This window comes from Rhinolophus ferrumequinum, chromosome 23 (assembly GCF_004115265.2).
Source record: "Rhinolophus ferrumequinum isolate MPI-CBG mRhiFer1 chromosome 23, mRhiFer1_v1.p, whole genome shotgun sequence".
NCBI lineage: Eukaryota > Metazoa > Chordata > Mammalia > Chiroptera > Rhinolophidae > Rhinolophus > Rhinolophus ferrumequinum.
In genome coordinates, this window is record NC_046306.1 from 25,447,444 (window position 1) to 25,718,009 (window position 270,566).

Below are 270,566 nucleotides of genomic sequence, written 5' to 3' on the forward strand. Positions count from 1 at the left end.
TATTCAGGTTCCTCTTGATGGCCTTCAGCAGCCCCAGGTTCCCTCTCATCCTTAATGCTCTTAGTCCAGGGGGGAAAAAGAGTTTTTCTCTCTTTTAACAATTCCATATTTCAGTGGTTCCGACTCGGTCATGTGACCACCCCAAACAATTTCTTTGGCCATGGGAATATGGTTAGTCAGTGTGGGTTAAATGCCCACTTATGGATTTAAAGAGAAGTCACCTCCACCCAAAGTAGAGGAGCCAAGAATAAGAGAAAGGAGTGGTTCTTTCTCTCTTCCTCCAAAATCAGAAGTAGAGTGAAATATATATTACAATGTAAACATATATACTCCAATGTTCTTACACGTAGCCCATAACCTGAGAGAGAGACAGATCTGCTTTTGCCCAGAGTCCATATCAATGCCCCCAAAGGCTCTAGTTATGCCAGGGCCATGTATCTTCCCCTGGGCCAATCCATCATTGTGACCCAGTAAATGGGCCTTGGGTTGGGCATCCTAGAAGCAGATCCTGAGACAGGGATTCAGCTGCACCTGATTAATCAAGGAGTGCTCTCAGGAAAACCTATAAGGGAGTGAGGGAAGCAGGACAGGACCAGGGAAGAAACTAGGAAAAGGTGAGGGTCCAGTTGTAGCCTAACTTTAGCCTGAAGCGTAAACTGCATTACAGAATTGGCTCTCCCCTCTCCCCTGGAGGCAAGGGAGCTGTCTTTTTTATCTCCTTACCTTTAGATGTGGAATGCCCCGGGAGGGGAGGGGTGGGGTGGGATGCTGGCTAGTAAAGGGGATCTAACTGGGGCTCCAACAGTATCTACTACAGTGAATTAGCATGATTGGCCTCTTTGGGTCATTTGTTTGCCTTATGACAGGAGAGAGAGTCCTTTTGAGTGACAGAATCGCATAGAATGGGAGAAGGGTGATTCTGACAAGCAGAATCAGATGTTGTCTGCAATGCACTTCTTTGACTGGCCAGCACTTACACACATGTGACTACAACTTTAAAAATGCCCCCAAGTAAGATCATGCAGCTGGCTCACAACTGAACGGAAACTCTCTCACTTCTCATAGTGGAGGCTGTCACTGCCTTGCCCAAATCCCTTTGTCCTTACCGCTTTAGTCATACTGGCCTAACTTCTAGCTGCCAGCATGTGCACGTTGCATAAGGGCTTTCTCTGATTGTTCCTACTTTGTCACCCACGCAGCAGACCAGAAACGCAGAGGAATTAATGTTTCTCCTTTCCTGGGAGCTGCTCTCAACCAATGACTGATAGAAGCTGAAGTATGAACAGTTTAGCTTCCTCACTCCTTACAGTGGAATAACACTGTGGGGCATGGTCTGGATCTGAGTTTCCCATGGGATTAAGCTCCAGTTGTACACACTGGTAACTGGCATGATAACACACCCTGCATTGGTTGCCTTACTTTCCCTGTCTCACTTCCCCACTGCTCTACCAGCATTTTCCTTTACCTCCCAAATAAACTACTTGCAGTCAGTTCCTTGTCTCAGGATATGCTTGTGGGGGCACCCAAACTAAAACATCCCCTCCCCAAACAGAAATAGCTCAGGTCATGCAATGTCTGCTGCAGGAAGGTGTGTGTGTGTGTGTGTGTGTGTGTGTGTGGTGAGGGGTGGTTTCCTTGAGCTATAAACTAGCTGCATTCTTCTAGTTTAGCTCTAGATGTGGCTCCCCATGGTCAACAACATAAATACACTCTCAAGAAAAACAAAACATCCAACTATTTGAAGGGGGATGAAAAACTTCACTCAATAAAAACTCATATTTGGAGCAGGAGAGAGAGCACACATTACCTCCCTGTAAGATAGAAGCACCGAGTGTTCTTTACCTTGGCAGCAGTGTTTTTGATCAGTCCATCTTGCTGCCTCTGGCTGCACTCCGTGCTGATCCTCCTTGTTCATTGTCCTTCACAGCCACTGCTAAAGGGTTCCTGGGATGGATTCCCTTCTGAATTCTGTACAGCCATTCATTTCCTGTTGATGTGAGATCTGAGGCCTGAGGATGCTTTAAGGTAATGTCTGCCATACTTGCTTCATCATAAAACTCACTTGGAGAGCTTATTAAATACATAAATTCACAGTACTGCTCTTCACCCTTCTGATGGAGACGATCCTGGGAAAATGACGGTTGCCTGGATTGCCTGGAGATCAGAGCAGGAGGCAAAGTTTTCATGAGAGTGTCTTAATGGGTGGTACTATCCAGAGCAACAAAAGTTAGAGACAAGGGGAAGGAAGGAAAGCAAACGCAAGGTGGTATATTATTGGGCTCACTGCAGCTTCAAGAAAACATACCTGCTAATATATGGTGATAGAAAGAGAGCTGATTGAGTGGTGAACACACAATGTGAGATATAGATAATGTATTACAGAATTGTACACCTGAAATCTATGTAACTTTACTAACAATTGTCACCCCAATAAAGTTTAATTAAAAAAAAAAGAAAAAAACCCATACCTGGTTATTTAGTTACACAGGAGTCTTCTCAAAAAGTTATGCAAACTTAACCATCTCTTAAAATGGTCCACTGAGGAGTGAAACTGATAGAAGATTTTTTCCTGGTTCCTTCCTGTCTCTTATCTTGCACTGGCCAAAGTTCACCCATGGGGTGTTAACTCCCTAATTGCCTGGGATTCTTTTCCAGTCCTACAGAAGGTAAGGCCAGGTTCCTTCACTAACAGGGTCACTAAATCATGGGTGGTAGGAAAAGAGAAAATCTCTCAAATGAGGAAATGCAGGTAAGGAAAAATTAATTCATGGAGCTTGAAGGTCATAGGTCAAGGGGTGATATTCAAGATATTTAACAATCAGTACATTAATGGGCACAACTGAATGAAAAATTATTGTTGGTATTATAAGACAAAGAAAATGAGTACTTGTGTTAATAACATTAGGAACCAATACCCTTAGTCCAGGAGAAAAGAGATATAAACATAACAATCAAAGAAGTTATGCAACACTTTGTAGTCCTAAATTTGAATTTGGAATATCAATTTGACACTAGATGTGTTTTCTTTAAAAAAATCAAAAAGATTATTTTGTTGCTCTGTATATTAAACAACAACAACAACAAAAAACAGCCAAGTCACTAGGAATGAGTATCCTTAGCACTCAGATTATGGTCTCCAAATACCCGTTTTTTCCAAAAGGAACCAGAGCCATTTGAAGAAATGTCTGATTCTGTGTCTGGGGCAGAATGTACAAGGAAAGCTTGATACATCTTATATTAGAAATGAAAAAAAAACACTATAAAATATTACAGTGGGAAGTCAACTGTAATATGGGAAATTTTGAGCATCAAAATAACAGTAACTATAATGAACTGAAAGACATCAAATATGTTATTCATTAGTTTATAATAATATTTAAAACCATAAGAAAACCAAAAAGCTTTGATCCACTTTGGAGGATGCCAGGGAATCATCTCATTATTCTGAATACTTGTAAATAAAGGAAAATAAGCACTTATGCTTTTACTGTATGAACTATACCTTATGGTAACTAAATAGTTGATGAGGGAATATTATTCTTTATAGAACAATTACAGCTAATAAATGTATAAAGGATGATAGATTTACAATGCAATACCAGAGATTATAAATATTAAGATTAAAATGAAATAATCATTCTAGGCTAGCTCTGTCTCATATAACTTTCTGCAATGTTCAATACAGAAGCCACTGTAGCTATGAGCACTTACAATGTGGCTAGTGTGACTAAGGAATTTAATTTTTACTTTTATTCAATTTTCATTACATTGTAATAGCCACATGTGGCTAGTTGTTATTGGACTCCACAGTACAGTTCTAGGGCGTGATTATATTTGGCTGCTAAAATAATTAGGTGAAAGAATGGTGGCGAGTTTATAATAGGTGGATTAGAATGACTACCTTTGAATTTACGGCTCAATCTTAAAATCACAAAAAGAGACAAACAGACATTACGTTTCCTGATGTGATGCAATAGGAAATATATACTACCACCCTTGCCCCCCAAAAAAAATCAAAGCTCAATTTGATCAAGATTCTAGATCTAACCACCAATTTAGGGAGTATAGGGAACAAAGAACATGATAAACAGTACCATAGCAAGAGAGATCAGCAAAATCTAGAATGTGGTAAACCCCTCAGAACAAACAATATAAGTTATTATAACCAAATAATTGCAAGGGAAAAGAAATGGGAGGGCATAGAACCTATAGATCAGAAAGACCTAAAAGACGGATTAATCAAATGCAAAGTGTAGACCGTGTTTGCAACCAACTGTGTCTTAGCCTAGGTCCCCCAGAAAGGATAACTTGATTGAAAAGAAACAAAAAAGCTATGTGCAAATACTTTATTGAGGAGTGCAATCTCAAGACAAGAGGGACTCTATAAGTGAAACAGGGAAGCAGAGAAAGCCGACACAAGTAAGCGTGATCAAGTTGGCCACCACCAAGGGTGGCCACCAAGGATGATTCTTTAATGCTGTAGACCTTCTCAAAAGCTGCATGTACTGTGTCTTAGGACTGTTGATCTGGGTGTGAAAGGGAAAACCCTGTCCATTGGTTCTCATTGTCTATTGGTCAAAGTTTGCTTCAGAGAGTTAAGTCCCTGGTACTTCTGTGTTGTGTATGCCTGGGTGACAAGCAGGTTTCCACAGTAACGCACACTGCAGTATTAAAGAAGAGCTCCCAAGGAGGTGCCAGGGCACACTTGCATAAAGTTGGCTGGAGCCTGTGCAGAGCTGATCTAGGCAGCAGTAGCTGAATTTAGAGACAGGTGAGCATGAGAGGATCTGAAGTTATGCACAGAAGTATCAGAGAGAGAGAGAGAGAGAGAGAGAGATGAAATCAGGGAAGTTTGAATGCTGATGGGATATTAAGGAATTATTGTTATATTCTTAATTTTTTGTGTGCTAATGGTAGTTAGCACATTTTTTTTCTTGAGGGCATATCTTTTAGAAATTCATACTGAAGTACTTACCTAATACATGAAATGATATGATGCCTGGAATTTCCTTCAGAATAATCCAGTTGGTAAGGAAGAGTGGATGGAAGCATAGCTGAAACAAGATTGACCATGAGTTAGTTCTGTACAGATTTTAGAAATATTTCACTAACTTTGACATTTCTCTCTCCAAAAGGTCGTGCCTGATTTCCCTCCCCTTGAGTGTGGGTGGGACCTAGTGACTCATTTCTAACGAATACAATGTGGTGGAAGTGATCCTGTGTGTGTCTCAAGACTACATCATAAAAGTCATGACAACGTCCACCTTATTCTTTTTCAGATCATTCGTTCTGGAGGCAGCCAGCCACCATGTCGTAAGGACTCTCTAACAGCTTTATTGAAAGGTCCATGTGGCAAGAAAACAGATGCCTCCTGCCAACATCTTACCAGCCACAGGTGAGAGTCACCTTGAAACAGATCCTTTAACCCTAGTGAAGGCTTCAGACGACTGCAGCCCAGGTTGAAAACGTGACTGCAGTCTCATGACAGAGCTTAAACCAGTACCAAGTTAAGTCACTCCTGAAATACTGAACCAAAGACACTGGGTGAGATAACAAATGTTGATTACTGTTTTTATTTGCAAAGTTGTGGTAATTTGTGACACAGCAGTGGTCAATTGAAATCAGTTAATAATTACTGAAACTACGTGTTGAGGTCATCGTACTATTCTATTTTTGTGTATATTTGACATTTCCCATGATAAAAAATATTGAATTCCTATATTACATCATCATATAAATGATTTCTAAGTGGATTAAAGAATATCTGTAAAAAGTAAAAATGCCCAGTAAATTATCATCTTTGTTACCTCAAGATAGGAAAGACTTCCTTAAAGAAGACACAAAAGGCACAGACTATATAAAACAGCTTGTTAAATTCACCTACGTTAAAAATAAGAACTACGTATTGAATTATACCATAAAGGAAGTGAAAAGGTGAGCTACAATCTGGCAAATATTTGCCACACATATAATGAAGAAAAGATTAGTATCTGAATACATAAGTCCTATAAATCAATAAGAAAAAGATAAAACAACACAATAGAAAAATGGGCAAAGGATAAATGCACAATTCACAGAAGGGAACACCTAAATGACCAATAAACAAATAAAAGATTAATCAACTAGTATCTGCATCTCTGTGTTGGTCCCCACAGTAATTAACACCCCCTGCCCTAGTAGCCCTCAATAATGGTTGTCTGGAGTTGGTGTATAAATATCCCCAAATACTCCAGCCCCCTTGCCTCTCTGAGGCATGTGTCTTACACCATTTCCCAGAGTTTCCCCATGTAGAATTAAGCTCCAATTCCTCACACTAGCAGGCTTGACAATGGATCCTGTATTGACTACCCTTCCCTTCCGTGTCTCACTTCCCCACTCCCCTACCTGCTTCTTCAGGTTAAGACCCACATTAACCTTGAATCCTTGCCTCAGGGCTTTCTTCTGGGGGCACCTAAACGAATATAAAATTGTTCACGCTTCCTTGCCAGCACCAGATAGAATCTGAGCTCTGGCAACACTGTGGGAACTTTCCACATGAAAAAAAAGCTATAGCTTCCCTTGAAATGCATATGAGAAAAGGGACTTGTTGGCTTTAAGCCAGGCCTGAGGGTGGGGGCCAGAGCATTGGCCATAGGCACTGACTTCAAAGCTGCCTCAAGCCCTGGACTCTGGCTCATGAACTTCCTGTATATTTGCTTCCTTTCTATCTTCTTTGAAACTTGTCAATAATTAATGCCCTTGGCCCTGACTAGCTGGGGTTCATAGCTAAACTCCCCCTGTGCCTTGAGCCATTTTTGATATGCTTACCTGGCTTTAGCCTGTTCCACTGGGTAAACACTGCAATCTGGGCCACACCTCTAGTCACAGGCCAGACGTTTGGTCAGCTGGTTCTGCACACAGGGTTATCCACAGCCCTCCCCCACCTTGGGGTTTCTGCCACAGTCACAGTACAAGTGAATGCAAGAACCACTTTGCAGTAATGAAGGCTGCGTTGCTGCCAGTGACTTCTCAGGTGTTGGGAGTTAGTGCCAGTGGCTCAGCAGCAACGTGAGATGGGGACCTCTGTGTCCGCAGCAGAAGCCTTGATCCGACACTGACAGCAGTCTGTAATAGGGCCTTGGGCAAGAAATAGAGATGGGGCTTCTGGTGACACCAGGACAGTGGGCTTTGATGGAAGGCAGCTTGGAGAGGAGATGGTTCTCTACGAGCCAAAGCAGGAAAGGAGGAAAAGGACATCTTCCATGGGTTTGCTGTATTGTCTCAGTGTAATATCTTCTGTCACGGTCTTGGTATGTAGGGGGACTTCCAAACTCTTGTTGTCTTTATTAGTTAGTTATCTATTGCAGTGAGACAAATGTGGAGAGCCAGGAGTGCAGTTGCCAGGCTCTCGGCCTCACATAGAAAGGTGCTGGCTCAGGTAGTAAATGGCCATTGACTGATCAAATGGCCATCAGCTGTGGCTAGTTGGCCGTCAGCTGTAACCAGTGAGCCATTAGCCATGAATATAACTGCTGTGGCTAGGCTAGCAGAAAAAAAGGGGGGGAGCTAGCAAGAAGATGGTGGCTGAGTCTGCAAGCAGCGCAGTGAGGGTTGAGAATTGTGTTGCTCCTGGTTCCTGTGTCTCCAACCCAGTCGCCAGTGAGAGTATAGTGGCGTGACTTCCCTACCTATGGCTTCGTGGGTGTTCCTTTTTGGCCTAGCCATATCCTGTGTTTTTGTGTGGGGAGTGGGACCAGAGACCCCGCCTGACGCCCTGCACGACACAAATTACCCCCAAATTGAGTGGCTTATAACAACAACAACAACAACAACAAAAATTTATTATCTTCACAGTTACTGTGGGTCAGAAATTCAAGGGGAGCTTGACTAGGAATTTCTGGCTCAGGGTCTTTCATAAGGTCACAGTCAAGATGTTGGCCAGGGCTTCTATCATCTGAAGTCTTGGATGAGGCTAAAGTATCCACTTCCAAAACGGCTGACACACAGTCTGGCAAGTTACTGCTGGCTCTTAGTTGGAAGTCTCAGCTCCTCCCCACCTGGGCTTCTCCACAGGCTGCTGGAATGTTCTCATTAGTGATGGCTGGCTTCCTCCAACGCAAGTGAAAAGAAAGGGTAGGAGGGATGAGGGTGTGGAGAGAGAGAGAGAAAGAGAAAGAGAAAGAGACTATCTTTTGTATGACCTAGCCACAGAGGTCACATAGCATAATTCTGTCACATTCTATTTGTGAGAAATGAATCACTAAGTCTGGCCTTCTAAGAAAGGGAATTAAACTCCAACTTTTAAAGGGCATATCAAAGAATTTGTGGACATTTTTTAAAAGCACCATGTTGCTTTTAGTTCAATAGCTAACTATAGCTTGGATTATAAGGTCTTTTTCAGCTTCTATTTCAGACTTACTTTATTTTTCTTTTCTTTTTTTTTTTTCCTTTCTTCCTTTCTTTCTCTTTTTTTTTTTTATGTCCTCAGTTATGTACCAATCATCAGTTAGGAATACAGTATGGTCAACTCCTATTTCTTTCTTTCTTTCTTTCTTTCTTTTCTTTCTTTCTTTCTTTCTTTCTTTCTTTCTTTCTTTCTTTCTTTCTTTCCTTTTTTCTTCTTTCTTTCTTTCTTTCTTTCTTTCTTCTTTCTTTCTTTTCTTTCTTTCTTTCTTTCTTTCTTTTCTTTCTTTCTTTCTTTCTTTCTTTCTTTTATTGGGAAATTACTGAGGAACAGTGTGTTTTTCCAGGACCCATCCATCATTGTCCTTCAATCTAGTTGAGGAGGGTGCAGCTCAGCTCCAAGTCCAGTCACCGTTTTCAATCTTAGTTGCAGGGGCACAGCCCACCATCCCATGCGGGAATTGAACTGGCAACCTTGTTGTTGAGCGCTCTTGCTCTAACCAACTTAGCCATCCAGCCGCCCCATCAACTCCTATTTCTTTAATGAATAATTAGAACACTTCTCTGTCCTTATTAGAAGGAAATCCAATGTTTTCCTCTTGAATCCCTTTTGCTTTTTCAGTGAAATCCCAATGAACCTGGGGCTTATTCATTTTAAAGTGGCCAGTCCAGCTTCCAAACAAGTCAACCAAGCTAGGGCTGCGCATCTAACTTGTGAAAGGTAAGACCTCTAGAGAGGACACTGAAAGGCCATCACATTTATCACCAGGGAGGTGGTGTAAAGGAATATTGCCAGGTACAGCGGCCACGAAAATGCATTGCTCAGGGCTCCTGCTGTGGTGAGCATAATCAACTGGCAACCCAGCTGCTGCCCCTCTGGCTTCACTACCACACTTGTGCTAACGCAGACCCATTCCTGCGAGATGCTGGGCTACTCCAATTGACAACTTTGGTTTCAGAACTCCCCATTGGCCTGGATAAGCCTTCCTTGGAGCTATACTGTATGTAGTCTGAGACCATTTTTAACCAATCCTTCCTCCCACCTTTCCTTCACAGCTGTCAGATTTTTATTCCAGTCTGAATCCTCTCTCTGCCTTTTTCTGCTTCTTTCCCTTTTATCCTTCACAGACATTTCCCCTAATAAGGCTCTTGCATGTCTAGTTCCGTTTTGACATCTGTTTCTTGGTAGACCTCCCAGGCACACAGGCTGGAGCTGATCCCCATGGGCTTGTGACAGCAGATTCTGTGCATTTCTTCCCAATTTCGCATTCAGTGACATCATGTTGGTAGCTTGACATACATAGGCCATGGTGGTAATATTTACAGCACAGAAATAAAAAAATGCTACACACGAGGATGTTTTCCACCCCACAGAGAGCTGGTTGTTAAACATGTATCAGCTTACCTCTGGTATACACCCAACAGAAATGGGTATATATCTACCAAGAGACCTGTGCTCGATTCTTAGACTGTTCATGGTATCATTATTCAGAGTAGCCTCAAACTGGAAACTGCCCAAATGTCCATCAGCAGTAGGATAGATAAATAAATTGTCAGATTATAGCATATATATTTATAAATGGAATCTAGAAATCAAAATAAATGACCGACTATATACAACAGTATGGATGGATCTCACAAACATAAAGATGAGTGAAAGAAGCCAGACAGGTTGTTACCTATAGTTCTGAGAAATTTTTATCAAAAAGGATAGCTTCAGTTTGGGAATCTTTAATTTGAAGTCCTTCATGGCTGTCTTTAGCAAGGTCAGTTGTCTGGAGCTATTACTATTTTCATAATGTCATAACTATGTACGGGAAAAACCTTCTAGTTCTCTATTGTAGAAATGGTGGATGGTGGGTGATGAGGGAGACATGTGTCCAGCTCATTCAGTAGAAATTTCAAGTGCTCTTCCTTTAAATTGGTGGTCTCTTCCCAAGGCTGAGTCTTGTACCTTAAGCTGATATAAAAGCTACTTCCTGTTTTTGTGGGACTTGTCTCTGGAGGCCACCAGGAGCTCTGCCAACAGCTCAGGGGACTAACCCTGTGCTCCCAGGTCAAGGATCCCTAAACACGTTGCTGTAGAGCCTGCCAAGGACTATTGAAATCTCATGTTTGTATAATAAGTTGACCTACCCCTCACATAGGAACTGCTACGCAATGGAGCTTCATTCCTATCGAGAACCCTCCCAGTTGTGTTTGTTTCAAACTTTCAGGATCAGCCTTTTTCACAGGTAATATAGTACCTTACCTGTTATGTGAGATCTTGACATCTACAATCAAGGAATTGCTCCATTCCACGTAGACTAAAAGTATAGGAAGACTTTTGGCAAACTAAAATACATTGATGTTTTAAATAGTACAAATTGAGGTATATTGATGCTTAGGGAAGCTCAGACAGCTGATCAGATAGATTTTACCAGGGCAACATTCATCTTTGCTATCTATTGCTCAATAAGCATTCATAGAATATAGTAGACTACTGGTATCCCCTCAAATTTCCTTTACTGGATCCTTCTTACTGCTGTGAGTGTTGGCTGCTAAATGAGATACATGTACAAAATGCTGGCTCTCTTGCCTCAGAGTGAGATCAATTATATGGTATAATTCATGATCTAGGGCTCTCTATAGGATCAAGCGGAAGTTCGATTCCAGATAAGGCCATATCCTTGCTCAGCTTCCTTCCCTGCTCTATCCTGCTTCCTTCACTGCCTTTCTCCTGAGAGTACTCTCCCAATAAATTATTCACTCAAATCCTATTTCAGGCTGTGCTTCTAGGGAAATTGACCTAAGACACTGTGTGAGTAAAAGCCCATCCAATTCCATGATCTGGAGACAATGCAAGCAAAGATACAAAAAATGATGACATGAAATCAGGGAGAACAAAAGGGCCACACAAACAGAGAAAATGTTTTTCTTGAGTTAAAAAAAACACTGGAGGTACTTTCAAACCATCTCAGTGGATGCGACCCTCCTTGCCCATGCAGTTGGTGAGGACTCTTATCTAGAGTCTAGACTTACAGCAGTTCCAGATCAGAGGCTAGGAATTTTTTGCCATTGGCATTAAAGTTTCTGGAATCTGGAAGTGGTCATTTCGATAAGGGCTAGTGAGGAAAAGGTGACATGGGATTTCAGGTGGAACAGCCACAGAATCTTAGTAAAGTATGAGGAGTCAGAACAGAAATGCTTCTGGAGCTGCAGTGACCTCTTCCATGAGGAGCAACTGGACAATTATATCAGAAACCCTGGTGTATTATACATGTATTATACTTGTACATTATATATGTACGTATAATTATATACCATTCTTAATAAATTCTTTTTTTTTTAAACTTTTATTTATTTGTGTTTTTCCAGGACCCATCAGCTCCAAGTCAAGTAGTTGTTTCAATCTAGTTGTGGAGGGCACAGCTCACAGTGGCCCATGCGGGGATGGAACAGGCAATCTTGTTGTTAAGAGCACCACGCTCCGGGCCCCTCTTGAGCCTTTCCTTTGCTCTGGCCTGCTCCAGACCCTTTGGAGTGTACTTTTTCTAATAAACTGCTTTCTCACTATGGTAGAAAAAGAAAAAAGAGCACCGCGTTCTAACGAACTGAGCTAATTGGTCACCCCCTTAATCAATTCTTAATCAAGTCTGTTTTGCAAGACTTACTTGTAGTCTTCTCCTTGGAGGAAGCAAACTACAGATATTCAGATAATCTATTGCTGTCCCCAAACAAACTGTCCCAAAATTTAGTGGCTTAAACAAGTATACTTATTTATTTTGCTCATGTATCTGCAAACTGGAGTGGATGCAGCAGAGATGACACCCCTCTGCTTCGTGAGCATCTGTGGCCTCAACTGGGAAGACTCAAATGGTTGGGGCGCTAGGGTTTGGCTTCCTTATAGTATGGCAGTCTCAGAATAGCTACCGTGTTTCCCCGAAAGTAAGACCTAGCCAGACAATCAGCTCCAATGCGTCTTTTGGAGCAAAAATTAATATAAGACTCAGTATTATATTATATTATATTATATTATATTATATTATATTATATTATATTATATTATATTATGTTATAAGACCTGGTCTTATATTATAGTAAAATAAGACCGGGTCTTATATTAATTTTTGCTTCAAAAGACGCATTAGAGCTGATGGTCTGGCTAGATCTTATTTTCAGGGAAACACGGTAGACTTCTTCTCTGGCATCTGGATTTCCCCAGAGCAAGTGTTCCAAGATACTCAAGAGGATGCTGAAAAACTTTGTATGACCTAGACTCAGAAGTACCAGCACAGTACTTCTACTGTAATCTATTGGTTAAGCAAACACTAAAGCCAGCTCAGATTCAAGGAATGAGGGTGGGGGTTAGTCTGCACCTCTCCATGGAAGGAGGGTAGAAGAATTTGCAGCCATCTTTCATACACCACACAGAAGTAGAAAGTGTAGGGACTCTGACAATAACAGTAAAGGAGAAAGACGATAGCAATACTTCCCTTCACAGGCCAAGGTAAGATTTTGTTTGTTCTTTAAGGACAAGATAATATCAGCACGTTGGAAGGCTAAAAAAAAGAGAACCAGAGAAGGGAGCAGATTAAGGAACTAAGAAAGAGAATGTTTGCTACAGCAAGGTTGTAGGGTAGCTGTATTGCTGTTTTGTGGATGCAAACCATTTTCTGTTATCCCTGACTGTTGGTAAAATCATGTGAAACTTCACAGCCTGGGTTCAATTTTGCTGTGGGGAGTGAAGGCAAAGTCTGGTTCCACTTCTGGCCTAGAGAAGGAGTAGGGGCAGCAGTGCCTCCTGAAGCCAGGGCATGGCTCCATGTCAGCCTTCCCCATCTGACTGGGGCTTTGCCAGAGGGTAGAGCCATGTCTTTCATTTCCCTCCCTCATCCTGTACAGCCCCATGTAGGACAAGTCAGCAAAAACAACCTGCTAACCAGAATGCCAGTGGTTGGGCCTAGGCCTAACAACAGATTTCACGTAGGAATAGGAGGGACGTGCGGTTGGAAAGCTGGGGGTGAGGCTATCGGGCAGTTCAGCCTCACCAGGCTTGTAAAGGATGCAGAGTCAGGACTTGGTTATGACCGTAGGGGTATATCTTAGAATCTTAGAATTCTGTGCTTTAAGGTAAAGCCGAGAGTCTCTACTTGGCTTTATGAGGGGCTTTGTTTGTTTCCCAGGGACTTCAAGGTGCCCAAATTCTAAGGTAGCTGCCATAGGAATATTCCTCACAGCACAAGGCTTGTCAGACAATGCGCTGGTTATCTATTGCTGAATAACACACCTCTCCAAAACTTAGAGGCTTAAAACAGCAGCCATGTGTCATTTCTCAAGATTTTGGATAAGGCACAGTAGGAAGATTTGTCTCTGTTCTGGGTAGTGAGCAACAATCCAGTTTGCTGGAACAACCTAGTCCCTTAGTTGGGGTGGGTCCACTAGGTTCACATGTCTGGGGTCTTAGTTCTTGTTGATCACTGGGTCCTTACTTTTTCCTCTATGTTATCTTTGCATGTGGTCTCTCTACAGCAAGATGGATGATGGGGAACAGCTCAGAATAATCAAGAGTTCGAAATCAAGGCCAGGTGTTCATAGAGCTCAACTCTGGAACTGGCACATCGTCACTTCTGCTGCCTTCTTCTATTGGTTAAATTGAGTCATAGGTCCAGTCCAGATTCCAGGGTCGAGGACCTCAAAAGGTTATACTGCTTAGAGGCATGTTTCATTGGGGGCCACCCAAGTAACAAACTACCTGACAAGCAGGGCTCTAGGAACAGACAGACGTGTGTGGGCTGAGGGTGCTCCAATTCTTAATTTTATATTGCCCTCTCTTCAGAGATGATTGGAGGGCAAATAGTGGGCAACAAGAAAACCCCAAACTTCCTCCACAGAATTAAAAGGCGGGGGAAACCTGGTTTGCTACTGGATCAGCCTGCATCAAGGGAGGCTGGGCTGTGTGTGTCTTCATTCAGTCTATTAAGCATTTATTGAGCATAGTCTACAAGCTAGGTCTTAACACGTGTGAGTTCGTTGTCTCTATTTTACAAAGGAGAAAGCAGAGGCTCGAATGCAGCACTCGCCTGCACCTAGCACCAAACCACGACGCAGCCTCCTAGGCCCTTTTTACCCCACAGCTAGCGTGGTGGCAGGGCAATCACTGGCCCCGGGGTCTCCGGGAGGGCAGCGCTCAACGCGGCTGGCTTGGCCAGCAGAGCAGTAGGCTCCCAGGCAGCCAACGGGAAGAGAGCGCTTCAGGGCTGCTACGCCGTCTCCGCGGCGGCGGGCGAAGCACAAAAACTCGCCCGCTAGGCCTTGGTACCGAGAACCCGGGGGGAGGTGTGGGGGTGGTGTCTCAGCGAACCCCAGTCTCAGGCTCAGAAACAAGTCTCCGGGGCGGCTGGCCCCGAGAGCCGGCGGCTGGCGGGACCCGCCCACGCACGCACGCACGCACGCACCGGCCCCGCCTGCAGCGCCGCTTTGGCCCAGCCCTCAGGATTGAGCGACCGAGCCACCGTCCGCACAGCCCCGCCCCGCACGGCCAGGCGTAGAGGAGCCGGCCGTGCGGTGTGTGTGTATGTGTTCGCGGGGCCCGGTCTCAGCCCCGGGAAGATGGTGGCGGTGGCGGCGGCGACTGAGGCGAGGCTGAGGAGAAGGACGGCAGCGACGACAGCGCCCGCGGGCAGAAACGGCGCGCGGCTCCGCGACTTTGACGCGAGCAGGGCTGAGAGGCCGGGGCTGGGGGCCGGGCTGCGCCTCCCGCGGCTGCTGCTGCTGCTGCTCCCGCCTCTGCTGCTGCTGCCCTGGGCTGCTGAGGCCGCGGCGGCAGCGGCGGCGGTGTCGGGCTCAGCCGCAGCCGAGGCCAAGGAATGTGACCGGCCCTGTGTCAACGGCGGCCGCTGCAACCCTGGCACCGGCCAGTGCGTCTGTCCCTCCGGCTGGGTGGGCGAGCAATGCCAGCACTGCGGGGGCCGCTTCAGGTGAGCTGAGGGTGGTGTTGGAGGGTCAGGCCCAGCCAGAGGTTGAGGCTGAGGGGCGCTCCAGACAGCGTCAGGCCAGAGGCGGATGCCGGACAGAAATTGGGGAGGGGAGGTCCGCCCCACGGTGTTTGAGCATCATTTGCTTCCGGGGAGCTCATCGTCTCTGGCCTGGGGTCTTTCTGTACTGGAAGATGAAAAGGTTGGAGGTAAGGGTGGGGGTATCCCAAAGGGGTTTGGGTGCAGCGGGCTACGTGGGAAGAAAGCTTAGGGTCCCAAAGTGTATCAAACCCAGTCTCTGAAACTGGGCCTCTTTCGGATAAATGAGGTATAAAAGAAAAGGTGAAAGAGAGCCAGTCTTACTTAAACACTTCGTTTTAACATCCCCTTGTTCCCTAGAGTCTGATGAGTTCTCTGATTGACTGGAAATGTGGGTACTCTGAAGAAACAGGGCCCTGGAAGTGATTTGTTGGCTGGAGATAGAAAGGAAAGGGTAGGATTGTGAAATATTAGAGATGGAAGAATCAGCGGTTATCGGTTAAAGGATAGTGAGGAAACTAGCCCTTTGAAGCTGGGTGGCACATTGGAACAGGGTCTGTCCTGGAGAGGGCATAGAAGGAGGTTCTTGTTTGCCCTGGTTTCTGGGAAATACGGAGTTTTGGGTTGGCCTGGTTCAGGGCAGTACCTCTTGGAGAGATCACTCATTAATTGATTAGTAGTTATCTATTATTTGCTTCAGTTGTGCAAGGGTCTCCAGATAATGCACACAAATAAATTAGCCAGACTTTGGCCTAGTGCACAAGGAGTTTGGAATATAGCAAGAGAAAGATATGTACACAAATAACCCCAGTCATAAGGGCTACAGAATCATTCATGCCTTTGGCAGATTTTTACTGAACTCTTTTGATGTCAGATGTGAAGAAGTGGAGAAATACGGAGACCAAGGTAGACCTTTGCTCTCATGGATCTTACATTCTAGTGGGGAGACAGGCAGTTAACAGGTAAATAAGTGAAAGAAATGAACAGGATAATTTTCGATAATGGTAAATGCTTTCAAGAAAATAAAACAGGATGGTCTGATAGAGAATAACTAATTGGTGGGTAACTTTAGGAGAAGCCTCTCATTTAAAGTGACATTTGACCTGAGACCTGAATGAGGCAATGGGCAACCTGTGGGAATTCAGGGGCGGAGAGGTTGTGACTAGCTGAGGGGTGCAAGAAGACTTTGAGGAGCAGGGGACATTGGATTTGAGCGTTTGAAGCTAAGTAAGGACTTGGAATTGTGCTGCCGGGAAAAGAATTTCAGATGGCAGGAAGGATGCAAACAAAATTGGGGAGACCAGACGTACAGTGTTGCTGGTATACAGGATTGCCAGGGTATATAGAAGAGCGTTGTGAGAGAGAAGTTTGGAACTTCCTTCGGGTGTTCTGATTTATGAACTGATTTAATCTACACATATTTATTGAGAGCTCTTCTAGCTTAGGTTGTGAGATACAAGACAGACATCGCCCTGCTCTTGTAGAGCTTACATTCTAGCTTGGGAACAAGACATCCAGTAATCAATGTATTACGATTTTGCTTAAGGCCCTGGTAATGAGTAGGGGACTTGTTTTAGTTTGGAATAGTAAGGTTAGTGACTGAGTAAGTGACTATTGAGTTGATATCTAAGGGGTGCGATGGCACTGCCTACATGAGCGGTGGGGTAGTAAAGGGCCAGCATGTACAGAGGCTTGGGGATGAGAGGGATCGTGACAGGCCGGATCGAAGGCCAGGTGGCTGGAGCAGAGAGAGCAGAGGGGAGCATGGCAAGACTAGAGAGAGAGGCAGGGGAGGGACCAGGCCATGTGGATTTCTGTTGGTTGGATTGAGAGTTTTGACTTTTAGCCTATAAGCGGTGGAATGGCATAGTTCATCTCGTTTTCACGACATTACAGGTTTTTAGATGGGAGCCAGAGTGGGAATGGCCTTGAAAGTGAGGCCAGAGCATTTTGAATTGGAGGAGCTTCTAAGATCAAATGAATGGATGGTTGGGTCAGAGACGAGTTCTTTAGGTTCTGAAAGTCTGGGATGCCGTGGTAGGCAGTGAGGGTCCATAGAGTGGGGAAGGACGTGCATAGCAGCATCAGTCTGTCTGCAATGTTCAGCATAGGTGGACTCACTTTAAGCATGAAAGATGGTGGGTAACTAGTTGGAACTGTTGGCATGGGTCAGGAGTGCAGTCACGAGAACTTGAGATAGGATATGGAAATAGAGGCAGGGATAAGTGCTCGGTGGTATCATTGAGGTAAATGACAGATCTTTCTTTGAATCTGATTTGCTTGTGGGAAGGGGAATGGTGAGGGAAAGAAAACTAGATCTTACCTTGGACGATTGGGAGGATGGTAGTATCATTAATAGACACAGGGACACAGGAGGAGTGGATCTGAGATGTTTAATTTTACACACACTGAGAGTCACCTGCATAGGAGGGAGATTGGCAGGCGGGGAGAGCAGGTCTGAGTGTCTCCGAAGAGAGTCCAGAGGATTGGAGAAAAGCCACTTGTTATGGGGAACAGGCAGTCCTGACACTGGTTGTCTCAGATGGTGTCACATGTGAGTGAAGGGACTCCCCTGGTTATTGTGGACACTCGTTAGAGCTGGTCGAAGCTGGCGTCAGTGCCTTTTCCTGGACAGATAGTTATGACTTTGACTTTGGTCCTGGTCATTCCGATATATTTTGTAGATTTCTGGAATTTGCATTTTAAAAAATGAAAGTAAGAGGAACTTATGCCTCTGGCCTTTAAAAAAAACCTAAATCTTTAGTTGAAGGATTTCTTTAGGGGAAGAGTAAAATGTTGGTTTTGATTATCGTGGTATGTATCTTGGTTTAACTTACAAACTTCCTTGTTATTAAGCTAAGAGATATTAAAATGAATACCCTTCTGGTTTGGATTGGCATCATGTTGGTTTTTTTTTTTGTTTGTTTGTTTTTTTAGCTTTCTAGTTCCATAAATCCTGTGTTATAATTGCTGTTAGTAAGGTCTTTTTCATTAATTGAAAGTAACATAGGGTAATAAGAGGATTAGATTTCACGGAAGTTATCGCTGAAAGCATGCTATGTGCCAGGGATGTTGTCAAGCAGTTTCATATACATTGTGTCATTTAATCTTCAGGACAACTCTGAGGGTGTTGTATAAAATTTGGATTATTGTATGGTTGTAATTAGAAAATCACTTAACTATTTTCCAAATGAAAGATACTACAAAAATTACAGAAGATTGATAGTGCCATTATATAAAAATAACTATGGAATCGTTGGTGGATGATTTCTAAAGCAGTATCATTTTCATTCATTTTTCAGTGATCTTTTTTTTCTACTTGTGACATCACCACTGAAATTTTAAATATTGAGGGATAAATACATCCCATCAAGTTAGAGGATAAAGATATTAAGCCCATTTATGAAATTACTATGCACTTAATTCTTTTCAGTTCCTGTTATACAAGACTTTTGGGAAGATAGAATTGAATAGCCTAGTGAATTGGAGCCTTATAGTTACCCGTGATGTTAAGTTACCTTCTATGGAAAAAAAAGAAAAGAAGGAGGCATTTATTGAGCATCTGTTTTGTGCCCAGCACATGCAATACTAGTAATAGTAGTTGTAGCAACTGCTGCCACTATTTTTCAAGCATTTCTCCATTTTTTTTCCAGGTATTATGTTAAGTGCCTTTTAGAAATTACCCCCTTTTAATCCTTAGAGTGAAGGTATTCCCATTTCACAGATGGGTAAACTGAACCTTGAAGATCTTGAATTACTTGCCCAAAGTCACACAGCTTGTGAAAAATTGGGGTTCGAACTCAGGCTTTGTCTAATTCCCAAACCCATGTTTTCCACTGTACCAGCTGGCCTCATTTTTTTTCTGAATCCAAATAGAATTCTTTATGAGCATTCTTTGGGAGAGCTGCCTTAATTCCTTTGAGAAACACTTTGAGAAACAGGAAGAAAAATTGATTTGTTACAACAGGAAAGTTAGTTAAAAAAAAAAAAATCTTAATTCACCTGAACCTGTCTAACTGCTGGTCTGAGGACACAAAATTAGCTTTCTAACTAGTGAAATGAAAATTCTGGAAAATAAAATTTGGAAAAAGAAAAAGGTGAAAAAAGTTTTTTTCTTGTAGTAAGCATTAAGCAGGATTAACCTGAAACCCTAAAATTGTGTTCGTGAATCAAATTTAGGGATGTCTGTTTTCCCGATCAGAACCTAAGCTCCACGAGGGCAGGGATTTTTATCTGCTTTGCTCACTGTTGTAGTCCCAGAGCCTAGAATATAGAATAGTGCCTGGGACATAGTGCTCAATAAATATTTGTTGAATGAAGGCATGAAATTCTGCAACATACTTTTTTGTGACTTAAAAGAAGTACTTTTTGACTATATGACTGCCATATCTGTCTTTTGTCCTATTTCTCCTAGACTTGATTGTCGTTTTTCCTACTGTTTGCTGGGCATCTTTCCTGGGATGTTTTACTGTCACCTTGTAATTAGTCACGTCTAAGACAAACTTCTTATCCTCATTGCAAAAAGTCTTTTCCTTAATACTTCCTTATTTCCATAGTGAATCTGACTTTAGATAACCAAGGGTCAAAATTTAGGCGTAGTCCTTTTCTCTTTCTGTTTGTTCTCTTTTCTCTGAAATCTTAGAAATGTGTGCTGTTCCATTCCTCCTGCTGCCGTCCTGGTGCACCTGGCCCTTCACCTCATTGCTCCTCTGCCTCTGTTGCACCTTGACTGGTCTCTTGCACCTCCAGAGTCCATTCTACACTTTGTCGTATAATCCCCTGAAAACGTATGTCACTATCTTGCTCAGAAGCCTTTTTTTATTTTTCCTCCTCTCATTACCTGTAAAATGATTGTCAGCAGAAGGCTCCCACTGACTTACACACGTTCCTTTTTCCTCTCCAAATCCTTCCACCTTGTGGTTTTTCTGAATATTTGCTAAATTCAGCACCCGTCCTCCTCCCTGCCCCCACATGCTTTCTTCTCTACTTATCTAGATTCTACTCTACTTATCTAGATTTTACCCCAAGGCTCATCTTCAGTTCTGTACAATTGGTAATAGACAATTCTCGAATCCTACCTGTTACCTCCTTTTGAAGTGAGTTATCAACCCGTTCAATATATAGATAGCTTTTGATAATTGTTATGTATTAGGTACTGTGCACTGCCTTGAAGTGCTTACGAAGGTGGTTAGGAGTCAGGCCTTGCTTTCCCATTGGGGAACTCATAGTAGTGAAGGGAAGACAGCTATATGCACAATTAGAATTTAATAATAAAAATACAGGCAGTATGTGGTGCTGGATTAATATGTGGTGGAGAGACTAACTTTTTTTTTTTTTAAAGTTAACATTTGTTATCTTTTTTTTTTTAAATTTTTTTTATTTTATTGGGGAAGGGGTACAGGACCTTATTTGGGGAACAGCGTACTTCCAGGACTTTTTTCCAAGTCAAGTTGTCCCTTCAAACCCAGTGGTGGAAGGTGCCGTTCGGCTTCAAGTTGTTGTCCTTTCAGTCCAGCCATGGAGGGTGCAGCTCAGCTCCAGGTCCAGTCGCCGTTGCTAGTAGCAGGGGGTGCAGCCCACCATCCCCTGCGGAAGTCGAACGGGCAACATTGTGGTTGAGAAGATGCGCTCCAACCAACTGAACCGCCCGGGAGGCAGCTCAGCTCAAGGTGTCATGTTCAATCTTAGCTGCAGGGGACACAGCCCACCATCCCTTATGGGACTCGAGGAATTGAACCGGCAGCCTTGTGGTTGAGAGCCCACTGGCCCATGTGGGAATTGAACCGGCAGCCTTCGGAGTTAGAAGCACGGAGCTCCAACTGCCTGAGCCACTGGGCTGGCCCCAAGACTAACCTTTTGAGGGCTCTGGTGGCAGGCATCATAGAGAAGGGGACATTTGGGCAGATCTGAGAGGTTTAGTGTGAATAGTGAATCATGAATAGTGGAGGAGAGCATTCCAGAAGGAGCGAGGAGCTTGTGCAAAGACAAAGAATCATGGACTGTGTATGTTTGTTGTAACAAAGTGCCACAAACGAGGCGGTTTCAAACAACAGAAAGTGAATCTCACAGTTCCGGAGGCCAGAAGTCTGAAATCAAGGTGTTGATGGGGCCATACTCTCTCTGAAGACTCAAAGGGAGAATCTGTTCCATGCCTTTTTCTGACCTTCTGGAATTGCCAGCAGTCCTTGCCATTCCTTGGTTTGTAGATGCATCACTTCAGTCTTTGCCTCCATCATTTCAATCTCACATGACACTCTGTGTGTCTCTTCTTATAAGGACGCCAGTCATGTTGGATGTGTGAATATCACCTCCTCTTAACTTGAGTACATCTGCAAAACCGTTTGCAAGTAAGGTCACATTCACAGGTACTAGGGCTTAGGATTCAACATAGCTTTTTTGGGGACCCAGTTCAAATCTCAACATAGATGGATGTTGTCGGAGCATAAATTGTGAGAGATGCATTGGAAGGGTGTGAGACTAGAAGGTGGTAATGGCTTTCCCACTTCCCTTTCCAACAACCTCCAGCTTCAGGGTGCATCCTTGACGATTCTATGCTCCGACAGCAGTGATTATTTTGAGGTAGGCATGTGATCTAAGCTGACTCAGTCAGAGTGAATCTCAGGGCTTTTGCTGAAGGCTTCTCTCCTCTGTGGGCATTTATGAAGCAGATACTTTGGTCATCTGTTTGTCTGTGTGGTGAGGCTATAAGACCTAGAAATATTATACCTAGCGTTGCTGTTGTGACGCTATACCTAGCGTTGTTATACCTAGCGTTGCCCCCCCGACCCCCCCCCCCCCCCGAGGTCAGAGCAACTCCTAGAAGAGGGAGGATGGTAGAGAAATGGAGCCAGAGACCTGATGACTTTCTGAATCTCTGGATCAAACCTTGCCTGAAGCTGTACTTTTCAGTTTTGAGAGGTACTGCAGTCTATATTTTTCTTAAGCCAGTTAGTGTTGAATTTCCTGTCTTACAATACAGAAAAATTCCTAACATACAGGGGAACATAGGGTCAGATCATGGGTCTTTATATTCCACCCCAAGAAGTTTAGGCCTTATCTTCTTGGAATTGATAACATCGTCTAAAAGCCTGACATTTTTCTACCAAGCCTCTCAATGTTCCAGTCTTGACAGACATATTCTGAACCCAAAGTTACTATAGGCAGTAGTTTTAGCGTGTTTCTTTGATACTGCTTAACTGAGATCGCCAGCTTCCATCTGGGGATGAAACTGTTTTCACTTCCCCATACCTCAACTCTGTTTAGCCAGTTTCACATTTGAGGGGTCATTAACTGTCACTGTAAATTGTAATAGATATGATTTCTATCCAAGTTCTTTTAGTGACAGACACCCAACTCAGACACGCTTATGAGAAAGAGATCAGAGAGATTTATTGGCTCATGTGACAGAAAATCAAGGGGATGTTGCTGGCTTCCTGCGTGGCTGGATCCAGGGGACCAGTTGGTCTCTCTCCCTCCATATCTCTTAGCTTTGCTCTGCTGTTTACTGGCTTCACTCAGGCAGGCTCTCTTCAGGTGGTGCCTCCAGAAGCTAAATCAAACTGGCTTAGCATCTTCCACTTGGAAAAGAGTGACTCTTCCTTAGGAGCTGTAGCAGATAAAGAGGGCTGAGTCTCACAGGTCCCGTGTCCTTTCCTGAAGCAATCACTGTGGCTAGCGTCATGGGAATGTCTGCCTGATCAGACCTGAGGTGAGCGAGCACCTGCCTGCTCTGAGTGGGGGGTGTGAGGTCTGGCTCCATTAGATGACACGGACTGAAAAAGGGAGAGCGAGGAAAGGAGAAAGGAAAACACACGCAGTGTTACCAGAAAGTGGGGCCAGTGCTGGGCTGGTGAGGTCAGTGACATCCCCATGTACTCTTAGAACCTGGCGTTTGGTGATACTCAGTAAGTGTTCATGATGCAAATTGGGAACGGTCTGGAAAATACTGTGTCAAGTAATGAGATGATGGGCCCCCAGTTTATCAAGAATCTACTCTCTGAGGGTACGCTGGCTCTCTGAGCTTAGTCACTGACGTGAGGGCTGTGCTGTGTTGAGTGTTATTCTAGTGGAGCCAAGTCACTGAATGGCGGTTGACTCATCCCCTGATTTTGTAATGGGGGAAATAGAAACGATTATGGGAGGAAGCAGCCAAATATGTACTTCTATTGTGTGAAGTTATGCTGTATTGGGTGAAACTTTATATAAAATACTTACGTAATAAGACTTGTCAAGTTTCTGGCTGATTCCAGGAAGATAGTTTACTTATTTGAAAAGGTAAAAATATGTTATTGAGTAAAAAGAAAAATTGGACATGGATATCTTAATATAATTGCATAAGTTATGACATGTTTGAAAGCAGATGTCTGACATTTAAACTTTACCCCTGTGAAAGGTTCTCAAGATTGGCAATTGTTTTTTTTTTTTTTTAAATTTACTACAGTGTAGAGGACAGAGAAATACATAGGAGAAAAGCAGAATATGTTTATGATCAAAACAAGTTTTACTAAATAGTATTAACTGAGTTAATAAATTCGTAGGTTATCTTTATCTTGAGTATTAAATACAGAATTATTTACCAGGAACTGCGACTGAATGGAAATCTTAAGGTTATTCTCTTTCACACAATCTTGTCCATGAAACTGAAATAAAACTGTAGTTGTGCTTTTCAAAATAATTTTATCTAGAAATTTATCAGCCACCAACCTGTTATGGAACTGTTACGGAACTGTTTCCCACTTAAACTCTATCATTTTCTGTGATTTCCTCATATGTTATATACTAATTTAATCCTTCACTTTGTTACTTTCTTCCTTCCATTTTTCCTCTTCTCCCTATACTTTCAAACCTGCCCTTCATTGTTGCCTGACTTTTTCTAATTTTTTTTTCTCCTTAGGGTAGCTTTCTTATATTTGTCTTGCTTTTTTCTTTCTCCTCATTTTATTGATGTCAGATCCATTTACCTGCTTCTCTTTTAGCACTTGAGACCCTCGTTCGATTTTATCCTTTCAATTTTTAATTCGTTAAGTTTTGTTTTTTTCAAGTTACATTTTGGGTGAACTTCAACTCTAGCTGTTTATTTATGTGTTTACTCATCTAGAATTCTTTCACTTATAGAAGTTAATTTTAGTCAGGGCTGAATTTATTCTTTTAGAATTTGACATTAACATTGCACAGTTATTAAGTTGAATGAATTTTCCAATTAATTCCTCTTGGTTTTTGCATTCTAATTAAGAATTTTCTAATTTGTTTCTTAATAGCCTGTAAGCTTTAGGGGCTGAAATTTTGTCAGGTGCTGTTAAGAGACCTTTCAGCCAGTGTTTCCTGTATATTTTGATTCATAAATTCTTTCACAAAAATGTATACTCTTGTGGACTCTCTAAGGAATTAAAAAATAATCTTAAAATAGTATCCTCTTTTTGATAAGATACTTAAATAGAGTAAAAAGTAATTTCTTAGTAAAAATCACAACAAACATTTTAAATATAATTTGTAATGATACTCAATGCCATTATAAATAGAAAAATTTGACCTTTTCCTTGTTTAACAACATGTGGTACATCTTGTTTAATGTATTTTAAATTAATGTGTAAGGAAAAGCGTAATTTATACACAAATAAAAATGATTTAATTTTGGGATCAAATGTATATTAAAATAGAGATTGGATTCTGCTTTGTGCTATAGAAATAGAAGCTTTCCTGTCCTAATGTTTGGTATTCATGCACTTGTGCTTTAAAAATTATTTCTTAGACTTTTTTTGTGTTTTGTTTCTAAATGATAAAATGATAGCAGTTTTCAGCTATTTGTAAGCATTTCTCTGCAAATAGCTTATTTCCTGCATGGATGTTTTTTTCAAAATTGAATGAAAAGGCCAAACTGGCTATAATTGTCACTTAATTTTCCCCTTTTAACATTGGTTTTTGAAGTACTGGAGATGTCTTGCAAAACTACATATACAAGGATTTTGATCAGAAGGTTTGGCAAGATGATCTTGAGGCAAATTTGCAGAATTAGATTCAATTTGTATCTTTCCATAACTTACATTGAAGTATCATGTCTTATGCTTCTCTTTTAATGGATGGCCCTTTCTGTCTTTTAATTGGAATATTGTTTGGGCCACTGGTTGAAAAAAACTGACCGACCCTGACCAAGTAACTGGTTGCTTTAAGGCAATCATATATTTAGTGCTTGTTCAGTCTCTGGGTTAACTTTAACTTCTTTTTAATATGAAATATTTCAGGCCTATGGAATAAATACAAAGAATAATAAAATGAACATCTTTGTACCTACAACCTAGCCTTGCTGAATTTCCTTTATAGTAATATTGTTACTATTACATAATGTTAATATAAATTATGTAATATAAAACATTATGGATACCAACCAAAGTCCCTTCGTCACCCCTCGCAAATCCCAATCATTTTACTCTCCCCAGTGGTAACTAGTATGGTGATCCCTTGCATATATGTTTCTATTTTTACTACAGATACACACCCATACACATACATACAAACATACATACAAAGTCTTGTTTCCAAAAACAAGGTCATGTTTTCAAACTTATAAAAAATAAATATGCTTTTCTTTTTTACTCCACAGCACATTTTCTAAATGCTTTTGAGATTTATTTGTGTTGATAAATATAGCTGTAGTTGATTCATAGCTATATTCGTTACAGAATTCCAATTTATTTATTCATTCTCCTGTTGATGGGCATTTAGATTTTGACAGCTTGTGCTGTTACACGCAGTGCTACAATTAACATTCTTTGCATATCTCTCTGTGCACATGTGTATGATTTTTCTCTAGAATAGTGATTTTCAAACTTTTGAAGCACCTCCAAAATAATTTTAAAATCCTGTTTACTTCCTTGCATACTTTTAGATTGAATTTCGACAATTTTTAAAATAATGGATTTCATATTTGCAAAGGATGTCATTTCTGGCATATTATAAAGTTACTAAAAAAATCCATTATATTATTTTTTAAATTTATTGGGTGGAATCCAAATTCCATAGCAGTTTGATAACCTTTCTCATTCATTAAAAAAAAGATACTTCTGTATAATCTTCAGCAATCAATTTTTGTATTATTTATTTTTTTGCTTAAATTCTTAGTTTTATTCTAATTCCCCAAGATAATTGTTTCCCTGGGTTATGAATTCTGTCCAGTGATCTGGATGTCACATACCACAAAACTCACCATTTTACAGTACACAATTCAGTGATTTTTAGTGTATTTGTAAGTTGTGCAGCCATCATCACTATCTAATTCCAGAATATTTTCATTATGCCAAAGAGAAACCCTGTGCCTGTTAGCAGTCACTCCCATTCCGTCTTCCCCCCAGCCCCTGACAACTACTATCTCCTTTCTGTCTATGGATTTGTCTGTTCTAGACATTTCATATAAATGTTATATGTGGTCTTTTGTGACTGACTTCTTAGCACATTGTTCTCAAGATTCATCCATGTTATATCATGTATCAGTACTTTATTCCTTTTTATGGCTGAATTATATTCCATTGTATGTATATACTATGTCTTATCCATTCATCAGTTGATATTTTCGTTCTTTCTACCTTTTGGCTATTATAAATAATGATGCTATTAACATTGGTGTACAAAGTTTTGTGTGGACATATGGGTATGTCTCTTGGGTGTATACTTAATGAGTGAATTGCTGGGACATATGGTAACTCTGTTTCACTTTTTGAGGAAGTGCCAAATGTCATCACAGCAACTGCACCAGTTTACATTTTTACCAGCAATCTATGAGGGTTCCATTTTTTCTACATTCTCACCAATACGTATTTTCTGTGCATTTATGTATGTATGTATATATGCCATTCTAATGAGTGTAACTGGTATCTCATTGTGGCTTTGATTTGCATTTCCCTAAAGACTGTTGATTTTGAATATCTTTTCATGTGCTTGTTGGCCATTTGTATATCTTCTTTGGTGAAATTTCTACTCTAATCCTTTGCCCATTTTAAAAATTAGGTTATTTTTTATTGTTGAGCTGTAAGAGTTCTTCACATGTTTTGGATACTAGACCCTTACCAGATACATGATTTGCAAATAATTTCCTCTCATTTTGTTGGTTGTTTCACAGAAAAACAATCTTGATAGTGTTTTTTGACAAAAATTTTTACTTTTGATAAAGTCTAATTTATTTTTTCTTTGGTTGCTTATGCATCAAGTGTCTTATCTAAGGAACCATTTCCTAATCCAAGGTCATGAAGATTTACATCTATGTTTTCTTTTAAAAAGAGTTTTATAGGTTTAGCTCTTGCATTTTGGTTCTTGATCCATTTTGAATTAATTTTTGGATACGGTTTGAGGTAGTGATTTCACTTCATTCTTTTGTTTATGGATATCCAGTTGTTTCAGCACCATTTGTTGAAGAGATTATCTTTTCTCCATTGAATGATCCTGGTACCCTTGTCAAAAATCAATTGATTCTAGATAGGCTTATTTATCAATTATGTTTCATTGACCTATGTGTCTATTGTTATATCAGTACCAGACTATCTTGATTGCTTTGTAATAAAGTTTTGTAATAAGTTTCAAAATCCTCCTCTATAATTTAAAAAAATGTTTTGTTTTGAGGTAATTGTAGATTCACATACAGTTATAAGAAATAATACAGAGAGATCTCCTATAACTCTTAACCGATTTCTCTTAAAGGTAATATCTTGCATAATTACAGTACAACCAGAAAACTGGCATTGATACAGTCCATCAACCTTACTCAGATTCTACCAGTTTTACATTTTCTAATTTGTGTGTATGTGTATTTCCTCCAGATAATTTTATTCTAATATATTTCTGTTTGAAGGTAGATTTATTGAGTATCCTCTATAATGAGGATTTATATATAAATAAAATTTTTTAAGCTTCCTGTGACCATGAGACCTTATGTAAACATTTTCTTCTGAATTAACTAATCATGACTGTTATTTTTAGTACACAACTGAACAAACCGTGTAAATATAATACACATTTGTATAAATAATTCTTAAACATAATAGGTAGTTGTTTATTGGAAAAGCATCTCTTATTGAGATGGGTAGTACTTTATAAAATCTGTGGATGATACAACTTACTGCTAGAATGAAACAGTTCATTGTAAATCGTATAGTTTTAATTTTCTTTTGGTAAATGTAAAACTGGGAAACCTTGTTAACATAAATATTAAGTATATTTAGACAGAAGAAAGTTTGTTGCGGCAGCATCTCTCAAGTGTTTGGACTCCTTTTAAATTATATGCCAAAATTCTTCTTAAGAAGCATCTACCACGTGACAGCTGAGTAACATCTGCCTTTAATTTTGTTGTAAGCAAAACATTGGAAACCACCTGACGTTCAAAAGGATTTGTTACTCAGTCATTTGAATCGTTTACTTTCTCAACATAGGCACTGATATTTTGGATTATTCTTTGTCAGGGGCCCTAGACATTTTTGTATTCTGGAGGTAGGTTGACTAGAGGTATGCCTTCCGTTTTGCCAGGTGGGAAACTCTTCTGGAGGGGAGACAGACCAGCAAGACTGTGTACGTTTCCTCAGGTGGATTCATTTTAGAAAAGAGTGTGTGGAAGATATTGTTTAGAAATGTATTCCATTTAAACTATCCAGACCCTGTATCTCGTTTTCATGTACCAACCCAGGTCAGTTTGAAGGCTGTTCTCTGGAGTATATTCCTGGGAGTAAAATTGCTGGGTCAAAACACTTCAATTTCAGATATTGCTAAATTGTTATTTAAAGGGATTAGTCCAGATTTTACTCCCATTATTTATGTTTGAGTGTTCTACTTATTTTTTTATTCTATCTGATGGGTATGAAATGGTATATGGTAGTTTCATTTTGCATTCTCTTGATTACTAGTGAGAGTATCTTTTCATATGTTTATAAGCCATTGGGTTTATGTTTGTATGAATTGCTTTGTCTTGCCATTGATCATTTGTCTGTTGGATTGTTTATCCCTTTTTACTGATATATAGGAGTTCTTAATATATTCTGGATATTAATCCTGCGATTGTATACACAGCAGTGATCTAGTGAATGGTTGGTCTTACTGTATTTCACAATTTAAAATTTTTACCTATCAATGATTGGGTAAATAAATACTCGTAAATGACAAGAGGACAAACCTTACAGAAGAATTTCCAATAATGTAACTAGATACTTCCCCCTTCTCGGATGTGGAGCTTAATTTCTCTCCATTGCTTCCCCTTGAGTATAGGCTGGATTTAGTGACTCTTATCCAAAGAATAGAAAATGGAAAGGGGAAAAATAGTAACTTTACAGTGAAGAAACCTGGCAAATACTACCTTAACCAATTAATCAGGGTTAACATTGCAAGGACAAGGCATGTTGATATCATGTGTCCCCTGATACGATATAATTAGGAGGGAATGTCACTTCTGTGGTGTTTTCCCCAAAATCCACAACTCAGTCTAATCATGGGGAAAACATACAAATTGAGGGACAGTTTACAAAATGCTGGATAATACTTCTCAAAACTGTCAAGGTCATAAAAAACAAGGAAACACTGAGAAACTGTCAAACCAGAGGAGACAAATGAGACATGATGAGTAAATGTAATGTGGTGTCCTGGATTGAATCCTGGAACAGAAAATAGTACATTAGCATAAAAACTGGAGGACTTTGACTAAAGTCTGGAATTTAGGGAATAGAAATGTACCAATATTGGTTTCTTAGACTGGCAAAGGTACCATGGCCATCTAATCTGTAACCATTACGTGCGACTGGGTAAGAGGGGTTTGCGAAGTCACTGTATCATCTCTGCAACCTTTCTGTAAATCTAAAATTATATTCCAAAATAAAAAGGTTGTTAACATTTTTTTACTTAATTTTGTTGAATCTAAGATGCCATTGATTACAAGATACACCATTATTTTAGGTACTACTAAGAAAGAAAAATGCTCCAGTAAAATTAAGATACGGCATCAGTTCTAAGAAGCACCTTGATTCCAGAGATATTAAATGAGAAAAAAAGGCATAGCTTAGAAGAGATAAAATACGGCCTTTGGAAAAAAAAAAAGGTAACAGGTTTAAAAGCTACAAAAGGGTACATGATGGAAAATTTTCCTTCCCTCCCTAGGAGTAGTCAGTTGTTATCAGGTTCTTGTGTGGCCTTCCAGATATGTTAGCTGCATATATAAGTAATTATGTATGTTATGTCCTTTTCCTCCGCCCCCCCCATAAATGACATACTCTACTTACTACCTGTATTTTGCTTTTCCCCCTCCACCCTCACAGAACAGTGTCATATTGGAGATAGTTTCATACCAGTACATTCTTTTTGTTTGTTTGTTTGGTATTCTATTGTACAGATGTGCCTTAATTTATATAGAAGTGTTGAATGATCTTGTACACATGGCATTTCACCCATTTGTGGGTCTGCCTTTAGGATTAATTCTCAGAAGTAAAATTGCTTTATCACAGGGATGTGTGCATTTTTAAATTTTGTTAGGTATTGCCAAATAACTTTCCATAGAGATTTACCCAATTTATTATTACCAGCAGCAGTATGTTATGGCTTGTCTGTAACTTTATGATGTGTATTTAACAGAAATTTCAAATTTTAATATAGTCAATTTTATCATGCTTCCTTTATGGCTGTGCTTTTTGTGTTATATTTAAAATTTTTCTCCCTATACTGATGTTGTAAAAGTACTCTCCTATCTTTCTTCCTCAATGTTTAAAATTTTTGCTTTTTCACATTTTGATCTCTTATCTACCTGTAATTTTTTCTTATGTCTAGTTTGTTGCAATGATCTAATTTACTTATTTTTATTTGATAAGCAGTTGTCCGAGTCCCATTTGTAGACTGCTATGTTCCCCACCCCGCCATAGATTTGAAATACACCGTAGTTGTATATAGCTTCAAATTTGTCTTGTTTTCAGCCCTTTTCACCTCTAATTTCAATAAAAGTCTATGTTGAGATTTTGATTGGAATTTCGCCTGGTATTGAGATTAGCCTGGGGAAATCTGTCATCTTTACGATATAGTCTTCCCGTCCAGACATGGTTTATATTTATTTCCATTTATTTAGGTTTCTTTTATGTCCTTAAGTAAATTCTTACTTTTTTCAAAATGGTCTGATATACTTTTATTGGATTTACCCCAGATACATAATTTTGTTGCTATGACTACAACCTAATTGATTATTGTAGTACATAGGAATGGAATTTTTTATTGTTATCATTTTTATTAGTGTTATTATAACACTAGATAATATTTAGCTCATGAGTCTCTGTGGTTGTCTGGGCAACTTGGTTGATCTCTGCTGAACTTACTCACCTGTCTGGGTCTAAACTGGAGCTTGGCTGGGCTCACTTGGTGCGGATGGGGTGTCACAACTGTCTCCTCCTCCTTGGACCAGAGGCTAGCTGAGTCTTACAACCGTGGTGGTGGCAGAGGTGTAAAAGTAGAATTGATTTTCTTATATATTGAAATTGTCTAGCGAACCTTCCTAAATCTTTATAGTATTGATAGCTTGACTGTGGGTTCTCCCAAGTTTTCTATGTGAATAATCCTGCTGCTAATAAATTGTGACAGTTTCTTTACTTCTGATCTGTATACTCCATATTTCTTTTTCTTGTCTATTTTTTTCCTCTAATCCCCCCCCCCCCCCGCTCCCGCCGTAGTCGACTGTTGCTCATTTGTAAACTCTTTCTTCTGGCTCTAAAAATTATAGAGTGCTTCATGTTACTCTTCGTGTATCTGCACTCAATCCTCTTCTGTATCTACACCTCATATTCAGGTTCTCCTTAGTCACAGGACTTTAAACGCTATGCAATGGAACCCTTGGTTTTTACTCCAAGCCTGTTCAGTCCTCAGGTTTCTCAGCACATGTATAGAAGCACTCAGGCCAACAACCAGGGTGTTTTCCTTACTTGCTCTCTTTTCCTTACCTCCAAAGTACCATCAAATTTCAACTCTTAATATTTAACCACTAAAATTTATCTAATAATCTGCTGGTATTTTTTTTTTTTTCCATTTGCAGGTAGGAGCCAGATTGTGTATGTCTTTTTAGTCTTAAATAACCATAAAAAATTCTGGAAAGTGTAAGGTGGTATACAAATGAAAGGTGTTGTCAGATGACTGGCAGGAGTTGAATTTAAATGTCAGTATCCTTGAGCTCTTTTTGTTTCTTTATCCTTGCTCATTGCTTTTTCTTTCCTTTCATTCTTGTATATTTATATGGACTCTTTAAAAGGGGTATAGTTACAAAGAATTTATTGCCAGTAGGGTGGTCTTTGGTTGAATGTCATCCTATTTTGTGCTTATTTTTTAATATTCAAGGCCCTGTGAGAGATTGTGGTTACTGGATACACAAGAAAGATCAAGAGCATATACTAGATAAGGGGAAATGTGGGTGGTTGGATTTGCTTTCCAGGGAAAGAGGGGGAATATGGTATGAATGAAAGCACAGTAGAGATGAGAATAGGCATGGAGTGTTTAGGTTATAGTGATGGGAACTGGCTTTTCAGGGTGAGAGAAGGGATTGACGACTTAGTAGCCAGAATGTCAGGAGCAGGAGTTTGAACTCCATTCCACAGTCTGTGCAGAGTCATTGTAAACATTTGACAAGGGTAGTAACATAGTGACATCGGTGCTTTAAGAATGTTGTTCTGGCTGTGGGCAGTTCACGGAAGTTGTGACTGTAGCCAAAGGCTTGGCAGAAAGACTACTCTGAATTGCTTGGTCCTGAGTTAGTGTAGCGGAGGGGATGGAGATGAAGGGATGAATCGGAAGAAGACTTTGTTGACAGTTGTATCATAAATTGGTCATATATTTGATGAAGGTGATAAAATAAAGGAAGAAGCTAACAAAGGTCATTTTAGTCCTGGGAAACTGGGGCTGCTTTGTCATTTCAGGGAACTAGTTGAATAGGAAGAGATATTCTCCCCATATGATTAATATCTCAAATTCTTTGCTAAGAATGTATCTAGAGACCTAGAAGAAATGAGGGACCACATGGAGCAGAGCCAAATATAGCTTGTCTCAGAGCCATATTTTTTGGCTACTGGTTTCGTTGCTGGGTTGAGTTTTATTGGTTCTGGAACTCTTAGTTTTTGTGGTTGCACTGCCCTTTTATGCTCTGAGTTTTTATTGCTATTTAGAAAAACATATACAAACAATCTTTATATGGTGGTTTGTTTAAGGAAATGCTTTACATAAATTATTGGACTCTCCTGGTTGGTGAAACAAACTAAGAATTCACAAGGTACCTCTTCATCTGAGATGATAGAGTCAGTGTTCCCATACTTGGAACAAAGGTTCTGCCGCCAGTTCTTTAGCTTCTGAAATGCTCTTCTCTCCAGACTGTCATGGATGCATACAGGATTTTATCGTGGACTTTCATTGTAGTCAATTTTATTCATAGTAAGAGCTTACAAATATTTTGTTGCTGTGAAACTTTGCTGGATCTTCATTAGGCAGCAAATGTTATGTGAACATCTATGATGTTTCAGGCAGTGGATAAAAGAAGTAAAGGCGATACGTCCTTGAGAAAATCATCGTAGTCTAGTGAGCAGAGATCCTTCTCTATATCGGTAATAATCAGACCACATGGTCTGTCTGAACATGGAGAAGGCATCACTCAGCTCAGTACATAAAACACTGGGCACAGGTCCCAGAGTTCCAAAGGACATTGGAACTGAGATCTGAAAGGGTGGTTAGGAGTTTACTAGGTGAGGGAGCAAGAGGGAGGGAAGAATGGAAATTATTCCAGACAGAGCAGTCGTGTGCTAAGGCATGGGGACTTACAGGCAGGTGAGTTTTGAGGGAGGAGAGTGATGTTCGGTATTGCTGCAATATGGGCAGCTCTGTTTGGGGAGCAGTGGCTAGAGATGGATCAGGGGAGGGACGTTGCGGATGTTATTGCGACGGACCTTTAATGCAATTCTAAGGCAAGAAGAGTTTTCCAAGCGGGTTTTGATATGATCAGATTAGCCTTTAAGGAAGATGACAGGTGGCTCTATAGAGAACTGACCAGAGCTGAGCTGGGGTGAGCTGACTGGGCTGAGCTGTTGTAAGAGACCAGGCTTGGATGAAGAGAATTTGAACTAGGGGGTTGGCATTGGCAGTGGGGATAGAAAAGGCGCGGGGGGGGGGGGGCGGCGGAATGAAAGTGGTTTTGTAGCCTAACGAATGCGTGAGGCAAAGGAAGAGTTGATAAGTTTTGAAAAACAGGGCAGATGATGACAAAATGGTGAAAAAAGGCAAGAGGTAAGAGAAGGGGATTTAATGACTTAAATTTATGACTTCGGAAATATGGGCCTGAAACAGGGGTCTAGGTTTGTGCTGGAAATACAGCTTGGGCCGTTATCAGCATAAAGCTGGCACAGGAAGCATGAATGCAGATGTGATTACTTACAGGGAGATCGTGGAGAACTGGATCCAGGGCAGCTCCGAAGACAGAGCCCAGGGTTTGAACAAAAGTATTGTCGCTTCTATTGAGTCTGTCAAGATGGATGATTTATTATTAATTTTAAATGAAGGGGCATATTATTTTGTAGTTTTAGTTATCTTCATAGATGGGTTATAGTAGGATATCCTAAACATTAAAGCACACAGTACTCATTTGTAATGTTATGTCATTTGTAATAGTTACAGATTTATTATTTTTAAATAGGACAAATGCTAAATCTGTTCTATTTTAGGGCTATTAGTATGAATAAGTTTTCATAAACTTTTAAATTATATTTTGATTTTAAGGAATTAGATGAAAAATTTCTGACTAAAGATGAAACTTTGGAATGTGGAAATATTTTTAGTATTCATGCCAAAAATTCAGCCACTTACTTTAACACCTAGAAATTCCAAGATCGTTCATGGAAGATTTGATTAATTTGGAGTGTGTATTAGAATCATCTGTGGAGCTTTTAAAGACACCGACACAATGCTGGGTTCCATCTGAGAGTGTTTCGTATTTGTGTCCCATTATTTGTCATTTGTGTTTTCTAAAGCTCCGTGGGTGGTGTTGCTGTGTCCTCCAGGTGAGACCCCTGTATCAGCAGTTTGGGCAGGGGCTTTGTTAGTGTATTTTGTTTCGTGCTTATATAGTTAAGTTCTTTGCTTAAAGCTGTGACAGCAAAGGGCAGACAGAATATCAGCTAGTTATTTGTTCTGCTCATCATAGTGAGACCATTTGAATTTTTATGTGAATTTAAATTCTACAGAAAAATTTCAATAGCAGGTTTGTCTAGGCTCAGAGCATCAGAGGACGGTTAAATAAAATATGGTATGTCTACACAATGGATTATTGCAAATGGAGTAGCTATAAAAAGGAACAAGGACTATCTATATGTTATGTGGTCATCTTGAGAATATATTGTTAAATGAAAAAAGCAAAGAGCAGAACAGTGGTATTGTATGCTATTATTTTCAAAGAAAGCGCATCTACAAATATATACACGTGTTGTTGTGTATGTACATAGATACATCAAAGTGTGATAAACCAAAACTAACACAAATGGTTTCTTCTAAGGGAGATAGGGAATGGTCTGGAAGAAACAGGGATAGAACCCAGACTTCTTAATATACTTTGTTTTGTGGATTAGGCTTTAGAATCATGCCAATGCTTTACCATATTATAAAACAAAAATAAATTAAAATGAGAGAAAAAGGCAATCCCTAAAAATCAAGTGCAAATGAAATAAGTGAACCTAAATGATCAAGTTTGAGGCTGAAGCACGTAGAATTTCAAGTGACTCTGTAACACAGTAATTTGACTATCCATTTCTAGTGGGATATGCCCCTAAGGACAAAGAACTACAAAGACATCATAAACTCTTTTTAGTAATCATATAGTTCGTAGTAATGTTGGTATTATTATTATTATTATTCTGGAGGTGTATGTTGTAAGGTAAAACAAATGGGTACTTACATTGGATTAGGGCCTTTGATTTTGGTGTAGAAAAGATATGCAATCAGAGAAGCTGGGTAAGAATACTGGGACCCTAACTTTGATTTGGAAATGTAAGTATGAACTCATTATGCGTTTTTTTAAAGTGTATTTCCTAGTTCTCTCTACTGAAAACCAACGTAGGTAGCATTAAGCACTTCTAGTGCTAGACTCTGTTCCCTAAATGATTCCCACTAATAACTTGTATCACAGAACAAGTTACTGGGGAAATTTCTGTTTCTATCAATAATAGAATAGCTTTTTTTACACTCCAGCTGAAAACAGCTAGAAAAGCTGGGAGCTATATATATATATAAAACAGATTAAAAAAATATATATGTATATATATATATGTGTATATATATATATATATAATGCACACATACATATATATATTCTGTTTGTAGGCTTTGGAGCATGAGTCAAGATAGATAGCAAGGACTTGAGAGACCAAAATTTTGGAGAGAAGGAAAGCTCAGAGTGGTGAGGCCAACTTTTGGTACAGCTTTTCTAATGGAATGATTGGCTGATTTGAAATGTGCTGCTAGTAGGTTGAACAAAAAATGGCAGCAGAGAGGTTGAGATTCTAAGCAGAGGTTTTGGTAATCATGTAGAGTTGGGGGACAAAATTGGAGTTCAAAGCCTGCGAAGAAAGAGAGGCACTGGAAAACGCCCCATGCTTTTATTTTTTCTTTTATAAATTTTATTGGGGAATATTGGGGAACAGTGTGTTTCTCCAGAGCCCATCAGTTCTAAGTTGTTGTCCTTCAATCTAGTGGAGGGCGCAGCTCAGCTCCAAGTCCAGTCCCCGTTTTCAATCTTTAATTGCAGGGGGCGCAGCCCACCATCCCATGCAGGAATTGAACCGGCAACCTTGTTAAGAGCTCGAGCTCTAACCAACTGAGCCATCCAACTGCCCTTCCAGAAGCTCAGCGGCTGCTCGTTGTCTTCAATCTAGTTGTGGAGGGTGCAGCCCACTGGCTCATATGGGAATCAAACTGGCATCCCTGTTGTTCACAGCTCGTGCTCTAACCAACTGAGCCATCCGGCCACCCCAACACCCCATGCTTTTAGTTGGGAACCTTGAAGAATAGGCTACACTCTGTGTTTAAGGGTGAACTAAAAATAGATCAGCTCTTATAAATGCTGAAGCCTAGCTTCAAATCACCTTAATCCTTGATTGGATTAAGGAGATTTGCACTTTCATTGCATGCTAGAAGCAAATGTAAATCCACTTTGGAGGAAGATACCATCAACCACTGATTAAATTTATATGTTCAGTGATAATGTGTGATATATATTTGTATATAACTATATGTAATATATATGGTATTTATAACATGATAAATATTTATAAAACTTAGTCTGGTATTCAATAAAAAATAACCACACATTGTTGGTTATATATAAAAATAAAAGAATTGACTGAAAATAAAGAGAGAAAACAAGTAATTGAAATATTCATAGGGAGACTTCCGGTACAGATGAGATGGTACAGACTCACTTTCCCCTGCTAAGTTTAACTGTAAATCCTGGAATTGATGCAGAAGATAACCAAAAGAGAACTTTGAAAGGTTGTAAGAAGGTGAGCTGGTTTGGGACCATAGGACTGGGAGAACAGCATAACCATAGGGTATGTTGCATCCTCCCACCCAATAGAAGAAGGTCTCCGAAACCTGACCTAGCAGTTCAGGTAGGCTCATTCCTCTCCTGAATCAAATGAGAGTTTCTCTGAAAACGTCATGCACGCCTGAAACCACTGGCAAGGGTGATCAGTTGGGAGTCCCACTGAGAGTAAGTGCTGAGAAGGACTCTCCTTCCCAGCTGTCTTGAGACTTCTCTTTTCCATTGAGAGAGATCAAAGCAGGTAGACAGACTGGACGAGAGAGACTCGCTACAGCAAGCATTCTAGTCTGAGAAGTGTCTTTGCCCTTGAGGACTTGAACCTCTCCTCCCCCACCCCAAGGTGGGCACTAACTACAAAAAGGACACGGCTACAAGTGACCTAGTCCAGGAAAGTGTCTTTGGCCGTGTGGGCCTGAGCTGCTTCTCAGAGAAGCTACCCAAAGACACAAGCAGGTAGGTGGAATTGGCAAGAGGGACCCAGCTATAGAAAGCGACACATTCTGGGAAGACTCTTTGTCTCTGTGGGAAAAGACTGGGGAAGCTGGGGTAAGGGGCAGCTAGGCCTGTCACATCCCTTTCCCACCATGGGAGACACCTGGCAGCCTGGCTTAGGAAAACTCCATTCACCCCTTCATGAAGCACCAGCAGAGACCAATGGGAGCCCAGTGGCACTGGATAAACAAAGCAGACCAAGTAATACCACAAAGGCTCTGAAAATTAATCTGCTATTGGAATAATAGCCCAAAAAAGTAGGCGAAGATCCACATGCTAAAACTAAACAGAGTGACTATCCCCTAAAATAAAAAACTTAATAAGACCCTATGTTAGTGACTTCTAACGTAAGACAAAGTGTTCATATAGTAGAAAATCACTTGTCATGCCAATAACAGCTTGAATCAGAAAAGACAATCAACAGACGGCAATACAAGATGAATCAGATGTTGGAATTTTATGACAAGAATTTTAAAGCAGATGTCATAAAAATGCTTCAAAATCAATTAAAATTATCTTGAAAAAAAATTACAAAATCTCAGCAGAGAACCAAATAAAATTAATTAGAACCATATTAGAAATGAAATTAGAACTAAATGGAACTTTTAGAATTGAAAAGCACAATAACAAACAAACTTACTGGATGGATTCAAGAGTAGTGATAATGACAGAGGATAGAATAAGTAAACTTGAAAACAGAGTAATTGAATTTACCCATTGTAAATAACAGAGAGAAAACAGACTAGGAAAAAAAAGACCTATGGAACAAAAGATTTAACATTCATATAATTGGAGTCCCAGAAGCAAAGGAGAAATTGAGTGGGGCTGAAAGAGTATTGGAAAGAAAGCATGGCTGAAAACCTAAATTTGGCAAAAGGAACAAACCTACAGACCCAAATCTAAAGGCATGAGATACAGGATACAGAAGTCAGTCGCTTTCCTATGTACCAACAGTGAAGAAGTGGAATTTGAAATTAAAAACACAGTAGCCTTTACATCAGCACCCCCAAAAGAAATATTCGGTATAGGTCTGACAAAACACGTACAAGATCTATGTGAGGAAAACTACAAAACTGACGAACAAAAGCAAATAACTAAATAAATGGAGAGTGATTCTTTGTTCCTGGATAGGAAAACTCAGTTTTGTCAAGATGTTGGTTCTTACCAACTTGATTTGTAGGTTATACACAATCTCAGTCAAAATCCCAGCAAGTTATTTTGTGGATATTGACAAACTGATTCTAAAGATTTATATGGAGAGGCAAAAGACCCAGAATAACTAACACAATATTGAAGGTGAAGAACAATGTTGGAAGACTGACTTGACCCAACTTCAAGACTTACTATAAAGTTACAGTAATCAAAACTGTGGTATTGGCGAAAGAATAAACAAATAGATCAATGAACTAAAACAGAGAGCCCAGAAACCAAAGGCAAAGAAAAAGTCTTGATAGTGGCTGAAGAGAAATGATACATTACTTATAGAGAACTCCAGTTTAGATAACAGATGTTTCATCTGAAAGCCTGGGGGCCAGAGGAAGTGGCACAAGTGCTGAAATGACAGAATGATCAATTGTGAATTCTGTATCCAGCAAAACTGTCCCTCAAGAATTAAAGGGAAATTAAAACATTCTCAGATGATGGAAAACTAAAAGAATTTGTTGCTAGCAGACTTACTCTTAAAGAATGACTAAATGAAGTTCTTTAAACAGACGTCATGAAGGAATGCATCTTGGAACACCAGAAAAGAAGGAATAATAGAGCAGAAATATCACTACATACAATAATAGACTCTTTTCCTCCTGAGTTTTAACAATGAGATGTCATGAATCAATAATATAAAACTATCTGATATCAAATATGGTGGTATTTAAAATAGTGAAGATGAAGAACCGAAATGGAAGTGAGGTTTCCACACTCTACTCAAAGGGATAAAATGTCATTACAGTAGATTGTTATAAGTCACAGGTGTGTATTCTATTACCTAGAGTAACCATTAAGAACACTATACATAAGATAAAAACAATATAAATAAATCAGATTGGAATTACCTTACATGTAAAGGCAGATTAGATGAAAAAATGTGACCCAACTGTGTGCTGCTTATAGGAAAGTCACTTTAAATTCAACAATGTAGATAGGTAGAAAGTAAAAGAATGGAAAAAACTATACCATGCAAACATTAATTTAAAACGGGAGGAATGGCTGTCTTAATATTAGACTTTAAAGCAAAGAAACCAGTGGCAGTGAGGGACATTACTAAAGATAAAATAACATTAAACATTGCTAAGGGTTAAGTACGGGGAGTGTTTGGTGGAGATGTGGGAGTGAGGTCTGTGTGGTTATAGAGGGGGCAATATGAGGAATCCTTGTAGTGTCGGAACTGTTCAGCATCTTGACTGAACAGTGGATACATGAACCTTGCATAAGTGACAAAATTGTATAGAATTTACACACACACACACACACGAGAGCCAGAAATTAGAATTAGAAACAGACTTTGAAATAAATGATTAATATCTTTAAGAATTTAAATGACAAGATCAGCAATTTCAGCAGAGAATTAGAAAATATAAAAAAAGAATGAATGGAAGTTGACAATACAGTAACTGATTTTGAGAACCTTAGACACAGGTGAAGAGAAAATTAGTGAACTGTAAGATATGTTGGAAAAACTACCTGGACAGACGCAGAGAGTGGAAGAGATGAAAAATACTCCATCATTTGTGTGCTTTCTCCCCCCCACCATACACTCAATTTTTTCCTTGAACCAATTGAAAGTAAGCTATCTATATATATCATGACCCTCGACCCATTAAACTACAATACTTTAGTATGTATTTTCTAAGAATAGAGATAGTTTTAAGAGAGTTAAGTCTTAAGGTACAGTTTTCACCTTCAGTAAATTTAACATTGATACAGGTATCCCTTGCTTTTTGAAAGTTCCCATTCTGCCACTTCACTTTTACAAAAGACCTACATTTGTGCCTGTTTTTGCTAACAAAGAAATCTAAAGAGGATTTTCACTTTTATGGAGAAAGGTGAAAAGGGAAAATAGTGTTTAGTATTTGTGTTGCAGCAAGGATTAACAGAGGATTATAGAAGATTAACAAAGACAAGAGTTAGAAAACACTGATAAAATTGATAAGCTGATAGATTGATAAAGAGAAAAAACAAATTACTGATACCAATAATGACAAAGGCCATCACTATAGTTCCTGCTGACATTGGAAAAAAATCATAGCCTATTATTAAGTTTATTCCAATAAATTTGAAAAAGTTAGATGAAATCCAACAACTTGTCTTATGTTGATGCAGTAGAGAAAAAAATGTGGGGTAGGGGTTAAAATGAAGTTTGTTCTGGTGATGTCCTTGATTGAGTAGAGTTTAAGAATTCTAGATCCAGGCGGAGGATGTGATCCTAGATGGATTTACACAGCTTATCCATCGTAACTAGGGGGGAAGCAGAGTACCTGCATTTAGTAATGGGAAGAAAATACAGTTCTTTTCTGATTTATTTCTTCTTTCCACAGCTATTCATTTAGTGTTTCATGGAGTGTCATAGGTTTTCTTGCCTTCCACAGGAAGTGGTTTGGTTTGCCGAATGGATGGGCAGACTTCCCTGGGCTTGCGGCTGGGGGGTGGAGGGGTGAGTGTGGGGAGTTCTGGGAGACCTGAGAGCAGAGAAGATTCATACCTTGATGATGAAAGTGTAAGATGGTGCAACCACCTAGGAAACAACTTGGCAGTTTTTTAAAACTTAGGTGTGTATCTATACTTCGATCCAGCGATTCCACTTTTATGCATTTATCCATGAGAAATGTCTGTGTATATCCACACAAAGGCTTGTATAGAAGTGTGTTTAGCAGCTTTATTCGTAAGAGCCTGTAACTACATAATCCAAATGTCCATCAACAAGAGAATGGATAAACAAGTTACGGTATATTCATACAGTAGAATACTGTTTAGCAATAGGAAGGAGCAAACCATTGAAAATATCTCTGTGTGATTACATTAGATCAGGTTCCATAAAACTGGTCTATAGTGATAGAAATAAGATCTGTGGTGGGACAGGCTACCTGCAAAGGGGTATGAGGGAACATTTTGGGGGTGACAACTGTTTTATATCATGTTTGGGGGGTTACACAGGTGTACATTTATCAAAAGTTATCAAATTGTACACTTGAGGTGGTTGCATTTTATTGTATATAAATTACTCATTAAGATTTAGAAATTTGGTTGGAAGGAATCATATCAGTATAGCAGTCATTATATTAAATGTGAGTAGATTCTGTTGTGCCAGTAAAATTATCAAGACTAGATTAAGAAACAAAACCTAACCATGTCCCGTTTAGAAGAAGCAAATTTGTGAAAATTTGATAAACAAATATGAGTAATAAAGAGATAAATATCTAAGGCCAAGGAAAACAACAAAAATCTAATTTGAGCATCAAACTAATGGATTATTATATCAAACAAATGGATTATTATAATAAAAGGCATAATTTATGAAGATCTAATAATCATATGCTTATACAGCTAAAAAGCTAAATACATAAAGTAAAAATAATGGAAGAAATGGAGCAGTCATGGTATGGGATTTCAGTATACAGTTTTCATAAAGAAAATCTTAACAGATGAGAAAAGTTGCAGGTTTACAGGCCACATTGTCTGGTAATAATACAAGTAAATTAGAAATAGCTATAAGATGACTCCTTTTGAAACCTGCCTCCTCTGGAGGATTCCCCTATTTACCTTTATTCATTTCCACTGCAGAATAACCCTCAGCATATTCTCAAATTGGGAAATAATAGGTGGTAGCAAGGAGTTAATTCTTAATATTTCTGCTCTTATATTGTCTTCATGTTTCAGTTTGATGCCTTTGCCTCTGTGACTGCTGGTGAAGCGGTCACAGGCAGTACCCGTGTCCGTACCTAGGTCACTAATTACACTGTAAAACTTGATCTGAAGTTTTAGGTTGACATTCTTGTTCTTCCCCTTTCAAATCTCTCTGAGTTTTCAGTAACAACTTGTTGGCCAGTCACTAGAACACAGGGAATCTCAAATTAAAAACTGGTAAAATTAAAAAGAAATAAAAACACCCAGTACAGAGAGGACGTGGAGAATAGAATATTTTCATATATTGCAGGTGCAAATGTGAATTGTTACAGCCTTTTGGGAAATAATTGGGCAGCCTGCTTAATAATAAAAATTCATATTTATTTTAGCCCAGGAATCCTCCTCCTAAGATTCTATTCTTAGAAAATAATAGCATAAGTAAGGCCATATGTATAGGGATATTTATGGCAGCAATGTGCATAATGTTAACCAACTGAATATAAGATGAATGTTAGTAGGAGGCGGGCAGAAAAAATGATACCTCCATAAATTGGAATATTATGCTACATGAAAAAGAATGAATTAGATTAATACCCATTGGACAGAGTCCCACAAACTTTTGTTGAGAGAAGGAAGATGCAGACAATTTTGTGTAATAATTTATGCAACAAAAAATAATTTAAGAGAACCATGCATATATCCCGGGCTCATGAGTGTGAAGAAAAATAGTTAAGAATACTTGCTAGTGGTTAAATGTTTATCTTTGTGGAGGGTGGGTGTGAGTACTTGGGGAGATAAGTAAAAAAAAAAAGGAGAATTGTCCTTTAGTTGACAAAAAAGCCTGTCGGTGATTATATCTATTCATCATCTGTAAAATTATGTAAATGTGTATGTTTAAAGATACTTAGTAAATATTTAAAATAAATATGACTTATTTATTTTCTAAAAGTGATGCTGATTTGCAAATACTTCAGCATATCCATGGGAAGTCCATAGAAATTCTTAGGAGCAAAACAAGCATAGTAGAAAGCCATAAACTTTTTGAGCTAAGCCTAAAACAAAAAATCAAGGAAGTGTGCTCACGTATGTGTGTGCTTACACACTGAAACAGTAACCCATGGGAAATTTATCCATAAAACTGGATGGTCTCTGTGATTGGTTGGGATGGGTCTTCCGGGACCTTTGCCTTCCTTTGATTTGTCATCCTTGGTGTTGGCTTTGTGTTTAGGCTCCTACCGTGTTTCCCCGAAAATAAGACCTACCCGGACCAGCAGCTCTAATGCGTCTTCTGGAGCAAAAATTAATGTAAGATCCAGTCTTGTTTTACTGTAATATAAGATCAGGTCTTATCTAACATAGTATAACATGAGACCGGGTCTTATATTAATTCTGCTCCAAAAGACGCTTTAGAGCTGATTGTCTGGCTAGGTCTTATTTTGGGGGAAACATGGTAGCTTGATGGCTACAGTACTTCAGCTGTAAAATCTTAACTGTAGCAAATTCCAGAGGGAGAAGAAAGATGGTCTTTCTGGATGTCTGTTGTAGGTTGGGTTTCTTGGAAGCATTTGCTGAGATGGAGATTGGGGTACAAGTTGGTTATAACACCTGTGAGAGGAAGGGGCCAGAGGCAGAACTGGGCAAAGGAAGAAGTTGAGCTTCAATGCAGGCCTGATGAAGGGAAGCTCTGGAGCAAGGATTGCCTGTCAGAGTTGTCTGTGTTGAATTGAAATGCCCCGGCCTTTATACCCACGCTGGTGTGGGCTGCCCTGGGTAGGCAGCTCTTGAAGAAACTGTCAGCTAGAGGCTGTCTGATACCATGCTGCTGCTGCAGCTGGCAGCAAGTCCGTCCTTGAAGGGGAAGTCTAGATGGCGCATCTCTCTGCCGGCCACACGGACTTTAAGAATGAGAAAATAGTTCCTCTAAGCCCTCCATTAGACTTCCCCTCACATCTAAGTATTAGATTACATGCCGTGACAGAGACTTCTTCATAGCCTTCAATGACCCTTTGTCGCCTTTCTCCATGTCTCTAGTAAAAAAAAGTCCTGATTTTCACTGGGTCCGTGGTCATCTGGGATAATTTAGGCTACATTTCGTAGCCTCTGCATTTAGATGTGTCTCACTTTTGGCTAATGGCTGAGTTGAATTGTCATGTTTGATTGGAGGGGGCTGTGCACCTAGTTTACTTCTCCGCCTTCCTGCCGGGTAGAAAGTGAGAATAATAGCTGCAGTTTTAGCAGCTTTCTTGGATTATGATGTGGAAGCCACACGTTGAGGGTGACAGAGCAACAAGGTAGAAGGACATCAGGTCCTTGATAATCATGGAAATACGTCATGTGCTCTGAACTGCTTACCTTTGGACTTTATGTCTCAGTCAAGCCATTAAGGGTGAGGTTTTTCTTTCATTTGCATTAGAACCTAATCTTAACTGATACAAGTTTCTAATCAATTATTGAGAAAAGGCACAGGAAGCTATGATTGGCTCAGACTAACATTTTGGGAGTAGAACAGATGTCAGGGAGTAAGACACCGAGACATTTATATCAGTTAAGTATAGCGGAGGGATTGATGGGTAGAGAAGTCAGTGGATTTTCAGTCCGCGATAGTTGTGATGGACCTTGGAATCTTAACTATGTAAGTGGGAAAGTGAACTGTGTGGATGATGGGGTCTGGACATGAAAAAAGTGTTAGCTCGTTGGAGAGAGGTCCCCGTGGGGCTGATGACTCACTAGAAAGGGGGAACTAGGCTAAATGATTTGGAGGGATGGAGATGGTAGTCAGAGTATAGGACACCTAAAATGAAGGTTTTGGTGGTTGTGCTGTTACTGGTCATGACAAGGCCTACAGGAATGGGTGACTAAAGTGGGGGGGGGGGGCGGGTGGAAGGAAAGATTGTTAATGGTGCAATTAAAAAATGGAGAGGCTGGGTTTTGGATGGAACATCTTGGATGTTGATGTAGTTGAATGGAAGGTGGTAAACTAGATGCTAATGTCTTCAGTAGGTGAGGAGAAGTATCAGAGATCTCAGTAGATGTCCAAGTAAGGGAGGCCTATCTGGAAGAGAGCATCTGCTTCAGAGAGGCCGACACTGCTGATAGAAGAGGGAGGAAAAATGATCTGGAAAGAGCAGTGAAGAAGGAAATAGCATCCTTCTTAAATAATGAAAAATTCTACATAACAAAATATAGTACACAAAATACAAAGAAAAAATAAACAAAATATATTTACAGAACACTTAACATACAAATGGGAGTGCCTTCATATAAAAAGAGCTCCTCAACATTAATTTGAAAAAGACAACTTGGTTATAAAGTGGGCAAAGAATATGAAATCTTAATTCACAAAGGAAGAAATGCAAATGAACAAAATGTGTGAGAAGATATTCAACATTAGGGTTAGTATAGTCAAAACAATGAAATACTAGAAATGCTATCATATTGGCAAGACCTAAAATACTTGCTAAACTTCAGGCTTGGCATGAGTGTGGGAAGACAGATGCTGGTGTACCTGTTCCCTGCTCGTGGGGTGTGGTAGGCTGCCACTTCTGAAGCAGCAGCTCAATGGCTCTGATGTGTCTGTCCTGTATTGTGGCGTGATGTGCTTGCCCATCACTGTTACGCTCTCTATAGTGTTATTGTATGAAATATTTGTAACTGTTACTGTGTGATCTTATTTTTTAAAAAACAACTCATTTATAAATAAGTTCTTGTGGCCATTTTTATAGGACAAAGTGTGATTTTCCCCTCTCAGCTAGAAAGATTTAGGTGTTTTTTTTGTTCATTCCTGTTGGTTTTAGTATATTTGTATCTCCTTTTCTTAAGTGTATATATTTGTTTCATCTATATTCGTATAATCTTAATATAATTATATAGCTATTTTCTTCTCGTTATATGGTACGCATTAATTTATTCACTATGCTTAACTTGGATTGTATTGAGAATTAAGAAAGATATTATTAATATATGAAATTTTGATGGATTTAAGTTGCTTTTGTTCTTTTGGTTTTTTTTTTTTACAGACTAACTGGATCTTCTGGGTTTGTAACAGATGGACCTGGAAATTATAAATATAAAACGAAGTGCACATGGCTCATTGAAGGACAGTAAGTAGTAATGGCTAATTTAAATTTTTTTTTTCAAGATAAAGCTCAGTGTGGCATTACTTTTCCTACAAATAAAATTAATAATCTGTAGCATAAAGTACTTAAAATGTTTTTTATTTGATAACTTTTTTTACAAGTGAATTTGATTTCCTTATTTTGTAAATCTTTATTGTTATTTAAAAAAACTTTATTTAATGCTGCAAATGAATTGTACACATCAGAAATTTGTATATTTTTAATTGTAGTAGTTAAAAAACTGTTGAGTATTTTAAATTGTTTACTTAAAGCATTAGAAAATTATTGTGTCATTTTTTCTAATTTTTTTTGTGGGCAAGAAAGTCAGAATAACTATTGTTGCCCAAACAACTCTTCTGAGCCCCCTCTGTCCCTCCAGCTGTTGCCTTCTTTTTCTTCCCTTCATAACAAACCTTTCTCAAACTTTTTGTTTGAGTTTGTTTCTCAAACTTTGTTTCTCAAGCTTTTTGGTCTCAGAATCTCTTTACATTCTTAAATTTTTAGAATTCCAAATAATATTTGTTTATGTGGGTTTTATCTGTGTTTACCATATTAAAAATTAAAACTAAGAAATATTATTTAATTCAGTTTAAAAGCAAGAATAGTAAACCCACGATGTGTTAGCACAAATGACATATTTTTATGAAAAAAGAAACCTTGTATTTGAAAAAAATTTAGTGAAAAGAATGGCATTGCTTTACAGTTTTGTAAATCTCTTCTCTAACTTAATAGAAGACAGCTGGATTATCATATTTTCTTCTGCAATTCACACAATATGTTGCTGAAGTTTGTGAAGAAAATTACTTGAATATGAAGTAGGAAAAGGGAGGAGATTTTTAATAGCTCTTTTAAATAATTGTGGATGGTCTTTTTTGGTTACTACACCAAAACTTGACAAGTAGTAATTTCTTAAAAGTAAATTGCAGTGTGGAGTCTGAAACAATGTGAAAGAACTTCTGGAATTTGTTGGATTAAAATCCACTGGTTTCATTGTACTTTGAATGGATCTTTAACCTATGCGTGGTTTTATAACGCGATATATGGGATATTTGGGAAATATTGAGATCTCAACTATGCAGATTTCCCAAAATGTTGATATACTTTATTATGTAGTATTAAAAAATCACACTGGTTAATCACCATCAATCTCATCAGAAAGTTTTAAATATTGGGAAGTTGTATCTGGGTGGCAGATAAATTTTCCAAAACTCTTAATTATTGCTTGAAAGATTGTATTTTATCTTTGGCAACAAATACTGTCAGTTGTTTTCTTTGAAGCAACAGGCTTTCTTTGTTCATTTTCAAGATAATATCTGCCAGATATACAAGTTTGAAAAACCATAGTTTGTCTGTTGTTTTTCCAGGTAAAAATGGTAAATGGGGTTCCAAGAAAAAAGCAACTAGTTCAGCTCACAACTCAAACAATTACAAAAGTGATTTTCCTTGAGATCATTGTACCTCGTTAGGCAGCAGAAGTGCTTTATGCAGACTTCCTACCTTGTCATGCAGGATTTAATAAAATTAACAGTTTTTTCCACCACGTAATAAAGATAACTTTAAATGAAAGTGTCATTGACGAATAGCAGTGATTGCTAGTACAGTTTGGTGCTACGTTCTATCCACCAGCGTTTCATCCACCAGTGTTCTTGTACTGTTAGTAAATGCCACCATGGTGATAAAGGCACATGATAGCGCAGTATTATTGTGACTGTGGTGAACTCTCGGACCCCCTAAAAGGGCCTCGGCCTCTGGCGTTCAATGGACCACACTTTGAGAACCGCTGCTCTAGGAGTTGTCTGCCCTTGGCCTTTCTATCAATTCGCTCCAGTCTGATGTTCTCCTCTGCTGTTGCTTTGAATGTGGTTTCAGTGGTTGCTCCTCCTCGGCCTCGGCAAAAGGCTTGAATTCCTCCTTTCCTTTTTCCCCACATTCAACCTGTCAGTAAATTCTGTCAGTTTTCTCTCTAGAATATCTGCCAAATCCACCTGCGTTGTCCCTTTCATATTCGTCTCTACAATTATTGTAACAACCACCATTCCCACTGTTCCGGACCTCTGTATTAGCCTTGCTAATTAGCCTCCTGATTTTCGCTTTTGCCCCTTGCCCTACCTCTCTCTCAATTCATAACTCACATGGTTCCCTCTGTGTGCTGTGTTTCAGACATGCTGATTTTCTTCATATTGCTTTGACACATCAACTTCTCTCTCCTTAAGATTTTCAGACAGTGCTGTTCCCTTGGCCTGAAGCATTGTTCCCAGGCTTTTCACATGGCTTATCTCTGGTCATTCTAATCTACTCCAAAGCTTTCTGGGGTATTTCCCCACCACTGTGTACACCAAATCACATTCCTTTAGTTTCTTCACAGTGCTCTCATCACCATCGGAGTTAATTTGTTTGTATATTTATTTAGTTGTTTGCTTAGAGATGTTCGTTAGACAAATAAGTATGGGGTAGAGGAAAAGTCTAGGCTGGAGACATATAATTAGGCATCACCAGGAAATAAATGGTGTTGCTATTATTATCAAGAGCTTTTTGAGTGGAGTATTTGAGGTGAAGGCAGGTTAGAGGGTGAAGGGGTGAGTGGGATATGACGAAATGGAAAAAACAAAGTCTTCTGAGTTTCCCTCTATTAAGAGGAGAAAGGGATAAGGTAGGAAATAGCTGGAAGGAGAGAGAGTTGGGATTTGAAGCTTTTTATATTTTGTTGTTTTTTGTGAAATATGTGATACATAAGGAGATTTAAATATGGGTGTGGAAGTTCCAGATGAGAGGGAGATGTTAAATATGTGAGAGATGGAAGGAAGAGTAGGTAGGTATACCCGTTTTGGAAAATGGTACTTTGAGAGATTTTTCTCTGGTCGCTGAGCGTAAGCAAGGAGGTGGGACTGAATGGTTTGAAATAGCAATTGAGAGTTAGTAGTAATTGTGGAGAGGGAGAGAGAGTGTTAGTGGTAGGACTGTTGGCCGAATTGAAGTGCCATTTGAAGTTGGGGAGCAGTGACCAATCCTGGAAGCAGCTGCCCCGTGGAGTGACTTTCTCTGGCACAGCTTAGTTTTCTGTGGATTCAGTCTAAGCAGAGCAGGTAACTGGTTTCCTCTAGACAAGGGCTTTTGCCAGGCAGTTCCACGAAAAGGCAGAGAGACAGGCCAGTTTAGAGAATTGGCAGGTGTGTTTGTGAAATAATCTAGTGCGCAATCTTAAATTGAACAGGGCAGTGCAGGAATTGCAAGGGCTAGTGGGTTGGTTCAGAGGTTGTTAAAGAATGGCTGCTGTATGGACTGTAAGGTCCAAAGAGGCATAGACCATGTCTGTTTTGTTTACCATTGCTTGTTTAATGGTCTCTTGCACATAGTACGTACTAAGTAAATCTTTGACAAATGAAGGTATACGTTTACTAATTTCTTCTCGTTGTAAATTATTTAAAAATTTATATATTGTTTTCAAATGTTTAATAGTTATGATGATTATTATAAATTATTTTTTTTTTCAGGCCAAATAGGATAATGAGACTTCGTTTTAGTCATTTTGCTACAGAGTGTAGTTGGGACCATTTATATGTTTATGATGGGGACTCAATTTATGCACCACTCATTGCTGCCTTTAGGTAAGCTTGGTCATATAAGTACTTGTTAATCATTAAATGATTTCTGAATTCAAACGTATCTCCTAGATTGCATTCCTACTAGACTCAACTTTAGTGTCATTTAACACATTTATTTCATGAAAAGTGTATTACTTCTGGAGTCCTATTACTTGTGTGCTAGGCCTGACTCGGTTTCCTGTAGCTCCTGGGTAAGTTTCTGGGTAAAGTGCTTGACCTCTCTTTTTAGTTCCCTGCTGTATAAAACTGTAATGGTAGTATCAAGTTTACATGCTTCTCATGGTGGTGAAGTTTACATTTAAAAAATGTTTTATAAGTAATGTATTGAACAATAATATTTCTGTGAAAAATTTAAATCAAGAACCATGTTCATCTTGATCTTGTTATGTTCCTTATTGGATAGGCCCTCAGAAGTTATATGTCAAATTCAAATAGTGTGTGTGTGTGTGTGTGTGTGTGTGTGTGTGTGTGTGTGTGTGTTTATGTATATGCATTAATATGGGCAAGGAAAACTTTTTGGAAGAGTACACAAAATGAGCAGTGGTTACTCATAGAGAATGAGGAGGATGAGGAGTCATACCAGTTATGTATTATGATTTTTTTCCCAACACGTATTTTCTATTAGTAGTTAAACAAAAGAGCTTAACAGCAAATATGGGAGGGATTCTGAATTGTTTTGGCATTTTAGTTTTTATTAACAATACTAGCTGTGTTGTTTATTTTGCTTTTGACCACATGGGAATTCAAAACCATCCTGTTTTTCTTCCTTTACTTGATAGAGAATTTGTAAAATAATATTTTTCTAAAATACACATCTCCTTAGAGAGCCATGGTTGTCACTTTTTTCATCTGCAACTGACTTTTTGTATTTCTTTCCCGCTGACATTTTATTTCCCTGACTTTAAAAAGAAATCAAGTCAACAAATATTTTTAAACTTTTAAAAAATTTTTTGGTTTTATTTTTAAGTGTGTTTTTCCAGGACCCATCAGCTCCAAGTCAAGTCGTTGTTTCAATCTAGTTGTGGAGGGCGCAGCTCCCACTGGCCCAGGTGGGGGTCGAACCAGCAACCCTGGTGTTATGAGCATCGCGCTTTAACCAACTGAGCTAACCAGCTGCCCTCAACAAATATTTTTTTGTGTTCCTCACATGGGGTTAGTCTGGTTGATGTCTCATGGGGGTGAGGAGATAACAGAGTAAACGGTACACGAGTTGCCAGTGGACACAGGAGACCAGGGGACTAATGTGCCCTGGATTTCTCCCCTCCCTTTGGCTTAGAAATCTCTCCACATGTCTTTGAATTAAGAACCAGTTTCAAAGATTCATTTCTGGGGGCCCCAGAGCAGGGGGGATGGGCCATGCTGAGCATTAAACTGTCACTGGCGAAGTGTTGGGCGTGTATAGGTGTGTATACGAGTTTCTTCCTGCCAGGATTTGAAGCACACCTTGCTCGGATTATAGCTGAAGCACCCCAAACTTTAAAATAAACACAAAAACTGCCTGTAGTATGGTGTTATCATGATAGTCATTATTGGGGGTTCGCTTGATCCTGAGTTCGTTAATCCAGATTCATTGCATCCCTGTTATGTGCCGGGCACTTTGAATCAGCCAGGAGCCCCGTGGGGACGTCAGCCAAGCTGATGTGCGCAGCCCTGTGGTTCCCCTGGACCAGGTGTTTGATGAGCAGACATGGAATCAACAGCAACAACAAAACAAGCAGAAGGCTCTAATTGTTCTAGGTAGTGACTGACTTTTGAGAGAAGCCAAAGTACATGTATAGGCAACAGGAGAATTTTTAGGTTTCTATAAAAAGTTGGTTAACTGACAGTATAAATGAATCCGCTGACTGTGTTAAAACTTAGCCTATGATGTAGTATTTGAGTATGAATTTTCTAAAATTATAGTGAGAAAATACGTGTTTTGAAATTCAAATTTACCTGCAACATAAAACCTCTAAAGCACTGATGCGCAGAACAATTTGCAAACCACTGTTTGCACGCCCTGCTGTCACGAGGTGGGGGGCTGAGCGGTGTTGTTGGACCAGGAGGACTCTGGATGGAGGGACCGACCCAGTGTGATATGCTGGGGGCCCCGAGGGGAGACAGCCTGGCTGCAGACAGTTCAGCCAACAAAGAAAAGAGCCACAAAGAATTCAGAAGATGTGGACTTTTAATCTGAGTTCTGTCTAAGTCTCTGCGTTTGAACTTGAACAGGTCATTTATGTGCTCAAGCCGTCAGCTTCTAAAACCTAAAATGAGGGTATGGTATGTAGTGTGTTTTCTCTGGGTGTATTGCAAACTGTGAAGTTCAATTTCACTTTGAACTGGTTGATCACGTTTACGTTTTATATACTGAAGTTCTGAATAAAATTTGTTTAATAAACAAAGTTCCATTACTAGACACATTTGAGAATCCCTGGGACAAGTCTCTTCCAGCTCTGTAACATTATGATTTGTGGTGCATTCAGTTCCACAAATGCATACATGTAGCACCCTCGTGGAGTAGCTGTTCTGCTGTGACCTGTTGGGAGGGATACGCAGAGGTGGGAGTGGTGACGGAGCAGGGACAATAGTTTTCCTTTCTGAGGACATTCTTCAAGAGAATATTATTCCTTTTAGAATTTATTTTTATTTTTATGAAAGTCGTATGTTGACGAGGCAGTTCTTTGGGCTGTGATGAAGAGCTGTTAGAGGGAGCCTTGTGCAAACGGGACCAGTCAGTCTAGCACCCAGTTGAAACCATGGTCAGACCATGGCACACACAGTTAGAGAAGGTAGTCAAAGGCAGGCACATCTCTCAGGTTCTCGGACCCTCCTTTGCCAATCAGAAGTGTAGACGCTGCCTGCCCCGCCTCACCCGGCTCTTAACCGCAACTTTCCACATCTGTCTTGCCTTTCTTCCACATCTCCCTGCCCTTGAGGAGCGTATAGTCTTCTAAGGAGACGGGTGTGTCAAACTGAGGAGTACTAGTAACTTACATAGTGCAGTTGGTAAAGTCAGATTGTGCCCCAGGTATGTTCGGAGAGCCCGCGTCTGTCTGGGACAGTTATGGGGAATCAAGAAAATATTTGAGTTTAGCGATTTTCAAAAGTGATTCTAAACAGTTAAAAACTCTGTGTTTAAAATATAAAATTATGAAGAACCTGAGGGCAGGCAGTTGATTTGCTCAAGGTGAACAACTTAAGCTCTGCCTGCATTTATCTACTTAGGGTCAGGGGACAGGGAGGTGGGAGGTGGCGCAGGGTGACAGTGGAATGGCACACCTGCAGCATCATTATCTCACCCACACACGTTCCACTGCCTTGCATGCTGGGTTGAGGCCGTGTTTGTGTTCATTTGCTCCATGAAAGTTTATTTTTGTCATAAACCAGTTTTATTTTTATACTGGAAGAAAGCACATTCCAAAGCTGTCACAATTTTAAGTTTTTGAAGTGAAAAGAAGCAAACACCTGAGTTCCTCTGATAGTGGGAAGCTGAACCCCTTCTCCAGCATCGTGGTTATCTGTACAGAGGGCCCTCTCACTCCTTCTGTGACTCTCCATCTTTTCTCCTTCCACCCATCCTACCCTTAATCCTACACTGAAGTGTCCCCGCCACATAAGTAATAAATACCATTAGCCATCACTTATCGAGCCCTTCCTAGCATGGGACACTGTTGAAGCGCTTCACGTGCTTTGACAGTATGATTCTCATTGCGTCTCTGAGAGTGAGGGGGATAGGAGTTCTCTCGTTGTGTATTTGAGGAAGCTGAGGCTCAGAGATGTCAGTGACGTGCCCAGGCATGTGGAGCAAGGATCGGAGCTCATATCTCTGATCCTGAAGCTCATGCTAGCTTAACAGAGAGTACAGGGTCTCCCACGTGTGACTGAAGCTCCCGATCCTGTCCTGTGCCAGTATTTCCTATGGGAAAATTGCTTTTGGCATACCTGTTTCTAGGTGGCCCTGCTGTTGCAAGTACTTACTCCTTCAGCATTTCAAAGGGTTCTTCTGTCTAAAAACGATGAAATTGTGATGATGGTTGAAACCTTCATTTAAGTCTCTGATCAAATGTCACCTCTTGCAAGAGAGGCCTCTGTTAACTGCTCTTTCTAAAGTAGCACCTTTTGTTCTTTGTTCGATTTCCCTTCATAGCATTTATCTCTGCCTGGCGTTATATATACATACCTGGTGGGGGAGTGGGCTATCTCTGGGCTTATTTGTTGTTTTTCTGACATGAACTCCATGATGGCAGGAACTTCTTCACTATTGTATTCCTGGTACCTAGAATAGTGCCTCACATATAGTAAGTGCTTAGTAAATATTTGTTAGTGAATATATAGTATTATAGAAAATGTGTCACTGTTTTGTAACTCTCATTGAGTGAAAATCCTGTCCCCTCCTCCCCCTCATACCCAGCTTTGTACTCTTCCAGTCATTTTCATATGCACTTTTGTAAATGCTTGTAAATGTACACATACACTAGGCCCATTGTTTTGCAGCTTGTTTTTCCCCCCTGCCAATCAGAATGCCTTGATAAGCTCCTTGTTAAGTCCTGCCAGACCTACAGATATATAATCATTCATTCAACCAACTTGCTGTGGATGAGCATGTAGGATTCTGGTATATTTGTCTTTGTGTACATGAGCAAGTGTTTCTTCTACAAATAAATAGAATTGCTAGGTCATGGTGAATGAGCATTTAAGATTTTTATAGGCCCTAAGGTGGGAGTTTACCTGGTGTGTGCTCTCGGAAATCAGAGGCCAGTGTGGCTGTGGTCGATGAGTGAAGGGAAGAGAGTAATAGATGAGATGTTTATTCATTGGGTGGGGTTGTGTGTGGAGCAGACTGCATAGTGCCTGGTAAGGATTAAGGCTTTTACAGACTGAGGTGGTGTGGTGGTAATTGGGCAAAAGAGGTGAGCATGAAGAAATGCAGAAGGCAAGTAAATACAGAGAAAATGATTAACCTCAGGAGTATAAAAGAAACTCAGAATCACAATTTAAAAAATCGCTTTTCACTTCTTAAATTAGCTAAGCTAAAATAGGACTGGAAATCCTCCTTGTTGGCAGGGTGAGGTAGGATGGACCCTTTCATTCTTTACTGATGGGATTTCAAGTCGGCATATCTCTGCCGAAAAGCAAGTTGGTATTATGGATCAAGAGCCTTAAAGCTATCATTTAGACCCTTTAATTCAGTAATTCTTTCCCTCTCCAGGCACCCAACAAATGTTGTATGCTGGGCCCTGAGTGAGATCCTAAAAGCAATGAAGGAACTTTTAGTAACATAAGAAATGCTTATGGTATATTATTTGTAAAATAGAATATAAGATGTAATATGGTATCAATTAGGCAAAGAAAATACATCAGAATGCTAATAGTGTTGGGATTATGGGTGTTTGTTTATCAAGCTTATTTATTTATACTTTTGCTTTTCATGTCTTTTGATAGTGAATATTCGGCATTCATCATCTCATAAAGTTTGTTACTATCTATGATGGAGGTTTACTCAATTTTTCAAAGAAGCATTATAAAAAGTTTTATACAAAAAATAAAAATCTCAATAAAAATATAACCCGGAATAAAGGAGAGCTTAGCAAGAGATTTGGATCTGTTCCTCAGAGGATCCAGAACAATAGGATAATAGGGTAGCACCATGCATTTATCACACATTCATCACAGGAATTTTCCCCTTTCGTGGAAGTGGTTCTTTTAAATTGTAAGGATTAATTCCATCTCTGAATTTTGTCTGTCATCATGTGATGTGTCTGTAATTGTGCCTCCCTTTATAAGAAATGTGTTTTCATTTCAGCGGCCTCATCGTTCCCGAGAGAGATGGCAACGAGACTGTCCCCGAGGTTGTTGCCACATCAGGTTATGCCCTGCTGCATTTTTTTAGTGATGCTGCTTATAATTTGACTGGATTTAATATAACTTACAAGTAAGATATTTAAGTCTAATATCTGTGGTTGTATTCAAAAGACCATGCACTTTGTTTTAACAATAATAATGACTAACATATATTGAGGGCTTACAGCGTGCCAGACGTTGCATTGAGCAGTTTGCATGGATTTTCTCCTTTAAATTAAAAACAACAACAAAAACTCTGAGGTACGGCAGTGTTTTTCTACTCATTTTATAATTGAGGAAATGGGTAGGAAACAGTAAACTGTCAAATGGTGGGACCACAGTTTCAACCAGGTCTTGCTGCTGTTGAAACTTCTCCTGGAAGAGAGGGCATTTAGCTGCTAATGGATAAAAACATTGGGGATTTTGCTAAGTATAATTTAATAAATAGTACTTTTCATGTACTAGTGTTATAGTTGGCCCATTGATGACAACTTAGTTGAGGTTACAAATGAAATGTAGACAGGCAGACTTCGGCAGCTTTTGGAATTTGTTGTGATAGGAGAGAGACTAACTTGTGTCTTTTCTTTTTTTCCTCTTAAGAAGCGTTTCTTTTTGTAAGTAAATTCATAAAATGCTATATACAAGTGATTTGTGATAAAGACCTTCTGTGGCCCACAAAGCCTAAAATACTATTTGGCCTTTTACAGAGTAAGTTTGCCAGCTCCTGGCCTAGGCAGTAACCTCCACTGGTAACCTTTATGTTGAGTTCATTTTCTGCCCATTTTCTTCTCAGGATCTCAGTATTCATTCAGGCCAATTTAAAGCCATCTCTGTCATGATTGGTATGGTGATTCAGTCTTTCAGGCGCCTAGGGTTTGTGACTTGGCAGCCTAGGCAGCTTATCACAGGTCCAGCAAGGTGTTTTTTAGGGACACAGGCAGGCACAAAGGCTGAGGGGAGAGGCTGATGAGTTTGGTTGGGTCCATGTGAGATGTCTAAGCAGGGCATTGCTATTTGGATCTAGAACTCAGAATTGCTGTCAGGGCTGAGGATATCATCTGGGAGTCATTGGCACATGGACTGTGACTGACTGGCCTTTGGGGCATGTGCACAGCAAGGAGAAGGCAGCTAAGGGACAAAGGAATTCCAGTGGCTTTTTTGTCACAAGCCCAGAGAAGAAAGTCTCAAGGAGGAAGCTGACAGCTATGAGGTTGAGTAAGCAAAGGAAGCCCTAGGTGACCTTCGCTGGGGAGGGTGGAGTCGGGCCTGGTGGGGACACAGTTCAGGACTGAAGGTTAGACAGTCATGGCACTGAGAGTGGGACACTGCAGAAGTCCCTCTCTGAAGGGGAGACGTGGGTTTAGGCCAGGGCTTCTGAAACTTCACAGGCACAGGGATCTTCTGAAGGGCTTGTGAAGACACAGATTCCTGGGGCCTACCCAGAGACTGTAGTTCAGTAGAGCCGGGGCCTGAGAATCTGTATTTCTGACGAGCTCCTGGGTGATGCTGCTGCCGCCTGTCTGTGGGCCTCATTCTGAGCAGCACTGAGCTAGCCGTTCATCCAGGGCCCATTCTGGGTTCCCTGTAGGTTCCTAGGTCAGGGGCTAGAGGGCACAGGCTTCACTGTTATATGGCCCCTCGCGGTAGCAGCCCTGGGGGAAGAGAAACTCCAGGGAGGGAGCAAACCAGGAGAGAAGGCAGTTCAGGCACCCCTGGACACTGGAAGCGCTTTGCCCCTCGTCACTGGAGAGCTCTTCTCCTACCCCTGTAGCCAGCATCTTCCCCAGGACTGCAGGTGTTTCTTACTCTAATAGGCATGGGGGAAAGCCTTGATCCTCCCCTAGGAGGATTACAATTTAATCGTAAATTGTATTAGCTTTGTGGTTCCAAGATCTTTATTCTTTAAAAAAGAGTCCTAAACTGTTTTAGGGGTTCCAGACCCTATGAAAAGCCAAATGAAATGATGGTTTTCATTCCCAGAAAAACGCCCAGGAGCATATGCATAAAGCACTATCATTCATTTCCCAGTGTCCTCAGGTTGCACTGAATCCTAGCTTTGGACTGACTTCAGCTGGAGGACCCTTCAGACTTATACCCACAGTTACTCAGGTGTTTGTTAATTTTCTTTTAAAAGAAGAATGAAAAAGGTTATGTTTTATTTTCACACAAATTGGCACTCCATTTTATGTCTCATGCTGAGTCATATTTTAAGCACAGAAAAGTAGACTAATTTTCTCATTATTTCAGTTTAGACAAATATACGAGCAGATGCTTTGATGTATTACCTGCCATTTTCACGTTTTAGAGATTCAAAACTAAATCTTATGGTTTGAGATGTAACTCACAGTCCTAAAGAGTGCTCAGTATTATTTCTGGCACTTGAAGTAAACCTAACCCTAAAGGCATTTGAGTGGAGAGGTTGAGGTTCAAGGGGAAGTTGAAGTTATCCTTTCCCTCCTTTAGTTCAAAAGGTGTTATGTGTTACCTCCTCTTTGTTTTGCAGTAACATTAAGTTTTGGTTATGTGCTACTCCCTCACGTATGGTTAATAAGCGTGTCTGCAGGAAATTGACATATGCTTAGTGTAAGGCTAAGTTTGAGCACATAATGGAAATGCTTTACCTCAGTTTTCTTTTAGGCCTTTTATAAAAATGAAGTGTGATTATTATAGCCATTTCAGCATAACAAATCCAATCTGAAATTTAGACTATCTTTAGTAAACTTTGTCTTGCAAGTCCTTTTTCTTAACAAAAGTGAAATTGGCCTTCACTGAAGCTTTACTTCTACGTATGTATTATTATATAGAGGCCATAGGCACCACTTTCTAGAGGCCTGCAAGAATGTCATTGAGCTTTATAGCTGAATATTTATTCTTTTTACTGGAGCTTGAAAGGTAGGCATATGCATTTATTATAATTATAATATGGGTTATAAAAATACTATATACAAATATTTACAAAATTTTATTATAAATATATCATGAACTGATATTTGGGTGTCGGCATGAACATTAATTAGCTTGTTTTTGTAACTGAATCCTGATATTCTGACGTGCTTTGCTACCACATTTCTTTTTGGTTTTCTTTACAGGTCTTCTAAGAAATCTACACTCTGAAAGTATCTTAACAGTTTGGTTGTCCTTCCCCTTTTAAAAATCTGAATTATATCTTTTCAAAGTGCTGTCAATACAGTTATCTTAAGTCATGTTATTATGAGACATAGTTAAACTCCTGTGTTAAGTTCAACTGACCTTCCCTTTTCTGCCATCTGAAATGAGTAGATAAACTTACTGAGGAATTTTAAACATACCAACCTGGGCAATATAATCTTTAACAAATTCCATAACCTTTCGGAGTCTATCCAGAAAGATACATCTATACCATAAGGATGGTAGTGTATTGTTGGCAGCTTGTTTTATCCTTTTCCTCTCCAAACTTGCAAGCGTGCATTTGGTAGTTTTGTAATGCTCAGCATTTATGGGCTACCAAGAATAGGATGGTCATCCTACCCTGAGAAGCTAAGGCTCTCTTCTCTCTTTGTAATTTCTTTAACTTGCTCTTCTTTGGAGAATCCAAAAAGGTCAATTTGATTTCATTACTTGCCCTAGCTATGCAGTCAGTGTTGTGTGACCCCATTTAGGCTGAATGGTAAGTACTGTAGTTATGCTTGTGAATGAACCGGAGACAGTGGGATTCTGAAACCTTGTGGGGGAGGAAGTTCTGCTAAGTTATTGCAAGTGTTGCTTTGTGTTGATTTCATTTTCTCCCACTGTTTTTATAGTTTTGACATGTGTCCGAATAATTGCTCAGGCCGCGGAGAATGTAAGATCAGTAATGGCAGCAACACTGTGCAATGTGAATGTTCTGAAAACTGGAAAGGTGAAGCATGTGACATTCCTCACTGTGTCAATAACTGTGGTTCTCCTCATCGAGGCATCTGCAATTCAAGTGATGTTAGAGGATGTGCCTGCTTTTCAGAGTGGCAGGGTAGGTGTTTCTTTCATTTTTCTTCCAACTTACAGTGTATTTCTGATTTAGGAAATTGTAGATTGGCCCTAACATTTATGCCATTTATGTTAGTCAAATATCAGCTAATGTTTAGCTTTTCACATCTCTTATTGAGCTTCTTACAAATCTTTGAATTTCATAGATGTGTGATTGTGGCCTCTAGAATTGTGGACGGGTTTGACATTCTTTGCAATTCATTCATGAAAGCTGGGAGAACTTGGTTTCAGCCATAAGAAGACATACTAGCAGAGAACCAAGCTGGGAGGTGGGACAAGTGCTGACAATAATGGTATCTCCTCAGCAACTTTCAATAAATTCAGAGAAAATTGGGGTCAATTAGTAGAATTCTAAAGCAGTTAGCTAGCTAATGAAATTATCTCCGGATAAAAATTATTAAAGAAGCTTTAGTAAATTCTTTAAGGGGGGAGTGATAATAGCTGTTGCTGATTTTCTTTTTTTTTTTTTTCTAAAGACTTTTTTTTTAATTGGGGAAAGGGAACAGGACTTTATTGGGGAACAGTATGTATTTCCAGGACTTTTATTGGGGAACAGTGTGGTTTTTTCAAGGCCCATCAGCTCCAAGTCAAGTTGTCCTTTCAATCTTAGTTGTGGAGGGCGCAGCTGAGCTCCAAATCCAGTTGCCGTTTTCTTTTTTTTTTTTTTTCCAATCTAGCTGGGTGGGGGGAGGGGGGCGGCGCTCAGCCCACCATCCCTTGCAAGAGTCGAACTGGCAACCTTGCTGTTGAGAGCATGTGCTCTTAACCAGCTGAGCCATCCAGCCACCCGGAAGCTCAGCGGCAGCTCGTTCTCTTCACTCGAGTTGTTGTGGAGGGCACAACTCACTGGCCCATGTGGGAATCGAACCAGCAAGTCTGTTGCTCAGAGCTCGCACTCTAACCAACTGAGCCATCTGGCCGCCCCTGTTGCTGATTTTCTTTATATATTTACCCTTTCCTCATATCTCTTTTATTTTGAAAGGAAATGTACTTCTTTATATGCTTTAGTTTGTTCGATGTAGCTGACATCAAGGAGTTAATTAAAGTATTTGAGTACCTACCACTGTGCAAATGTTGCAGCAGAAGCTAAACCTCCCAAGAATGGAGTTTCTTGATTTTCTAGGAAATGCATAATTTGTGTTATTACTCCCAGGACTAGTCTTTACATTTTAATCCTAAAGTTTTCATTTCAATCCTAGTAATTTCTTTGTCCACTCTTTCCTTTGAGGGCTATTTAAGCAAGTATTTCATTACTGAAAAATCCTAACCTGGATATGGTAGATCATCATTAGAAAGTATGTTATTTTGAATTTTATGAGAGATTACTGATGGTCACTAGCTTTGAGTAAATTAAAAGCACAAATTAATGGAATTTGTCTGATATTTAGATGCTAAAGGAAAGACTAAATATTCTTTAGACATTTATTACATTTAGATGATTAAAACTTGAAATGCAGTAATTCTAAAGCTGCATTTTGTGAAGTTAATTTATTATGTTTTATTAGGTCCTGGATGTTCAATTCCTGTGCCAGCTAACCAGTCATTTTGGACTCAAGAGGAATATTTTAACCTAAAGCTCCCCAGAGCCTCTCACAAAGCTGTGGTCAATGGAAATATAATGTGGGTTGTTGGAGGATATATGTTCAACCACTCAGATTTCAGCATGGTTCTAGCGTAAGTGGTTTTAAACACTTTTGCAAGAAGCAAAAACTTTTTCAAAACTTTTTCAAAATGAAAAAGTTTTTCATTTTGAAAATTTATAAATTAGTGATAAGCAAAAAGAAATAATCAGTAATTTCATGATCTGGGGAAAATCCCTGTTAATAATATGTTGTAGTAGTCCAGACTTTTTTTTGACATATTCTTAGTTTTTGAAATCCGAAGCCACAAAGAATTCATTGTAGTAAGCAATAATTCATTTTTTCCAGGTACTATTTCGTATATTTTGCTTTAGGTACGTATAGTAAGTTCTCTATAAATAGGGGATTAGTTTATCTCTTCATTTAATTAACATATTTATAGATCAAATGGTTTGCATTTATAGTTGGCTAGTGGAAATAATGCCATTATCTAATACTTTCTAGGGTTCAAGGTCTTATTTGCTGGTCCCATGTTGGTCTCATCCTGAAGGGAAAAATACGTTGTCACAGTGAAATTAGCTATGGAGATTGATTTTGGGGAAAAATGTATCAACATTACTCATGCTGATTTTGTGCCCTAGCAATGTTTTCTAGGCATTTTCTATTAATGAAGGTTATTAAAAACCAGCATTTGTTCTTTAAGAGATTCTGGAAATATAGCAGTGGTGGCATAGTTTCTGAAGCCTGCCCAAATATACTCATTAAAACCCAGAGAACAACTAGGATAACATAGTCAAAAACACGTGGATCGCATCTATAACAGAATTTGGTCAGGTGGAGCTAAACTGACAGCTGCAACCCCTGTGTTGTGGTATTAGCATCTGTGCAAGAGTCAGCAAAGGGGAGCAGTGGGTCCCCCGCCAGGCTCCAGCATACCTGGAAGATTCTCGGAAACTCAACCAGACACTTTGGGAACAACAGGTAGAATTGGAAAGATTTCGCGTATTCTAGTAATGGGGTGAGTTCAAGGAATCTGTAGTAGGATCTGAAGGGGCTGGAGCAATTTGTACCTTATTAGCTCTCAAAATGAACCAGCCAAAGTCTTTTTGCCTGAGAAAGTTCGACACTGAGGGGAAACTGCTGGAAATAGAATTCAAATTGAATAAGATAAAGGGCAATAGAGACAAAGTAAAAAAAAGTCTGGTTAACAGGGAGGAGAACAAAGTCAGGAGATTTCAACGAGTAAGCTGCTGTGTATTTGACACTACACTACAACAACAGAAGAGTGAGCTAGAGAACTGAGAAATTAGAAACACTGTCTTAAACCAAGCCTTTTCTGTGAGAAATCATGAAAAAGTAATTTTAAAATTGAGCAACAAAAAAATATCAAGGTCAAATTTCATCGAAAGTTATTTCAAGCAAAAAGAGAATAAGGAGTAAACTAACATCCCTTCATACATGAAAGATAGTGGAAAAATATGCTCACAAAACTAAAGAATTCCAAAACAAACTAAACTACAATAAGAAAATGATAAAAGACATGAAAGATGAATATAATCAGAACTAGAAAAATTTAGAAATAAGATGATAGATGTTAGGAAAGAATTTTAAAGTAATTTCAGAATTGAAGACACACCTAGAAGGAACACAGAGTAACTAAACACAACATACACTCCTTTAGAAATAGAATATGAGAAAGAAAATTTTTAAACATTTAAAGAAATGAGAAAGTCCCTTTCCCCTGTTCTTCGTGATAAGTATTATTAAAAATGCTGGACATTACATATAAAACAAACATGAGAAAACCCTTGTCGTGCGGGGGACCCTGCTCGCTGCGCCATTTGTCGTGCGGGGTGGCCTGCAAGGCCTCCAGTCCTGCTTCCCACATAAGAATGTAGGATATGGCGAGGCCAAAAAGGAACACACACGGAGCCATAGACGGGGAGTCATACCACTATAGTCTCACTGGTGGCACTAGTCTCACTGGAGGCTGGAGTCACACGACCTGCAACCTGCTGTCCTCTTCTCTGCCTGCCAACCAACCAACTGACCAACCAACGCAGCCGCGGCAGTTATATCAGTGCCTAATTGGCTAACTGGTTACAGCTGATGGTCAATTAGCCACAGCTGACAGCCATCTACTACCCGGGCCAGCACCTTTCCACGTGAGGCCAAGAGCCTGGAAACTGCTCTCTGGGACTCTGTCCCCACAACCCTGAAAGGTAGGAAGAAGGACACAGTCTGGTGAGGAGCCTCTGGACCCAAAAAATGACATATTGGTAGGTTCCAAGGGTTTTCCTTTTGTCCCATATATGTGAAATGCCAATCTGGAAATGCCAATGGGCACTAGCTGGCAATCTGGAAATGCCAATAGGCACCAGCTGAAGAAACCCTAGGAAAAACCTGTTCTACCTAGCCCAATGGCCAGGAAAGGGACAGCTTAGCAAGACAGAAAACTTTTAGACAATAACCACTCTACTCCAAGCAAACACCACAGAAAGAACTATGACCCCACCCCAAACCCTGCCAGAGTCTGAGTGAAGAGTCTAGATTTCCACCCTTGCTTTGATGTAGTGAGGTGCACTACCTCCCTGCCAGGGTAGTGTTAGAGAAGGCCAGTTAGGGAGCTGGGACGTTCTTCTTCACCAGGTGGTAATGAGGCCTTCCCCACCCCTGTGATGTCAGTGGAGACCTTGTGAGGAGCCTGGATTTCTACCTCCACCTGGCAGTAACACAAGTAATGATTCATCCTTCTTCCCCCGCCACTGGGGTGGTGTCAGAGGAGCCCTCCTCTAACAGAAGATTCAAAGAAGATCCAGCATCTCACGTCATACCAGAAATGTTCAGATTTCAGTGGAAAATCATTTGTCATGCTAAGAGCCAGGGAAATCTAAACTGAGAAATGAGAAAAGGCAATCAAGAAATACTAACACTAAGACGACACAGTCATTGGAATTATATGACTGGATTTTAAAGCAGCCATTATAAAAATGCTTCAGCAAGCATTTATAGAAACACCTGAAACAAATGAAAAATAGAAAGTCTCATAAAAGAAATAGAAGATACAAAGAAACATCAAATGTAAATTTTAGAATTGAAAAACAACCAAAACAAAAATCTTGGTGGATAGGCTCAACAGCAGAATGGAGAAGATAGGAAAGAATCAGTGAACTTGAAGGTAGAACAATAGAGATTCTGCAATGTGAACAGAGAGAAAATAGAATTTTAAAAAATGAACAGAACCTCAGACCTGTAGACTATAACAAGAAAACCTTAACATTTCTGTCACCAGAGGAGTCCTGGATGGAGAAGAGAAAGAGGATGTGTCTGAAAAAGTATTTGAAAACATAGTGGCCCAAAATTGCCCAAATTTGGGCATACATATGGATTCAAGAAGCTGGGCGACCTTTCACAATCTTTGACTCTCACGAGGGTTTGCAATCTGTTGATTCTTTCTCATTTCCTCTTTCTCATTCTCCTGCTCAGCTATCATACTTTGATTTCATTTTTCAGATCTCCATCACATTTTCTCCTATTGTAATTCTCGGCTAATAGCCTTGCTTCCTGTTTCTATTTTGAAAGATAAAGGTTATCAAAAGATATATAACAGTCTGTCACACTTTTCACAACACAGAGAAGCAAATGTAAGAGAAGAACATATTGATGCAATAAAATATAAGAAATTCCAAGCACCAAATAAATGGTCCTTCTTCTGGAAGCTGAGTCCAAGATAATGGAATACTGAACAACTAGTTCTAAGACCTGGACAAGGAAATAAGCAAAGACAGACTTCAGGATACAGAAACAGATGTCTTCCGTAGAGCTGCAGCCATCTCTCAGAAACTCCTGGATGGTTGGTGATACAGTGACCATGATGCTGTAAGCACATGTTCCATCACCCGCAGTGGCCTGGTATTCCAGTTACAGCATCTGGCCATCCAAAGACCACAGCAAAGGTCTGCAGAGACTGCACATGACCCCAACCAGCAGGAGGTACAGAACTACATGAGGCTTTCCACCCAATAATTTGTCCTTTATCCTAAAAGTTTAGTAACTTGATCAAATCAGGTCTTGTCATTGAACAACTATAAAAATTTCCTAAAATACATGTGCTATTCCAATCCTTGTGTTCTTTTCTTCGGGTTACGGGGAACTGCCAGCCCCTTAGTGTCTCTAACAAGCTCTTAAGCTGACATGTTTTTGACTGAGGAGGAGCAAAGTGCATAAAGATACAGTTTGGGCACCCCCTATGTCACTTGAAAGAGATGTGGATTGAATTATTTGGAGTCTTGTTTCTGTGCTCCCTCTGTTTCTTTCCTCTTTTAAACTTGCATAAACAGGCCTCTGGCTTAAATATCAGATGTAAATGTGTTTTCAGAAGCCTCAGTAGTCTTTCTCAGGAAACACTTCATAGTCAGAACTCTACAAAAGTGTTGCAGTGGTATGCATTCAATTTCCATGGACGGATTTAAGTTATTTTTACCTTAAGTACAGTATTGTGTTTTAAAAAAATATAGATTGAAAGAAAATATAGAGAGAGAGAATGAGAGGGGGAGAGGGAGGGAGGAAAGGAGGTATGGGGAAGAAAGAATGAAAATGATTGAGACTTCTTCAGGCTTCCAAGCAGAAAAGCAAACCATGTAAAAGGGAGAAAAATCAGCCATCTCTCAGACTGGCCTCAGCCTTCTCCATAGCAAAGTTCAGTACTAATGTTTAAGGGAGCAACATCTGCAAAGTTCTGGAGGAAAGAAAGGGTAACGCAAGAATATTTTACCCAGCCAAGCTGTCATTCAACTGTAAAGCTAGCAAGCAGATACTATTCTTAAAGAATTTAAAGAAATGAGTACATATGAGCTTAACTAAAAAAAGGCTACTAGGCTAAAATCCAGCCAATTAAGAATTAAAGCCTGAAGAAGAAGGTAAGGGGACTGTGAAGAGATTGATTCAGCTAAAATATGGCACTAGTACTAAATAACTATAGAATTATAGAACCGAATTGGAATGTTACAAACCTCAACAATGTAAAAATCATATAGGAGGAAATGCGAGTGCTAAGGTTTTCAACTTTTAAAGCAGGAAGTGAGTCGAGTTTGTCCAAAATTAAATTGTGTGTAACTTTAAAGTGAATTCAACCCCTAAATTTTTCATTTTTAAAAAGAGTAGAATATTCAAACAATACATAAAATAATAGCTGGTGTTAATCTGTGTACTATTCATATTTAATAAATGTCACCATTTTGTTAAACTTGTTTCAGATCATGTATAAAATATTTAAGCCAAAAGGAATGGTTTAGAGAAAAATACTGAATAGCAATACATTTACCTCTCTGGTTAGGAAATAAAACATTGTTAATATAGTTAAAGACCCCATCATTCATGCCCCTCCAAAATCCCAGAGATTATCAATGTCCTGATTTTGTGGTGTCATTTGTTCACATATTTTCATACTTATATATAAACATATATTAGAATTAATAAATTTTCTGTTTGTAGTCTTTATAGAAACAGTATGCTGTAGTTCACTTTTTAAGCTTTGAATTGTTTTGAGATTTATGTTGATGATATGCTTGAGTTTAGTTTTTGCTTTGTGTAATTCTGTTATATTTACTATAATTTGTTAATTTATTTTCTGTTGATGGACATTTTTTTCCTTTTTGCTATTGTGATAAAAACTTTCTTACATTTTGTTTAATATAATAATATTTTTAATAATAAAATAACTTTTATCTAGGGAAACATATAGAAAATAAATAAACATTTAAAGTATAACAGTAGCATTGGTTTCCCTTTGATTTTTTTCTATTAAATTACATAAAAATTTAAATTGACAGTATTTATTAAAAGTATCACCTATAGCATGACCCCCTTTATATAAATATATATTGTCAATCTTTTCTTGTGTCTGTACATGTGCATAGAAAAATGTCTGAAATGATGTTTATTTAATGTTAATGATACTCATTTTTAGGTGGTGAAATGTGGGATCATATTTTAAGATTTTAGCTCTTTATATTTTGGCATTGGTTACATTTTTCATAATGAGTATTATGATTTTAATAAGAAAAATAGTGATGTTTTCCTCAAAGAAAATAAAATAAAAGGGAATATTCTAAGATATTGAATGTGATTAAGCTGCGATACAAGAGTATAGATGGTTTTCTTTTTGGCATTTTTTTTGGTATAAAATGTATTCATAATGTAATTGAAATGCTATAATAATCTAGCTTTTTAAAAATATGACTTTTAAAAAATCAATTAGATAAAGAAAAGGGAAAGTTAGGAATTTTCTTTTACTTAATTATCATCCCTTTTTCAGTACCTGTCTTCAATTTCATATGATTAAATGAAGGAAGAATTATAGTGATAAAAGTTTAAGTTCTTGAGTATGATGCTACCTTCAAGTGATTTAGACTGTGTGTAGAAGAGGTTTCAGGAAGCAATTAGACACTTACAGTAGATTTATTTCTTTCTTGTCCCGAGGATGTGTAGCCCAGTGCCCCTTCCTGAGTTCTCATGTACACAGTGGGCACAGATGTTAGGTGTGTTTGCCTAGGTGCCTCCCCATATGCATGGCAGATGTAATGAGCATCTCCAAGCTGGATTATATCACAAATAAGAGAGTACGAGATGTTCTGTTTTGTCATTTGGGTGAAAATATGATCTGTTTGTTTTGTAGGTATGACCTTGCTTCTAGGGAGTGGCTTGCACTGAATCGTTCTGTGAACAATGTGGTTGTTAGATATGGTCATTCTTTAGCATTATACAAGGTAAAATGTCTCCACTCTGTACTTTGCTAGAAACTCACCTCTTCCACAGTGACTTTTATCGTACTATGTGATTGAAAAGCTATTTAGTGTTGTTATTTTCCCTAATCTTTTTGATAGTGGTAAAATACATATCACATAAAATTTATCATCTTAACCATTTTTAAGTGTAAAATTCAGTAATATTAAATACATTCGTACCGTAATGTTGTGCAACCATCACCACCATCCATCTCTGCAACTCTTTTCATCTTGTAAAACTGCCGCTCCGTGCCCATTAAACAATAACTCCTCATTCCCCCCCCCCCAGCTGCTGACAAGTGCCATTCTACTTTCTGTCTCTATGATTTTGACTTCAGTGTTGGTTTTTAATTGGGAGGAAAGTTTTCTGTTTTGGGAGGGTATATAGTTGGCTAATGTATAAGCAGAAGTTAAAGCTGAAACTAATTTAACCTGAGAGGTTTTAATGGATTCAAATTGTACTGGGATATTATGATTGTGGTACTAAATGGTTAAAAATTAATATAGTGTAGATTAGTGTTTATGTTCATTAGCAAGATTAGCCAAGAGCAGCCACATTGCACTGAACAATCATTTTCATTTCCTTGTTTTTGTGGTTTATGGTAGGATGAGAGAATTTTTCAGCTTTATTTTTCCAAGTCATTTTATTACTGTAAAAGATCTTGTGTGAGGAAGTCCAAGAAAAGTGGGAAATGTTAGGAGATATAGATCTGATTTATTTTATTTTGTTCTTTTTGCCATCCTTTTCCTAGTATTTTACTGAAAGATGCATTTTACTAAAACTTTTTAAGCTAAGCATAATATTGTGGTTTTGGACTGCTCCTTTACTGTTCTCAGATTTGATCCTTTCAATGTTTTATAGAATTTTGTTCACATTTTTTCCCTAGGATAAAATTTACATGTATGGAGGAAAAATTGATTCAACAGGGAATGTGACCAATGAATTGAGAGTGTTTCACATTCATAATGAATCATGGGTATTGTTGACACCTAAAGCAAAGGAGCAGTATGCAGTGGTTGGGCACTCGGCACACATTGTCACTTTGAAAACTGGACGAGTGGTCATGCTGGTCATCTTTGGTCACTGCCCTCTTTATGGATATATAAGTAATGTACAGGAATATGACTTGAGTGAGTATATATTTTCCAGTGGATTTTTTTGAGTATCACATTTAAAACCTTTATCCTTATTAACTATGACTTGTTTAACGAGATTCAACCTAACCTTAACTCAGTACTTTATCTTGAAATGCAGTTAACATTGATGTATTACTAGTGACATTCAGATTATTGATGCTGCTGTGTAGTATAGATTTGTTAATATCAATATGGCAAGGAGCCAAAGATGGCAGTAAATGCTTTAGGTGTTGAAAATCAAATAAGTAAATAAATACATAAAAGGGTTCAAATAAATATTCTAAAGAAAAAAATTATGTGGATAGCCCTTTAGAAATTGGTTTAAGGGAGTGTAATTACCCCTTAGTATGTAATCTTTCCTTTGGTTAAATTTTATTTTATCTCTTGTTGTAGAGTAGGAGTACCAGCTATAATTGGTATTTTGAGAGAGTAGGCCCATGAAGTCCATCTTTGTATTGGTCAATAAAGGTCATGGGGAATTGAGGGGAAGTGTTCAACTATGGGGAATCTGAGTCTTATAAGTTTCATGTAATTCTTTTTCTACATGGCATATTAGAACATCATAACCTTTAACAGATAAGTTTGGCCGCCTGACTTTGTTATAAGTTTTATGTGGTCTTCCTTTAAAAATAAAAAGATAAAAGAAAGTTGTCTGTATCAGCCCTCCTGAAATCTCTTCTCTTGTCCTAAGCTATTTGGTAATTTTAAATGTTAGGAGGAGCCTTCAACATTTGCCTTTAACTGTTTTCCCTGTTCAGATAAGAACACGTGGAGTATATTACATACCCAGGGCGCCCTTGTCCAAGGGGGCTATGGCCACAGCAGTGTCTATGACGAAGGGACCAGGGCCCTGTATGTTCATGGAGGTTACAAGGCTTTCAGTGCCAATAAATACCGGCTCGCAGATGATCTCTACAGATACGACGTGGACACACACATGTGGTGGGTGCTTTTTCTTGAGCTTTCAGATTAAGGTGTGAATTCTGGCAATCGCTGGGAAGATACGCTGCTATATTTCTGTTTGCAGGCCTAGCAGGTAATTCTTTTCAGTATTGTAAATAGAGAAATTGGGCAGTGGGCAGAAGATAATAAAATAGTATTTATTTTGTTGCATTATTCCATAATTTTGTAGCAGGTTGATTAGAAAATGCTTAGTATTTTTTGACTGGTTTTCAATTTTCATACACTCAGTACCACTGTAAAATTTTAGCTCTTCAGAATCCTGAGGAATAAATTATTCTATGTAGCTGAGTTTATGCACACTGTTGTAATTAAGTAGACTATATCTGTTTTTTAACTTTTCTTGATGGCTAAGGTATCATCATTGGAGTCAGTTATTGGGGTCAATGTCATTCCATAAAATCATCAAACAGAGATGGTCTCGGTACCTAAAAGATTAGCGCTCTCCTCACTCTGAACTATATATTGATCTATATAAAGTATGCTAATTTTAATAAATGCAAAACAAATTTCAGTTAATGAAATAATGTAATTATAAAGCAATGGTTTCTCTCTTTTCGTAGTTCCCTACATATTTGAGACCATGCTATGGATGCCATTATATGTTCTGTCTGTCATTAAAAGTGTCCTTGTTAGTGGCTGGATGATACTCCATCGTGTGGGTATACTGAGCCTGTATAGTTGGAAGTTTTGGTTTTTAGCTTTTGTCCTATTGATAAAGCATTGTGCGCAGGCTTCTGTCTGTATTTCACATAATTTCTACCCAGAAACTGGAATTATAGGTTCACAGGCATGACCATTTTTAAGGCTTTTAATATATTTTGTCACAATTCTCATAGGTCTTTAAGATTTTACATGTTTGTTTATTGTTGAGAAAGTTACCAATATATAAGGAAAATTCCAGAAGTATTTGCACATTTGGGTCTGAAAATAAGAAAATGCTTATGTTTGCATTAGCAAATAGGTGATATATATTCTAATAAACTAACCATGTGTTTATTATTTTTAAATAAACTCGAAAGGACCATTCTTAAGGACAGCCGATTTTTCCGTTACTTGCACACAGCTGTGATAGTGAGTGGAACCATGCTGGTGTTTGGGGGAAACACACACAATGACACATCCATGAGCCATGGTGCCAAATGCTTTTCTTCAGATTTCATGGCTTATGACATTGGTAAGTTTCCCAAAGCCCCTTTTTATCTTCAAGAGTTCTTTGTTTATAAGTAAGATTTTAAAGGAAACAAAATATTGTAGGTTAAAAATGGTCAGGCCATTTCAAAGAGGCCTGAGCAGTATTTTTAATGTTAATTTGACAGTGTTACATCTATTAAAAAGCATTACTTCTATATTCAATTATTTTTGAAGTCACTCCTTTAATCGGTTGAATGTTAATTTTTGAGCATGAGTTGGGATAGCTGGGATCGTTTGTGTTACAAATGCTTTACTTAGTAGTGTCATGTAGTTGTTGACCACCAGCAGCAGTGTGTTAAGTTGGTTTAAGTATATAGCTTTATCTCATTCCTTAGAAACTGTTTTCACATGTAAAAAAAAAATTTTGGTGTGGTAGTATATTTGACCAGAAGAGGGCAGTATTTATTCACGCAAAACAAATACTAGGCGTTCTCTTGTATAAATATCATCAGACGTTCATTTTTGTGCCAGCCACTGAGCTGAACATTGGGGATTGTAAGATGAATAAGTTACAGCTCTTGGCCTCATAGTGGGGGAAGCAGAGAACTGAGCACACAGTATAATTGCAATTCAAGGGGTACTCGCTCTGAGATGAATATATGAGAGCACCTACGGACATCCCTTAACTTACGGGGGTAAGGGTTGTGGTCAGGGAAAGCCTTCTCGAGGAGGGGCCATCCAGGCTGTGTCCTGGGGAACACTGGGAAGTCAGCGAGGCGAAGTTAGGCAGGACTTCTCAGCTGAAGGACTCCCATGTACAGAGACAGAGAGGCGGAAAGAGACCATGCCACATAGGTCCTTGGGGCCTGTGAGTGGTTAGTTTGGGCTGTATCTTAGCAGCACATCGTGGAGGAGTGGCTTCAAGTGGAACTAGAAAACCAAGCAGCTATCAGACTGGTCAGATCTTGAGGACCCTCTTATGTCATGCTGAGGAGCTTGGGCTCTTTGAAGAATCTTACAGAAGAGGTGACAGAATCATATATGTGTTTTAGGGGCATCTCTTTGTGGCATTATGGTGAGTGGTTGGGAAGGGGCAACATGGGAGACGAAGGCTGTTGCTCTGAGGAGGGTTTGAACCAAGGCTGTGGAAATGTCAATGAGAATGAAGAGAGATAGATGGGTTTGAGAATAACTGTTTTGAGAGAGATGAAAGCATCTTTATTCCCGGTGTCTAGTGTGGACCATGGTAGATGGTGCTTTTTACCAAAGCTGGAAATAGAAGGAGAAGGACAGGGCCTGGTAGGAGGCAAGTAAATTGAGTTTGGGGGCATGTTCAGCTGGTGGTTACTGTGGGATGGAGCAATACAGAAATCAGTGGGAAGCTCCAGGAGGCGGTGAACTTCTGTAGGGAGCCTGTGTCATCAGGGATGAGCAAAGAGCCAGGAGACAGATGGATAAAGAAGTGGCAAAGGGAATGGAGACTGTGAAACCATGTCAGAGGAGTAGGAAGAAAGTGAGGCCGATTGGTGACCTGCGAGGATACAGTTAACAATGGCTACAGAGGGATTAAAATAAGGACTGGAGAGTCTTTCAGATATAGCAACAAAGAAGTCATTTATTTATTACCCTGTAGACATGGAGGAGTCATCCAGATGGCAGGAGGCTAAAAAATAATGTAAAGTGAGATCTATGCAGTGAATGTTGACTATTTTAATTAGGAAAACTTACCTATGAAGGGAAGAAAAGGGGTAAGTTGAGTGCCCCCTTGGGCATGTTTAAATGTTGTGGTGAAAGCCAGGTGCATTAAGAGGAGGGGGTCCCTGCCACACTGTGGTTTTAGGGAAGGAAGCAAGGTGGGTGGGCAGGAAGCCAGAGGAGCTGATGGCCTCTGTTCTTCCTGAGACCACAGAATCTAGGCTGGGTAGGAGAAGGAAGGGAAAGCTGTTGTTGTCAAGGTTGAATAAAGATCTGGACTGAGTAGAAGGAAGAACCTTTGCTTAGTGGGTGTGAATGTCCAAGTATCGCAGAGGAGACAGCGAGTGTGAAATATGAGGTTGGCGGGGGTTAGCAGCACCAGCTGACGGTAAGGTCCAGAAGAGAAGTTGCTAGCATGGATCAGAACAAAAGAAAATTACTAGATTTAAGGGATCTAGGAAAGGACTTCTAAAAAATAAGATAAAGTATGAATTTTTTTTTTTTTTTAGTTTTAATTTTGCACCTGTATTTTCCTGTTTCAGCTACTGTTTGGGCAAGTCAGTATAGAGTAGGAAATAATTATGGAACCTCCGTGTTTTATTTTCATACGTTTTGAAAAATGTAAAATTTGCTTAAGTTAAAAAACATTCTAGCAGATAAAATTGATAAGCAACAGAGTTCGTGGTGTGGGTGTCGGATGTTGGATCCGACATTCACTGATGGATGTTGGAGACATTCACTAATTAGGATTGCCTTTCTTTCATGCCCTGCTGTTCTACTGCTACTGCATTTTACCTCAGAAATAATGGTGTGACTCAGAAAAAGCGAGAGACACATTTTATAAGGCTGTGTTTGTTACAGTGTTCGTGCCAAAGAAAATGGCAGTTCCTATTGATTATGAATGGCAGCCCCTTCTGAAAGGTGTTTTTCTTGCTCCTAGCTTGTGATCGCTGGTCAGTACTTCCCAGACCTGATCTCCACCATGACGTCAACAGGTTTGGCCATTCAGCAGTCTTATACAACAGGTAACTCGAGAAGTGCTTGCTTCTTTTCTCTTGTGTCTAAAATGAAAATGAAGTAAAATATAAGGTAGGATTGGACTTACATATTATTTGCAGGATTTCCTCATCCTGTTAGTTTGTCACAGAATTATGTAGGGATGAATTTCCTGATTTATATTTAAAATGTTTGATACGGATTGGAATTACTTCTAATGCCTTGTTCATTAGATTGTAGGAGTATGCTGTTTAGTGTTGTCTGAATGCATGGGACAACAAAAATTATGTGCAGTTACTGTCTTATGGCCTCTGCTATTTGTTACCATTTGCAGTACTTAGGTTGTCAAGTTCCTTGTAGTTGTATCTGAGTGATAAGGAGAGATTTGAAAAAACAGAAAGAGGGCACTTCAGATAGGGTGTAGGTAGGGGAACAGAAATGGGGAGACCGTGAAGCTTTATATACAAGACTGTCTGTAGTCTGGATAATCTGAAGTCCGCCCCACGTCTCGTTGCCTTGCTCAAAAATGCCTGGCGCCAACTAACAGAGCTCTTCATTCTGCTCCTGGAAAAGATGTCACATAAGGGAGATTCAGAGTGGTCTTTTCTACCTGTTCTTTACAGGATGCTTTAAAGATTTTTGATCTGTTAAACAGCCTAATCATATTATTAATTTTTCTCCTTTTGTTTTTGCTGTTATTACTGTTGTCTACTTCACCTTTAGAAATTTTAGGCCTTATCAGTCCTGAAACTGTTTAAATGCTATAATGCCTATATGATGTTAGGATTCCTTCTGCTTTCAAAATTTCTGTTGTGATGATGGAAGTCAGATGAAGGTAATTCATCTTGGGTTAGGAAAGATAAGAAAGCAACATATCTTGGAGACGTGAAGGGAGAATGGAAAGAATTCCAATACTTACATATTGGAAAAAGGTGACATCTTTTATAGAGTAATCACTTAGCTAAAATTTATTATGGTTTTACTATGAGAACTCTTGCTAGGTATATACTAAAGCAGAAGGATTTTAACTACTTTACTCATTTGAAGTATTATCTTGAATTGTAATCTGTTATTTCCTCGGTAAGGAAAACCCAGTTTTCTAAGTGCCTCTCGATTGTTTTCATCTGAAAAGCAGTGGGGCCATTTTGTCATCATTTTGCCTATGTGCCTGGCCTCAGCTCATTTCATCTTTATATTCCTGGTGTTCTCTTAGCACAGGATTTGGCACATAATAGGCATTTGCTAAATGGCAGCTGTTACTACAGTGATGATAACTAGCAAACACCTAAGTGGGTCTTCTATTAAAACATTCTGAGGTTTTATACAAACTCAGAAGTTGACAGTTTACCGTAAGATATAATTAACCATGAATCAAAATTGGGAGTTGGCTTGCCTGAGTTATAAGAATGCTTTTATTTTTGTATAATTCCAAGGGTGTGTTTGAGCCTCTATGTGAGTGTCTGCGTATGTGGGCAGAGTTGGAGGGGCAGGGCATGACAAGGGACGTCATGTAGTAGGACACAGTTCACCAAAAGAGAAACTTGGATTGACATGATTTCTTTGTTTTGAATAGTGGTTCTCTTAGCCGACCAGCAGTGTTGGGTGTTATCCTTGTGGTTTTTGAGGGAGGCAGGAAGAAGAACGGGCTGTGAGACACTGAGGCTGCCATAGCTGCAGCTGTTCCTTTCAGTTGGCTGCTCCAAGTCTCTTCGAAGAACTCTGCCTACCCTCAAGTAGCTGACTTGTGACCAGATGGATTCAGAATGGCTGAGAACACCAGCTGTACTGGGAGCAAGATGGAGCTTTTTAAGCAACAAATTGACTAGTTGAATCTAGACTGCGTAATGTGATACTACGCAAGCCAATAGTGAGGTTAAAAATTAAAACTGGTGTTCGTTTTTGGTTGTTGAGGTGTCAGTTTTCAGATATAGTAACGAATACTTAGTTTTAGTTTTTTAGACCGTGGTTGATTTGTGGGAAATTGAGGCACAGTGAGAATGAATTACTTAATACCTTTATGCTTTAGTTCTTTAGTCCTTGGTTTAGTTTTTTAGTCCTTGGTTGATACGAGGGAAATTGAGGCACAGTGAGAATTAATTACTTAATACCTCATTGTGGGTTAATATCGGTCTTCGTGGCATTTCAGTCTCAGAGTTGGAAGAGATCCTTGAAATCATCTGTTCCAAACTCCCACTTAATGTAAGGCATTCCTTTTAAACATGGTCAGGGCTGGTGAACATGCCTACTAAAGAAGATACCCTTTAAACATGTCAGGGAAGGGAAAACTCACCCAAGAAGGGGGCTCCAGTTATTAGCAAGCTCTCCTTTGTAGTATCAGGAATCCGCTTCTCTGTATCTTCTGCCTATTGATCTTACTTCTGTTCTTTAACTCTTTGCAAGAGAAGCACAAAATCCTCTGCCACACAAAGCTTCCTCTGATATTTAAGGGTAGTGGTGTCTCACCTGTCTATACAGCCCTGGCCTAACTCCTTCTTCAGGTTCTAATCTGGCACAGTATTTGGCAGGTTTGAGGTTGTCCCGTGAACATCACACAAGAGGCACAGAGACACCATGTGTGTGGCAGATGTGGCCCGTTATACTCTATTACAAACTGCATCACTTTGATAACCTGTGGCTTTGGTCTCCACAATAGTATTTTAAAAACTTTCTCTGGACCTATTGTATAATACAATTGCTTTTGTTTTAAATATGTGTGATTCTACATGTATGGCCTATTAATAGATTTATTGAGATATAACTGGTATACGCAGTAAACTGAATATATTTGAAGGGTGTAATTTGATAAATGTTGACATGCATATACAGTTGTGAAATCACCACAATCAAGAAAACATATCCATCACTCACAAAAGTTTTCCTATCCTCTTGTTCAAAAATTTCCCACCTATATTCATGAGGGATATTGCTCTGTAGTTTTCTTGTGATTTCTTTGTCTGGCTATTACTGGACTCAGAATAAATTAAGAAATATTCTTTCCCTCTCTATTTTCTGGAAGAATTTGTAAAGGATTGGTATTACTACTTAAATGTTTGATGTTTGGTAGAACTCATCTGGGCCTGGGCTTTTTCTTTGTGGGAAGATTTTAAATTGGTAATTCAATCTCTTTACTTGTGATAGGTTTGTCTATTCAGATTTTCTGTTTCTTGTTAAGCAGGGGGGGTTTACCAATTACTTTTTAAATTGTAGTAAAATTTTCATAAGATTTACCATATTAACCATTATTAAGTGAATGGTTCATTGGCATTAAGTACACTCACATTGTTGTACAGCCATCACCACCATCCATCTCCAGAACTTTTTCCATCTTGCAAAACAAACTCTCTATCCATTAAACAGTAAGTCCCTGTTCTACCCTTCCCCTTGCTTATGGCAACTACCGTTCTACTTTGTATCTCTATGAATTTGACTACTTTAGGTACCTTATATAAGTGGAATTATATAGTATTTGTCCTGTTGTGACTGGCTTATTTCACTTAGCATAATATCTTCAAGGTTCATTCACCCATGTTGTAGCATGTGTTAGAATTTCTTTCATTTTTAAGGCTGAATAATATTCCATTGTGTGTGTATGTACGTATGTATGTATGTATGGTGTGTGTGCATCCGTGCCACATTTTGTTTTTCCATTCTTCTGTTGATGGACACTTGGGTTGCCTCTACCTTTTGGCTATTGTGAATACCGCTGCTATGAACTTGGGTAAACAAATATCTGTTCAAGTCCCAGCTATCAATTCTTTTGGGTCTATACCCAGAAGTGGAATTGCTGGATCATACTGTAATTCTACTTTAAAATTTTTTGAAGAACTAGTCAGGTTTTTTTTATTTATTTATTTTTTTATTACTTTCAGGTGCACAAAACAAAGTACTGCTTAGACGTTTATCATTTATATCCCTCACACTGTGTCAACCCCCCTCCCCCAATCCACTATCCCTCTGACATCGCACAGAGCCATTACATTTCCACTGTCTATATTCCTAATGCTGTACCCCGCTTCTTGTAAGTATATACATACATACATATATATATATATATATACACACACACACATATATATATATACACATATATATATAAACTTGTAGTTGACATTCATTATTGTTCAGCTTCAGCTTTAGGTGTACAGCACAGTGATCAGGCATCTACATCATCCCTGAGGTGGTCTCTCTAATGAGACAAGTGTCCATCAGATACCCTATAAAATCTTCACATTATTGATTACATTCCCCAAATTGACTTACATATCCCTGCGGCAATCTTGGGGTTACTGACTGTGCTTTCTAATCCCCACTTTCCCCTTTATCCCCACCCCCACCCCATCTAGCAAGCCTCAATTTTTCCTCTATGTCTCCAAAACTGTTTCTGATTAGTTCATTCACTTATTCTCTTCTTTAGATTCCACATATAAGTGAGATCATACGGTATTTGTCAGTTGTGATCATATTTTTCTTGTCAGGATTTTATGTTGACAAATTTCTCCCTATTATTGATTTCTAATTTAATTCCATTGTGGTGGTCAGAGAACATACTCTGATGATTTCCTTATCTAAAAAATGTATTGAGTTTTTTGATAGTCTAGCATACGGTCTACCCAGGAAAATGTTCCACATGCACTTGAAAAGAATATGTATGCTGCTGTTGTTAGGTGGAGTGTTCTATAGATGGCAAGTCAAGTTGGTTGATAATATTGTTCAAGTGTTGTGTATCCTTGCAGATTTTATGTTTTGTTCTCTCCATTATTGACACTGAGATGATAATGAAGGCTCCAACTATTATTGTTACTTTAGTATTTCTCTTAAGACAGGCCTGCTAGCAAAGAATTCTCTTTGCTTATCTGGGAATTTCAACTTTATATTTGAAGGATAGTTTTGTTGGATAGAGAATTCTTATTTGACACTTTCTTTCCATACTTTTCACTGTCATCCCTCTGCCTTCTAAGAGCCTCCATTGTTTTTTAGCCATTAATCTTCATGTGACTCTCTTGTATGTGATGAGTTGTCTTACTTTTGTTACTTTCAAGATTTTCTTTGTTTTGGGCTGTCAGCAGTTTGATTAGAATGTATATAAGTGTGGATCTTTTTGTGTTAATCTTGGAGTTTGTTGAGATTTATGGATGAAATTTTCATCAAATTTGGGGAAGTTTTCAGCCATTATTTCTTTAAATGTGTGTTCTGCCCTTTCTCACTGTCCCTCTAGGACTCCCGTTAAATGTATGTTGAACATTTGATGGTGTCCCACAGGTCTTTGAGGCTCTTGTCATTTTCTTCAATATTTTCTTTTTCTTCCGATTGTAGAAGCACTATTGATCTGTCTTTAAGTTTGCTGTTTCTTTCCCTACCAGCTCAAATCTGCTGTTGAATCCTTCTAGTGAATTTTTCATTTTACGTATTGTACTTTTCAATTCCAAAATGTCCATTTGGGTATTCTTCATTATTTATATCTCCTTATTGATATTTTCTATCTGTTGAGTCATTGATGTCATACTTTCACTTAATTCTTTATATATAGCTTCCTTTAGTTCTAAGAATATAGTATCTACTTTGAAGCCTTTGTTTCCTAAGTTCAACATGTAGGCCCCCTCAGAGACAATTTTGATTGTTTTGTTTCCTCTGTATTAGTCAAATTTTTTGTTTATTTGCATAGCTTCTAATATTTTGTTGAAAACAAAACATTTTAGGTAATATAGTGTAACAGGTCTGGATTCTGATTCCCCAACCATCACCACCGGTTGTTGTTTTTGCTGTTTGTTTAGTGTCTTACCTAGACTAGTTCTTAGAGTCTGTTTCCCCCAATGTGCCATTGCTGATTTTTATGCCTAGTTTTTTTTTTAATTTGACTTCTTAGGCATTGCCTCTAAGCCTCTAAGTCAGTGTTGCTTAGTGATCAGCCAGTGATTGGTCAATGGTTTTGCTTAAGCAATTTAAGCCAGTAAGGATTCCATTCTTTGCTGATGGATCTGTATGTGCTTTGGGGGAATGTATACAAGTTTCCGGAGGTTTACAAGTGTGCCCTGGTTTTTATTTTCTATGTTTTCAAGGCATCATGTTCAGCCAGAAACAAGTAGATAGAAAGGGGCTTCTCCATTATATTCTGAGCTTTTTGCAGTCATGTTCAAACACATCTTTTCGATCCACCAGATATGTGAAATCATTATTAAGGTACACTGTGATCACCATCTCTCTTAAGGGGAATTGGGCTTGACTTAAAAGGCTGGAAATCCTGACACTGGACCCAAGGAAGACTTGCACTTCTGGCATCAGCCAACAAAGTCTCCCACTGAGAGACAACTACCAATTTTCAAAATGATGAGCTGATTTTTTAGCATTCTCCAAAGATGACAAATGAGGTTTCTTTTGTGGGGAGGAGTTGTATATCATTATGAACTCATGGATTTAAAAATGTTTTATGTGTTTCAATCTATTGTAATTTTTATTCTTATTAAATTTCAAACATTTCCCAATTTTGGTCAGTAAGTACTTCTTTATGTTAGCTCTTGATTCTTCTCAATACTACCATAGTCTTCCTTTCTTTCTGGCATGCCAAGATCTTCTGGGCTCATCATGAACATTTCTTGTCCCAGACATGAAATGAGACTTTTCTCTAGAGTCTTAGTTTTTTTGAGGGGTTGGGGAGAGAATGGGTTTTAGATATGACAGTGGTAAGTACTAGTCGTGTTCATTGCTATGGAGTTGGTCATTGTTTCTAGGCCTTTTTAAGAAGACAAGTTAAACAGAAACTTTGTTGTTATTCTTTTCCTTAAAGAGAAAAATGAATTTGTGTGTGTGTTTGAGCTTCTTCTTCCCTTAGTAGATAAATGTTTGCACACTTTATATATACTTTTCTCTATATTTCCTTCCCCCCCACATAACCATATATCCTAGAGATTACTCCATAGCAGTATGTAGAAATCTTCCTCATTCCTTTTTTTTTATTAGTTTCAGGTGCACAAAACAATGTAATAGTTAGACATTTACAATTTATATCCCTCACAGTTCCTCATTCCTTTTTAAATCTACTTAACTATATCATTGTGTGGATGCACCATAGTTTATACATCACATTCCTCATTAATAGACATTTAATTTGAGTCTTTGCTGTTTGAGTCTTTGCTGTTGTCATTAACTTTCGTGAGTAGTTTTGTGCATAGTTTCACATATACTTCTTTTTGTACTTTTACTATTATATCTTTGTGACAGACTTCTGGAAATGTGATTTTAGTTTCAAGTGGTAAATGCATAGTTTTGTTAGATATTGCCAAATTCTCCTTTATAGGCTGTACCATTTGTATGCCCAGAAGCTGTGTATGAGAGTGCTCATTTCCCCACTGCCTCACCAGTCCATATATTTGTCAGACTTGTGTTTTGAGGTTTAGAAATAGTCCCTCAGTATAATTTTAATTTGCATTTTTCTTATGACTGAAGTTAATCATCTTTTTATATGTTGGAGGCTGTTTCCATTTTTTCTCTTGCAAACTGGCTGAAGCTCTCTAAATTAGGGATGTTCCTTTCCTTGTAACACAGCTTATAAATAATTTTCTCACAGTGTTTACCATTTCTCTTTTACTTTGCTTATATTCATTATTCTACTTTGCTTATATTCACTATTCATTATTTTCTATACAAAAGTATATAATCAAATTTTTCAGTATTTTTTTTTTATTACCTTCTGTATTTTAAGTCATGGGGATTTTTTTCTACTCTCAGGTTATAGAGTAGTTCACCAATGTTTTCTTCTAGTGCATGTGTGGTTTCCTTTTTTTTTTTCCCCAAGTGGTTCTTTGATCCATTTGGAATTTATTCTGGTGTAGAGAATGAGAAATGGATTCAATTTTATCATTTTCTATGTTTATTTAGTTACCTTGATACCACTTACTGGAAAGTCCATCTTTTCCCCACTAATTTAAGATGCCACATTTACTGTGTGCTAAATTTGCATGTGCACTTTTATCTGTTTCTTATTGGTTTATGTTTTCATTACACTGTTTTAATTAGGGAGGTGTTGCCTGTGCTTTTTAAATTGTACATATTTATTTTTAATATTTAAAAACATGTAGATACAGAATTATGTGTTTAATTTTAAACGATGTTAGCTTACCATGACACTAAAATATTCCAGGGAATGCTGGTTAAAAGTCTTCAGGTTACCATGAGAACTTTTTAATATAGTTCTGTAAAAAGAAGGTGGATTATTGGAACTAATGTGGGTAGGACAGGCCAGAACGAAAGGTTGGAATTTGGGAGAGAAGGGTATAAGAATGTGTTTTGAGATCTTGAAAAATAATTTCTTACAGAACTTTTCGTATATAAGATTTGTCAAGATTATAAAAAGTGTATCATGCCTTTGTTTGCATAAGGTTTGTTTATATAAGGTTTCAGTTTCAGGAAACTAATCTCCCCCCTTTTTTCTTTTAGCTCCATGTATGTATTTGGTGGTTTCAATAGCCTCCTCCTCAGTGACGTCCTGGTCTTCACCTCGGAACAGTGCGAAGCACATCGGAGTGAAGCTGCTTGTGTAGCAGCAGGACCTGGCATCCGGTGTGTGTGGGACACTGACTCATCTCAGTGTGTCTCCTGGGAGTTGGCAACTGAAGCACAAGAAGAAAAAATAAAGTCAGAATGTTTTGCCAAAAGAAGTATGTTTTTTCTCTTAAAATTCAATTAATTTGAGATCTTGTTTTATTTGAATATATGAACCAGCGTATGTACACTTTTTATATTCATTTTATTATCCAAAATTACTTAGCAATAACTTATGCAGAGGCTTTATGGGTGTTTGAAAATTGGTTTGTAAACATCTTTACTATGGATGGGAACATGCCATGTGGCTCCTAGAAGCTGACTATGAATCATGGAGACCAAAACCTCCTTGGCATTCACAGACTTTGTATACCGACTCCAGAACCTGGCTGCAATTGCTTTGAGGCAATACAATACAGTGATTTTTGTGTGTGTGTGATGGTGGAAGTGTTTTATATCTGCACTGTCCCAATATGGTAGCAACTAGCCACATGTGGCTATAAAACACTTGAAATGAGACCGGTGTGACCGAAGAACTAAATTTTTAATTTCAATTAATTTAAATTAAAAACTACATGTGGCTAGTGGTTACCATATTGCACAATGCAGTTGTAACTTTAAGGATGAGATTAGAGGGCCAGCCCAGAGAAGCTGTGTGGAGGTAGATTGTTCTCATAGATAGAGGTAGAGTTGCTATCTTTTCAAAGTACTATTCTTTTCTAGCTTCTCTAGTTGGGCACAGCCATGATAGCAGGAGAGACAGTTGTTGAGGATGAGCAGTGATCCCTGCTTCTAGAACCTCCCTTTATGTTTTCCAAGCTTTCTTCATCTTGCCTCCTTAGCTTCTTACCCTTTTACTCTGACATATAGCACAGTGCAATCCAGTGAAGTAATATGTGAGGAAGTCCTTTTAAAGTGAGAAAAATGTCTCTGCAAAATGTTTGTTTACCTTAAGTATGTTGACTATTGAATTTCTTGACTATTATGGTGTAGTAGTTACTATGAGACTTATAGTGGATAGAAACAGCTTTCACTCTCCTGGAATGCCCCAAATTAAGCTGAACATAAATCCTCAGTAAGAACAGCCAGGCAACCTTGCAGGTTCATTGGTGGGCTGGTGAGTGCTGGAGAACTGAGATGAGCAGAACCTGGTAGGGTTGGTGACTGTCTCCTAAAAGGTGTAAAATCAATGAGATATAGTTATTTTTTAACCAAATTTTTAAAGTTCAAGTTAAACGTACAAGTTTATAGGAAATAATATTTACTTATCTTAGGTGGGTCAATATGAGCCCATTTGCTGTTAACTCATCTCAAAAATATCGCCTCCACGGTTCACTCTGCTTTCTGTTTGGGCCCGGTCCTTGGGGTGATGACCAGGGCAGGAAGAGCAACCCAGGAGCAGTTGCTGGAGTCTTTGTGAGGGAGGGCCCTGCTTTTTCTTGTCCATGGATTTCACCACGTGCCATGTCCACGAGTGATTCAACAGATGAGGCAATATGGTTGTGCAGCTTTTGTTGCTGACCTTGACCTGTCTACGGTCAGTCAGAAGGAGATGCAGCAGATCTGTAGTAACCCAGAAGTTCTCAAACTTGCACCCTTGAATTTACATATGTGTGTACAAAATGTAGCTCAGCCTAGCGCCTCCTTTGTGGTTCTGTGGTGCTGTCGATTTCCTGTGCCCTGATTAGCCTTTCATTTATAGCTGGGAGTAATGGCTTGGTCGCCTGCCTTACTTTGTTTGGCTCCTGGGCAGCTCTTGGTATTCATTCTATTGCTAGTTGATTTTTTTTCTTGGGAAGAAAATGTTTAAAGAACCAGACCTACTTCCATTATATCTTGTTGTTGAATTAAATTAGCCTATCTTTGTTTTTCACTTTCTTTGTACTTTTGTTGGGGGAGTGGGTACAAAATATGTCTTCAGATTGTTTACTTATTTCTAAATACTGTTTTAGCATGAACATATCGATATATTTTCCTAACAGTTGCACTTCTCATTTTACTTCCCAACCCTTGTTACTTTTTTTTTTTTAACCTCAGTTTCATATTGTGCTCAATAGCAGCTGTAATGTTGACATTTCTGAGGAAGCTATCACAGTTGATAAGTTTTTCTTCTCTTCATAGCTCTTGACCATGACAGGTGTGACCAGCACACGGATTGTTACAGCTGCACAGCCAACACCAACGACTGCCACTGGTGCAACGACCACTGTGTCCCTAGGAACCACAGCTGCACGGAAGGCCAGGTCAGGGGCGCTTTCTCAAGGATTTTGGGGGATGGACAAATCCTGAGTGAGGTTAGGTGTACATTATAGTGTGTATGGCATAAATACTGGCCCCGAATCATTTTTAAAACCTTCAGTATAGATTTGGATTTTATTATTGCTCAGGTTTTCTTTTAGGAAGGGATGCTTTATACATCCTAATGTATCTTATTTGTTCATTTATCTGTTTACAATTGGCTTCCTCAGTTAGATTTTGTTGTTTTTAGTATCCTGTTTGTCTTCACCATGAGTTTTCTCTGTGGATATAAGAGAAAAGCTTTTGTCCACTGTGTTCTAGATCTCCATTTCCAGGTATGAGAACTGCCCCAAGGATAACCCCATGTACTACTGTAACAAGAAAACCAGTTGCAGGAGCTGTGCCCTGGACCAGAACTGCCAGTGGGAGCCCCGGAATCAGGAGTGCATCGCCCTTCCTGGTAGGCCTTGCAGGAGCATCTTGTGTGTGGGTCCAGACTGCACACACCTGCCCCCAGTACTGTGCAGCCTAGATGAAACCCAGCAGAGGGGAGAACTCATTTCATCCATTCATCCCCCACACCACTGCTATAGTTGTTATTTTTTAAAACAAAATAACAGTTCTTAAGTATTTGCTCCTATCCTTTGAAATAAAGTGAAGCATCATCTGCTGCTCTGGATAACTGAATGACAGTTTGGCTTCGTATCATCAAGCCTGCTCCATTGTCTGTCTTAGCCCCACTCTCCTATGGAAACGGAATAGAATGCAGCGGTCTGCACAGCCAGTCTACTGGGCACTTTATGAAGAGTGCTTCTTATTGATCACTGCAGTTAGTTTGTAGGAGAGATGCCCATGTCAGCAGCACCTCCTGGGGTGCTCCCCAGCCCCAAATACATCAAGTTTTGGCACTTCTGAGTTTCGGGATGATGTGTTAGGGGGCCTGAGGCCAGCTAGCCATGACTGAAACTCTGTGATATATTTGCTCAACCCGGATATCCAGGAAGGGGGACTTCTGTGGCTCTGTGCAACGTCGAGGCATGTACAGGGCAGTTGAGTTCTATCAGGCACCTTTTGAATGTTCTTTGGAAGTACTTGATTTAGCTTGCATGAGTGGGCTTTTTGTTCTTTATCTCATTGCATTTCAAAGCTTCAGTGCACAGCAGAGTACTTGTGGATCTTGCTAGAAGTCAGATTCTGGTACAAATCTGGGTGAGGCCCTAGAATCTGTATTTTAAAAAGCAGTGACACTGATGCCACACTTTGAGAAGCAAATCTTTATTTGCTTTTAAATGATCCCTGTCCCATGGTACCTTTAATTTATTTCACTGACCATTAGTGAACGTTGTTGATGGTGTCTCCAGGGTACTTTGGTTCTGGTGAAGTTGCTTTGCTCACTCACTGTCTTCAGGAAGACTTCACAGCTTCTGTGTAGTTCTTTGGGTGGGTTCAGGGCGATCGCAGTAGCAGATTGCAGGCTTGCTTTGTGCTGCAGCTGTATCACTTTGGGTTTCCCCCCCCCCCAAAAGGATTTTTCCTCCTCACTTTTGGGATGATTTGTGCACTTGATTTCACCTTCCACTTGATGTGAAAGCAGTGCAACTTTTGAAGACTATAGACTTGTTCACTCACCAACTCATTTCTATTCTTGCAGTTTTATACCCCACCCTTCCTAATTGTTCTTCAAAAGGAGGTTTATAAAATCCAACACTGGCACCAAACAGGCATTTTCCTCTATGATACAAGACTGTCTTCTTCAATCCAAAGTCCTGGACTGTGGTCTTACACTCAATTAGGTAGATACTCACGGGACAAAGCTCTTTCAACAGAATATGTTTGTTCAGATCCAGGAAATATGACTGATAAACATTTTTAAAATTTGTATCTTCTGTATTTGGTCCTTAGTAATGTGTCTGATGCCCTCACCACACCCTAAGGAAAGACCTGGAACTCAAATCTCAAAAACCATTTAGGTTTTCAGTAATTCAAACTGGTAATGTAGTAGTTTTATATGATTTCTAAAACGTTTTTTCTCTCTCTCTTTTGCAAAAGAAAATATCTGTGGCATTGGCTGGCATTTGGTTGTAAATTCGTGTTTGAAAATTACTACTGCAAGGGAGAATTATGACAACGCGAAATTGTCCTGTAGGAACCACAATGCCTTTTTGGCTTCTCTTACATCCCAGAAGAAGGTGGAATTTGTCCTTAAGCAGCTGCGAATAATGCAGTCATCGCAGAGCATGGTGAGTTAAAATCCTGAGAACTTAAGTTTCTGATATGTACCTTTCTACTGAGGGCATAAGTACAGCTTACCTGTGATGCGTTTGGCAGGAAGAGGGGTGTGTGTTCAGTGTAATAGACCATGGAACTGCACTGTCAGGTTCTCTTCCTCTACTACCTTCTTTCTTACCTTAAAATTTTTAACATTTATTTTTACTAGTCATATCTATTAAATGATAAGATAGTTGAATAATTACATGTGTATTGAATAGTAACGTGTATCTGCACATATCCTTGTGACATCAGTAGCTGATTTCGTATCTGGTTTATCCCTGGGTTCTGCTGTGGGGGAGGAGAATGTCACTGCTAACTAGCTAGGTTGAATTAAGCCACCTGAGTTTCTGATTTGCGGTTTTATTAATGTGTATTATGATTTAATGTTTATCACCCTAGGAAATGTACACCTGTTCGGGTCCTTTTTAGACCTGGCCAGTCCAAAAGGAGAGGGTACCTTCTTATCAAGAGTTTTTGAGCACAGAAAGGCGCCAAGTTCTCTTCCTGTCCGCGCAGTGCTTTCAGGCGGCTTGTAGGTGACATTCCACAATCACATTTGGTTGTTCTGAGTCCATAGTTCTACACTGAGTCCATAGTCCTTCGCTCAGTTAAGGAGACACTCCTAGGACAGAGCTTTTCAGCACCGCTGGCTGTGGTACAGAGCAGTGTGGGGGAATGTTCGTCCAGTGAAGCAGGAGCAGGAATTGGCAACACTTCCTTGGGTGTAGCCTTCTTAAGTGAGACGTGGAGTGTGGTCTGCGTCCTGGCCACACGTGGTCTCTGACCACCGAGAGTGCCATTCTGCAACCGGTAGGAGGTGGCCTATATTTTACTTTTCTCCAGTTAGTCTTTTTTCCCACAAATTTGGTATGGTGTGGACACTCAGCGGCCAGTATGGCGACGTTTTACATTTTATATTTTGAAAGCTTTTTCAGATTTCATAATCTCCACTGGAGACTGACTATGTTGTTTGTTTCTTTTCGCCTCACCCCTAGATATGGGCCTCTCCCAGTGTTCTGTCCTTGGCAACATGTTGGCTGATGTTACATGTAGTCACTCCCTCAGGAAATGTATTGGCTTATAGCTTTGCTCATTACTAGTGACTCCCAATTCCATGTGTCTGAAAGAATAGCTAGTTAGAAGGATTCAGCTATCCCAGCTGGTCACAGATATCATATCTTGTCCATCTTCTCTCTTCCTCAGGTTTTCTAGCTCTAGAAGGTTCTGGGTAGTCTGATCTGCTGGGACTACTTTTATATAACAGGAATTCACAGTCCTGTGTTAAGATTGACAGATGAGAGACAACTAAAGTTGCACAGCTGTAAGTTTAGACTTAGAGCCCAAGCTTAGGAATATATGGATAAACAAGAAGGAGCACCCAACCTAGCCTTTAGGGCAGAGGTAATCTGGCTGAAAGACAGCCAGAAAGAGGTAGCCCCTGCAGGTGAGAAGGAGTGAGGTGAAAAGGTAAAAAGGGAAGGGCTCTCTGTGCTCATGCAAGCTGTGGAGATTGAGGGGTGAGCTACGGTAAGAGTGCATGGCTGGCTGCAGGCTGGGTGGAAGGGAATTGCTGTAGCTGGGCCGCCTGAAGGATCAAGGCCAAATCCTGAGAGGCCTTGTCTACAATGCTAATGGCTTTGAATTTCATTGTGAAAGTAAAGGGAAATTATCAAAGGACTTTTGAAAAGCATTAATTTTAATTATCTTTTTAAAAAAATAATACATATTTCAAAGGAAATTTAGAAAATACTAACATTAAAAATAAAATAAATATTACTCATTACAACTAAAATAATACTTTTGGGTGTGTGTTCCTTTTAGATCTTTTAATAGGCATGCTTTTTTTATCTTCTCAAAAATGAAAATACATTATACATTTTGTTTTGTAACTGCCAAAATAAGGAATATCTTTCATTTCTGGGCTAAACTTTATATTTTTATTTAAAAAAATTTTTTTTTAATGTAACGGGAAGAAAATTTCAGTAGAGTAGGAGACAGAGATTCTCCCAGGGGTTTACTGCCCTGTTATTCTGTATAAAATTCAGTGCCAGCCAATACCACCCAGCTAAAGGTGGAAATCTTCAATCATTTGAACTGGCCAGTACCTCAGAACAGGCTTAGACAGTGATCTTAGGATAAGTGTATAACTAATATTTCATAAATATTGGCAGCACATTTAAACCAAGGTTGGAGGTGATGACTATCTCTTCATAGAATTTGTCATAAGATGTAAAAATTTGGGAATTTGATTATTGCTTTGCTATTAATTCTTTGAAATTTTTGATATATTATTTTCTCTGAGCTGTATTTTTGTTCTTTATAAAATGGCCATATTGAAGTGCCAGGCATGATATATAACAAAGATGATGGTTTATCCTGATCTGCCCTGGGTGAATCTGGAGGTAGAGAGGTTTTCCTGTATCTGTGAGGTCTATGTACCTTCCTGATTTTTATTGAGAAACCTGTTTTGGTCAAGATACTGATTATATTCATAGCCATGTCTGTTTTGCCTATAGTCCAAGCTGACCTTGACCCCGTGGGTTGGCCTTCGGAAGATCAATGTGTCCTACTGGTGCTGGGAAGATATGTCCCCATTCACAAATACTTTGCTACAGTGGATGCCATCAGAGCCTAGTGATGCTGGATTCTGTGGAATCTTGTCAGAACCCAGTACTCGGGGCTTGAAGGCTGCAACCTGCATCAACCCACTCAATGGTAGTGTCTGTGAAAGGCCTGGTAAGTATATGGGGGAATTATGCGGTATTGGAAGTTCATTGAAAGAGAAAACTGTAGGAGGCATAGTTAGGTATTGAGATGTATGAAATATTCATGAAAAACAGATGGAGTACTGATTTCAAGCATATGACGCAGAGTATAACCCAGAATTTTAGAAGCAGGAGGAAATAGTCTCTGGCTCTGAATAGTATGAGCAATAAGCCAAAATAAAAATAACACTACTCAAAGAACCTAATATTCTGATTTAACAATGAGATTGATTGGTTTGTTGACCACAGAAAGTATTGAGAATTGCTCTGAAAGGCAAATTTCTTGGTGTTGGCAGAGAAATGCTGTGGAAGAAAGAACCAGCAATACAAATAAAAGCAAAGAAAAGATTGGAACAGACAGTGCGGGACAAAAGGGACAGTGGGGAGAAAAATGATGAGAGCAGTTCTCATCAAAAACAGAAACAACCTGGGCGGCCAGGTGGCTCAATTGGTTAGAGCACAAGCTCTGAACAACAGGGTTGCCAGTTCGACTGCCCACATGGGCCAGTGAGCTGCGCTCTCTACAACTAGACTGAAGACAGTGAGCTGCCACTGAGCTTCTGGAGGGTTGGCCAGATGGCTCAGTTGGTTAGAGCTCGAGCTCTCAGCAGCAAGGTTGCCGGTTCAATTCCCACATAGGATGGTGGACTGTGCCCCCTGCAAGTAAGATTGAAAACGACGACTGGACTTGGAGCTGAGCTATGCTCTCCACAACTAGACTGAAGGACAACAACTTGGAGCTGATGGGCCCAGGAGAAACACACTGTTCCCCAATATTCCCCAATAAAATTTATTTAAAAAAAGCAAAAACGAAAAACAAAAAATCAGAGCAACCTGATGTGCTAAAGCTGTGGGGGAATACTAAGGAACGACCACCTGGAGTAGCTTCCCAGGTTTGAATCTCTCCTCTGGGCTACATTTAGGCATCTTAAAGGCAGGCCCGGGCAGCATCTGCAGCATGCAGACCAGCCCAAAATGTGCATCTTCCTGCGGAGGGACTCACAAGCAATAGGTGGGATTTTGTGAGCACTTTTGGGAGGCTGGACTCCACTGCCATCGTGTCTCCTTTTAGGAAGGTGATGTAATTTGAGGAAAATGGAGACATAGAAGAGAAGTCTTAGCACTGTAGGACTCATCATAAAATATAATTTCTAAAGTTCCTGTATGGGAACCTTTCTGCCATTTTGGATCCTGCATGCTTTGGTGTACTTAATAATGCTGTGGTCCTTTCCTGCAAATATACCAAGATAGGACTTTGCATCTTTAGGTGGGTGGTAAAACCCCTGAAGTTCAGCCTGCGTCCCCTGTATGGTAAGGATCTTTAGAACCCCTACTTGTACGGGAAGGTTAGCTTATTCCCTCATGTCTGTCCTGAATGCTCTTTGAAAAGAACAATAGTTTTTTTTTCCCCCGAGTGTATAAATATACTTGACTAAACAGTACATGGTGACTCTAATGTTTTCTAGTTTGTCCTTCATTTAGTGGAGCTCACTGAATTGATTTCATGGCACGCTAGTGGGTCACAGCCCACACTGAAAAGCCTTTGACCTTGGCTGACATGGTGGGAACTCTAAGTGTCTCTCTTGGTTACTTCCCCAGCGAACCACAGCGCCAAGCAGTGCCGGACGCCGTGTGCCTTGCGGACGGCGTGTGGAGAGTGCACGAGTGGCAGCTCCGAGTGCATGTGGTGCAGCAACATGAAGCAGTGCGTGGACTCCAATGCCTACGTCGCCTCTTTCCCCTTTGGCCAGTGTATGGAGTGGTATACCATGAGCAGCTGCCCCCGTAAGTGAGAAAGGAGCCCGAGCCACTCACGAGTGCCCTGTGTGTGGGTGACATCTCCTGCTGTGGGGCAGTACTGTTGGCCTCTGAACATTTTAGGCACGAGACTAGACTTGACCTTGTGCCCTGGTCTGTCCAGAGACTGCCTGATGAGGACCTTCATACAGAATGTAGCACAATAACACAAGTAAATAAATGCAGGATGGATCACAGAGTACAGAAATAACTTGCCCAGCTTCAGTATCACATTGCCCAATCAGTGTAAGGTTGCCACATCTTAATCTTCTAATTCATTAAAGCAAGTGCTTTCCAATAGGTGACCTCTAAGGTCCCTTATGTCTCCAGCAGTCTGGGATTGAGAGAGGAGGGGAGGAGTCCCTGTTTCATGTTGGGCAAGATATTGAGCTCCTCAAATTTATGATGTCATTTAAACAATCATAACAAAATACGAATTTTGACTCACGGATTTTGAATAGTCTGTCAAAGGAAAAGGTAATTTAAATACAGTGAATTCAGATCTACATGTGATAGTGAATTGCAACTTCTGTTTTGTTAACAGCTGAAAATTGTTCAGGCTACTGTACCTGTAGTCATTGCTTGGAGCAACCAGGCTGCGGCTGGTGTACTGATCCCAGCAATACTGGCAAAGGGAAATGCATAGAGGGCTCCTATAAAGGACCAGTGAAGATGCCTTCTCAGGCCCCTACAGGAAATTTCTACCCGCAGCCCCTTCTCAATTCCAGTATGTGCCTGGAGGACAGCAGATACAACTGGTCTTTCATTCATTGTCCAGGTAAGATGTCTCGTGTATACAAAATCAAGCGTTTCACTACCTATTTACAAAGACTAAAACCTTGAAAGCTACATTACTTCAATGGATTTCCTGTAAGAAAAAAATATAACATCATTTTAGGAGAAATACTTTTACATGTAAAGTATTTTTACTGTCAGTTAATGAAAATGCTGAGAATTTCAAGTGAGTTGTTTTGCTAACTTTCATTACAAGCATAATGAAATAAGTTCATCATAAAAAATTAAATATTACAGATGTAGATAAAATAAAAACTGGAATTCCTCTTTTCATCTCCAGTTCTTCATACCCTTTATCAGGCTAAGAAGTTTTCCTTCTGTTCCTAGCCTTTAGAGGGTTTTTGTCATGAATTGGTGCTAGATTTTGTCAAATGCTTTTTTGTTATCTGTTGTGATGATCATGTGGGTTTTGTTCTTTCATCTACTAATACTATGTATTACATTGATTTAAGGATGTTAAAACAGCCTTGCATTTCTGGGATTAAAGCCATTTATTTGTTCATGATGTGTAATCCTTTTCAATTTGTTGCTGAATTCAGTTTGTTAGTTGGGGATTTTGTGTCTGTATTCATGAGGGATTTCTTTTTTGTGATGACAGTCTGGCTTTGGGATCAGGGTATTACTGGCTTCATAGAGTGAGTTGGGAAATATTCCCTCCTCCTCTATTTACTTGGAAGAGTTTGCAAAGGATTGGCATTAGCTCTTCTTTAAGTGTTGATAGAATTTACCAGTGAAGCCATCTGGGCTTGAACTTTTCTTTGTGGGAAGATTTTTGATTATTAATTCAATCTCTTTACTTACTATAGTCTATTCACATGTTCTGTTTCTGCCTGAGTCAGTTTTGGTAATCTGGGTTTTTCTAGGAATTTGTCCATTTCATTGGAGTGATCAAATTTATTGGCATACAGTTGTGTTTTCTTGCAGATAGTTCTTAGCCATATGTGTTCTTCTGTTTAACCTATTGAGGGTTTTTTGTTTTTTGTCTGATTTTGTTTTATCCTTTTTCATTTTGCAAGGTCTAAATATTGTGAGGTTTTTTTTTTCAGAGTTTGCTTATTTTATGGGTGCAATAATCTCTCAAGCCTCTTTGAATATACTAAAATTAGTATTTTTCATTCTCTTAAGTTTCTTGCATTAACCCTTCCTTCAGAGTTGGTTGCTCCTGCATGTTTATCCAAGTAGTGCTTACATAGGTTGATGATTTTCTTGTACTGGTGGCTCCTCAAGATTGGTTTGTATTTAAAACTGAATGTCTAGATTTATCAGTATTAGGTGTACAGAGCTGTTGCGAAGGTGTGGTACGCTGTCCTAAGGTAGAGGCTGGCTAGCCAGCAATAGGGCTCTCGAGCTCTGGTCTGATTTGACTGTTACTAAGTGGTCTGCGTTCCTCCCTCCGTGGAGAAGAAAGGAGCAGCAGGCCAGGGGCATGGATGCATTTGGCATGTTTATGGTTGTCCCAAGTACCCCTCCACCATGGGTACCATGGCAACCTAAAGATAGCTGGGATATTGCCCTGGTTTTTCTTTATGCCCTTAACCTCCTGTGTCCTGCCCACCCTACAGAACTGACCTTTCCTACTGCAGTTTCCTGGACAGATGCCCCAGGTAGCTGTTGAGCAGGCACAGAGCATGTCATGAGGGACTTCCGGCTGTCCATCACTCTCCTAAGGCCTGCTCTGGCTCTCAGCCTCTGCTGGGTTGTTCAGATGTCAATTGGGAAAGGGCATCTAGTCAGTTTGTACCCTAGGATTCAGGTGTCTCAACTCCCCTTTTTCTGTCAGATCGGCCCTGTCTGCTTTATAATTTTTAGAAATTCCTCAATACTTAAGAAGTATCTCACACTACTTCTGATAGCACTTTTTCCTCTTATCCCATACTCCTATTGATTATCTTTGTTTTTATATTTGTTCTGCAATGTCAGTAGGATTTTGAAGGTGAGAGAGAGAAGCATATGTTCAATCTTTTTACCTTGAACCAGAATACAGATTTTTTTTTTTTTTTTTGTAAATGCTTTTAGGTATTACATTTTCTGTGTGTGTTGTGCTTTGCCATTTTGCTCTATAGTCAGCCCTCTGTATCTGTGGGTTCTGCATCTGCAGATACAGAGGGCCGACTAAGGGACTTGAGTGTCCACAGATACCGAGGGATGACTATATACATAGTTTCTCATCTTTACAGGAGCAATGTGTATATATCACACATTTTAAGTAATTTGGATGCAGTCATAACTGACGTAGTTATTTTTTTTAGGTTTTTCAACTGCATTTTATATAGAATGATTCAAATACCTGCAGGGATAGGGTAGAAAACATGGTAAACAGGACAGGTGCAAAGCTACGGAACGTTGCTGAGATGGTAGGAAAAAAAACAACAAAAAGCTGTTGATGAACTAGGACAGATCTGCAAAAGTTGCTAAAAGAATAGATCTTAGACAATTAGCATGAAAAAGAAATGAAAATTATGTGATGTGATGCAGGTGTTTACTAACTCTATGGTGATAATCACTTGGCAACAAACAAGTATTGAATTAACACATGTACATCTTAAACTTACACAATGTTGTATGTCAGTTATAGCTCAGTAAAGCTGGGGGGAGAAAAGATCTGCAGAACCAGAGATTCTCTTCACTATGGTACAGGTGTGTGCTATGAGAATGGCTCCCCCACCCACAGAAGTCCAGGCTTCTATGCCTTTCTAGTAAAATCCTGTGTACATCAGGAATCTTATTAGTTCCACTTATGGAAATGTTTGTATATAAAGATGGTTATTTTTCTGAAAATAAAAAATTGCAAGTAAACTAAATATCAGATCTAAGGGAATGATTAAATAACTGTTACGTTTCATAGAAATCATTATGCCATTTAAAATTTTGTTTATGATTGACGAAATAACGTGGTAAAATAACACAAATGTGTAAAATTCTGTAGAAAAAATACTGGAAGGAAAGATTCCAAATGTGAGCAGTGATCTTTGGGTGGTGGAATTACATATGATTTTTCCCCTTATAGTTTTCAAATTTATTATCCTGAGCATATATTATTTTTTACATTGAATAAGAGCAAAAGTTATTTTTTTTAAATGGCTATGTCCTTTAACCTTGCTGTGGTATATTTCCGATTTTCTGGGCTACCTCTTTTTTGATGTTTTGATCTTATTTCTCAAACTAGTTTTTAGCGGGCCAGTTTTTATGATTTTGTATTAGAAACAATAAGGAACTTAAACAGATAATTGCAAATAAATCTTGTGGAACTTACTCCACCCAGTTCTACTGTGGGATGGGCCCCTGAAAATTATTTTTCTTACAGCTTGCCAGTGCAATGGCCACAGCAAATGCATTAATCAGAGTATCTGTGAGAAGTGTGAGAACCTGACCACGGGCAAGCACTGCGAGACCTGCATATCTGGCTTCTATGGTGATCCCACCAACGGGGGGAAATGTCAGCGTAAGTCAAATCCATCCATCAGGGTTACTGATTGCAACCCAGGAGGAACATAGTGCTCCTATTTGACTTGAATATCTAGGAGAAGCTACATGGTTTTGGATACTGCATTTCTTAAATCATGCTTGTCAGGAGCTCCGCTGAGCCTGGGAGAAAGTGACAAGAGCTGCCACCTATCAGAGCAGCCAGATAAAGCAACAAACCAAAAATGAAAAAATTAAGGCTTTAATTACTTACTGCGATGTTATAAGCAAGAGGCTTAAACGGGAGAAAGCTTTGACTCCCCTTGGTCTCTCCTAGAATGGCATGCTGGTTTAGTATCAGGTGGATGAGCACAGATGTGTGGGGGACAGGGGAGGGGATTGGCGTCTCACTCTTGAGGGAGCCCTGAATAAAAGGCTCAGCAGAAGCCTCCTATGGACCCTGGAGTAGGAGGGAGGTAGAAGGGGAAGGGCTGGGAGTGAGAAAACACTGGGGACTGAGAGTGGGGAAAGTGTCTTCAAGGTTTCTCCGTCCTCCCCCATAAGGAGGTTCAGCAAAGTCACCCGAAGAAGACCTCTGCCCAGGGCCTGATACAACCTAGGAATGAAGGAGCCTGCGCTAAGAATGCAAATATGGGAAAGAGGTGGCCAACCAGGGGTTCCTGAGACCTTGGCTGCAACTCCTCTCAGAGACTTCTGCCCAGGCCTGTGTGGAGGGCAGCTTTCCCTGCAAGGCCTGCCAGGGAAAGCCTCTGGTTGGCAGAAAAAAATCACACCTAGGTTTTTAACCAGGAGCCGGACTCCTTAGTACTTAAGGTATATATTAAAGATTTAAATAGTCCCATGTTTCCCTATATATGTCAAATAGATTCCTGCAAGCAGTAAGACACTTTATTGTTAGAACATAAATTATATTTTTTATAAATGACCAGTGATACCAATGAACTGTTTTTTGATTGTTCTAGTTTCCAATGGAAAAACCCTTAAGGTTTTGAGCAGGGCAATAAATAAGGAAAGAATATCTCTAGCTACACCCCAAGTTCCACCTCCAAACTCCTTAGCATGGCCCTTGAGAATCATCCCAGAGCAGCCAGAAGAGAGCTGTGTTCCAGCGGTATATCCCTTAACCTCTCTGGGGTTCAGTTTCCTCGTGTATAAAATGGGGCTATTAGGGTGGTTTTTGAAATGAAAGCAGAACAGTGCATCTCATAAAGTCAGCACTCAGTAGGTGGGAGCAGTTCTTCTTCTAATGTCAGTTCCCACCACTCTCAAATAAAATTTGTTGCTCAGATTAAAAGATATTCAGTAAAAATATTTTCCCACTCCTTGTGAATAGACTTCATTAGATAGTAATCAGAGTACCTAAGTGATTGATAAATGTATACAAGGCATTGTGCTGGCAGCCACCCAATACACAGGTGCTTATATTATCCCTGTGATCAAGCGACCTGCCCAAGTTCTCACTGGGAGATGTGGCTCCGCTGGGGACCCCGTTCAGGATGTGTGACTAACTGCTGAGTGTGGTTGTGCCTCCACATACCTGGACTGACAACCAGATACGCTGGGTCTGTGCCTTGTTGCCATCATCTCCACATCTGCAACTGCCATCTAGAAAAACTACATCGTCTTCTGTGGCATTTCTGGGACCTGAGTGCAATTGTCTAGACCTTAGAGCTAGCTTTCTTCTTCAGAGTTGCAATTCACAATAGAAAGCACGATTTTAAAATGCTGTGAGGGGCACCAAGTCCTCTTAGAATTGTATTTTCCTTCAGCCAAGGACAATACCCATGATTTATTGAATGCTTCCTGTGTTTCGTTCATGTATGATCTCATTTAATCCTCTCAACAACCCTGTGAGATGGGTACTGTTATTATTCCATCATATAGACAAGGAAACTGAGACTTAGAGGGCTTAAATAGCATGCCCAGAGTTACAAAGGAGCTAAGTGGAGGGGACTGAACTCAAATCCAGGCACTGACTTCAGACCTTTGCTTTTCACTAATACACTGCACCCCCTCTCCATACTCAGCTGAGCCCAGTGTTGAACGCTTGTGTTTCTGACTCCAGTATGCACGTTCTTAACTGCTGCACTATTCTATTTCACAGGTTTCTTTGGGTGATTTTTTTTTTTTCTCCACAAGATTTATTTAAAAAAGACACCTATCTCCAGCCTAATGCCTTTAATTTAGTCACAGAAAAACAGGGTATAAAGTGCAAAGATATTGAGCATATTGAAGTATAAAATTTATCATAGCTCACATACGAGATGAAAAAAGGTGGAGAGGTGTTGATGGCTAGAGGAAGGAGATGGTAAGAGTTGTTTTCTAAACGAAGGCTAAGAAGAAGACTGGGCAGGGTGGTGAGTCGTGAAGGGCCTCTGAAATGCTGACCTGCCGTTGGAATCCCACCCAGAGCCCTGGTGTGGTTTGAAACGTGACCATTGTGGAGAAGGTACCTCAGCTGAGGCTGAGCTCAGCCTAACCAGCTTTCCCTCAGGGGCGGTCATCGCTCAAAGCATCTTCATGGGGGCAGGACTGTCTGTGTCCCTGCACCCACTGGCTGACACACTGGGGAATCTTCATAAATGTTTGTTAAATGAATGGAAGAATCATAAGAGTGAAGAACAGAGTCTGTTGAAAAATATCACAATAATGGTTGCTTCAGATGGCAGCAGAAACTGGCATTCTTTCCTCCTGTCCTTGGGCTTTTGTTCCTTTAATGTTGCCTTTACATTATCTGAGATAAATCATTAGCAGAAAAACATAAATCTTGTTCATTGAATGCGTTTATTTTCATCTTGGATTTCCTATCAAATCCAATTGAGACAAAATGATTGGTCGTAGGAAAAGTCTCTGACAGGAGTAATCTTTTAAGCCAGCCGTGACCTCTGTCCCTTTCCCTCCTCCCCAGCATGCAAGTGCAATGGGCACGCATCCCTGTGCAACACCAACACGGGCAAGTGCTTCTGCACCACCAAGGGCGTCAAGGGGGACGAGTGCCAGCTGTAAGTACCATCCTCCCGGACCCCTGCCGCGGGCCGCGCCGGATTTAGTGACAGCTCGAGCTTGATCGGCTTTCATACTGAAGAGGTTGTCTGTCAGTTTAGCAGCAGTTCCTTAATGGTCCTTTAATTCACATTTTTATGTGACACAGACACCTCCTGGGTTGCTGACTAGTCCTTTAACTTGAACCACTCCTCGATTTTTGTCCTTTCCGGAGATTGCACCCTTTTCCCAAAGAGCGACTTGGAGGAGTCGGTGTTCCAGGACAGTATTTTATTTGACATTTTGGTTGTGTAATAGTAGAGACGATCCTCTTGCCTTGAACACATGCCTCCCAATTCTTTCATTTTCCTTGGTGAAGTGTGGCAGGTGTCTTCCAGGGGAGAATCTAGAGTCCCCGGCCATGAGGATGCAGATGGTATCAGGCAGACATGGAATTTCAGCCCTGGCTGAAATTAGTGGTGTCCAGGAGGGATTGCTCTGGTTACATGTTCTAGTTTACACCAATGTATACGTTTACTGGTTTACTGGTTTACTGGCTGTGCCTTCACAGAGCAGGGTGTTCTTGAGGCAAATCACTTAACTGCACTGAACCTCAGTTTCCCCATTTATCAACAGTGGGGCTATCGATAATTGTTTTTAGTGTCCTGGGCAGTTGAAAGAAGTGAGATTGTTCCACAGTTAATGTATACCTGTCTGCCTCATCAGAAAACTCACAGAACACGTGCTCCAGGTTTACTCATTCTCTCAAGAAGAGACTTAGTGAGAAATCTTAAGTAGTACCCTGTTTCCCCGAAAATAAGACCTCGCCGGACCATCAGCTCTAATGCGTCTTTTGGAGCAAAAATTAATATAAGACTCGGTCTTATTTTCGGGGAAATATGGTAGCTTGGCCCTCCCAGGAAGTACCATATGTCCCCAAAAATAAGACCAGGTCTTATATTAATTTTTGTTCCAAACAATGCATTAGGGCTTATTTTTCGGTTAGGTCTTATTTTCGGGGAAACACGGTAATGATGCTACCAGTAATTGAGGCCTTGTTAGTGGTGTCCAGGAGGGATTGCTCTATTTACATGTTCTAGTTTACACCAATGTATACGTTTACTGGTTTCATGCTGCCCTAAAGCCAATATGTGAAGAAAAATCTAACCAAAGATTAAATTTAATTTTTGAATCTACATTCCTTTAAACAGCAAAATGTAACAGAGCAAAATCAATCCCTCCTGCCCTCAGTTTTGACATACAAGGAAGAAATGAGGTGTAGGTCCAGTGAAAGACTTTCTTTCTTTTCAAGAGATTTAAATATAAGCAGTGCTGATAATCACACTGGATAAAAGGACACAATATCCCTGTGTTATTTATCTGGTAAAGTGCTTGACCCAAGCTTCCCCTTCTTTCCTCATAGTTCATAGCTGTTGTGCCTGCCTAAATGGTTTCGCTGATGTTTATAGATGATATCTGTGGGGAAATTAATACTTCTTTTTAACTAGAATTTATTTTTTCCCCAGACTGGTGAACCATGTCCACGGTTTTAAAAGAACGATTCTTTGTGTTTAGCCTTCTCTCACTTGTATTTAAAGAATAGGATCAGTTTATCTAGGGAGAATAGGAAAGAAGTGAGAAATGAATATGTCAAAAATGTCTTAAATGCACTTTTAGAAGAATATTTCGTCCACACAAAAGTGAAAATGTGTTTTCCATAATTATAAGTTAGGATCTAGATTTATCATATTTGGGTTTATCTCATGTGCTTTAGCAAGTGTTTATCAGTTGGTGGTGGTGTGTGTGAACTGCTGGGTAGTCAGCATTGAAAATGAATGCAAACTCTTGTTAGTTCACCTGATTTGAGTAACAGTGAAGAATGTAATTATACTAACTCAAAAACTAGTTTATGTTAAAGGATTTACTTGATTTTAAAAATGATTGTAGATTCTCTTTTAAATAGCACTAGAAAATAACATTCATTTTTTTCCCCCTGCTAGATGTGAGGTAGAAAATCGATACCAGGGAAACCCTCTCAAAGGAACATGTTACTGTAAGTGTTTTCGTAATTCTTATTTGTCTAGAAGCAAAGTAGTTTAGTAAAACTTCATTATTGTCTGTAACATGGTTTGAAAATATTAAGTGCTATTGCAACATAGCAGTCACCCACAGAAGTGTCCCCTAATTTGATGTATTTACATTCTATTAGGTTTAATACATATATGAACACTATTATAAGCTGCTTCAATTGTGGTTGCGGTTTATGTTAATATGTCCATAGCAGATATCAGGCAAGTGTACAGAGATACACGTCTCTGGTTTCCTTGTTTATGTTCACTTGAAACCTTATTTTATTTGCCATTATCTGGTTGGAGTCACCAAATTTCATATTTTAGGCTATAGATGAAAAACAGAATTCTTAAAGTACATTGAAGTTACCATTCTCTCTGAAATTGATTTGTGTTAACTACCTATTTAGGAAATAATTTATAAAATAAATCTCTAATGATTAACTTGTAATGAAAGGTAAATCTGGCAAGGTGATCAGGTCCTTTTGGATAAATGCATTTCCTTCCAGTAGGCCAGATTATGGAATGAGAGAAAAAAGAGTTAGTGTTTTGGTATATCCACTATAATTATATCCCTGCTTTCCTGAATTGAATAGTGTGCCTTCAAAATTCATGTCCACCTGGAATAAATGTAAAAATATATGTTTTCTAGAAGAAAACAAGAGAAACATTTCATGATCTTGTGTAAGAAGGAAGAGTTCCTAGATACGATTCCAAAAGTACAATTCATAAAAGAAAGTTATTTAGTGGGACTTACCAAATTTAAAACTTATATTTTAGAAAATACCATTAAAAAAATAAAAAACAAGCTACAGACTAGAGAAAATGATTGCAAAAGCGTACGTATAATTGGTAAAGAGCTTGTATCTAGAATATAAGAACTCTTACAACTGAACAAGGAGACAATTCCAGTTAAAAACAGGCAAAGATTTGAATAGACATTTCACCAAAAAAATATATGAGTGGCCAATAGCACGTGAAAAAGTGGTTAACATCATTAAACATTTAGGATATGTATATTAAAACCACAGTGAGATGTAACTCTAGAATAACTAGAACCAAAAGCCAGTACTAAAGCTTAATAGAAGACAACTGGATTCTCACGTCACATCTCTTTCTACATCCTGTTGCAATACATCTTTGGTAAAAGTACATGAAAAAGAGCTGGCCTCACCAGACATTTAGTTGGAAAATGTGGAGTATTTTAATAACCTTTCAGATAATTATGGATGTTATCCTTTGATACTGTACCAAAACCAGAAAACTGGCCTTTTTTTAAATGTTAGTTGCCATGTGGAACCTAAAACCACATCAATGAATTTTTTGTAATCTCGTACATTATAATTATCTCTCTATCTTGAAAAATAAAAGCCAATACCAGGGTTTAACAATGATGTAGAGAAACTTCATACATGCTTTGTAAGATGTGAAATGGTATAGTCACTTTGGAAAACCATTTGGCAGTTTCTTTTTTTTTTCTTTGTTGAATAATTTGTATTAGTTCCGAGTGTACAAAACAACATAATGATTAGACACTTACACCCTGGCAGTTTCTTAAACAGTTAAAAGTATTTTGCAAAGCAAAGGAAACCATCAACAAAACAAAAAGACAACCTACCAAATGGGAAAAGATATTTGCCAATGATACATCTAATACAACGATAAATTTTAAATACCTAAATTTATAAAGAACTCATGCAACTCAACACCAAAAAAAACCAAACAGTCCAATTAAAAAATGGGCAAAGGACCTAAATAGACATTTCTCCAAAGAGTACATCCAGATGGCCAGTAGACATATGAAGAGACACTGAACGTCACTAATCATCAGAGAAATAAATGCAAATTAAAATCAAATGAGATATCAACACACCAGTCAGAATGGCTGTCATCAATAAATCAAAAAACAACCTTTGTTGGCAAGAAAAGGAAACCCTTGTGCACTTTTGATGGGAGTGCAAATTGGTGCAGCCACTACGGAAAACAATTTGGAGGTTCCTCAAAAAATTTAAAAGAGAACTACTTTATGACCCAGCGATTCCACTTCTGGGTATTTATCCGAAGAAATCCAAAACAGTTATTCAAAAAAATATATGCACCCCTGTGTTCACTGCAGTGCTATTTATAATAGCCAAGATATGGCGCATCCTAAGTGCCCACCAATAGATGATTGGATAAAGAATATATGGTAACGTGGTTGGACCTAGAGGGTATTATGCTAAGTGAACTAAGTCAGACACAGAAAGACAAATACCATATGATCTCATTTATATGTGGAATCTAAAGAACAAAATAAAAAAACCAAAAAAACAGATCCATAGATACAGAGAACAAACTGATGGTTGCCAGAGGGGAGAGGGCTTAGGGCCTAGGTGAAAAAAGGGATTAAGTATAAATTGGTAGTTACAGAATAGTCACGGGGATGTAAAGTAAAGCATAGAAATACAGTCAGTAATATTGTAACAATTGTGTATAGTGCCAAGTGGGTACTAGACTAATGGGGGATGTGTCACTTCATAAATTATATAAATGTCTAACCACTACTCTGTACACCTGATACTAATATAAAGTAATATTAAATGTCAATTATATTTGAAAAATAAATAATAAATAAATGATTTTAAAAGGCTGCATACTGAATACTGCCTTTGAAATTCAAAGTCTTCTGTGGAAAAAAAAAGCAATTAAAAGTAAAATTACCAACAACTCCTTATTTATAGCACTGTATCCTTAAGCAAACCATAGCACATAATAGATGTTTAGTTAATATTTGTAGGTGAGTTGGATTGGAACTTAAAATCTCAACCAAGGTCATGATATAAGGAGGGTTTGGTGGGTTAACCCAAACAAAATGATACTGCCCACACACTTGATTTCTTTTGAAAAACTCCCATTCCCTGGTTATAAGTGAGCCAAAATTGCTTTCCTGGCTAGTGAATATTTATGAGAAAATTAAGTTATATCTCCGGAGACCTGTTCTGTTTTGTTTTATTTCACTTTTTAAATATACATGTCTTTCTTTCCATAGATACTCTTCTTATTGACTATCAGTTCACCTTTAGCCTATCCCAGGAGGATGACCGCTATTACACAGCCATCAATTTTGTGGCTACACCTGATGAAGTAAGATTTAAAAATCTGCTCTCTTTGCTTTGAATTTGTGTGGGTCTTTTTCTTGGTCGTTAAGGATAGAAGCACTGCCTTAGCAGTGGTCTCCAGAGTGAAGCACACAGGAAGATGTTTAGAGGTACAGGAAAGAAATGTCAGAACCTACAGTTTATCTCCTGTCTGTCTAACAGGCAAGAACACAGTGTTACTAAGATTTACGAGGATCTGATACACAGACTGACATTGACTCCACACATACACATACTTGGTTTGCTGATCACCCCATTGCATCCCCATACAGATAAGGAGAAGAGACTGCAAGGGGAACTCCCCCATCAGAGGGGCAGATGACAGAGCCCAGACTTACTCTCCCAAAGTGGATCTAAGGCTTAGAAAGCATCCATAAAGAAATCGTGGATTGAAATTAGTTCCACTGATGCAAGGAAGTTGGGAAAGGTGACACTTCTGCTCCTAGAATAAGTTGTTAGCCTCATTAGGAGGTAAAAACAGCAAAGGTTTAATCGAGTCCAACAAGAAGACAGCCAGAAATCATTGAAATTATTAAGAGGACTATTTGAAATGTAAGTTTATATCTACTGTCGTTAATGATGAACCCCATCCTGCCATAAGGTACTACCTAGTGGTAGAAGGGAGCCAATACAGCATGACATTTAAAAGTGAAGCTTCTAGAACATGGAGACACACCTACGTAATTTCTTCAATGAAATATAAAGTCATTCAATACCCACTCCAGTATATAATGCAATTTTTCTAAACTTGATGATAAGTCATTTATGAACCTTCTTGGAAGTTTCTAATTTCTCATCAATATACACAATGCCACTTACCATTCCTGTCACAGTAAGTGTGGCAAATAATACATGGAAAACGATACAACAGTAAGCCAAAGTGTATTCCTCTGTTAACAGTTGGTGTCAACAAACGTTGCTAAATTAAAATAAATAAATCTATCAGTAGTAGAATAGAGTCCACAGTGTAGGATGTTTACTATACAATTAAATGAAAATAAGATTTGTTTTTTTATAGTCCATTTCAATGATAAAATCAAGAAGAGATAATACTAGAGAAGATTCAGTCTCGTGAGTGAATAGCTTTTGAAGTAAAAATAATAAATGACTTTAAATGAAAATATTTTGTGGCAAAATTGTGTAGGCATATCATTTGACTTGAGTGGCTGTGTTAAGTGGAATTTAAGAAAAAAAGGTTTTAGAATAATGTTATAGCAAAAGTCACACATGAAATTTATTTACTACCTTATTCAGAAACAAGTGGTTGAGGTGCTCAGTCTTTTAGGAAGTAATTGATGTTGTTAAGTTTATTTTAAATAAACATAATAGTACTTGGTAATACTTCTTATCGAGGTGGGGAGTAACCATGAAAGTCTTTGGACCTCTCTGGAGTTCCCTGTTTATCTTATGACAGGATATTTCATAGTTATTCAGTGCAGTGTGTGTACTTCCTGTTTTATACAAAAGCACTAGGATTTCAAGTTTATTGATCCTTTCCGAGGATTGCTAGTAATTGTTAGTACTGTGCTGCTACTAACAATTTTATTAAAAATATTAAAATGTTAAAAATATTAAAAATAAATACTTTGAGCTATCCCTTCAAGAGGAAGATGAGATTATATCAATAAATGAGAAAGTAACTGCTTTGTGAGATTAACTTCTGCTTTGAAGATCACATTTTGAAAATGGTTATTTGGAAATGTTTCCATTGTTGTGATTTTTTTTCCTGTAAAAACTATCAAAATTAAAAAAAAACTATCAAAAGAGCACCCTTAAAAGTCTTAATTTTCTAACTTATTTTATGATCTTAGAAAATGAAAAATTTCAGCAGGATTGGATCCATTTGTGAACTATAAGATCTGATTCATTTGCAGAAATGACTCTTTGACCCCAAGAAAGAGATTTATTTGCCAAATTTCAGTGAAAACTAAAAATTAGTATTATAATTTACTCAGCATGGCCAACAGTGTGCACTTCTTCTAGTTGGCTCAACACATTTCTCACAGATATCTTTTCAGTCATTAAAACCAAGAATCAAAATAAACTAAACTAGCTCTTCAAATCACTATCTCTACGTGGTAAACAAGATTTTCAAAGCTAGTAAAGCACATTCAGTCATCTTTCTCTGAAATAATATTTTTAGGGAGAGAAAAATGTTATTCAAATCATGAATACAAACAAATTATTTTTTTTATTTAGTTTATTTCAGCTTATAAAGCATATAATGCTTTTTAATTTTTTTCTTTTTACCAATTTCCTTTTTGGAGAACTTTATGTACTCAATCTATCAGGTCAGAAATACATAGGTTGAATTTATAAATACATATTAAGTGTTTATATGTATGAATACACATATGTATTTATAAATAGATTATTACAAGTCAAGTGTTTTTACTGTCCAGATGTTTGGATTCCCAGAGGATGCTTAGGAGATTGAGCTCCCTAACATAGGTAACATAGGTCATGGGGAGTTAAGTCACTGTGATCTGGTGAGGGTCTTTCTTTTTTTTTTTTTAATTTTTTATTGGGGAATATTGGGGAACAGTGTTTCTCCAGGGCCCATCAGCTCCAAGTTGTTGTCCTTCAATCTTGTTGTGGAGGGTGCAGCTCAGCTCCAAGTTCAGTCGCCGTTTTCAGTCTTTAGTTGCAGGGGGCGCAGCCCTCCATCCCATGCTGGAATTGAAACGGCAACCTTGTTGAGAGCTCGCGCTCTAACCAGCTGAGCCATCCTGCTGCCCTTCTGGAAGCTCAGCGGCAGCTTGTTGTCTTCAGTCTAGTTGTGGAGGGTGCAGCCCACCATCCCATGCGGGAATTGAACCGGCATCCCTGTTGTTCAGAGCTTGCGTTCTAACCAACTGAGCCACCCGGCCGCCCGAGGGTCTTTCTTAAAAATATTTTTCATGGAGTTAGGCATTTGATAAAACATTAAATTCCATATACTTTTGTGAGAGAGAAATGAAATTTATTTGGGTTATATTGCTTATATTGGTTAGAAATTTTGCTAACTTCTGTGAGTTTCTCTTAAGACATTGTAAAATATCTGCTTTATAATTAAGAAAAATGAGAGTAGTGAAATTTAATTACTGCTTTATTTTAAATCTGGAAACTGTTATAATTTTCTAATTGTCTGTACTTCTCATTAGCAAAACAGGGATTTGGATATGTTCATCAATGCCTCCAAAAACTTCAACCTCAACATCACCTGGGCTGCCAGCTTCTCAGGTAAAAACACACCTAGAGATGACCTTCCGAGTGGAGGTAATAGGTTGAGAACTTGATGCAGGAGTTGAGAAAGGGGGCTCAGGCGACAGACAGATGGGTTTGAAACCCCCTTTTGCACCTTATTAGCTGGGAGACCCTGAGCAAATGTCTAAACCCCTCTCTACACCTTAGCATTATTCCTCATTAAGAGAGGATACCGTACTTATCTCCTCCAGTTGTTGTGTACATTCAATTAGGTCATACATGCCAGTGTCTGCCATGGTGTCAGGCTCAGTCCATGATCAGTACCACTGCCCTGCTGCCACTACTGATAGCACTGCGGCAGCGCTGTTGTGTCAGGAGATGTTAGGAGGTGCTGGGGAATGTGCTTGGGAAGTAAATCAAGCTCTAAGAGCACAGCCTTGCTATCTTTTTTATCTTACTATGATTCACTAAAGAAGATGTGCTGGGCAGAAACATCTACTAAAAAAGGATAGGGTGGGCCTTATGTAGTGGTTAAGAACATAGCTTGACAGACCTGGATTTGAATTCTGCCTGTTACTGCACTGTGCTACTGGGCAAATTATGTAAGCTTTCTGAGCCAATTTCCTCATGTATCAAAACACCTAGCCTTGTAGAGCTTTAGGAGAAGTAAATGAGATAATAAACGAAGTACTTTAAATGAGATAATAAACGAAGTACTTAATGTGGTGCTGGAAGCATGGTAAATTCTCACTAAATAGTAACTATGTTTCATCATTATTATTGCTATACGTTACTGTTTTGCTCAAAACACAACCAGTTAGACTGAAGCAAAATAAAATCGTTACCTTTGCACGTCACTTTTTATGTTTATCATGTCTTGAAAAATTGTATAGAATTCAGAAAAGGTTCAGAAACTTGGCAGTGAGGAGAGACTTTTAAGAAAAAGTCTGAATTATTGGAGCATTTGTCTTGAGAAGGGCAACAACTCTGAGTATATGAATGATAATTTGAAATGACTGTCTCAATGAGGACCTGCCTGTCTTACTCGAGTCACAGGATTTAACTCAGACATGGGAAAAATCTATTTCATGAATCTTGATACACGCTAGAATTCCTGGCTAAGGAAGAACATGGAAAGTTGAAGGACTGTTTAGAAATAGGATGGGTATATACCTGATAGGAGGACATAAATACAGTTGTAGCTGGTAGCAGAAGGGACTGAGCGACACCTACAGCTTCTTGCTCCCCATTACTGTTGAGACTTGAGGTCACTGCTAGTCAGGAAGTGAAGGCTGAATCAGTGTCCCCCTGGCGGGGATCTGGAGCCCTGCCGAGTAGGTGTAAAGGGGAAATGCGGAGCAATTGAATTGTTGTAGGCAGAGTGAATGCCACTGCTCATTAATAGGATTCTAGTGGTATCTGTATTTTCATGGCCACGTGCAGCCTGTTTCAGTGAAAGGGAGTTGGAGGGGTTTCTGGTAAAACCATTCTAGTTAAGGGCACAGGTTTGTGTATCAGCTTTCCCAGCTTCAAATCCCAGCTCCACTTCTTGGTGGCTGGTGTGACCTAAACCAAGTTACTTAGTTTCTGTGAACCTGTTTCTTGGTCTGTAAATGAGGATAATAATAGAGTTGTTAGGATTAATTGAGACTGAGCTCTTAAAGGCATTCCTGGGACATAGTGTTTAGTAAGTTATAACTATTATCCTTATTATTAATGAGGGTAGATTCTGCCCCCCAGCCCCCACCCCAATGGCTCTTCTGTTTCATTCTTTTCTTCCCAACAGCTGGAACCCAGGCTGGAGAAGAGATGCCTGTTGTTTCAAAAACCAACATTAAGGAGTACAAAGATACCTTCTCTAATGAGAAGTTTGATTTTCGCAACCACCCAAACATCACTTTCTTTGTTTATGTCAGTAATTTCACTTGGCCCATCAAAATTCAGGTAAGATATGCTTTTTGGTCCCCCCTGCAGACATGGTGAAATCTCTTTAGTGGAGATTAAATTCAGTACTTTGGAATGTGTGGTAAATGAGATGGTCAATATTGAGTTGCCTCTGTAATATCTGTGGGAAAGGAGTGCTGAGTACAGGAATACTGTAAAGAAAATGGTAGTGTGGGGCTGGTGTAAATCACTTATGAAGGAAAATTATCAGCGCTTTTGAAAACAAGGTGGCATATGACAGATTTGGTAATTACAACTGCACCTTCTTCATTGAACACTTGCCATATAGACGCCTGTAGAGTTACACAAAGAGCTTCCCTTCTGGATAGAATAGGGTGGGTATAAAAGAAACAAACACATGTATAACCAGTGAGAGCCAGAGTGTGGAGAGTGCCACATGTAAAGATCCCCAAAATGCTAGCAGAGTTTAAAGGAGAATAGGACAGGGTGTAGTGGGAGGCAATGTAAGGTTCCATTAAAGGGCCTAGGCCTTGTAGTCACACAAACATGGGTTTCAGTCCTCGCTTGCTCCTGTACAATTCATGTAGCCTCCCCACATCTCAGATTTTTTTGTACATGTTATCTAAAGTGTAGGTCTAAGGGTTCATGTGACCTGCTGCAGCCGCTGTTGTTACCCAGATGCTCATTTTCTCTGTTCCCCGGGGACCAGTGGTGTGTGTGTGTCTCTCTCTCTCTCTCTCTCTCTCTTTTTTTCTGTCTCTCTTTCTCTCTTATCCTAGACCCATTGTGCTTTTTATAACCGTCCACCACTGTGTCCTTAAGGCATTGCCTCGATACTTTCTGCTTTTACCCTCTTCATTTTGGCTAAATGTAGAATTTAGGAATAGGTGGACTTTCAGGGGGGACTGGTTCACGTTTGGCCATGGAAGCATGGTCATGGACTGGGGCTGAGGCTGTTTGCCGGCTTTCAGAAGTGTGATCAACTGAAGCAAGTCATCACTGATACATTAGGATGGGTTTGCAATCTAGTTCTGGTGGTTTTGTGTCCGTGCCATGGGACTGTGACTAAAGAGTAGTCTTCTTTTCTGGAATGTGGAGGACAGGCTGTGTGTTGTATTTTTTCTTACCACCCTCTTTCCTTTTTCTGTCTAGCTGGTCTACAAATTTGTTCATCCTCTATAATCTGCTTCTCCCTTTGCTCTTACATACACTCTGCTTCCCTCCTCAGCCAGCCTTCTTGTAAGCATTGACCACACTCCCTATTTCTATTTCCTCCTTTTTATTCACCCATCAGCGCACGACAGTCTGCCTCCTTCTTTCACCACGTCCTGAAATGGCCCTGTCTTAGTGCATTCCAGTGACTGAACTCTCCAGTCCCCTCAGCTTCTCGTAGAATGATTTGAGTCACTTTCTTGCCTTCCTTGTCCTTTCTTTCCCTGATTCTCTGGCCAGTCTTTTTAGGGAATCTTCTTCCTTAACCATTGGGGTTGTCTGGGATACAGGCGTTGGTTTTCTTGTGTCTTCATCCCACAGTTTCCCTGGGTAATTCCATCCCACTTGTAGGACTTATGGTAGTACTACTTCTGTACTGGTGATTCTCGGTGCTCTGTCTCCAGCCCGGTACTCTTGGTAGCAGCCTAGATATCTCTGCCTGGACATTCACAAGCTCCCTGCACTGAGCATATCATCAGTCTGTGGCCTTAGCCCCAAACCCTGTGCTGCTTTTCTCAGTGAATGGTACCACCCTTGGTCCTGTTGCACAAGCCAGGACCCTGGAAGTCATTTGCATTCCTGGGATAAACCTGACTTGGGAGTGATGTATTCTTTTCTTATTTTATGTATTGCTAGATTTAGTTTGCTAACTAGAACGTTGTATCTATTTCGTGAGTGAGAGAACTTCCGATAATTTTCCTTTCCTGTCCTTGTTATGGTTTTTATATCAAGGTTAAACTAACCTTTAATAATCATATAAATTGAGTTTTATTTCTTTCCCATTTCTGGAAGAGATTATATGAAATTAGAATTACGTGAACCTTGAATACTTGATAGATCTCTTGTAAAGTCATTTTATTCTGATGTTTTATTTGTGGAGTTTTTTGTACCAACTTCAATTTCCTTGGCTGCTGTTATATTCAGCTCCCTTAGCTGGGTGTTGAGGTCTGAGTTCATCTCCAGCTCAAGAAGAGCCTGGATGCAGGACTCGAACTCGTCCAGCTTCTCGCCATTGGGCTTCTCGATCTTCATGCTTGAACCGCACGTGTTCTTCTCCTTCGTGAGTGCTGGCCTGGGAAGAGCTGTTTCAAATATTTTCAAATGGATCGACACAAAGTTATTCACATTGTCCTCTAATCTTCGCAGCATCTGTGCTTCAGTGTACTGAATCGTACACTTAAAAATAGTTAAAATGGTAAATTTTATTTTATACATATTTTATTCCAGCCAAAAAAAGTTTTAAAAGTTGCAGCAAGATATTTTTTGTAGATAGGGACAGGCTTATTCTAAATTTGTAAGAAAAGGCAAAGATTCTAGAATAGCTGTAACAGTTTTGAAAAAGAGGAATAAATGGGAGGAATCACTGTATGCAGTGTTAAGGCTTATTACTTCACTGCAGTAACCAAGAGATTGTGGTTGTTGGTGGAGGGATACACACAAATCAACAGAAGAGAATAAAGAAGACTGAAAATTAGGTTGGTGCAAAAGTAATTGTGGTTTGAAAGGTTAAAAACAATTGCAAAAACCGCAATTACTTTTGCACCAACCTAATAGAACCATAAATATATCCGACTCATTTTTGACAAAGGGATAAGGGCAATTCAATGGAGGAAGCATAGCCTTTTCAACAAATGGTGCTGGAACAGTTGGATAACCATAAGCAAATAAATGAACTGCGAACTAAACCTCATATCTTACAGAAAAATTGACTCAATATGGATCACAGATTTAAATGTAAAACATAAAGCTATAAAACATTTGGAGAAAACGTGCATCCCAAGGTTAGGCAAAAGGTTTTTAGACTTGACAACAAAAATATGACCCATAAGAGGAAAAATTGGTCTACATCGAAACAAAAAGGTTTTGCTCTGTGAAAAACCCTGGAAGGAGAATGAATAAACAAGGTACAATACTGGGAGAAAATATTTGCAAACCATAGTTCCTTCAGAGCCCTTGTATCTGGAATATAAGAAGAATTCTCAAAATTCAACGTTAAAAAACAATTCGTTTAGAAAATGGACAAAAGACAAGAAGAGACATTTCACCAAAGAGGATATACATATGTCAAATAACCACATGAAAAGATATTCAGCATCAAAACCTATTAAATGCAAATTGAAACCACAGTGAGATATCACTACACATCTAACAAAACAGCTAAAATTGAAAATAATAATAACACCAAATGCTAGAGAGGATGCAGAGAAATTGGATCATGTGTACATTGCTGGTGGGAAAGTAAGATGGTACAACCACTCTGGAAAGTAGTTTGGCATTTTCTTATACAACTAAACTTGTACTTACTATACAACCCAGCAATTGCATTCCTGAGCATTTATCCCAGAGAAATGAAAATTGATGTTCACACAAACACCTGTACACCAATGTTTATAGCATCTGTACAGCAATATTTAGCAGCTTTATTCCTAAGAGCCCCGAACTGGAAACAACCCAAGTATTCTTCAGCAGGTAAATGGTAAATGGTTAAATAGACTGTACTGTATACATATGGAATAATACTCAGCAATAAAAAGAAACAAACTTGCTGAGTGGGAAAAAAATTTTTTTTTCTCAGAAATTTGCATTCTGCATGATTACATTTCTATAACATTTGAAAATAAAAAGTTTGGACCAAAAATAGGTACAGATATAATTTCCTGAAGCCTCAACTTTCTCTGACTTCTTCTGACTGACCTCTATATCCTAGATTAAAAGGGGTCATCTGATTAAGCCAGGCCCACCCACACTCGAGGAGGGGATTATACAGCGTGTACATACCAACATAGAGGGAATCTTGGGGGCCAACCAGGCATTTAGGTTATTTGACCCCAAAGAAGTAGAGCTCTAGGCTCCAGTCAGTACAAATTCATTTGGTAAAATCTCCTTACACTATCAAATAATAGATCACATACCTGTGTAAAACACTTGATTTGGGCTCTAGTAAATATTTATTGACTTGTTTTAAATTGAGATTGTTTTCATACTGCCATACCTCGTGATATTGTGAATCCAGTCGAACTTCAGGCTTTTTTGCTCATAGCTGAAAAATGATTAATATTTTTAAGATTCTTAGTGAAAATCTTGACTTACGCTGCTGACGGTTTTCCCATTTGGAAAGAGGGCTGCGTGCACATAAACAGGCTTTTGTGCTGGAGATAGCCGCGCTGTTGCCAATGCGGAGTTCTAGTTTTTTTCCTCCCGATGCCCTGTTGCTCCACCCTCTGAAAGTCACTGAAATGGTTTTAGAGCATTTCCGTCTAAAGGGATCTGTTCCCCACACTCACTTTTAAAAAGTACCAATTTTAAGTTTAAGAATCAAAGAGATGTCGACGTTCTGCCTGATTCTTTTGGTGCTCTTTACCTGGGCTGGATCACTGAATTGCATAAGATCCCCTTATGAAAGCTGCATTCAGGAGCACTTTGGAAAATAAACGATGGCGTGCTCGCCATTTAGTTTGCCAAGCTTTCCTTGAAAAAGCAGGTAAGTTCTATTGAAAATGTGTCGTTTTGCTCTTTGGTACGACTAACTGCAGTAGTTGCAAACAGTGTGACTAGACCTGTAGCCTCGTGTGTTCTTGTTGTCTTCAAAGACGCTGGTTCTCTCTGCACTTGGGACCGTATCTGGACATGCACTGTGGAGGGCTGAGCTTGCGTCTTCCTAGGCAGATGCAGTCTTATCCTCAACAAAGGGAATTATATGTTTCTGTGTTGCTCGATTTTCCTGAGTCTTAGCGTTTCTAGATGTAGTTAGCTTTTAAACACACGTATGCCCACTTCCAGACTGTACAAATTTAGGAAAAATGTGGAGACTTATTTGAGGAAGAGAATAGGAAAATGTCTAAATGGTGCAGTGTAGGCCATTCAGTTAAATTTCAGTATGGCTTTCAGTGCAAGCAAAATAATTTTTGTCTTTCTCATTTTTTAAAGCAAAATAACTGAGGAAATCTAATTCTCTACTCAGAAATTCATGTAAACATTGGTGCTTTAAAAATGGTAATGCTACACTCAAGTTCCTTCACTCTGAACTGATCCCAGGATTCTTTTCCATAATTAGGAACAGATCAAAACCTATAACTGCTAACTGAGGGAATTTGAAACTAACTATAAAAATCTTGGTAGATGCAGTTGAAAAAAAAAACACCCAGACTGAAAAGGCTTGTGTGTAGTAGGGTGGTGGGTGTGTTGGGGCCAGTTGTGCCTGTTTTCTGGACGATTGCTCTTGTGGGTGAGCACCCCTCTCTTAGCCTCTGCTTTCTGAAAGCCATCTAGGTGTTCTCCCCAGTAAGCAGGGACTCAGCTGGCTTGGACAGACCCATAGTTTGGGAGGGTCGGTATTCAAGATAGAGAATGGACAGGCAGACATTGTATGACGTGGGGAGGTGAGAAGTGAAGCTGGGATTCTGGCTTGTTACTGGCTCTGCAACAGAGGTTGTTATTGTAATGTGGAACTAATATTAAAGCCTTCTTTGCTGGGTGTTTCATCTGCTGCTTTATGTAAGAGGCTAGTGTTCACAAGTGAAGGCAACACAGAATTTGTATTGAGAACCGGGCATTCATTTAGAGTTTAGAGTTATGTTTATGGGTGCTAACAGGATTGCTATACTGAGCAAAGGATGTATGAAACTTTTGTTGACCTGTATAATACTTTTTTTAGTAAAAGCTTTATTGAGATATAATTCACATACCATACATACAATTCACCCATTTAAAGTGCACAATTTAGTGGGTTTTAATATATTCACAGAGTTGTGTAACCATAACCACAATCAATTTTAGAATATTTTCATCACCCCAAAAAAGAAATCCTGTACCCATTAGCAGTCATTTCCCATTCCTTCTTCTCCCTAGCCCTGGCAACTACTAGTCTACTTTCTGTCTTCTCTGGATTGTCTATTCTGGACATTTCATATAAATTGAATCACATGATATAGGGTCCATTGTGACTGGCTTCTTCACTTAGTACAATGTTTTCAAAGTTCATCCATATTTATGTGTCAGTACTTCATTTCTTTTTAAGATTGAATAATGTTCCATTATAGGGGTATACCACATTGTTTATCCATTCATCTGTTGACGGATACTTGGGTTGTTTCTACTCTTTGACTATAATGAATAATGTCAGATAATACTTGTAATGTTTGCATTAATTGTACATGTAAATACAGACATCCTGGTGTTACGTATCTGTACCTTAGGAGCTTTAAGAATTATAAAGCCTTGAAATACGTTTAGAATTAAAGTACTTGACATATAAGTCGTTCTTTGTTTGAAATGGCACTTAAGGTTCTTGTACTGCCTCATGGTTTTCATCATGATCATTTATTATTCCTTCTTGAAAGTCTCCTGTCTTCTGCTTTCACCTGTGGCTTTGGCTGTTTTCTTCTCAGCTCTTCAATGACATTGTTCCCTTGGGTTTCCAGTGACATTGGACCCTTTCTTCCTGGACAGTCTTATCCACACCCTCTGTGAATAGCACCTGTGGCTGGGACGCATAAATCTCCACCTCTAGCAGACCTCTTCGTGTGATCTCCACGGACCCACTAGGCTTCCTTTAAATCCATTCAGTCAGCAGACTTTCTGGCCCAGAGCAGCAGCCATGAACAGACAGTAGGAGCTGTGTCAGATGCTGGGTGATTGGGGTGTTCCTGGGCTCCTGGAAGCACCGAGAGGAGAGGGGCATGTCGCCTGAGTCTGAGTGAGGAAGGCAACATCCGAGCTGAAGCCTAGGGAACAGGAAGTCAGGAAGCAGGGACATCAGTCACTCTCAGGCACTACCTGGATTTAGCAGAGCTGAAGTGCCAGTCCTGTGAGCAGGGTGCTGAAGAGCTAGGCAGAGGCTGTCATGAAGAGATGAGGTTTCGGCCCAGAGGTTCGAACCGTAGCCTAAAAACCACTGGGAGTCACTGAAATGCTTTAAGCCAAAAAGTGGCCAAAGATCAGTATTGTTGAAGACCCTTCTGGTAGCAATTGAGAGAATGGGTTGGAAGGAGTCAGATATTAATAGAATTCTTGTTTAGAAACCCAGGCGAGGGGTGCAAATGGTGGACCCTTAGGCATATCCCATAGCTACTCCCCTTCCTCATCTGCGCTTCCACAGCCAGAGACGTGTCTGGTTTTTCACTACACAAAGGTTTCCTTAAAGGCCCGGGCTGTGTTTTGTATTTCTGTGTCCCCAGTGTCATGTAGCATAGTGTTAATCAGTTGTGGACACTCCATAAATGCTCATATGTGCTAGATTGATGCATAGTCATAGGTATAAGAGCTTTGGGTTGGTATCAGAACTTTGTTCTTTTTTATAACTTTTATGAATTTACTGACAGCTTTTTCTGATATTGTCAGAATGATAACATCACTGACCAGTGCTAAGTAGCCAGCTGGGGTTGGAGACCAAGAATTTGTCGTCCAGTCTGTACAGTGTGCTGTTAGAGGATTGAATTGTTCTAGGTTGAAATTTTATCAGAAGAGTTGAGAGGTAGAAGAAAAGAAAGGGAGGAGGACACAAACATCCCTAATTTCACAGGGTAGTTAGGAGGTACTCTCTATATTGAAATAATTAAGAATCAAATGACAGAAAGTCTGGATTTGCTTCAAAATAATATAATTGTGGGGAAGTGGATGGAGTATGGATGAAACAAGATTGGCCATGAGCTGGTGATTATTAAAGCTGGGTTATGAACACATTGGGTTTGTGATACTATCTATCCTCCTTACTTTTAAAAGGTTTAAAATTTTCTATAATAAAAAAATGAAAAAAAAAGATAATGCAGGTGACAGAACAAGAAATCAGTCTTCCTAAAGGTAGCTGCAGGAGTGTGCCTCAGCTGGGCCTGCAGCCTAGGCCAGCTGGGACATGGCACATTTGGTCCCGCTGAGATATATCTTGGAAGTGGCGGCCTGTTCTTTTCAGGAAGCACACAGCATTGTACTAGGGTTTTACCAGTTATTGACCACTGTTGGGCAGTCTCTAAAACAATCAAGGATCAGGGGCAAAACTCCTCCCTTAGCCCGGTGAGAATGGCACCTCACCCTGGTAAGAATGGCAAAGGCAGCTACCCTGGAGCTGCTGAGCTCACCCCCACGCAGGGGTGTGTCAGAGGCCTGCGGACTTCTTCCCATCGGCTGTGAGACCTGGGAAGCTACTGTCCAGTGAGCCATGGCTGCATTGTCACCTGCTCCTGCAACTGTTGTGGGTGACAGGCACATCCTCTCCCTGTAACCAAGGCTATTCTCTCCATTTCCTGACTGTTGGCATCTATCACCATCACCCTCAGGATAATGACACAGAAACTACCAGAGGCACTAAACAGAGATAGAAGTATACTGGAAGAGGGGAGAGCGGGTGGTGGCCTAATCACTTTCCATTGTAGTGGGAAGTCAGTAAGTGATGCCGAAAATGGCTAAATCAAGAAATAACAAATTTTTAAAAAACTAGTGCTAAAAAAAAAAACAAACAAAAAAAACCCCACCAAGGTAACCCCCAGGAGAACTGAAAAGAATCCTAATTAAAGGGGGTGGAGGTGGGGCCTTTGGAGAGAAGAAGCCTTAGGAGAGGAGGGGCAGAACCATTGCTTTGCATGATTAGCCCTTTGGTACTTGTTGATACTCAGCCAAGTGTATGTAGCTCTTAATGTTTTTTAAATTATTAATGAACATGATAAAATGGAATAGGAATTCTGGACAGCGGTGAAAAGGAATGGCTGGAAGGAAATTTGGGGAAGAAAGCACAGAGCAGTATTGAGGGGGGAGGTTGGGAGTGGACAGATGGTGAGTGTTAGCTTGCATGTCAGGAATGAACGGCTTGGTGGCATTCACCAGCCTTGCGGCTCTGACCAGAGCTTGGGTGTATAGTTTTGTGCCAGCACAAACCAGCACGAGGTGGGTGGTGTGTGAGGCCAGGTGATGGGCACCAGGATCCAGTTCGGGGTTGTGGTCTCCGCACAGAGTTCATGTAGAACTTTGGGGTTTTTTGTTTGTTTGTTTTGTTTTGTTTTAAAGGGAGTTATTTTATGTCACAGCAAAACTCAGCCAGTGATCACAGAATCTTCTGTCCTTGGCCTAAATTCGTATGGGAGGAATCATTCCTCTTCTGGCTTCCAGCCTTGTAGTGTCCAGAACTACATGGCAAGATTGGCATGGTAAAGCCAGGAGCCCAGATGGCAGCCATGGCCACATAGGCCCTTTCTGGTCCTGATGTGAGATCGTGAGCGTCTGCAGAGCCTGGGCTCTCCGGGAGAGTCGAGGAGCAAAGGGGCCGGAGTCTCGATGGGCTCCCCACCTGGGTGGAGCTGCTGACCTCGGGGCCATGGGAGCAGCCCACAGAGATTCTGCCAGGCACACACAGATCGTGGGTTTTCTCAGAGCCTGATGGGTGCTGCCTCGGAGCCAGAAAGCTTCACCTCACAGGGTGCCCAACGCTCCTTTCCCATCCTCACCCTGTCTTGCATGCTCATAACAGTGAAGATTCTTGGTGGAAAAGAGAAACTCAAAGTGAAGGTCCTTCCCTCTCTCTTTCCAAACCTAAACAGTGATCTTGCCCTACTCGTTCAGTATTCGTTCATCCATTCATTCACTTAACTATTTGAGTACCTACTTTGTGGATTGCACATAGTAGCTGCACAATTCAAATGTTAAAAAAAGAATTTGTTCCATGGTAGTTGAATATAAGAAATGTCTTATTTTTTCTTATTTTTAGAGTGCACTTGGGCTCAGGCTCTACCCACCAACCATAGTTAATGAGAAATTCATTTTCAGCCTGTTTTCACAGAGCTCCATCCCCTTCTCTCCGGGACATGCAGAAACCTCAGGGCTTAACTAAGACCAGAGATCTGGCAAGGGCCTCCCATCTGCATTCACTGACTGCTGCTCCCGGTTCCCTGGCCCATGGCCATTGGGTTTGCTTGAAGGCAGCTGTACTCACTCCCATATGTGACAGACTTGGGTGCAGAATAATCACTGAGGCTCCAGAGCGTCCCCCACCCCGGACCTTCCATGCAGGCACCCCATATTCCTCAGCACTTTCTTTTTCCTTTTTTTTTTTTTTAAAGTTTATTTGGGTGACAGTTGTTAGTAAAGTTACGTAGATTTCAGGTGTACATTTCTATAATACATCATCTATAATCCCATTGTGTGTTCACCACCCAGAGTCAGTTCTTCTTCCATCACCATATATTTGAATCAGCACTTTCAAAACTAAAGCATCCTCTCCATTTCTTCCATCCAAGTCTCAAGGTTTGGGCCAGGCCTCTCTCTTTGTTTCAAAGCACTACCCTCTCTTTCTCTACCTTCACTCTTCCTGACTCCCATCCTGGGGAAGATCCAAGTTAATTTCTTTGGAGGCCAAACCTTCTAAGTAAAAGTGTTCCTGAAATGCTAAAGAAATTGTTCACGGGAAGGAGTGAGGGAGGAGACTTTTTAAATAAATCCTTATTTCAGAGTTTCCTAAATCGTGGCCTCTCGACACCAGCATCAGAATCACCTGAGGAGCTTAACACTACAGGAGTAGGAATAGGGCCCAGGATTCCAACTTTTTTGCAGTCACTCCAGAGCTTGAGACCCATGGTCTAGTTCTGGGAATACAAAGGTGTACCTGCTCTTGTGTGGGAGGGAGGTAAGGAATTACCTTTTCATTCTTTCTCCTACAGCAACAATTAAAAAGTCAGATATTGATATCCTTGTAGACAGAATACAGGAACCTATCCACAGCCACAGTATACGGTAGAATATGATTATCCCGTGATCTGAAAGGAAGTGGATTGAGTGTAGAGAAGAGAAAGCCAATTCCCAGTGGATGGTGGGGCAGCTAAATGAGGAAGGGAGGATTTGTGCTGGCCACGAAGGGCAGAGAGGACACTGCTGACAGGAAGATCAAGTAGAGTAGTACAGCCACCTGAAAATACAAGACGAGGAAGGTCAGGTCCACAAGATCCTATCCCAAATCCTGGGGCTAGCTGGGCTTCTGAGTTTTGTTTTTTAGAGTTTAACAAACCCAGAGCCCCTCCCCCCAACCCCCAGGCAGACACACCTTCATCAAACATACTGCTTGGGGAAAGTTGAGTGGGCAGCAGGTTGTGGAAATGTAAAGGGACATACATTCTAGATTTCCTGGAGTGTGAAGAGTGAGACCTACTGTTTGGAAAGGGAGAAGAATGACATTAGGAGTTTTATTTATAAATTGTAATGAGATTTTCTTCTTTGTATTAGTAGATTTTATTATAGAAACCCTTATTTAGTATAAGCAAAGTCCATAAACATACTTCAATTGGTTCATAATACATCATGAAAGAATGGGTCTGATTGAGATATTATCTTGAAAAATGAAACTCAAAAGTATGAAAAATGTTTATTTTAATTTTACAGTTAATAAAATTTAAATGATGGTTGCAACCGCGAGCCAATTCTTAGAAGAAAGAAAACTCAGTCAGGTATTACTGAGTTACAGGGGGAAGTGAGGTAATTATTTTTCCAACCATCATATTTATCCAGCGAATATTTATTAAGCACCTCTTACATGCCAGTCACCACTTTAAGCACTAGAAACATAGTCACCGGCAAAGCCCCTGTCCTCACGGATCTTATTTTCTAGTGGAAGAAAAAGACCATAAATAAATGTACATATGAAGGCTAAAGAAAAATCAAGCAAGATAATAAGATAGAAGTCTTGCTTCAGTTGTACAGTGGTGCTTGGAGATCAGAGCATACATGGAGTCCTTCACTTCAGATTTGACTTCACAGCATGGTTTAAAAACAGTAGTCAGGGGAACTTCCACGTTGCCCTCCATAGCGGCTGCACCAGTCTGCATTTCCACCAACAGTGTATGAGGGTTCCTTTTTCTCCACAGTTATTATTTGTCTTGTTGATGATAGCAAGGAGAACTGACTCTGGGTGGTGAACACACAACGTGATATATAGATGATGTATTACAGAATTGTATACTTGAAACCTGTGTAACTTTACTAACCATGGTCACTGCAATAAACTTTAATTAAAAAAAAAAGGGGCCTCATCAGTTTTCCCAAGATCCTCTCTTAATCCTATTCAGAGTATCTTGAAGGACTATGTCTTTATCCTTCATCCCTCTTCAGTTTATAATCCTGCCAAGTCTTCATTTGTCAGGGGTTTTGTGTGTTCAGTTCTCCAACAGCTCTTTCACTAGAATCAACGTCTTTTCCAAAATTGATTTTGCAGTTGGGTTACTTTGTCTGACAGTCTGTGAGTGGGGATTGCCCAGTGTATGCTTGTTGCCCAGGTATAATTTTTATTAGCACTCCCCTTGGCTCTCAGCAATTCTTAGTTTGGACAGTAAGTTGATCACCCTATCAATTAAACAATAATCAACAAAGACTGACATGTGGGTAGGGTGTTAAACAGGGTTAAATGTTTCGAAGTGGTCAGTCCATTCATAAACATTTTTGTGTTTTGACTTTTGCTTCCCTAGGAAACCTTATAACTGTAGAGACTTAGATCATAAACATTTAACAAAAGAGGACCCCTTTTAGAGTAATGTGAGACTTGGGCACCGGCGGCACTGACAGCCAGTTTATATAGGTTTGTTACGATTTTAAATTGGACATGAATGTGGTACAGCTCTGTTTTACCAAGAAAAAAACATGCTGATAGTCGGGATCCCAACGCTGGGGAGTATTGCATGGCACAGGGCATGTAGACACCTGGTAGGTCCTCAGAAGGGCCATTGGCATCCAAACTTGCTGGCACCCACAATGAATAAAAATGTCTCACAGATTTCTTTAAGTCTAAACACTGAGGACATACTAATGTTTTAAAAGATTAAATTCTATAAACAATTGAATGGACTAGAACCTGTTTCCTTCTCCTCCTGTATGTGTTGTAACCTGGAATCTTCATTCCTCAAGATTCAATAACTTTGTTTATACAGTTGTCCTTCTGTCTAATTAAAAAGGCTTTTATGGGAGGACTGTAGCCATATTCTCAAGGAGCCTCCTTATTTGGGACTGGGTACTGTAATCAGTGAAGGAAAAAGCAAAGAATGTGGGTGTCTTATCAATGATACGAAATCTGTTATCTTTGTATTTCTGATTATAAATGATGGCTACAGGAAGGACACAAAATCTTCAAATTCTGTGCCCCATAATATTCTGTGGCCTGAATAGATAGTATTGGTACTTTATGGAATATCAGAAAGAAAATGACCGTCAAAAAGCAGACAGTGGCAATCGCTCTGCCTCTGAGTCTGGCTGGAAAGAGCGCACAGCATGGAATTGTTACTGTGCGGAGTGTGGGCAAAGCACTTTCCTTGCATTGCCACAGCGTGGGAGTAGCTGCCTAACTAACAGAGGGGTTTGGGTGGGATTAGGGAAAGAAATGCTAATCATTTACTTCTCTGATTCTTGTCATACTTATTGTCTGTACTGGAAGTTACCACTTTATTCAGTAATTGTTTCATCTGTAGTACCATTCTTTCCAAGGAGGGCTTGTGTTCCCTTAAAAAAAAGCAGGGAATACATCATAACATCTGGCTAGGACTACAAACCCTGTTTCCCCGAAAATAAGACCTAGCCAGACAATCAACTCTAATGCGTCTTTTGGAGCAAAAATTAATATAAGACCCGGTCTTACAGTAAAATAAGACCCGATATTATATCATATCATATATCATATACCATACCCAGTCTTATAGTAAAATAACACCCGGTCTTATATTAATTTTTGCTCCAAAAGACACATTAGAGCTGATTGTCCAGCGAGGTCTTATTTTCGGGGAAACACGGTACATGTATCATAGGTAATGATAAGGACACAATTGTCATACTTAGTAATAAATCCTGATGTACACATTTTTCACATTATAATACCTTTACAATCTAGATGCATCTTACAGTCCATGTTTTTAAAAGCATTTGTCATAGTTTAATTGTCAGTTTCATTTTCATTTTGGGGAGGGGGCAGTGTTTTTTTCTGAATAGTACGCAAAATAATGCCTCTTTTAGTCAGTGGTATCATAGATTTGATGAACTACATGAGAGCTTTTTTTATATTGTTAGTATAAAGATTTTTACCCGTATGATGAAGTTATTTAAGTCCCAACTGATGTTATATTGAATATCAGGTGATATTCAATATAGTATAATTGAGATACAGTTAAACAAAAGGACAGTGTCTTAAAGTGAGTTCACACTGAGCCCATAAACGTTGACGTAATGAAGGGCACAACATGAGGCTACCTACATCTCCAGGTAGATCAAGAATAGGAATTTGAAGTTAACCAGGAGAGTATTTTTGTCTGGAGGAAGGCACAAGGAGGTAACAAGCAAACTGACTTTCCTGTCATTAGGTTTTTACAGAGCAGTCTGAGAGGTCTTCCCGGTCAGATTATAAGAACTTAGATACGATATCCTGAGCAGAGGGGCACTGACGGAGGTTGTTGAAGCCTCGGAATACAGGAAGTCCTCACTGAACATCATAGATGGGTTCTGTGACTTTAAGCACAACAATGTATAACAAAACTAATTTTACCACAGGCTAATTGATATAAACAAGTTAAGTTCCCTGGACATCTCATCAGTGTTATAGAAGGAAACGCTGTTGAGTAGAACAACATTATTTGAGGACCTGCTATACTACTTTTTGATTGGCAGTTAAGCAACAAAAGAAACTAAAGGGATGAGGCACTTTTTCTCAAGTGAAAAAAATTTCATTAATCTCTTCTTTAAAATTTAAAGTATGTCTTTCAGCTTAACTTTTGAACCAAGAAGGCTGAGGTAATGGTGCTGCTATTTTGTAACCCACCTAATCACACTACTTGTTTTTCTGTCACAGATTGCCTTCTCCCAGCACAGCAATTTTATGGATCTGGTACAGTTCTTCGTGACTTTCTTCAGGTAATTTCACTTATACAACCTATATCTGTTCTTTAATTCAGGCACTTAATTCCATTAATTATCAGCTCATAAAAGATAATGTGAATAACCGTGTGTTTGCACAACAGATCAAACTTACTATATTTACGTTCCTGAAAAGTTACGTTAGTAACAATAGTGTAAATTCAGTCTAATCTGATCAAATGAAAACAATTTGCTTTGTGTGTTCTGGCTTTTTGAGGCAGCTTTTCATGTACCTATACTAAAATATAGATAATTTGGCCATTCATATGGTGAGAATTTTGGGTTGAAACAATAATTAATAATGATTACAGGCATGTGCTATGTGTATGCTTCCTCTTGATCAAGAGATGATTCCAGTGATTATCCAGAGTTTTAAAGCTGAAATGACTTGTTAGGCCCCTAGCATTCTTTTGTTACTACAGGGTTGGTTTCTTTTTTTAGTTTAATTTTATTTTTTGAAAATACTATATACATGTAATTGGAAAAGACAGGTGCTACAGTGCTTATAAGAGAAAGCAGCATCCTGGCCCCCACTTTCTCACACCTCACTTCTCCCAATTTAAATGGTTTTAGCTGTGTTTTACTTCTCCGTGTTTGCACTGTTCCTTGATTTTTTCATTCAGTTATCTTTTGATGTCCTACTATAGAAGATGAGGATTTATTATCTCATGTTAACTCCCTCACACAACAAACACATATAAAATTCCCTTCTTCCCACTCCTCTAATATAGTTCTATCACAATGCTTGGCTAAATCAGTCCCCCGTTTATGTTATTGTGACCATAAAACTATTCACAGCTGAACTGAGCTATGATTATACTTCCCCATTTTTTGGATGGGGGAATCACTCTTTGCTTATCCTAAATGTAATGTTTGCCATATTTGGGGTTTTTTCAATTGTTTGGTTTTCTATGTAGCGACCCCTGATTCATCCTGTACTCTTGACAGGACTGAAAAATCTCTCAGATTGGTCAGACACAAACTAAACTCCCTTGGTTTTAGTTTCGCTTGGAGATGTCTGCCTTAGACTCCTCCAGCCTGCTGCTCCCAAGTACGCTAGTTCTTGAGACCTGCTGCACAACTGTCGTCTTGGGAGTTTGCCTTCTTTTACGCTGAAATCTGTTGCCCAGATCTTATGTCTTTATCACCCTATTTATTCCCTGCTTTTATTGGAACACATTCTCCGGTAGGTTTCTGAGAAAAGGTGCAGGGAAGGTAACTTTCTGTGAACTTCCCTGTCTGGAAAAGTCTTAATTTTACCCTCGCATCTGATTCAAAGATTGAAACAGAATTCTAAGTTGGAAATCATTTTCCATTAGAATTTGGAAGGCATTATGCTATTTCTTCTAGCTTCCAGTATAGTATTGAAACGGCTAATGCCATTATAATTCCCACTCCTTATATGGAATCCATTTTCTCTCTGAAAAATTATATTGAAGTATAACATAAAATTATAGAAACAGTTATAAATTATAAGTGTCTAGCTCAATGAATTATCACAAATTGAGCATACTCACGTAACTACTTCCCAGGACAAGAGATGTAATATTACCGGTACCTAGAAGCTCCCCTGTATTTCCAACAACCCCCTCCCTCTTCCCCCAAAGTTCACTGTTTACTACTTCTAAAACCATATATTGCATTTGCCCATATTTAAAATTTATATAAATTAAATCACAATGGAAAATTTTAAATAATTTGAGCTGGATAATGAAGTATTAAGAGCGTATAGGATGCTGTTCAAGTTGTACTTAGAGGGTAATGTATAGCTTTAAACCTGTGATTCTGTCTTAGCTGTACAGTAGAAGTACTTAGGGAACTCTGGATGCCTAAGCCACATCCCACACCAGTTACATCAGAATCTCTAGGGATGGGATTCAAGCATTTGAAAGCTCCTCAGCTAATTCCAAGTGCAGCTAAGGTTGAGAATCACGCTTTATAAAAGCATGTGTTGGAAAAGAAGAAAACACCTTTTTCAGTAAATCAGAAAAAGAACTGCTAATTAAACCTAAAGAAAGAAGGAATATAAATTGAGCAAAATTAATGATATGGGGGAAGAAGTACAATAGAGAGGATTGAAAGAACCACAAGTTGGATTTTTGAAAAGAATAAGCATAATGTTGATAAACTCCTGGCAAGATTGACCAAGAAAAAAAGACAGAAGAAATAAAAACGAGAGCATTACTCCAAATCCTGCAGACATTTTTTTCCTCCAGAAGAATATTTTCTGAATAAATTTATGGGAATAAATTTGAAGATGGAACAGATGGAATGGAACAAATAAATAAAAAGTATGTACAACTTACCAAAACTGACACAAAAGAAATAGGACATCTGAATGGTTCTATACATATTTTTACTATAATACCTAATTTAAAATTTTCTCACAAAGATAACTCAAGACCCAGGTAGGTAGCTTCATTGGTAACTGATACCCTTTTAAGGAAGAAACAATATCAACCAAGTCTTCTACAAAACAGAAAAAGAGGGAATACTTCCCAATTCATTTTATGAATTTAACACAACCTGACAAGAATATTATGAGAAATGAATGTAAGCCGGTCTCACTCATGAAGGAAGAAGCAAAAATCTACTTATAATATAAAAAGACTACGATATCATGACCCAGTTGGGTGTATTCCAGGAATTACAAGGTCCACTTAGCATCAGAAAATCAATCAGTGTAATCACATTAATTGTATAAAAGAGGGGAATAATAATGGGAGAAAGCACTTGATACGATTTAATATTGTTTATTTAAAAATCTTAGGAAACTAGGAATAGAAAGAAATTTCTTTATTTTTTGGGGGGTGGGGTGTTAGTATCATTTTTTAAATAATTTTTTTTATTTTTCAATTACAGTTGACATACAATTATATTAGTTTCAAGTATACAACATAGTGCTTAGACATCTGTATAACTTACAAAGTGATTTCTCTGATAAGCCTAGTACCCTCTGGCACTATACATAGCTATTACAGTATTATTGACTATATTCCCTATGCTGTACTTTACATCCCCATGACTATTTTGCAACTACCAGTTTGTGCTTCTTAATCCCTTTACCTTTTTCACCCAGCCCCCAACTCCCCTCCCCTCTGGCAACCATCAGTTTGTTCTCTGTATCTATGAGTCCATTTCTGTTGTTTGTTCTTTTGTTTTAGATTCCAAAAATAAGTGAAATCATATGGTATTTGTCTTTGTCAGACTTATTTCTCTTACCGTGACACTCTCTAGGTCCATCCATGTTGTCATCCATGTTGTCAAATGGTAAGATTTCATTCTGTTTTATGGCTGAGTAATATTCCATTGTATATATGTACCACATATTCTTCATCCATTCATTCATTAATGGACACCCAGGTTGCCTCCATATCTTGGCTATTATAAATAATGAAGCAATGAACATATGTACGCACATGTCTCTTTGAAGTAGTGTTTTGGGTTTCTTTGTATAAATACCCAGAAGTGGAATTATTGAGTTCTTTTTTTGTTTCTTGTTATAGCCTTTGTTTTAAAGTCTGTCTTGTCTGGCATAAGCATTGCTGTCCCAGCTTTTTTTTTTTCCAATTTCATGAAATACCTTTTTCCATCCCTTTAGTTTCAGTCTATATGTGTCTTTCCATCTGAAGTGAGTCTCTTGTAGGCAGCATATGTAAAGGTCTTGTTTTCTTATCCATTCAGCCATCTTATGTCTTTTGATTGAAGCATTTAATCCATTTAAAGTAATTGTTGAGAGATACTCGTTATTGCCATTTTATTATTCATATTTGTGATTTTTTTCTTCTTCTTCTTAAAAAAGTCTCGTTAACATTGCTTGTAATACTGGTTTGGTGATGATGAACTCTGTTAGCTTTTTCTTGTCTGGGAAGCTCTTTATCTGTCCTTCAATTCTAAATGATAGCTTTGCTGGGTAGAGTAATCTTAGTTGTAGGTCCTTGTTTTTCATCACTTTGAATATTTCCTGTAAGTCCCTTCTGGCCTCCAAAGTTTCTGTTGAGAAATCAGCTGACAGTCTTATGGAAGCTCCCTTATAGGTAAATAACTGCTTTTCTCTTGCTGCTCTTGAGAGTCTCTGTATTTCACCTTTGGTATTTTAATTATGATGTGTCTTGGTGTGGGCCTCTTTGGGTTCATCTTGTTTGGGACTCTCTGCACTTTCTGGGCTAGTATGTCTATTTCCTTTGCCAGGTTAGAGTAGTTTTCCATCATTATTTCTTCAAATAGGTTTTCAATTTTTGATCTCTCTCTTCACCTTCTGGTACCCCTGTGATGTGAATGTTGTTATGCTTGATGTTGTCCCAGAGGCCTTAAACTATCCTCATTTTTTTGGATTCTTTTTCCTTTTAGCCGTTCTGATTGGATGTTTTCTGCTACCATATCTTTCAAATCACTGATTTGATTCTCTGCTTCATCTAATCTCCTGTTGATTGCCTCTAATGTATTCTTTATTTCAGTAATTGTATTCTTCATTTCTGAAGGGTTCTCTTTCATGTTTTCTATCTCTATTTTTATGTTTTTTATTTTTTTGTTGAAGTTCTCACTGAGATCATTGAGTATTCTTATAACCAGTGTTTTGAATTCTGCATCTGGTAGATTGTCTTGATATTGTTTCGTTCTTTTTTCTGGAGCTTTCTTCTGTTCTTTCATTTGGGACATGTTTCTTTGTTTCCCCATTTTGGCTGCCTCCCTGTGTTTGTATTAGGTAGGGATGCTATGTCTTCCAGTTTCAGAGTGGACTTATGTAGTAGGTATCCTGTGGGGCCCAGTGGTGCAGTTTCCCTGGTCACCTGAGCTGGGTGTTCCAGGTGTGTCCCTTATGTGGGTTGTGTGTGTCCTCCTGTTGTAGTTAAGCCTTGGTTGCTGTTGGCACATCAGTGAGAAGGATTAACTCTCAGGCTGATTGGTTGTGAAGACTGGTTGTGACTACAGTGGAGGAGCTGTTGTGCAGTGGTTGACCCTAGAGAGCATGACTCACTTTAGCGAGGCTCTGTTTCTGCGGAGTCTGCCCTTGAGTTTGTCATTTGTGGAGGTGGTTGGGTCATGCTCTGGTGTAGTCTGAAGCTGGCCACTAGGTGTGTTGGTTCTGGGGCTTCTTAGGAGGGGCTCAGTTGTAGGCCAAAGTCAACTGCTGCCTGTACTCTGCCCAAGGCCACTTGGTATGAGCTACAGAGGAATATGCAGACGGTTGCCACCTGTGCTGGGCTTGGAGGTGCCTGGGAGAAGCTAAGCTATGAACCAAGGCCAGTTGCCTCTAGTTCCAGGCTTGGGACTGCTTAGTAAGAGGTACAGGGCATGCCAAGGCCAGATGCAGCTTGTTTGGGGTATGTGAACCTTTGAGGGATTTTAGGAAAGACCGAAGCATGAGCGAAGACAGGCCATTTGTATGGAAAAGCCACGATAAGTGGCTTGAGTGTGTCCATAAGTTGAATGGGGCAGGGTCTCAGGGAATCACCAGGGCGGGGAGAACAGTGTTAGCCAGTTTGATGAAGACTCCTATATGGCAGCTGCCTGTGTCTGCACACTGGAAGTAGGGAGTGCTCAACAAAGAAACAATGGATTCTGCCAGCACTTCTGTCTGGGAAAAAGCTGCTGCAGCGTTGGAGCTCAGAGCAACGGAGTCTGTCAGCGAGTGAGTCCGTGCACAGGCCCTTTAAGAGGAACTCTGCGACTCTAGCAGCCCACCGTCTCACTTAGCCACAATCTCCGCTGGTTTTCACAGCCAGACATTGTGGGGACTTCTCTTCCAGGCATTGGCACTCTGATCTGAGACCCCTTGCTCCTCCAAATCCGATAACCCTCTCGATTTTTAACTGCCACATGTGGGTGTGGGATTAGCCTGTTCTGCATCTCTACCCTTCCCACCAGTCTCAACATGGCATCTTCTGTATATATTAGTTGTAGTCCTGTATTAGTTGTAGGACTTCAGTTCAGCTAGACTTCAGGCGATTCTTAATGATGGTTGTTCTGTAGTTGTAATTTTGATGTGGTTGTGAGAGTAGGCAAAGCACAGCATTTACCTGCTCCTCCATCTTGACTGGAAGCTACAAAGAAACTTCTTAAAGTCTGATAAAGGAACGATATATACAAGCCAACAGCAAACCACATTTTTAGTGGTAAAATGTTTGAAGCTATCTCTCTGAGTTTGGGAACAAGACACAGATGCCATTGTCATTTAATTTCATTCAACATTGTGATAGAGGTTCTAGCCAATATAGTAAGATAAGAAAAATAAAATACATAAGAACTGGGGGGAAAATCATCATTACTTACAACATGAGTTTATTGACAGAAATGTAAAAGAATCCAGAGGTAAAGTGTTAGAATTAATAGGTGAATTCAACAAAGTTGCTAGACACAAGGGCCGTATTAAAAAATCAGTTCTGTGTTGTTCAGAGGCATACATCTTTTGCAGCTCTTATCAGTAAGAGCAGATGCTGGCATGAAACCCATACAATTATTTATTTCTCATAGAAAGTTATCAGATCTCCTCTTTCTACCGTGAAAGAAGAAATTACTTCCTAAGTAATGTTGGGGAGCAGATGGCCTCGTGTCAAGAATCATCCACATCCTGATGGGCCTACTTCCACTTGCTATAAATTGATGAGGTTGAGAAAGAGAAAGAGAGTTGTCAAATTACCAAGTTACCCTTTCGATATAAAGCTCACCTGTAGTGTTTTGTGTTTTGTTTTTCATTTTTTTTACTTTGGTTGCTAATACATTTTTTTCACCAGAATGTAAGAGACCCAGCATCCTGCATAGCCTTTAATTAGTTTCTAGATGATGAAATCTCTACCGACAAGCAACTGGTCATATCCCTCCAATCTCAGAGAGAGATAAGAATTCTAATAAAAGAATACATTCAGTATTACTAAGGGGAAGATCAATTGTATTTATATATTTCACCAACGAAAATGCAATTTACCTATGTTTTTGCTATTTTGATTAATAAAATTATTCAAAATTACAACACATCTCGATCAAGAAATAATGACCAAGAAAAAAAATGGGAAAGGGGGGAGATAATCCACTAGCGCTCCTGGATAATGAGTGTTTTGTTGAGCAACAGTGATCAGTGTGGCACTGGCACAAAATCAGATTGACCAGTGGAATACAATACATAACCAAAGAAACAGATAAAATTTAAAAGATTCAAATCTGTTTTACGTGATGCAAAATTACATGGAAATAAAAAGTAGGTAATAACAAGCAAGAAACTCAAAGGTCAGTGTAGACTTGCCCCTAGTGACATGTAGTCCGTGAGCGCTTGAAATGTAACTCGTATGACTCAGAAACTGAATTTTTTATTTCATTTAATTTTAACTAATTTAAATATAATTTAAAAACTGATACTTGATTCAGTTATCAGAAAACTTTTAAGTATGTTTAGAACAACCTGGATATGTGAATCTACTTTTTCAAATATGAATTTTATGAAATCTAAATACTGATCAAATATTTCCTAATAAAAATTTAATGTTCAAATTGAGAGATATGCTTATAAGTATAAAATACTAGATTCTAATGACTTAGTAGAAAATAAGAAAGTAAAATATCTCAATTTTTATATTGGTCACATGTTCAAATGATGTTTTGGCTATCTTGGGTTAAATAAAACTTACTAAAATTAATTTTATCTGTTTCGTTTTACTTTTTTAATGTGACTACTAGAACATTTAAAATTACATATGTGGCTCACATTAAATTTCTATTAAACAATAATACAGATAATACAAAGGGAAAAAAAGATTATAGGGACAACATATAAATTTATGATGAAATAATGCTAAACTAATCCAAGTATTTTAAAGCAAAAATACCAGATCTTCATTCAGACTTTTTAAAGTGGAAAATCAGCATGAAGACAAGAATTCTTATAACGTCCTAAAAGTAATTCATATTCATAGTAAAACGTCAAACAAAATTAAGATAAAGTAAAAACTCAAACTTTCCCTAATCTTACTCTTTAGAAATGACCACTGTTAATATTTTGGTGTTCATGTCTCCATACTTTTTTCTGTTTTTAAATACTGCATATAAATTGTGGTTTTTCTGATTCTTTGATTTACAAAATGGGCTACCTCCTTACATATTATTCTATAACTTGCTTTTTTCCCCTCAGTGTTCTGTGGTTTTTCCCATGTGGAAATACACCTCTCTTTTTTTTTTTAATTAAAGTTTATTGGGGTGACAATTGTTAGTAAAATTACAGATTTTAGGTGTACAATTGTGTAATAGATCATCTATATCTCACATTGTGTGTTCACCACCCAGAGTCAGTTCTCCTTCCATCACCATATATTGGATTCCCTTTACCCTCATCTACCACCCCCTCCCCCTTACCCTCTGCTAACCACTAAACTATTGTCTGTGTCTATGAGTTTTTGTTTTCCCATTTGTTTGTCTTGTTCTTTTGTTGTTTTCAGTTATATATACCACAAATCAGTGAAATCATATAGATCTCGACTTTTTGTGTCTGACTTATTTCGCTTAGCATATACTCTCAAGACCCATCCATGATGTCACAAATGGTCCTAGTTCATCTTTTCTTGTGGCAGAATAGTGTTCCACTGTGTATATATACCACAACTTCTTTATCCATTCATCTATTGAAGGACATTTTGGTTGTTTCCATGTCTTGGCCGCTGTAAATAAAGCTGCAATGAACATTGGAGCACATATGTCTTTACAGATAAATGTTTTCAGATTTTTTTGGGTATATACCCAGGAGAGGGATTGCTGGGTCATATGGTAATTCTGTTCTTACACACTGCCTTCTATAGCGGCTGCACCAGTCTGCATTCCCACCAACAGTGATATACCTCATTTTTTAAAACAACTTTTCCCATAGTATGAGTACCATATTTTATTTAACCATTCCTCTTTTGACTTACTCTTAAAGTGTCCTCAATTTTTGTTGCATATGTCTGCATTTTTCTGTGAATATTCTCTCAATAGTTTTTTTTTTCATTCTATGAGTTTTGTGGTTTTTTCCTTTTTTTTTTTAATTAGTTTTAGGTGCACAAGACAAAGTAATGCTTAGACATTTATCATTTATATCCCTCACACTGTGGACCCCCCTCCCCCCATCCACTATCCCTCTGACATCGCACCGAGCCATCCCATTTCCACTGTCTCCACTCCCAATGCTGTACTCTGCCTCTTGTAAATGTATACATACATATACACACACACACACACACACACACACACACACACACACATATATATATATATATATATATATATATATATAATATTATAGTTGGCATTCATTATTGTTCAGCTTCAGGTGTACAGTGCAGTGATCAGGCATCTACATCTTCCCTGAGGTGGTCTCCCAAATGGGACACGTGTCCATCGGATACCCTACAAAAACTTTACAACATTATTGATTACGTTCCCCAGATTAATTTTCAAAACCCCGTGGCCATCTTGTGGTTACTGATTGTTTTCTAATCCCCTCACCTTCCCCCCTACCCCCACCCCCCCGCCCATCTAGCAACCCTCAGTTTTTCCTTCAATAGTTTTTTATTCTATAATTGCTATATCAAAATGGGGAAACACTGCCAGATGTGCCCACAGGACAGTTGCATGAATTTACACTCCTGCAGCAGGCATGTAATTTCTCTTACTATTTCTGCCTCTCTCTCTTGTTACTACTATTATTAGTTCTTAGCAACCCTAGAAATTGTCATTATTTTTAATTTTGCTAATCTGGGAAGTATCATTGGTATCTTGTTTTAATTTGGACTTCTTTTAATTATGAGTAATATTTACTGATCTCTTATAGCTCTCATTTTGAATTACCTGTCCATATCCTGTGACCACATTTCTGTTTGCCTTTTTCTTACTGAACTTTAGGACCTCTTTATATTTTGTAACTATTAGCATGTGTGTGTCTTCAGTTGTTTGTCTTTTCTGGTATTTTTCACCAAGCACATCTGTCGGTCTTTTCCTATGTTTTCTTCATGAGTATCTCGTTTTTTTATGTTTAGGTCTTCCTTTAGCCATCTGGAATCTATTAATATTTGGATATAACTTTGCTGTTTTCCCAAATGGATAGACTTCAGAAACTTGTCAATGAATCAATGCAGGATATCAATGATCTCTAATTCCAAGGCCACACCACCCACTGGGCCAGAAATGCACTCTCTACTTCATTTCCTTTTTTCAGAGTATGCCCAGCTTAGCTCATTGGAGCTGAGTGGGGACAGGACCTCTGCCCCAAATGATGCAGTGCAAGCAATATGGAACACTGGAAATTTGATGAAAGTTCTACCCATTTACAGGGAAATCTCTTCCTTCCATAGAAATGTAGATTTCAGAAGGAAACTGCCCTCTCTGTGTGTTACCACAGAAAAGTTAAAATCCCAAGGCCTCTTGCCACAACTCCCAACATTTCATTCTGCTTAGTGCCAGGCAGCCAGGACTCAATGATACCAGCCATCTTCCACGGTTCCTCCAGCATAGGGCCACAGAATCATCCTGTATTCTTGCGAATTCAGTATTTCATGGATCTTTGCCCTGTGACTTTCACCAAATTATGAGTCCCTTTAAAATAATTGTCATTTCCTTTCTTTTTGGCCATGTGAGCAGCAGGGCCTGGAGGGGCAGTGCACTCAGTCTAGTTCTCTGCATTTGCCTCAAAGGTCCCTATTCACCCCCTGATCTCTCATATCTTACTCCTTCAAAACCCAGCCTAAGCGTCTGTTCTCTTTAGTCACATCCTGGCACATTCGCCCCAGAGTCCATCCCTTCTTGGACTGTGCCCTACTTGTTTTTATTATAGCACATTGGGATTTCTCTAGATTTTGGCTATTGCGATAAAGCTATTTTGTGCATCTGTGTTTCAAAAAGGTGTTGGGGATCACTTCTATTGCTTAGGAAATGTCAGGGGTTTTCAGGAGCTCTGTGCCAGGAACTTAGGACAAAGACCAAATGTATATTTTTGATTATATCACACTTATCCTTCAAATCTTGGCATAGTGTCACTTCCTCCAAGATTCTATCCCGGAACCCCAAACTAATCCATCTCCCCTCGCTCTTCTCTCCCATAGAACTATATTCCATCATGGTACTACCAGTTTTTTGTTTTACTTAATATGTGTCCACATTGAGACTCGAAGCTTCAACAGAGCAGGAACACTCTCTTGTTCATCCCTGTACACACACATACCGTTAGCATCATGCTCAAGTATATGTGGAAAATAAACTAACCCCTCAGAAGCGCAGGGTCATAAGGAACCATAGGCACCACCCTCTCTGAGGGAAAAAAAGCTAGTGGTGCTGGTTAGTGGCTTGCTTTTAAGGGGATGCAGGGACCGCAGGCTAACGCAGTAGTTCCAGTTAGCAGGTGTGCTCTATTCTTGGAACGTGTACTGAATGAGATGACCCTGCTGCCAAGTACCACTCCCGTGAGAATTATCACTTCTGCTGATTGGCGGAAGACTGAATGGAACCATCGGCATCTTTAGGGACCACAGAGTCTTGTGTAATAAACAAGCGCAGATGGTGTTTCCATCACTTCTCCCTTTTGAAGGTGGAACCTTTGGAAAAGAATCCAGAACTTCTGGATTTTGTTTAAGAACTAGGAGTGGTGAGCTTTTGGCTGAGCATAGAGTCCTTTTCATGAGAATGGGAAAGAAAATATTTTCCCAGAGCAAGTTAACCAGGTCCAAAAGGATTTGCGTGAAACATAAGGGGAGGAGGAAAGGAATCCAGACAATCCTCAGCACTCTGAAGGACAGCTCAGATAATACAGAAAGGAGAATTAGATGGGGGAGGGGCTCAGTGATTCAAATATGAAAACCAGTGTGAGGAGAGTTCTAAAACATCATTCAGACTCAAGCAATGAAGTAAACTCTAGATCCTGACAAATCTGTTAAGTCTTGTTTGTGTCTTACTGAGATGTTTCTCCAGACTCTAGTAAGAGCCTGTGTGTAAAGAGGAAGATAATAAGACCCACTCCCTTGCTTGTTCTGACAATCAAATGAGTCATGTATTGCGAAAGGGGTTTGTGTCTGGGATGATGCGCTGTGGTTAGGATGATGACTGTTAACTAGTAAGAGGAGGAGAGACAGACCACTGAAAATCTGTGGCTGGGGTTACAGGTGCCTTAGAGGGCAACATTTGAGTGAGGATAAAAAGGAGAAACAGGTGATGTCACACCACCTGGCCCAAAGGGGGAATGTAATGGGAAATTCTTAATGTAGGCAAGATACAATGTTTTCATAAAATTTGATTATCTGAATTTCTGCTGAGACTCTTGTCGGAGAGACAGCAGACATTTGACAAATCCATGACTCGTTGAGCAATTCATTTTCCAGAAGATGGAAGTAATGGGGTCCTGCTGCTCCAGATCTAATTCTGACCAGAGTGGTGAAGTGCAGATCACAAGAACTTGGGAAGAAGCTGCAGTGTCTCTATGTTCAGGCTGGCCGGGAGGTCAGGACCAGGCCAGGAAATGAATATGTTGTTTTAGGAAGGCTAGACTTGTACGCGCAAGAAAAGAAGACCATTCTTTAATAGCCTCACTCGCCAGAAGGAAACTTCAGGGCACTCGAAAATTATAGTTGAGCTGGTGAGAAATAGTCTGTTTCTCTGAGCTTTTACACAAATTATGAGTTTTCAAAAAACATACAAAAGATGGAAAGAACTAGAATTAAGGCATGGATTTTTGAGAAGTCTCAGGAAAGTATAAGCCTCTGAGAGGCAGGGACAAGTTTAGAACAAAAGAAGCCAAAGGATTCTTGATTTCTCCTTAGGTAAAGTGTTGACAGGAAGTAGGGGACCCTTTTCCTGGGGTCAGTGTCCTAGAGTTGAAAGGTACACTTTAAGAGTGACATTTGAATGACATTGGCAAAATGGGAATAATTATCAAGGTTAAGTAATGGGCATATAGGAATTCCCTAGACTGTTCTATTTCTGTGTATGTTTGAAATTTTTCATGATACATTTCTTTAAATTACATTTGTATTTAAAAATACAGAAAACAGTTGAGAAGAGGGACTGTAGTAGGGTGAACACTGTCACAGCCCCACATGTACCAAATAAATTAGTGGTAGGAGAAAAAGAAGGGAGGGGTATTGGTAAGTGCCAGCTTTTTTGAAAAAGCTAGTAAATCCTTCATTGTTGTATTATCCTAGGAGAAATCATCATGTATCAGCTTTGAGGGACAATCACTGTATGTTGGTATGCTGTTTGTGTCACTTCTTAAAGCTGGAACATGCGGAAGGAGTTGGGTTGATGTTTTCAACAGGTCTGCATAGAAGACAGAAGTCCCACCCAGGCCTGGGGGGAAAGGGGCATAGACTTATGTGCTTCGCTGTTTTAGAGCTCTGTATTGAGAGGGCGGTCCCAAGAGAAGCCTCTGAGTGACACCACCGTCCTCACCTGGGAGGCCAGCCCCAAACTCAGCTGCATCAGCAGTGTCTTGACCAATTTTGAAGCTGTTCTCATTCGCTTCCTGTCCTTCCATGTGGATTTGCTGCCTCCTTGTGTTTATTAGAATAAAAATAACAAAAATCAGGATTATGCATGGAAACCAAGAAAGACTGAGGTTACTCTTCTTCTCAGATTCCTTTACTGCCTCTTCCTGGTCTCCCCAGTTTCTCCCTGTTGGGGTGCCCCCTAGGACATTCTTACGTATTTGTACTCAGTCCCTTGGTGACCTCATCCAGACTGATTACTTCAAATACCGTATATGTGATGGTGACTCCCAAATGCAGTGTCCAGCCCAGACCTGGCACCTAGACTCCAGGCTCTTGTATCTGCCCCTAACATCTCCTCATGGCTGTCGAGTAGATATCTCAGAACTCAGCATGTCCAAAACTAAACTTCTAATCTGCTGTCTTGTACCTACTCGCCCAGAGCCTTCCCCCTCTAGGTTAATGGCAGCTCCCTCAGTCAAAAAACCTTGATTCCTCTCTTTCTTCCATAACCTACATCCCGTCAGGAAATCCTGTTTACTCGACCTTCAATCTATGGCCAGATTCCAGAGTGCTTTTCACACCCCTGCTACTACCAGCCCGGTCTGAGCCACTACCACGTCTCACCTTGATTACTTGTTTCCCTATTTCTGCCATGACAACCCTAATGGTTTCCACGGCGTAAGTGAAATCATGACGTTTCTGCTCAAAACCCTGCACGGGCTCCTCACTTCCCTCAGTAAAATCCAACACCCTTATGCCCATAGGGCCCTCCATGACCTGCCATCTCCTTACATCTCTGCCTTCATCTCTGGCCTACCTCACTCCACTCCAGCCTGGCCTCCTGGGGTTCTTCAAGCACTTCCAGTCCTGGCACCAGCTGGGCCCGTTGCCCAGGGGGTATTTCTGTCGACATCCCAGTGCCACCTCCCACACTTCCTTCAAGTCTTTGTTCACGTGTCGCCTTCTCAAGAAGTAAGGCCCATGTGACCATCCTGCTTTAGAGTACCGGTGGCACGCTGAACCTCTTTTCCCTTATCATGTTTTCTTTCTGTAGCATTTACTACCTTCTGACATGCTCCGGAATTTGCTTTTTGGTATTGTCTACTGTTTGTCTCCACCTGCTGGAATGTAAACTCCATGGGAACAGTGGTCTTTTGTTCTGTTCATCGATGTGTTCCATGAGTCTAGAACAGGACCTGGCCCAGTAAGGTACTGATAAAAAGGAAAATAGACTCAGGGAGGAGGAAGGACTGGCAGTGTCAGGACAGCCGAGAGGCCCAGCAAGATAGGAACTGAAGGCTTTCTACTTACTGATGACCCTGGGGCCCCTTCTCTTTCGTCAGGTGCCCACTGGAGGGGTCTGCACTCTTGTGCATCTTGGGGACGTGGCGGGATGTCAGAGCCTTGAGGTTTCTGTTTCTGAAAGAGGAGAAGTTCAGTCATCTGAGCATCTTAGAGTGGAGAGCACCTTTCTCCAGCCAGCATGGGAGGCCTGCCTTGGGGTCAGCATTGGATGCACTAAGGCTGACATTCAGGAAGCTGCGCCATCCTGCAAATGCAGAGCTCGGCAAGAGGGTTCCTGACTCCAGGAGCCAACAGCCTCATGTCTGTGGAACACTCTAGAATAATACTCTGTAGCAAGCCTCTTTTAAAAGTTAATAAGTGAAAATGCCAGTTTTAAAGTAAGCAGTTATCTAAGAGGCATATTTTGTTAGGCTCATTAATCCTTTTAACCAGAAGTCAGTTATTCTCTGCTGTCATAGTAGCTTTTCAAACCATCCAGTGCCTGGTTTATAACTGAGAGAAAGTTGAAATCACTTGCAGTTACATGGCCACTGGGAATTAGTCTCTCCTAATACTTTTAAGAAAGTTGTTGGCTTGAGTTTGATAGTTCTATTTTACAAAACAAAACAAAAAACACAAAGAAAGAAAAGTATGTATTTACTTTATAAAATATAATTGAATATGTCGCGTCCAGCGCAACAAGAGCTGTGGGAAGCCGGAAGGGCAGCGCAGGGTTACGAAATACAGTAGCCAAGAATACAGTGCAAGTGGGGCCAAAGGACTCCAGCCTCAAAGGACTGAGCCCCAAATCGGGCCAATGCATAGCTTTTATTGATTAACAAATGAGGAAGTAAAGCTTGTTAATCTCAAGATCTGTGAATTTCACACATTATAGTAGGAAACTGACTCAAACTAATCACCCTTGCCTGCAAGCAACCGGAACTGTAAGTCTTAGGATGTATGTACCTCCCCAAGGGACAAACCTTTATGCATATGAATAGATGGAGAACTGATGTTATCACATCATTGAATCTCTTCCCAAGCAGGATGTGGGAAGGAATGTAGCCACAGAGGCTCTCCTTAGCCGGGGGAAGTTGGGGGTCTGTGCCCACTTCTGTCAGCCCTTTGAGTTCTCCAGATGGCCCCTGTGCAACTGTGCCTGGCTTAGGTTGTTCCTTCATTGACTAACCAGCCATCCTTTGGGGCCAAACAGGGAGACATAAGGTGTAAAAGCACAAAGGTGAAGCAGACTTCTGTCTCATAGACTCTCCTTTCTTTAGGGGTAGGTACGAGGGGACAGACAGGTAGGCTGCTGCGTGGCAACATGAATACATATAATTATACATAAATTTATTCTACATTTACCTCTTATGCAAAGTCGATTGTTACTTTAATAACTAACGTCTCATTTTATTTGACTTTACCAATGAATGTTTGCTAATTTTGATTAAATAGCGTGCTTGTTATTTGTCATAATTATCTTAGAATTGTTTTTCTTATTTGGGATAAGCCATGATGGGCCATTCTGATAAAGTTCCAGTGGGAGGTCAGAGCTCTCTCCGAGTACCTTGAGTATCTGTGGGGAAATACAGCCTAAACGTTGGGTCAGGAAGCTCAGCCTATCAAAGTCTTCTCACATTTTGCTTCCTATTTGTGATGACTCATCAAAGAGGAGCTTGGAGGTGGTACCTGGGGGAATGTTTCCCTGCCTGGCCTGAGGTGTGGGTGACAGTGGTGCTGATTCTGGGGGCTGGGATAATAACTTGGTACTTTTCCTTTCTCACAGTTGTTTCCTCTCTTTGCTCCTGGTGGCTGCTGTGGTTTGGAAGATCAAACAAAGTTGTTGGGCCTCCAGGCGTAGAGAGGTAAGCTCAGTGGATAGAAATGAACAATCTCTGTAAGAGCTTTTTCCTTTCTGCATATATCCACAGTGAGAATAATGCCACCCTTTCTAGATGGTCAGTAGACTTCAACTGGTGCTATATAAAGTGTAACTAATTCTTCCCCACATGGTTTTAACTTTGTGAAAGGAAACTTTAGTACTGACTTAGATAAATGCCAATTTTCCCCTTCCTGCCAGAAGCCTGGTCCTTCACTTAGGCTGGAGATCTGAGGACTCAGGAGCATTGCCTTCATAAGAGCCTTTCATAAGAATGAGAGTAAAATCAGCCCTTTAAGCATCTCAAAAATTTCTCATTATTCAAAGAATGATAAAGGTGTCACTAATTAAATTTTTGCTTGAGTTTCATTTTTTTAATCAGTCTTGATTTATTTCCAGAGCTCCATTCCAAAACTAGTAAGTCAAACAAATATTTACAATTGACAAATCAAATAAACCTGGTTAAAAATTACAACATAAGAACTTTATTGCAACTTTCTCTTGTTAATACTCTGCCTTTTAGTCATTATGTCTATTGCATTACTGCTAATGGAAATGCACCAAGATCTAGATTACATGCACACCTTCATTCTATCTTCTAATAGCTTTTTTCTATATAAAAATTGCTCTCTAGGCAAGATTTAGAAGAGAACGGGAATATCTAAAATTAAAACTCACAATGGGGCGGCCGGATGGCTCAGTTGGTTGCCAGTTCGATTCCTGCACGGGCCAGTGAGCTGCACCCTCCTCGATTAGATTGAAGGACGACTTGGAGCTGATGGGCCCTGGAGAAACACACTGTTCCCCAATAAAATTTTTTTAAAATAAATTAAAACTCAGAAGCACTCAGCCTTCAGCACTGTTCATAGGACACTAGTGTCTGTAATGGTGTTAAGATAGGCTCCAGGATATGGACATCCTGGGGGCCATGATGCCTTTTCTGACCCATGTAAAGGTGATGTTATCATAGACGTATTGTTGCATCCTCATTATTAGTTTTAAAATTCAGTGTATAATGTGTTCAGAGGATTTTTTTAACAGCTTGTTACTAAGACATTTTAAAATCCCAATGAATTATACAATGTTCTGGAAAAAAAAAAATGCAAGTTATCCAGATGGAGTAAGAAAGAAGTGGGCGTCACAATAAACTAGTAACCAGGGAAGGAATTGAAAACTTGTCAGAATATTACTCTCCCCACGTACGGCATTAGATCCAGGGAGTTTCAATTTGAGATGAGTTTATGGAGATAATAATAGTCTATTCCTCCATGTGTGTTTATGAGAATTATTTCCAAAACATGTATACTGTTACAGAACAAAGGATAAGATGGAAAGGTTAAGAGAGTCCTAAATCATGTTATGCATAGAAACCTTGAAACCATAACCTGAGAAAGGTAGCACCAAAAAATAAAGGCCAGTGGTATAATGACTGTATGTGCAGCAGTCTAACTTATCAGTGTAATAAAAGGATCATTTTATACCAGAAAACCTATTAGAATGTTACATCAGTGGGTAAAAAATGAAACCTAAAATTTTAGTAGCAGCCAAGTAACCATTTAGTCATTTTAAATTCAACACTCATTTCTAGTTTAAAAATAAAACTCTTAGTAAACTCAAAAATAATACGTCTTTAACACTTTGAACAATATCTAGATGAAAAAATATTAGTGGTTGTATCAATAAAATCCAGGCAAGTTAGTCATAATAAGAGCTGAAATTTGAGCATTTCTAAATACCAGGCACTGTTCTAAGAGGTTTTATATAGATTACCTAATTTATTCCTCACAACAACCCTATGAAATAGTTACTGACACCAGCCCTATTTCACAGATAAGGGAACTGAGGCTCAGAGAGGCAAAGTAACTTACCCGTCATCACACAGTCACCTAGAGGCTGAACTGGGCTTTAAACTTGACACTTCTTTCTTCACAGGTCATCTGATAATCATGGAATCTTCACAGTCACTTAATTTTGTCTGGATATTTTAGACTGTGAACTAAGAGAAAGAGAAATAAAAAGTTTTCTTACTACTGGAGACAAAATTATTTCAGATACTGAAATACAGTAGAGATTTGCCTACATAAAAATTAATACTGAAGTATATCAAAAATAAGTAAATGAATAACAAGACAAACAACTGGAAAATATTTACAACATACATGAAAGAAAATAAGGAAAATGTGAACACCTTGTAGAAAAAAGATGTTTTTAAAAAGCTGTGTTTATTATGCAGTTGATCAGCCAGTAAACTCAGCTTTTACCCATGTGATTTAAAATTTTTCTGTTACTGTGAACCTGACCATTCAGAATATATTTCATCATTTCTGAACTGTCAGTCATGATTTATTCCTCTCAGAATTGTAGAAGAAATGATTTGTTGTTATTTATAACAACAAAAACAATAGCAGTTAGCACTGCTTAATGTCCTTGCTACATCCCAGGCTGTTTTAAATGCTTTTATGCACATTATCTCCTTCAGTCTTCATAAAGGAACTAGAATGAGAACTGGAGGAGGGTAGACACTCTGTCTTCCTGTGACTCCAGCACTTAGAATAGCACACACAGGGGCGGACGGGTGTCTCAGTTGGTTAGAGCTGCTGGTTCGATTCCCGGATGGGCCAGCAAGCTGTACCCTCCGCAAGAATGAAGTCAATGAGCTGCTGCTGAGTTCCCGAGTGTCCAGATGTCTCAGTTGGTTGGAGCACATGCTCTCAACCACAAAATTGCCAGTTGGACTCCTGCATGGGATGGTGGGCTGCGCCCCCTGCAGCTAACAACGGTGACTGGAGCTGAGCTGTGCCCTCCACAACTAAGATTGAAAGGACAACAACTTGTCTTGGATGGAGTGGATGAGTCCTGGGAATAACACACCATTCTTCCCCAATAAAAAAAAGTCCTGGAAATACACACTATTCCCCAATAAAGTTCTGTTCCCCTTCCCCCCAAAAAAAAACAAACGAATAGCACACACACAACCCAGAGTAAGTTGCTGCGTGTATTTTTTGAGTAAAGAGACCAACAGCTTTATGAGATGTAGGAATGTTATTATGGGTAATTTAAGAAAATAACATAAAAATGTCCTTCTAAAACAGCCATGATCTACCCAGCCCAAGATTCTCACTTCTACAGTAGTTCCAAGGGGGTCGTCTTCCGTGACATAACCTCAAAGCTTCAATAACATGCCCAGATCTCTGATATCTTTAATGATATGTGATTGGGCCACCCACCGTCTGCTGGGCACTGTGTTAGTTAAAGTATCTCATTTGATCCAAGTGACACATCGATGGGATTAAAACCCCATTTCAGAAAGGAAGGAACTCATGCCCACAGACTTTAAATACCTTTTTTTTAAGGTCACAACTGATAAATTGGAACAGGAATTCACATCCAAGTCACCCTAAATCCAGAGCCCCTGCTTGTCCCTCTAACTCTGCAAAACTTCACACTTGTTTGTGTTTTTAGCTTACACTACTTCTCTGAGTAAAGAACTTTTTCTATTCCTAACTACTGTGTAATGAGGGACAGGTTTTTGTTGCTGTGTAAACACTTGGTTCAAGTTTCAGCAGGAAGAAAGCCTCGCTTTAATCTAGTAATAAAAATATGAGGGCACACCTGAAACTAATAATAAAAATAATAAATAAAAATTTTTTAAAATATGAGGGGTTAGGGCTATATCATTTCTTTTTATGTATTTAACAAGCAGGCATCATGGCATTATATCCATGCTAAAGTATATACATCTAATAGATGAAGATTTGTTTTCAATATAACGATAATACTAAGGTTATCTAGTACTGGTTCATGTCCAACTTTCCCCAACTGTTGCAAAAATATCATTCTGGATTTGATTTTTTTGAAAAAGGGAAGATGATGTATTTTTAGTATGTAGTATTCTCTAATAAAACCCCCTCAGTACTCATTGCATTAATGCTTGCTGTACTACTCACCAGCAACTTCTTCGAGAGATGCAGCAGATGGCCAGTCGTCCCTTTGCCTCTGTAAATGTTGCCTTGGAAACAGATGAAGAGCCTCCTGATCTTATTGGGGGAAGTATAAAGGTGAGAATATGATTACAAAGTCCCTATAACTTGTCAAAACTCATGCTTCTAAGTCTGGAAAATCAGAGAGAGGAAGCACGTTATTTTTTTGACTCTTATGTTTTCCTCTCTTTCTTTTTTACAATAAGCCAACACAGCAAAATTGTTGAGTATTCTCTTGTTTTCATTTTCCAGTCTTTGATTCATGTTGCTAAGCAGTCTCATGTTTAGGGGATTTTAAAATCTAAACATTTTATCTGATACTCTTTTTGTCTAAGTATTCTGTGGCATAATACTCTAAAACTTGAAAACAGATAAATTGAACCATTGTTCTTTGTAAGCATTTGGGGGATTCTTTTAAAAGGACAAAATCATAATTTACTGTGAATTCTGTGGAAAATAAATATTCTGACCCCTCTCCCAAAAGTGATAAGGAAAGTGATAAGACTTTCTCTTTTGACAAAATGATGAAATATTTCAGATACTCTGAGGAAACAGCCATAAATCCTGAATAAAACATATTAAAGCATTACTGAGCTCAAAGGAAGTAGGTAAAATTTCAGGGACCACTCCCTTCTTTCCCTTCTCCAAAAAAAGTACAAACCATAAACCAAAATCAGAATTGGGAGTGGTCTAAAGTGGTTACCAAGGACAAGAGGGGCACTCCTCCATGAATAAGAACAGAAACAACAGGTGGTGGATTTAGACAGGATTTCAAATGTTAGAACTGAAATCTAAAGACTATAATATGTATGAAATGTTGAAAGAAATAAAAGATGGCATCATGAAATGAGGAAGCCATGAGAGTTAAGAATGGCCAAGCAGATCTGAAAAACAACCAAATGGAACTGTTATAAATGAAAAATATAGTAGTAGAAATTTAAAAAATAACTATAGACACAAGTAAGGAGAGAGCTTTTGAACTAGAAGATGAATCTGAAAAAATTACATAGAATGTAGAACAGAGACAAGGAGATGGCAAATATGACAAATAATAAGGATATGGAGGATAGAATGAGAAGATCTAACATTATCAGAGTCCCAGAACAAATGAATGGAAGAGAGGTAATATTCAAAGAGATAATAGCTGAGAATTATCCAAAACTCATTGAAGTCATGAATATGCGGATTCTAGAAACAAAACATACCACAAGTAGGATTAAGGAAAGAAAGCAGAGGGAAGGCAGGAGAGAAAGAAAAGTGCAATTGGGTTTACCATAGTGAAACTTAAGAACTCAAAATACAAAGAGAATATCTTAAAATCAGCCGGGGGGGGTGGGGGCGGGATTTCACTTCAATGTGGAGAAATTGGAACTCTTATGATAACAGGCACTGTGGAAAACAGTACTGATTTTTTATCAAAAAAATAAAATTAGAATTATCATATGACCCAGCAGTTCCACTTCTGGGTATATACCCAAAAAAATTGAAAGCAGGGTCTCAAAGATATCTTTGCACATCCATGTTTATAGAAGCATTAGTCATAGTAGCTAAAAGATAGAAATAACCCAACTGTCCACTGATGGATGAATGGATAAACAAAATGTGGTATATACATACAATGGAATATTATTCAGCCTTAAAAACTAAAATTCTTACACATGCTACAACGTAAGATGAACCTTGAGGACGTTATGCTAAGTGAAATAAGCCAGTCACAAAACGACAAATACTGTATGATTTCACTTATGTGAGGTACCTCAAGTGGTCAAATTCATAGAGACAAAAAGTAGAATAGCGGTTGTCAGGGGCTGGGGTGAGAAGAGGGAGTGAGGAGTTACTGCTTAATGAGTAGAGTTTCAGTTTTACAAGGTGAAAAGAGTTCTGGAGATGGTTGGTGGTGATGGTTGCACAACAGTGTGAATGTACTTAATACCACTGAGCTATACACCTAAAAATAGTTAAAATGGTATATTCTATGTTGTATGTATTTTACCACATTAAAAAATAAATGGGAAATAAAGAAAAGATCACCTAAAAAGGAATGACAAAGTGACAGCTGACTTCTCATTAGTAACACCAGAAGCCAGAAGAGAGCGGAAGAATGTCTTCAAAATACTGAAAAAGAACTGCCAACCTAGAATAGTGTGCCCAGTTACTATGTTCCAAGAACAAGAATAAAGTGAAGATATCCTCTGATTAGAAGAAAAGCTGACAGTTTGCCACCCACAGACCTGTATAAAAGAAATGTCTAAAGGATGTGCTAGAAAGGCGGAAATTACCCCAGGAGGATGGAATAAGAAGGAATAGAGAGTAGATACTGTGTTTCCCCAGAAATAAGACCTAACCAGAAAATAAGCCCTACCATGATTTTTCAGGATGACATCCCCTGAACATAAGCCCTAATGCATCTTTTGGAGTAAAAATTAATATAAGACCCGGTCTTATTTTGGGGGAAACATGGTAAAAGGGCAAACATGTACAAATCTAAGCAAACATTGTCCTGATAAAATAGTAATGATAATTTGTTAGATTAAAAAGAATGGACAAACCTGAACTAATGAACAAAACCATATGCCTGTGTCACCAGTATGTAACACAGTTGGTTACTCCTGAGAACACTTTCTTGATTTTCCTTTCAGGACACCACACACTCACCTTCTGGCTGTTCCTGTTTAATGTTCTTTGTTTACCCTCTTCATCTCCCGAACATCTTCTAACAATGGTGTATGTTGGGCTCAGTCTTTGGGCCTCTTCTCACATCTTCTAAACCTACTCCTTTAGTGATCGTCTTAGTCTGGGCTACTATAACAAAATACTGGAGACGGAGTGGCTTATAAACAACAGAAATTTATTTCTCATAGTTCTGGAGCTGGGAAGTCCAAGTCAAGGTACTGGAAGATTCAGTATCTTGTGAGAGTCCACTTTCAGGTTCATAGATGGTGCCTTCTTTTTATAACCCTTACATGATGGGTGAAAGGGGTGAGGGAGCTCTCAGGGGTCTCTTTTCTAAGGGCACCAATCCCATTCATGAGAGCTTTGCCCTCCTGACCTAATCATCACCCAAAGACCCCATCTCCACACACCATCACATTGAGCATTATGATTTAGCATATGAATTTGGGGAGCACACAAATATTGAGACCAAAGCAATGATCATACACATCATGGATTTACACACCAGGAGCTCTCCACTCACATCTCTCCCGTGAGCCACCAATGCATATCAGATTGTTGACTCATTGTCCCTGCTTGGATGTCTTAACAGGCATCTCAAGTTTGTCCCAAACTGAGCACTACCATATTGTTCCCCACACCTGCTCCTCGGGCATGTCTTTCCAAACTCAGTGCATGTCACCTCCATCATCCGGGTTGCTCAGGCCAAAATCATGGAATCATCCTTGACTCATCCTTGCTCTCTTTCTCATTGGACAGCCAGTGAGTCAGCAAATCTTGTTTGGCTTTATCTTCAAAAACGCTCCTGACCAGTGTGCACACCTCCACCCCTATTACCTACCACCTTCATCTCTTGGCTTCCAGCTAGCTCACCTGGATATTGTAATTGTTCATAACTGGTTTTCCAACCTCTGCCATCTCACCCATTCAGTCATTTTACTGTGCCAGAGCCAAAGGGGTTCTGGAAATAATTGTCTTCAACCAAACTGAAGACATCACTGACATATTTGCAAGTATGGTAGGCAGAATCCTAAACATTCCTGTCTCACGGTCTCTTAGTCAGACTCTGGATACTGCTGTGAAGGGATTTTGTAGACGTAATAAAAGTCCCAAGGTACTTGACCTTAAGATATGAGAAGAGTTTTCTCTGGCTGGTAGCAGAAGAGGAAGCATGAGAAAGACCTGACGTGCCATCGCTGGTTTGAAGCTGGAAGGGCCATATAAGGAGGAAAGCAAGTGTCCTCTAAGCGAAGAAAGTGGCCCCTGGCTGACCGCTAGCAAGGAAATGGGGACCTCAGGCCTACAGCTGCAAGGAACTGGATTCTGCCAACAACCTGAATGCGTTTTGAAGCACATTCTTACCCAAAGCCTCCGGAGCCCAGCCCAGCCGATACTTGACCTTCCCCCTTGTGAGATAAGAGCTGAGAATTCTCCAGAACTAATGGAAGACATGAATAGTACTATATCCCTAGGCAGAGAACCCTACAGAGCTCACCTGGACTTCTGACCTCCAACACAGAGATAATAAATAGACATTCTCTTAAGTAACTAAGTTTGTAATTTGTTACACAGCAATAGAGACTAATATAGAGGGCATCTTTAAAAATCACATCTAAATGCTGTACCATTGAAGCTTGAGAACACAGCTTTAGCTAATTCTTTGTTTTCTTCCAACAGACGGTTCCTAAACCCATAGCCCTGGAGCCATGTTTTGGCAACAAAGCTGCTGTCCTCTCTGTGTTTGTGAGGCTCCCGCGAGGCCTTGGTGGAATCCCTCCTCCCGGGCAGTCGGGTGAGTAGATGAGGGCCAGTGACCTACACAGTTCACATTTTAGACGCATGAAGCATCCTTCCCTTTCACAGAGAACGTGGGTATAAAGGTGAACTGTGCAGGGCCTGCTCGTGTGGTTGTGAGGATTCGGTGAGGTAATCTCATTGGCACTGGTATTCCCTAACTTGTCTTTCCTGAGGTCACCGTTCCTTCCCAGGGGAAAGCCCAGAGCTCCCCTCGCTGTGCCAGCTTCCTCAGCCTCCCAGACCTATTGATGCTTCCGACCACACCTTCTTTTGCCACCAGTGTTTCCGGGCCCCTCTGGCTCGCTGCTGCTTTCCTGTCTCTCTTTCCTTGCTCTGCCCTTAAATGTAGGTTTTCTCCCTCTTCACTCCATACATCCGTTCTCAGTCATCTTACCTACTCTCATGGCTTCCCACACAGAGTTGGTGATTCTGAAATTGGTATTTCTAGCACTACTGCATTTCATTGGCTTTTTCACTCTATTTTAAATGTAAGGCACAAACAGCAATTATAACAACTTAAAGGAAGTTTTTGAAAATTTACTCACAGTTCTACAGCCAACACCCTCCAATTTTCACTATTCTGTTTCCTTTCTAGCCCTAGTCAGCAATTTAGTTGAAATGTTTGTATCACTCACTCTTATTTTTCTTCTCCTTTTTTAATATAACTTTCATAAACATTTGTATAGCTTATATGATGTTTTACCAATGTTTTTATACTGTTACATCGAATACTCAAATCATTATTTATTTATTTATTTATTTATTTATTTATTTATTTATTTATTTTATTGGGGAATATTGGGGAACAGTGTGTTTCTCCAGGGTCCATCAGCTCCAAGTCGTTGTCCTTCAGTCTAGTTTTGGAGGGCACAGCTCACTGGCTTATGTGGGAATCGAACCGGCAACTCTGTTGTTCAGAGCTCACGCTCTAACCAACTGAGCCATCCGGCCACCCTCTCAAATCATAATTTAGATAAACACCATCTTGCTGAACATGAAGGAAAGATGGAATAAGTATCTTGCTTAATCTTGTGGTACTTTGGAGGGATACATCAGACAATGAACGTTGTAGACATCTAGTTGAGATGATTCTAGGGGTCAGGGTTGCATTAGCCCAAGAAAACATTGTGTCTCTGAGGAGAGTATGACTAGAATCCTCGCCCAGAATTCCACAGCACCCTGAGTGCAGCCCTAACACCTAGAAGAGCCTCAGGCTCAGCTTTCAGATGCTCTGTGTCTGTGATGTCCTCACAAGGGGAGGCTGTTAGGCATGACCAGGCCAAGATTTATTGATTTCACTTCATAGGGGAACAGCTTGATTTGCCCTCACGTAGGGATTCCTGTGAGTTGAGCCCCTCACTTGGCCTTGCCCGTATTGAGGGCAGTATGACCCATTGCCCTGAAGATTCTAAGGCAGTGTCTTCTGCCCCTGCCCAGCGGCTCAGCAAATGTTGTCCGGTGCCTCTGATGTCAAAGTGCTTGCTGGGATCGGGAGATGACAGGTTTACAACAGCATGGCCTGTCCTGCCCCAACTTTTGCTGTATGTGCCCTGATGAAGGTGTGCTCGCTGGTTGAGACCCACCCCAAAAGTGGGACCATCCTTGCCACACCTTTTCTACCCCCCATTTCAGATGGTGTCCTTGTCTGGATTCCCAGAGCACCCGACTGCATTTGGTGTAACGGTTGTCACTGGTGTGGATTCCCCACTAAATGTTGGTCCCTAAACCTAGCACTTAAAAGTTACCCCCTCCCATCCCCCCATTTTGTGGGCTCAGAGAGGTGGAGTGACAAGCTCTGCTAACATGGTTCCTGAGGGTCTCAGCAGGGCTCTGAGCCTGGCCTGGTCTTGTCCCATGCCTTAGGTATCCAGCTGCCCCCAAACTGGGCCTTCCCTAATAAACTTCAAGTTATTCTATTACCAGCACAAAAAGGCGAATGGAACCACCATTCCCTAAAGGAAAGGTGGGGAGTGGGGGCAGATGAGCCTAGCAGAATTCTAGGACTTTACTTCGATTCACTCAAATACTCCTCACACAAGCCCTGTGCTGTTATTAGCCCCCATTTTACAAATGAGGAAACTGAGGCACAGGGAGGTTGAAGAACCTTGCTTGTTCCAAAAGCCTGGCCCCAGAGGCGGTACTAACCTGTATCATAGTATAGATATAAAAATCACTAGTGCTGGGTGGGTGATGTGGAATGAATCAGAATTTCATTGTAAAGAGTGCTGTCTTTTCGTGGCACGCTTTTGGAGGCAGGGAGGAGAAATTTAGTGCTTAGACTATGTCTGTAAGCATATTTAAATGCTCCTACCACCAGGCAGAGCGCTTTGCTTGGTTGATCTGCTGAAAAGCAAGCTATACCTTTTGTGTAAATGGCGGGGTGGGGGGGGAGCAGAGCGGGGAGGGGGGTGCGGCAGAGAATACGTATTAGTATTTGCGTAACTAAACCCTGTAAGAATACATACAAACTAATGAAGCAGCTTTTCGGATGGAGAGGGGCAAGGTGAAAGGAGGAAGTAAAGAAGTAAGCCTTTTCCTTGTATGCTTCATTGCTTTATTTCTTGCACCGTGGGAATGTAAACAGACATTTTTAAAATGATTTTTAAAAACGAAAGCAAGCTGCTCCTTAACAGTCTCCCCTCTGTGGGTTCTCCCAAGGTCTCGCAGTAGCCAGCGCCCTGGTGGACATTTCTCAGCAGATGCCAATAGTGTACAAAGAGAAGTCCGGAGCGGTGAGGAACCGGAAGCAGCAGCCCCCTGCACAGCCTGGGACCTGCATTTGATGCTGGAGCCAGGACTGTCCGTGAGCAAGGGAGGTGCGGTGTGACAGCTGTCTGCAGGGAGGGAGCAGGCAGGGAGCGCGGTGCTGAGCGGAGCAGGACAGAAGACTGGAAACCCTCCGACTGGAAACATCTGATTCATCTGCATGTTCACAGGCTTTCTTTGACGGTTTCTCCCATCTGTGCTCCAGCATCTAACCTTTTACTTTCGCATAGGAAATAATTGATTTAACTACAGGTACAGGAGTAATCCAGTTGTTGCTGGAGGAGGCCGGTGTGGAGCCAGTGAGAGAGCTAGGAATGACACTCAGGTCACTTGTGGGAAACTGGTCTTGGGACTGTCTCAACTGTGCAAAAAAAACAAAGATGTAGTGTTTACAAGTAGACATTCGTCATCAGTCATTCTGGAACACGGTCTTTTAAAAATTAGTCAGATGAATTAACTTGTTTTCATCTGAAGCCTGCTATCTTTTTTTAAAGATGTGCTATTTATTCTTGCACGGTTTAGGCAGATACCTCTCTTCCGGGGAGTAGCTTTTTTCTAGTTGAGAACTAGTAATGGTCCATCTCTTTTGAATCATATCAAACTACGATAGAAGGGGCTATTTTAAATGTCAAGGTCAACAGTGTTAATTAAATTGTAAACTGGTGTAATGGGTAGTTTTTTATAACAACTTGATTAATTTAGTCTTAATCCATTTGAAATTCCTCTCTCTCTCTCATTCTCTCTCTCACACACACACATACACACACACATACACACACACTAAGTGCCTAGACTTTAAATAGATCTAGCAATTGGAAAGTTAGTAAGCCTCAGTTTTTACATAATTGCATTCCTACATTCTTATAAAATTTAAATAGCTACCATTGGCAATCTGCTTCTTTTCTAAAATGTAATTTGCAGCCAGGAAAGAATTCTCACCCCAAGCAACCTTTAACCCAGCAGCAAGGACTGAGAGGAAAGCAGAAATGACCTAATTGTAAAAGCTCCTGTTTGTATTGTTGTCAGAAAGGACACTGAATGGGCGTGGTCTCGGGTGCCTCCCTGCCCCCACCTCACTCACCTCGGTGTTTGCTTCAGCCCTTCTGGCCTCCTCCTGCCAGGGCACCACAGAGGAAGGGACACGCTCATGTTACATGTCTCCCTTGAGCAGAAAAGAGCATGACAGAACATGGGACCCCTGGATCAAAGAGCAAGTTTTTGTTCCTGCTCTGAGCTGTGGCTCATCCTCAGGCTGCAGGTGGAATCGCACATCAGGAAAGGGACAGCTCCCGTTGTCAGCAGAACCTGTCCAAAGCCTGGCGAAGGCCCTGGAGCTGTTGGCCCTCCTTCCCCTGGGAGGGGCTGAGCGTTTCTGTCCTCCTCCCCAGACCCAGGTGGTGGCTGTGGGAGGGCAGTGAACACTATAAAGACGAAAAGCACATGGAGAAAATGGACAAGGAGGAAAACTATGCCAAAAGGAAAGTGACCAAATTTAAGCAGGGTGGGGCAGTCCCTACTTTTCTCCCAGGGCACTGCCTGGGCATCGTGTTGTCCCATCTATGGTGCTCTGTATTCTGGCATTCTGCAGCAGCCTCCCAAGACCTCTCTTCTGCTTCAAAACCTGGGGTTCTATGGCATTACCCTATCAGAATGGACCTCTAGACAACAATGGTTTGTGTCTGCACTTTGTGAATTTAGAGAAATTCTCACAAGAGTAAAAACTGCAGCCTTTTACTTTTAAATTCAGTGTCTAGAGAGGGAGTCTTATCTCTTCCCCAACACCAAGCCCACTCCCATGAAGAATTGCCTGGAAGGATGTTTTCAAGGAAGTTGAAAACAGTCTGGTGCACAAAACACTTCCACTTTGAGACTCACTCTCAAAAAGCTGTGTTTTCACATCACTGTTAAAGAGCAGATGGTTCTAAAAAAGACCTCTATGAGCTCCCACATTCCTACTCCAGATCGTAGCACCCACAGAGAGCTTGCCATGGACTGGCCCTTCAACTCTAATTCCCGTGAGGCCTCTTGGCAAAAAGGGAGGCCGCTGGTGAAGGCCCTCCCATGAGGGATATCCTTGTTTGTTCAAAGAACCGTGTTCCCGTGGCCAAGGAAGGCTCTTCCCCACGGTAGTCCAATGCCTTGAAATAACATGCACCGTGTCTCATAGCCACCTGGTTATCTTTTTTCCCTCTAAAATTTAGATATTGTTTATTTTTAAAGAGGAAGGAAGAAGCAAGTGAAGTTTAATTCTGCTCCAACAGTGCAGAAACAGCTGAATCCATCTGCTTCTCCCTTGCAGCCAATAGCAAACAGCTTCCTCCAGGCTCAGGCCAGAGGAAGAGAGTGGCAGGAGAAAGAGGCACTCAACTTAGAGCCAGTTACCAAGAGGAACTTCAGAGAAATGTCTTCATTGTCACGGGAGCCTGTATATAAATTAAAATAGTCCTGAAACATTGATATTGCACTTGTACATAACTATACAGTAGTGTCCAGAATGTTCAGACATTCAGAGTGTACATAAAAATATCTAAATGTATTTTTATTAAATGTAGCAGTGTCTGAGTTACCCCTAATATGTTTTTGTGCCATATACTGAATATTCAAGTTCAGAGAAGTCCTCTTGTTAGGCCCTGATACATTGATAACAGCCAAGAAGGGCGTCCCCATCGTGCCAATGTGTTCAAATGCATCTGGTACCAATTGGCTAACTTAAAACCCAAATTGTCTGTCAGTACACATATGAGAATTTGGCAATGAATCCATTTAAACCAGTGTCAGGAGACTCGAAGACGGCAGGAATCTCTCTGTAGCTGTTGGCTCTGCAAGTGCGTCGTGAATGTGTCAGCCCCTGGGTGCTGTGGGTGGCCAGGGACGACCAACCTGGTCCTGAGAAGTGTTTCTCGGAGTCTTTAAGTTCAAAGACTATCCCTGTAGAAAGCAGATTTTCCAAAAAGGATTTTCCAGGCTGTGTTTTCTTGTGATTTTTGTCTAAATTTTTAATGATCATGTCCCAAGACCATATTTTACTATATTGGAAACGGGGGGTAGCAGTGGGGTGGCTAGTTTGCCGATAACTGGCTCCTGTTTCCCTTTGGAGAACCGCACACAGCCTGGCCTCCTCTCCATCTCCTGCTCCCTTACTACACAGCGGGGAGAAGTCTTTTCGGATCACCTCCAAAAAGTGGGAGGGCGTGTGGAGAGAAGACAACTCATACTCCCCTGAGCTAACTAACATGGAGGAAAAGCAGCCCTGGACAGAAGAGTGGCAGCAAGAGGAAAACATGGGAATATCTGGATGAGGCCTGAGGTGCAAGATTAGAGATGCACCCAGAGATCTGGGGCAAATGAAAAGACCACAGCACTAAGAGAAAAAGACATTTTACCTTTTGGTGCAAGTCTTACTTGATCATCTTAATGGAATGTATCTGGGGAGGGGGTGGGAGTGAGTCACTGCCTTGTTGTGAACTCCTTTGGTCCTTCAGTTTCATTCATTCATCCATTCATGCCGTACTCACTAAGCACTTACTAACAACCCAAACTAACACTAGGGCCGTGACCGAGATGAAAACGAAGCTCTGCAGAATTACAACAGAATCCAACTCCCAAACCCATCATCCCAGGAGACTGTGGTGGTTTCTGTGAGACGTGGCCATCCTGAGGACAGACCCACGAAGGCAGAGAGTCTGTCCTCGGGCCCTGCACCTGCTCTCAGTCTGAAAAGTGTTTACCCAATTTACCAAACTCCACTCAAACCATAAAAATCACCTGATGGTTTGTAGATAGCCAGGCCCGCCAAGAGACATTTCCCCTGAGTTGTTCAAACTAATAAACACCCTGGCCTGCAGGGAAGTGATTTGGAGTGGAGAGGAAAGCTGGCGCCTTCTCTTTTAAAGGCAATAATGGAATCGACTTTCAGTAACTGAATTTGTGCACAAAACACACTAAACACTAGTGAAGCCTGTTTCGTTGAACTAATTCTGGCTCTGGAAATGTTTTGTTCTATAGTTATTTGCGGTTTTTTGTTTGTTTGTTTGGATTCAAGCTTAGTTTGTTAATATGTATAATTTAGCATCTATTGCACTCATGTAAATACGGAGTAAGTATTGTAAACTATTTCATTGCTGGGGATTGTGGGTGTTATACATACATTTAGGACTGCAATTTTTTGGTATTTTTTGTATTGTAAAATAACAGCTAATTTAAGCAGGAACAAGAGAATTAAGGGAGGTCTGTGCATTTTAAACACAAATGTGAAGAACTTGTATATAAACAAAAGTAAATACTATACCACAAACTTCCTTCTGAAATAAAAGTAGGTCTGGTAAAAATGTGGTTTTTGAATGTTTAATTTTGATTTTGTTTTGTTTTACTTACTTTTACAATTTGGTCATTAGAACCTTAAGGGGGGGCGGGAAATGTTTGAAATGGTTCCCAGATTTCAGACTGCCACAGAAGAAGCACTTGGCAGTCATGAAGGTGAAGGTATAAAACCAGCAGGGTGGGCACTCAGACACGGGGGTGTGGGGAGCCCCACACAGCTTGTGAGAGGGGCTTCCTGACATCCCCCTATACCTGTGTGCCCTCGAAAAGACAGTGCTGGGGCAGGAGACGTGTGCAGAGCAGCTCTGCCTGGGCGGGGGCCGGGCTGGGCACAGTGCAGTCCATGGCAGTGCCACACCTTGTCTGCTGCCCTTGGTCTTTCAGCATCTCATCTCCTCATGGGCCCCTGAATGTGTCTCTAGGTTTTCCAAACGGCTAAATCTCAGGTATGTTGGGAGGTTTCGTCCTGCATGGCCCCAGTGTTGTCCTTGCTCTTGTGGGTGAAGTTGTCTGTCCATTTACAGTCTTTCCTGTGGGCCTTCTGCAGGCCTAACCCCACTTTGTGCAGCTCCTGCCCTCAGAATCAGATCCAATCAGTAGTATTTCGCCCTGGTGTGGAGTGCAACATGCTCAGAAAGACGAGGTAGGCGTCATGGGAGTTGAGAACGCTGGAGGAAGTACGAGGAAAGGAGGGTGGGCCAGGCCCAAGGGGCTGGAGCGCAGCCTGAAGGAGGCCCGCCCACCAGAACGGCCCTGGGCCCCGGAGTGGTAGCTGCTGCCAGGTTGGGGAGGACCTTGAAACTTCTGGGGAGCACCGTGGGAGCGTCCAAGTGTTCCCGACCACAGAAAAACCTGTTTCAGTAGTGCCAGGGCAGAGACTGCTGTGTATTCAACAAACCTGTCACACTTTGCCTTTGGACCCCGAAGTCAACAGCCTCTCCCAGCCCCTCTGCAGTTAGACTGGCATCATAAACGGAGCTGTGGCCAAAGAAATGTTGGAAGAAGTGATGTACACAAGTTCCAAACTTGGCACATAACATGCTCACAGGTGGGAGGGACTCCCTGAGGTCAGGTATTGAAGATATTGGAGTGAGCTTGAGTCCTTGAGTCACCACTTAGAGGCAGGCCACTGGGTCAGCAAGAGCTGTGTGCTGCTCTTTGCATCACTGAAAAGCAAACTGGACTGATGCACTGAGACGTGGGGCTTTGTTACAACAGGTATCTTTTCTTACTACTACACGAATCAGTACCTCAAAGTGGAAGGCAACTATAACCAAAACCTGAAATGTGGCATGGGCTTATTCAGTGGCCAGGTGGCAGGCAGACAGACGGAGCAGGCAGAACAGCTGGGGACCCGTCAGGCAGTGGCAGAACATCTGGTAAGGCTGTTGTGTTTGATAGAAAGCAAAAGACGTGTCTACTGAGTTTTTAGCTCAAGGGGAATAAGTTGGAAAAACCCAGAATGTGACGCATTGATTGTTACTGGCTGCTTTTGGCAAGGCATCACAAGAAAGGTGAGTTCCAGAAAGAATCAGCCAGTTTCTAAGCAGAAGGGAAAGGGGCAGAGAATCCTGATATCTGGGTTCTCGCGATGTTGGAAAAGACAACTTGTCTTGCTTCTAGTCTCCAGGAAAGAGGCGCCTGTGAACAAGAAAGACCCAGTGATACTGAGTGACTGCTTTATGGTGAGAATTAGATGGAGGGCATGATCTTCCCTCTGGAGCCTCATGACTTCAAGGCCATCATCTTGAAGGAGAGGCATGTGGATAAGGCAGTAAAGAAATAAAGCCAGCTTGAGAACTGTGTCCAGGGAAAAACCAGGAATGTTGTCACAGACCCTGGACCTGCCTGGAAAATAAAAGAAAGAAAAAGCGTAGGTTTTTGAGAAAATTATGTTGCCAAAGAAACCATTAGCCTGACCTTCAAAAATGAGACCAACCAACCAACCCTGTGACTATTGAGGAAGCTTAGTTAGAACCACCCACAGGCAGAAAACTGTCTGAGGGCACAGCCCAATGCAACCTCAGATATGGCCCAGAGAGCAGATTTGGGCCTAGTTGGGAACTTCCCCTAACCCAGCAGGATTTCAAAACCGCTATAGGCCAGTGATTGCTGTGTGCCTGCCACGCTCATCCTTCCTGTACAGACAGGTCCCGAGGGTGTCCTGCCCAGCCAGGCATTGTGTGGGGATCAGGGATTTCACAGTGAACAAAACACAAAAATCTCTGTCCTCATGGAGTTTACAATGCAGTAGGGGAGAGAGATAATTGAGTACAGTATCAGGTGATACGTTCTGTGAAGAAAGGTAAAAATAGGGTTGCGGGGACAAAGTGCTAGGGGGATTGCCACTTTACGTAGTGGGGCTGGGGAGAGCCATTCTGATACGGTGACAGCTGAGCAGCGAGCTAGGGAGCTAGTGTAGTGGCCCAGAGGTGGCAGCAGGCCCGGTGGGCAAAAGCAAAGAGGGCTACAGCAGGGGTAGGAGCAGGGGCGGCAGATCCTGGAGGGCACTAGTTCCCAACTGGCACTGGACTGCCGCCTAGGGGACACTTTGGAAATAGGTGGAGGCGATTTTGATTATTGCATTGAAGGAGGGAGGAGCTGCTGTTTTAGTGGCTGGGCCTGAAGGTGGTCATCCCGCCCAACAAGGAGTTGACCCGTATCCCACGCGATTTTCAGTCATCTTACTGGATATTTCTGTAGCTGAGAAAATCTGTTCCCAATTATTTTAGTGTAAAACCCAACCTTATTATAAACACAGTATTTGAGAGCTGCTTTAATACATAGTTTTCCAAAAATGCAACTATTGTGTAAATCAAGGGAAAACCGAATTTTGTTTTCTTGATAACTTTACCAAGAATTGGTCATCATTTTGGAAAATTCTGTCACCAACGTCATTGTTATTCCTGATAACTGAGTCCCTAGCCTCCTACACCTGTGTGGGTTACATCTGCACAGGCACACCCTGCGGCCCTGTGTTACTAGCTGTATAACATGCCTGGCAAGAATTCTCTTCCATCCTGTGTCTCCAACTCAAGGAACCAGACCAGTTGACTGTATGAAATGTGCTGCACAGGGAGCTGGGGATTGGGCCTGGCGACCAGCCCCATTCACACGCCTCTAGACCTTTCCTCCTTATTTGCTCAGTCCCTTATTTGTTTGTGAGGTTGTTTATTTTGTTCTCCTGCGTGTGTACTCATCTTAATTTCCCTCTCTGTATCTCTCGCCTTGGACTGGAGGTTCCTTTGGGTGTGGGGTGACATGTCCCTGGCAGGGCAGCTTCCTGATGCATCCTTCAACCCAGGCCTTCCTCGTCCTGCAGCCCAGTGAGGCGGGGACCGTGTCTCTGCCTCTTTTCAAATGCTTGCCGGACTCACTGGCAAATTGTTGTCCAGCTGGGGGATGTCTCCCGAAACCCTACATAGTCCCTGTCCTCCTGCTTCCCTGGAAATTTCACCACCAATGTCCACACTTCCTGTAAAAATGAGCCAATTCAGTGAGTTTGGCCTCGCCTAACTCAGTTGGGGAGGGTGTGGGGAGGATGGTGGGCAGTGAGCCGTTTCCACATCAATCTTGTTCCCTAGACAGCAGGCTTCAAGCCAGAGTGGGCATTCATGAGCCGTGAAGTTTCCACCCATAAATCCACAGACGCTTCCAACACCTGCCTTTCTGCCTCAACCCCCACCCCAAGCCACCTGCCAGCTGGAAGCTCAATGTTGACAACAGCTAACAGAGATCCAGTCTCAGGCAGGAGGTCAGGGCCAGGACCAGTGTCCCACAGTGCATGTGAGAGAGGGACAGCAAGCAGGCCGACACCATGGAGGCCGACACTCAGATGTGGACGAGCAAGGCAGCACCCCTTCCTGGTTGTGGGAGCCACAGCTGGGCTCAGCCTTGAGGTGTTGGGCCAGACTTAACACTGTACGAACCAGGACATTTTTAGGTAAAAGTGACAGAAACCAAACTCTGACAACCTTAGACAACTCCATTAGTTTCCTGGGTCTGCTGTAACAAATTGCCCAACCTCGGTGGCTTTAAAGAACAGAAATCTATTCTCACAGTTCCGGAGGCCAGAAGTCCAGAATCCAAAAAGTCCAGAAGTCCAAAAAAATGTATACAGAATCAGGGTGTTGCAGGGCTGCACTCCCTCCAGAGGTTCTGGGGGAGACTCCGTTCCCAACCTCTTCTAGCTTCTGGTGGCTGCTGCAATTCCTTGGATTGTGGCTGTATCATACCTCCCTGTATCATACCTCTCCCTGTGTCATACCTCCCTCTGTCTCTCATATACCAGGATGCACGTGACTGCATTTAGTGCGCACTGGGATAATCCAGAATAAGTGCCTCTTCTCAAGATCCTTAACTTAGTCACATAAAGAAGGTGCCAAAAAAATGTATACATATTTTAAAAAAGGAAAAAACTATTAAAATTGTAATACTCAATATATACCAATAAAAGATGAATACAAGTCACGTTTGACTTCTGCAATTACAAGAGGTGCTCAAAGTGGTTACCATCAGCGTCCAGACACGTCTGATTACGGTGAACTACTGCTTGAGCAACGTTGAGCAAACAAAGTGTCCACTTGTATACATTTTTTGTCCCCCCCCCCCCAGTATTTTGCCATGTAGGGTAATTAATATTCACTCTTTTGCCTACATACAAGGTAACATTCACAGGTTCCACAGCTTATGATGTGGACATATCTTTGGGACCACCATTCAGCCCACTACAGCAACAAAACCCTCAGAAAGTCGACTGACCCAGGAGTGGCAAGACAGTGGCCTCTGCAGGGCTCAACGCCTGTCCCTCTACTTGGCTTCTCTCTGCAGAGCTGGCTGAGTCCATGCCCTGTGTGGCCTGAGGCCTCCCACGTGAAATGTTCACTCTGGGGAAAAACAGAGAGCCAGGCAACGGAGACCCATTTTTCCCCTGCACCCAATAAGGAAGCCTCTTTCCTGTTGCACATTGTCTGATGTTAAATAGGTCCCATTTGGTTAAACCCCTGAGTTTGCCTGCTCGGCGAGAAATACTGAAGGAAGACAGCTAGTTGCCATGGAACAACTGTGCCATTTTCTACTAGGTTCTGCTCACTTTTATCTTCTCTATCTTTTGAAAGGTATATGCCTATATTTTACTCTAATTATCTGAGTAAAAAAATGGAGTAACAAGAGTTTAACACACACTCACATAAGGCAAATTACTTAACAGATATTTAATTCTGTGTTTGGTCCACCATGGTGAGCATGGCAAGGTGATGCTTTCACGTCCCCATCCTGCCCCCAGCCCCCCTACACACACACACACACACACACACACACACACACACACACACACACACCATCTCTCCCCAGCTCACTTACAGGTGTCCATTCCCACGCAGGTGTAAGTGGTTAAGAACATTCCTTCTCCATGAAGTGAGAACAGGTTGGACTCTTAGCTTCACTCTGCCCAACACCCCTCCTTTTTTCCATTGGAAAACTGCCTCCCCATTCCATGTGATCTTGGTGGGCTGATGTCGCTCCCCAAGCCGCCTGAAGAGGCTTATACCCCATGCTGGGCCCATTAGAGTCCTGCCTGGGGCAGTCCGTGAATGCTGGGAAAGAGAGGTGCCTTTCTCTGCTAAGAATGCTTGAAGAAGAGATCACAGATCAAGGGCTGCTGGTGGCATTCTTACCGTGTTTCCCTGAAAATAAGACCGGGTCTTATATTAATTTTTGCTCAAAAGACGCATTAGGGCGTATTTTCAGGGGCTGTCTTATTTTTTCATGTACAACAATCCAATCTACATTTATTCAACTACAGGCATGTCATCTTCTGGAACATCATCATAACGTACTACATGCGTCCGTCTGGCTGACCATCTTAACTGGGACTTATTTTCAGGGTAGGTCTTATTTTCAGTGAAACACGGTACCGACCCGGTGGTGAGAGCCTAGCCGCAGAGGGAAGCCACACTCATACCAGCAGGGCTGACATCATTTAAACCCCTGGAGACAGCTGTGCCTGAAGCTTGCATTGCTCAGTTCGCATGCCCAGGCCAGTTTGATTTGTGTTCGGTTCCAATCAGGAGAGTACTGCCTGAATCTGGGAGGCTGGTTGACAGCTGCTGCACACGGTGGGTTTGGTATGAGTTACTAAGTACACAGTCTCAGAGCTGGCGGCTTTTTCTGGTTAGAACAGGACCAGGCCTAGGCTTTGGTGTGGTTTGTACCTAACCCGTGTCTTAGGTCATGTCAGGCTCTCCAGAAGCCGAGCCCAAGACAGGGATTCCTCAGGCCATGATTTATTGGAGGAAGTAGCCTCAGGGGAACCTCTAAGTGACGGAGGCAGGAGTAAGAAGGGGAAGGAGCTGAGCTAGGCTGTGGTCTCAGCTGGGATGAGGCATGCACCTCTGGAGGGAGACTGGCACACAGAATTGTCCCCCCTGAGGCACGCAGGCTAGGGCTCTGTACCCCTGTCTCAGTCACTGGGAGCAGTCCGTGTCAGGAAACACAATAACCTTACAGGCATTTCTTCTAGAGAAGGGGGCAGCCAACATTCAGCAGCTGGGGGATGGGTTGCATCGGCCCAGAGAGGTCTCCGAGCAAGCCACCAACAGCCTCCACTTCCACTAGTTTCATGGCCCCTAACAAACCTCAACCAGGTTTGAGAAGGAGCAGTCTGGAGACACAGGAACCCTTCATTCATCAGGAATCTCCAAGCTTTTGAGGAAGAAGGAAGAGGATGGATGGCTTAGGACCTCGGCCCCATTGATCTGCCCTCTCCTTCCCAAACTCCTTCACAGAATTGCAATTTAACACAATGCCCTTGGCATTCATTGGGTCCACACTGGCCACACGCATGGAATATTGGTAAAAACCTTTATGATAAGTTTCTCTTGGTTCCTGGAAAGAAATTGACTCTCCATGTGGACAGAAGCAGGTAGAATATGCGGAAATAAAAAAAACAACCACCATCGTCCCTTCTTTCAAGTATCTGTCAGGGCTGGGCTCTGTAAGCACTGAGGTGGGGCTCCCCTGAGTACAGTGGGTGATCCCAGGGCTCCCAGGCACCCGAGAGGTGGAAGTGTATCAATCAGGGCCTATGTTTGGCTGCAAATAACAGACAACTGAGGAGAAAGTGCCTTAAACAAATTAGAGGTATCATTTTTCTCACATAAAGAAGAGTCCAGAGGGAAGTGAACTGGGGCTGGCTCAGTGGCTCGATTTTCAAGATGGTGCCCATGTTCCCCAGCATTGACACCGAAGTCTGGGCAAGAAGACAGGAGGGTTGAGGCCAGCAGCTGAAGGGGCCAGTCAGAAAGTCTGTTCCTATTTAAAGAGCTCTCCTGGAGGGCTCATCTGTGAATTCCTCTCACTGGCCCGAATGTGTCATATGACCACCCCTAGCTGCAAGGGAGGCTGGGAAACGTAGTTTCTTTATCTGAGTACTAGCAGAGAAAGAAAGAATAGACAAAAGCAACCAAAGTCCCTGCCACTAGGACCTGAGAGTTGATTCAGTTCAGCATCTGTAGATGAGGAGACAGAGCCCAGAGAGGTTCTGAGGCCATCTGAGGTCACACAGGCCAGCAGAGGCACACCCTGTTGCTTCACCATGGGCTCCTAGGACAAAAATCAGTGAAAGCAAGGCCAGTCTCAGTGCACATGGATTTATTGAGCTGTGGATGCCATTCTTAGTGCTGGGTAAAACCACGGGGAAAATGGCCATATGGCCAGTGCAATGCAGAGGACTGGATTCTCACTTACTCCAGGCGGTGCCCACCAAGCAACATATCTTGGATGGGAAGCACTCTGCCAACTTTCGTCATGGGGTGCAGGTGACTACCATCATGGGTGGTACCTAACTGGGAGGGTGCCATGAAAGGCTGCAGTGTTAGAAGGGGTTTTGCCTACAAGTCTGTTCAGCTATACTCTTTACAGCATGCTATGCTTGGGAGGCTGGTAAACATCTCCTAGAATTCTGAAGGTTGGATGGTCTCTGACCTTTTCTAGGTGATCTGGGGCCCCACTGAGGCCTCAGCTACACAGGTGACCCCCTCCCATGCCTACCCTGTAGGAGACCCTAACTGTTTCAAGGTCTGTGGAGAAAGAGACCTACAACCAAGAAACCTACTGAAAGGGAAACCATGGGCTTTGCAGTCAGGGCCCTAGCCTACATACCTCACCCCAGGGGACAGGCACACAGGGTGTCCAGAGCAGCAAAGAGCAGCTGGGCAAGAGCACTGAAGCCAGCTTGGGAGGTAAGCCAATCCCTTTTCAGTAGGGCAGTAGGCCACAGAGGTGGCCTCAAGCAGAGTGGGACAGTTGGCTATGTTGTCCAAGGTTTGCTGTCCTAGTCAGAGCAGAGGCTGGAGAGCCAGGACAAGGAGCATGGAGAACATGGAGCATCCCTCCAGGGGCCCGTCTGCAGAGGACACCTTGGGATATGGGAGCAGAGTGTGGACTTGAGGCAGAAGCCTAGCTCTGCTCTCTGCCTCTACTCCCATCCCAGGTCATTCATGTCTATTTAGGCCCCCCTGGCATGGGAAGATGGAAGAAGGTAGTGCAGGGGCTGTCAGCTCACCATCCCCTTACTCACCTCCCGCACCTACCTGCAGGAGTCTGTGCTCAAGGTCCTGGTGGGAGTCTAGCTGGTCCTGCAGGACTGGGGGCCAGCCGCTGTCAAAGGCCTGTATGGCGCCATCTATGGAGGGAGGAGTCTAGGGTGGGCATGTCTGGGAAACCCTAGCACAGGGGGCCAGCTCCTTGGGGACAAATTGAGAGACCCCTGGCATCCTGAGTGGGATCTCTCCACGCAGGGATGTGAAGATAGAATGTCTGCAAGGATTGGCTTCTGGAATGGAAGGTACAGGGTGAGGAATAACAAAATAAGCGCAACTGTGCTAAGAGTGCCTTAAGAACTTTGTAGTCTTTTATCCTCACAGGGGAGGGTGAGAATTATCTTCCCTTTTTTGTACACATGGACATACACCTGCTTAGAGGAGTTAACCAACTCTCAGCTAAGTAGTAAGTGGCAGAATTGGGCTTCAAACTCAGGCCCCCTAACCACCAAGCTATTCAGACCTCAAGGCAAGATCACCAGTGTGGGGAGCTGGCAGTGCCTCGAGGATGGAACCGCCTCAGAAGTGGCAGAAGCCGCAGTCTCCCTTAGTTCCATTCCAGGTCCTTGGAAACTTGTTTTAACTGACACCCCATCCCTGCCCACAGGGGCACCAGCCTAGACATCCCTAGGATTCAACTTTGGTCTGTCACCTGGTCTCTGGAGACAGTGGGGCGCAGATTCCTAGAGGAGCAGGAGGACAGCAGAGGGAGAAGTGGGCCTACCTAGCTGCCTCAAAAAGCGTCAGTTTCCTCACCTCTAACATGGGCTCTCGCTGGCCGAGCGGCTTGGTAGGGGACAGTAACTGCAGACCGGACTCCCGCCCCGCTCCGCCCCGGCCCCTCACCCAAGCAGCGGTTCCTTGTAAAGAGCCCCCGGAAAGCTTCGCACTCCTCCTGCCGGTTTCCGCTGACTCCGCAGTGGCACCAGGGCGCCACGCGTGCGCTCACGTTGTCCAAGTAGTTGGGGGTGACGGCGGTGCCTGCGGGGACCCAGGGGACTGAGTAATCGGTCCACCCAGGCGGAGGCAACCTGGAAGAGCCCCTCCCGCGCCGGATCCCGACAGTGCGTACCCATGAGGCCCGCGTAGGCGCGCAGACAGTTAGGGGCCTGGTCCGGCTGGCAGCGGTCGGCGGAGCTGGGGGCAGGCGAGCAGAAGGCCTGGAAGGCCAGGAGGCGGGGCCTGCGCGGTGCAGTGGGAGGGCGGTAGGCGATAGGTGGCCCCGCCCAGCCCCGCCAGACCCTCCCACTCCGGTCCAGCTCGCGCCCGCACCTGCAGACCCGGCTGTGCTCGCAGGCGTCTAAGGGCGCGAGGCAGGAGGGCGGCGCGGGGCCGGGCCCGGAGAAGGCACAGGCGGGCACGAAGGTCTGGCGCCGGCGCTCCGCGCACGCGGGGCTGCCGCACGGGCAGAAGAGCAGCGCGTGGGTGAGCGCCGGCGGCCCGCGTGCGAAGAAGCGGCGCAGGGCGCGGCGGCAGCGGGTGCGGGCGCAACCCCCAGGCGGGGCCGGACCCAGACACTGCGCCACGTACTCTGTGCGCAACCGCTGGCACCGCGTGTCCGCCGTGCATGCCTCGGCCGCGTCCACGCATCGGTTCTGTGCGGCTGAGCTCGACCACCCTGGTGGAGGGGTGCAGACTGCAGTTCTCGGGGGGCACACTTCATCCCCGGCTCTGCCCTCCGAAGATGCAGGGCGCTCAAAACCCGAGGGGGACAGAGTGTGGCTCAAAGACGTGAACGACTGGCACTGGCCCGCCTTCCGTCGCAGAGAGGGGCGGCCGTGGGCTCTGGGGATTACTGCAGCACGTCAGGGATGGATGGGGCACACGAGGCTCCCCCAGAGGCTGAAGCCCATCCTCCCCAGGCACCACCCGTCCCCCAGAACGGCCACACCCATCCAAAGAGAGGTCCGCGGGGTTCCACCTGCTCTCATGGGGTCCCCCTGAGGTGGGAAACAAGGCTTCTGGGGACCTGGCTAATGGAGACTTATGAGAAATGGCCTTGAGGACAGTGGCCACTCCTCCTCCTCTCTCTGGCACGCTAAGCTTTCTTCCTTTCCCTTCCTCCTCCATCCTCCTTAGATACCTCGAGTCTATAGAGTTCTGGTTCTCCCTTCCTCCTAACCCCCGCAACTCCTCCTGCTTCCTACTCCAGCGTCCTCCCGCTCCATTCCCTTCTAGTGCTCCCTTCTGGCAGTCTAACCGGTGCTGCCCCTTTTGGACTCTGGCTTCTTCCTGGTTCCTCCACCCTCCGCCAGCCAGGGAAAGAGGGATTCCAGAAAGGGCTCTGGCACTTGAGGGCCCTTTTAGGCCTGGCTGCCACCATGTGGATTCCAGAGAAGTCCCTCCTGGCAGGCCACCTAACTCTATTCTGAGCCACAGGTCAGAGATGGGGGCAGAGTGTACCTGGCACAACAGAGTCACACACAAGGGGTTGGTTAGGCAGAGGGTGAGCTCAAAACGTGCCACAGGCCACATCTAAATACAGCCAAGCCAAGGTCTCCAGAGGTTGAGACTTGGCATCCCCTTCCTAGGACCTAAGTCACCAAACCAGGCTACTACCCTTTGGCTTCATGCTCTCAGAACCCCTGGGAGCATCTCACTCAGGCAAAAAGCATCCTGGCAGGGCCATCTGAGGGAAGGTTCCCAGCGTGGCCCGGCACCCACCTCACTGTGTATGTGTGTATGTAGGGGTCGGGGAGAGGTGTCTCCTGCCTCAGGACTGGGAACAGGGCCCTTTCTGGCATTGGCCACCTCTTTGGGAGGCCATGGATTGGATGGTGGGGGCCATGGTAATTCTTGCAGTGGCTTCAGTGCCCTCTGCTCTGCAGGAAGGACAAACAGACACTAAGGACTAGCAATGAGCAGGAGAGGGGTGAGCCCTCCCTTCCTCTCTCCTCTCCTCCCCTTCCTCTCCAAGACAGACAGAGCAGCAGACAAACTTTGCTCTTCTCTCCCAGCCAAGCCCCTCACTTCCCAGGGCTTAGCCATACACATCAGCAGCTAGTGTCCCCTCGGGTCTTGGTCCCACCTCTGCTCATTTGCTTACCTGTCTCCCTCTGCCAGGAACACCCTTACCTCAAAACAGCACATCTCAGCTCCAGGATTTCCTCTGCCTTAAACCTTTGCATGATTCCATTCTCCCCATCCCACCTGGTAAAATGTGCCCTCCCTCTACCATGGAGGTGGTGAAGGGGCAGTCTGAGCAGGTGCGTGGCATGGAGACACGGAAGATGCTGGGCAAGGAATCAGTACGAAGCCCTAAGACTGAAGGTGGAGGGCTGGGGCTGGAGGAAGGGTAAGAGAGGTGGGAGAGGGGAGGCAATAGGAAAAAGGAAGTTCCTGGGGCAGGAGTAACAAGATGGGACTTGAGAAAGGGGCGGTTCCATAGAACCGAAGACAAGAGGCAGGATGAAAAGCGCACTGCGGAGGAGACAGAGCACAAGTCTCTTGCCAACCCTCCTTCCTTCCTTCCAGCTTTTCCTGGAATCACCTTCTTGCCCTCCTACCCTGTCCCTGAGGGTCTGGGACAGAGAGGCCAGGTTCCGGGGTCCTGAGAAAGACAGCCACTCACTCGGAAGCAGCCATAGCAGCAGCAGCAGCAGAATTGTGGGCCCCACGCACTGGGCCATGCCGGCCTGCAGACAGAGGAGAGGACAGTGCCAGGCAGAACCCCAGTGGGACAGGTGTCTTCTTTCCAGTGCAGCCTGAGCCGGAGCGGGTGGAAACCCAGGCACCTGCACCGACAAGAGCACTCCCGCCGGGAGGAGCCTTTGCATGACTCCCGCCCCCACTGAGTCCCCACCCCAAGCTGCGCTTTGGGGTAGATCCAGGAGCCTTAATGTGTCTAGATGGACTCCGCTGCACCCTCCCCGGTCAAAGCACCACCCACACAACTACCCCAGGAGACCTTGTCTCTCCCATGCTAAACTATTAACTTTATGAAACAACCTTCTTTTATAGTTTTATTTTTAACTTTTTGTTAACTAATTTTAGACTTGCAGAAAAGATACAAAAATGTTAGTGTTCCCTTTATGCCCTTCATCCAGCTTGCCCCAATGTTCACATCTTATGTAATCATAATACAATTGTCAAACTAGGAAATTACATTGGTACAATACAATGAACTACAGACCATTTTGAATTTCCCCCGTTTTTCCACCAATGTCCCCTTCTCTGTTCCAAGATCCAATCCCACATTGCACTTAGTTGTCATGTTGCCTTAGTTGCCTCCGATGTGTGGTAGTTCCTCAGTCTTTCCTTACAAACCTGGTGCTTCCCCATAGGGCCCTCCATGCCCCCTTCTCTCGGGGACTGTAAGTGATAAAACTTCTTTCAACGGCATTAACCTCTCTGTGTCATCACTTAGTCCTCTCTATAAATCAAAATTCCATAGGTACAATGAACACAGGAGGGGGCTATAGAAAACAGTCTCATTCAGCCCCTTGGGCTGGTGGAGTGAAAGGAAGCCTGAGCTGGGGGCGGGGGAGGGGCGGGGTGGGGGAGATGCCTCTTCTCAGCTGCCAATGGAAGGAGTGGGTGATTGCAAAAATTCTCAACTCCACACGCTCTGAATTATGGTTTTGGTGTTCCTCCCATTAAGAGGTGGAAATTTTTCCTCAGTCCCTGGGAACTGGTGACTGGCCCCATGACTTGCTTAGGCCAATAGAGTGTCATGGAAGTAACGTGCCAGTCATGGGATCTCAAGAAGCCTTGCAAACTTCCATTTACAGTCTTACAGGATGAAGTGAGAGAGGCACTTGCCTCAGGATCACAATTACTGATTTTTCCTTTTGCTTCTGGTTCCCACATGGCTTGGCATGGCATTCTTACTGATCCTATCTTGACTTAAAATTTTGATATTTTGTTCATCATGGATTTTTGGCAATTGTGATATTTTAAAAATATTACTTGATATTTTTTTTTGTGCCCAAGGTAAGTGGGTACACTTACCTCGTCCTAATCCTGATCCTGCTCTCTTAGAACCCTCCCCAGCTGTCATGTGAACAAGCCTGGGCTAGCCTGCTGAAAAATGAGAGGTACACAGTCCATCCATCCCCATCACCCCAGCCAACAGCCAGCCAACCCCAGAAGCAGACCAGCGGTTGACAACAAACATGTAAGTGAGCTGAGCTGAGACCAGTCGAACCATAGCTGTGTTCAACCTAATTTGCCAAGTCACAGAATTAACCTACTAAGTTTTGGGGGAGTTTTGTAACACAGCAACAGCTGGCTGATACAGAAGGTCACTCAGCAACTCTTGCATGAAACAAAGGGAGAGAATAAGTGGCTTCTGAGAATGTTCAAGGGAGGCAGGAGAGGTGGGACAAAGGGCTCATTCAAACAAGGCAACAACATTCTATGCTCAGGTCCATCTGGGGCCCCGGCCGCCATCTGAGTCTCCACCACCAGCCATCACCCCTCAGGGAGCCCCATGGGGTTGAACTTACAGACAGAAAAGACCAACAGAGGCCCAAGGGTAACATGTCTTCTGATTTCTTTGGTGCCCTTTCTAAAATGGCTCCCAAGGAATGGAGGAGAGGCTCCGTAATGTCCAAAGTGAGAGGGCTGCAGCATACCCCACACTCTTCCAGAACCTCAGATGCAGGACTAAGAATGGGATGGGGCTAAGGAAGCATCTAAGGGACAAGACAAGGCAGGAATAGGGAGGAAGGAAGAGCCCAAGGAAGCATCTAAGGGACAAGACAAGGCAAGAATAGGGAGGAAGGAAGAGCCCAAGGAAGCATCTAAGGGACAAGACAAGGCAGGAATAGGGAGGAAGGAAGAGCCCAAGGAAGCATCTAAGGGACAAGACAAGGCAGGAATAGGGAGGAAGGAAGAGCCCAAGGATTTTGTTATTTTGCAGGGGCTGGGCTCCAGGGAAGTGACCTCAGTCTGAAATGTAGGATCCCTGAGTCCAGGCTCTGGCCCAGCAGCCACTGCCCTCTGCAGAGCTAAGTCTAGGTGAAGCGCATGTAGCACACACCCCCAGGCTCCCTGGACAGAGGCCTCTCCCAGTGCCCAGTGTGACCCAGCCTGCCCTGATGACAGGTGGTCAGTGACTATGTGACCTTTGTTCCTTGGATTACTGGTGTAGAGGAGAGACTGTGATGTGATGTGACCACTGCCTGACCGCTGCCAAATCCTCTGGACCAGAACAGAGATTGCTTCCCATAAATCCCCTCAAAGACTGTCTGATTGACCCCTCCCCTGTGCCCCAGGCATGCTGGTTCCTGGAATAGGCCCTTGCCTTACCCTGGGCAAGCATGGAAGGCGTTATTCCCTTACCTGAGCATGTCACACCCCGACACCCCATCCATCCTATGTAACCCGTTAGCACCTGCCACGTGGCATGGAGGATATCCACTTGGTCTTGCCACTGCCCGAGACGTCCTATGTAAGTTCCTTTAATAAAGTCTGATAATGATAGGTTGTCAGCCTCTTTTTTTTTGTTTGTTTTTTAAATTTTTATTGGGGAATATTGGGGAACAGTGTGTTTTTCCAGGACCCATCAGCTCCAAGTCAAGTCGTTGTTTTCAATCTAGTTGTGGAGGGAGCAGCTCCACAACTATCAAGTGATATTCCCACTGGCCCATGTGGGAATCGAACCAGCGACCATGGTGTTATGAGCACAGCGCTCCAACCAACTGAGCCAACTGGCCACCCCCCAGCCTCTTTCAGTCAGGGGAAGTTTTACATAACAGAGTCTTACATAACAGATTTTTGGCCTGGCTGGTGTACCCTACCAGGAGCCCCAGCCCTAAGGAACTGGGACACTATTGGGCAAATTCTGATGTTCTGGGGTCATAGAGAGAGTAGGGCGGAGATAACTCCGGGAAGAAATTTGCAAGCTGCCTGAAGGTGCAGGAAGTCAGCTTACTCGCTGGCTCTGCCCCTGGGGCTCCAAGTGCCTAGAGTGGCTGTCAGCAGCCACTTGTCTTTAAGTGTCCTCATCTCAGGATCCCCTTCTCATCAGAGACAGGATCTTGGCTTCTGGATTTGACCTGTTGATAATAAAGTGGGGGAAGGATCATCCCCTGAGGTCTGGGAGCTCAGGCTGCAAGTCATGTGAGGGGGGAGGGACAGATGAGGACAAATGATTCAGGAAGAGCCATAATTTTTCCTTCCCCCACTCTGGAGGCTTCCAGCATCTCGCCTCCATGACAACAGCTTCCCCATGTGGTCATACTTCATTTCCATAATAACCCAAACTCAGAAACCCCAGAGTAAGGGACAATGAGCTGAGAGGCAACGGAGTTGGGTGGATGAGCAATGGGAGGTGAAGGCTCCCACATCAGGGTCCCCACCTACCTTGGGGTGCAGGCAGGGCCATGGGGCACAGGCTTTTCAAGGTGGCTGTTGGGCTGTGGCAGAGATCTCAAGGTCTGGGAACAGTGAGTGGAGAACTAGTGCTGTGAACACAGTTGGCAGGAGTCCCTGGGGCAGGTAGGGCACTGGGGACTCAAGGTGGCTGGATGCTAAGTGGAGAGGAGGGGGCCCAAAGGTCCATCCCTTTACTTCCCTCCCTATTTCCCCCCGAGCCTCACTCACCCAGGGGTCGGGGCTCTCCAGTGGTCATCAGGCCCAACTCCATGGGGTGAACACTGCCCAGGGGGTGGTCCCTGCATGGACCATCTTTGGGCCTGAACAGTGGGGTAAAGAGGCCAGGAGGTTGGAACAGTGATACTGAGCAGGGCACCCCCCGAGCTGCTTCCCTACAGCAGGCAGCATGTGCCCAGCCAAAGTTTTGCATTCTACGCTGTCTTCTGTGTTGACTGAGTCTCTACCCTTGTGCTCCACGTCACTCTCTCTAGCTCCCTTCCTGTTCCCTCATAAAAGGAGCCCTTGGGGTCTAGGCTCCAGGCCCTCCCAGGTCTGCAGCCACTTTCTCTAGCCCTGACATTTCTCCCACATTCTGGCACCACCCCAGTATTCTGGCACCCTCCAGATGTTGGCATCACTCAGGTCCCAAAGAAGGGTGGACTTCTTCCTCAATGGCAGCTCTGCCTGCGCTCCTTGCCATTGGGTGGCCCTGCTGCCCTCAATGACTCCAAGCCATGCTTGGCTGCTCATGGCCCATCTCCCAGGGCCTCCACTTCCTTCCATGTCTCTGATGCCCTCAATACTCCCCCCTGGCAATGACATGCAGTCACCACCACCCTGTGAAGTCCCCCTCATGTTGATACACCAAGCTCTGACCACCTTGCACCTCTGCCCACAGAACTGAAATCACTGTTCATCGCGTCAAGGCCTTCTCAGCTGGCACCTGGGACCTGGTTGATGCCCTACCCCTGTTGGGGTGCCCTCTTTTCCCATCTCCAGCCCAAACTCTGCCCTCTCCGTCAGCTTGCCTGGAGCACTCCCAAGGCCAGGCTGTGTCCCATGTGGCCACAAGGCTTTGCCTTGCCCAGTGCCCAGTGAAGGGGCAGCCCTAAGTGAACTGTGCTTGGTATTATGGGACCCTCCTCCCAGGTCATGGAGAACTGGGTTAGGGGCGAACCCTTGCACAAGGACAGCCAGCGCCGTAGCCAACCAGGAGTATGAAGTAAAATGATGTGCTGGGCCCAGCATTTGGGAACTCAAAGCGGGTAACGGCAGAGATTTAGGCAAAGGAAGTGTCAGCGGGCTGAAAGCTCATGCGAGAGGCTGGAGAGGTCTCGAAGGACACAGTGGAGCAGAAACTGCATTATCAGTGGAAAACTGGGCAAAGTCAAGGGTGAAGGAGTCCCCTGGTGGGAGAAACAGAGGAATGGACAAAAGGAGCTGAACCACAGTAATGGAAAGGGGTAGAGGAACCTGCAGGGACCCACACCATTGGCTAGACTGGAGGCCACTGGTGCCTCCAGCTCAAAGCTTCTTTCCACTGCCTCTGCTGCCTCTCTGCACCTGGGGGCAAAGCCGAAGGACCCCACCCAGCTGCCCCAGGCCCAACGGAGCTCTGAGAAGCACGAGTCGCAGGAATGGGTTCAGGTATCAGGGACCTGAGCCCTCAGAGCCTACCCACTGCACACAGGGTCCCTCCTTGCACCACAGAGGCACTGCTGGAGCCGGGATCCTGGCTGCCCATAGTAGCACCAAGCCAGGCCAGCCCCAGGGAGCAGAGGCAGCAGGAAGCTAAAGATCACTGCCAGCAGGAAGGCATCCTGGTCTGAAGAAGACATGGTGGGGCTGAGTCCTGAGCGGGTGCACCATGTGCCCCTCCCTACTTGGCCCCCATTGGCGCACTTTCAGGCTGCACAGGGCCACTGTCCATGCTACCACCTAATCCTGGCTTGTCACAGGAGGGCGGAGCCCAGCTCAGATCACAGTGGCAGTTGTGGTTACTGTTGCAAACCTGCAGAGGGAGAGAAGGAGGGTCCCATGAGATCAGGGACCTCCCTGATCAAGGTCACCCTCACCACTTTTCGGGCCACTCACCCCATGGCCATGGCAGGCAGTCAGGCACCGCTCCAGCTCCCAGAAGGTAGTGTTCTGGCAGCGCCTGTCTTGGCACACCTATGGGCAGAGGTGTTCACTGGGCAGTGAGGGGGAGTGACACTTGGGGACTCAAGTGGCAGGGAGGGGTCCAGTGGGCCGGGCTCACCATTCTAGGTCCACACGGGGTGCCTGGCTCTACCAGGCCCAAGTTAGGCAGGTACAGCTGGGCACTGGGTAGCAGGACAGCGCCCCTGCAGGTCACCTCCTCACTGCCTAGACGGAAGGTAGAGTCCATCGGCCTCGTGTGTGGTGCCAGTGGGTTCTGCTCCCCGCCCTGGCACTGCAGCTTCCCACACTGCACGTCCCTAGGGACCGAGTGGAGGGTGGTCAAACAGGGAGAAGCATTCCCCTTCCCCTAATCCACGCCCCAGCTTCTGCTCTCTCGGCTCCTATCCCCACCTTTGAGCACAAGATACAAAGCCGCCCTTGTCGTCCTGGCCGCAGTTCCCATGGGCGTCTCCTACAGAGTTCAGTACCTGGAAACAGGCTTCTGGGGCTGGGCGGGAGCCTGGGGAAGCACGGGTGGGTCTGGAGGCAGCCCAGATGGGAATCACGCTCCTCCCGGTCCCGTCAGTTCCCCGCCCCCAGCTTCCCTAGAATAGAAAATCGCTCAGACCCAAGGACGGGGATGGGGTGCAAAGGCGTGCGAGTCTTCTCACCAGGACCCCAGAGCTGCTGGCACTGCTGCTCGAGCGTGGGACACGCGCCGTCCCGGCAGTAGCCGCGGCCGCTGGCGCACGGCGAGCCATCCAATAGGTAAATGTCTGGAGGGCAGTAGGGAGAGGCGCCCGTGCAGAACTCAGGGAGGTCACAGTCGCCCGCAGCCCGGCGGCACGGCGCGCCCGCAGGCTTCAGCTACGCATGTGACCCGGGTGGCGGGAGGGCGTCCGAGGCACAGAGACAATGGACAGTGAGAGATCCCAGCTGAGAGCGAGGCTCAGAGGCGGGAGAGCCCAGCGGGAGAGCCAGGTGGACCCAAGCACACAGTAGCGCCCGCAGGGCACTGGAAGGAGCCAATCAGCCAAAACCAACAGGCCAGCGCCCTCCACCCTCACCTCCGAGCCGCTCTGGCCCTCACCAGGCAGCGCGCGCAGCAGTCCCCGTGGGAACACTGGGCCCCCGCACGCAACGAGCAGTTATGGGCGAAGCAGCAGGGGTCCAAGCACTCCTGGAGCCGGAAAGGCGAGGAGGGACCAGGTGAGTGAGCAGCGCCGGGGACCGGGAGGAGGGTGTGGGCGGGGGCCAGCCTTGGTGTACCGGAGCCGCGCGCGCGGACCTGACCTGGCTGGCGCCGCAGTCGCACTCCTCGCCCTCCTCCACGAAGCCGTTCCCGCAGCGTGTCCGGGGCACCAGGAGCCCGGAGTCCGGTGCGTTGGATAGGCACGCGCCTCCCCCCTTACGGTAGAAGGCGCGCAGCTGGCGGCGGCTGCAGGCACTGAATACTCGCGGGAACGGGTGCCTACGGACCCCGAAGGGCGTCGGACGTGAGGGGACCACCCCCCTCAACTCGTCTCTGATACCCGCCCGCGCTGACCCCCTTTGCTTAGCCACACAACCGCGGAATGAGCGGACACTGCCTGAGCGACGGGCGACTCGAATCCTTTAGAGGCAGAGCCTAGAGTGGGTAAGTAACCCGCGAAAAGTCACACAGCGAGCCCGAGATGGGGAGGGTGTGACATTTGGAGGGGGCAGCCCAGGACTCAAATCTGAATCCGGAACTAGCGCCTCTACTCCCGAGGAAGGAATAACCTCTAGGCTCTTCCGAAAATAATCATATTCTTGAGAATCCACTTTCCCTGCGTTTCCTCCATTTAAGCCTAAAAAACAACTGTCGGGGCAGGTTAGATGATCATCTCCCCATTTTACAGAAGAGGAAACTGAGGGATAACCATTCGCCCAAAGGAATGCCGCCGAGGAAGGGCCCCAGGTCTAGCAAAGCCTGCTCTGCAGCCCCTATCCCTACCGGGGCACCAGTACCCAGTGGCTGCTGCCATGACGCAGCCGCCCTGCTCGTCCGCTGCTTCCACGCAGCAGCCATCGGGGTCGTGGCTGAGGCCGAGGCTGTGGCCTATCTCGTGGGCCATGGTCGCTGCAGCGCCAATGGGGAGCTCCGAGTGGTCCTGGGAGGACGCAGAGACGGTCATTGCAGGCTGTGGGAACCACTCCCCACACCTCTCTTTCCGTTCCATCCCAGGGGGAGCTCACCGTGCTCACGCCGCCAGAGCTCTCTGCATGGCACATACCCTCGATGGGCGCTAGGCCCACAGTGTTGCCCCGAAAGGTGCGGCCCCTGAGGGTGGAGCGCAGCGTGACCGGGTGGGGCCAGGAGTTGCCACCACCCGGCGGGACCTGCGAGGAAATCGGGGGCACCCACGTGAGCAGCTGTGTGGAGTCGTGCGGCAGCCGCGCCCACAGCATTTGGTGCCACTGCAGGAAGGCCCAAAGCGTGGTGTTCGCGTCTGGCGTGACAGGGCTCTGGTCCTGTTTGGTCCAAACTTCCAGGCCGGTCAGCGCTACCTGAATGTCCAGAGTCCTGAGAATCTGTGGTCAGGACAGGACAGGCCTGAAGAGGGGGACCATGTAGACCACTGGGTCCCCCCCTGCTCCTCTGTGGGGGTGACCCCTCTGTTTTCCCCTCCTTCCCTCTCCTCATCTCCAAGCCTGTCACATCCCTTTAAGACCTGCCCACTCCTTGTCTGGATCACCCCCATTAGGGCTATCTTCCCACCACCCCCAACCTGGTCCACATAGTTGGTGATTTCCAGCAGACGCTGTTTGGTGTGGTTCAAGTTCTGGTGCTGGGTCAAGAACTGGAAAGGCACAATATGACAGTGTGAGAGGCTGAGCTGGCCGCATCCTGGCCACCAGCCCCCTGGGTCTCCTCTCACCAGGGTGTGGTCAGCCACTATGTACAGCTCCAGGTACCTCCGGCTCCTGCGGACCTCCCGCCTCTCCTGGGGAGAGGCAACAGTGACCCTGAGTGGCAGGCTGCTAAGCTTGAGCCCTGGCCACTAACCCCAACCCCCAAAAGCTCAAAGCTAACTTTAAATTTCTGCTAGAACCTTTCTCCAGCTTCCAAATAAAATATAAGGACAGGAGCCCCTGAACCCATGCTGTGCATTGTTGTCTCTTCTGATTTGGAGGGCTGTGAATACTGCATTCCCACTCCCACCCTGTGTGTGCTCCTGACCCTGATCTGGGTGGCATGAGAAAAGCTGGCCATATATCCTTTGTCTCCAGAGTCGCTGTGGCCACATGATCCTTTCCAGCTGAGCAGCTGCTCTGTCCGGAAGATCTTGTGGGTTGAGACATTCTCGGTGTCCTCAGCTGGCCAGGGATGCACATAATAACTGGCATTGCTATTCAGCGTGATTAGGCCCCTAAAGTGCAGAAAGGTGCAGAGGGGGGTGTGAGGGAACTCTTACCCCAGCCCCAGGCCCAGCCTCCTCCCCTAGAACTCCTCACCTCATCCCAAAGCAGGTGCTAAGGATGACCCAGGAGTCTGGGAAGCCTCTCACACGCCCATGGTAGTGACAATGATCCTGGAGAACAAGGGACACAGCCCCAAATCTCAGCCATGGCTGAAGTGGGAGGGGCAAGAGAGAGGGCAGGGTGGTGGTCTGGCTCCTGCCTTTCCTTAGGAGCAAGAGGAGAATGACACAGGAATGGTGGGGAGGTCTTTAGGGAGTACATCCCCCAACACGCTCACCCTGTCATCCGAACCCATGGAAGTATCTCACCGTATGGTTGGGGACCAGCACCACTGGCTGTCCATCTGGGCTGTAGTGGGTTTCTCTGTATCCTGGGGCCAGCAGCCTGCTAGGAGGGGGTGTTGTAGGAATCACCTGATTCAGCCCTGCCTCCTGAGAGATGCCCTCCAGCTTTCCTCCCCGAATGCTAATTGAGCAGTTTTATGAGTGAGGAGCAGGGCTAGCACTTAAGGAGCTCCCAAGTGTGTCTTAGGGTAGGGACAGCTGTTGAGTTTGTAGCCTCCCTTAGGCTAGAGGGAGGAGAAAGATGAAGGGCAGGAAGGAGCCTTGGTGATGGTTCAGATATGGGAAGCGGAAGTGTGGGTAGAACCAGGGAGGAGCAGGAATAGGGGAAGAATTTGTGGTTCCCAGGGGGCCTGCAGTAGGTACCTGGCTCCACAGGTCTAGGGCTGGGCAGGAGAGGAGACACTGCCAAGGAGGTGGGATTTGAGCCAAAGAAGTATGGGAGTTTGAACTCGGTAGGTGGCCCTGCCTGCAGCCTACCCTTGATGTGCGCCTGGTCAACCCTCTTTCTAGTCCACCTCTTTGCCTCAAAGTTCCTTCAAATCCTCTCCTCTGGCCCCAGACACTACATATCTCGCCACCTGTTCGCCAGTGGTGCTCACTCCCCGCTTCCAGAAGAAACAGAAGCCACACCTGCCCCAACCTGCTCCTGCCCTGCCTGTCTGAGCAGGGCTCCCCGTCCCCAGCTTCTGCAGACCCCACTCCAGGAATGATTCCATCTTCAGGCTCCATCTCACCAGGGTCCCTCCCACCAAGATGGATCACTCATAAGTCAGTCTCTCTTCTTTAAAGAAAATCCTTCACCCTGACCTCGCCTTGACCGCTTTACCTCCAGACTGCCCCACAGACAGACCTGTGAGGCCTGCTTCTCTACCTCCCAGTCTTTCCTCCACCTCTTGCAGCTTTGCTACCCACTCCATGCACACACAAAACCCTAGGAGGCAGGTGATATGGTCACCCCATTTAATGTGTGGGGACATGAAACCCCAGAGAAACTGTGTGGTGAGGCATGGTGGAACTAGAGTTTGTTCCCAGTCCATCTGACTCCATGAGGGAAAATAAAACATGTATAGAGCGCTTAGAGCAGAGCCTGCAATGAAACAAGCACTTGAGAAATGAATAGCTGTTGATAATATAGTCTGAATGGTTTTAAGACCCCACACTCTATCTTGGACGCCCACCCCATCCCATCCAGCTCATTCACCGACTCAAAAATCTTTGTCTCTGAACCATCCAGGTCACTCAGCACTAAAACAACCTTCTGTGATCTGGCCCCACTGGGACTACCCACATTCGTTTCCCACTGCTCCCTTCCCTGAAGATGGAGATCCTCTGGGCAGGCCAGACAAATTGCCATCCTGAAAGCACATTGTCCTTTGCAGCCACTGATCCTTTGTTCCTGTCATTCCATCAGCCTGAAGTGCTTGCCCGTCTTTGGAATCCATCTTGGATGCTCTTTTGACTCAGCATACTCTTCAAGCACCCACGAAGGGATGCTCACTCATGTCCAGCAGGGAGCCCACAACATGCTCCTAGGGCCGGGACGAGGGACGTGCCCCACAGCAGGGCTGACTCAGTCCCAACAGTCCACTTCGGCCTCAAGGGAGCCAGTCATGGGCTGGTGTAACTCTCCCTGCCGCCTGCATCTCCTTGGAGCCCTCACCCCTCCAGCCTCCCTCCTGGGTTTCTGTCAGTTCCTGCCCCCAGCACTGCCCACCCCCCATTCCCCAGAGAGAGGAGTAGTCTTGGCTCCCAGCCCCCTCCCCAGCCTGGTACTCACTGGTTCTTTTCCAGCTCCAGCAGGAGCTCCTGGCCTTCAGCCTCCAAGGCCACCAGCCCGGTGTCTCGCTTCAAGACCTAGGCAAGGAGTGTAGAACTGAGACAGCAGGCAGGTGGGATATGGAGCCAGCTGGTGAGAGTTCCTGGGGGCAGGGGGCAGCAGGCTCCCTATTTGGCCTGGTGGGTATGGGGGTGAGAACATGCAGACAAAGATATTCCCAAATTCAGGATGTTTGTTGTTCTGACAACAGCCACTTGGCATCGCCTGCTATGGGCACACCACTTCCTCCTTAGAGAGACAAGGGGTCCCAGAAAAGCACCCTGCCTTGCCCAAGTTTAGTGGGCCCTTCCTCTGGCCCTGTCTCCTCTTTCATGCCCAGGCTTCCTCTAGGCAGGGAGGACAGTGGGGTCCTAAAGACAGCGCTGCGGGGAGGCAGGGAGGGGGGACAAACATCATGCAGCCATGGCTCCAGCCTCCTCACAACCTCTTGTTTCTGTATCTGCTTCTCCCCACTCCCTGTAGAATTCAGACTTTATTCCTCCACCTCCAATTCTGACAAATTGCCCCCACCCTGAAATTTTCCTTGGCCTCCAGTAGGCCTGCTCCACATCTGTTTTTCTGATCCCATGAAGTAAACACAGACCCCCATCCCAGGCCAGGAGAAAAACACTGGCATTCTTGGCCAGATGTAAGGAGAGGGCCTGGGCCAGCCTGCCAGCCTCTCCTTCCCTACCCTCTCACTCTTCCATCCTGTGGGAAGACCGCATGTGCCTCCCTTGTCCACGCAGCCTGGCTGGGCCCCAGAATCGGAGCTGGTCCAGGAGCCTCCTGGAGAGCTGCTGTGTCTTCAGAATGCTGGCCCCCACCCTCACTGGCCCTTCTTTTTTATCCCACAATGCACTGGATTGGGCTGCAGGCCAAGAGGCTCACAGTCTTGGAGTGGGGCCCTTCCTCTGCAGGTGGGGAGCAGACAGCTCCCTTCCTTGGCCAAGAGCCCCCCAAGGCCCCAAGCATGAGCTCATGTGGCCGGAATGCCACTGCTTTGTTGAGAAAATATTTGTACTGAGGAATGGTGGCAGCCCAGATGAAAAGCCTCCTCCTGCCCCTCTCCCACCCCAGGATCCCCTTTCTCTATCCCTCTGCATGCATGCGGCCCCTGCTGTCCTCACTTCTTGCCCTCCTAGTGACCCTGCCCCTCACTGTGCACCCCATTCCTGACCTGAAATATGAGTGTTTCCTTCCTCTGGGATAAGACTCCCTGCCTCAACTCTGTCTTCATCTTGGCAGGCTTCCTGGGGTCAGGGGCCCATAAGTGGGAAAAGCAAGGTCCCTCTGGGATTCCCCTCTTGGTCACAGCCCAGACCAGACCATTAGGAAGGTCCACAGTCAGGATGTCCCCAGTACGTGCCCAGCCTTTCCCTCTGCTGGTGATGTCCAGGAAAATGATGTCAAAGCTTGGGCCAGTGCCATGTTTGACCACTTCAATGTAGGCCCTGAGGGTCTGGGCGACCCAGTGAGGGCTCCAGGTGGGGAGCTGTTGGGTCTATGGGAGCATACCAGCCTTCATGGCCGTGCTCTCCTGCCTTCCTCCTTGTTGGCTTAGACAGTGGGTTGTCCTTTCTTGCCTGAAAATTCAGGATGAAGAGGACTCTCTAGGTTTGGGGGACATTGGTCAATGGTTTGAAGTCTTTCGGACCCCAGTGGGTCTCAAACTTCTGGGCCAAAGAGCTGAGTGACCTTGGGCAATTTCTCCCACCTCCTTGGGCTTCAGTTTGCCCCTCTGTGAAATGGGCATATTGAAGCTGCTTGCCTTCTGGTTTACAGCACCGCTGTGTGGCACATGCAGGTGGGGGCGTGATTATTCTGGAAGTGTGTCGTGGGTGGGTGTTGGCAGGAGGCTAGGACAGAGAATCCTAGAGCAGCAAAATGGGATGAGCTTGCATCTGGGGGCCACAAAGAGAGTGACCACTGCCCCCTGGACAGAAGTGGATCCTGTATGAGACAATGAGGCTGAAGTTTCAAGCCCTTCAATGGCAGGGCCCTGGAGGGGACAACAATGTGTCCACAGGGTCACGTGTTCTGATAAACTTTGCAAAAGGAAGATACTTTGGTGTTTGCTTAAAGAGGTCCCTGAAAAGTTTCAAGCTTCACAAACCCTGGCCCCACCTCTGCTGATGGGATGGGGTGGCCCAGATAGTTCTGGAAAGGGAGAGAAAGGGGGGAGGAAGCCTGAAAATGACTTCCATGTGTGCAGGCTCATGCAATCTAGATGTCATCCTGCCCCTGCCTGCCAACCCTTTGGGGAGGAGCCTAAAGGACTGGGGGTACAGACCCCAGCAAAACCGCCACAATAAAATTTGGGGAGAGGCAAAGGGGCTGGGCCCCCACAGAGGAAGGGATGACACAGCACTGACCGGCTCCTCCAGGGTGATCATGCGCCAGGGTGGTGCATCCAGGACCCAGTGAGGGGTGACCGGCTCTCCAGGGGTGTTTCCTGGGATGAGAACAGAGGGCAGGATGAGGGGGACCTGAGGAACAGAGGAGAGTGGGGACAACAGAGGGATGGGGTTAGAGGATGTCATCAGGGAGGACCGTCCATCTTCAACACTCAAAGATTTAGCCTGGACGAGGGTGGGCACCCATGGGACATCCTTGGAACTGAGGAACATCCAAAGAGGTGGCAGGAGAGGGACAGAGGAGGCTGGGAAGGGCAGTTCAGCTGGGGAAGCAGGAGCCCCACTGACCTTGCAGGAGGGTTTGGGGTCAAAGGTCACAAGGATGAGACCAAGGCCCCCAGTGCAGAGAGGAAGGGAGGGGGAGTGGCCTCTGGTATTTTTAGACTAGGCAGCAGCAGATGCCTTTTAGTGTGAGACATCTGTGAAGAGGATGCCTGTGTCTCCACCACCCTCGGACAAAAACAACAGCTAAATGTTTACTGAGAAGCCCACCTTGTTCAGAGCTGCCCTTGGGGGTTTCATGCTAGAGGCAGGGCTTCCAGGGACCCTGGCCCAGAAGCCCCCTTCTCATGTCTTCAAGGGGGAGGTGTGGGGGGGAAGCCTGAGTGCTTCCAGACCGGGTGTGCTTCAGGGGGTGCCAGGAGGAATGCCAGAGCCAAGCATTACTCAGAGATGGCTGGAATGCTCCCCTGGAATGCTCCCAGCCCCGCATGGGCCCCAGTAACTCTCAACTACACCCGCCCTGCAGGAAGCAGACCCCAGGCAGCCCAGAGCCTGCAGGCAACCCTCCCACCCCTCTGGCACTCAATCCCTGGGGAAGCCCAGCTCCCAGAACTGACAGCTCCCCAATCTCCACCCAGCCCTGGCCCCAGTCCTGCCCAGGATGAGATGGCTGCCTGTGGAAGTGGCTCAACAATTGCCAGCCCACTCCCAAGTCCTTTCCCTCCTCCATTACCTCCCCCAAACCCCATCTTCAAAGACTTGGAATAGCAACAGCTCCAGGAGTCCCCTTCCCCCAAGAAGCCCTCCCTGATTGGATGTTATCATCAAGCAGTTGGGGGCAGGGGGTTGGGCATGGTCTTGGAATGGAGGCTAAGGAGCCGGTTTGGGGAAGGGTCTGAGTGCTTCTGGGGAGAGGGGGAGGGAGCCGTGTCTCAGCCTAGAGAGGATTTAACTGGCTATAGAGAACCAGGTCTTGCTGGACCCAGGCCTCCCAGGGTGCAGGGGGAGGTTGTGCCTGTGTGCATATGTGGGCGTGGACTAGGGGTTCTCCTCCTGGCCCTGCACACACACACTGGCCACTGGCACCTTGATGAGGGAGAGGGAGGCAGACATGGAGCTGTAGTGACTAGGCAGATGGGAGTGGAAACTGGGGAAGCCAGAGTCGTGTTGGGGAGCATAGAGCTTCTCTCCACTCCTCCCAGGGGTTGAATCACCCTTCCCCGACCCCAGGATGAGGAGGAGGAAGCAGCAGAATGCCTGGGAACCATCCTCAAGGGTGTGAGAGCTGTCATTCCTACCCTTGGCAGCCCCAGAACAGAGCCGGACCCACCCTGTCCCTGTTGGGTACCCCCTCCACAGTGCTCTGGAACCCCCCACCCCCACCCCCGGCTGCCCAGCCCAGCCTTCCCAGCCTCCTCCCTGCTCACCCTGCCTGTCCCTTCACCGGGGACATGATAAAGAGGCCTTGGCCAATCCTCCCACCCACTTGGAGAGGTTGCTGTTCCCAGCCCCATCTCCCAGAGGATTTGGAGAGGTTACAGTGGGAAGATGCGGAGTTCAGCTCCCCCACTCCGCCCCCAGAGCACTGCGAAACAGGCACTTTCTGTTTGAAGATGTCCTTCTGTAGCTAACCAAACAAGGCAACAATAAAAACAATATACACACTGCCCCAAGGTCTTGGAATGAGGGGGTGAGCATGGGTGATCCATGAGCATGGAGGCCACAGTGAGTCCCCTAGTCTGAAGGCACAGCAGGGACTCCAGAGGACCAGTGGGCTGGGGGCTTCCCAAAGGAGGAAAACCTGTTCAGCCGGAAGGGATGGAGGTGCTGGAACATTCTCACTGGCAAATGGGGCCTGGGGGTGGTTCCCGCGGAGAATCAGGGCAGAGGGGTTTGAGGGGTAGGGCAGCTGCTCACAGGGGAAGGGTCCTTGCCACTCTGCTTCGTCGTGGGCACAGTGGAAGCTAGGCAGAGTACACAAGTCTGGACCCCCAGCCCAAGAACAGGTGACAGTCCCTGGATAGGTCCCACGGACACCCTTCCAAACCCTCCCTGTTCCTGTCTTCCCAGACGCACATTCCCGAGGTTTCAAACCCTCCATCACCTGACAGTGACCACCCCTGCCCCTAGGGGCGCGCTCCCACTCACCAAGAAACGCCTCGGCCCCCAACACCTGCCACGGTAGCCGCAGTAGCAGCAGCAGCGGCAAGGCCGGCGACCCTTGAGCTCTCGGAGACCCCCGGCCCATAGCTGTGAGCGTCTCGGCCGCTAAACTGTGGCTCTGGCTCCCGGCTCCCGGCCGGCCCCGCCCGGGCTGGATCACCGCCGATCCACGCCCAGTGCAGCCCGCCCGCGCCCCACCCCCGGATTCCCCCGCGCCCCCTTCCCCGCGCGTACCCCTCCCGGCGTGACCCTGCACTCAGCGCAGCCCGCCAGCGCCATGACCTCTTCCAAGTCCGCTCCGACCCTGGCCGGCAGGACCGGAGCTCGCGCGCCCTTGGGGAGCGGGGACGACCCTCCTGGTCCGAGAGGCCGTCTAGCGGGGGTAGGGCTGGGGCGGGCGGGGTGGAGCCGGGAATCTGTGCGGCCCACTCGGGGGAACGACCCACACCACCCCGCCCTATAGGTCTCAGAAAGGTCCCTACTCGTGAGGCTAGAGGGTGAAGATGGGGTGCAGACCCGCGGGAAGGGCCTTTGAGGGCCATGGGGGACGGGCGGGGGACAGAGGCCACCTGTTGCTACTCGTAGGCCACCGGTTGCTCCTCGGGTTTGCCCAGGGAGTGCCCGCCCACCTCGGTGGTCTCCTGGCGTGGGCCTCTGTCCTCCCCTTGTCACCAATCCTACCCAGAGGCGCCCTGGAGAGAACCCGGCGGAACTGCCCATAGAAGGGAGGCCCGGGCAACTGAGACTGGCCAGTGCGGCTGCAGCCGAGAGCTCGTCTGTGTGTCCCAGTGGCCGCCAGCCCCCGCCCCAAGGTGCGCGCGTCTGGACAGGGGCGTAGTGAGTGGAGGCCGAGGGCCTGCGGACTCCGTGCGGCAGAACCGCCAGGCGGCCAGACCGTGCGCGGGCAGGGGCGGAGGCCATGATCAGGGGGAAAACTACAAAACCTTACCCTCCCAGAAGTGCGGGAATCCTTTCGGCCTCGGTGACATCTGTTTCTTGTTTTAAAGGTTTGTTTTTGTACCGAGTAGTACATTCGGATAGCGAGTAGCAAGCGTTCCGATAGCCAGGGATGCTAACTTTTAAACAAACCTGTTTGTTGTTGAGAATTCAAAATGCGGCAGGTCGGTTAGTAAGAGTTCCAGCAGCAAGGGAAATCTATGTTTACCTGATTCAGACATCAAAAAATATGATAAGATGTTTAGGAAACATCCCTCTCTCTTCTCTCCATCCTCTCAGCCCACATCCCCCAACAGGAAGCCACTATTATTAGCGTCTTGTATAGACTTCTAGATTATTTTATGTATACCCAGGGCAATACAGACATATTTGTTCTCTAACGTTTTTCTGCACCTTGATTTTTTTTGCCCCACTGAATACACCTTGAAAATCCTTCATATCAGTGTATTTAAGTCTCATTATCACTATTCTTATGATTATTACTATTATTGTATTATCATTACTTTATTATTATCAAGTTTATTAAAATATAATTTACATACAATAAAATGCGCCTATATGACATGTACAGTTAGATGAGTTTTGATAAGTTTATACACCTGTGTAATCACCACTACAATCTGCATACATTTCCATCACTCCAGAAAGTTCCCTTGTATCCCTTCTCAGTCAGTCTCTTCCACTCCCAACCCCAGGCAATCATTGATTTGCCTTCTGTCTGTGGATAAGTTTTGCGTATTCTAGAACTTCATAGAAATGTAATCATAAATTATGTACTCTTTTGTGTCTGGCTTCCTTCCCTCTTTATATTTTTGAAATTCATTTATATTGTTTCATGTATCAGTAATTTGTTCTTTTGTCATTCCATGGTATAAGGGAAGCATGTTTCTCAATTTTGTAGCTAGGCACTGGGGTTCTTTTCCAGTTTGGGGCTCTTCTAAATACAGCTGCTACAAAATTGCTGTGTAAGTCTTTGTAATGGGCCTATGTTTTCATTTCACATCTGCAAATATTAGGTTGGTACAAAAGTAACTGCAGTTTAAAAGGTTAAAAATAATTGCGAAAACCACAATTATTATTTATTTATTTATTTTCTTTTTAAATTTGTTGGGGTGACAATTGTTAGTAAAATTACATAGATTTCAGGTGTACAATTCTGTATCACATCATCTAACCACAATTATTTGTGCACCACTCTAGTACCTAGAAGTGGATTTGCAGGGTCATATGGTAAGGGACATAATTTAATTTTTAAGGAACTATTTTGCAAATGGCTGTACCATTTTACATTCCTACCAGCAATGTATGGGAGTTCCAGTTCCCCAACATTTAGTGTTGCCAATCTTTTTAATTTTATCTATACTAGTGGATGTGCAGCGTCCTCATCATTTTTTATAGTTGAAAGCTACCATTTATTTATACAGTCCCCTATTGGCCATGTAAATGGTTTCCAATCCCTTTGCTATTACAAGCAATTCTGTGATGGATAATTTTACACACAAATTTATCTGTGAGGTGACTTCCTACACCTCAGGACAACTGGGTCAAAGGATATATGTGTTTCTGATTTGTGTAGCTATAGTTAACTTGCCCTCAATCTGTGCCAATTTATAATTGCACCATTTTCCCATACCCTTACCAACACAGTTATCAAACTGTGATATTTGCTAGTTTGAAAGTGAAAAAGTGGTCTTCATTAGCATTTCTCTTATGAGTGAGTTTGAATCTTTGTTCAAACATTTAACAGCCATTTGTATTTCCTTTTCCCTGAATTGCCTGTTCATATCCACAGCCCATCTTTCTATTTTGTTAGTCTTTCTTAACTTGAAAAAACTCTTTATATAAAGGGCGATTAATTCTTTATCTGGAGTATGAGGTGCAAATATTTTTCCCAGTTTGTGAAATGTATCCAGCCTTTAGTTCATTTATATTCTTTGCTGAGTAGTACTCGATTGTATGAATGCAACTGTTACCTGGTGTGACGATTGTACCTCAGTTGTTGTCTTCTTGAGGGAAAGAATTCAGTCAAGAGACAGAGTTTGTGCAAGGATAGAATAGTAAGAACTTTATTAGCAAAACAGATACACTCTAAGGATTATGGAGCGTGACCCGAAAGGGAAAAGCAGCTTCTCCTTACATTGTGTGAGAGGTTTTATTTCTATGGGCAGAACTATCTCCCCCCTCCCTCTCCAGTATCTCTCATTCTCCCAGCTGGCGTGCCTTGTACTCCCTCCCTTCTTGCTCCTAAGGCTGTCTGAACTCATTACAATGGCCCTGAGAAGCAGGATGTACATTTTGATAAGCAAGATGCTTTCCCATCCCTCTCCGGCATCCTTCCTTCTTGCTTTAGGGGCATGTGTGACCCACTATCCTGCTGAGCTAGTTGTTTCGTGCCCACCTTTGTTTATGATATCCTGCAGAGCAAGATAGTTTTGAGATGTTACAGAAATTGCTGCTATGGACATTCACATACATGTGTCCTTAGCTTCCTCCCTTTGCTTGTCCGTGCTCCCCTCACCCTTGTACTGGTTTCCCCTGGGCTCATGTTCTTAATAAGTCACTTGAACATGAAATCTTGTCTGGGGAGCCAGACCTAATACAGACATAGATGGCTTTGGTCACGCTGGGGGTTCCATTGTAGACAGACTGGAGAGGCATCCACCCCCCGCCCCCGTGGATGACTAAATGGGATCACTATGGGTGCTGAAAGCAGCAGAGGCCACCCCCCCAGGACAGAATTCCCTGATCCTTCTGTTGGATGAGCCAGGGGACAAAGAGCAAGGCATCCTGTCATACCCAAGGTGCATTTTGCTCTTTTCTCTTGTTTGGGGAGGATTTGGGGTAGAGCAGGGGTGGACAGAGAGAGACGCAGGCTTCCATCTTGAACCAGAAGCACAACTGGAGGTTCTTGAAGGGAATGTGGATCCTGAGAAAGGGGAAATTATGAAGATACAACTTCCAACCATGGTAAAGGAAGCAGTCCTGAAGAGGAAGAAGAGAGAGGCCGCTAAGAAAACCCCAGAAATCACAGGGACAGGAAAACATCAAATGTGTGTCCTGTCAGGGTCTGATGAGGGCTCGAGCCCCAAGTGAGCTGGGGATCAGGGAAGCAGAGCAGACCCCAGAGCCACCAGACTCTGAAGGCAGAGGGGGAAGCTTCAGCATGGACATCTCTGTCAAGAATAAAGCCAACTGGTAAACTCCTACTCACTCTGCAGGCCATGGCTTGGTGTCTCCTTGTCTAGGGGTCCTCCCTGACCCAAAGCCCAGTTACTGTCCCCTGCACTATACTTCTCACTGTACCACATTTCACACAGCATTCTAGTTGCCTCTTTCCTTGTTTCTCTCCCCCAGACCCTGAGCTCCATGGGGTTTAGGACTATCTTTTGTTCAATATCTGGCACAGGACCTGGCACACGGTCATTGCTAAAAAAATCAGGGGGACACGTAACCTAAGAGCTGTGTGGGGATTGGAGTCGCCCTTGCCAAGTGGATGCTCCCAAACCCAGATGAGCTATGTCCAAGCACATCAGAGGAATTTTCTGCGGAAATCTCAGAACAACTGTTTATCTACACTTGGAGGTTTCGGAGGAGGGGCTGGGGCCATTGGACCAAAGTTGAGGACGATGGGTCGTAGAAGTGCCCCCCGATCAGCGCGGTGTTCATGCCTGATAACACGCCATGGCAAAAGTGATTTAGAAGATGCCTTGTTGGTGTCACTCTCCAGAGGGGCATGGCAAAGTGTCCTGGAAACAAGGCAAACCAGTGAAGTGTTAACATAATGGGTGGCATCCGCCATCTGTAAACAAGACTAATATTGAAGAATGACCCAGAACAGGGGGTCCGAGAGAGGCGCTGCCAACTCTGGCCCATGAAGATGTTCTGGGTGGCACCTGGAGGTGACAAGCCAATGTTGGGTGCGTCACACGTATGAATGGAGGGTCCCAAAGGCAGTCAAGGCTAAGGTGCATTTAAAAGGAAAAAATGATGTCCCTTGGCAAAGTAAAGGGGGTGCTTTAAAAATTGCAAGATCAGATGGCATTTGGGTAGAGTGCCCTGGATGTCTAACATAAACTGTGGGGGATTTTTAAAAATCTTACTGAAGTATATTTTGAGGAAAATGTGCATGTTCTACTAAGTGCCCAGCTCAATGACTTTTCAAAAGTGAACACCCCCATAGAATCTGCCCCCAGACTAAGGACCAGCGCACTCTTCATCCCCAAAAGTCCCTTTATGGTCCCTCCCAGTCATGACCTTCTCCCATAAATAACCACTATTTTGACTTCCATCACCATTGATTAGATTTGCTTTTCCTTGAACTTCACAAGAATGGAATCATGCAGTCTACGCCTGACTCCTTTCACTCAGCATTACCTTTGGGAGCACTGGCCAAGTGTGTATTTGTAGCTCCTTCTCACTGCTGTATAATATTCCATTGTGTGAACATAACGCAATTCATTTATCCATTCTATTGTTGATGTGCATTTGTTGTTTCCAGTTTTGGGCTATTATGAATAGCGTGACTGTGAACATTCCAGTACAATCTGATGATGGACATAAATTCTTAATTCTTTGAATACCTGGGGTGAGGATGGGATTTCAAGGTCATAGAGCGGGAGTATTTTAGCTTTAAATAGGTAATGTTAAACAGTTTTCCAAAGTTGTCATACATTCTGTGTGATTCCATTTATATAAAGTTCAAAACCAGGCAAATCAAATCTATGGTGTGAAAAGTTATGAGTAGTTTCCTTTGGGGGGGTTGTGATTTGAGGGGGTCATAAAGGAGACTCTAGGGTGCTGATAATGGTCTATTTCTTGATTTGGGTGCTGGTTACATGGGTGTGTTGACTTTGAAGTCATTAAATTGTGTGTGCACTTCTAGTGTGTGCACTCTTCTGGGTGTGTGTTACACTTGAATCAAAAGTTTATTTTAAAAGCCTTGGCGAGCCTCAGCCCACTGGGAGTGGACACAACAAAGCTCTCTGAGAACGCTTTAATCCCAGGTGGGTCTACGCCCGCTTGGTGATACCCAGAAGCAGATGAAAACTCAAGTCCACTGTGCCCAGATCTCCTAGTAGCCACCCCTTCTGTGGCCACACGTGCTCCTCCCCTCATGCTCTCTTCCCCAGACAGCCCCAAAACACTGGCTGCATTTGGCTTGCTCACTCCCTGTCCCCTGTCTGAATTTGGCCTATACTTTCCACCTTCCCACTTGACAACAATGTAGAAAAACAAGGGCGTACTAAATACTCACCTCCTGCGAGCCAAGCCTGGTGCTGGTCATGTGGGCACTGGAGGTGAACAGCCCCCGGAGCCTCGAAGAGCAGGAAGGGGCACAAACCACTTGAGTACAAGGTAGCTTGTGGTAAATGCCTGTAATTTGCACCCACTGGTCACCTTGGCAGACAGTCTCCCAGAATAAACCCCACTCACATTTGAATCCTCTGTGTTCCACTCTCGCAGTTTGGGTTGCAAGAAACAGACTCACTCCAGTTATGTTATAGGGTGGACATTTATTGGGGAGACCTGCTGGACAGGCTCCCAAGAAGAGTCTGGCAATCAGGCACTAAAAGGAATGAGACCTGGGACCAGGAAGGGGCCCAGCCGTGGCCACATGCAGCTCACCTGGTCTCTAATTCCTTCCCAACCTGTTAGCCCCTATTCTAAGTCGCCATTATTACCCATGTTTCTTAACCCAAATCCCAGAGTGGCATGTTATTTGTTCCTCCCACCATCTGTCACCAGACTACCAGACAGGGGAGTCACTAGCCTACCCAAGAACTGGCTCCCCTCATGCACTGATTTCCCGGAAGCACCTTATTCCTTCTTCGTGACCCTCATTCATCTTAACAACTTCTGGTGCATGAGCCTAGAGGAAGAGGACCTGAACTCACTAAATCATGGAGAGGAATACACTTGGAGCAGAGGCGAGGATGCTGACGACATTGCGTTTGCTTCCCACACTCCCTGTGGGTGGGGACTGAGAATGGGGGCACCTCTTGTTCCAGGGGCCATATCTGGCACAAGATGCCTGCTCAGGCAACACACACTGCCTGGCATGCCCTCTCCTTACAGAGTACCAAGGCTTCTTGATGCCCTCAGTCTTAATGTGTGAGAGGGACTACGTCCTCCAGGAAGCCCAGAACCAGGGCACGCCTTTCCGCAGATGGACCTGACACAGAACATGGTCTGCATTCTTATCAGTGTCAAAACTCTCAGGGATGAGTCCATAGTTGGGAGTCCTTTGGAAGTAGAATTAAAACACTACATTTCCCAGAATCTCTTGCAGCTTAGAGTGGCCATATAAATAAACTCTAGCTAATGGGCAGTGCGTGGGTATGACATGGGAAGCTTCTGGGTTGTGTCCACAATGGAAATGGGTGTGCCTTCAACTTCCACCCTTCTTTCTGGAGGGAATGTGAACACAGTGGGATCATTGTGAACCTCACAATCAATGGCAACATTTTAGGGATGGAGAAAGATAAGAAGGATCCAGAGCTCCAACACCTTAAACCATCGTAACATACCCAGACTAGTATGGGAGAGAAAAATAATACTTTCTCATGTTGAAGTTACTGTATTTGGTGTCTTGTTAGAGCAGCCTAACTTACATCCTAGCTAGTACAGAGTGCATTGGCCTGCCTGTGAGGCTGTGGAAAGTTCCTCTTCTAATCCATCCAAAACATCCAGGGTTGGAGGAGAAAGAGGCGGTGCCTTAGAAGATAAATGGAGAGATGAGATCCAGAGAATAGAGAAAGAGAAATGGATCAACTCAATTCTCTTCAGCATCCCCCAAGAGTAGATTGGGGTTCACCCCTCCTTTCACCACCCATTTTTCTTGGGGGCGAGAAGTTTGGAACCAGGTCATAGAAGGTCAGATGTCACCGAGCTCTTTTCACAGAGGGAGGCGGGATCCAACGCTGCCTTGTTTACGAGGCCCAAGTCATCACGGCTTTCACTGACCTCCTCCTAAGGACAGGCAATGCCATGGGTCCGTCAGCTCAGGGGCAGAGCACAGGATGAGTTCCCAAATGTGGTTGCATCAGGACCAATGAGCTTCCCACAGAGGAAACCCTGGTCACAGGAGGACTCTGGGAGCAGTCATCACCTGATCCCTAACTCTGGAGTGCAGTCCCCCAGGCCCCTAGCCTTGGGTAGTGGTCCCAAAGGGGTTAATGAGAATGTGCATGGCTGGGAGCCCGGGCCCACCAAATGGATTATCTACAAAAGGGGACACATCGTGGGGGAGGGGAAACAGACTTTCGCCCCTGCCCAGGTGATGGGCAGACTCAAGAGTGGGGAAGACAGACCCCAAAACACCGATCGGGTCCTGTGTTCCAAGATTTGTCTTGGAAGTCGAGGTGTTGCTGCTAAGTTCAGAGTGTCTGCCCCAGTCAGCCAGCCAACCACATAGCAAACACATGCCTTCTCTCTGCCCCAGTCAGAATATGGTTCCCCCTATCTTCTCAAGGGACCACGTTTCTCTATATCCTCTCCCCAGTCTCCCTCCAGCCCCAGGAAGCAGCCTATAAATGAGAGGAGTCTCTAGGGTCCAGCCCTGCACTGTGGGGTAGCCAGGCATTACGTCTGTGTGTGCCCACAGGGTGGATACATACCTGCGTGGTGTCCCTCTGAGAATCCATCTCCACCAAATTCTCACTCACACTTCGCTTATGAAAATACCTCCTTCTGCAAGGGCAAGAGTGGAGTCAGAGAGCCTCTCCCCTGGCTGCCTGCCCCCATTCCTTTCCCCCACCCCACATGCTTGTCCCCTGACTGCTCACTGCACCGAGCAGTGGGGAGCATTGTGGAGTGTGAGGTACCTTAACTTTCTTCCTTTCTAGCCCTTTCTTCAGCACAGACAGGGTAGAGACAAGAAAAGAAGCAAACTACAGCAAGATGGATTTAGAGATGATTCTAAAAGGGATCCCCAAATTTGGAATGTGAGGAGGGAGACGAACAGGCTAGAAAGTATGGAGTCTGTGAATTTGGTAGGAGGGACATGGGGGGATGTTGGGAGTAAGGGAGAAAGATGAGGTGGCTCCATCCACCCCTAGCTCCACACCCACCTCAAGGTATAGTAGGCCCCCAGGCCCAGCAGGAGGAGGAAGAAGAGGCCCGCCAGCGGCCCGAAGACCCAGAGTAGCTTCTGGAACAGGCGCAGGCGATGCAGGGCTGGAACACAGGGGATACCTCAGGGGGCAGCTGTGGCTCCAGGCCTCCGACGCTCCTTCCCAAGATGACTCCCCCAAGATGAAACTTCTGACTTTCACTTTATCTTAGGAGCTTCCTCATGTAAAGGAGCTTCTAGCAACCAGTCTAGACTAGACAGACAAGCTGATTGCCACTAAAGGAATTCGAGGAAGACCTCGGAAGGAAGCCCTTGGGCATGAGAGCTGGACCTTTTGCGGAGCAGCCTGGGAACCCTCACCTCTGGTTCCAAAGTAGGTGGAGGCGGAGGCAGAGCCTAGAGCGTTGGAGGCAGAGCACACATATTCCCCCTGGTCACTGGGTCTCAACTCTTCAATGGCCATTCTCAAGGCATTGGGGGCAGCTGAGACGTGGATATGCGGCTCGGCTGGAGTGTCTCGGGGCTGGCTGGAGGCCACCAGACGACTGCCAAGGTGGAGAGTCAAGTTGGCTAGGGGCTCGCTGTCCACTCGGCAGTCCAGGATGCCCTGGATACCACCCTCAGGCTCCACAAAGACCGTCATGGTGGGCATCTTGGGAGGGTCTGTAGGAAGACAGGGAGTGTAGTAATTGTGGAAAACAACCATAAATTCCTGCCTTCCCTATACCCACGCAAGGTGACTTAGCTGCTCCTCCCATCAAGAGTTCATTTCCTCACTCCATGTATCTGTGACTTGCTTTAACCGTTAAATGACAGAAGTGACATTGTGTAGACACACAATGAGGTCAGAGCTAGACCTCAAAAGTACTCACAGTTCCTGCTCTCCTTGGAACACAACCATTTGGGAAGCCCAGGCCAGCCTGCTGCACACATGTGGCCCAGCCAACAGCCAGCCAAGAGGGTGAAGCTATCCTAGACCATCTAGCCTCAGTTCAGCCATCAGACACCTGCAGCCACATGAGGTAAGACCAGCAGAAGAACTGCCTGGCTGAGCCCAGCCCAAATTTCTGACCCACAGAATTGTGAGCAAATAAAATGGCTGTCATTTTAAGTGCTAAGTTTTGGGGTGACTTGATACACAGCAATAGCTGGCTGATACAGCATGGGGCCCTGGTGAAAAATGGAGTAGGGGACCAAGGCTTATGAGGGCCTGTTCCAGGCACTCTGTGGCTCCACTCTGCTTTATCTCCTATGCACCTCACACGGTGAGGGGACCGATGCTTTGTAGATGAGGAAACCAAGGCAGGGAGGCACAAGATCACACAACCAGTCAGTGATAGTCTTCCAACCCAGAACTCCGTACCTGTGAAGTCCTTGCTCTTTGCAGACAGAAGAGGAGGAAGACCTGAGGTGAGCATGTGAGATGTGGGGAGACTGAGGCAGGGGGAAGGTGTCACTTACAGAGTACACGGAGCATGACTGGAGCAGAGATGGTGGGCCCGGTGGGGAGTTCAGCCCGGCAGTAGTACACTCCAGCTTTGGCACGGGTCACGTATGAGAAGGCAAGGGTGGGCACAGGCTCCGAATGTAGTTGCTGGCCATTCCAAAACCAAGCAAATGTAGAGTTGCCCATGGGCCTGGGGCCACCAGGAAGGTGACAACTCAAGTTCAGTGCTGCGCCCTCAGGCACATCCAGGCCTGGCTGGGCCACCACACGCACACCTGCAGGCCGACGACCAGGAGGAGGTTGGGATCTGCAGGCCTTTGGGAGCCGGAGCTTTTGGGTGGGATCTGAGAGGCCTCTGTGCATTCTGAGAAGTTCTGACCTGACTTGAGATCGGGGTCCCTGTAGAAGGGACTAGGTCTCCCCCATCAGACTGAGATCTCTGAGAACAGGGCTGTCTCTCATCCTTGCACTGGGGATCTCTAGGGCAGGGCTGTGTCTCCCTCTCTCATCAAACCAGGCTTTCTGATGGATGAGGCTGTGTCCTGCCCTCACACCTGACTCCCCAGGGGTGGAACTGCAACCTTCCTCAGACTGGACTCCCTGAGAGTAGGGCTCTGTATCTCGCCCCACCCCAGGCTTCCCCAGGGTAGGTCTCTGGACCACCCCCAGACTGGGCTCTGTGAGGGCAGAGTTGTCTCTCCTGCACCCAACCTCCTCTTGGGCATTGCTACACCGCTGCTCTTGTAGGGAGCTCTCCAAGGGCAAGGTTGTTTCTCCCCCTCAGGCTGGGCAAACCCCTCCAGTGGGGGCTGCTCCTCTTCCATCATTAGGCAGGGCTATATCTGCCCCTTCTGGCCCGCCAGCCTCCCTCCACATGGACTCCAATCCCACAGCACCTGAGTCCTTCCCCCTCTCCTCACCTTCCGCATGTAGCTGTCCTGTAGTGCTGACTGAGCCCAGCAAGTTGTGGGCCGTGCAGACGTAGGTGTCCTCATCACCTGAGGGCACATCTTGCACCTGCAGTCGCAGGGCATTACGGGCCACCTGGACATGGCCTGTCCTCGATGTCAAGCCATGGACCCCGTGACTGGAAGCCAGCACCTTGCCATCTCGGGACAGGGTCAGCTCGGCCGGTGGCTCACTGTCCACAGTGCACTGCACTACAGCCATGGGGCTGGCCCTCGAGTCCCGGAAGGAGGACAGAACAGCATCCCGAGGGGCATCTGGGGTGGGGCAGAGCACAGTTGGGGGCCTTGCTTGGAAACCCTGTACTGTCCATTGTCCACCCTCCTAGAAGTGTCACCTTCTCTGGAGTCTTGTGGGCAGATTTCTCCAAGCAGCGTTCCCAGAGACCTAGGGTCTCTTTCCTCATCACCTATGTCCTTTTTCCCCAAGTGCCCATTCCTAGGTCCACTGTGGTCCTGTGCCCAGCCCCACCACGGTCTGGAAACGCCTTCCACGGCCTGGAAACGCCCTCCACCACCCTGGGCACCCCCAGCCAAGGACCCCTGCTCACAGAGAACTTTCAGGGCCGCAGGCCTGGAACTGCGTGTCCCCTGGGCATCCTGGACCTGGCAGGAGTAGGCGCCTGCGTGAGCCCGTGTAGCCACCGGGAATGAGAGGGAGGCGGCTTGTCCTTCCTGCAGCCAGCGACTGTTGTGGTACCAGGTATAGAGAGTGGGTGGGCTAGCAGCAGGGTCTTCACAGGTCACTGTGATGGAGGCCCCCTCAGGCACAGAGGCTGATGGAGCCAGGGTCACCTGCACACCTGTCCCAAGGATGCCAGGGTCAGCTGGGCCCATCTAGACACCACAGCTAATCCCACCCCTGGTAACTTTGACCTGGGCCCTGCCTCACCTTCTAGCCGCAATTCCAAGGACGTGTTGGCCTGGCCCAGAGGACTGTGGGCTGAACAGCTGTAGAGACCCTCGTCGCTGGGCCGGGGTTCCCACAGCTCCAGGCGCAGGGTGTTGGGCTCAGAGGCTGTGGTGGAGGAGGCCAGGCGGCGGCCAGCACGGCTGAGGGCCAGCTGGGCAGGTGGGCGGCTGTCCACAGTGCACAGTAGCAGGGCCAGCCGCCCACCATGGCTCTCCAGGAGGTAGGTTAGGCGCAGGCTGCGGGGTGCGTCTACAGGAGCACAAAAGACATAGAAGGAGTTCAGAGTCCACAGCCATAAGGAGGCCAGTTTGCAGGTGACATTCAAACCAGGACGGCCCTGGCTCCCTACCCCAATGGCCTCCACTTGCCCAATCTGAGGCACTGCTGCTCTGCCCAGAGAGGACGTATTCCGTAGCCCTGCCCCCCACAACTCTCATGCTCCTTGTGCAATGCTCCATCTGTCGGATGAATTCCTGTACAAAGTTCCCAGTGGACACCTGTGGGGCTCTGGCCATGCCCTGATCCCTGTAAGCTGCTGTCATTCTTTCGAGCGCCACCCTGCAGCCAACCACACTCACAGAGGATGTCCAGGATGACAGGTCTGGAGAGGTGGGGTGCCTGGCCAGGGGTCACCACACCACAGCGGTAGGAGGCGGCATCCATGACGGTGACATTGGGCAGGAGGATGGAGCGGGCACCTGGGCGCTGCTGCCCATCCTTGTACCACGTGTAGGTGAGCTGGGCCAGGCGGGTGCTCCACACAAGGCAGGTCAGGTTCGCCAGCTGCCCCTCCTGCACGGTGGCCTTGGGCCACACCTGCACACTCACAGCTGGGGAGAGAAGGAGGGCATGGGGACACCAGTGAGGCTGCGTGAAACAAGCCATTTGTCTCCATGATGGAGGGAAGCCCCGCAGCCTCTGGGAGGCACAGGCAGTCCTCCTGTAAATGGGGGGGCACATGGGAGAACACAGTCTTCCCTGGCCCTGCTATGGTTTCTCCTTGAGCACCCACTTTCTGATTAGTTTTATCCACTGGGCATTCATGTAAAATACTGTTTTTAAAAAGGCTCTTCCATGAAACCCAAGTTTGGAGACCGCTGCCCTTAAGAAGCGTGGAAATGGAGACTCCTCAAGTTCAGTCCTTTTGCCTGTGCCCCAGGCTTCCAGAACCCTCTCCAACCTTCTTTCCTCTTAAAGGAGCCACCCATGCACATACTCAGACCCCCACACTGACCCTGGGCATCGAAACTGGCTGAGACCGAGGTCTGGCCCAGGCTGTTGGTAGCTTCACAGGTGTAGACGCCCTCATCCTCGAGCACCGCACTGTGGATCTCCAGCCGCAGTGTGTTGGGGGCCACAGCCACCTGTAGCCGGGGAGAGCTGCCTGCGAGTTCCCCCACACCTTGTAGCGTGGAGGCCACGAGGCTGTCCCCATGAAGCAGTCGTAGCTGAGCCAGGGGGTCACTGTTCACACGGCACAGGAGGAGGCCCAGTCTCCCAGAGCCGGTGTCCATCAGGGTGGTGAGAGTGGCCTGGCGTGGGGCGTCTACACAAGGCAGGGAGTGGTCAGGATCTGGTCACGGGGTCCCTCATCTAAGGCTCTTTCATGGAGGCGGAGCCCAAGACCAGGGGCTCAGCCTCCCCTCCCCCAGCTGTGCCCTTGGCTCCTTCACCCTCCAAGAAACATGCACAGGATGAAAGCGCTTACAGGACACGTGGAGGCTGACAGGGGCAGCCAGGCTTGTGGTGGCTGAGCCCGGGGCCTGGGCTTGGCAGTGGTAGGCCCCAGCTTGGCTCAAAGTTATGGCTGCAAAATGGAGTGTTGCCGCGGTCGACTCCGGGAGGGGTTGGCCATCCCGATACCACTGGTATGAGGTCCCCTCCAGGGCCTCTGTGGGTACCTTGCAGCTCAGGACCACAGCCTGGCCCTCCTGGAGCTCAGATGATGGTGACACCTGGACCCAGGCCGCTGCAGGGAGAAACCGAGAGCAAGTGAGGGCCCTTCACCATAAGCCCCTATATCTGAGACTGCGTGTGCATCCACTCCAGAACTGCATGACCGCAACCCTCTGTCCTGGAGCCACAGCCTCCCTACCTCTCCCACTGTCCACTTCAACTCCATGTCTTGGCCTCTCCTCTTTCCTCTACCAGGCATCGGTCTGTCTTGGCGTTTACTGCCCACCACCTTGAGTTATGGCTTTGCTATGCCGTTCATCACACCTCGCCTACAAGAGGGCGAGCCTCTCAAGGGCGTGACTTGTACGATTAGTAACTCAGCACCAGGCACAGTGCGCACATGTGTTAGCTCTTGACAAATGTTGGTTTGACTCTATAAAGCACTAAAATGGGAGTTAGGTTGTGACAAGGGCCATTGCCTGATCACGAGCTGGACTCTGCAGCGGTGACTGAGGGCTTGGAAGAGGAAAATAGCCACTGTGTGATCTTGAGTTCTCTCCAGCCCTCTCCAGCCCAGCTCTGCACCCAGGCTCCGGGTCATGAGAGCCCAGGAATGGGGGACTGGGCAAAGGGCAGTCCTTAGTTCCCCCTGGGCCTGAGGCAGGAGGACACCAGGGTGGCGGCAGTGAGAAGGAGGGACAGCAGGAGTAGTGACAGAGAACACAGGCTGTACCTGAGACCAGAACCAGATTAGTCCTGAGCTTGCAGGGCTACCTGCTAGTCATGTGATCATGAGCAAGCTCCTAAAGCTCTGACCCTTAATTTCTCTGCCTGTGAAATTGGCATGATAAATAAGAAAAGATTTATAGAACCAAAGCCAAAGGAAAATGTTCAAAAATTGATGTTTGTCATTGTGGGAGAAAAATTGTGTGCTTTTCTTTGACCTTTGCAGCATTATGTGTATTAAATTTCCTTTTTCCTGGTTTATTCATGTAGGGAGGATTTTTACAGAAGAATATATATATACGTATGACTATATATACTAATAAAGAATATGAACGTATTCTATGTCTGTGTACATACTCGTGTATATATATGTGTGTACATACACACATTCATATACATATATTACACATGTATAGGCATACTATACATACATTAAGTTTTGTGTGAGAATTATTATTATCTAACAAAATTATATTATTACAAAAGAAGTTATCTGTCAAATTGCTCCAACCAAGCAACATGCCTTGTGCAATTGCCACAGCCTCCTATTGGCTGCAAATGTCTAGCTGGAGTAGGGAGGCCTCCTATTGGCTGGCTGGTTGGAAATTATCCCCAAACTATGGCTGAAAAGACCTCACATTTCTGCACAAAATACACACAGCTCAGCCCCAAACCTGGCCAGATGGCCCCCAGGGCACCTGGGTCTACTACGTCTTCAGAAGACTGATACTCACCTCGCACCTGGAAGAAGAGGGAGGTATTGGCTGATCCGAGGACATTTGTGGCCTCACAGCGGTAGCTGCCAGAGTCCCCAAGGCCCAGGTCTCGGACCTCTAGCTGCAGGGAGTTGGCCATGGCTTTGGCCTGGAGACGGCCACGGGATGGGAGCTGGGGCCCCATGCTGGTGACCAGGAGGTGCTCCCCATGGAATAGGGTCAACTGGGCCAGGGGACTACTGTCCACAGTGCAGACAAACACCGCCATGTGGCCCTGGCCCACGTCCAGGAGGGCTGACAGCTTTGGAGGGTCCGGGGGATCTGCAGGCACAGCGGGGAGCTCAGGTCACCCCCAGCACAGCTCACCACATCGGAGCTGCCACTCTGTGTCCCACTCCTCCCTCCACACACAGTCCAGGCCCACACTTTCTCATGCCCAAGCCATGTTCTTGTCTCCCCAAACCCAACCGCAGCCTGGTTCTCCCCACCCTACCCCCTCAACCCTCCAAGTGCCCATCACCCACAGAGCACGCTCAGGACCACAGGGGCAGAGAGCTGTGCACCATCCTCAGAAAGGATGCGGCAGGCATAGAGGGCAGCATCCGTTCTGGCCACAGGCAGCAGCGTCACGGTCTCCAGCGGACCCTGGGCCCACAGTGCCCCATTCCGGAACCAGGAGAAGTTGGCAGGGCCACCGCTGGCTTCCCGGCTCACATTGCAAGTCAGGTTGGCTCCGGTGCCTTCTAGCAGTCTGTGTGATGGTGTGACGACCAGGACAGTGGCTGGAGAGCAGGCAGCACAGGCTCACTCGAGACAGGCCTCACCTTGACTGTCCCCCCCCACCCCAGGGGCCAGTGGCCCAGCTTCCCAGCCTGGAGGGGGCAGGAAGGAGACCCTCTGGAGTGCCCACTAGATGGGGGAGGAAAGTGAACTCCCACTGCTGAATGAGATGGTTTCACTGGACAGACCTTCCTTGGAGCCAGGTTGCAGAGGAATAGTCCTGAGTACTGGCCCCTGACCCAATGCACCACTTCCTGCCCTGACTTACCCTGGGCATCGAAGGTCACCGAGGAGGAGGCATTGCCCAGGGTGTTGCTGGCCTCACACACGTACACACCCTCGTCCTCCAGCACTGGGTCTCGAATCTCCACACGCAGCAGGTTGGGGGCTCTGTGGACCTTTGCGCGCTGGGAACAGCCCCCACAGGTACAGCAACCACCCTCTGATGGCAGAGAAGAGGCTGCTACATGGTCCCTGTGGAGCAGCCGCAGCTGGGCTGGGGGGTCACTATCCACACGGCACTCGAGAAAGCCTCGACGGCCAGCCCCACCTCCTGTAGCATCGCGATCCAGCCGGGCAGTGAGCATGGGCTGGCGTGGGGCGTCTGTAAGGAGGAAGAGCAGGCACTCATCCACAATCTCTGCCAGGGCCTCATAGGTCCTGAAGCTGGTTAGGCTCCCAGAACACACTGGATAAAGGGGTGTGCCCAGAGCTACCAGAAACAGCTGTGCAGGCTGTGCACTGCACAAGGAAAACCAAACCAGGGTGGAAGGAATTCAGCCCACGTGCCTCATGCTAAGCTATGCCCTAGTGCTGGACTGAGTCTTCCCAGAGGAAGGAGGGCCATATTCTAGCGTGGACAAAGGTGCAGTGTGGCCTACTGGCCACTTGCCTAATTCCCTTGTGCTCCTGAGGCGGGCACTCACATAGCAATCCCTGCGAGGCTTGCCTCTGCTCCCACTCTGCAGCCCATCCCTTCCTCCCCGCGTTTTATCTCTGATCTCCAAGCCAGCTCCCATGATAACAGACAATGCCTAAAATGCTCTCTTCATAGAGGCTTCTGGAGATGGATGGTCAAAGATAGCCATCAGCCAAGGCCCCCACCTGATCTTACTCTGACACTTGAAAACCCCTGCGAGTCAGCTGTTCTTCCTGACAGTCCCAGGATGTTGCTCGTGCCCATGTCAGGGGAGGCTTTCTGGAAGCTAAGTGTGCCCTGAACATTGGTCAGTCCCTCGGATAATATGGAGCATCCACCCATAATAGGACGCAGTTCCTGCACCGAGAGGTTCTGCCTTTGTGTCTCTGGGAGCCCGTGAGGGCACAGTCTACGGGGTGTGTGCGCGTATATAGGAAGATGGTGTCCCAGGGCCCAGCTCAGGAGGACAAAGCTTGGACATGGTGCCCATGGTGGGTTTGAGGCTAGGGGCTGGGATTGCAGGATGGGACATTGGAAGGTAAAGAAATCCTTAGCCTTGTTCCCCAGATTTTAGCGCTGGATGGAGAGACCCATGCTGCCTAGGCTTGCAGCTGCCCTCCTGATGTAGGCCCTGAGCAGGACAGGGCCAGGAGGGCCTGTGGACCCCAGTAGGGATGGCTGGTGGACCCCAGTGGACTGACCCTCCCCAAAGCAGGCAGGGGCCGAAGGGGAGACTGCTCACAGAGCACAGTGAGGACGGCAGGTGAGGACGGCCCACTGGCACTGTGGCCATCCTGGGCTCGACAGTGGTATGAGCCAGCATCCGTCCTGGTGGCTGCAGGGAGCAAGAAACTGCTGCTGGGCCCCTCGAGAAGCAGGGCTCCGTTCAGGTACCAGGAGAAGCGGGTGTCAGGAGTCAGGCTCAGGCCGCTCCTGCAGCTCAGTGTCACCGCCTGCCCTTCTATCACCTCTGCTGCTGGGCTGATGAGGAGGCGGGCCACTGGCAGAAGAGAGAAAGGGAGGCTCAGCTCCTCTGCACATCTGTGGCTCTGTGCCACCTACTGCAGGAAGCCCTCCAGCATCACCCTTTCCCCACACAACTGTAGGTTGGTCTGGGCTTCGTGCTATCAGCTATGTGACTCTCGAAGCTCAGGAGGGTTTGGCCTCGAATGCCAATCCTGATCTATTGATAGTAACTGGCTGCAGCCTGGTTGAGAAGGATTCCAAGCCAGAACCCAAGCTTGTGTCAAAAACCTGGCTTGATCGATTAGCTATGTCTGCCATGGCTTCAGAAGGAGGGGAGGGCAGCACACGCACCTACTTCTCTATTGAGCCTCCTGCATCTGACTCCTAGCACAGAGCCTGCCCCAAATGTTTGATAAATAAAAAAGCAAATGAATGCATATGAAGGACCCTCTACGTTGAGTCAGAATGTGTACAAAAGGAATAATACAACCTGCCATGTTTCCCTTTTTGCCTTGACTTACAGGAACCTCCCAGGTTGGGATGACTGTATATAGCCCAGATCTTTGAGGTGGTTTTTACTAGCCAGCTAATTCAGCTCCTCAGTTGAGCTCTCTAGACTCCTAGGAGGAAGAGACCAGAGCAGGCCTCCTACTCGGGCTCCCTCCACAAGCCCCCTGAGGCCATCTTACCATTGGCATGGAAGTCCAGGGTGGAGGATGCATTCCCATAGGAGTTGGTGGCTGTGCATGTGTACTCCCCACTGTCGGCTAGCTCCAAGTTTCGGATCTCCAGGCGCAAGAAGTTGGGGGTAGAGGAGACACTGAAGCGTGGGCTGCGGTTACCCTCACCGAGGGTGGAGGCCAGGACAAGTCCCCCGTGTAACAGCACCAGGGTGGCCATGGGCTCGCTGACCACGGAGCAGTGGAGGATGCCCACCAGTCCCCTCTGGATCTCCAAGAAGGCAGTTAGGTTTGGGGCAAGGGGTGGGTCTGTGAGGAGAAGAGCCTGTCACCCTCAGACAGGGGCACTCCCTGGATCCCTCTTTATAGCCTATGACCCCTGCACCTGCTTTGTCCCATGATGCCCTGGCAGGGGGGTGGCCCCAGCAGCTCCTGAGGGCCTGCTGAATCCACTTTTGTCCCTGGGCTGGGCAAGTCGTGCTGTCATGCCAGGCATCCTTGTGGCAACCCTGCGAGTGGGGGGTCGCACACACCCTACTTTAAAGATGGGAAAACTGGCAGAGACTTGGCAGTGGACAGCAAGCACCTCAACTAAGTGATCAAAGTGAAGACTCCCAGCAATGGGGCACACTGACGTAACGTGCCTCCTGATGTGATGCAGCATCACGTCTGTGACTTTCCTGCCCAAGTGCCTGGGCTCAGTCTACGCAGTTCTGACAGATGCAACCTGAGGGAAGCCACACAACAACTGGCCTGTACTGTTCAAGTTTCAATGTCAAGAAAGACAAGAAAAGGCTGAGGAACTGTCCCAGAGTAAAGGAGAATAGAGAGACATGACAACTGAATGCAACATGGGATCCTGGGTTAGATCCTGGATCAGAAAAAATAATTGCCATGAAGAACGTTATTGGGTCCATTGGTAAAATTTAAATATGGACTGTTGATTAGGTAATGGTCTTAGGTCAATATTAGATTTCCCAACTGTGGTCACTGTACTGTGGTTATGTATGAGAACAACCTTAGAAAATACACACTGAGGAACAAAGGAGTAAAAAGGCAACATGTCTGCAACTTCAGGAACATAAATTCAGATCGATGACAGATAGATAGATGATAGATAGATAGATAGATAGATAGATAGATAGGTGATAGATAACGTATATGTGTGTGTGTATATCAATAGAGTGCATATTATACATATGTGTGTATAGAGAATGCATATGTGTTTGTGTTTACAAAGAGAAAATGTGTGTACATGCATGCACACATATATGCTCATATGTGTGTATACATGTGTTGTATACACATATACACACACATATATAATATATATTTAAAAAGAAAGAGAGCAAATGTATCAAAATATTAACAAATGTGGAATCTAAGTTAAAGGTATATGATAATTCTTTGTACTCTTTTTGTAAGTTTGAATTTATTTCAAAATAAAGTTTTTTTAAAAATAGGAGGAAACTAAGGCCCAGGGAGGTCAAAGCCTTGCTCAGGTGTGCATAGCTCAAGGTCATCTGGGCCCAGGACCCTAACCCTCCTGCAGGGGCTCTAGCCTTTGGCTGGGCTCTGGCAGCGTCCATCCCACCCTGGCCACTTACGGATGACCACCACGCTGACAGGGCTAGAACGCTCCTTGCCCTGGGCGTTCTGCACCTCACAGAAGTAGAAGCCGGTGTCGGCCCTGGTGGCTGAAAGTAGCTGGAGGGTACTGCTGTGGGCGTCCTCCAGCAGGACTTGGTTCTTGTACCAGCTGTAGCGCAGCTCACTGGGTGCTCCTTTAGGCACGTTACAGTCCAGCGTCACTGTCTGGTGCTCCTGGATGGGGCCTGTTGGGCTCACCTGGACCTTGGCCACTGTGGGGGCAACATAGGGCACACTGGAGGTACCCAGCCGCCTTCCAGGCCCAACCTCTCAGAGTGCGGGGGTTGTAGCCCCTCAGCCTAAATCTCTGACAGTCTACTTCACACCCCTTCTGCAGCGGAGCCTCCTGGATTGGCCCTGCATCTCTGTCCTGTACACTGGGATCCTCCTGATATCCCACCCTGACGGGGAGGTTTGCCATCTGTCTGATTCAGGGCTGGGACTCCACATCTCCACATCCACGTTCCAGGAGGCATCTTGGCCTGGCTCCCCTCAGCCCCAGTGGCCAGGACCCTTTCCCTGCCCTCTAGTCAAGACCCAGGCTCACCCAGGACTCACTGAAAACGTGGAGGCTGACAGGAAGGGAGACGGAGGAGCCCACACCATTCTCAGCTTCGCAGGCGTAGATGCCAGCATCATCCCAGGCTGCCTGGGACAACTTCAGCACACGACTCTGGGTTTTGAGGTGTGTCCCATCCTTGACCCACTGCATGGAACTGACCTTGGGGTAGCTGCTGTTCACCTGGCAGGTGAGTGTAACTGGATCACCTGGACGGATGTTCCCCTCCGAGGGGCTGAGGAGGATCTCCACCCCCTTGGGGGCATCTGCAAGGTATGACGGAGTGTGTCAGGTAAGGTGCCAGGGGCAGGCAGGGGCTGGCACACTTTTCCTCTGTCAACACTCTGCCCTAAGGAAGCCCAGCCAGAATAATCATCAGTCCTGTTAGTTCCCCTATCCAGGATTGCACTGTCCCCCACCTTGTGAGGAATTCCTGATCCCTTCCTTCTCCATTGACAGCCTGATAATGCAATGCTTGACCTAGCATCCAGGCCACACTGTCTTCTAGGGCTTTCTGCCTCATGACACTGTCCATCTATTTGGGAGTCATGGATACACACTGCTTGCTTGGGTGGCTTGTGGTAGCTGTTGGTTGGTGAGGGACCAGCCACCTAATGGAGGGGGCCAAAGATAGAGTCAAATTAGCTCTGAGAATGGTTAGCCGACTTGTAAAGAGGGTGCCAACCATACAAAGAACTGCATTTCTTTTTCATTTTTTGGGGGAAATATTGGGGAACAGTATGTTTTTCCAGGGCCCATCAGCTCCAAGTCAAGTCGTTGTCCTTCAATCTTGTTGTAGAGGGCGCAGCTCAACTCCAAGTCCAGTCCCCATTTTCAATCTTTAGTTGCGGGGGCGGGGGCAGCCCACCATCGCATGCGGGAATTGAACCGGCAACTTTGTTGTTAAGAGCTCGCGCTCTAACCAACTGAGCCATCCAGCCGCCCCCAAGAACTGCATTTCTTTCAATCTTATTCCAAAACCTCTCTCTATGTAATATGTTAATAAAAGCTCATATTTTCAAGCGCTTAATCTATGTAAATATGAAAATAGTAGAAACCTACTATTTTTGAGCAATTAGTATGTGCCAAGCACTCCTCTAATTTTCATAACAATTCTATGCGCTAGGAACTAGTATTTATTTAACAGTACTATCGATGGCCTCTGCCCTGTACAGACAAGAAAACAGAGGCTCTGAGAGGCAAGTAAGTTGCCCAAAGTTTGCTCATCTCGTGGACGGTGGAACTAGCTGCCTGATGCCCGTGAACAGTGGTTGTTCTAGAACAGGCTACCCTGTTTTACTGGGACGGTGAGACGCTCAATCAAGTGGAAACTGGGGCTTTCTCCCATGGCGTCTTTGCCATGTCCAGTGACACACTGATTACCATGAACGTGAGCAGCCATAGGCAGGAAAGAGGCAGACCACTCCCCTCCCCCAGTACCCTCCAGAGCTGGGCTAAATCCCAGGGTGCTTGCTGCCCGACCCCCAAGTCTTTGGCTCTTTGTGTCTCCCCTTCTGTGCCCAGCCTGGCCTCAGGGATAAGAGGTGCAAAGGAGCCATTAAACATGGTTCTTAGCGCTTAGCATTCTCTCTCCGCCTGCCCACCCTGGAGGTCCAAGTGTTCCCAGCTTTGCCTCGGGGCAAGGGCCATGTTTCCACTGGCTGGAGAAGGAGCAGTTTCCATTGGGGAGCCACAGATGTGTGCTTGGTAATGAGGGAATGGCCCCAGTGTACTCACGCTGCACTTGGAGGCGAATCTCGCCCTCTGTCTTATGTTCAGCCACCGAGAGCTGGCAGCGCAGGGTCTGGCCGTGGTCCTGCCAGGACAGGGCCATGCGGAGGGTCTCCAGATGGCTGATGCCTGTGGGCTCGAGCTTCTGGAGGTTGGAGGTGACTGAGCGAGCAGGGTCCTGGCCTTGCCACTGCAGGCTGATCCTCTCCTGTGTACATGCGTAGGGAGTGGAGCAGTTGAATTCGGCCTCCATGCCCTCGCGAAGCTCTAACGGCGAGGCAATGTTGGGCACACTGAGGTTCTCTGAGGACAAAGACAAGAGGGTCAGGACTCCCCTTTACCACACTGGAGACCTCACCCAGCTAAGGGGTGAGCCGGGGCAAGGGTCTTCAAGGGGAAAGAGAGGTTGCTTCCTATCCCCACCCCCACTTGGGGTGACTGCATGGGGATCACAAGGCTGGGGCTAGGCTTAGGACAGAAGTTGGGGCTGTGAGTTAGCAGAGCCAGGAGCAGCTTGGGTGTCCCTTCCAGGCAGCAGCCAGATCACCCTGCTCCTCACCTGTCACGGTGACCTTGGTGGCTTTGACTTCTGTCCAGCCATTGACCTGAGTGATCTCGAAGCGGAAGTTGTAGGAGCCCGAGTCCTGGGGGCGCAGGTCCTTTAGGAGCAGGGTGCACACTCTGTGCTCGAGGCGCCCCAGCAGCTCGGTGCGGCCGCGGAAGCGTTCCTCCACCAACTGGGGGTCCCCCGAATGGTGAACCACCAGCCGACTGCCCAAGTAGTCATAGTACCAAATGGCTACGATGCCATGAGTCACCTCCACGTCAGCAGGGAAAGTGAAGACGCAGGGGATGATGAGACAGGACCCCTTCACTCCTTGCACGGCATTGGGACTGGAGCTGCCCCACGATGCCAGGACTGAGGGAGGGGCAGACAGACAGGAGAATAATGCAGGCCTGGGGTCACCGAAGAGCCCTAAGATCTGCTCCATGGAACGTGCCCCAGATGAACCCCCAAACCATGTCCTGCCCCCAGCAGCTCAGCCTCTCTGGGCACCCCAAGGAAGGTCACTCCTCCCTGCCAGTGCCTCCCTGTGCCTGCCCTTCCACCTCAGTGGCCAAACCTGTGACAAGGCACAGTCCAGTCTGCAGGCCAGCAAGTCTGGGCCCTGTGAAACAGGCAAGGCCAGCAAAGCTTACCTGCTGAGATGGATGAGGCCAGGTAGAGCAGCTGGAGCAGGTGGCCCATAGCAGGTTCTTGCTCTGGTTCTGGTGCCTAGGAGGGTGGTGTACACTGTGTTGGTTGGGCACACAGGGACCTCCTAAGGAACCTCAGGGCACCCCAGCCTCAGAGCCTGCTGAGAGCCCAGTCTTGTGTTCCCACGTGCTGTGCTGGCCAACCCAGTGAGAGGGCAGGGCTGCCCAGGACTTCTGGGCGGCCATCAGCTGGGAGCCAGGAGCCCACGGTCACGGCTTGGCCTTTACCGGGAATGCCCTCACTTGGTATCATGCCCCAGAAAGTCCAATATATGTCCCTAAGCCCCACCCCAAGTTCTGCTTTCCCAGCCCCTTAAGGATACTGCCCTAGAGCAGATGAACAGATGTTTCTCGCTTTCTTCCCACTTCCCTGTCCCTCCCTGTCACCCGAGCCAACAGGAACCGGAACTCAGAGAGGCCCAGTGACTTACTCCAAGGCACGCAGCAAGAATGATGGTTTCTAACTCGAGATTTGTCTCCCTACCTCCAGCCTTACCAGCTAGCTATAAGCTATAATGGGGCTTGACTGAGCACTCACCAAAGTGCCACCTTTAAGAGCCACTCCCCTGCTCAAAAACTTTCTGTGACTCCCCATTGCCCAGGAGATATGGGCCTAATACATATTTCTTACTGCCAGCTCTGCCCTCATTCTCTGCTCCCTACACACCCACCCTGGGGCCAGTCCCATCTGCCCATGGGCTCTCCAATTGAGCACCTCTGTCCCCACCACAAATAATCTTTGCTTGCTGAAACCTTATTCAGTCTTCAAGGTGTAGCTCGAAGGCGGTTTCTAGCTACAACTTCCCCTTTGGGATTCCTGTACCCACCCAGAACCATTTCTGTGCTTGCCTTGTCCTTGGTAGCTTGTTAGCACCCGTTTCTCAGGACCTGGGACTGGGGATAAGTGCTCTGCAGCAGCGCAGAGACCCTCAGGCCTTGCAGTAGTGGGCAAGAGATGGGTGTGGTCCTTGGGGATTTAGAGTTGGTGGCAGGGCAAGTCTAGGTATGACGAGGGCATAAGTGTCCTGCACAACACATATCCCACAAACATGAGTTAAATGCCTACAGTATAGTAGTATGCATAAGAAGGTAGACCCTAGTGTACCCCTGGTGGGGATGGGGCTTTAAGGGGTGCCATGGATATGAATCTAACGGGGAGAGATGGCAGAAACACATATAAGAGAAACTATAAAACTGTTAGAAGAGAACATGGGTGAAAATCTTCATGACCTAAGATCAGGCAACGACTTCTTAAGCATGACACCAAAAGTACAAGCAACAAGAGGAAAAATAGATAAATCGGACTTGATAAAAGCTAAAACCTTTTGCCTTCCGGGGGAATCAGGAGCCCTCCTCTGAGGTAACCGAGCATGCGCCTCGGAGCTCATCCTCTTTGCTGGGACTTCTGGTGACTTTCCCCGAAATGCTATCAAGGCTGCAGGTTAGTAAGGTGCAGGGTCTTGCCCTCAATTTGTAAAAAAACACATCTGTGAGTGTGTGCAATAAAGCAAAGCTCAATAAAATACGGAAATAAATGTTACTATGGAGAACGATTTTAAGACGGAATCGTCATCTCCCTTTGCTCTGAAGAGCTTTGAAAAGCTCTTCAGAGACATTATTTTCTGTTCAGCTCTGAGATTTCAAAACAAGTTTACTGGAAGCATTAGAAGAATCACGTATGAGAAAGGAAGCAGAAATTCAATATGAATAGCAGGTTGGTAAAATTGTTGTGGAGACACAAGAATTTAAATGACAAAAGGAAACTTCAGAATCAAAAGGAAACTTGAGCAAAGCAACACAAAGAAGCAATGGCAGTTTGGTTGTTTTTTGTTTTGTTTTGTTTTGTGTGTGTGTGTGTGTGTTTTTTATCAGAAACAAAAGGAAAAATCTCTTTTTATAATTGAAAAGAAGAAATGTTTGGGAAGTTGAAGTCACCGGGCAGGTAGAAAGTAGGGTCTGTAAAAGTTCCTTTGGAAATGGAGGCCAAGTGAACTCCACAGACCAGTTTCCTTGAGGTAAGCAGGGAGCTGTGACAGCACCTCAGCCAGGGTACTGGGACTGAATGGTGGGTCTGCCTGACCACCCAGTGGTGGCTAGACATGTTTCACTTGCCAGAGAGAGGCAAGGACTGGAATGAGAGCCTCTGCCTTCAGAGCCACTACACCACACTGCCCAGTCGTTCTGGTCCAAGGACCTGTGGCTGTTCAGTTCCTGGGTAGCCCTAGGATTCGTGTCACTCTTTTTTTTTTTTTTTTTAAGATTTTATTGGGGAAGGGGAACAAGACTTTATTGGGGAACAGTGTGTATTTTTTCCAAGTCAAGTTGTTGTCCTTTCAATCCTAGTTGTGGAGGGCGCAGCTCAGCTCCAGGTCCAGTTGCCATTGCTAGTAGTTGCAGGGGGCACAGCCTACCATCCCTTGCGGGAGTTGAACCGGCAACCTTGTGGTTGAGAGGACAGGCTCCAACCAACTGAGCCATCCGGGAGCTCAGCGGCAGCTCAGCTCAAGGTGACCGTGTTCAATCCTAGTTGCAGGGGGCGGAGCCCACCATCCCTTGGGGGACTTGAGTAGTTGAACTGGCAACCTTGTGGTTGAGAGCCCACTGGCCCATGTGGGAATCGAACCGGCAGCCTTCGGAGTTAGGAGCATGGAGCTCTAACCGCCTGAGCCACCGGCCGGCCCTCGTGTCACTCTTAAGGTTAGCCTCCGGGACCTGGATTTTAACTAGGCCTGGGGTCTCGAGATTTCTTTGTTTGTATAATGCCTCTCCCCACACTGAGCATAGATTTCCAAAATGTCTGTTTGTCTGATAGTTTGTTTACTAATTATACACACAAGCTATCACATTAGTTCGCAATGGCAGTTTTTAAAAAGCAGTTGCAAATGAAGATGTGTGTCTTGGAAGAAGATAAGGGGAAATATCAACTTGCTACAGAAATAAAAGAAAAAAAATAGAAGGATTGAAGGAAACCTTAAAAGCATTATTCTTTACAGAAGAAAGTTAGTGCAATGGTAAGGAAATTACAAAATAGACACTAGCCCACTGATTAACACATAATGTGCATAGTATTTTTGTCAATATGAATGTGACACTTATATTAAAAACAAACAGTTGAAATTGGATACTCATATCCTCTTTAAAGGACTGAATTACAATTTCAAATATAGCTTAAGTGAATTTATTTCACAAATTTATTTCTAGATTATGTAGTGTTTACATATTATAAAATAAATTTAACACAGTTCCCCGCTCAAAAAAAAAGTTAAAAACTTTCGTGCATCCAAGGACACTATCAAGAGAGTGAAAACACAACCCAGAGAATGGAAGAAAACATTTGCAAATCATATCTCTGGGATTAATATTATACATAAGGGAGATATATATATATATATATATATATATATATATATATATATATATATATATATATATATATCTCCTACAACTCAATGACCAAAAAACCCAAATTCAAAAAATGGGCTAAGGACTTGAATAGACATTTCTGTAAAGATGATATTAAATGGCCAATAAGCCCATGAAAAGATGCTTAAATTAACGTCATTCATTAATCATTATGGAAATGCAAATTAAACCACAATGAGCTACTACTTCACACCCATTAGAATGGCTATTAAGAAACAAACAAAGCCAGAAAATAATAAAAGTTGAAGAGGATATGGAGAAATTAGAAGCTGAGTGCACTGCTGGTGGAAATGTAAAATGGTGCAGCCCCGGTAGAAAACAGTTGGGTGGTTCCTCAAAAAGGCAGACAAAAGATTACTGTATGATCCAGCAACTGCACTCCTAGGTATAGATCCAAAATAATTGAAAACAGGGATTCAAACAGGTGCTTGTACACCCAGGTTCATAGCAGTGTTATTCACAATAGCCAAAAAGTGGGAACAACCAAGTGTTCCTCAATAGATGACTGGATTAAAAAAATATGGTCTATCCATATAATAGAATATTGTAGAATAAGAAGGAATGGAACTCATACATGTTACAGCATGGGCGAACCTTGAAAACATTATGCCAAGTGAAGTCAGCCAGACCAAAAGGGCAAATATTACATGATTCCACTTATATGAGGTAGCTAATTAGTAGAGACAGAAAGGAGAATAAAAATTATGAGGGGCTGGAAGGAGGAGAGAAAAGGGAGTTAATGTTTAATGGGTACAGAGTCTCTATTTTAGATGATGACAAAGTGCTGGAAATAGACAGTGTGATGGTTCCACAATATTATGAATGTACTTAATGCCACTGAATTGTACACTTAAAAATGGTTAAAACGGGGCGGCTGGATGGCTCAGTTGGTTAGAGCGTGAGCTCTCAACAACAAGGCTGCCGGTTCAATTCTTGCATGGGATGGTGGGCTGCACCCCCTGCAACTAAAGATTGAAAACGGTGACTGGACTTGGAGCTGAGCTGCGCCCTCCACAACTACCGTGTTTCCCTGAAATTAAGACCCAGCTGGACAATCAGCTCTAATGCATCGTTTGGAGCAAAAATTAATATAAGACCTAGTCTTATATTATATTATATTAGATAAGACCGGGTCTTATATTATAGCAAAATAAGACCAGGTCTTATATTAATTTTTGCTTCAAAAGACACATTAGAGTTGATTGTCCGGCTAGGTCTTATTTTCGGGAAAACTTGGTAGATTGAAGGACAATGACTTGGAGCTGATGGGCCCTGGAGAAACATACTGTTCCCCAATAAAAAAATTTTTAAAAATGGTTAAAACAATAAATTTTGTGTTATGTATATGTTACCACACACATACAAAAACCCCTGTTGCCAACTGTGCAATCCTCCCTGGTCCTAAATGCTGACTCAGCAGAGTGAGTGGGAGGGCCGGGGGAGGCTAGAAATGGGGACCGGAAACTCATGACAACTCCCAGCCCCCAGATCATCAGGCTTACAGGTGGGGCCCAACTGATTCTGGTGGCTACCAGGGGGCACACCTGGGGAGGGCTAAGCAGACACCCAGGGCCTGGATGGGCCACAATTATCTGTCAGGATGACCAAATGTGAAGGGAGGAGGGATGGTCTTGCAGGGAGCACCGTGAAGCAAAGGCCTGGGAAGGCCCGGAAGAGCACTATTCTTCAGAGTACATGGCCCCCTGACTGGGCTGCTCCAACAGACAAGTCTGGTCATTTGCTGAGACCCAATGGCTCGTCTCCAGTTCTTTGGGCAGTCCTATGCCTGCTCCTGTCCCAGGAGGCGATACTCACACCCTCACACCTGGTCTTTGGCCACAGGAGAGGCTCATGTTGGCCCAGACTGGAACCCATGACCTGAATGCTGGACTGAAAGGCAGCTCGCTGTGCATGGTTGGGGGCAGGTGTGGCCCCAGAGCCCAGAGCCATGCTAGGTATCAGGGTCAGATCCTCTATAGCTGGCATATCAGCAAGACATGCATCTGATGTCCCCTGCTCCTCTGTTGTTCCCGTTTGGGGCCCTGGAAAGGGCAATGTTGAACTTAATGGTGGAAGAATAGTGACACACTGACCTCAGAATGGTTTTGGAACGTGTGAAAATACCTTTTCTAAAATCACATCACGTATACTTACTTAGCCCAGCCCCAACACCCAAGGGGTCAGTCCCACCAGAGTCCAGCTTATTGGTTCAGCCTGTTCTACCTCAAAGACCACTCTTGGTCCAGAGAACTTTCCTGGGGAAAAAAAGGGGGCAACAAGAACCCCAGAAAGGGAGACCCTTGTCTCTGTGTGAAAGCCTGGTGTTGAAGGCTTAGGCTGAGCTCTGGGTGCCCTGGGGTGCACCCAGCGCCCCTGGTGCTAGAGGGATGACTGCAGGTCCTGGGGAAGGGGATGTGGGTGTATTGGGGGACAAAGAGCACCTCAGCCCTAAAACAACCCAACATTTAGACAGTGACCACTTGGGAGAGCATTGTTTCCCAGACCTCAGGAGGTTCCTGAAGTTCATCCTTGTATCCCCAAGTCTTGGGCACTCTGAAAACAGAGTTTTAAATCCTCACTCCTACCTAGAAATGGTATATGTTGCATCAGGGTTGGGACGGGCTGGCCTGGCACATGATAGGCATTTATGTTTGCTGCCTGTGCAAAAGCAAGTGAGTGGGAAAAGTCTATGTGAAACCAAGCGTTGCAGGACAGCTGGGGAGGGCAGGCTGGGTCCCCAAGCCACTGACCTCTGATCCCAGAGACCAAGTCCGGCCTGGGGAAGAAAGGTCAGAGGAAGTTTCACTGTAAGCAGCTATGAAGGATTCAGTTTCTGTTTCCCAACACTAGGGCTTGTCCCCCCAACTTCCCTATCAGGTTGGAGAAGGAGGAAAATTGGGGAACATAGCCAGCTGGAGTGCTCTCCCCTATAGATAGGAAACCAGGGTACAGCTGGACAATTTCAGGAGTACATTATCTTCATAATAGTGGAAAGCCCCAAACATTTAACTCTGAAAGCCATATAACCCTTAAATAAGGTCTGTTGGCTTCGAAATGGGCAGTAGAAAGTTCACATTTCAATCTGGCTATAAATGCTCTTAGCCTGAGCACCCATTCCTTGTTACGCTGGGCTGTGCTGGGGTTCCTGTGTTCCGATGAATGAAGCAGAACGGGAATGGGCCGAGAGTGAGGCGACAACGAAGGTTGGGTAGAGATGCTGCGCTGGCTTAGGCAGATGGTTAGGCTGCGATTTGGGATGGAATTAAGGTCGACGTGGAGGTAAGATGATGGGATTGGGGTGAGGGTGACGGCTGGGGCTGCGGCTGGGTAGAGATGACGATTAGTACATGGTTGGGGATGGGGTACAACTGAGGGTGAGGTAGGGTTGCACAGAGAACAGGGCTGGGTTGGCTGGGGTCAGGATCGTGGTTAGGATTGGGAGGGGACGTGGGTTGGGGGAAATCTGGAGTTGTGAAGGGGATTGGGTTGTGAGTGCAGCTTTGATGAGTGTCTGGGGCTTAGGTCGGCTTAAAGTCCAGCACCCACACCCAGACACCCCCCAGGCAATCTCAGCCCAGGCCCATTCCCAACCCTCTGCTCACCCTCCAGGCCCGAGGATGGAAGTACCTGCTCCGCAGGGGAAATGACTACAAGGCTGGTGAACCACAGGCGAGGAGAACGGAAGGAGGCCCCGGAGCTCGTGGTGCTGCTGGCTTCCCAGGGCTCTGCCACTGCGAGAGAGGAGATCCAGCCTCAGGAACTTCTTCCTCTTTTCCCAAAGCCTCAGCTCCACTGCCCAGCCCAGACACTCGTCAGGGAGGCAGCTGCAAGCTTGCGCAATACCAGGACAGGAAAGATCTCGTTGGCAGGGGAAGGCCTCGGGCAAGGCTGGCACTGAGGGACTTGAACAAGCAGAAGTGGGATCTGGGGCCATGTTGGAGCCTCCTCTCAGGTGAAGTAGGAACTAGGGAGCCCTGTTCACCAGCCATTTCTATATCCCTCTCTTTGGGCTCACTTGGCCTTTTTAGGGAGTCTGAGAGAGGTGGAAGGAAGCTTTCTGCACACGGTTCCTCCTGACAATCGGGAAAGAGGCAAGCCCAGTCTGGGGTGAGAAAGCTTTCCAGGGCACCCAGACCAAGGTATTGATTCTCCAAACCCTTTGGGAGCCTCTCAGCACCCCACTGCCACCTGGATACTTCTGAGAAGACCCCCCTGAGAAGCAGACCCTAGTTGTAGGAAACACAGGGGCCCCAACATCCAGGACACTCCTCACGGCTGCAGGAGTATCTCTGATTCCTCTCTCCTTCCCCACTGTTCTATACCCCGCTCCCTCCAACACACATGATTTCAGCCAGCCCCCCACCCTCACTGAGGCAGAGAAGGAAAGGTAACCCAGCATGGCTGAGTTACTTTTATAATACTAGAGCCCATTGTATTGAGGCCCACTATTGAGCCAAGCACTTGACATATGGGGGAGATTTTAATGGCTCCAAACAATCCTGGATACAAGTGACAACACATTTCTTTGTTTTACAAATCAAACTTAATTAAACTCAGCCCCTGCCTACTTATATTGGTGGGGAGCCCAGCCACAGCCAATCAATTCCCCTGTATCCTGTGGGCAAACTATGTGTGTCAATCAAAAAGGACATGAAGGGCGGCCTGGTGGCTCAGGTGGTTGGAGCTCCATGCTCCTACCTCCAAAGGCTGCTGGTTCGCACAAGGGATGGTGGGCTGCGCCCCCTGCAACTGGCAACTGGACCTGGAGCTGAGCTGCGCCCTCCACAACTAAGACTGAAAGGACAACAACTTGACTTGGAAAAAAAGTCCTGGAAGTACACACTGTTCCCCAATAAAATCCTGTTCCCCTTCCCCAATAAAATCTTTTTTTAAAAAAAAAGGACATGAGGGATGGCTGGTTAGCTCAGTTGGTTACAGCGTGGTGCTAATAATGCCAAGGTTGCTGGTTGGATCCCTGCATGGGCTACTGTGAGCTCTGCCCTCTTCAAAAATAAAAACATTTTAAAAAGCACATGAAACCCTGAATCAGATGGAGGACCTCAGGTGCCAGTGGCACAAAGCAATTGTCTCCTGACATTCTACCCTGAAATCCTCAGGCCCCAGAGAGATTAAAGTCTCTGTCACTGTATCCCCTTTGTAGCTCCTATATTACTCCGAATCTTGGGTCATTTCCTCTTTTGACCAAAATACAATGGGTTCATCCCATTGCTTCTTCGTCCAACCCAAACATAAAGCTTGTCGGTCCAGGGAACCCCAGCTCTAGGCCTGTGCAACTTATCGGCCCCAATCCTTCAGTCCACTGTAGACTATATACGTCTACTCCATGGCATCATGGTGGGAAGCATATTCTTTCATCCCTTGATTTTGGTCTTAACTAAAATTTACTGTGGCCAATGAATGTGAAATGGACGTGACATAAACAAAGTCTTGACCTTGTCCTCTTGCATTTCTGCCATTACCATGCAAAGGACATACTCCAGGTAACCCGCTGGTCTAAACAGGAGGACAGACATGTGGAACAGACCTGAACCAAACCCACAACCTGGAACGAAGCCAAGCTGAACCCAGCCAAAGTCAGCCAGACCTGAGCCCACCTGCAGGTATGTGTTTATTGTTGGATGCCACCAAGAATTCTGCGGTCGCTTGTTAGCTACGGTAGTAAACTTATACAAGGCCTATGTCCCAGAACAGCATGCACAGGACGTGCTTATCTTTTCTTGGGGTAAGGAGAACAAGTCTTTTCTGCTTTGTCTAATTAGGGAACATTACCTTTTGTTATTTATTTGAGTCTACAGTTACCAAAGTAAATTTAAAAAATAAAAATTCCTAGGCTATTTCTCAAGAGGTCACACTGCCACACATACTTTTAACTTTCACAAACACTCTGTGAGGTACGTACTATGATTCTCATTCCAGATGTGAGAATCAGGCATGGGGACATTTGGAGGTCTGCCCAATGCATAATTTTTTTCATTGCAAAAAAATAAGTAAGACCTCACCAAAGAGATATACAGATGGCAAATCAGTATTTGAAGGGGCGGCCGGGTGGCTCAGGCTGGTCAGAGCATGAACTCGCAACAACAAGGTCGCCAGTTCAATTCCCACAGGGGATGGTGGGCTGCGCCCCCTGCAACTGAAGATTGAAAACAGTGACTGGACTTGGAGCTGAGATGCACCCTCCACAACTAGATTGAAGGACAACAACTTGGAGCTGATGGGCCCTGGAGAAACACACTGCTCCCCAGTATTCCCCAATAAAATTTAAAAAAAAAAGAAAAGAAAATCAACATATGAAAAGATGCTCCACATCATATGTCAACAGAAAAATGCAAATTAAAACAAGATACCACTGCACACTTATTAGAATGGTCAAAATCTAGAACACTGACAACACCAAATTCTGGTGAGGATGAAGAACAACAGGAACTCTCATTCATTCCTGGTGGGAATATAAAGTGGTACAGCCACTTCGAAAGCCAGTTTGGGGTTTCTTACAAAATGAAGCATAGTCTTAACATACAATCCAGCAATCATGCCCCTTAGTATTTACCCAGTCGAGTTGAAAACTTGTGTCCCCACAAAAATCTGTACATGGATGTTTATAGCAGTTTTATTCATAATTGCCAAAACTGAGAAGCAACCAGGATGTCCTTCAGTAGGTGATGGATAAATAAACTGTAGTACACCCAAACAATGGAATATTGTTCAAAGAAATTAGCTGTCTATTAAGTCATGAAGAGATATGAAGAAACCTTAAATGCATATTTAAATGAAATAAGCCAATCTGAAAAGGCTTCCTACTATATGATTCCAATTCTATGACATTATGGAAAAGACAAAACTATGGAGACAGTAAAAAGATCAGCGGTTGCCAGGCGTTGGGGAGACAGGAATGAATAGATGGAACACAGGAGATTTTTTAGGGCAGTGAAAATACTTTGTATGATACCATGATGATAGATACATGTCATTATATATTTGTCCAAATCCACAGAATGTGCAAGTCTGAGTGAACTGTAATGTAAGCTGTGGATTTGGGGTGACTATGATGTGTCAATGCAGGTTCATCAATTGTAACAAATTGGTGGGGGATGTTGATAGCGGGGAGGCTATTCATGTGTGGGAGACAGAGGGCATGTGGGAAGTCTCTGTACCTTCCCTCATTTTGCTGGGAACCTAAAACTGCTCAAAAATAAAAATAATAATAATTAAAAAAAAGGACAGAAGTCATTCCATTCGCTCCACTTGCTGGAGTGAGAGCTAAGAAATTCTCCCAAGAATTTTGGCTATAAATGGTAGGCACCCAACTTTGACATCCACTTTCCATTACATGAAACTAATGCCCTTGACTTTTTGGACAATTGACATTTTCAATCTTGAGACAGGTAGCTCAAAGTAGTGTGCATAGCTACGTTCATATCCATATTATTTGCAGGTTATAAGATAGAAGGAATAAAGGATAGGGGGAAAACTCTTTAACAAAGCTTGGACTTTTGTATCCTGAAATTCCATCTCTTTGTAATTAAACATATCAGATCAAAATTTGCCCTAAGAATGGAAGATCCTAAAATAATAGAACTTTTCAGAATTGAGACAGAGCATGAGCAAAGATGTCAAACCATATATACATATATTATTTTATTTTTTTTAAAGATTTTATTGGGGAAGGGGAACAGGACTTTATTGGGGAACAGTGTGTATTTCCAGGCCTTTTTTCCAAGTCAAGTTGTCCTTTCAATCTTAGTTGTGGAGGGCGCAGCTCAGCTCCAGGTCCAGTTGCCGGTGCTAGCTGCAGGGGGCGCAGCCCACCATCCCTTGGGGGAGTTGAGGAATTGAACTGGCAACCTTGTGGTTGAGAGCCCACTGGCCCCTGTGGGAATCGAACTGGCAGCCTTCGGCGTTAGGAGCATGGAGCTCTAACCGCCTGAGCCACCGGGCCATCTATATTTAGCGGCAATGCTTGAAATGTGAAATCTTGAATATGAAATTAACTCTGGTTAATAAATTAATTTATTTCCTAGCTGAATGGTGTTACTCTTAGTAAAATTTTGGTAATGTGTTTTACTTTTGTTCTGGAATAAACAAGCATAATTTTTTTTAATGAAAAAAGCTTGGCTGAAGGACAGAAAATGCAAAATAACAGTGGTTTAAATAAAATAGAAGTATATCTCCCTCCATCTCAGATAAGTATTAGCATCTAAGGCTGATATGGCAATGGCACAATCATCAGAAAACTAGACTCCCTTCTTATTTTTTTGCTCTACCATCGTCAATGGGCTGCTTCTACTTATGGTCCGAGAAGCGTGCTTGAGCTCCATTATATCTGCATTCCAGAAAGCGCGATGGAGGAAGAAACACAGTAGATCATGCCCCCATCTTTTAAGGAGAACTCCTTAAACCGCACACTTCATTTCTGCTTATAGCACACCAGCCAGAAGTTAGTCCCATGGCCTTATGTCTTTATTCCAATAAATGATGTGCCCAGGTAAATATTGGGGGCTTATTATAAAAGAATGAGGGGAGATTAAGCCTTGCCCTTACATGGGGCAACCAGAACCTTAATTTTATCATTCATTCCTCGGACTTGCAGGTATCCCAGCCCTGGGCCCTTGCCCACCTCGACAGCATCTCTGCAGAGCCTCCTATCTCCTCCAGAGGGCGCCAGAGCCCTGGCTTCCTCGCTTTTGTCATTGCATACCCAATTGCAACATCTGCAGTGTAGGCAACTGAGTCCATAGTAGCCCAAGGGAGATCTTCCGGACCCTGCTTTGGTCAGCCTGGGGGCAGGTGGGAGAGATGTAGCGCAGTGGTAAAGAGCCTGGGCCCTGCATACAGCTGAGTTCAAATCCAGACATTCACCAGCTGTGTGATCATGGGGAAGTCACTCAACCACTCTGAACCTGAAGCCTTCCAGACAGCTTGTGGGAAGAGCTTCCCACAGAGCCTGGAATGTCAAAGAGCTCTGTGAGTGCAGAGTGACAGTGGCTGAAAGTGTGCCCAGGCCCACTTTCAGCATCCCCACACAGCCTGTAGTCTGTCCCTCTGGTTCTCCTCCCTTGCTTGTACTCACTCACTTCTGTTCCCTGAGTCTGAGAGTTCTGGGATTCTTAGGGAGACCGAAGAGCCACCCTTCCCAACCCAGCCGTCAGGTCTGTGGGATAACCCACTGAGGCCAACAGTCCCACAGGAACCTCACAAGAAAATAAAAAGGCCCAAGTTCTGGACCCTCCCTTTCTCCTTCCTGTGTGGGGTCTAGGTGTCCAGTATAAACACTTTACACCCCAAGAAGCCCCATCTGTGCAGCGTTAGTTGGAGTTAGAAACACTTAAACCGCTACACCAACTTCCATTTCAAGATGGTGAGCTGAGAATGTGTGTCTACCACCTCTAGCCCCTCAGATGCCACCAAAAGCACAGAAAGGTAAGGGAAAAGGAAATAAACCCAGAGGAGGGCTGAGAACAGGATGGCTGGGGGGACATCAACTGTACGGGGATATTGATTTACTTCTAGAAGACAGAAAAAAAGGTGGGTTGTAATGAGAGACAAATGGGGGCAGAGGAAATCATAGTTGCAGCATGCCTGAGAGAAAGCTGCCTCAGAGGCCGGAGCAGCTATGGAGAAACGGAGTGAACTCTCTGTGGGAGACAACACACCTCAAAATGATGGCAGCAGGCATATGGACCTCTCCACGCTCCACTGCTAATGATCCAGGGCACAGGAAGAGCCCTACACCAACGCGAATGCCAACCAGCCCTTCCCTTCATTCACATAGATGAATTGATCACCAGGTCTCACCAGATAGCTGAGAAAAAAACAAGGAAAGGAGACAGATTAAGAAAAAACAACCAAAAACAGCAAATAGCTATTGTGTGCTTACTGTGGGCCTTGCAGTGTTCTAAGTGTTTTACATTCATTAACTCCTTTAACGACCCTCTGCCCTAGGTGCTTTTGTTATCTCCACTTTACAGGAATCCACATCACAGAAAGGTAACATAACTTGGCTGAGGTTTGCACAGCTAGTGAGGGGCAGAGAGATGGAATCTGAACCGAGGCTGTCTGTTTCCTGCATTTTACTCTGAACTACTCAGTTATACTGCCTCTTCAATAAACTAAACAAAAGGTGAGCAAACTGACCGCAGAGGAAACAGATAATTGAAAGAACAGAAGAGAACTTATAAAAAGAAAAAGTCTAATATTATTACATTCATAGAACAAAAAGAGACAGCTATGAAAATAAAGCAAGAAGTTAATTGTTGGAAATTTAAAATAGAATCACTGTAATAAAAAGAAATTCAATAGAATGCAGTATGAACATCTGTGGTTTGGGTGTCCAAAATGAATTCACTCTTCTTGTGGTAAAACATGCTCTGATTCCCCTGCTGTATTCTCAAACCCTGTGAACTGAGTGAAATTAAAACCCCTCCTCCCTATTTGTTATGTAAGAGGAGCTTGTTGCTGCTGGCAGTCCACCACGAACAGCCAGGCGATGACGACAACACTGAGGGCAGAGGAAAGCTATATAATGACCCTGGGTCCTTGATGACATCAGTAGAGTCCCTGGATAAAGCTTTACCTGAAGCTAAAGGGGTGAGTGCTCCTCTCAATATCCACTGATCAATCCCATAGAAGGATTCCAGTTATCTGTGCCTCCGTTGTATGCCCATCCCTCAGATGAGTCACAATAGAGGTAAACTGCCAGATGTTGGGTATAAGCCCACCCCTGAAGCCACTGCAATTGGAAAAAACCCAAGTCACACAGTTGGACTAAGGGAGCAGCAGTTCACTAAAAGAAAAGGGAGGGAAAAGGAATGCTGGATAAATACAACAGCTACCACATCTCACAACACATACAAAGGACCCAGACGTGGGAAAGTGTGCATGGCAAGTAGATTTTGTGGTCACATAATGGAGATGACATCTGTTTCTTCTCTCAGAAAGAAAAAAGAAAAGCAATTAGAAAACCAGAAACAACAAAATCTGTTCCAGGGACTAAATATGAAACAAACACATGTGAAGCACGATTTCAAGCCACGAATGGGCTGTAAGAAAAAAAGACTCTCCTTGACCTTAGTATTTGAGACAGCAAATATTCTCCTTGGAGTAGCAGAGGGTGGAGAAGATGGCATTACACTTCCTTCTCAGTGGAGCTATCTCATGACTTGGTTCTACAGTAAATAATGCTTATACAATCATAAGATTGGTTGGTTTTCAGAATCAAACTAAAGCTAAAAAATGGAAGACTTAATTACAATTACAGAACAGAATGCAAATGTTATAAACTTTGACCATGGGAATGTAAAGATAAAACTAATAGAAATTAGAAGGACGTGGAGAAGGAAGGTGGTAGGTGGCATAGAGAGACTAATTGTTCATCCATAGTGATGGGGCTCAGGAAATTCTGTCTTAATGGAAAAGAAACTAAGTTTTAAACATAGATTGTTTAACACAAAAGAAAAAAACAAAAAAGAAAGGTAAATATAGATGGTTTAGAACTATAAATAACACCAATTAAGACTGCAATAATGATATAGCTCACACAACTGAACAAGAAGGCACGGGGGAAGCTGAGAGATAGTGTGGTTTAAATTCTCGCTTTAATGATGAGGTATCAATTAGACACTCTCTTGAGTTACTAAACTGAGAACCAGAAGTAAAGCATATTATTAAAACTATGATGTTAAAACTCCGGAATAACAAAAACTGGAAAAAGTTCTGAAGAGTGGAACTGGATGTAGGGGATTTTGCTTTCATTTTGTCCCATTCTGTAATGGTTGAATTTTTTTACCAACACATATTATACGGTATCAGTATTCACCCACCCACCCACAAAGCTCTACCTCCTACATGTACATGGAAGGTTGACTCTCTCTTCCCACGTCTTTCTAGTTTGTTTTCCTGTACTGAAGAGACTAGAAAACTAAAATTACATTTCCCAGACTCCCTTCCAGCTACCTTAATGTCACCACAACATTCAGCCATAATTAATTTCCCACTTCACTAAACTGGTCAAATAATAGTCTTTCAAAAATCTGGAACTGGAACTAGAGACACTAGTTTATGGCATCTGCTTATAAAGGGCAAATAAATTCAGGAACTGTGGAATGATCACATGCATGGAAAAGAGAAAATAAATAAAAGGCAATCTGTTAAGAGAATGAAAAAGAACCACAGACTGGGAAAAAATGTTTGCAAAGCACATATCTGATAAAGGACTTACATCCAAAATATACAAAGAACTCTTAAATTTCAACAATAAGAAAACAAACAACCCAATTAAAAATATGGGCCAGAGACCTTAACAGACACCTCACGAAAGAAGATATACAGATGACAAATAAGTATATGAAAAGATGTTCTACATCACATGTCACTGAAGAAATGCAAATTAAAACAACAGTATGATACCACTACACACCTATTAAAAAGGCCAAAATGCAGAACACTGCCAACACCAAGTGCTGACAAGGGTGTGGAGCAAGGAACTCTCACTCTTTGCTGGTAGCAATGCCAAGTGACACAGCCATACAATGGCTTACCATACAATCCAGCAATCATGCTCCTAGATATCTACCCAATTGAGTTGAAAATTTACGTCTACACAAAACCCTGTACACAAATGTTTATAGCACCTTTGTCTATAATTGCCAAAAACTGGAAGCAACTGAGATGTCCTTTTGTAAGTGAATGGATAAATAAACTATGTTAAAATTCAGCAATAAAAAAGAAATGAACTGTCAAGATAGGAAAAGACATGGAGGAAACTTAAATTCATGTTATTAAGTGAAAGAAGATACTCTGAAAAGGCGACATACTGTATTATTCGTACTATTTGACATTCTGAAAAAAATCAAAACTTTAGAGGTGGTAAAGAGATCAATGGTTGCCAAGTATTTGGGGAGGGATGAATAGGGGGAACACAGGGGATTTTTAGGGCAGTGAAATCTTATGATATCGTAATGGTGAATACATACTATGTATTTATCAAAACCCATAGATGTACAACACAAAGAGTGAACCTTAAGGTAAACTATGGACTTTAGCTATTAATGTATCAATATTTGTTCTCTAATTGTATTCGGTTGGTGCAAAAGTAATTGCGGTTTTTGCAATTATTTTTAACGTTTTAAACTGCAATAACTTTTGCACCAACCTAATAACTACATTAATATGCCACATTAATCCGAGATGTTAATAATAGGGAAACTGTGTGTGAGGGAGAAGATAGATGGGAACTCTCTGTACTACTTGCTCAATATTTTTGTAAATCTAAAACTGTTTTAAAAATAAAGTCTATCATTTATTTTATTTTATTTTTTAAAAGGCAATCTGCAGCAAAAGAGGAATTTAGCGATATGCAGAGAGCAGCAGAGGAGAGTCCACATAGCAACAGAGGAAGGAAAGTGGCCAGGGTGACAGCTCCCTGGTTGCTGACATATTTCTAGTTTCTTCTTCCATGCCCTTGTGAAGCCCCAATGCATGCCTCTGCCCCCAGATTCTGTAACATACCAGCCCTTTGTGTCCTTAACATAAGCTTCTATCTTTTTCTACTCTAAGGTATTTTTGTGACTTGTGTAACACTTCTAAAGCCATCATTCAAGTAGACCAGCCTCAGGTGATGTGATGACAGAAGAGGTTGAGTCTAGCAACCAAAAAGTAATTTCAGCACATTTCAAGTTCTATGTGTTTTCTTGAATACCATGAAAGGGATACGTGCAACATTTTATAAAACCCCCTTCTTCTCTCTCTGATTCACTTTGCCACACACCATAGCAGCTCATATAATTCTCTCCTTAAAAACACCTCAAGAGGGCGGCCGATGGCTCAGTTGGTTAGAGCGTGAGCTCTGAACAACAGCATTGCCAGTTGGATTCCCACATTGGCCAGTGTGCTGCGCCCTCCACGACTAGATTGAAGACAAGGAGCTACTGCTGAGCTTCTGGAGAGGCAGCCGGATGGCTCAGTAGGCTTGAGCATGAGCTCTCAATAACAAAGTTGCTGGTTCAATTCACACATGGGATGGTGGGCTGCGCCCCCTGCAATTAAAGATTGAAAACAGATGAGTTGCGCCCTCCACAACTAGATTGAAGGACAGGAGCTGATGGGCCCTGGAGAAACACTATTCCCCAATATCCCCTAATTAAAAAAAAAAAAAAAAAAAAAAAAAACACCTCAAAACAATTTTCCCCAAGTCTCTATGTCTCTTGTCTTTCCCCAGACTCCCTCCATCCTGATTGTGTATCATAAAAGCCAAGTCATAAAAGCCAAGAAGGCTTCTGGGGAGACAGAATCCTCCTGAGATGAAAGGGGTGGATGAAACTGAGTGGCAAAGCTAGAATCATCTTTCATGGGCAAGGGGGTGGGGTGGCAGCCCTCTTCCCTTCTCTTTCACACTGCACACTCTGCCTGGGTGACCTCATCCGCTCCTGTGGCTTCAATTACCATCTCCATAAGGATGACTGCCAAATTTCTACCCACAACCCAAAACTCTGCTCCGAGCTCCAGATCCATATACCAACTGCCTACTCAACATTTCTCCTTGGGGTCGAATCAGATAGGATTACATTCTGCTATGAGTAACAGAGACCGAAAATACAGTGTCCTAAACAAGAGTTTCTTTTTTTCGTACGAGTATTTAAAAATCTGGAGGTACACAGACCTGGACTGGCATGGGGACACCACTCAAGTGCCAGTCTCCTTGCAGGTCACTGTTCTGCTATCACTAGGGTGTGTCTCTCGACCTTATGGTCCACGGTGGTTAGTATTCCAGTCATCCCATTCACATTCCAGGCAGCAGGGTAGCAAAAGGCAGGATGAGGAATAAGAGATAATGGGCAACCAACAGCCATGTTTAAAAGCTGGAAGATGCCACATACATTCCTGCTTACATCTCGTTAGCCAGAACTTAGTCACATGGTCACACCTAGCAGCAAGAAAGGCTGGGAAAGCTATTTTGTATGCTGGGTGGCCATGTGCATGGCTAAAAAGAGAAGATTTAATTATCAAGAAAAAGAGAATAGATAGTGGGGGAGGGGGTAGCCAGCATTGTCTACACAGCAGCCCAAGAATCTCCAATTTGACATGGATAAAATGGAAGTATCATTTCCTCCCAACATTTCCTTTTCCCTCAGTCTTGGTACCCCCACACCCTAGCGGAGGGGCAATTCTGTGGAGCAGGGGCTGGCAAGGGGAGGTATCACCCAAGCTAAGTGGTGAGCAGAGAGAGAACTGTGCAATGAAGCTGAACTCTCGGTGGCCTGGAATAGAGATCAAAGACCCAAAACAGAAAGTGCCCAGTTGAAGCAAGTGGGGTTGGGGGCTGCTGAGCAAAGGGCCAAGGTGCCTGCTGAGGTAGAACACAAGGATGGGTCTGTACTTGAAAGCACCAGGGACAAACACACCCAGCCCCTCAGCCGCTAGTGGCTGAGGCTTTCAGTTCCATTCTGACTCCTGCCCATTCCACCCTCCTTGCCTTTGTCTACACTGTTTCCTTCTCCTGGAATGCCCTTCCTGCTTCTCCACGTGAATAACTCTCTCAGTCATCCTTCAGGGCTCAGGTCAGGGGTCACCTCCTCCAAGAAGGCTTCCAGTGTCCCTGCTGGGAATTCTAATAACATCACACTGGAAAGGGGGCTGTAAAGTGGGGCAGTGTTGGTGCAGAGTTCCAGGAGATGGGGCCGATTCTGGTGCTTTGGGTGTCATTTGGGGTAGGGTATTGGGGAGGCTCAGCAGGAATGTGGGACCCCAGGGCTTTCTTTTTATGATGGAGGAGGTGCCAGTGGCCCTTGCAACAGTGGAGGTAAGGGCACAATGAAGGCTGAGCCTTGAACTCCTGGTCACAGGCTGGACCTCCCATATTCCCATCTCCAACGAGGAAAATGATACGGACTGAGGCCGTGAGCCACAGAGAGGAAGTCCAGCGGGGTGGGAACAGGCTGAGTAATTCCTGGAAGGAAGCTCACACCTCAGGAATCTGGTAGAGGAATACTCTAGAAGCCTCTGTCCCAGGATCCCCCACCTCCTGCCCCCGGGAAGGGACAGGCAGAGCTGGACAGCCATCCAGGGAGGCTGCTTCTGGGTATCCAGGTACTACCCTCCCTTCACCAGCCTCCTGCAACATGTGGCACAGGCAAGGGCACAGACTCTGGGACAGCCCACTGGGTCTGAATTGGGTAGGGCTCTGTTCTCTCTAAGCCTCAGCTTTCCCTTCTGTAGAAGGAGGATGGAGAGTCCTCCCCCGACCCCAGGAGAAGTAACCAGGTAAGGTACCCAACTAGGCACCAGCACACCATGAGGCACAGTCAACAGGGTCTACTGATGACAAAAGCCTCTGCCCATCCTCCACTACCTCCCGAGGTAAGCTGTGGAGGCACATCACCCTCTGCCTTAAAACTGCCTACTGGTCTGCCATGTCAGGCCAGGAGGTGGGCACGGGGAAAGGGGCACACCCCTCTTGCCTTCTGAATCCAAAGAGTCTTCCTAAAAGCCCTGCCTGGTGGTGACCAGGGCTGGGGGCTCTCTAAGCAGACATAGCACCCACAATAGGGTCCAAAGGGCCAGTTTCTCCCCAAGGGCCCAAGGGAGGGAAGGATATTATTGCTTCTGAGCAGATGGGGGCTAGGGACTCACCCAAGTAGAACAAAGTGTCAGAAGCATAGAAGGCAGATCTGAGGGGCAAGAGATGGGATTGGAGGTTAGGGCTGGGAAGGGCAGCTTGGGACGTCAGCCAGGGGCAGTCCACACCTTGGATCTTCTCCTGCAGGTCATGGGGAGCCACGGAGAGTATAGGAGCGATGAAGTGATGGGACCAGATTTACTCTTTTGAAAGTCTCCTCCAGTTGCCCCATAGAGATGGATTTGGAGGGGCAGGACTGGCAGTGAATGCATCCTCTCAGGAAGACAATCCTGAGCAAAGGCCAGAGGAGGGAAGCCTAGCCTAGAGAGAGGCTGTTCCTAGAGGACACACTCAGAGGCCGATCCTTCCTTGTGCTTCCCCAACCAGGAGAAGCAGGAAGCCGCTGAGGTCAGCGGGTGGGCTTACAATGGTGCTAGAGGATAGAGGGGGGAGGTGCAAGGGCACAGAGAGGACAGTAAAGGGGGGGAGGCTCTGCAGGACACTTGTCCATGTCTACCTGGGCCTAAACTTTCTGATGGCAATTGAATCGAACAACCTCTAACATGGAACAGGACTCATGTGGATTATTTGCTGTGCTTCTCTGTGTCAGACTGGAAGCTGCCCAAGGGTGGGGCCTGTGACTCCAGTGTCAGACTGAGCCGAGGGAGCCTGAAATGGAGGGTGGGCAAAGGCAGAAGACTACCAAGCAGGAGGGTAGCCAGGGATGGGGATTCCCCAGCCACAAGTCTTCACTCCTGCTCAGAGCCTGCTACCAGCCCCTCCGAGATGAGCCAATCTGTGGAGCTGGGATAGGGATGGAGGAAAGCTGGGAATGAAAGGAAAAAAGAAAAACAAGAGGCAGGTTGTGTCCAGACCCTTCGCCCCTTCCCCATACAGCCACACTTCAGTCCTCCCAGGCTTTGCTCAGCCTCCGAAATGAGAGGAAGACCTGCCAGCCTCCATCACACACCTGTCACACACTCACAGACAAATACAAACACACACACACAAAGACACAAGACACATATAAATAATATACACAGATAAAGTCACACAAATATCCCAAGAGACATAGACATACATATACACACAGTCATAGACACGCTCATTCACACAGACACACCTACACACAAGCACAGACCCCTGAACAGATACACACACTCATACGGGCACACACTTGGAGCAGCCAGCCTCCCCTTCTGTTGCTGATTGGGTATTAGCGACACTCAAAATTACCTGGTATAGCACACCCCTACCCCCTGACCTTTTTGCAGGGGGCCTCTGGGGACAGTGGCCCTGACAATAAGGGCAACAAGCTTTGAAGAGGTGACCCTTTAGCTGGGGAGCCTTTTAAATGGGCAGAGGAGACATACAACTCCAGGGCAGGAAAATGGCCCCTGCAAAGCTTTGGCGTGGGGAGCAGCTAAGATGTTCAAAGAACTATGGGGACCTTGTCTGGGGAGGAGTGGGGAGCAGATGGGAGGCCAGCTCCCCTAGCACAGAGAGACGGGCTGAGAAGCAACTTTCGGCTCCCATCCCACTGGTGTCCAGCTTGAGCCTCTGTGGGGACACACTGGGCAGAGAAAAAGGGTCCCCCACTTCAGGCCATGCCAGAACCAGGAGGTGGGGGGCACTCTAAGTCAGCTGCCTTACAGGGGCCTGGCAGAAGGGGGTCTCCACCCTGCGAACCCCCTGTTTGAAGGCCACGTCCCAGCATCCCTAAGAGAACCTGGGTTAGGACAGGAATAAGGCTGTGAGACCTCACAGGAAAGGGGCTGCGTGCTCCTCGCCAAGGCAGGATGAGTTCGGAATGACTCCCATGCCAGGAGTGGGTCTCCAGCCCGTGAGAACTCGTCCCTCGCTGCCCCAAACTTCCGCAAGGACAGAGCTAGGCCCCAGACCCGGGGACCTGCCTTCACCCTCAATTAGGCCTCTTCTCTCTGACTCTTGGAGACCAGGCTAGGGATCACCGGGGTGTGGTCTGGGTCAAGGGGTCTGGGACAGGGTGCTGTGAGAAGTCTGAAACAGGCCCTCCCGCCCCAGCAGCGAGGCTCTCACAGACAGGCTGGTTTAGGCAGAGCCCCGAGGTGGGTCTGTTGGGGCGGGCAGGGGAGCCCCTCCACAGCTGAGCCGCAGGAGGCCAACGAGGGGTCTGGAATTCCTCTTCCCCTCCCTCCACCTCCCCTCCTCACCCTTCTCCCCCACCTCCCCAGCCACCCCTCCACCCCCACGGCCTGCTGCGGAGCGGGGAGGCGCAGTGGGGGCTGCCCGGCCGCCAGGCAAAGGAGGGGCGCAGGGAGGGGCCCTGGACGCTGGGCCAAGCTGGGCCCCTCGGTGGAGGCCCCGAGCAGGCAGGCCCCGCCCCGGCCTCGCACATCTGGGCTGGGAGCGCGGGCCCACCCGGTGGCGCAGCCGGCGCGGCCATCCGGCCTGGGGGAGGGGGCGGCGGGCGGGGTGGGCGGTGCGGGGCGGCGGGCGCACGGCGCGGGGCTGGGCGCACGTCGAGGGCTGCGGCCACCGCTCAGGGCACGGCCACCGGCTGCGGGCCGCGATCAAGGTGGCCACACAGAGGTCGCGCTGTCGGGAGGGCTGAGGTGAGTTCTGGGGCGAGGGGCTGCTGGGCTCCCAGAGAGGAGAAAGGCGCCGAGGTTAGCCATCCAGTCCTGGGTCCTGGGCTGTCGGCTGAGACACCACCACAAACTTCCTGAGCCCGGGAGAGGGCGGGGGCTGGTTAGGGACAGATTTGCAAGCCCCTCTCTCCAGCGGGGGCTGCTGGTTCAGGAAGGAAATTGGGGCAGCGATTATGGGCTCCCATCCGGGCTTTGGGACCCCACACATGCTCTGCGGAGGGTGGGGGTGCCGGAGAGACTCCTGTGCCGTGGGACGGCAGGGCTGTTGTGGGCCTGAGGACTGCTCCAGGGGGCCAATTTGTGGAGGACACAGTACCTAGGGATTAAGTGTGTGTGTGTTTGGGAGGCGTCTTGGGTGGGGGTCCCAGGGTCTGTGGTCCTGGAAGTTCTAGAGTGACTGGGTGGCCAGGATGCCAGTTTCAGACTGAACTAGCCTGTGACTAGGGAACTCTGGTTTCTCTCTGTGAAGCCAGCTTGGGGGTCCAGGTGGGGTGGGGTCTGGGCTCCCTGCAGGGCAGTGGAACCTGCCTGTGAAGCAAACTTGTGTGGGGAAGAAAGACTGGGAGTAAGCTCTAAAATATGGACTCCTTATGAGAGCAAAGGCAGCCCTGGAGCCCCAGAATATAGGGAGGTGATGGGGAAACCAGTGGACAGAGGATGGGAGGGGCATCAGGGCCTGGGCTGTGTGGGACAGAGGTTGTTTATGAACTGGCTGCTTCCATGATGAGGACCCACCGAGGTGGGGCAGGATGTATGGAAAGGAAAGTTAAGGACAGGAGGGGCCTCAGGAGGCCATTTCTGTCACCCTTGCCCCAGCCTCCCACCCTGCAGCTTCCCACTGGTCCCTCTCCTGGGGGACTTCTCTCCAGAGACAGACTGAAGCAGCCCTTTGGGATTTCTGATCTGTCCCTTCGGGCCCGGTCGGTCGGCTCAATCTCTGGCTTGGATGAAAGCGTGTGGCCTCCCTTTGCCTGCTGACAGAGTTCCATTAAAGTGCCAGCAGCATGCTGAGCAGAGAGCAGTGGGTGGGAGAGGCTGGGTCCTAGTGTAAGACAGCCTATGGGGGAGAGAGGGGAAATGTAAAGATCTGGGTGGGTTCTTTGTCCTCACAGGCAGAGGACAGGTATGTGCAGAGCCCTGAAATCCAGCAACACCCCTTGCCCCCAGTATGTGGGGGGTGGGAGTGCATAAGTACCCAGCTTTAACACCCCCACCCCAGGAAGAGATCTTCAGAGCATTCTCTCCAAAAGGCAAGAAACCCTAGGCTTTTGTGAGTCTGGGGGCATCTGGGATGGGGATCTCCAAGTCCCGACTCAGCCACACCCTGTCCTGGTCCCAGGCCTGTTGGGTAGAAGTCAGTTCCAGGAGTCAGGGTGAAACTGAAGATTAGAGGTTGATATAAGGTCAAAGGCTAGGGGTCCTCAGTCCGTGGGCGAGAATAGGGATCAGTCCATGGGCAGGGTTAAGGATCTGTCTGTGGGTAGGGTCGGGGTCAGGCTGGAGCCAGAATTTAGCCAGCGCTTATAGCCAGGAAATGAAGTTACTTTCTGTGTAAATCAAACTACCCCACCCAATTATTCTCAAACCCATAAGCATTAGCAGTCTGAAATTAGTGGGCCCCTGCGGCAGGATCTGTCTCCTGCCGTTTCCAACCGTGGACTCTGCCCAAGACGTAATTTTTGGGAGCTGAGGTTGTCCTGAGCCCCAGGATCAGCACGCTCCTTAAATGTTTCTGGGTGTGTGTGCATGGTGAAGGAAGTCCCAAAGACAGAGGGGGCTGCTACGCCCCTTTTACCTCCACCTATCAAGGAATCAGCAGGATCCTCTTTCTTTAACAAATTCATTCTAGTCGTCCTGCCCTCCCTAAAGAATGAAGAATGACTAGAATAAAACTCTCAATAAGACCAAAATCTTCTAACGAAAGAAAATTCAGAATCCACAACACGAAGGGAAAGAACACTGCGCACATCTGTCCAACTCCCTGCCTTTATCAACAACCTTTTTTTACCTGGACTTGATCCTCATAAGTCCTTTGTGTGACCCATTTTGCAGGAAAGGCACTGAGGCACAGACAGGCAACAGAATGCATGCCAATCAAGTGCCATAACAAGCCCTTGCCAGTCCTGAGACCCCAGTGGAGGGCACTCCGTGAATCACACACTCAGAGATGGCAGGTAACTGAACCAGCTTCAGACAGCTGGGGAGATTACAGGCACCCGGTGTGGATGTGGAATCTAGTTTAGAGTGATGATTCCTGACTCTTTTTTTCCTGGTGGTTCTAGATTGTTTCTCCTCCAGACGTAAGAGACTTGGTCCAAAAAATCCATTCATTCCTTCAACAGTGTTTCCCCAGCACTTAGCTAAGAACCCCACACAAAGAAATGCTCAATAAGTTTTTGCTGAAGAATTGAAACAATGTACAAACAGGGCTGCCAGCCTCCCCCTTGTGGCCTTGATCCAACCTGTGCGGGTAAATATTTTACAGTCAATTCTACAAGAGGGACAAAACGCCATTTTGTAGTGTTTGCCAATTTCTGTGGTGTAAATGCTCCCACCATGGCTGATTGAAAGCTGCCAATGTGATATCAGTGAGTTCAGAAGGGAAGAGATGCACAGAATCAGTTCTTGCCCGCTGGTGGGAACCAGCTCCAGCACGCCCTCCATCACCCTGAGCTGGGCTCCTGTCCCTGGATCTCAAGACCCATACCCACCTTCTCTATTTGCTTTTCCTTTTCTCAGTGTCACCCAGCTAGCTGCTCTATGAGTGCCAACGACCAGGCCCTATCTTTCCCACGATTCTGATTCCTGGGCATCCAACTGTGTACCTCTGATGACAGCAAGATTGAGTGTGTCTGGAAATCTTCGTGGTGCTGGCCTTGCAGGGGTATCCTGGACATGTATGGGTGTCTGTGCATGACAGGACTGTGTTGTGTGAACTGTGAGAGAGCAAGGGTGTGTACATGGGTGTGTTCTGCCTGCGTTCTGTTAGCAAAACATCCTGATCAGTCCACTGACTACAGAGAGGGAGTAGGCTCAGGGCAGCCCCCAGTTTTGTTTAGAGGGACCGCCATGCGCACTGAGGACAGTGGCATTGGGGATCCGAAGACTGGCCCAAGGACAGTTGAGCACACTTCTCAAACTTGAATGTGCACCAACCCACTGGGGATCTTGTTAAAATGCAAGTTCTGACTCAGCAGGTCCGAGGCAGGGCCTAAGGCTCTGCATTTCTAACAAGCTCCCAGAGGATCCAATGCTGCTGTCCTGAGACCACACTGAGTAACGGAGCTGTTGATGACCTGTAGGACTGTGCCTCTAGCCTGGGCCGCAGAACTTCACCAACACAAGTTCAAGTTCCTCCCATCTTAGAAAAGAAAACCCTCCCTCCCCTCCTCAAGCTTTAAGTTCCTTCAGTGATTGCCTGCGTATCAGCTCCTGATCCCAGCCATCTTTCTGGAAGAGCTAGCTGGCCCCACTCTCTTACCCTCTGTTTGCTCCTCACCTAGGCTTACCTGCCTCCCACCCCGTTTCCATCATTCCACCAAAATGCATCCCTGGGCCATTCATACAGGTGTTTCCAGTCTCATCTAACCACCTCTAGAGGCATTTAGCCTCACGCCTTTCTCTTACCAAGATCTTCATGAAACCATAGCAGGCATCTCGGTCTCCTCAGCTAGCCCACTTTCCACTAATCCACATTTGTGTGCAGGTTCTCCTCACTTCCTTTCTCCCACTCTCCTCTCTGCCAATCCTCGCATGACAATGACCCCCAAATACACATCTGCACTTCAGCTTCTCCCTGACTTCTAGATCGTATATCCTCTAGCTCCTTGCTCTGTCCTTTCAGCAGTTTCAGAACTGCACTTAGAACATTGCCCCTTTCTCCCTGCCAGCTTACCCTTCTCCAGTATTCTTCATCTCATCATCCATCTCCTAGCCTGAATCAGATAATGACATCCTTGACACCTTCTTCCTCATCCCCCATGTCCAATCCAGGCATCCTCCATCAGCCCTGTTGGTTTTAACCTCTAACAAGTCTCAAGACACACAGCCATTGAGCTTCTGCTTCCACGTTGCCCCACTCTAAGCCACACGCCCCCTGTGCAGCCAGAGGGACTTTTGAAAATGAAAATTTAGTCATGCCCCCACCTCCACTCCACCACTTCAAACCTTTCAAGATTTGCAGTTGTCCTTCATGTAAAACCAAATCTAAAATAGGGTCCACAGGGACCTGCCTGCAGCCAGCCCCTTTCTGCAGCCTTACCATGCTCCCCTTTCTGCCCCACTTGTATCCAGCAGTGACTTTGAAAGCATCCTTTGGAATCTCAAATTCACTTGGGTGATTATCTGGTTATAATCAGCTTTCCCACTAGGCTGTGGGCCCCCGGGGCAGGGACAGTGTCTCTGGATCTCTAACGGCCCCCAGCGTCTGGCACAGAGTGGGCACTGAAAACATTGAGGAGCATCCAACAAAGCAACTGTTAATACCTTTTTGAGACAAGCTGGACCTGTGCGACTGAGCATTAGATGAGATTAAAGAATTACTATTAATTTTGTTACACACGATAATGGTGTTGTGGCGACGTTTTTTGGGTTTTTTTAGGTCTTTATCTGTTGGAGAGACACTGAAGAATTTATAGGTGAAACAATATAATATCTGGGATTTGCTTCAGAGCACTCCAGCCAAAAGTAAATAAATAAAATAAATAAACATTCAATGAGGGAACAAAGGAACAAATAAATGCCATTCTGCTTGTCTGTTCCTGTTCACAGCCACAGGGCCTGCAAAGATGCTAGCTGTCCCGGAGCTGGGCGTGCAGGGACTGTACATCGGTAAGACCCCCTTATCTCGGCACCGAGCCATCATTCCACTTGCCCCGGCACTGAGATTCACCCCAAGCTGTCCACGGGCGCCTTTCCCAGAGAAGTTCCTGAGTGTGTGTGTGTGTGTGTGTGTGTGTGTGGTGTGCGCTTGCACGCACGTGCATGTGCATGAAGGGAGGATTGGTGCATACAAGACTGTATGTGAGTGTAGGTGCACATGTGCGTACAGAACATATCCATTCACAGGACCCCCTGCATGTCTATTAGTGTGTGTGTGCAGAACAGGTCTGTGTGCGCAGGACATACTGTGAGTGTGTGTGTATGTGTCTGTTTGCTTGTGGGCAGGTCTGTGCACAGGGCCTCGTATGAGAGTGTATATGTCTGCAGGTGGGTCTGTGTGCTCAGAATTCTGTGTGTGTGTGCCTGTGCATCTGCCAGTGGCCTGATCTGGAAGCAGGCTCCGGGTTCTCTGTAGGGGTGGGAGGCCGGGAGGCAGGAGGGACACTCCTCAGGAAGTCCACTCACAAAGACCTGGCGGGCCGGGCCTTCCTTCCTGCCTCCCTTCCCAGGCTCAAGCCACAGAAACTTGGCCCCTCAAACTGGAGCTGGTGGCAGGGCCCAAGCCCACGATGGTTGCCTGAGAAAAGGGAGCCCTGGGGGTGTGACTGTCATGTCCTTGCCCCTCCAGCACTCAAGACAGACTCCAGCCCTGTCTAGGCACTTTCTGGAGTCCCCCTCATAGCTGGGCCCTCACATGTGACCCCAAGGTCAGGAAGGGCTGGGAGCTGTTAGGGCCACAGGGCAGGGCAGACACTGAGGGAGCATAGGCTCTGGCCCTGGTTCAGTCTGCAGCCGGACAGACCAGTTTGCTTTGTCCATGGTTTTTCACACCAGACTCCATCAGCCTCCCAGTCCCCGTGTGTGAATCTCAGGGTAACCCTAGTCTCCCTCACAGGGGCCTTAGCAAAAGCGAGTGTGGTGGTGACAGGCCACCAGCCCACACCTGGGGGATATCTAGCCAGGCAGTCCCCTGAGCTGCCTGAGTCTCCAAACCAGGCTTTAGGCTGCTTTCCGGGGGCTGCCCTGCTTCCTCCCACCAAAGGTCCAGCTCAGTCCTGGGCCTGTGAGAGGATCTCAGTTGGGCCTCCTGCCCCGCCAATGCTGGCTGCAGATAGATGTATGTATATTGTGTGTGTGTGTGTGTGTGTGTGTGTGTGTGTAGTAGGGGAGCCTTGGGACCCAACTGCCTAGTATTGTGGACACCCTCAGCTCAGGGCTAGGCTGGGGGAGGTGCTGCTCCACCTTGATCCTCACCAGGCAGCCAGCTGGGCCTGTCCTTGGCCCTTGGTGGGGAAGGGAGGGGGGCTACCCCCTCAGGTTCTGATTAGAACCATGTGGCTGAACTCTAGGGAGCGGGGAGCAGTTAGGTCTATAGTTCCCCCACCTTTTCTGGTTTCTCCACCCTCCACCCCACCCCAGGAGCTTACCTGCCCCATTTCTTCTGCCCTTCTGTCTCTGGATTCAGTCTCCCTGGCCCCCACAACACTCTGTCTCTCCCCTCCACTGCTTTGTTTGAGAGGTGCTGGGGGAGACTGACAGGCGTCCCAGGAGAGGCATAGGTTATCCTCCAGAGATGGTTGCCTCTAACTGACGACAGGCCCTCAGCCTGCCCCTGCCTCAGTCACATCCTTCATCCCCACCCACCCAGTTAATCCCCCTTCCTCAGCAGGGCACCCCTTGCCTTAGCCCAGCCAGGACTGATGGGAGAGCTTCCCAGGCCTGGGGCCCAGCCACCAGCCCCCTACCCTGACTGTGCCACAGTGATTTGCCCTCTCTTTGCAGGCTCCAGCCCAGAGCGGTCCCCCGTTCCCAGCCCACCCGGCTCCCCAAGGACCCAGGAGAGCTGTGGCATTGCCCCTCTCACACCCTCGCAGTCTCCAGTAAGCCGAGTAGGGATCTGGGTGGTGGGTGGCCTGGGTGGCATGGAGGGGGTGGTGCTTCAGTGAACGAGGCCTGGTGTCTGGCAGAACCCTGGCAGGGCCTGATCTGTGCTGAGAGTGCCACCCTGCCTCTGTCCCAGCACACTCCAGTCATGCCGCCCCGCAGAAGGGTTAACCTTAGGTGACCTTGGACAACAGGGGTAACAATTCTAATGAGGTGAGTTCCACGTACTACCTCCCAAACACCACCCTTACAGGAGACAAACAGGAGCCGTTGTAGCTAGCCAGCTTGGGGCAGGTATACTTCTGAACATATCGATTTTTAGGGTCCTCAAAGCACTGGGCCTCCCAGAGTTGCTCCCCCTTCTGTCAACTACAGCCCCACCTGAATACAAGTTATATACAGGGAAGAAGAGATACGTTGCTAAAAAATAGTTTGGAAATTACTAGCTTGAAGTATCTTGGACATAACCCTCCCCTAAGCTCCCTAGGTCACCCCACCCCAGATAGCCTCACTCTAGTGATTCAGCCTAGTAACCCCCTTGTTCTCCAGGGAGACCGGGCCTGGTCTGGGAGAAGGTAGGGACCCTTCTGGGCACTTGCATTGGACCTCTCTTCTCTGCCACAAAACTAACAGTCTGGTTGTGTTGCTGTGGCCACAAAGATCAAGAGGGTCAAACATACACAGGTCCATGTGCTATGAAGCTGCCAGGAGGAGCATAATTGCTCCCAGCTGGCCCCAGCTGTGAGATGGTGTGAGATGGGGGTGGGGCACAGGCAGTGCAGACAGAAGTGGGCAGAGAACCAGAAGCAAGAAAGCAGGAACTTGAGCCAAAAGCTGCACAGGGCTATCTGAGAGGCAGTTGGCATCTCCAGGGCTCAGCCTGGAGCCTGGGAAGGGAGGGGAGCCCAGGCAGGCAGGTGGCGGGGGGGGGGGGGGGGCGGGGGGACCAGGGCTGTCTGGACCACAGCCAGGGGACGGGCAGGGCTCCCATGTGCAGTGAGCCTGGCCCTTGGGCTGCTCCCTGATTCTTGGTCTTGTACTTGCAGAAGCCTGAGGCCCGAGCCCCTCAGCAGGCCCCATTCTCCGTGGTAGTGGCCATCGACTTCGGCACCACATCCAGTGGCTATGCCTTCAGCTTTGCCAGTGACCCCGAGGCCATCCACATGATGAGGTGAGGGCAGCTGGGCTGGGCGGTGGGGCTAGGGCAGTTGTCCTCACACCCTGGGATGGGCCTGGTCCCAGAAGTACTGTCACTGAGGAGACATGGGGTACGCTCAGAGCTCCTTCCACCCCTAGTCTGGGCTCCCTGCTGAGACAAGAAGTTTGAGGATGGCCCCATACCTGGGTCCCCAGCCTCAACTGGAGCAGCTCCCTGTACTCTGCAGGAGATGTTGGGCTCTATTTTTAACTTTTAAAAAATGTATTCAGATAAACATACAATAAAATAAACACATCTCTTTCTGGGCTTGTATACACACAGACACACACAACATATGCATATATATATGTGGGGTTTTTTTTAAACTTATTCTTTTTATTTTTTAAATTTTTATTGGGGAATATTGGGGAACAGTGTGTTTCTCCAGGGCCCATCAGCTCCAAGTCAAGTTGTCTTTCAGTCTAGTTGTGGAGGGTGCAGCTCAGCTCCAAGTCCAGGCGCCGTTTTCAATCTTTAGTTGCAGGGGGCACAGCCCACCATCCCATGTGGGAATTGAACCGGCAACCTTGTTGTTGAGAGCTCACGCTCTAACCAACTGAGCCATCCGGCCACCCCAACATGTATGTGTTTTTTTAAATTAAAAGTGGATATCACTCAATTCGCCTTATTTTAAACTTTCAACACTATTTTGTAGACATTTCATGTCAATACATAGAGCTACCACTTTCTTTTAACAGTTGCATAGTATTCCACAGTAAGGATGTGTCATAATTTACCTGTTCTTCTACTGATAGTTTTTTTGGGGGGGTGGTTTCCTCTAATTTTTCACTATTACAAACAGTGCTGCAATGAACCTCCTTCCTTGAAAACTTGTGCTGGGATTTCTATGGGGTAGATTCCTAGAGGCAAATTCCTGGGTCCAGTGTCTCAAATGAAAAACAAGGATGTAAAGCATCAGACGGTTAACTGAGTTGACAAATCACACCGTTGTCAGAAAGAGGTGTTCGAAAAATCCATTCTGATGTTCAAAGAAATGTGCAAACAAAACATTTCCTTGAACACTCCAACTCCCTCCAGGCCTCCAGATCTGATCCTTGGAATGTATTTTAGTGGGGCTGCAACCAGTAGGTGGAGCTATAGAAGACTCCAAAGTTCCCAGCCCAAACTGGCATGGAAGATCGGGGGTTTCCCCAGGGCCTGGGAGGCTAGACGGAAGGGTGGATGGAGAGACAGACAGAAGGATGACTGCCACAAAGATACAAGGACTTGACCTTTGTAAACTCAGACTGTCCTTCCCCTTTTTCTGCTCCCTTCACATCCACATGAGGCCACAAAGATGCTGGACATTTACAGCCCCCTAGGAGTCAGCAGCTGAGGCCATGCTGGGGCCGAAGACACATGAAGGGACACTGTCTCTATCATGTGGAGGTGATAGTCATAAGAGGTCACTGGGGGACATCCTGGCCTCCTCCCAAACCCTCCCCACCCCTGGCAGCCACCAAGTCCCGTCATTTCTGTCTCTAATATCTCTGGAGTACCCATCCACTTCTCTCAACGGCCACCAGCCCTAAGTTCAACCCCACCCTCTCTCACCTGGGTGGTTTTTCTTGTCCGGCCTCTCTCCCCTCCAGTCTGTCCCCATGTCAGGCCTCTTCACTCCCCAACTTAAAACCCACCAAGATAGAATTCTGATATGGCATTTGATGTTCTTCCTTAGCTGTCCTTAACACTCCTGTATTTTCTCTTGCTCATATTGAGCCAACCTACAGCTAGTTCTCCTGCTCTTTCACACCTCTAAGCATTTGTATATGCTGTTCCTCCTGCCTGGATTCCCAGTTCCTTCCCCAAAAGGCTGCAGTGGTGAACAGAGGGGTCAAGGCACCAGGGAAGGAAGAGGAAGAACAGGAAGGATTTCCCAGGCCAGTGAACTGGGCAGGAAGTTCTGGGTGAAGGTCCAGATGCACCTGTGGGGAGGGAGGTTTGGAATCTCATTCAGGTTTGAGGGGATCTGCCAGAGGTGCAATCAACTGGAGCATAGCTGCTGAGGTGGGCCAGACTGGAATGTCATGAATGCTTTGAAGGAAGACGGCCTAGAGGAGGGCAAACCAGCTGGCTGGGAGAAAGACTCTGGTAGGGTGCTGGAGAGACACACCAGAAAACCAGACCCAGGCAGATGGATGGATGATGGCTTGCTGCTGTGTGTTAAGGTGCAGGGAGGCCAAGTCAAGTGGTATACCTCGTGGGAGTGGGAGCTGAGAATGTTGGATGGGTCCTTTGGTCCCATAGATAGGGAGGATCCCAAGAGCAGCACCCATGGAGATTTAAGTGGATGCCAAACACCATCTTCACAAAACCCTAAGAGGCAGGTACTATTATTATTCCCATTTTACAGGTGGGAAAACTGAGACTGGGGGAGGCTAAGTGGCCTACCAAGGTCACACACCTCATCCCAGAGCCATCACCAACCCACCAAAGGAGGGTTTCTGCTTACCCCACTGATAGCCCTTCCTCTCCGCAGGAAATGGGAGGGCGGGGACCCAGGTGTGGCCCACCAGAAGACGCCCACCTGCCTGCTGCTGACTCCGGAGGGCGCCTTTCACAGCTTTGGCTACACCGCCCGCGATTACTACCACGATCTAGACCCTGAGGAGGCGCGGGACTGGCTCTACTTCGAGAAGTTCAAGATGAAAATCCACAGCGCCACTGTGAGTCACATTGTGGCTCAAGACCGGCTCCAGCCAGGGGGCGGGGCCAGGAGGGGAGAGGCGGGGTTAATGGAGGTGGGCAAAGTTAAAAGGTGAGGAGGGGCGGGATGGAGGAGGGGCTAAGGGGGCGGAACTTAGAAGTAAGAGGAGATTGAAGCGGGTGGAGGAGTGAGGTTAGAGGAGGGGGGAGGTAAAGAGGGGCTGGGGACAGAACTATTGTGAGATTCGAGCCACAGTGGGATGATGCCAAAGAAGGGAAGCACCAGGAAATAGGGAGATTTTAAGAGAGAGGTCGTCCGGAAATGGGGGCAGAGCGATGGCCGCCTGCAGAGTCACCCCGTGTCCCTGCCAGGATCTCACCTTGAAGACCCAGCTGGAGGCAGTAAATGGAAAGAAAATGCCTGCCCTGGAGGTGTTCGCCCATGCCCTGCGCTTCTTCAAGGAGCATGCGCTTCAGGTACACTGCCCCATCCCTGCAGGCGGGGGATCCCCCCCAGACCTAGCCTTTCCCCTCAATCCATCCCCTGCCCATCTTACGGGCAGCCACTGTTAGATGTCATCTTCTCCAGTCCCCAGCCTTCCTGTCTGGTACAGCCTGTACTGCCCATACAGGTGTTGGTGGAGGGGGGAATGTTAAGGATTTTTCCAATTCTACTGGGAAGTCCTTCCTGAGGCTTGATTAGTTTCAACAGCTCCCACAGATGGCTGAAGACACTCCCCTAACACAAGCCAGACGTTCTCCTCACTGTCCCCTCTTGCTCCAGGAGCTGAGGGAGCAATGCCCATCGCTGCCAGAAAAGGACACTGTGCGCTGGGTATTGACGGTGCCTGCCATCTGGAAACAGCCCGCCAAACAGTTCATGCGGGAGGCTGCCTACCTGGTGAGGACCACAGGCGAGCAGTGGACATTGCTCTGGAGGGCCACACAGATGGTCCCATATCCTCATTCACCCCACCACTACTTCGGACCACAGATTCATAGTGTAAAGACCTCCAGTCTTCCCCTGCTGAGCATTTTGGAGGGTTGTTGCCACCAGGAGAGTGGGTGGGCCTGCAGGAACAGAGGCCTGAGGGACACAGGTACAGCCCAGGCCAGCTTAACCTGTCCTAGTCAGGTTTCCCAGAAGCAGAGCCCAAGATGGGGATTCTTGTGCTTTGGTCTACTGAAGAAGGGCTCTCAGGAGAAAGGGGGTGAGGGAAGCAGGACAGGAGAAAAAGCTGAGCAAGGATGTGGTCTCATCTGGAGTCTAGCCTCAGCCTGATCCCATGGAGAGCTCTGGAGGGAAAATTGTACCGCGAAGTTGGCTAGTGAGGTAAAGGGGCTAGCTTTTTGTGCATCCATATCAGTGTGTCACTGGTTGCTGAGGTTGGCGGGGGGACCTCTTCAAGCAAGGTGGTTCCCATTTGGCTGAGGGCAATTCTGCAGAGAAGGGTGCAACTGTGAGCCAACACTCCCAGTAGCTGGGCAGGGCACCGAGAACATCCATTTTAGCCTGCATCCATATTTTCAAGAACACCACCACCACCATGGCCACTGTAAGTTCTTGCGCACAAGAAATAGGACTATGAAACTATGGAGGGAGGTGATCTGGGCCAATGTTTGCTGATTTTCCTACCATAAGAAATACTTACAGGTCTGGAGAAAGGATGGGTGCAGCTCAGGCACCCCCCTCTCCAGTGAAGATGTGGGGAGAAAGAGGGACACAGACTTCCAGAGCCAAATTCATTGCTTGTTCCTGCCTCTGGGGCCTTGGGGGACACCATTGGACCTCCAAAAGGGATCTCGGGCTTGCCTATAGACCCCTTGGAGGACACCGTGGGCCAGGCATGTCCTAGGTGCCTATGCTTGTCACTAGAAGGAGCTAACACTGAGCCTAGTGGGCATCTGCCTGCAGAGACCATGACGAAAGCAAAGCTGTGCCCAGCCAGAACAACCCCCACCACCACTATAGTGCCCCTCCCAGTGCTGGTTTACCCATCCTGCTTCCTCCCACACTTCCCTGGCTGCCTGCTCAGGAAGGGCTGGCCCTGGGCAGGAAGTCTCAATACCCACCCTTCCCCATGCCCCACCTGCTCAGAATCCAGGGAAACCCACAAAACCGTAAAGTACTTCCCATGGGGATCCCCTGTCCTAATGCAGGAAGTAACAGATCCGAAGTGTTTTTCTCCCCACAGCTGACCTATTTTGGTGCCTGAAACTTCCCTGTTAAGAGTTTCCTTCCTCTTACATTAGATTCCCCAGGAACAAAGTTCTTCTGGGAGTGGGGAAGCCTGTGGCTACTGTCTGGACACCAGCCCAGTGGAGGAAGAGGGTTCAGTGAGCCAAGAGATCACTGATCTCCTCTGATCGATGGTCTGCCCATTATGCCCCCTCCCTGCCTCACCCCCCACACATACTATGCTGGAGTCTCACTAATACCCTCAGCCAGTGGCCAGCTGGCCAGCCCTACCCTGTGAAGGGGAACTTGCTGCAGCCCGGGCCACCTTGGGCAGCTCAGATGGGCAAATCCCAGGTACTCTAGATTTTTATTATGTCTAGGGTCTCTTCCTGCTGGGCAACCCCATGGTGTCCTTGGCAATGGCCATACCCCTCCCCTGGTCACAAAGTGGCTGTGAGACAGCTCCAAATTTGTGCAACATGGGTAGCGTGTGATAGGGAGGAGGTAGGAGCCCCACAGGCCCCAGTTGCCTGCCCTGGGTGCCGTCTTAGGTGTGACAGCCCGTGGTGCTTCTGGCCCTGCCCACCACCCATCCTCAGGCTGGCCTGGTGTCTAGAGCGAATGCAGAGCAACTACTCATCGCCCTGGAGCCTGAGGCCGCCTCTGTCTACTGCCGCAAGCTGCGTCTGCACCAGCTCCTAGACCTGAGCAGCAGGGCCCCAGGCAGGGGGCGCCTGGGTGGGCGCCGCTCCATTGACTCCAGCTTCCGGCAAGGTGAGCCCCCTCCAGTGGTGGGCTTGGAGGCAATCGCTCTTGGAGAGTCAGAGGGTCACTGAGACCAGAGGCTCAGCCACGTCCAGCATGAAGGGGAGGCCCCCCTATTCTGGAGGAGCCCAAACTGGAGAGCAGAAACATCCCAGGTGGAGTTCAGTCTGAGGGAGGAGACACAGCCCTGATCTGGGAGAGCCCAGTCTGAGGGCAGAAGTTTTACCCTGCCCTAGGGGCGCACTGTCTGAAGAGGGTAGTACTCAGCCCAGCCCTGAGTCTGGGGGTCTAGGGAAACAGCCTCCCCTGGTCGGGGAGGGTGGTGCTTGGGTACTGACAAAAGAGACATCAGCCCCCACTCTGAGCCGATGGAGGAGGTCTTCGGGAGTTTTCCCCTAAACAGCCCCTGAATCAGCTCTCCCCCCCATATCAGCCCCAAGGTCCTGTTGCCGGGACCAGGCACTGAGACAGTCAAGGTCAACTTTGTTCCCCACCCTCCGCCCCCATGCTATCTCCATGACTGGGAGAGGTTCCAAGTCCTGGGCTCCCGAATTCCCCTAAGACCTCCTCAGCACACACACAGCTCCTTCAAACCCTCTAACCTAGATTTTGCCACTGCCTGAGCCCTCCTGCATTAAGGGAAGGCTCTGCAGCCAGAAATGCTTCCCCTCGGCTGTTGGTTACAGCACCTGAGATTATCCTATCAGGTTTCTCTGGACTCGGGTTCAGCACTGCCCTCTCCCAGTTAGGAGTGGAGCGGCAGTTTCCAGGGCACTGGCTGCTCCAGGTGCTCGTGGAAAGCATTGGCAGGAGGATGGAGATTGAGTGTTGTATCTGAGGCACCTGCTAACCTCACTGTCTGGCTGTCCCTCGACCCCCCAGCCCGTGAGCAGCTGCGAAAGTCCCGCCACAGCCGCACGTTCCTGGTGGAGTCCGGGGTCGGAGAGTTGTGGGCAGAGATGCAAGCAGGTGGGGCGACGGGGAGATGACGGGATATGTCTTGGGCCCTACGGGATACCATATACTGATGGGGGTAAGGGAACATCATGAAGTTGGCTCCAGCCCTTAGAAAGCCCTCCCTTCTCCATCCGCTGTACCTAACCTGGCAGCCTCCTCAGTCACCTGCACCCCCACCTCTCTCAGCCACGCCCCTAAATCACTCCACTCAGGGGTTATCCTCCCATGGAGTTGCAGAGCCCTGGACCATTTCCCCCCCCACACACACACCTTGTGCCTCTACCTGGTGGCTTGAGGTTCAAATACCTGAAGTCTCTCACACACCCCCACCACCGCAAGCAGGGCTGGGCACCGGGGGCAGGGCCAGAGGCTGGGTGACTCCGGAGAGGGCTCAGGGCTAAGGGTGCGAGGCAGGCCTCAAGTGTGTGTGTCCACACTGGCTACCACAGGAGACCGCTACGTGGTGGCCGACTGTGGCGGGGGCACAGTAGACTTGACGGTGCACCAGCTGGAACAGCCCCATGGCACCCTCAAGGAACTCTACAAGGCGTCTGGTGAGTAGCCAGCGCCCTTGGTACCCAGCACGCCAATGCCTCCTGGCAGTGGGGTCTGCCCTGACGTACCCTTTGCTCCCTGCCCCACCCCAGGCGGCCCCTATGGCGCGGTGGGCGTGGATCTGGCCTTCGAGCAGCTTCTGGGCCGCATCTTCGGTGAGGACTTCATTGCCACCTTCAAAAGGCAACGGCCAGCAGCCTGGGTGGATCTAACCATCGCCTTCGAGGCCCGCAAACGCACTGCAGGCCCGCACCGTGCCGGGGCGCTCAACATCTCACTGCCTTTCTCCTTCATCGACTTCTACCGCAAACAGCGAGGCCACAACGTGGAGACTGCCCTGCGCAGGAGCAGGTGGGCCGGGGCATCGCGGGCTCAAGCAGGGTGTGCAGATGGGGAACGCCTCTACAAACAAGGGTGTGGGTCCCAAGGGCCAATGGGAGTGTGCCTAATCCGCCACTCGCGCACGTCAGGCCAGCTTCTTCGGCGGCAGGGGGAGGGGCAAGAGAATCGTGGGCCTCGGGGGAGAGGGCGGAGGTCTGTCTCCTCCCCGCGTCCACACACACACACACACACACACACACCAGCCAATGCGCCTTGGGACCTCAAGCCTGCAACAGAAGCAGGCAAAAGCCCCTGAGAGAGGGGCTGGGATGACACAACATGCCATCAGTGCCCAGGACCCTGACCCATGGGTCTGTGCCCCCTTCGCCTACAGCGTGAACTTCGTGAAGTGGTCCTCACAGGGGATGCTCAGGATGTCTTGCGAGGCCATGAATGAGCTCTTTCAGCCCACAGTCAGCGGGATCATCCAGCACATAGGTGAGCACCTGAGCCTTGGTCCTCCACCCCCACATAAACACCAGATGTGGGACTAACTCTCCCTATTACTGCGTGGAAACCTCCACACATCCACACTCTGGAATGAGACCCAGAATCATCTGGAACACCTGGAGGATGCAGTGCGTCGGGGATTAAGAACTAGGAGGGATGCTGTGTAGTCTTGCCAAGTTAAAGAATCTCTAGTGCCTCAGTGTCCCCATTTATAAAATGGGGTGCTAGTATTGGTTTCACAAAACTTATCACACGGATTTAAATGAACTGAAGTATCTAGAGAGTGAGCACAATGTCTTGCACGCGGCAGGCAGTAGGCATTTAGCAGGTATGGATGTGTATCAGGCCCTCCACGGCGGGGGTGGGGGGGAGAGGTGTAGTGTTGGCGAGGCAGAGCCCACGAGGCTCTCCAGGAGCCCTCAGTGAAAGCGCTCAGTGTTTTTGTTCATCAGAACCGGTCGACCATTTTATAGTTTAAATGGCTAGTTTCTAATTGCCAGGAGGGCAAAGGCAGGTGGAGGGGAGGTGCCAGTGGCGGCATAATGGTGGCCTCAGTGGCTCACTCTCCCTGTCTTCCCCTTCCATCCTCTTTACCCGCCCGTCCACCCCATCCTGTAGAGGCACTGCTGTCTCGGCCGGAGGTACAAGGCGTGAAGCTACTGTTCCTGGTGGGCGGCTTTGCCGAGTCAGCGGTGCTGCAGCACGCGGTGCAGACGGCGCTGGGTCCCCGCGGCCTGCGCGTGGTGGTCCCGCACGACGTGGGCCTCACTATCCTCAAGGGTGCGGTGCTGTTCGGGCAGGCGCCGGGCGTGGTGCGGGTGCGCCGCTCGCCACTCACATACGGTGTGGGCGTGCTCAACCGCTTCGTGGCGGGGCGCCATCCGCCAGACAAGCTGCTGGTCCGAGACGGCCGCCGCTGGTGCACCGACGTCTTCGAGCGCTTCGTGGCGGCCGAGCAGTCGGTAGCCCTGGGCGAAGAGGTGCGGCGCAGCTACTGCCCGGCGCGCCCTGGCCAGCGGCGCGTGCTCATCAACCTGTACTGCTGCGCCGCTGAGGACGCGAGCTTCATCACCGACCCCGGGGTGCGCAAGTGCGGCGCACTGAGCCTGGAGCTGGAGCCTGCGCCTGCAGACGGCGGCCCCGACGCCGCGGGCGCGCCCGCCGGCCGCCGTGAGATCCGTGCCGCCATGCAATTTGGCGACACCGAGATTAAGGTCACTGCTGTCGACGTCAGCACCAATCGCTCAGTGCGCGCTGCCATCGACTTTCTTTCCAATTGAGGGCGCGCTGGCGTGATGTCAGCCCCACTCTGCCCGTCCCCGCCTTTTGGTCCCGGGCTCTGGGGAGCCGGTAGGGGTGGAAGATGGGGGATGGACAATCGTCCTTGTTCTGATGTCAGAACCCCTTACCCCTTTCCCTGCCCGGGGAGATGAGGTCGCAGGTGGGTGGATAGGGACAGATCCAGAAACTCTGGCTTTGGGATTGGGCCCTGGTTCGCTGACTGTAAGGCTGAAGGGCCCTGCCAAGGACTGAGGTCAAGGAGACTCGGCGTACACAGGGAACACGTGACTCGGAAGGCAGCATGCACCAAAAGATTGGGCCCTGGCCTGAACTGGGGGTGGGATGGGAGTGGGGGTGGAGGCAGTTGGGAGGGAGAGGCCAAGCAAGGCCACTACAGGAGGGGCAGTAGCAGGTGGTTTTAAATGAACTGAAGTATCTGGGACTGAAGGGCCAGTGCACTGATTGTGGGCTCAGCCCACACAGGCAGGCGGGCAGAGCAACCCTGTGCCACAGAAAAATGACTGGAAGCAGACACAAGAGGGACATGGATAGTAGGACCTTCCTGGACCTGGTGCTGACCACCCAAGTATGACTGTTAACTGTAGACAGGGCAGCTGCAGGCTAGTGAGCATACAGGGTGAAGGCACTTATGAAGGGATGTGGGGGTAGCATGCTGGGGGATGGGCTTTCCTTCAGGAGAGATGATCCACTCAAACCCTATCCCAGCGACAGAAAGGGGGCAGTAGGGAGGACAGAGAACAATGAGGACTGGTCTCAACTTAAGTGTGCCATTATGCCCGCCCACGACATGCAACAGCCCTCCCTGCTCAAGAACACTAAGGTGGCAATAAAGCATTTATGTTCAAGGTAGAGCCATAGCCTGCTGGTACCACACAAGAGGGGATGGACCCCAGTAGTGTAGTGGAAGGGGCCTGGGTTCCAGAAAGGGAGGAAGCTTTCAGCTGTGGAGGGGGCTGGGAACTGACCAGAAGGGGGTGCTGTTGTTTCCCTCTCAAGCATCCCAAACAGAACTCCCCCCCAGGCGGTAAGACCTCTCTCTGGGCTGGGCAGAAGGTTCCTCCTCATCCAAATCGAATTGGCAACTATTGCCAAGCCTAAAATGCACCACCTGCAGATAGCTCTTCATAGGCTAGGCGCTATAATACCACGCAGTGCCCTAGCCTCCTAAAACAATGAGTTGAGCCAAACTGTTTCCTGGCCCATCTTTGAAGAATTGAGCATTCTCAGAGCCCTGGAGGACAAAAACACCACTAGCCTCTGGTATCCACTGAAAGTTTATTTCTTTAGGGTTTTATCCCAATCCGTCATTTAAAAACCAAGTAACACACACCTGGGGGGTAGGGGCTGGTAACTGCACCTCCCTCCTACTCACCATGGACAGCAGTGGGAAAGAGGGAGGAGGCAGGTGGCCAAAACAAGACAGCAGCAGCAGTAATGGGGACTCCGACATCACAGAGCCAGCTCCCTTTTCTCCCAGGTTCTGGCTGCAGCTCCTATGGCTTGCAGTGGAGAGTGGGTTGAACCCACCCCAGGTCCTTCCCCTTCCCCCTCAGATAGCCTCCTTGGGGGCTCAACCCATTTCTTCCGGCAGGAGACTGAGGCACACGGAGAGGAGGAAGTGGGAAGACGAGGGTGCAGGAGAGGCAGGGAGATGGCACAAATGAAGGCAGAGGTGAGGTGTGAGTGACACCGTGGCTTAGAGGCCCCTGGGCAATCCCCCACACCCACCCCGGGGAGGGACCACGAAGCCACACCATCACACAGCATTTGGAGAGATGAGGTGGAGATTAAGGCTGAGGGGTCCCGAGGGGGGCCGGGGCGTGGGCCTCAGTCGAAGCCATGCCAGTCGCTGTGCTCCGAGTCGTATTCTAGCTCAGCACCCACGCACTTGACACCATCCAGCAGCATGGGTGTGCCATGGTGCCGGTCTGCAAGGCAAGATACAAGTCAGTATGCCAGGCTGGACCCCTGGTCCCACCCACTCCAAGGGGACCCCTCCACCTTCCCTCTGAGTTCTACTAAGGGGTAGAGAAAAGGACCCACCAAGGAGGCAGGAACCCCAGCCAGGGCAAGGATCCCTTTTTCAGACTGGAGGAAGGCAGAAACCCCTTTGGGCCAACCTGGCACCTCCCTCCTCTAGCCAGATGCATGCTTAATGCTCACCCATGACTCGTGCCTGCACCACCACACGCACACAGGTGCCGGCACCACCTTCACAGGCGAGCAGCATTTCCTCCTTGAGGACGCCTTCCTTGTGTGCTGTGTACTCACACTTGATGCTGTAACCTGTCCAGGCAATCAGCACCTCCATGGCCTCCTGCCCCCATCCCCCAGCACTCACCACCCACCACCAAGACTGGCTGCCTCCTCCAAAGGAGCAAGGATGGTCCAGGACCCATCTCCTCCAGGGCTGGGGCACAGGCCTAGGAAACTTCCCATTCTTCAGTGAGCCCCACATGCCTCCAGCCTGCAGGCTGCCCCCATTATGACTCCGAGGGTCAAACTCAGGCTTCTAGGAGCACGGCCCGCTAATCCCCCAAAACGGCAGGCAAGGAGAGGGGGTGATGGGGAAAGGGGGGTGGGCAGGGCAGGCCTTGAGCATATCAAGCAAGAGGCAAAAGTCTGAGGGGGTTTGCTCAGTTCACTTAAGGGCAATGTCATGAAGAGGAGGTTGGGGGACATGAAACAAGCTGGGGCTTCAGCACATGGCGGAACTGATACCCCATCCTCTGAAAGGTGTGGGGGATGAAGTCAGCAGGGTAGGGAGAGGCAAAGCCCAAAGCCCAGGACTGGTGGGTATGAGGAAGCCACCTAGAGTTCCTGAAGCTCTGGCAGGTTTTCTTTCTTGAGGGACCGGAGGGAGGGAGGGCTGGAGGTCCAGACCCAGTTCCTCTGGCTCTCATCATCCCACGGAGGAAACTACCAGGCGATGGGCAGACATAGGCCTACAATATGAGCCAATGGACTTCGGTCCAGGAAATGACGCCTGTGGTATGGAACCTACCAAGTTGCCACACTGCAAGCCCATGTAGAGGCACCATGTCTCCAACTGCTGAGCTGCCCGTCCGCCCTAAATGGTGGGAAGGGAGCATCCCATGCTCTTGCTCCCACTCACACCCAGGCCCTGCTGGAGGAGGGCAGGCCTCCAGTACCCGGAGCAGAGGACGCACCTTCTGGGACAGGCATGACACTGAGGAGCTTGAGGTGCAGGCTGGGAACAGGTGCCTCTTTGATGTCCTTGCTCAGCCTGTGCACCGAGGGCAGAGTGAAGGTAATCTCATACCTGTGCAGGATCTTCAGAAAGCCAACCTGCAGCAGAAAGAGTCGGGGAAGGAGGCGCCTTCACGTACAGCCTCGCCCTGGGCCTGCCCAGGTTGTGCCACCTATGATCCTGTGGGCCTCGGCACCTGTTTCCTTGGGGATCCCAAGGGGGCCTAACTCCCCCCACCACTCCAGCTGCTTCACACTCCCAGGCCCTTCCCCTGAGGACTGCATCCCCTCAGCTCAGCCAGCACATTTCCTCAGCATCTGTCTCATGGGGCCCACAGTTCTTCAGTGGCCCATTTTATAGACAAGCAAATGGAAGCCAGGAAATGACCAGCTTGAGGCCTCTTGACCACTCCTGCCACGAGTGGCAGACAGCAAGGCACTAGCCACTGCCCAAAGGGGAGGCTAGAAGTCCCACACCCTGCCCCCACCACGACCAGCACCTCCCCAGAGCCAACAGCCCGGAGTCGGGGACACTGGTTCTCGTCAGTCATGTGGAGACATGGGCCAACACAGATTGCACAGGATGAAGGATGGGATAGAGTTAGAAACACAGACCTTAGACCAGCTGTGTCAGTCCAGAGCTGGCCCAAGGCCTGGCACCAGCCATTGAACCCAGGCTCCTGCCTGCCCTACTGGCCTCTGAACCTGGATGCCTGCCTGCCCACTCAAAGGCTCACTGTGTCCAACGGTGCTGACTCGGGGTCAAAGCAATTTCTGTTGTTCATACACAGTGCTTGGCAACCGACACCTTCTGGGATAGATGCCATACTTGGAAACGCCAGTTGTGTGAAGGGTCACAAGCCAGGGTGGTTGTTGAGCAGGTAACTGACCAGAGTGGCTGACCAGGAGGCCCGGGTGCATACTGTACCCACAGCTCACGTGCACATACTTCCCTGCTCAGTTTCAGGGACTGGACGGCCCTGTCCCTGGGGGCCAGTTGGATTGACTGAACAGAGCAGTTAGCCTTTCAATGGGATCAGGCTGATGTCACTGCATGATAAAGTTCAGTCTGTGTGGCTCCCACTGCAGGTGGAGGGTACATCTCTCAAGAGAGCTTTTTGGCTGGACCTGCCAATGGTGACCCTGGGACTCGGCTGCACTCCTTGCAGAATTTTCCAGGGGAAATAATCAGAGATGTGCAAAAAATACTCATCATTGCCCTGCCCTATTTATAACAGTGAAAAATAGAAACAGCCGTGACACCAGGAATAGGGAACCAGCTAAATCAATGACGATACATATAATGGAACACGAAGCCATTGTAAAATCTCATGGAAAATTATTTACTGACAGAGGCAGGAGATGGTTCATAACAAAAGCAAGCAAAAAAACAGTGTTACATTTTGATGCCAGCTTGTTTTTGGAAACAAAGCTTAAAAAAAGAAAAGAAAAGAAAGCCAGAATGACACACATCAAAATATTAACCGTGGTTATTTCTGGATAGTATGAATGTGGGTATTTTTTAATTTCTTTACAGTTTTCTCTATCTTCCAAATTTTCTCTAATAGACATGGATGGATTTTGCAATGGGAAGGAAGGGAGAGGGAGCTATTTTCTTAAAATTTGGTGCATTCTGTTTACTCCTTTGGGGAAGTTACCAGCTGTAGCAGGAACAAGGATTTTCGAGTTAGGCAGAAATGGGTCTGAAACTGGGCCCCTCCTCAGAGTGGTCTCAATGGACCAGATCCCACCCCCACCTCCCTCACCCCTATATCCCTGCTCATCTCTGGAACCCTGGCGTATTGTCCAACCTGAGTGCCTCACTCCCTGTCTCCCCCAATCCATTCCCTACAGAGACACCCTTGTGTCCCTCCTGCGTGAATATGGGATCCAACAGTGTCCTTCTTGGCAGCTGGAGAAGCCCTTCTGGAGGGTGTGTGAGGTGTCACTAATAGGTGAGGGCGATGCCTCACCAAGCAGAAAACATGGGGTGAATCAGCCAGAAGTCTGACAAAGAAGGTAAATAAAGTCACACCTTGTTATCAGTATAATTAGCCTCACACCTGTGTGACATACATACAGGCTTCCATTTCATTCATTCTTGCGCCAATTCTATGGGGTGTGAATTGTCTTCATTTCAGAGAATAGGAAGCTGACGTGACCTGCCCAAGGACACAGAGCCAACCAGCAGACCTGGCCTGTGGCACCACAGCCTTAGCACCCACCTTCCAATGCTATTGTTGGGGTGATGCTGATAACAACAGCTCTGCTCTGCTCTGCTCTGTTACTGCTTCAGTAACATTCTAAATGCACTCATCTCATTGCAATCTCACCACCTCCCACTTTACAGATGGGGAAACCAAGGCCCAGGGAGGGATAAAGACATGCCTATGAAGCAGCTTAGAGGAAATGGAACAGACAGGCCCAGGAAGCCAGTCAGGGCTGAGGAGGAGGTGGAGGGAGGAAGGCTGATGATGGGGGGAGGTGTGCACATACCTTGACCAGAAAGCTGCTGTCACTCTCCTGGGTGACCATGACGACTGAGTCATGGAGCTTCTCATCAAAGTGGACATGGCTCTGGGAGCCTTCTGCATCATGGCCTGCCGCAAAGCGGATACTCCGGACTCTGGGCTTGTTGCCTAGGAAGAGTGGGAGAGGGCTCCAGAGGCTGCAGGCTTCCTCTACCACCAGGAAATAACTCCCTCTTATTGTCTCTCCACCCCCTGCAACTGCCCTTGACATTACTCAGCACCCACTGGCGAGGCTCCTTTCGGGGCAAGGACACATCCTACTGGACACAGGATCATAAGGCTTGAGGCCCAGGCCTCCCACAAAAAATACTCACCCTGAGAATGGGTGTCGGGGGGAGTCAGGGATTAGCTAATATGACCCCTCACTTAGAGGGGATAAGGCTGCCACCAGAGACAGGAAGAGACAGTCCGCCAGACTCTCACCCAGGCCCAGGTGGGCAGGATTCAGCCCAGCCTCAGGATCCCTGCCCAGGGCTGTCCTCTACAGGACCAAGCTCCCCATCTCTGTACCTTCTCTTCCAAATATGTCTGTACCTAAGGCCCCGCCTGGCCCTCCTGATGACCCCAACCTGGTAGGAGTTGGGGGCACGGACAGGAATGGGCTCTATGGGACCTGCCTGGGGGCGGGAAAAACAAAGGGGGCCAAAACCCACACTGAGCCCACCCACCTAGGAGAAGCTGCAGCTGTCCTTAACTCATCACTGATCACTGGCACGAAGGATGGAAGAACCCAGTGGAGCCTCCTGGACCCTTCCCAGAGATGCCTTTCCCTCCTCTGCTTACCCCCCACAAGGCTCTTAGCTGTCCCCTCAGGGAGGTTAGGTTCTCCAAAGCCAAGAGGATGGGGGTTGAGACAGGCAGAGTATCAGAAGCTGGGCTGAGGGCCTAGGCTGGGGGAGGTCCATCTTGCCAAGAGCACGACCCCAGTGAGGACCCCCACAACCCCTAGGCCTCCCAAGAGCCCTGCTCGGAGTCCTTTTGGTTGGAGGGCCTGGGCTAGCCCTGTCCTGAGACCTTGGACACTCAGTGGAAGCCCAGGGAGCCAGCCTGGCACTTCCACGTTCCCTGCTACGCCCCCCGACCTGACCCTCAAATCTCACCAGGCCTCCCTCGCCTAAAACTCTCCATGAGTCCTTCTGAACTCTGAATGAAACCCAAATTTCTTTCCACAGCCTGCTGTGGCGCTACCCACCTTGCCAATTTCAGTGCTCACCCAAGCCCTTCGTGCACCCCAGTCCCCAAGTGGAACATGAAGGCTGAAACATGGGGACACAGGGCACACACCTCCATAGATCAGCACACCACAGAGCCAGCAGAGGTCCCCAGGTTCACTGCTAGGGCTTGGGTGTGCCCCAGGACCTGGCACAAACACTGGTGCAATTACTGATGTAATTTGTACTCACAATCAGACACACACACACACACACACACACACACACAGCCAATGCAGGCCCCACATGCACCAACACCTCTCCCACCAGAGCCCGCTGGAAGACCCTGCAAACCCCACCGGCCAGGAAGGCACTCACCCTTGTTGGCTGCAGCCATGGACGCCCTCCCTGCCACGGGGTGAGACACGCAGTTACTGCCGGACCCCGCCTCTCAAACTCAGCAGTCTCCCATGCTCCAAGGACACCAGCAGGAGCCTGAAGAGTGGGGAGTGGGGAGGCATGGGTCAGGGCCACCCATGGCCTGAGAGCAGAGATCGCCCTTTAGGAAGGACCCAAACCCCTGCTGCTCTCGGCAGCCCAAGTGGTGCCTGTGTCCTCTAGCACAGGGGGCTTCTACCTCCACTGCTCTACCCACACCCCACATTCACCAAGAGCCCTTACCCCTGCCTGACACCCTGTTGACCCAGGACCTGGCCAGCACGCGCTGAGCTGCAGCGTCTGGGTGTCAAAGTGCCACAACAAGACTCATGTGTCCAGCCCACCTGAGGCTGGGGGAAGGGCAGTCTGGAAAGGAGGTGACCTCATTGGCACCTTCCAGGAGCCAGTTCTGGAGTTGGCGACCCCAAGGGCTGTACCCCCATGCATCCAGAGGCCACATTATTAAGGTCACACCCAGTACTGCTGAGTTCAGGTCAAAGTCAACTGTATGCTCGGAGGGGAGCAAGAATGGAGGCCCAAACGTAAGATAACATGTCCTTGGAGCTTTCTTCCCGGTGAGAGATTAGTCAGGGCGATACGCAGGACAGGCACTTGTGGAGGGGTTGTTCCCCCAGCTCAGCTCCCCAAGAGCTAGCTGGCAGCCTCAGGGCAGGGGCAGTGGAAGGCGCCCCCAGGAAGCCTGTGTGAGCAGTTTGACCCCCAGTGAGCTGAGCTGGGACCATCTCAGCATCAAAAAGAATAATGAGTGCAACTGACGGAAACAGATGGAATACATAAAATTGGAGCATTCGCAGAGATTAGAAAAAAAGAGAAAGTAAAACAAACAAACCCAAGCCCTCATTTGTCACTACTGACAGTAGCAATGCCCTAACTCTTTACTCTGAAAATTGGCAATAAGGAGAAATAATTCAGCCTGTCTCCCAGCCTTCCCTGAAATGAAATTGCCCTGGTGGTTAAAAGAAAGCTCTTCCGTTACAGAAGAATTCTCGCTATTAAATAACAAAGGAATGACCAAATGCCAAGTAATTCTGCAACTCCTAAAGAACTCATTGGCTGGAGGTAATGAGTCAGTGGATGCTAAACCAGGAGCGAAAGGTTGACAGAAGTGGATGCTCACAGATGCCCAAGTTCCACGGACAGATGACCTAGGTTCTTAAGGGGAATGACACAGTTTGCAATGGAAGAACGTGACACCAGCCAGTCAGGCATCCATCACTCGACCCTCACTCACAGTGGAACCTGACACACTGATGTCTCCTGGTGTGAGGCAGCACCGAGTCACAGCACCACTAACCAGGGCACAGCATCTGCCCAACACGTCTAACCTGGATCTGATCAAGTGCCTCGCTCCAACTTCTGGCTTACTGAAAACACAGAGGTGAGAGGAACAAATTAAATGATTCCACGAGAAAAAGCAATGAGACAAACCCAGGAAGCAGGATATTCTGTAGGACAATAGCAAGGGTTTTTGTTTGTTTGTTTGTTTTTTCCAAACTGCAAAAGGAAAAATAAAGGGGAGGTTGTTGTAGATGGGGGGATGGGCAAAAAACAGGCTGTGGGGCTGCTGCCTGTTTTCTGTCGAGTTTTACTGGAACACAACAGCACTCATTTGCTTACGTTGTTTAAAACTGCTTTTGCACTAAAGCAAAACAAGTTTGAGTAGTTGCCACAGAGACCACATAGCCTGCAAAGTCTAAAATATTTACTACCTGGCCCTTCACAGAAAAAGTTTGCCAACCACTGTTCTAGATTAACACACAGAGACCAAGAAGGCAGGATATTCTGTGGGACAACTGACCTGGTTTATTCCACTACAGCAGTTACAAGAAGAAAAATAAATGGGGTAGGGGGTTTCTAATTATCTATAAAAAATACACTTGGGAGAGAATTGGGAAGTGTGAATGGGACTGGATCTTAAATGACATTAAGAAATAAGAGCTGATCTTGGTTTGTGAGCTAAGGGAATTGTATTCTGTAGAGAAATATGTCCTATTTTTCAGAGATACAGACTGAAGTATTTAGAGATGATGACCCATGAATGACCTTGGCTAGTCTAAGGAATGAGGAAGAGAAACCACGGGGGTGGTGGCCCCACAGTCAGGGGCAAGGCCTGTGGGGGACATGACCCTGAGATCTTTCAGACGCTTTGCTGCCCTTGCTGCCCTGGGAGCCGGCCTCACCTTCCTCCCCACTTCCCAGTGTGAGAAGCACACCCAGGCCCAAGCCCTGCCTCATGGGCAGGGTGATGAGCTTGGGTGCCAGGAGCCCCCAGAAGCAGGCATTAGGAGACGCAGGGAAAGGCAAGGCCTGGGTCTTAGGAATACGAGAGCAGCCAGGGCAGGAACAGCCCCAGGCCAGGACACACACCCCTGCCGGCCCCCACCATTGGAAGCTAGCTCCCAGGCCCCACCTAGGGAGAGGAACTATGCCCCCACTCATCTCTGGTCAGGGCAGCTCTGGGGTCTACATCAGAAGGGCAGCGCCTTAGTCCTGGGATGCTCAGCTTGTCCCCAGGAGAGAGGCGTACGCCTACCCCGACCACTCCAGGCACCCTCTGAAGCTGTGGGCTCAGAGCATGTGAAAAATGGCCAAGTACAAGGGTACCAGGCCCTCTTCCTACTGATACAGGTTAGCTAGCATGTCCCTAGGTAGACAGGGAGGTCCCTGGTGGAATAAACAAGACAGCCATATCCTAAAATTCCAGGTTTTGAAATCACTCCTCACTCCAGGACATAATGTAACAAGGCCTTCAGGTTAATCATAAAATTCCCTTTGGCCTGACAAACGGAGCAGAGCTGATAAGAGTGGGTTACTTTGCTAATTCCTCCACGATGGCCAAGCAGAACAATCCTGGTAGACGAATTTCATTAGAAGGCGCCAGTTCCCTTCTTCAAACAGTTGCCCTTCCCCAGACAGACAAGGGAAGGGATAAAAGTAAGAGCTTTTGCCTCAGTCATGGGGCCCCCCCCACTCGGGACCCCCTCCCTCTCGGGAGCTCTGACTCTTTGCTTTCAATAAACTATTCTCTTTTTAAAACTCTTTGCCTCTCCTGGGTCTGTGTTTCCATTCTTCGGTCTCACGAGGCACGATCCCGGCCCACACCCAGAAACTGCCAGCAGCTCCAACATCATCTACATCATTTGGGGAATCAGAGGGAAAATATTCCTCTATCACTACCTGTCAGAGAGGCTGCTCCAGCCACAACTCTGCAGCCATGGGGGGACAACTGCCCAATGCCCACAAGGTACCCCATCTCCCAGGAAGCCCGGGTGAAACTTTTAACCAATGGCTGACGAGCAAAGGCTCCTGGGAAGTCTTCACAAAACACTCAGACCCAGTACATGCAGGGCCCCTCCCATCTTCCCCCACAACCCACAGTCTGTTGCCTGCTTGCTGTCGCCCAGGCTGTCCCCTCTGCCTGGAACAACCCCGTCCCCCATCCACACCTTGGCCTGGGTCTCAGCCACAGAGAACCTTTCTTAGGGATGCACAAACCCTACGCTACCCCTGCCCATGTCAGCATAGGCCTGAAAAATCTTTAAAGGGATCCCCTTTCTCACTTCTGGGATCATTTGATATCTATGTTCCTCACCTTACAAGGGCAGTGACTATTTTTGCCAAACCCTGTGTCCCCAGCACCCAGCCCAGCACCTGGCAGGGAGCACCTGTGTTCAGTTCATATTTATTAAATGAATGACCAAATTAAAGGGAGCCCAAGCAGGGGCCTTGGCGGGGGGGCCCCCTAGGCAGTTGTGGGAGCAGCTCTCTTGCCGGATGCTCTCAGGAAGAGCCCCACCCTACGCTCTTAGCTAACTCAGGGCCTGGAGGGCACACCCCTCCCCCAGTTCAGAGGGTGGCCTCCAACTAGGCATTCTTCTAGCCTTGCCACAATCAGCTGGTGACCTGCCCGTGCTGGCCTTGAGATGGAAAGCCCAGAGGGCAGGACCTGCATCTCAAGTTCAGCCCAGAGCTCAGAACAGAGCTAGCAGAGGGGAAGGCAAGTAACTTCAGGAGCCCAGAGGAGGCTGAAAAAAGCAAGCCTCATTTCTCCTGATAGTCACTATCCTCTGGAAGCCAGATTCTCACCCACATAATTCCTCATCAGAAACAAGAGGAGAAAGAGGGTATGGAGCCTCCTCCTGCTGCAGCGGTGTTCACAAGAACCACTAGGCCCCCTCGAAACCCAGGCCTCCTCCTGTGCCAGCCAAGTCCTGAGCCTGGCCCAAGCTGCAGTCTCCCAGAGCCGGCAGGGACATGATTAGGAGCATGGGCTCGAGTCCAACAGTCCTGGTTCAAATTCAGGCTGCACAGGCAAGTTACTTCACATCTCCGTGCCTCAGTTTCTTCATCTGTAACACAGGAATAGGCAGTGGCCTCTTCCTCAGAGGATTTGGTACAGCGGGTGCCTGCAGCTCTGTGACAACGCTCCCCACTCCACCCCCACCTTTGCAAAAGCAAACCCCCAAAGACCTGGTTTCTGAAGCAACAGCAATTTCAGGGCAGCACTGGCGAAGGGGCACTTCAGGCCAATCCTGGAACATCCAGGAATGGCTCTCAGGGTGGGCCCCCGGGACTTCGGCCTTCTCAGAATACAGCTCAAGGGTTGAGGGGCCTCCCTCCCCATTCTCTCCTCCTCATGCCTTCCTCCTCCCCCACTCCCATGCCAGCCAGGTCCCCAGGGATTGCCAGAGAGCAGATTGCTGGAAGCCTACTGTCCCCACACAAGGCAGATGTGAAGAATGTACATTCTGAGAAATGCCCCCTCCTCTCAAAAAAAAAATGATACCCCTCCTTAGATGGGCAGTCAACAGGTCAGGGATAGGACCATGGACCAGTCACAGGATGAGGAGAGCTGGAAAGCTGGAACAAGGGCCTTTGAAAGCCCCTTTGGCTCTGCTACTCACAGGGCAATTGGAGGAAACTTCTCTCTGGGGGACAGAGAGCTGCCAGCTCAGGTCCCTCTCAGTTTCAGAGAATGGCTGCTTCCGGGTTACCCTTCCCCGGGGCAGGAGTCAGCTTGGCGAAGTAGAGCCTCTGGCATGAAGAGCAGGCCCAGGGACATGACAAGTGGACAGACAGATGGACAGACGAAGGGTTATACAGGAACCCACAGTTCTCAGCCCCCTAGGTGCTAAATGCTACTGCAGGCTGTCCCATGCTGGTGCCCAAGGCTCCAGACTGGAGGGAGAGCCAAAATCAGTCTGTCCCTGTGTGGCAAGTAGAGCTCCAGAACCTGGAACCTTCTTACCCTCTACCCCATAGCTGCACCCCTACACCACCTCTCTGCTTCAGGGGCTGCCCCCAACTTCTTGGAGCCTCATTTTTCATTCATTCCCCAACCCCCATTCTCAACCTGTTCTGGGACTTTCTGAACCAGGAATTCCACAACCTTCTACCCTCCCCATATCCCCAGCCCAGGGTTCAGCCCTGGCTTAAGCACTCAGCCCATCAGAAGCAATGTCCAGCCTCTCAAAGGCTCAAGCTTGTAAAAAGAGTGCCCACTGAGGCCACACTGTTCTTCTGACTCCAGCAATAAGACTAGACAGACAGTGGGGAGCCCATATACCTAGAACAATGCCTGGAGAGGCAAGACCAGAGGTCAGGTGTGGCTGTGGCAGTTTCATATCAACTCAGTGTGGATGTGACTCCATTTCCTCCTCCCTCCAACAGGTCAAAGGTGCAAGGATAAGTAGGGGTTCTCTCTCTGTCACATATGGGTGGAGCAGGGGTGAACTGCACCCACACCATACCACACTTTCCTGTCTCCCCAAGAAGTGCTGCCCTCTGAGTCTGCCAGCATCCCCTCCCCACAAAGCCACACTCCAAAACCTAAGCTAGAAGGTGCTTAGACCCTCTAGCCTCCAGACTACCTGCCCCAACCAGGCCCTGCCCTACGCCTGTGACCCAGTGGTCCCAACAAGTAGAGACCAAGCAGGGTCCATGGGTGTCAGCTGCCCCTGACCTTCAGTTACCCAGACAGAGAAACGCCCTATCCCCACTTTCCAATACCAATATTCAAGAGGAAAGGCAACCCAATGTCTCCTTTCTCAGTCCAGCAGGGTCCCGCTCACTAACAAGAACAGTGCTCCAGAACCTAAATCGAATCCCTCCTGCAGTGTGACAAAAGGGAGGTGCGAGCCAAGTCCCCAGACGCACCCAGGCCTGGGTGTAGGACCCTGTATCCTCTCTCGCCTCCATTCCCGTGGGTGTGGCGGCCTCCATCCCCGCTCCATTCTCATCTTCTCCGAAAACAGATGCGGCTAGACGACCCCCTCACCCGCTCTTCCATCACACCTCTCCCTGGCTGCAAGGCAGCGGCTCTATACCTCAGAGATAACCCTGTGCCCTCCCCACCCTCACCTCTGTTGACGCAGTCTTTGGAGCCCGTACTCCCAGGCATCACCGCCCTCCTCCCTGAGGGTGCCGAGGCATGCCAGGTTCAGAGAGGCTACTCGTCCAAGGTCACACAGCGAAAGGTGGCAATAGCGGTGGGGGGGATGCTGACGACGCTGACCCCATTTACGCCCCCAGCCCTCACAGTGCCACACGTGCCCCCAACAGCGCCCCGCGGAAAGCACCCCAACTACACCACCTAACGGTCACCCGCGTCCCCGGGGCCTGACATCTCCCCAGCTCAGAGGCCAGGGGGCTCTCCCGGGCCCGGCCAGGACATTGGAGCCCACCCCCCTCGCCCCAGCCGGATGGGGTCTCATGCACAGACTGCCTAGGATAGAGGCTCGACTGAAAGGGGATCTCCGCGAGTCTGGAGGAACCGGGAGGTAGCGGGAGGAGCAGTCTCACCGTGCGTTGCGCACCCCGGGGAGGAGCCGAGACGACAGCGGCAGCAGAGGTGGCGATAGCGGCGGCAGCCGGGGGATCAACGCGGAACACGAGGAAGAAGCCCCACGCCGCCACCGCCCGCCTCACGGGCACGCCCCCGCCTCCTCCCATTGGTCGGCCAAGGGGGGTGGGCTAGGATGCTTCGAACCAATAAGCCGGCGCCAGAGAACTGCCAATGGGCGTGGCTCCACTGCGTCTCGTGCAGGGCCCTGCGGCTGCGCCTTGCAAGCCCTTGCTTATACTGAGCTCCGGGAGTTATCGCGATGAGGGCAGCAAGGCCACCCGAAGTACCCAGGGTATTGCTTGGAACAGAAGGGAGAAAGAGAAGGAGGAGCTCTTTAAATAGGCCCCGCCCGCGTTCCACCTTCAGCTGTGGAGTGTGCACCTCCCGTCTCTGCCTAAACTTGAAAGGGGTGTCCCTTAGGCTCTGCCCCCTCGATCGGTCGTAAGGCAGGGCTCAGGGATAGGTGGGACTCCTGAAAGTCGCTTCCAAGCCTGCATCAGCAATTGATACAATCGATACGCGCATCGCAAGTCCTTGTCCAGGAGCCTCTCTGCGACCCTCGGGTTTCGGCTTTTTCCCCTTTCCACCCTATTCCTTGCCTCGGAGGAAGGGCTCCGGCGCGAACCGTAAACGGGTCCTGGGAGCCCTGCGAGCCAGGATAAGCATCAGAACAAAGGAGACACGCTGGGAGGGGGTTGGGAGAAACTATGCAGGCACCCCCGGGGACCGCAGCCTCTGCTCCCGGTCTCCACGGAGGCGGTTGCCATGGCAGCAGGATGCACCTAGCTCAGCTCAGCGCCGCGGGTGGAATGCGGACGCGGACACTGAGCAGGAGGAGTGAGAGGCGTGGCCTTCGAGTCTGAAGGTTCTAGCCGCAGCTACGCCTGCGGATCCTTGAACATCCCCGTACGTCCCCTTTCGTTTGCCGGAGCAATCCCAAAAGTAATCGCGGGGAGCCGTCCGGAGCCTGCAGCTCCCTCTTTTCAACTTAACTAGGGGAGAGATGACATGAGCCGCTGAGGGCCAGCTTCCTTTCGGGAGTACAGAGTCTCTGCCTTTGGGAAGCCCCCAAGGCTCCTACATTCGGCTGGATCCCCGTGCTCTGGTCTGCACACAGTTGACAAACTAATCTTCCTGAGCGGTTGTTTCCATCGCTTCTTCCCCTGCTCCAAAGCGCTCTGTGCTCTGCGACTATCTCCAGCCCAGCCTCACAGACTTTTAAGCAACATTTTGGGTGATTCGTGCGCTCTCTTGGGGTTTGAGATGATGTCCTCCAGCGTGGGCATTGGCGGACATTGGGAGGTTTCCACATTCTGATCCCAGCCCACCCGTTCCTGCCAGATGCTTTCTCACTACCCAACCCTACCGTTCCACGCGCCCTACTATGCTCCGCCTCCAATTGTATTCCCGTCTATTCTATTCTTCAAGGTCTAAAGTTGCCAGACAGTATGCCCAAAGCAGGCTACAAATGTATTTTGTTTAGCCCAGATGGGCTTTTAAAAATTCTAATTATTTTTCTTCCTCTTCTTCTGCCTTCTCTTCCTCTTCTTATTCCTCTTTTGAAATATCAGAATATCTAACAACATGGACTCAAATTCCAGCCTAGCACCAAAGGCTGGCACATCAATTTGCCATAGTCCCCACCAATCCCTATTTTTTCACATTAATTTTACCTTCTGGGGCTGTACAAACATTTGATTTCATGATACCCTCATTATGCTACCTTCCCATCTGGAATGCCCTTCCCACTCTCCTCTCATGGGCAAAACTCACCCTCCCTTTAAGACCAGGTTAAGACCTGCCTTTTTTTATGTCTTGCTAGCCAACTTCTCAAAAACTTCCCTGGCTCTTTCAAACATGCAGACCAGCTGCTAACTGTGGACTGCCTGGTGCTACAGTAGTGGTCCCCTTATCCACGATTTCACTTTCCATGGTTTTAGTTTCCTGCTGTCATCCATGGTCCCGAAATATTAAATGGAAAATTCCAAAAATAAACCATTCATGCGTTTTAAATTGTACACTGTTCTGAGTAGTATGAAGAAATCTTGCGCTGTCCTGCTCCATCCTGCCCATTATATGAATGGCTACTAAGTGACCCTGTATATGCTAGTCATTTAGTAGCCATTCTGTTATCAGATTGGTTATCAGAAACAGAGAGACCATATTCACATAACTTTTAGTACGGTATATTGTTATAATTGTTCTATTTCATTATTAGCTATTGTTGTCAATCTGTTACTGTGCCTAATTGATAAATTAAACATTATAGCTATGCATGTGTAGGAAAAAACATAGTATGTATGGGGTTTGGTACTACCGTGTTTCCCCAAAAATAAAACATAGTCAGATCATCAGCTCTAATGCATCTTTTGGAGTAAAAATTAATATAAGACCCATTCTTATTTTATTATAAGACCGGGTACAATATAATATAATATAATATAATATAATACCATATAATATATAATATAAAATATAATATAAGACTGAGTCTTATATTAATTTTTGCTCCAAAAGACGCATTAGAGCTGATGGTCCAGCTAGGTCTTATTTTCAGGGAAACAGGGTATCTACGGTTTCAGGCATCTACTGGGGGTCTTGGACTATATCCCCTGCACATTAGGGGGGACTACTATATATTGTATTATATATTCTGGTACATGTCTTGGTAAACATATGGATGCATTTCTCTTGAGTATACGTTAAGGAATGGAATTACTGGAACATAGCTGTGGTGGCTTTGTAATGTGTCAACTTAGCTAGGGTGAACTATATTTCCCAGAATTCTCTTCCATGTATGTATGCTTCCAATTAAGGTGGGCCACAACAGACATTTTGGCATGAAATTTGGAGGGTGGAAGAAAAGCAGTGGCTATATTGGTTTTTATATTTGCAAGGTCTAGGCAGGAGCTTTGTAGCCCATGCACTTTGTTGCTGCTTTGCTGGCTCACCTCACTGACATGAGGTAGCAGCCAGGCCTGCAACTGCTCCACCTTTTCTTGGATCCTCCTTCAGCTTCCCTGACTCCTGGGCCAGATATGAAAGGGCACCAGCTTCTCCTGCAGGACACCACATCATCAAGTTTGGAGGTAATGGGAACTGACAAGAGTTCCAGTTCATCCTTGAGGGTTCCAGCTTGTGTTCATGGATTTCAACTTGTCCTTTCTTTCCCCCACTTTATATCCATCTTCCCTTCCCAACTATCTGACCTGTGCACTTTAAGCTCCAGCCTCAGATGCAAAACGACAGCCTTTCAGGGCCGATTTAACAGTTACCCAAAGTCAAATCCTTTCTGCTTCTCTGATTGAACCCTAACAATAGAATAGGTATATGTTTAATTTTATATGAAACCGCCACACTGTTTTCCGGGATGGCTATACTCACTTCCATTCCCATCAGCAGAGTATGAGAGTTCCAGTGGCTTCACATCCTCATCGATATAAAAATTAACAATTAATTTTGTAAAACCATGCATAACACTGCAAACCAAAGCAGGGCAACCAACCACCAATCTTCAACTTCCGTTCTGAACCATGCCCTTGTAGAGCACAATTTCACGGTATCTATCAAGATTACAAATGCATGTATTCTTTGACCTAACAACTGGAATTGGAATTTATCATGCAGATATACTCGTACACAATACTAAATTATGAATATAGGAGGTTATTCATTTTAGTACTATTAATAACGAAAGATTAGAAGCAAATCAAATGTCCATAAATAGAGGACTGATTAAATAAACTTGGTACAGGCGATAGAATTTTATACAGCTTTAAAAGCAGAGGAAGTTTTCAATGTACTGATAGGGAATAATCTTATATTAGTCAATGTTCTCCAGAGAAACAGAATCAACGGGAGACAGAGATATTTACTATAAGGAATTAGCTCACACCATCATGGAGACTAGCAAGTTGTAAGATCTGTAGGATGAGTCAGCAAGCTGGAGACTCGATGGTTTAGTTCTAAGCCAAAGGCTAGCAGGCCCAGGAAGAATCAAAGTTTCAATTAGAGACCAAAGGCAGAAAAAAAAAGCCAATGTCCCAGTTCAAAGGCCATCAGGCAGGAAGAATTCTCTCTTACTCAAAGAAGAGACAGCTTTTTTATTGTATTCAGCCCTTCAACTGATTGGAAGAGGCCCACCCTCATGAGGAAGAACAATTTGCTTTACTCAGTCTATCCATTTAAATGTTAATCTTATCCCAAAACACCTTCACAGAAACACCCAGAACAACGTTTGACCAAGTATGTGGGCACCCTGTGGCCCAGTCAAGTTGGCATGTAACATTGACCATCACATATCTACAAGAGATCTAGTTAAGTGGAAAATCAAGATACAGGACATAGTGGATAGTCTGCTTCTTCTTTCTGTTAAAAAAAAAAGTGGTGGTAAGATAACAATAAATGTGCATATTTGCTTGTATTCATATAAGACACTCTGGATGAATACACAAAAACTAAAGAAAAATATTACCTATTGGAGGTGTGTGGGGACCAAAGAGAGTTTTCAATTTTCATGTTTTTAAAAAATTATTTGTGTTTTATCTATTCAAAACATTAGGTAACAAAAAATTTAAAGACCTTTTCACATGGCTTTTCCCTTTCTAGGATTGTGAATACTGGGGGAGACAAATCATGTTTCATATTCATATTTGTGTTCCTGGCATTTAGTACATAGTAAATATTCAATAAATATTTGAAGAGTTAATGAATGAATAAATCGGACGAAATCCAATTTAGTGTGGGATCAGAAAGGGGAGAGGGGAGTGAGAGGCAGAGTGGAAGAAATATGGCAGAAGATGTTAGAAAGGAAGTTTGGAGAACAAGACAGATGTTTAAAGAAGAGTTATAGAATTATAATGTGCGATATAATCCACTTCCATATGTAGTCCCAGAAAACATTCAGTAAAATACTCCATTGCTTTTGGGGTTTGATCTGTAGGGTTTTGAGATCTGATTGTGGGTTGAGACAGACTCAGGCATATCTGAATACTAGGAATGGGGACTGGGAATTCAAGGAAGAGGAACCTCCAGGATCTGGCCCAAGTCTCTGCTATAGAGGAGGTCAGAAGACCGTTAAAGGGTAACCATAGTCACTGAAACTGCATTCTGCCCTCATTGTGCTTCTGTCAGGCAGAACCATGCCCTACCACACCTCCTGGTCCTCAAGTCCCTCCACAAACCATTCCTACCAGCTCCACACACAGGAGCGTACAATTGTGTGTCGTCCATGGATGAAAGGTTCAGAGAAAGAACTCTGGAGACCCAATACAGACTACTGAGAGAAAACAGTGCTAGAGCTGGGGTAAATATGTGTGCAAGGCTGGCGGTTAATTTGGGAAGGCAGAGGGCAGGCTGAAGCCAGTGTTAACCTAAGACCAGGCTTAGCGCAAAGGAGAGGCACAGACCAAGTTCAGGGGTAGTCATCAATTTTTATTTTTATTTTAGGAACTCAGGTAAATTGAATTGGACTCCACGTAATCTTTGGTTTATGTCACTCTCTCCCTACTTGTCCATAAATAGCCCTTATTAACACCTGTAGACCTACCACTTGCCCCAAGAATTAAAACATTATGAATAACTTATATCTACCCATGTGCTTCTTACATCTGCCCCCTGCTTTCTCTCAGAAGTAACCGCTATCCTAGATTTTATCTTTCATTGCTTTTCCTCCTTGTAGCCAGCTTCTAAAATGTCTCCCAATGATCTCTGCCTCCCGATATTTGCACCCTTGTGTTCCTCTCTCCTTGAATGTGCTGGATCTAGTGACTTACTTTGCATAAACAGAATGACAAATGTGATGGATGTCACTTCTGTGAATTCATTAGATAAAATTATAACTTCCATCTTGCTGCAGACTCTGTTAACTCTCTCTCTCTTGCTGGCTTCGATGAAGTAAACTGGCATACTGGAGATAGTCACATAGCAAAGAAATGAGGGCAGCCACCAGCCAACAACCAGCAAGAAACTGAAGCCCTCAGTCCAACAACCCACAAGAAACTGAACTCTTTCAACAACTTCCAGAAGTCCTTCCCCAGTCGAGCCTTCAGATGAGACCACAGCTCCGGCCAACACTTTGATTGCAGCCTTATAAGAAACCCTGAAGCAAAGGACCCAGCTAAGCCATACCTGGACTCTTGAGCCACAGAAAATATGAGGAAATAAATGTGTGCTGTTTTAAGCCACTAAGTTTGTGGTAATTTGTTACACGGTAATAGATAATGAACACATGTTCTTCTCGGTTCTTTTGTTGTTATAAAACATGTTGCTGTGAACATTGCTATACATGTGTCCCAGAACACAGAACACAGAGCTTGAGTTTCCTCTGGGTATAATATGCCAAGTATCTGCCCAGGAACAGAACTGCGGGGGCTCAGGATT

At 45.0% G+C, this 270,566-nt stretch overlaps 6 protein-coding genes and 2 long non-coding RNA genes across 24 annotated transcripts; 3 read left to right on the forward strand and 5 right to left on the reverse strand.

The window, feature by feature from the left end:
- Nucleotides 1-2,024: 2,024 nt before the first annotated feature.
- On the reverse strand, nt 2,025-5,083 carry LOC117015696 (uncharacterized). Its single transcript, XR_004421776.1, has 3 exons — nt 4,976-5,083; nt 2,520-2,697; nt 2,025-2,154 (listed from the first exon to the last, which is right to left on the reverse strand). It is a non-coding gene; the product is annotated as an uncharacterized LOC117015696 (long non-coding RNA).
- A 9,805-nt stretch (nt 5,084-14,888) lies between these two features.
- ATRN (attractin) lies at nt 14,889-157,413 on the forward strand. 6 transcript variants are annotated; one of them, XM_033095114.1, is made up of 29 exons: nt 14,889-15,341; nt 47,286-47,369; nt 50,876-50,989; nt 56,772-56,900; nt 60,589-60,794; nt 62,317-62,485; nt 69,068-69,158; nt 70,064-70,307; nt 71,072-71,255; nt 72,296-72,450; nt 75,043-75,127; nt 83,529-83,749; nt 85,755-85,876; nt 86,193-86,331; nt 87,921-88,111; nt 90,659-90,878; nt 92,507-92,692; nt 93,249-93,482; nt 96,804-96,941; nt 99,831-99,924; nt 101,905-101,957; nt 105,002-105,096; nt 108,254-108,332; nt 110,083-110,240; nt 125,209-125,270; nt 141,777-141,855; nt 145,820-145,927; nt 150,200-150,318; nt 152,978-157,413. In XM_033095114.1, the coding sequence occupies exons 1-29, from the start codon at nt 14,974-14,976 to the stop codon at nt 153,144-153,146; spliced, it is 4,296 nt and encodes a 1,431-aa protein (XP_032951005.1). In that variant the 5' UTR covers nt 14,889-14,973; the 3' UTR covers nt 153,147-157,413. The 6 variants fall into 6 exon arrangements, with proteins under 6 accessions (XP_032951005.1, XP_032951000.1, XP_032951002.1 ...); XM_033095109.1 differs by having other exon boundaries at nt 150,200-150,314; XM_033095113.1 differs by lacking the exon at nt 14,889-15,341 and adding an exon at nt 16,262-16,283 and having other exon boundaries at nt 150,200-150,314.
- Nucleotides 157,414-165,005: 7,592 nt separating this feature from the next.
- Nucleotides 165,006-169,634, reverse strand: GFRA4 (GDNF family receptor alpha 4). The gene is made up of 6 exons (XM_033094567.1): nt 169,512-169,634; nt 167,278-167,807; nt 167,078-167,187; nt 166,762-166,986; nt 165,997-166,088; nt 165,006-165,822 (listed from the first exon to the last, which is right to left on the reverse strand). The coding sequence occupies exons 1-6, from the start codon at nt 169,632-169,634 to the stop codon at nt 165,742-165,744; spliced, it is 1,161 nt and encodes a 386-aa protein (XP_032950458.1). The 3' UTR covers nt 165,006-165,741.
- Nucleotides 169,635-172,481: 2,847 nt separating this feature from the next.
- Nucleotides 172,482-186,237, reverse strand: ADAM33 (ADAM metallopeptidase domain 33). Of its 10 annotated transcripts, XM_033095410.1 has the most exons (22): nt 185,859-185,997; nt 183,447-183,526; nt 181,033-181,109; nt 179,220-179,298; nt 178,945-179,021; nt 178,670-178,859; nt 178,368-178,433; nt 178,218-178,289; nt 177,854-178,020; nt 177,685-177,769; nt 177,457-177,599; nt 176,761-176,938; nt 176,558-176,647; nt 176,139-176,334; nt 175,879-175,987; nt 175,586-175,784; nt 175,420-175,497; nt 175,228-175,336; nt 175,003-175,150; nt 173,554-173,645; nt 173,314-173,387; nt 172,482-173,006 (listed from the first exon to the last, which is right to left on the reverse strand). In XM_033095410.1, exons 1-21 carry the CDS (start codon nt 185,956-185,958, stop codon nt 173,350-173,352), a joined length of 2,373 nt encoding a protein of 790 aa, XP_032951301.1. In that variant the 5' UTR covers nt 185,959-185,997; the 3' UTR covers nt 172,482-173,006; nt 173,314-173,349. The 10 variants fall into 10 exon arrangements, with proteins under 10 accessions (XP_032951301.1, XP_032951304.1, XP_032951297.1 ...); XM_033095413.1 differs by lacking the exon at nt 177,854-178,020 and having other exon boundaries at nt 177,685-177,828; XM_033095406.1 differs by having other exon boundaries at nt 177,685-178,020.
- On the forward strand, nt 176,102-177,799 carry LOC117016213 (uncharacterized). 2 transcript variants are annotated; one of them, XR_004421846.1, is made up of 4 exons: nt 176,102-176,235; nt 176,514-176,676; nt 177,027-177,103; nt 177,674-177,799. It is a non-coding gene; the product is annotated as an uncharacterized LOC117016213 (long non-coding RNA). The 2 variants fall into 2 exon arrangements; XR_004421847.1 differs by having other exon boundaries at nt 176,110-176,235; nt 176,561-176,676.
- A 6,102-nt stretch (nt 186,238-192,339) lies between the features above and the next one.
- SIGLEC1 (sialic acid binding Ig like lectin 1) lies at nt 192,340-217,321 on the reverse strand. Of its 2 annotated transcripts, XM_033095417.1 has the most exons (22): nt 217,157-217,321; nt 210,050-210,125; nt 209,409-209,768; nt 208,856-209,152; nt 207,118-207,384; nt 206,517-206,771; nt 204,919-205,218; nt 204,006-204,263; nt 202,613-202,948; nt 202,089-202,346; nt 201,583-201,885; nt 199,935-200,195; nt 199,461-199,772; nt 198,805-199,056; nt 198,206-198,475; nt 197,865-198,116; nt 197,269-197,571; nt 196,363-196,623; nt 195,262-195,564; nt 194,900-195,005; nt 194,447-194,519; nt 192,340-193,799 (listed from the first exon to the last, which is right to left on the reverse strand). In XM_033095417.1, the coding sequence occupies exons 2-22, from the start codon at nt 210,096-210,098 to the stop codon at nt 193,695-193,697; spliced, it is 5,181 nt and encodes a 1,726-aa protein (XP_032951308.1). In that variant the 5' UTR covers nt 210,099-210,125; nt 217,157-217,321; the 3' UTR covers nt 192,340-193,694. The 2 variants fall into 2 exon arrangements, with proteins under 2 accessions (XP_032951308.1, XP_032951309.1); XM_033095418.1 differs by lacking the exon at nt 217,157-217,321 and having other exon boundaries at nt 210,050-210,351.
- Nucleotides 217,322-232,613: 15,292 nt separating this feature from the next.
- Nucleotides 232,614-250,830, forward strand: HSPA12B (heat shock protein family A (Hsp70) member 12B). Its single transcript, XM_033095444.1, has 13 exons — nt 232,614-232,756; nt 237,563-237,622; nt 239,456-239,553; nt 240,604-240,728; nt 243,235-243,421; nt 243,774-243,878; nt 244,186-244,302; nt 246,180-246,354; nt 247,228-247,314; nt 247,752-247,856; nt 247,950-248,208; nt 248,573-248,676; nt 249,307-250,830. The coding sequence occupies exons 2-13, from the start codon at nt 237,580-237,582 to the stop codon at nt 249,966-249,968; spliced, it is 2,067 nt and encodes a 688-aa protein (XP_032951335.1). The 5' UTR covers nt 232,614-232,756; nt 237,563-237,579; the 3' UTR covers nt 249,969-250,830.
- A 422-nt stretch (nt 250,831-251,252) lies between these two features.
- Nucleotides 251,253-264,299, reverse strand: ADISSP (adipose secreted signaling protein). The gene is made up of 6 exons (XM_033095500.1): nt 264,143-264,299; nt 257,261-257,377; nt 255,697-255,839; nt 253,161-253,299; nt 252,154-252,276; nt 251,253-251,918 (listed from the first exon to the last, which is right to left on the reverse strand). The coding sequence occupies exons 2-6, from the start codon at nt 257,277-257,279 to the stop codon at nt 251,818-251,820; spliced, it is 525 nt and encodes a 174-aa protein (XP_032951391.1). The 5' UTR covers nt 257,280-257,377; nt 264,143-264,299; the 3' UTR covers nt 251,253-251,817.
- Between the last annotated feature and the right edge of the window lie 6,267 nt (nt 264,300-270,566).

Bases quoted from the DNA above. Each gene is read 5' to 3' on its own strand.
- ATRN (XM_033095114.1), top strand. From the start codon at position 14,974: ATGGTGGCGGTGGCGGCGGCGACTGAGGCGAGGCTGAGGAGAAGGACG. The intron at 60,795-62,316 runs GTAGGTGTTTCT...ATGTTTTATTAG, and splicing joins CTGCTTTTCAGAGTGGCAGG to GTCCTGGATGTTCAATTCCT. The intron at 88,112-90,658 runs GTGAGTTAAAAT...TTTTGCCTATAG, and splicing joins TGCAGTCATCGCAGAGCATG to TCCAAGCTGACCTTGACCCC.
- GFRA4 (XM_033094567.1), bottom strand. From the start codon at position 169,634: ATGGCCCAGTGCGTGGGGCCCACAATTCTGCTGCTGCTGCTGCTATGG. The intron at 167,808-169,511 runs GTAGGAGGGCAA...CATCCCTGACGT, and splicing joins CCCAGACCCTCAGGGACAGG to GCTGCAGTAATCCCCAGAGC. The intron at 165,823-165,996 runs GTAGGTGCGGGA...CCATATCCCAAG, and splicing joins TTGAGCACAGACTCCTGCAG to GTGTCCTCTGCAGACGGGCC.
- ADAM33 (XM_033095404.1), bottom strand. From the start codon at position 185,958: ATGGGCCGGGGGTCTCCGAGAGCTCAAGGGTCGCCGGCCTTGCCGCTG. The intron at 183,527-185,858 runs GTGAGTGGGAGC...TTCTCATCCCAG, and splicing joins GGGGGCCGAGGCGTTTCTTG to GAAACACCCCTGGAGAGCCG. The intron at 175,498-175,585 runs GTGAGCCCGGCC...CTCTGCCCATAG, and splicing joins CCCCGTGTGGACCTAGAATG to GTGTGCCAAGACAGGCGCTG.
- SIGLEC1 (XM_033095417.1), bottom strand. From the start codon at position 210,098: ATGGGCCACCTGCTCCAGCTGCTCTACCTGGCCTCATCCATCTCAGCA. The intron at 204,264-204,918 runs GTAAGATGGCCT...CTCTTCTGCCAG, and splicing joins CCTGGACTTCCATGCCAATG to TGGCCCGCCTCCTCATCAGC. The intron at 199,057-199,460 runs GTCAGTGTGGGG...TTCTCTCCCCAG, and splicing joins AGCCAGTTTCGATGCCCAGG to CTGTGAGTGTGCAGGTGTGG.
- HSPA12B (XM_033095444.1), top strand. From the start codon at position 237,580: ATGCTAGCTGTCCCGGAGCTGGGCGTGCAGGGACTGTACATCG. The intron at 237,623-239,455 runs GTAAGACCCCCT...CTCTCTTTGCAG, and splicing joins CGTGCAGGGACTGTACATCG to GCTCCAGCCCAGAGCGGTCC. The intron at 243,422-243,773 runs GTGAGTCACATT...TGTCCCTGCCAG, and splicing joins TGAAAATCCACAGCGCCACT to GATCTCACCTTGAAGACCCA.
- ADISSP (XM_033095500.1), bottom strand. The intron at 252,277-253,160 runs GTGCGTCCTCTG...TTGCCTGGACAG, and splicing joins TGTCATGCCTGTCCCAGAAG to GTTACAGCATCAAGTGTGAG. The intron at 251,919-252,153 runs GTGAGCATTAAG...CTTGCCTTGCAG, and splicing joins GGTGCAGGCACGAGTCATGG to ACCGGCACCATGGCACACCC.